Below are 279,782 nucleotides of genomic sequence, written 5' to 3' on the forward strand. Positions count from 1 at the left end.
TTGGCTGAGTGTGTTCCTAGAAAGGTCCCTAAAAGACCTCTGCGGGTGCTGGTGGCGCTCAGCATCCTACTCGGTGGTCTAAAACCAGCAAGACAACACGGCGTGTTGAAAATATGTGAATGACCTACAGTTAAAATCACAGACTGGGGATCACAGACAGGCAAGGGACCCCCCCCCAGACGCGTGTGCGAGGCAGTGGTGTAGGTGACCCCCCAGACGCGTGTGCGAGGCGAAGGAGAGCAGGGACAGCACGGGCGCCGCGGCATTCGGCAGAGGCGAGACCAGCGCTGGGAAATGGCATCCAGAGTTTTGCATTTTGAAAAGTTATTAAGACATCTGAGAGGATTGAGAAAAGAAACTTGAAAATTAGCTGAGTTTTGGAGAAAACCTCTTACTTCGATCTTTCTAAGCCTTACAATCGCGTCAGAGCAGAGGTTGAGTGGTGATTCGACTCCGGTGCCCAAACACCTCTCTAGGGGAGAAGGTGGCTGGGGTGCAGCACTGGGAAGGAGCCGCGGAGCTCCCCTGAACCGCTCCCCGCCATGCCGTGTCGGTATCTCACCAGCAAAGGGCGGTGAGGTTCCCCCTCACCTGACGTGTCGTCTCAGAAAAGCTGGGAAATGAGTTCCACCTGGTATCTTAACTGGTGAAAGTGCAGCAAGACCAAGTGGGCAAGAAACTGCCAAGAGCAAGAGAAGGACGAACCACGCGGGATTTCGGACAGCATCGCTACGGCGAAGGATCCGGCAGGCAGCAGGGGGAAACGGACGCATGTGCTAATGGAGTCACCGGCAGAAAGAACAAACCTCAATTTGAGGATATATTCACATGAGACTGAAGAATTTAAAATGTCTGCTAGAATTTAGCTGCCATTCATTCGATCACCCGAGCTCACCAGCTGATGTGCCGAGGCCCGTTTCGAAGTCGGACCCTGACGGTTCCATGCCAGGAGCCAGCGGGGTGTTGGTGCCGCGGGGGTTCGGGCAGAGCGCGAGGCAGGCTGGGTTTGGGGGGAGCGTTGCTTTCCCCGGGCCAGCCGGTACGGCCGGGAGAAGGCTGCCGAGACCTCACCCCCTGCTCCCTTTCCCGCGCTTTGCTGAAGCTGCTGCCGAGAGCACCAGGCGTAGCAGCGCAGCGCATGTCTGCGGCGGGGACGATGGTTGTTCTGCCCGTGGGTCTCACCCAGGCACCTCCAGTGAGTTCCTGCTTCAGCCAAACTTCGGCTGAGCTTAGCCAAAACACGTTGCAGGTCTCACCGCGGAGGTCCCTGGGTGAGATTTTACGGCCGGGGCAGTGCGGAACGGGACCCCGCAGAGCCCTCGCGTCGGTGTGTCCCGGACCTCCCCGGAGAAGGGGACACTGGCGCCGCGCGCGGGGCAGCTGCTGGTTGGGGAAAAGCAGGACCTGGCTGATGCCACACGCAGAAGAAAGCCTGTGGGTGTTATCTTTGCCATTTAAATTTAATTGGGGAAATGATGGAGTAAAGCTGGAAGAAAATAAATTTGATGTGACACTATGTCCACAGCGGGAGACGTTCTGCCGACCTCGGCGATCCGGCTCTTACGGAACAGCCCCCAGCTCCCCCGGGATGAGCAGAGGGAATCACTGCCCGGAACCAGCCCATCGCACGAGACATCCCGGCGTTAGACTTCTGACGCCAGTCCTTTCAAGATGGATTTTCAAATCTGTCCCTTTTTCTTGGTCATCCAAGAAATTCTGCTTGAGGTTTACATTTAAATTCATAGTTTTTAGTCTAATCTTTCTTTTTCAGTGATTTTACTTGACTTCCACTCTGTTCAAGGAAATTAAACCTTTTGAAGCACTACATAAACATGTTATTGGTTTGGATTATCACCTATTAGTCTGGATTGATTGCAATCCCATTATGATCACTAATTGCAGGATGACCGCTCACGGATTATACCAGCACCCGTCCCTTTCAGAGCGTCAGGCCATGGGGTTCACTCAGGACCCTGACCTCAAAGCCTGAATGCAAACTGAGGGGCAGCGTGAGATCCACAGATCAGGAGAAAAGCAGACAGCAATGGATTTTTTTTCTTTTTTTCCTCTTGTTCCTTCTCCAAGAAAGAAAGGGAAACTATTGCAACATATACACATGCATGCACGCGCGCGTGTACGTATTTTTATTTAAAAAAAGACTAATCCTGCTGCTGGGACTTCACAGACCTCACAGAAATAGAGGAATCTCCCCGAGGACCTCTGGAAATTCCCCAGGCTGCAACAGTGATGCTTTCCAGGTGCCCCCTTAATGAAACCGTCGCCGCTGGCCCAGGAGCCCTCATGGGGTGACGGTGCAGGACCACACAGATCCAGGACATGCAGCCTCCCCTCCGAGGAGGCAGGGGACCGCGAAAAAAGCCCCAAGACAGTCATTTCGGACAAACCATCAGAGCAGTTTTCTCGTTCGGACATGATGAAATAAATGTTCTCATCAGCAGAGGAACTGGGGGATACCCGCAAGGCAACCTTCCCACATGGCTCTTTCTTTTCAGGCGTCGGTAGGCTGGAAAGCCCTTGGCACGCGATACCAACGGAGCTTTCTGAAGAAACGAACCCAACCGCTTTGGCGGCACCGGGCGAAGAGCCGGTTTAGATGGCCAAGGCACCAAGGAAACGCCTCAGACAGAAGTGTCGGCGGGAGAGGACACAAACCAGACTCGCGGCTCCGGGACAGGCTCGCGGGGGCAGGGGTCCCTGTCCGGCACCTCCGCAGGGGTTTGGACAGGGGACCCCTGGACTGCTGGCCCTCGTCTGCAGCCAGCCGGGTCAGGCAGCGCCCATGACCAACAACAGACAGACGCATACAAAAAAAACAGTTTCCAGAGCAGGCTCGGGGCACGGCCCGGGCACTGCAGACCAGGGTGCGCAGCTCACGCGCCCACATCACCAGCAGCGAGCGCAGGGCAGAACAGACGCACCGTGGTCTCATCTGACGTCAGGGAAGAGCCAGCCCGGCTGCTGCAAAGCGAACTCGTGACTCACAGATCCATTAAGAGGTCTTGGAAAGCATCGGCGAGGGTACAGGTGAGGGTGATCCGGGCGCTATAACAGATGTGGATTTGCTAAAAGCTTTCAGCAAAACCCTCAGAAAGGTTTTTTCTAATAGAAGCCTTCTCATGGTGCAGGCTGCAGGGCCCGCACGCTCGAGGAATCCCGCAGGCCAAAAGAGCGAGACCAAGCGGGCAGGGATGCGCTTCTCCCACCCACACCCCCAGCACCCGGCTGCCCGCACCGCGGGATTCCTGAGCCCGGGAGGCGTTTCTTCCTCCTCCTCCTCCAACCCTTCCCACCGTCACCTCCCAGAAGGGTGGGGGGTGGGAACCTGCCCCCAGCCGCCCCCGAGCCGCCCTGGGCACCGGGGCATCGCCACCCCGAGGGGCTTTGGTCCTGCTGGGACCGAGGGAGAAATCTGTTGGGGTCTTGATTGCCTCAGCTGGCCATTTTTCAGCTCTCTCTTCGTCTCCCTAACTATACTTTCTCAGTTAATCTCCCAGGGCTGAGGACCCTGTTTTCTTCGTTTCTCGGCTTTTTGGAAGATGCCCTCTCGTTTGCACGGGCCGCAGCGAGCTCAGCTGGCTCTCACGCTGCCTGCAGGCCAGGGTGCACAGGCCGTGGTGCTGCCGGCGCGGTGCCCTGCCGCAGCCGCTCTCGTGCTCGCCCCTCGCGGGCTGTTTTTGGGGCTGGGCACAGCCGGGTGGGCTTCGTCGGCCCCTGCCCGGCGGAGCGACGGGGCTGGCAGCACGATGGTGGCGGCTGCGGAGAGCCCCATCGGCACGACCGCGTGCGGCTTCGTTAGAGGGACCCACCAACCGCCTCGGCGTCCTGCCCGCGGTGTCCAAGCGTCCCCCTGCCCGAAGCAGGCTGTGAGTTAGGTGAGAGCGGGGGGGTCCTGTGGGCAGGGGGTGCCCGGAGACGAGACCCCAGCGTGGCGGGGCAGCCGTGGGGGATCAGGCAGTGACCCCCTGGGGCCGGCCGTGTTTCATAGCTTCGCTAACGGCCTTGGCGTGGTAAGGGTAACGCCGACATCGCCTCCGAAATACCGTGGTGGCCACAGCGGGGTCCCGAGGCCAGGCCGGGGGGGGCATCGCCCGGGGTCCCGCGGGGCTGCCGAGGGGTCTGGGGGCGTGGGGAGCGAGAGGCGGCGGGACGGAGCGGGACGGAGCGGGGGGCCCGGCGGGGCGGCGAGGCGATGGGGTGTCCCCGCTGGCCTGACCCGGCCCGGCCCGGCCGTGGCTGCCCGCAGCGGGACAGCAGCGTGGGGGCGGGGGGCGAGCCCCGCTGCCTGCGGGCAGAGCCGGGGGGGGGCACACGCGTGGGGCCGTGCCGGAGCGGGGCGGCGTGGGGCCTGGCGTGGGGCCTGGCGTGGGGCCTGGCGTGGGCCCTGGCGTGGGGCACGGCTCGGCCCCCCCCCCCCCGCCCCGCCCCGGGGCCGGTCCCGCTGCCGCCGCCGTGACGCGGGCGCGGGCGGGGCGGGGGCGGCGCGTGACGCGGGGCGCGCTGCCGGCGGCGCGGAGCGGGGCGGGGGGGGGGCGGGGGCGGCAGAGCCCGCAGAGCGGCGGAGCCCGCAGAGCGCGGCCATGCAGCGGCTGCCGGCGGCCCCGCGCCGCTGACCGCCGGCCCCGCCGCCGCCGCCATGAACTTCCAGGGCGGGCCCGGGCAGAGCCCGCAGCAGCAGAGCCTGGCGGCGCCGGGCGGGCCGGTGCCGGTGCCGGTGCCCGGTCCCTCGGGCCCGCAGCCCGGCGGGCCGCCGCCGCCCCAGTTCGGGCTCTCCAACTCGGCGGCGATCCGGGCCGAGATCGGGCGCTTCGAGTCGGTGCACCCCAACATCTACGCCATCTACGACCTCATCGAGCGCGTGGAGGACCTGGCGCTGCAGAGCCAGATCCGCGAGCACGTCATCTCCATCGAGGGTGAGGCGGACGGGCCGGGCCGGGCCGAACCGCGCCGGGCCGAACCGCGCCGGGCCAGGCCAAGCGGGGCCGCGCCGGCCCCGACCGCGCCGAACCGAACCGAACCGGGCCGGGCCGCGCCGCTGCCCTTTGTCCCCGCCGGCCGCTGCACCTGCTCCCGGTGCCCGCCGGGGGCGGCGGCCTCGCCCGCTGCCTGCCCGCGGGGTCCGGCTGGAGCCCCGCTCCGCTCGCCGGGCCGGGACCGGCCGCGCTGCCCGGCGGGCCCCGCACTAGCGGCGAGAAGCGGCAGCGCCGGCCCGCGGGGGTGGCCGGAGGCGCGGCGGGGCCGGGCCGCGGCCTGCGCCGAGGCGGGCCGGGGCCCGCGGGGCGCGGCGTCCCCCCCCCCCCCATCGCCCCCCGCTGCCGAGAGCCGGGCCGGAGGGCCCGGACGGGCTCCGTCCCGGGGGCTGCGGGCACCGGGCGGGAGGCGGGGGAGGGCGGGGGCCGTTCCGCAGCCGCCCCCTGCCCCGGGGGTCCCGGCCCGGCGCCGCGGCCTGCAGCGCTGGTGGTCGCGGCCAGGCAGCCTGCGCAGGGCTGGAGGACGATCGCGTTCGTCCTTCCCTTCGGGGAGCTGCTGCCTGGGCGCTGAGCTCTGGGTCGGGTCTGTCCGGAACTGGTGGGCAACGGAACCGGAGGGGTGTGCGATGTGCCCGTCAAAACCGCAGAAAACTGCAGCCTCGGCCCGAGGAACTCGCAGCTGAAGGGCCGAGATGGAGCCGAGCGAAGGGACAGACCGGGGCAGGGAAGGTCGCAGCTCGGTGCTGAGGCTGGTGGGCTGGGGGGCGGCTCACGGCAGCCCAACCAAAAGGTCCCTCTGGCTGGCTTTGCTGATCCTGATCCTCGGATTTTTGCAGCGAAGCTTTGCCCTTTAGCAAAGCAAGCCTCAGGGCCGCGGGCGCCATTTGGTCCCCGTAAGATTTGGTGGCTTGTTGAGTGTTGTTGTTTCCCTGACGTGGTTTTTGTTGTCCCTGCTCAATTTTGGCAGTGTGCTCGGGTCTGCTCCCGCTAACTCGCGCCAGGAGTGTCGCTGCAGGTGACACGCGGGACCGGTTTTGGAAAGCGGTGGCCCCGCTGTCGTGGGCGCAGGCAGGGAGCGGCGCGGTGGCAGCCTCCGCGGCAGGTGACGCTGCACGGGGCTGTGGGTCTGGGCCAGGCGGCTTCCCTAGAGCTCTTCTCAAGGTGCTTGCATCCCGCTTCAGTCATCAGGGAGGTTTCTTTGGAAAGAGGAAAAGTAAGGGGGACTTTAACAAAAATCTAAAAGATTGCATGGTGAAGGGGATATAAATTCAAGAACTTGCTGCGTCTGTCTTGTGGCGCAAGGACAAAGGACGCTTAGTGGGATCAGAACGGGGCAAATGTAAAACCAATAAAAGGAGGGGGCTTTTTTCCGTGGCTGCTCTGTGAGGTCTGTCACAGAAGGCCGTTGAATCAGTGGAATGTAATGAGGTGAAGAGGGAAGGGATTTGTTCTGGAGATGAGTGGGAGTGCGCAGGCCGTGGCAGTGCCTTAGCCCTCTGCGTCGGGGCTCCAGCCGGTCTCCAGCTGGGGGGTCAGGGTGGGTCTGGCGGGGGAAGACCATCTCGCTTCTGTTCCCGTGGGGTTCCTGTGGCTCGTCCTCGTGCCTCTGATGCCAGCTGCAGTGGGAGACCTGAGGGCCCGGTAACTGGGATGACGTGGTCTGATCCTGCTTGTGATTCCCATGTTGTGGGACGGGGAAGCTGCCAACGGAGATAGTGCTGTACGAAGCCTGGGTCTTACTCCCGAGTTGCTCTGCAGGCAGAGCGTGGGCGGCCGACCCTCCCGGGCTCCTGGCGTCCCTGTCCCTCGCACCTCGTCTCCCTCCCCGCAGGGACGTAGAGCTGCTCCTGCTGCTCCCCGGGGTGCTGGGTGCACGTGTCCCTCTCCGGCTGTCTGTCCTTGCCTGCTGCCGCCCTCCTGCGCCCTGTCCTGCGCCATGTGAACATGTGTAAGCTGGTGGCGAGCACGTTGGCATTCAGGTGTGTCTCTTAGCAACTTAACTCGCGGTGTGTGTTTTCTCCTGCTGCTCAAAGGAAGGTGTGAAAACAAAATTCTTTCACAGGCAGCTGCAAAAGGTCAGGGCTTCCCAAAGCTGGACGGCAGCCGTCTGGTTTAACCCGAAGATGAGGCATGAAGGGTGACCAGTGCGCTAGCAGGTGGCCACGGCGCGGCTTGCTCGGCATAGCACAGGGCTGTGTGACGGAGCTGGAGGCCCGACGTCCTCGGGGGCTTTGCCTGTGCCCACCGCAGACCCATCCTGTCTCTTCTGGTCCTTCCCTGCCTCCTCCTTCCTTTCTTTCCGGCTGCAGATTTGGTGGAGCAGGAATCCCACAGATTTCCTTATCTTGGCTGCGTTCCCCACTTACCTGCTAGGCACTGGGTTAAATCGTGATCCTGGCGAAAAGTGTGCTGTGATTATGCAGTTACATGCAATACGTTACCAAGTACATGTGAGAGACTGAATTAACGGTGGGGGTAATTAACCACTGGAAGAGTTTTGCTGGAGATGTTATCATTTCTTTAAGTGCCTGAGTCTGGAAGGGGATATCCTTCTAAACTGTGTGTTTTGGGCTCGATACAGAAATTGCTCAAAGAGAATTTTTGTTTATGCTCTTGATCTGAAGATCAGATTCTGTGACCGTGACGTCTGCTTCTGGTCCTAAAATTTGTTCTGGAAGTTGCCAGTGAAATCCCAAATCCTACTTCCTAACACTGAGTGCTGGATATGGCAAGACTTGCTCACGTCCTCTTACCAGATCCTTTTTCTGCAGGCAATTCCTTCCTTTTTAAAAGGGCAGAAGGCAGGGGCCAGTTCCTTTCTGCAGCGGTCGCGGTGTGCTGAGCCGTCGGAGCCGGGGTTCCGTTTGCCAGTGCAGGTTTTCACCTTCAGAGCTGTGTTGGCGGGCAGGAGGGGGAGGCGTTAGCAGGAGGTGTGTTGTATAGGAACCGTGTGGTTTTGCGGCTCGTGCTGCAGGCAGCATTGCCAAGGAGGGAGACGAGGCGGGTGTTGCGTAGGCTGCTGCAGCCCGGAGCCCTGGTCGCCCTGCTGGGTCGGGGGGAAGGAGCCTTTCCCAGGAGGGATGAGAAGAGTTTGGAGTCAACGATGGGGCGAAAACTGGCTGCTGCTCGCCAGTCAGCCTCTCCTGGGCCCAAATGGAGGTGTCGTTTGGAGTGTGGCTGTGGAAGGAAAGGGAAATCTGCTTTATTTTGGCCTCCTCCGTGAGTCTGGAGCTTTGTTTGGGGGCTGTGGCAGGAGAGAGGGCTGTTGGGCACGTGGGGCTGGGAAGGCGGTGGGTTGGGCTGGTCGCCAGCGTCGGCTGAATCACAGGCGGGACCCTGGTTTTCAGTAGTTTCTAACCGCCAAATTTGGACAGATTTTCAGGGGGCTAGCAAAAAGCGTTTCCCTCATCCCGGGCTTGTTTCTTTGCCAAATTTCAGAGACTGCTGCAAGCTGCTGAGCTCTATAAAAGATTTTATATATGCATAAAGCAAAATTATACGCAACTTGAGTTCTGAGGTTGGTACAACCCCTGCTTGTAATAAATGTGACCTCTAACTACGTTACTCTGGAACAGACTATAGACAGAATTATATTAATAGAATTTGTAATTAGAACAGTAATTACACAGCACTTAGTTTCTTTCGTAGCGGTGAATTTTCAGAAGTGACCAAAACGTGGGTTCTAGGCAGGGGGAGCGCCGCCGACGGTGCAGGGAATTACCTGAGGGGGACGCGCAGGACGGGGACGGTGAGTCGCAGGACGCAGCAGCAGCCAGCGTGGATCCAGCGAGACACGGGGGGGGAGCGAGGCGGGGAGATGGGGACGCGAAGGAGGATCACGCTGCGGGGCTGAGAGGATGATTACACAGAGGTCGTCTGTGCACGTAAAGTGGTCAAGGCCGGGAGGGAGGAGGTGGAAGACAGAGGAGGAGAAGTAGGTGAGATCCCTCAGCAGAGCTTTTGTCAAATGACAGGCATTTTTTCCTGACGTTAGCTGTCATGCACGTGTCTTGCAGCCCACCTAAAGGCTCAGCTCTCAGGAGCTTGGAGGAGGTTGTCAGCCGTGGTGAGAGGACTCGGTGGCCAGGTAGCAGGAGCGAGAATCTCTGTTTGAATGATGGTAGTCAGTTTTACCCGGAGCGTGTGTTTTTTCCCTTTATTGTCCTTTCACACCCCTCCAACACACTTCTCAACTCGTTTTCGTTCCTTTCTGCGTTTTAAGAAGCAGGATCCATTTGGAAAAGCTTTCTTCTACATTTTTTCAGCTGTTGCCTCTCTGGCAGAGGCACAGGATGGAAAAAGCCCTGGAGAGCGATCTGCCGATAGCAGGCCGGCGGTGAACTGTGGCTCTGCGTCTGGCTTTGGATGGGCAGGAATCACCTTTGAACATTGGCTTTGTGTTGCTCTGGGTCCCAGCTGTTTTGCTGGGTTTAAAAGCAGAAGGGACTGTTAGGTCACTTGGTATGAACACTTTCACCCCAGGATTTCTGCCTTTTCCCAGTCAGCTAAATATAAGTCATCTGGTTAAGGCATATCTTTGAGGTACAGTTACGGTCTAAGCCTTGCTACCTTAGGAGTCTTTCCCCATTGTTAGCTGTCTCACTGTTAATAACTAGCATAATTTTTTCAATAGGCATCTCCAACATGCTGGATATTTTTTTTTTTGCATTTCTCTCTAAGAGTACGTAGTCCTTTGATACTGGGGATTTTTGTGTTTAAAGACGCTTGCACCGATTAATGAGGTCACTTTTCTGTCTGTTTCTGATGAGTTAAGCTGACTGAACCGTGTCATTTTACTGAGTTCCAGCATGAGTTTTACAGCTCTAGTCTGCATCCTTTTCCAACGTCTTTTGAAACTGGTTCCTGATGCTCTGATTCACAAAGCAAAATCTGAGGCGGGAGTTGCCGTTGATGCAGTATCTCCTTGAGGAAGATAAGAACGAAGCTCACTGGAGTCCTCCCTGCCGCGGTTCGGGGGAGCCCCGTGCTGCCAGGCCGCGCGCAGGGTTCGTCGGCATGTCCTTGCTCAGCTGAATCAGCCTCAAGTAAATTACACCCTTTGGGAAGGAGAGTGTTCTGCTTAGCTAGCTTTTTCCTGCTAATTCCATGACCTCTGCAGAATTGCCCTGTTTATGTGTGCCTGTAAGTTCCCGAAGGCTTGGAAACCACATGGAATGGTGGTGAGGTGCGGTGGGAGAGGCTGTGCTCCATCTCCTCCAAGAGCAGCAAACTTCAGAGCCGTCAGCACGTCTCTGCTCCCGGGGCTGGAGCCCAGCATGCTGGGCGGCCGCGCGTCTTCTGTCGGGCTGCCCCTTCTGCGTGCCGGATCGGGGCAGGGCTCCTCTGTCACTGTAGTCTTGAGCTTTGCTGGAAGTTAAGTGCAAAGGTGGTTAAAAGAACACAAACATGAGAGACCGGGCAAACGTTCTGATTACACGCTCTGTTTTGTTTGGATGGGGCGTGGTGGGATCTCAGGGCAAAGACTCCCAGGAGAGACTCCTTAGGGTACTTGGCAGCGCTTCTCCAGCCACCTTCCGTGCCAGCAAGGGCAAGCGCTGGGTCCTCCAGCACAGCACGTGTCCTCGCCTGGCAGAGTCGTTGGCAGGGCTGACGCTGCTCAGCAGCTCCCAGAGCCGACGCCTGGCGTGAGTGGTACAAGCAGAAAGGTCTGTGTGGGGAGAGTCTCGGAGCCGGTCCCGGTGCGAGGGGAGACCTCGACCCCGTGGGAGTGATGGGCAGAGCAGAAACGCAGCAGGAGGAGGCCTGTAACACGCTTGGGCAAATACATCCGCTGTTTTTGTGAGGTTTTATATTGTGGCCTAAATCATCCGGAGCCACCTTTGCCAGATGCAGCTCTTACCTTGTAGAGCTTACAACTCAAGAACAAGGTCTTGTGGGAGAGTCAGAAAATCAGAAGAAGCAACTGCTCGATGCTGTGATCGACGGGAGCTGGGAGAGATGATGAAGCCAGAACAGGAAGACTGGAGGATGATCTTGATAGCTGAAGACTGAGTAGGATGAAGTTGCAGGTACCATGGTGAGGAAAGAGAAGTTTTCTGGTCCTGTGGGGGCAAAACGCTGACATTGTGGCTGAAGAGGAAAAGATGGGGACATGGAGGCGCGCCGCAGGGGAAGAATGGGATTTGGATGTGGTCTCAGTGAGAGCATCGGAGATTTCTGTGACTGCGGCTTCACAATTACCTCGATACAAGTGTGGTTGCTGCTAGGAGGGACAATGTGGCTCTTCCCACCTGGCAGCTCCTTGCCTGCCCTCCCTTTTGCCAGCGCTGGAGGCCGTGTGGTGAGCTGGATCAGGGAACTGCCCTGTTAGGAACCGAGCTTTGCACTGGGCTTTGCGTCAGTTTTCAGGTGCTCACCGGGCTCATGGTGCGACCGCATGAATGTGAGTGTGGGCACAGGTGAGGAGTGGGTAATGCATAGACAGAGCTGAGGGGGAAGGCAAAATGGACCTGTCTTTGCTGATTCTGAGCTTGTGTGGGACAGCTTAGTAACCGTCCTGACCGTGACGGCAGCACAAGTCAAATGCCTGGAGTGTAGGAGCCATTGCCTGTCTGAGGGATGCTTTCTCCAAGTGTTTTGCCAGATGTGGGCAGGTCTTCCTGAGCTCGGTGTGGATTCTATGTGTTGTTTAGTCCTTGGTGGCTCTCATCCCTTGGCGTGTTCAGTCTTCCTTGACCCAAGGTAAACACGTAGCGCTCACGATTTCTCCCAGCAGGGAGTTTCACAGTTCGGTTGCAGTCTTTTGCCTGTTTGGGGACAGTTCTGCACCGTCCTGGCGCTCCACACAGCAACGTCCCACTGACCGGCAGCTGGCTGGGCCTCTCGGAATAGGGACGGCTGTGGTGACACTGTCCCCGGGAGCTGCCTCTGCGTTCGCTGCAGGATGAGACCTCGGTTTGTGGCCGGGATGTCGCTTGCCCTTTCCTTCTGTCCTTGGGCTGGAGCAGCTGGGGCTTTGCCAGGTGAGGATCCAGAAGGAGAAATTTCAGTGTGGTGAGATTTTGGCAATCGGTCTGTGAATAGTTGACCTTGCCATCTGCTTTCAGGAGGTTTCCTCGGGCTCCTGACAGAGCGTGTCTGCTTACTGTGTGGACCTTTGAGTCTTGGGCAGTGCTGGGCTCTTGCCTCCTCTGGAGTTTCACCAAGACGAGGATTAAAGGTGTTTTTGCATCCAGGCTGGCTGTTAAAGCTGGTGATAGGGCTTCTGGTTAATTTGGGTGGCCAAAGTAGGTTTAAAGTATGCCCAATCTGGCCCTTAAACCGTGTTTCCAGGTGGGCTGACTGATGTGGAATGGGTCTCACCTTCTCTCCTCATCCGAAGTAGACCCTGGGCAAGACTGGGTCTTCCCGGTGCCCCTGGGCACTGGGGCAGCCCTTGAGCTAAAATCCCAGTCACTCTCTCAGCTGGGGTGAATGTGAGGGGGCTGTGGGCAAGGGCCACGAGTTCCAAAGGAGCAGCGATGGGCTGAAAGGCTGACGCAAAACCCAACTGTTAGAAATTGAGGGATACAAGAGCTGCCCCAGCAACTTGCCTGTGGACAGACCTCTTAACCTGGATGAGCACCTCAGTAAGTACCATCGTGTTTCTATTGCATCCCTCGCTGGGCAGCAGAGTCCTTTTTCTCTTCATGATCCCACCTTCCTACTTTGGCATCTGATTTTTTTCAAATCCTCCTCCAGGACTTTCTGTGAGTCAGAGCCTCCTGCACAGCCGCTGCACGGAGTGAACCAACCATGTCCAGTGTATTTCTGCCTATGGTGCCCTGCACGAAAAAGGCAACTGTGGTCTTATTTCTCTCTGCCTCTTCCTGCAGTGCTCTGGGCATCTTTTCTGAAGTGTTGTAGTGAGAGCAAGGAGTCTTCTGAGGCAGGAAGGCAGAAGATTGAGATCATTTTAGCCTGCTTCCCTATTGAAAGGAGGTTCTGATTAAGCCCTGTTCTGCATCTGCTTGCCTCTCCTGCCCCACTAACTTTCAGACCTGCTGTCCAGTTTCAACCAAACCTGGCAAACCCCTGCTGTTTCCGAATTCGTACAGATCCCAAGAAAACAGATATCTAGACAGAGCAGAATGACCCTGCCCGCGTCACGCGGAGGGAGAGGGATGTCTGCGTCTGTCCTCGCTGCCGTGGGGCTGCATCTCGGCACCGGAACCTCCAATGTGCGTGAGTCACTCTGGAAGTTCTTGCCTGGGGTTATGTATGAGATCTTGTTCTTTCCATGTGATCTGCGTGGTGATGAAATCCACTCAGTCGTTGAGAGCACTGCGCCTCAGTTACAGCTAACTGGTTGCTGCGTCCGAAATCCTGGCCTTGTCGTGCTGATGCTGTAGTCCTGGAAGGTTGGGAGCCACCGGCTTCGGGTTCGTCATCTCATGACTCAACTGCTGCAGTGGATAACGTGGGCTGTCAGCCCCTGACACTTGCTCCCTGTAGCATGTTTGTTGCTCACTTGCCTCCTGCTGTTGTTCTGCTGTTGTTTTTTGGACAGCTTTTGATGTTTAGCCCAGCAGTGACTACTGTGCTTAATAAAAAGGGTTTTGACCTTCAGATCAGCCTCCTGCGAGTGCTTGTCCCTTCCCCAGTCTCCGGATGAACGACCGGCAGTGAACAAAGCACAAATCCATGACCGGAGCAGCGCTGCTGGCCGGCGGGTGGGCAGCCGAGGCTGGTGCTGTCCCCAGCGGATGGCGGGTGGTGCAGGGTTGAAAGCACTATGGCACTTCAGTTTGGGAATGGTTAGGTGTGAGTCTGCTGCTTCTGCTACTGGTTTTTTGATTAGTCACCCCTCGGAGCCTTATCTGATCAGGTTCCTTCTGCAGAAGATGCTGCAAAAACACAGGACACAGAGAGCCCTGCTGCAGAGCTCTTGTAGTTGATTTAAAAATGAGAGGCAGATGCCGATGAGCAAGTGGGGAGCGCGCGGAGACAGTGGGACAGCATGGGCTGCGTCGTGGACGTGGACTTAACGTGGCAGTCATCTAACCTGTGGCGGTTTTGATGTTTCTGGTGAGTACAGAGGCACAGGAGAGCATTAGGAACAATTTGAAAGAGGATAATAATGCGGATTTCAGGTTGTTTACAGAGAGCTCTTTTCAAACATGAAGTACAAATGGGAGAAAATAGAGAGGTGTTTGCTTGAAATTTAGCAGCTGGGAAGCGGAGATTGCTGTCACGGTTCGGGAGGGAGAAGAGTCAGCTCTTCAGCAGCGAAGGAAGGATAGCTGTTAACGTATGAGCAGTTTGGGAGGGTGAAGACAGGCAGCTTGTAGTTGACGTGACAGAAGAGGAGGACCCGGAGGGGGGATTCAAAGGGAGGGTTGGCCTGCTTAAGAAAGAGAGGTTAGGAAAATAATTTTAGCAGCAGCTTTCTGACTGCATATGGATGAGGCACGATTTTATGCGTTAGAGGCAACTCCGGGGGAAGGGTGCAATAGCGACTGATGCAGAGTGGATGGTGATAAAGGCTGTATTTCAGGGACTACAACTTGTGTAGCTCTGTAGGGGTTTAGGGACAACCAGGGTGTGGAGAGGAGAGTTAGGTCCATGAACTCTGTTCCCTGTCTGAATGGTGTCCTTAACTCACAGCCAGGATCTAAGTGATGTCCCCAGGCATGGAGGAGCAAGGGCTTGGGGGAAGAGGGGACAAAGCTGGGATTAGTAACAGCTCTCTTTAATCACATTGAGCTTGGGCTTCTGGGTACACACTTGAAATGCTGGAGGGGAAAATAAGCTGAGACTTCATTTTGGACAGGAGACAGTGCAGGAATAGAAAGGCAGAACTATGAATCATCAACATAGAGCTGAGAGATGGCATTCAGTTAAAACGTAAGGCTAGCTAGAAGAAGCGTGAAGGGAGAAGAAGGTGCTATGGGCAGAGCCATGTGAGACACCTGAAAAAGAGCAAAACTGAAGGTGGGGGCTGAGGATGATCTTTTTGAGGCTGGTGAAAGAAGCGGTAGAGAACTAACAGGAGGACCAAGAGAATAAAAGAATTGCAGGGACCAACGAGGACAAGATGTCGTGGCCAGTTAGGTTCCTGAAGGAGTAGCTGGCAGGGTCCAGAAGAGCCCAGAATCTGCACATGAGGCAGGATCAACCTCGTGCAATCCCCCGGTGAAATGGGAGGGGGCAATGGGAGGTCATTTACCCACCTTCCTTGTCTAGGGTCAAGGTGTCTGTCCTTCCTGAGGAATGTTTGTGGAACTGGCCTTTAAAAGATGTTGGTGACAGTTACATCTGAAGCCTTTTCAGGAGACTGCGGAGAGACTGGAGAGAGATGGATTTGATGGATGGACTATTGGGTGGGTGAGGCATTGGCTGGATGGCCGCATCCAAAGAGTTATAGTCAACGGCTCAGTGTCCACATGGAAACCAGTAATGAGTGGTGTCCCTCCAGGGCCTGAGCTGGGACAAGTACTATTTAATAGCTTTATTAATAACATAGTGGGATTGAATGCACTCTCAGCGTGTTTGCAGATGACATCAAGCCAAGTGATGCAGTTGATAGGCTAGAGGAAAGGGATACCATCCAGAGGGCCCCTGACATGCTGGAGGAGTGGGCCCACGTGAACCTCATGAAGTTCAACAAGGCCAAGTGCAAGGTCCTGCATCTGGGTCAGGGCAGTCACCAGTACCAGTACAGACTGGAGGATGAACTGATTGAGAGTATATAAACTCGGGGGGGGAGCTGGCTGGGGGCGTGATCAGTGCCAGTACTGCATCCAGCTCTGGGGTCCCCAGCACAAGAAGGACACGGAGCTGTTGGGGCGAGTCCAGAGGAAGGCCACGGAGATGCTGCGAGGGCTGGAGCACCTCTGCTCTGGAGACCTCAGGCTGAGAGAGTTGGGGTGGTTCAGCCTGGAGAAGAGAAGGCTGCAGGGAGACCTTGGAGCCCCTTCCAGTCCCTGCAGGGGCTCCAGGAAAGCTGGAGAGGGGCTGGTGCCAAGGGCAGGGAGGGACAGGCCAAGGGGAATGGCCTGAAGCTGCAGGAGGGGAGATGGAGGTGGGATGGGAGGCAGCAATCCTTCCCTGGGAGGGTGCTGAGGCCCTGGCAGAGGTTGCCCCGAGAAGCTGTGGCTGCCCCTGGCTCCCTGGCAGTGTTGAAGGCCAGGTTGGATGGGGCTTTGGGCAACCTGGGCTAGTGGAGGGTGTCCCTGCCCATGGCAGGGGTGGCACTGGGTGGGCTGTGAGGTTCCCTTCCAACCCAAACCACTCTGGGGTTCTATGAAATATTTTCCAGTCTTTAACTGTCCTTTTCCTTAGAAAGTTTAACCTGAATCTTTTTTGCTCGCAATTTCAGCCACTTACCAAGGGCAAAAGATTGTTCCCTTCCTTTTTGCAGCAGCCTCCTTCCATACTTGAAAACCGTAGCAGAATCCTCTTCTTTAGGCTTAATAACTTTAGGTCTTTGTCCATGACATTTTCTGGTCCTCTGTCCATCTTCATGCTCCTCTGGACGCTCTCCGCTTGATCACATCCCTCTTGAAAAGTGGTCCTCAGGGCTGGATGCAGCGCTCAGCCTGTGCTGGAAAAAGCACAGAGCAGGACTTGCAGGGCTGTCTCTGTTCGTGCAGTTCAACGCGGTGGATGCCTTTCCTCAGAAGCGTGGTATTGCTGACTCCTGTGGGTTTGTGATCTGCTTTGACCCCCAGATCCTTTTCTGAAGAGTTGCTAACTAATCCGCAGCTCTCTGTCCTGGTCATGGACAAATGACTAATGCTGCCTAAGTGTAGACACTCACAACTGCCTCTTTGGAATTTTATCCTTTTTAGACAATGTCTCCATTTGACAAAGCCATTTAAGATTCTAATCCTTGCAGTCACTCTGAGTTTCATGCCACCTGCAATTTTAATAAGCATACTTTCTTCCATTGTCTAGTTGGTTAATAAGAATATTGCAAAGAGCTGAACCTAGGAGAAACCTTGCCCAATACAAGCTGATACTAATTTCAATTTTATGGTTATCTTTGATAAATATTCTCAGAATAGTTACCAAATCAGTATTGTTCTGATCCTATAGTAGGTTTATTCTTCCTTAAAATAATTTTGAACATACCATGTGAAACAGAGTCAGAAACATTTCCTGATGTATGATACTTAACATCTGCTTCTCTGCTGTGCTGAAGGTCTGCTACCCCATTGCAGAAGGAACTGACTTTGGTTAGGCACCATTTGTTTCTAATAAATCCATATCTACTAATGCTTGCCTTGTCTTCCAGGAACTTACAGGTTGTGGCTATTGTTGCTTTTTTTTAATGCTTTGAATCAGAGCGGTCTGAGAGTTCTTGGCATCTCTGTTTGTTCCTTTTTAATGGTGGGCGCCACTCCTGTCTTTTCAGTGCAGGCGCCTTCCATCAGCCGAGAGCTCTCAGGGCTTGAGCTCTTCTGAGGTTGCTCCAGACAATTAAGCAATCCAGGGTCAAGTTAATCAAAATCTGACATTGCATTTTTTCACTGAAAGCTCAGGTATGATTCTTTGGCCACTGCTTCTTGTGCTAGGCACCTCTTTGCTGTTTATAGTGAAGACTTAGGCAAAAAGGCATAAACCACTTTGTCCTCAGTGTCGTTTCTGAATTGTCTTTCTGTCCGCTGAGGAACAGACCAGTCTGTTTCACGTTGTTACCTTGAGTACTAATGTACAGGAGAATTGCTTCTTGTTGTTGCTTTGCCTCTTACTCTTTGTGTAGCTGTTTTGAGTTCAGCCTGTGGTGCTGATGCCGCTCTTTTGTATTTATCCTTATTAATCTGACCTAATTTCCACTTTCCGCGTGCATGCCTTCCTGTGCCGGAGACCAATACGGAGCTGCTGTGAGTTAGCCAAGTTGGTGTCCCAGCACACTTACTATTCCTTTGCACCAGGATAATTTCTGTTTGCGCCATTAGCACCATTGCTTTGAGAACATGCCAGCTTTCTATAATATCTTTTTTTTTTCTTTTTTGTTTTTTTTTCTTTTCTTGTGATTTTGCGTCCAATAAGACCTTGCCTATGGAGTTCAGTAATGTCTGCCTTGGTGGAGTGTCTTGTTTATAGTTTGCTGTCCTTCCTCTGATATATCATAAGACCTTGCTGGGCAGTCTTTTTGCTGTTCTGCCTCCTCCCGACAGCTTTCTTTGGAAGGTGTGGTGAAAGATGCTTTGGTAGACTATAAGATGTGGAAATTAAGTTGGAGAGAGTCTAATGTAAAATTATAGGACAAAAATGGCACATGGCCTGCTGCAAGTAAGCAATGGGTGTGGGAGAATTTGTCCAGCCCCTTTTGCCCAGGAGCCTGGGCTCGGAAGTGGGTTGTTGGAGAGAGGATTGCACAACGTGGCTGCGATGAGACATTCAGTGAACTTGTGATGGAAGGACACGAGGAAACTGTGATGGTGAGAGGGGGTGAGACTAAAGTATATTCCTCTTGCAAGGATAAAATGCCTACAAGTATGTTGAGCTCAGTCAACTGGGTTTTGTGGGTTTTGTTTTTTAAACGCAGATTTTGATACTGGAGTGTCTCTTCAATTATTTTGCTGTGTATTCTGAACTAATAAAACTTGTGTTATTACCCCTCTCTTTAGCTTAATGAATTGTTTGGCTGAAGCATTTCCCTGCCAAACATGTGGGTCGGACTGAAAAACATCGAGAGGTGGAGAATGGCAGAACCGTTCCTGTTGGAAGGGACCGTGGGAGGTCTCTAGTGCAACATCCCACTCAGTGTGAGGTCAGCGTTGCCTTCCGAGCAGATTGCGAGGGGCTCCGTCTGGCTGAAAAGGTCTTGAAAACCTCCAGGGATGGGGGTTCCACAGCCTCCCTGGGCAACACGTTGCAATGGTGCCTAATCCGCTATTTCCTTCAGTCGATTGTTCCAGTTGTTAATTCCTCTAGCTACTAATAGTTAGCATTTAATTTCCTATTTGCATTCATCTGGTTTTAAGTTCCATTTTTTTATTTCTTTCTTTAGATTGGACTAAATAAAACTCTGTTACCTGAACATTATTCCCTGAAAAGTTTACTTTTACTTTATAATCAATTATCTCTTGATGTTCTTTTTGGAAAGTTAATCGCATAATGCTTGTTAAATGTCTCTTTGAGTTCATTTATTGTGCCCTTCAATGAATTTTTATGGCTCTTCATTACCCAGTGTTCTTAAAACAAAAAAAATCAGACTATAGGCAACATGCTGTTACTTGACTCAACCACAGTTACATTTACTGTAAATCTATCTCCTTTCTCTATTGACTGTTCTTTTTAAGTATCTGAGGGTCATTTAGCTCTTTTGCTTCAGGATTGCATTGAGGACTAATGATGAACTGCTCATCTGGTTGGACCTTTGAACCTTTCCCAGGATTTGAGCCCTGTCCTACAGGGATGGCTGGTAACCCTTGGTCAAATTGCCTTGCACTGGGCAGTACAACAAGGTGCTTTAGCTGAACGGACTCAGCTTGCAAAGTGATTCAGATCACTCAGTCAGGTCCCAGTCCTCTGCACTTAGGATTCTCCAAGTTACAGCATCAACCAGGTGTTTTTCAACCGTGATCTTACTTTTACTTGCATTATTGCATTGCATAGAGAAAGCGTGGAGTAGCATCAGGTCTGGCACAGATTCATTCATACCGTCAGAGACATGTTGTTTGGATCTCTGCAAGTCTCCAGTCCAGCCTACTCAAAGTCAGACTCTCACCAGCACTAGATTGGGCTGGCTGTGGCTTTCCCTGGCTGAGTCTAGAAAACTCTTCAGAATGGAAATCATACCACATCTCTGCAGGTGCTGCTCCCTTGGAGGAGTTTTTTTGTCATAATCATTCTCTGTGGTCCAAAGCCATGACATGGTTCTATTGTCCCTTGTGGCACTGTTTGCTGTTGCTGAGAAGTGTTCAACTAGATCTTTGACGTAGCTGAAGGCTACTGTTAGATTGCCCCTTTGCCGCCTCTTTGCCAGACTGAGGACGCCCATCTCCTCAGTGTCACCACGTAGATCAGGCTCCTCACCACTTGGTAGCCATCTGTTAGAGCCTCACCAGTTTCTCAACATCTCTCTTGAACTGGAGAGCCCCAAACTGGTGCAGCCTCACCAGTGTTGAGTAGAGAGACACAATAGACTCCCTCAAACTGCTGACCATGCTTCTTCTGACATAACCCAGCATGCTCTCTGCCTTCTTCACCACGAGCACATGCTGTTGGCTCCTACTCAACCTGTGCATGCCTTGACCCTGGGCTCATCTCTGGCAGACTGCTCTTAGCCAGCAGCTTCCCAGCTGGCCCTGCCACGCGGGAGTCCTTCCGCCCCGAGCACAGACATCTGCATGTCTCCATACTGAGCTTCATGAGGTTTCCCATCACCCAGTCCAAGCTTATCACGGTACTTGAGCATTAGAGCTCTGTTGTTTGGCATACCCACCTCCCCCAGTTAGCGTTGTCTGCAGATCGCTCGGGGTGCACTCTGTCATTACATGGGTGGTCGATGAAGGTATGGCATGATATCGGCCCAGTATCACCCCCTGGGCTGCTCTGCTCGTTCCTGGCCGACGGCTGGATATTGAGCCATCGATTGCTGCCCGCAGGCAGCTTCTGCCCAGCCTTGCTCTGGTTGTCCAGCCCGCCTTTCCTCCGCCCAGCCGCTTCACGAGGCAGCTGGGTTGATGGTGGGGGATCTGCCACGGTAAATCCCTACCGATTACCCGCCCGTTCCTCACGTCTTTGGAAACGGCCTCCAAAAAGATCCGCTCCGTGGTCCTTGCAGGGCTGGGGTGGAGCTGGCTGTCCCGGCGTTTCTGGCATTTGCCACCTTGCGTGTCTTGGCAACGGGCACAGCAAGAGCGTTCTCCCAGTAGGCTGGAGCTTCCCCTCATCGCAGGACGGCTCAGAGCGTCACTGGGTATCCTCTCACCCGTTAGCGTGACATCTCTCTGGCTGGTCACTTCGCCACTTCTTACCGCGTTTATCATTAATGGCTCTGCAGAGTGTTAATTTACAGTAGGAATGGTGTATGGCGATAAGTCACATCCTCATGAAAATACAGGCAGAATTGTCCTTGTCTGCACACTTCAAACACCTGGAAGAACAAAATCAGATCTATAACTTGAATTTCTGTTGTAAATAAAAAAAAAAATTGGTTCCATTTAGTCCTTCCCCTTACTTTGTAGGGGATTGATGTCAAGCCAGATAGCTGGTGGTTTCTCGGGGGAGTCTGTGTGTTCTGTTCTGGATACTGAGGTAACTTCACTCTGTTTCAGTCATTCCTGAATATCTCCTTTATTTCAGCATTTATTAAAAATTAGCATAAGCAGGAAAGTGATCCTTTCTGTGAACTCGCTCTTTCTAAGACCATTACATTCAGGTTGTTTGTGCCTTTTAATTTAAAATTATATTGTTTTAATGAGTTAGTTGGGGTTTTTTGCTGATGATTTTGAAAATATGCGTTTGTCTCGGTTTTCTCTTTATGAGTATGTCAGCCTGCTTGTTTAGCGACGTCGGTGTGAGGACTGACGGACCACTCCTGCTCTCTGCTGCGGTGACTTTTTGCCGTGCCTGTCCCGCAGGAGCTGTGCGGAGGTGCCGTATGTTGCAAAGCTGCTTCCTGTTGTCCTTAGCATTGTTGAAAAACTTTTTTTCCTCAAGTCTTCAGCTTCCTATACCAATTTTTGATGCTTCCTGTGTTCAAGATCTTATTGACATCTGTTTCCTCCTTTCTCCCATGTCTTACCCTTTTTTGGGTATTTTGGATGTTACTGGCCTCTAAGCTAGTTCAGGTCTTTTAGCTAAATTGTTGTCTGAATTTTTTTATAGAGTATTGTCTTTTTGGCTGTCAGACAAATTATCATGAAAACATTAAAAACCTAAACAACAACAAAACCCCCAAAGAAATGAAAACCCGAATAAAGCTGCGCGCCCAAACCCCCTTTTCTCAGTGTGATTTTTTCCCACGAGTGCTGTCATTACCCAGGACCACCAGAAACGAGCTGCACGTGCTGCTGCCGGTGGAGGTTGCCGTACGTGGCGAGTGGAGCCCCCTCCGCTGCGCCCTGGCCCTGTTGCCCTTTCGAGCGGTGGGTCTCGCTGGTTGTCTGGGGCTGTCTGTGCCCTGGGGCCGCCGGGCTGCTCGGCAGCGCTGACCCCGGCCCCGTGTCCCCTCCTCTCCTTGTGCTAATTCTGTCGGTCCCAAACCGCAGCGGCGGGTGCTGGATTTAGGTGGCAGGCTAAAATAAATGCAGAGTTAATGAGATTTTGGGTTACTTGGTTGCTGAAGTAGGTGGTGTGCAGTTCACGCCAGCCGAAGAGGGCGGCAGTGGTCAGAGGGACTGGGCAGGTGGGGTCCCCTCGGTCCCCCCGACCTGACTGGGCACTGCCACCCCCTGGGGCAGGGGAAGGTGCTGTGGACAGGCCCCGCTCCCGGCACAGCCTGGCCATCGGCCGCTGGGCTCCCCGTGCTCGGGGCAGGGGTGGGGGCAGCTGGGGCGCTGGGAGCCGGGGGGGCGGCTGTGGGGGTCCAGCTGAGGGCTCGTCCGACCCACGGCTTTGTTCCTGGGGATGGGGGGGGTGATGGGGATCGCGGCAGGGACGCTGGTGCATGTCTGGGCACAGGCACGGCGCCCCTGGTCAGCGGTCCTGGAGCACGGCTGGCGGCCGGCAGCCCTCCTGCCCGCAGCGCTGCGGGTCGGTGTTCTGCCCGGCACCGCGGCCCTCAGGGAACCGCTGGCAGCTGAATGGCACAGCATGGTGGGAGGGAAACCTGCACCTGGAGCTGCTGTGGCAGCATCTGCCGGCCAGCCGGCATCCATCCATCCATCCATCCCGCAGCACCGCGTCCGAGGGTGAGTCAGCCCATCTCTGCGCTGGGTGACTCAGCGGCAGACTCCCACGTGCCGCGCTGCCTGCGCCTGAGTCACTGCCGCTGCCAGGCAGAGGCACCCGCTGCCCGCTCCCCTAAATCCGAGGGGGTGTCGGCCCCGGCCAGCCAGACGAGGGGGAGAGCGGGGGCGGCAGGGGAGGGCGGGCAGGCCGGAGGCAGTAGAGGAAGGTGGCAGAGAGGAAGGGACAGAGCGAGGAGCCGCACGTGAGGCAGCCTGACGGCTTGGCTGCTGAACCCGTGGGGTGGGGAGGGGCCAATGTAGGCACCGGGGGAACCCCTGGGGTAGATTTGGTCTTGCCGAGTGTCCTGACAGCATGTCTCCTCCACATCAGCACCCCTGTCCTGCCTGGGGTGCTTTATGGAGCAGCAGGCTGGGCCTCCCGTGTGACGTGACGAGCATGGGTGACTGCAGGGTTCCGGGTGCTCAAGGGCTCCTGTGCGGAGCAGCAGGCATGGACCGCAGGTCAGAGAGGCTCTTCCCTGCCCGTACCTCTCCTTACAGGTAGTTTGGGGCTGGCAGGCGTGTGCAGCTGTATCCCGGGGAGATTTCTTCAGAGGCTGAAGGGGGGGTCTGGCCAAAAGCGCTCCCAGCTTTGGTGGTAGATCAGCTGCAGATGTAGTTTTCAGCCACACTTGTGTGTCTGGACACGGAGCTTTGCCGGCACGAGGGTGGAGATGGCTCTGCATGACCTCTCGCTGGAGCAGGGCGGGCTTGCCGTGTCCCACAGAGTCTGCTGTACAAGGTGACTTCTCTCCATCTTCTCCAACCCCAAACTGTCTGTCACGGAGCAGGGTTAGGATTTCTGTGGGAGAGAAGTTGTTCTCCTAGAGATTGGGACGTTGCTGCCCTGGCCCAGCAGGAAGGGCTTAAGGAGCATGTTTATAATCACGGCAGGAATGTGGCTCGTGGCCAGGCTTCCAGTGCCTTCCAGGCATGGGCAAGGCAGCAGATAGCATGTGCGATGGCAAATTCCTCACCATTAGCATCTGTTACCCACTGTCTGCCCGTTCATCTTTGTGGTGGCAGGTAGTAAGAGCTGAACTGAGCAATTTTGGTCCTTGGACTAGGGTGTAATGGCCAAGAGGAGAGGCTCGTTGTGCAAGACTCCGTGGACCCGTTAGCTTGTGGTCATGCTGACCACAGCGATGCCAAGGTGTCAGAGCACTAAGAGGGGGTTTTGTGTGATGACCCCTTGAAGTGGACCCCTGGCTGGGCAGGAGGCAGAGGCAGCTCTTCTCTCTCGGGGAGATGCCTCTGTTACGCGAGCTCCCCGATCTAGCTCGACAGCCTTGATATCGGTATCATAGCTTACGTTGCTGGGTTTTGCAAACCCAAGGTACTTGTTTCCAAAGGCTGGTGATGCTGCTTGGGTCCTCCTCAGCTTTGTTTTCCAGAAAGGCTTGTGGCTGCAAGATGGAGTGACGACAGCAGGGTTGGACAGGGTAGCCCTCTGCTAGCGATAGTAATTAGCACCTTGGCTCTGCACCGCTCTTTCTTCGGATTGACCATAACAATTGCAGTGCTTTGCTGTGTCAGGCGCCAGAGGAGGCATTAGCTTCTTGTTGTGCTGGCTGGTGCTCGTACGAGTGCCTGAAGCCATCCAGTAACTCGCTGAGTGACTCATGAGTGCAGAAAGCCTTTTCCTACTGCTGAAGCATCGGGGAAGCCTTGGTCAGCAGGATTGCTGTGTGTTGTCCAAAATCAGTTGCTGATGTACAAGCAAGAGCTGGACTCAACCGCTATCAGTCAGGGACTTCCATCTCCTAACATATTGATGATGCAGGGTACGCTCTCTGGAAGCCTAATTGACTGGTAAGTGAAGCAACGGTGAATACCGACAGGACGGTCCTGCCCGTGGTGGCTGGATGCGGTGGTGGGGCCGGATTGCAGCCTTCGGCAGGGCTGCCATGGGGCGGTGGTGTGGGGAAACGCCGTCTCTTCTCGTGGCGTTGGAGACGGGAGTGCTGACAGGTTTAGCAGTTAAATACCCGATGTTGGTAATTGTCTTTAAACTGAAGGCTCTAATTCTGCTGTTTCCATGGAAATAGAGCGATCTTGTGATTAAGACGTAAGACTGGGGTGGTGAGCACTCTGGTCCTTCGGAGCTGCAGGCCCTTGCTTCGTTCCCACGGTTGCTGCTCCGAGGTACGGTGTGTCTCTGCCTGGACTGCGAGGGGAGACACAAACCTGCCCTTACGCAGGAACAGGGATACCTGCTTTCAGAAAGGTGGTCCCGAAAACCCTGCCTAGTCCCCAAGGGTCCTGACAGAAACGGAATCGTCAAATGGCTTGGGTGGGAAGGCACCTTTCAAGGTCGTCTAGTCCAACCCCCTGCACTGAGCAGGGACATCTTCAACTAGATCAGGGTGCTCAGAGCCCCGTCCAACCTGACCTTGAACGTTTCCAGGGATGGGGCATCTGCCACCTCTCTGAACAACCTGTGCCAGCGTTCTTCACTTCAGGTGCCTCAAGGGATGGCGTTGCTCATGCCATGTCAGCTCAGCAGGCTGTCATCGAAGAGAGACGTGGGATCCAGAGGTTGGGGGAGTCATGTAACTCAGCGTTAGGTGGCTGTGATGGAGGTGACACCCCCTGAGTCAGCTCCTCCAGGCTCCTCTGGAGTCAGTCTCGGGCTGAAGTAGGAGCGCAAATTAGGTTGGGTGACTTGTGCACTAAAAGTGCTTATTTTTCTCCTTTGACTGTAGGAGAGCTGAGGGTGACTAGATCAGATGTAGGTATCTAAACACAGATGGCTTTGAGTTCAGCTTGAAAAGAGGAGGAGGAAAAGATGGGATGGGACCCACGTCTTTCGTGATAGCCTCCTGAGCAGGGCGTTAGTGGAGACGGGGCACTCTGGGGCTGGTGGGGTTCAACAGAGCATCTCCCTGCAGAGCTGCCCCATGGAAACCAGTGTCTCCAGAGCAGATCCGCTCTCAGGTGGCTCGGAGAGCTGGCACCTTCAGCCCACCTCTCCCTGGTCCTCCAGCTGCCTTGCCTTGCCAAGTGCTCTGGCCTTGGCGTTTCTCCGTTTCCGTGTCTAAGGTAACGCTTTGGGCTGACGCGCAGTGTGATCCTGCAGCCACCCTGGTCCCCTGTGGCTGGAGGTGGATTCGGTCCCGTGAAACACAAATCGCAGAAAGTCTACTTGTCTCTCTGCTTTCCTGAGAGAGCTTTGCTGCTGGGCTTGCAGATGAGGCCCTAGCACCTTGCTGACTTTGGAGAACCATGTCGTGGTGGAAGGTCGGACAGGAAGAGGAGTCCGCTCCTTCCCGGGACTTGCTCCTTTCTCTTCTGGGCGCTGAGACATCACACAAGTGCAAGAAGGGCAACTTCTGTGTAAGCTGTCCTGTGTAAGCTCCCAGTTCCTTAATTAGTCTGTGGGTATTTCTGCCTTTCCCGTAAGCCACAGCAGTTTAAAGCTGGCACGGTATTTTATGCATCATACAACGTAAGAAAGTTATTAAATACCTTGCTAACTTCCAACTCGTCCCAGGCATGACATAAAATGACAGATCACTTATAGTCCAGTCGAAGACGCGTTTGAGTTTGACCACATTTAGATTGTGCCACATCCCAATCGTCGTGTTAGTTTGGCAGAAACCCTCCGCGGGACCCTGCTACGTAGGCTTTTAATGTGAGTTAGAACGCAGAAGGGAGGGTTAGCGTTTTTATGGCTTTCGCGAGACCATCACCAGGTGCTGTATGTCATTTTGATGTCTTTTTTTTTTTTATTGTTTAAAAAATGTGAATAGTTACAAAAAGAGCCATAAAATCATTTAAAGCCTGGGGAAAATGGCTAATAGTATAGTGCGGGGCTGAAAAGCTCTCAGGTCAATTTAGAAGCTGAACACAGGATGTGACCCGCTGGGCAGAGCCCACAGCTGCACAGGTTCAGCTTTAAAGTGCTCAGGTTTGTCAGAGAGTATCTAACCGTTGGGATAACTCTGCTAGAGATGCAGTAAATACTTGCAAGGCCTCAAACCAAAGCCTGATGTTTCTTTGCAGAAAAAAAGTCCGTGTTAGCTCAGGGGTAAGAGATGATTTTGATGCTGAATTTATTGAGTGAGTTTTTCTAACCTGTGCTGTGCAGCAAGTGCAGCTAAGTGGCACGGGGCGATCTCTGCTGTCTTTGTATCTGCTGTCGGTGACAAAATAGAGAGGATTCAATAGGAGGAGTCCTCGAGCTCAGCTGAAAAGCCTGACTGCATATGTAATACAACTGGTGGCGTTCAAATAAACCTAAGTAACAGCAGTAAAATTACAAATCAAGCACTCAGAAATCGAGAAGTGCTAAAACCAAAGTGCCTTTGTACTTCTTTGTATTTTTCAATTATTTTTTCCAGGCTGTCAGCAAGGAAGCCGTCTAGCAGATCAAGATAGAAACTGCCCTGCTGCAGCCTGTTTCTTGGTGCAGCCCAGCCTGAGGTTTCGGCTGCGGAGCATCTTCAGCTTGAGTGGTTGCGTGTGGGAGCCAGAGGCCGAGTTGCCTCCCCGGGGTGTCTGCTCCTTCTGTGTTAGTTTGAATTAAGAGCAAGGGGTCTCCTTGGCGTCCGGCAGCATAAACTGGGAAGTGTGAACAGCAGCTCTCCAAGCGCTTGTTTCCCCCCATTTACAGACAGCAAAAGTCATCTCCTTGAACGAAGGATGACCCCGAGCCGGCCGCTCGCTTCCAGCTCTGAGCTGTGGAGGTCGATTAGCTCTTCAAGTAACTCAGTAAAAGCTGGAACAGTGTACAATTTTGGCAAAGCTACCTTATTTTTCCCTAACCTCATTTTTGGAAATGTCTGAATTGCTTTTGCTGAAACTTCTAAAAATACCAGCCTAATGCAGAGAGCAAGCACGGAAAATTTCAGCTTGAATAGTTAGTTTGGCAAAGTTTGAAGGCCCTGATTCTCAGCTGCCGCAGCGGCTGTTTGACAACCCAAACCGCAGATATCGCCAGCAGCTCTGCGTGCACACGCGGGGGGCCCGCAGGGGAGAGGAGAGGCGAGTCCACTCTCCGTGCCTCGTGACAGGGGCTCCGTGGGCTCTTCAGCCCATCACCCTGGCCTCTGCTCCCACCCAGCCTGTGCCCGGGGGCTGGGACGCACGAGCCGGGCTGCGAGACGTTCTCCACTGGAGCCGTTTGTCGGTCACGGATTTTCCGAGCCCAAAGCAGTCTCCATGTTTCTGTAACCCTGCACCGAGCTTCTGTCCTTGAACTTGCCTAATCATCTTCTGAGTGCGCCTTAGCTTGGCATCTCCGCATCCCTGACGAGGCATTTTACAGCTTAGCGATGTTTCATATGAAGAGATCTCTTTCTCTGTTGAACCTGCCTTGTGATTAATTGGATTTGATGTCCCCGAGTTTGTGTTTTGGAAGAAACAGTGAACAAATTGTTCCCTGGTGGCCTTTCTTCTCCTGACATGGAAGCCTTCATTCCCCCTCTGCCACCTTCCTTTCCAGGCTCTTTGTACAGAAGCTTTTGTCCTTTTGATCATTTCCTGCCCTTTTTGGTATCTTTTCTAGTTCCCTTCTATCTTTTTTTGAGATCTGGGTCAGGAGCGCCGGGGCGGGTGAGGAACGGCATTCGAGCCTGCAGCCTTCAACCTCCGGTGTGCCATGGATCGGTGCGAGAGCGTCGTGATGTTCCCTGGTTTGTTCCTCATCCTTTTCCTGGTAATTGCGGGTCCTCTGCTCTTTGATTGCTGCTGAGCAGCGAGCTGATGTTTTCATAGTTATTTAGAGCAACCTCAAGATTTCATTTGAGTGGTAATAAGACGTTGGAGCTCATTATTGTATATGTAAAATAAGATTTTTTTCCTGAGCACGCCACTTTACATTCATCATCTACTATTCTGTCACCCAGTTACTCAGGATTTTAAGGTCCTTTCACAATACTTTGTTTCTGCTATCCTGACTAACGCTTTGGAGCTGATCTGATTTTTTTTTTGTTCTTTTTGTGCTTGCTGCAAACGCTGTCCTTGTTCCAGCACTTTCCTGCTCCCGAAGCTCTGGGGCCGCCACAGCCTGAGCTGCAGCAGAATGAGGCCGTGCTGCCTGCCGAGAGACTCGCTCCGTCCATCCGGCCAAGCAAAGGTTTCTCTGTGAACCAGAGTCTTTTGTCTGAGCCTGATTTAATTTATTCTTTCTCCAAAGTTCCTTTCAACCAGCTGGCCGTTGCTCTGCGCATCCGAGGCCCGGGTAGGTTTCCTGTTTGCTGCCCTCCCGGCGGCGCGGCGTGCTGTGCCGTGGGACCTGCAGCTGGTTCCCGCCGCGGGCTGGCCCCCGGTCCTGGGACGTGCCGCTGCGGTTCCTTTCCAGCTGCTTTTATGTTCCCTCTCCAAGAGCTGTGCAGCCGCCTTCTTGCAGCGCATATTCCTCCAAGGAGGAGAGGTCCTGGGGAGCACGCCGTGGTGCTGGGGAGCATGCCGTTGTCTCCGGCACCGCCATTCCCTGACGCGAGGGGCACAGCGCGGTTTCGGTGGCAGAGGCCCGAGGAGAGCTGAGCAGTGCTGGCACGCAGCTCCCTGCAGAACATCTCCTGCTTCAGGGACTTCCCAGCCTGCCCCGAAGCCTGCGGTGCAGCTCACTGGCTCAGGGAGGATTTGTGGTTTGGCCAGGGAGCCCTTGGATGTCAGAGATGTTTAAAGATGAAGCAAATGTTGTTCTCTGTGTTGGCCCTGACAACTTCAGCACGGGGGAAAGGGGGACATGAGCATAGGGATGCAGACCTGCCTTCCTAAGTGCTTCAGTACCCGGAGCATCCGAATTTTGCAGTCAGCTCTGCAGGCAGCAGAGAGCTCAGACGTTACCCGCAGCGCTGGAAAGCTGCAAGGTAGCTGTGGGCAGGTGCAGACGGTGGAGAGGACTCAGCCCTTGAAGCACGGCTCGCTGTGGCCCTCGAGCAGCCCAGCAATATTTAATGCGGTGCCAGCTCTTGATGTCACAAAGCTGAAAAAAATAATTATGAGCCAAAGTATTTGGGAGAAAGAACATAAATAGAAAATGCAAGCAATAATTACGCATTTCTAAAGAATGTCTTGTTTGTGCCCAAACCGCTCAAGCCCCACAATTAATGAAGAAGGCTGCGCTACTTCAAAATTCAGCCTGCCGTACAAAAGAGGTGGCACGTCAGAACAATACGACTGTCATATAATTAATCGTTAACAGAGAAAAGGTTGATATTACAGAACATGAACCAAGACTGAAAATGAGCAAACTGAAGGAGTAAGACACAAGTAGCAGCCGACATCCAGCGTGGTTAGTGGCAATGAGGAGTTACGAGGTGTATTAGGAACAGGGACGGTTTTTAACTGTGCTGTTGGTCCGTGGCTGGATGAAATGCTGGGGTTGCCTGCAGCCGAAGCATTTCTGCCCCGTGCTTGGGGAAGAAGGGGCAGAAGGAAGAAGTACTTTCCCTCGAATGGTTGTTCGATGTTGAACAGCTGCTACCAAAACGAGGTATTGCAAGATCGCCAGCTTTGGGTAGCTTGCACCCGGGAGCCCTGGGGGAGCTGGCTGCGGAGCTCTGCCGTCACCGGCCCTTGGTGGCTCCTGAACCGGAGGATGGCTGAGACTGGAGCAGGCTAACGCTGTGCCAGCCTCCGACAGGATAAATGGGATGACTCAGGTGTTTATATACAGTTAGCCTGATACCGGTCCCTGGGAAGGCAGCAGAGTGGCTGACAATCTGAATTAATGAAGAATTAAAGGAGGGAAAATGAGTGCCAAGTAACAGTTTGATGGGATCTGTTTTCTGTAAGGCTATAACTCCTGGGGTAGAGGTACTCGTGCTAATGATTAAATAAGATGTTAAGACTTGTTTATGATAGTTGATTTAGGACAGAGTGGCCTTCTGATGAAGAAACTAGAAGAGCCTATGGTCAACGTGAAACATGTAAAATGGATTAAGGATTAGGGCCTCAATATAGAGCTGTAAATAAAAATTGTATGGGAGCAGCTAGGTCTGTGGTGGGTTTTGTGGGGTTTGTTCTTCACCTTGTAGCATTTAGCATTTAGCATTTGCATTGATTACTGGGAAAAAATAATCAAGAATTGTGATTGAATTAGTAAAGATCATGTGAAGTGACAAAAATGGGAGGAATCCAAGCAGCGAGGTGGGTGGGTCTCTGACGGAGGAGAGCGAGGGACGGGGAAGACTTGAGGAACTCTTTTGTCAGTGGGACGCAAGTTCCCGGTGCAGTGCTGAGCACAGAAGGGGTAGCGTGGGTTCGGTGTGTGCGTGCGGTTAGCTATAGGGAACGTGCTGGGAGAGAAGGAGGTTTGGCACCGGGATGATCCCTGCTGGGACGGTGCCTGGTTCTGCCAGGTCTATTCCAGAAGAAAAGCGTTGGGAAATTAGGGAGGATTCAGAAAAACTTGTGAATGAATGGCCGGACGGCGGGATGTACCCACAGAAGGGGACTCGAGTAGCCCCACTGTGTCACCCAGACTGCTGAGAGGTGATTTGGTCAGACCTACGGATATCTTCAAGGGAGCAGGATTTTGATAGCGGTCCCCTCGTTTTGCAGACAACGGGTGATTAGAGACTGAAGCTGAAAGACGCCATCTGTAAACAAGGCATGTGTTTTGAAGAGGTGAGAGCAGTAATTCTGGGGCAAGGGGGGCATACGAAGGTCATCCCTCCAGTCCCCGGAGCGGGGCAGAGGGACGCGAGGGCAGAGGATGTCCCGTGTCCCACTTGTGGCACAGGCGCCAGGGCTGTTCTGGGTGGCCGGCGTGGGACCGACCGGGCGCCGGCTGCACGGGGCGCACGGGTGGAGAGGGATCTGCAATGGGATTTTCTAAATAAGTCAGCAGGATTTGACTGGGACGGCTGGGAGGCCCCGTGGCCCAGGGGCAGGCGCCGGTCTGGAGAAGGGGATTTGGGCACAGGAGTGTCTCTGAAGTCACGTGTGTTAGTGGGAGGGCGTAAATGAATGCTCTTTCGGTGTGGTTCGCAGGATGGCAGTCTGTGGCGGAGCCGCTGTTCCCGCTCCTTCGCCAAGCCGTGGGGCGATGCCGCCCCGCACTCAGCCCGGCCCAGGGAGCAGGAGCTGTTTGCGGCTGGAAGGAGATGCCAGGGAGCATCTGGTGCCAGAGGGGCTGCGCGGGGCGGCAGAGCCGGCCGGGACAGATGCTCGTGGGCGTTCCACCTTTCCTGAACAGCCTCGTGCCGCTGTGGGGGCAGCGGCTGTCTGCTCCACGTCGCCGGGGCGCTCAGGAGGGGGTGATGCCGATCCCTCGGCTGGGCTGCAGGCAGGCTCTTCGCTGTGCCCAAGCAGTGATAGCGTTGTAGCTGCGGCACTGGGTTTGCAGAGCCCGGTGCTGCTGGGAAGGGAGGGGGGAGATGTCCTCCTCCCCTGCAGGTGGGTGCCCTCGCTGCCTGCCCTTGCTGGTGAGGCACCACGGTTCTGGGCTGATGAGGAGCAACCCTTGAACTTTGGTGTGAAGGAGGGAGGGATGGACGGACGGACGCCCTTCTGCCCTGCACTAGCACACAGCCCGTCAGTCACCAGCTGCTCTGCAGCGAATGAGGGGAATGTCCTCGTGCGCGTCTGTGTGCTGGGGGACAGGGACAGGCTGGTGACGGCTCTTCTCATAAAGGTCGTCTTGCTGGCCCTCAGTATGGTTCGGTACGGCTGGTTGTCCTGGCTTCCCCCGGCTCCCCCCGGCAGCTCAGCTCTGAAGACGTCTGCCTTGTCCTCCCAGCTGAAGAGCAGCTGGTTTCGCAGCAGCGAGAGGTGCCCGAAACTGTCACCTCCTGCCCTGACCGCACAGGAAGTTCATATCGGTGCCGGTGTGGTTGAAATCTTCCCCTGTGCGTCTCTGCGGTCAGGCAGCGGGGACTCATCAGGCTCCGCTGGGGCTTCGCGTCGGCGGGGAGACGCTGAGATCGGCCGTGACCAGCATGGCAGAGGGCTGTGGGATGGGCAGAGGGACGCGGAGGCTGCTCCCTCCCGGGGGACTGTCGGGCAGGATACGGCACACGGTGCCTTTCGGGAGGATGAGCCGTCCGCAGGCCGCGGCGTCGGTGGCTGCTGCAGGAGCCTCTGGGGGACTGTGAGAACATGAGAACGCAGGTGGGAGGCCGGCGCCTTCTGCTCTGTGTGGCTGGGGGAGTTCTTCTTTTTTTCTTTTTTTTCCCTTCCCCTTCTGCGGCTGATGGTTTGGTCTTTGTGCAGAGGCCTCGGGGAGAAACCCGAAAAGCCTGTGATTGACAGAGCTCTTCTCGCCTGGGTGCGGGTGTGCATAACGGCGTGCACTGATGGAGACAGACCGCGTGCTGAGGCTGCTCCAGGGGTCTGCCTGCCTGCAGCGTCCTGCCCGCCGAGCCCCCGGCCCGACCCCCCGCGCTGCGGAGCCTCTCCTGCCCCAGGAGCACACGCCGGCCGCCCCGCGTCGGGCAGGAGCGGTGCCACTGCAGAGCAGGGATGCAGGCAGTGGAAGAAAGGTGCTTGGGTGGAATTCATCCAGGACAGCTTTGCACGCTGGGGCCGGCGGGGCCGGTGTGCGTACGTGGGATAATGCGAGAGCATGCTCGCCCGGGGGCTCTGGCGGCACGGCCCTTTTCCCTGGGTCACAGTCCCCACCTGCAGCTCAGCTGGCAGCGGCTGTACCACGGTACCGCAGGTCTGTGGTTCAGGCTCTCTGGATTATGTGAAATGGGTCGGTGCAGTTAGATAAAACTTTGCATAAAAAGAAAAGTCATATGAAACTGCACTAAAAGCAAACAAACATTATTTTGGTTCTGAAAGCCAGCCTTGTGAAAATTTACATTTGCCTTTACATCCTAATTTGAGCTCTTTTGTGTACGAGTTTTGATGCAGCCTCTAATTATGTGCTTGTGTATTTTCCGCAAAGCATTGCCTCACTCAGGACGAAAACACGCGCACGCAGGCCTGAGGTAACGTCGCGTGGGCAGCGGCAGGGCTGGTGCTGCTGGCTCTCGGTGCTTCCCCTCCAGCCTAAGTTATCCTCTGACGCACGTGCCTAAGCTGTGCCAGACGGGAGCCGGTGTGCGGGGAGCTCACCTCTGGGAACCGGAGGGCCCTTGGTACCCCTTTTGATTTTTAAGGAAGGAGTTTCTTCAGGGTCTTCCTCTTCACCGCTTCTGACTCCTGGGATCTGGGGCTCGACCACTTGGACAAGCCCCTTGCCCCTCTCCGGAGGGCTGCCTGTGGTACCCCCTTGATCGTCCGTGTCCGGCTCCCAAACTCTCCGTCAGCGTGAGGGTACGGAGCTCCTCTCTTGCTGCTGCGTTACAGCCCGTGGGTGGTTAAGGATTGTCACGAGCTCAGAATAAAACTGTGGATGGCCCCCTCAGCCCATCTGGGACAGCGTCTGCAGGGTCCCCTCCCGCCAGCCCTGTGGCTCCGGCCAGCCCGCGGCGGTTATTGGCAGCTCGGTGCTGTGCCGTGCCGGGGTGGGCAGGGGCTCCGGGGCTGGCGGGGAGGGCTGCAGCCCTTTCCTCGCCTCCCGGCTGTCTGCTCTCGGGTGTTAGATCCTCCCGGCTAGCGCTGGACATGTTCTGTTTGGGTGACACGGCAGCCCCTTGGGACGAGGGTGGGTTTGCAGCTCGGCTGGTGAGGGTTGAACAATATTCCTTGTGTCCCAGCTCTCAGTCTCTGGCGATTTCCACCCCGGCCGGCCCCGTTGGTGGCTGGCTGGGGGTCCCAGCAGCTGGTGGCACTGCTCTGCCTGGGTAAGTCTGTTCCTCGTGGGGCTGGCCCGGCTGGGGCAGCTCTGCCCAGCCCTGCTGAGCCCACCTCTCCCCCTGCCCGTCATGGTGGGCACTGCGGGGGTCCCGGCAGGAGATCGTTCCTGCTGAGACGTGGCGCAGCTTCTCTCTCCCTCTCTCTGACAGCAGGGCCAGCTTTCCTGCGGGAGGTCGGCGGCTGGGACAGGATCAGGGGAAAGCTGCCTGGTATGGGAGGCTCTCGCCATCTTGCCCCGGCACTCGACGGTTGCTGACGGTGAGCCGGGTCTCGCACCCCTTGTTCTGCAGTGCTGCAGGGTGTCACAGGGTGAGCACATCTGCTCGAAGCTGATCTCCAAGGCATTTGTGTTTGCAGCCTCTCAGCCATTGCGGTAGCCTCTTGGCTGCCAGGACAGGGCAGGGAAAAGGCTGGGAGGCTGCTCATGCTCCTGCGCTGCTTGCTGTCTGTTACAGAGCTGCACCACGCTGCTCCTCGGCAGCCTCTGCCCCACCTGCACGTCCCCTCCGTCCCGCTGATGCCCTGGGAAACAGAGGAAGGCCCCTGGCAGTGTCCCGGCGCTCGGTGGGTCTTTGAAGCATGGCTTGTAGCTTTGGGGTGAGACTCACGCTGGATGCTTCTTGCTTTGGGCTCACTGGTGGAGTTTTCGCTGTATTTGTTTTGTTGGCTGGGAAGAGAGCTGCTTTAGGAAACTGTTGAGCGGTGGGGGAAGTGTGTGAAAGGCTGGGCTAGTTGCCCCTGCAGAAGAAGGCTTAATTAACAAGCTGGAATTTGGCCAGAAAGCAGGGTTATTCTTCCCATTCTTGGAGCAATGGCACAGGATCTGGAACAGTTTGAGTCGTTACTGGTCGTTCCTGAGACTACCAGGAGTTGATCTGCAAAATAATTGTTAGCTCTTGAGTGCTGTCAGTGTCTGCTCACAAACTGACATTATAAACATTTTAATGAAAAACACTGATCACGAGTACAGTAAAAGTGGAATGAAAAAATACAGCGCAGCTAAGTAAGTGTTCGGTCCCGTGTGTTTCTCGCCTCCTCTCGCTGCCAGCCACAAACAGCAGCAGGGTGCCCGGTGCCCTTTGAAAAGCCGCCGCGGTCTCGCTGTTACAAGGCTTGCCGGGTCTTGCCGGGCTGTGCTGGCACAGGGTGCCCGGCCCGCGCCCGTGGGAGAGCCCCGCTCGGGTGAGGAGCGATGGGCTTCCCGGGCTTCTCCTCCCCTCTGCTCTGGGCAGTCCACGGCCCTGGTTCACACGGTAGTCTCCATCTTCCTGGTCATGTTCGTGCTGTGTCCCTCCCTGGTCTGTCTCTCCTGGAAAGCTCGGGTCCAACTTGTGCTGCGAGGGCAGGATGATCCCCAGGGCCAGAGGGATCTGAGGAACTTGTTACCTGGAAGCTGCTGGGTCTGAGGCTTCCAGGCTTACGGAGAAAATGTGCGTTGAGCTCCAGGCTAATAAACTGCAATGGGAATTTTGGCTTCTTTGGCATCATTTTCCCTTGAAGTTGTGCTGCACTGTTCACTCTGAAGCCATAGCCTGGGTTGGTTTGGGCTGTGGCATTTGTCGGAGCAAGAGACTTGCAGTGGCGTGTCCCTCCAAATGGCAAGTGCAGCCCTATGCTACGTCTGTGACACGAAAACAGCAGTGTCCTTGTGTAAGGCATGGCTGAGATTTCCTCCAGGAGACTTTGCACGATGCCTCTTGCGGGGAAGAGGGCTTTGATGGAAACAGGAGCAGAAATGGGTTACAAGGGCGGTCAGAGGAACCAAGGGTCTGTTTGAGGAACGTTGTGCTGATTCAGACCAAAGTCCAGTTTAGCCCAGTATCGTCTTAGAAGATGGCTGAAAAAAAATGCCTCGGGAATCGGATGAGACCAAGAGGAGCATATAGTAATATTTCCCTGGCTGGCCCAGCATCCAGCGGTGTGTGGCTGAGGGACTCTTGTGCCAGTGGTAGTGTCTTCACATTTAATAGTGCTGGTTAGATTTTCTTCTGTGATTTCATTTAACTGCTTTTGAACTGGGTGAACTTTGGGTATCCACAACCTCCTGTGGCAAGGAGCCCGCAGCCTGACAGCACGGCATGTCAAGAAGTGCCTCCCTTTGTTTTGAAACTCTCCAGTTTAATCTGACTTTCCTCTGCTCTTCTGTTGGAAGATACAGAGAAGGCCACGGAGATGCTGCGAGGGCTGGAGCACCTCTGCTCTGGAGACCTCAGGCTGAGAGAGTTGGGCTGGTTCAGCCTGGAGAAGAGAAGGCTGCGGGGAGACCTTGGAGCCCCTTCCAGTCCCTGCAGGGGCTCCAGGAAAGCTGGAGAGGGGCTGGTGCCAAGGGCAGGGAGGGACAGGCCAAGGGGAATGGCCTGAAGCTGCAGGAGGGGAGATGGAGATGGGATGGGAGGCAGCAATCCTTCCCTGGGAGGGTGCTGAGGCCCTGGCAGAGGTTGCCCAGAGAAGCTGTGGCTGCCCCTGGCTCCCTGGCAGTGGTCAAGGCCAGGTTGGATGGGGCTTTGGGCAACCTGGGCTAGTGGAGGGTGTCCCTGCCCATGGCAGGGGGTGGGACTGGGTGGGCTGTGGGGTCCCTGCCCACCCAAACCACTCTGGGGTTCTACGACTCAGCCTGGGGGACAGGACGGCTGCATTCACCATCCCACCTGGGTCTGAAGGTGCTGTCACTCTGTGGAGGGGCCCAAGTCTGGGAGACCCACTGCAGGAAGCCACACGTCCAGCGTGGACAAGGGACCGGCACTGCGGGGCCTAAGAACGCCTCGGCAGTTGGGGATGGAGGGATGAGGTTCCCAGCACGGACGGAGCTGTGCCAGGCGTGGGTGTCTGGAGGAGCACAGCTCCAGCACCGGCTTCTCGGCACTGCCTTGGTGACCTCCTTCTCTGAGACAGTGGCCTTCTGGTGGTCCTCTCTCCCTTTTAATGCATTCTTTATCCAGCCAAGGGCTCCCCTGCTCCTTCCAGAGAAACTTGAGAGCGTTCAGTAGAGAGACCCGGCCAGGCTGTTGCTGGACGTCCACAGTGCGGCTGGACCAGCTGCATCTCCTGAGTTCAGATGGTTTTGTTCGTATTTCAAAAGGAGGTGACGCCTTTCTGCGAGGTGCTACTGCTGCTGGCAAAATCCGTGCTGATTTTTTCTCCAGGGGATTGCGTCTATCTATGTTTCTGCTTGCTCTGTTCTTCATTATTGTTTCACTGATGTTCCTGTTACGGACGTTAAATGGCTGGTCCAGGGTTCCCGGGATTCCCCCCGACCTGCTGCAGCACTGGTGCTGTGTTTGCCACCTCCTTGTCCTGGACACGGAGGCAGTTCTGGGCGGGAATTCTCTCTCCGGGCTCGCCGTGTCTGAGCCTGGGACCTTTGTACCTCGGCAGTAGCAGGAGAAGACCTCGGACCCTCGTCCAGCCTGGAGCAGGGCTCTGGCTCGGCACCTCTGCAGGATGCCGCTGTCTTGCAGGCTGGAGGCGGCTCTGGCTTGCTCCGGGGTCCTTGTTCACCACCTGAAGACCTGAGTTATGAAACGCGTATTCTCACCAATACCATTTTGTTGTAACTGTTAGTTTCATGTGCTGGATGACATCTACATTTTTTAACAGCCTAAGAGTTATATTTCCTTTTCTAAAACAATTGCTAATGAGAGTTTAAGCGAAAACCTGGGGTCTGTGGCCCGTTTTGCAGGGAGGAAGCTGGTTTGGCTTTTCTAGAGAACTTTGTTGCTGGCTGAGTGCTGTAATTACCCTGCTCCAGGTGCGGTACAGAGGAGTTCGCTGATGCTGCTCTCACCACTGACTCTCGTTTGTGACAAAATGATCTCTGCCTTTGTGTGCTGATGCTATTAGTCACCGAGCTGTTCCTCGGGAGGATGACGAGGTAGAAGCACTAGGTAAAATGGTATTTGAAGGCACTTGTTGGGGCGCTCAGTTCCATGTGAGCATCTCGTGGTGTTGTCAGTCTCTGTGGCTTTTTAGCTTGTTTTGTGAAAATACTTCCTTTACCTCCTCTCTTGTTGTTGAAGAGGTGCCTGGAGGGAACAGGGAAGGAGGACGGGACCTTTTCATGGCTTCTGACAGTGCTGCTGTTTTGCATGTTTTCCAGGGAGGACCGGTCTCAGATAGCTTTGGGAAGCTCTGGTGGGAACATTCCGTTTGGGGTTCTGGTCTTGCCTCCCTTGTGTAGAGCTGAATGCCTTTCCCGTCCTACCTTCTGTTCCCGTTATTCCTGTGCGTTTTGGTCGGTGCTGCCGGGGCGATGCCGCGTGCGACAGAACGAGAAGGGCCTGAGGATGGTGGGGTCTGTCTGGTCAGCGCAGAGCTGGCTGGGGGCATCCAGGCTCCATCCTCTGCCAGGGTGGGGGCTTTTCGTAGGGCTGTAGGAACGTCCCTTACGTGCTGGGCGTGCGAAGGAGACGGCGGCGCAGCCACGTGTAAGGGGCAGCTCAGCTAGAACAAGAAGCGGGGCAGAGGGGCCGTACTCGTGCCTTGCTGCATGGCGCTGCATCGTGGCCGTGTGGCCTTTGAGCCTCAGCCCGTGTCCGTCCTGAGTGGGACGAGCGCTGCCCAGCCTCACAGGTGCAGGGCAAGGGTGGCAGTGAAGGGTCCGCACAGACATCGCACGGACTTCCTTCAGCGTCAGCGTTCAGCAGGGGCAGGACTGCTTCGGTTTTGAGGCTCTCTGTACCAGAGAAGGGATTTGGTTCCTCCTTGCTGCACCCAGCACTTTGCCGGGTGTGCTGGTGCCCCAGCCCGGCTGGCGAGGCCAGGGAGCACTGCCCCGTGCCAGACCCTAGATGGGGAAGCAGCAAGAGGGGCTGCTCCCTGTGCAGCTCCCTCCCTGGGCTTCGATCCTCTGAGCAAACTCCCTAGCCCTTCTGTGAGGGCTGGCCTTGGGCTCGGAAGCTCCAGAGGTCTCCTCTGCCCTCCTGATCCATCGAGGAGCTGGCCCTGCGGCCGTCCTTCGTAGGGTGCTGCAGGATCTCTGCCGTTCTGTCGAGGCAGGGGGGCATTTTTCAGCCTCTTCCATCTCCTGGGCAGGAGGCTGTGTTCTCCTCCTGACCTCCAGATTTATTTACCTGTCCTCCAAGTCTTATTTCTGCACTATCTGCCTCTTAATTTCACCCCTTTGGTATTTTTCTTTTCATTTCTCCTTTCCTCTGCTGCTTTTGGAATAACCTCGAGGATTTTCACTGTTGTAAATTATGATTATGGGAGAGATTTTAAAGCCAGGGCAAGGGCTAGGCTTGAGGACCTGAAGAGGTCTCCTTTAGTGCTTTTCCTGAATTTTCGTGTGGGCTTTTGTCTTTGGATTTCAGAATACTGAGGAGATTTCACAATGTCTAGCCTAATCCCGTTGAGTCTGCTCGTACCTGCAGCCACTGCTCGAGCGTCTCTGCGAGGTGAGGAGCACGGAAGTTCTGCGTAAATACGGCCTGGGAACAGCCTGGTGCCTACGTGATGCTGGCACTATGGCCAGTCTGCCCGGTCTTGGAGCAGAGGTACCAGACTAACTGCAGCTAAGCAGAGGCTGAGATTTAGTCAGGACACTGGTATTAACATCCCTGCTTGCAGAAGTGCCCAGGGGGTGGTTTAATGAGCAGAAGTGATCGCTGCCTTGATCTTCTATTATACCGGGGAGATAACATCTCAAAGCGTTATCTTCCAGGGCTTCCCTGTGGCGTTGGGGTCTGGACCGGCTTAGGAAGCTCTGTCTCTGCATCTGTGTTGCAGCGTGTGGGCGCAGGGTCCGCGGCAGGGCTGGCATCGCGGGGTCCGCGGCAGGGCTGGCATCGCGGGGTCCGCGGCAGGGCTGGCGGATTTGGTGCTCAGCTTCTCTTCTTTGTGGATGAGAGGCTGCCCATGCCTTGCATGTGGGGCACTGCGAGGATGGTGTGGTGGGGGTGGTTTGGGTGACATGGGCATGACCTCATGGCGTGTAGGAAGGGGGTGGTTTGCTTCAGCGCTGTGAATCCTGGGGGGAGCAAGGACCCCAGCTGGGGGTGTGCAGAGCCTGTGGGAGGAAGGAGAGGGCTGATGCTGAAGTCAGGCTCTTGTGTGCCTTTTCTGTTTACTTCCTGGCTTCTGTTAACTGTTTGCTGGCTGGTCCTGTTCCTCCCTGCTCCATGGAAACTGTAGGCAGCGGCCTGCTCTGGGTGATCTCTCCCTTCAAGAGGCCGTAGAAAGTCAGGCTGGCAGGTGCCAAACCCCCAGCTCTGGGGCTGCGAGGGGCCGGGGCCGGGCAGGGCGCAGGGGGTACCGCTGGCAGGCAGGGCAGTGAGGGGCTCTGCCGGAGCTCGGGCCTGGAGCGACGCCTCGTTTCTCCAGTCTGAGACCCTGGGGATTTGCAGGGGGTGGGTGTCTCTTGTGAATGGGTTGGTTGGGGTGACCAGAAAGGGTTATCACGGCGGAGCTGGCGTGATTTGCTCTGGCTGCGCTGGATGCTGGAGCCCCACAGCTGTGCCCAGAGCCTGGCTGTGGCTGAACTCAGCTGTGAGCAGCGTCCCTCCGCTCAGGGTCGGGGAAACGCCTCCGTCTCCTTCGCCCTCCTCCTGTTTGGGCAGAGGACGGCTCTGTCCCTGCCCTGTGGGGCCAGCAGGCAGGGCCTCACCCCCCCCACCTCCCCGAGTGACGGCTGCGGCACGCTGCCTGCTGCTGACGTGCTGCCAGCCGGGCTGGGCGCTGCGTGCGGGGGCTGCGGCGCTGTGCACCCCACGGCCGGGCAGCGGAGGCTGCGCCCCCAGACGCTCCCTGTTTGGGCAGAGCCTCATCAGTATTCCTGGTGCACGGCCGAGCCGGCTGGAGCTGGTCTGCAGAGCCTGGCAGCTCCGGCGCCATCCTGGCACAGCGCTCGGGGTGCTCCTGCGGCTGCGGATGGGCTCAGCTACCGTACCAGGGCACCGCACGGAGCCCTCCTGCTTCGCTGCTCCAGCCTCGCGCCGTTCGCGTGGGTCAGGCTGGAGAGCGTGTGCCGGGGGTCCTGGGCACCCCGCAGCCTGGCCCACGTGCGGTGTTGTCACTGAGCTCTCTCCTGTCTTTGTGTCCTGGCAGTGCTGCTTGGGCAGTGGTACTAAGCCTGATCTCCTGCTCACGGTCCCACCGCCGGCGTGGTCTGCATGGGGCTGCCAGCCTCGGGCACTCTGCAGCCCCGCTAGCACATAGGTCCTGGGACTGTCTGATGTCTGTCCTGTCCTCCTGATCTGCTGCTGGCATCTGCCTGCTGCCAGGGTGCTGAAAACTTACAGCTCCGTCCGTGCTGGGAACCTCATCCCTCCATCCCCAACTGCCGAGGCGTTCTTAGGCCCCGCAGTGCCGGTCCCTTGTCCACACTGGACGTGTGGCTTCCTGCAGTGGGTCTCCCAGACTTGGGCCCCTCCGCAGAGTGACAGCACCTTCAGACCCAGGTGGGATGGTGAATGCAGCCGTCCTGTCCCCCAGGCTGAGTCGTAGAACCCCAGAGTGGTTTGGGTGGGCAGGGACCCCACAGCCCACCCAGTCCCACCCCCTGCCCTGGGCAGGGACACCCTCCGCTAGCCCAGGTTGCCCAAAGCCCCATCCAACCTGGCCTTGAACACTGCCAGGGAGCCAGGGGCAGCCACAGCTTCTCTGGGCAACCTCTGCCAGGGCCTCAGCACCCTCAGAGTGAGTGTCCCCTTGCAACAAAGCCTTTGCATGTGCAGGCAGCTGGGGCAGAAGTACCGATGCCAGTTAGGTCTAGAGGAGCGCAGCGGAGCCTCTGACCAGTCACAGTTCAGACTTCTTTTCCGTTTCAGGGCTCCTCCCTGAACTTCACCCTGGGGACCAGCCAGCAGTGGAAAGTTCCCTGACTTTCGGAGTGTCTTCCAGTGCAGCTGTTGTTTAGCCTTTCCTGGCTTTTTGTTAATTTAAGCCAGATGTTCGTTGCCATAATATTTGTAACATGAGTGTGACTCACAAAAGTACTGGTAAGAGACTAACTTGCTTCTGTCCCCAGGCACCTGCCCCAGGTCAGGATTGCAAAAGCAGGATGTCCCTGTTACATCCCAGCTCTCGGAGCTCGTCTGCTTCCGGAGACCTGCATGACACAGGAGACTCCAGCAGCAGCCGCTTCCCACCGGGCGGGTGAATTGTAATCTTTCATTTGCATTAGCTACCAGTCAAACCCAGTGTAATCATGGAGTAAACTGCCTAAGAAGAGACGCTTAAAGGTGTGTGGGGGCATATTTTAGTGGTGGCTGTCTCTAAACGCCGCTGGCTTCTGGTTTCCCGGTCTCATTCTCAGAACGGTTCCTCCCTCAGTTGCCGTTCCGGGCAGGGCCCGCGTGCTGTCGAGACCTGGTGGGGTTTGAGCCCTTCCTGGGTGTCAGCATCCTGCCTGCAGCCCTCTGCCGCCAGAACTTGTATCCGAGGCTCCGTTTTATTCTGGTTTAGATGTCTTTTGTTCTTTCTGCAGGAATAATGCCAAGGGGATCATATCAATGTATATAGCATATGGAGACCTTTGCCTCTTAACAGGCTAATTAGGTAAAAATATCGTTATGTTGTTACTGTAGAAAAGACCAATGTCTTCTTGAGTTGTAGCAGTACGGATGTTATATATGTATTTCTTCTCAGTGTTGCTGGAGGCCCCAGCTGAATATCATGCCCAGGTTCTGTCACTGCATTTAAAAAAAGGTAATAGACAAACTGGAGAAAATTGAGGGGAATGCATTAAAAACAGTAATAGCTTTAAAAACCCGATCCTCGGTGGGACAGTGAAGGAGACATCGCCAGTTGAGGGGAACTCTTGTGTTTCTCAGTACGCTTAAGGCTGTAGGGAAGAATGCAGTCTGTTATTCTTCGCAGCCGATAAAGGTATGGCAGAAGTAGGGGTATGGCTTTATATGCAGGCAAGGGGATTTGGACAAGATCGTGGGAGGAGGAAGAGCGGGAGCAGCGAGGACGGCAGTACTGCGGTGGGCTGAGGGAGGTCGTGGGGTGGGTCGACAGTCGACAGACACCCGTCGGGGTGATCCACGCGCGTCTGGTCCCGCCTCGGCAGGGGAGCGTGTGGTACATCATCTCTTCCAGCAGATATTTCTGTGCGTCAGTGATACCTTACAGCCCAGAACTTGCCAGAATATTTTAAAAAGATGAGATTCATATAGAAGGTGTACCATCTGGCATTGTTACAGTAAAAGTTAAACCCCGGATTTTGGGAAGGGATGAATATAGATGGTCCTGCTTCATTACAGGAACAACTTCCAATCCCTGGGAGCAAGGAGCTGTGCAAAGCGTGGTTGGGAAGGAGCCTGCGAGGTTACTGGTCTGGTTCCCTGCCCGAAGGCTGGTTACCTGTGTCTGAATTACTCCTGGCAGACGTCTGTGCGATCGGCTCCGACATCTCCGGTGACGGAGATGCCAGGGTCTCCACAGCCAGCCTCACCTGGTGTTCAGCGCTCTTTGGAAGACGTTCCCTCATAATTGCATTCTGCAAAATTCCTCGCTCCTTGCTGCAGTGCGGCTGCTCCTGGGAGACAGGGCACCAGATGATGTGGATGAGGGTCGGATCCAGTCTGGCAGCTCGCGTGTTCCTCTGACCTTGGCACAGATGGCAGAGCCGTAGCTTTGGCGGGTTGTCAGGCGCCTTCTGCTCGGTTTCAGACATTGGTGCCCGTTGGCTTGGGAGGGAGGGGAGCTGGATGTGTCCCGTCTTCTGCCTAAGAAGCACCGACATGGCGTGAGGAGGGGCATCTCTGAGCTGATCCTCGGTCTGGGTAGCTGCTCCATGTGTTCAGCACCGTGTAGCTGGGAGGGTGTACTGCTCAATTAGAGATTTTACTGTCTGAAAGGTGCAAAAAAATTGCAGGAAGAGAAGGACCTCCAGCGAAGGGAGGAGGCTGCAGGGCGGTAGCTCTGCTTATGCGGTGTGGTGATGGTGGTCTGTGCTATTAACGGGTGGTGGTGGAAGGGGAGAGGGAGGGTGGAACGTGTGGCGTAGGAGAGGATGGAGAAGGCAGGGGCTTGGCTGAGGCGCTGGCTGTGCCATGGGGAGGGGGGAGCCTGAACCTGGTGGTGCCTCGGGGCAAGGTGGGATTTAGCTGTGTCCTGGGGCTGTGGGCAGTCACCAGGGCTGGGTGCATCCGAAGAGAGCTGGAGAGGAGAGGAGGCGTTGCTCCAGAAAATCGTGAGGGCATACTGTGAAGGAGGATGAGGGATCCAAGTGAGGGCAGAGTCCAAAGTGGTGGTGGGGTTTTGGAAGAGCTGAGGCAGTGGAGCCACAGACTCCTGGATAAGGAGGGGGAAAAGGAGGTGCTGATATTAAGATGTTCCCTGGAGAGGCCTTGGGAGGCAGGAGAAGACCTAGGCTGGTTTAGCAGACAGAGCCTTCAGAAAGATAAAAATAATTTAAGGGGGAGTCAAGCATCTTTCCCCCCGTCTCCAGAGGGAGCACAGATCATGCTTGCACTGAGGAGGAGGAAAGCCATGGAGAGGGAAAATGCATTAGGAGAAAGAGGAGGAGGAGGAGGATCCTGGGGCAATGCTGGAGACAGGCAGCAAAGGTGGGGGGTGCGAGGGAAGAGGTACTGCAATGGGGGAGGCTGCAAGAAAGGGCCTGGAAGGGCCAGAGCTTAACGGCGGTGTGTTCGATGGAGGAAGAACACTTGGGAGCACGGCAGGCGCCAAGCTCCGCCTGAGATGGTGGCGGTCGTCCTGCCGCCCGAGCTGCTGCAGACCCGGCCGGAGGAGGAGGGGGGCAGCTGGCTCTCCGGGGCCGCGGTGGAAGGGGCGATGTGGCCGGGGCGAGGGTGCGGGGCCCGGAGCGGGGCGGTCCCGCACGGAGCGCCGCAGCCCCCGCAGCCAGCCGGCCCAGCGCCTGCCCTTCCCGCGGGGAGCGGGGGGGCCGCGGCCTGGGGAGGGCAGCTCGGCACGGAGCGGGGCTGCGGGGGTCAGCCGCGGGAGCGATGGGCCGGCGGGCGGGGGAGGGCGGCCGGCGGCGTCGGGACGGAGCTGCCCGGTGCCCGCGAGGGGCGGGACGGGGCCGCCGGAGGGGGGGGCTGAGGGTGTCTGTGTGCGTCGGTGTCCCGGTGCCGGGCCCCGCGGCGCTCCCGGTGCTGCCCCCCCCTCCCGGTGCTGCCCCCCTCTCCCGGTGCTGCCCCCCCAACCCCTCGGTGCTGCCCCCCCCTCCCGGTGCTGCCCCCTTCTCCCGGTGCTGCCCCCCCAACCCATCGGTGCTGCCCCCCCTCTCCCCGGAGCCGCCCCCCCTTCCCCCCGGTGCTGCCCCCCCTCTCCCCGGAGCCGCCCCCCCTCTCCCGGTGCTGCCCCCCCCACCCCCCCCGGAGCCGCGCGAGGGCGCCCGGCGGCAGCAGCGAGCGGGAGCGCCCCCTGGCGGACACTGCCGGCCCCGCGCAGCGACGAGGGAGCCCCGACCCCGGCCCCGGCCCTGACCCCGACCCCGGCCCCGGCCCTGACCCCGACCCCGGTGGTGTGGGCGGCCCGGGCCGGCCCTGCCCGGTGCTCGGTGCTGCCCTGGCGGGGCCCAGGCCGGGCCGGCCGGGTAGCGCCGCCGCTCCCCCGGGTGCGGGGTGCCGCAGCGGGCACCGAGGGCGGCCGGGGGGGGGGTGTGTGTGTGTGTGTGACAGGGCCCTGCCCTGCCCCGGGGCTGCAGCCCGGCACCGCGGGGGAGGCCTGAGCGCCGCCCCGGGACGGCTCCGCCGCCTCTGCCCGCGGCCGGGGCGAAGGGCAGCGCCTGCCCGCCCGGGGTCGGTGCCCGCGGCGTCGGGGGCGGGCGGCGGCCCAAGGCGGGCGCGGCCGCGCGGGGCGGCCCCGGCCCCATCCCGGGCCCCGGCCCCGGCCCCGTTCCGGGGCGGGCCCATCCCCGCGCTGGCGGCGCGCCGGAGCGCGGCCCGGGCATGCCGGCGCGGCGTGGGAGCCGGCAGGCAGCGGGCGGCGTGCGGGGTCCCGCTGCGCCGCCTCCCCGGGGCCGGCCGCCCGCGCCGGCAGCGGCCCAGAGCGGCGGGCGGCCCGGGGCCATGGGGCAGCCCCGCAGCTGACCATGGCGGAGGGCTGGCGCTGGAGCGAGGCGGGCCGGGGCCCCCCGCGGCCGAGCCCCCGCCGCGCCGTCAGCGTCTGCGAGTCCCTGGACCTGCAGGGCGTCCCCGCCGTCCAGGCCGCCCTCAAGGCCGCCCAGCAGCAGAGGCGGCGGCCCAAGAGCTTCTGCGCGGCGGGGAACGGGCTGGCGGCCGGGGCCCTGCTCCCCCCGCCGCCCCCCGCCAGGGCCCGCGGCAGCCTGCTGGACTTCTTCAGGCTGCGCTCGCCCCGCAAGCAGGGCCCGCCGGGCGAGGGCGAAGGCGCCGCGTCCCTGCTCGCCGGGGCCGACGGGGCGCAGCGCCCGCGCCCCAGCAGCATGACTTTCCTGCCGTCGGCCCGACAGCCGCACCCCGCCGAGAGCCCCGGCTTCCTCCGGGGGGGCTCCCTGTGGGGCAGCCGCCGCTGGAACCTCTTTGGGGGCAGCGGCCGGAGCAGCCCCGGCCCCAGGAAGAACTTCAGCTCCCTGCGCAAAAGCTTCAGCTTCCGCCTGCGCCGGGGCCACGAGCTGCGGCGGTCGGAGTCGGGGGGGCTCCTGCGCCCTGCGCGTCTCCGCACCAAGAGCGAGGGGGACGCCAGCTCCCTGCACACCTGCCCCAGCAAGCGGGACCTGCTCTACCCGGAGCTGGCCAGGGTCGGGGGCAGGCTGCACGCCGACCCCGGGCAGGCAGGGGGACTCTGGAGACTCCTCACGAGCCGCTTCCGAAGGCGAGAGCGTGGCAGCACCGGCAGCGTCTGCCCCAAGGACCCCCATGGCGGTGCCGAGCCCATCCTCCTGGGCGGCGGTCCGCTGCGAGCGCTGGGTAAGTGAGCGCAGGAGCGGTGCTGGCCTTGAGAGAGCCCCCCTGCGCCCGTGGGGTCTGTGGGGACGAGTGGCCGTGGCCCATCCCAGCTGAGGTCCTGGGCTGGGCACGGGCACCCGATTGCATCCCGGTGGTCTGCGGGGTTTGTGCTCGGGACAGCTTGGCTGTAGCGAGGTAGCGTGAGCATTCATGGGGCTGCTTCGCACTCCAGTGCGCGGTGGCCTTGGGCACCGTCACGGTCGTTGGTGCTGAAGGAGACGCAGCATGGCTAGCTGGGAGGAGATGCTCTGAGGGTCCGGGTTCCCTCGCTGGCCAAACACCTGTGGAGCCGAGCGCGTGTCCGCCATGTCCTTCTTGCCCCCGGTGGTGTCCCAGCAAGGGCAGGGAGAGCTGAGCCTCATGCAGCGGTGCCAGGGCAGCAGAGGGAACTGAAATTCCATGGGAGGGGGAGAGGGGTCCTGTTAGTGGGCTCCTGAGCAAGTGCTGAACTATCTGGGAGGTGGCCAGAGCGGAGGTGTGGAACAGCACGAGGGAGTCGGGGAGCACAGAATCGTGCCTGCACCTCCCTCCTGTAAGCAGCTCCCTGGTGCCGGGCTGTCTGGGCGATGCTCTGCCGGGGTCTTCCCTGGGGCCGAGCAGAGGCCGTGTTCTGGGAGCGTGGCGGTGCTCGCCGCGGCGGTGGCATCTTGAGTGATGTGGCAGAGGGACAGAGGGCAGGACTGGCTGGGCAGGGGGGACAGGACCCCCCGCGGGGACTGGGCCCGCAATGGGGACTGGCAGCTGGAGCAGCTGTTAGGTGCTCGACTAGCTGGTGTTTGGCCTCGCTGGCGTGGGCTATTTGCCCGTGCTGGGGCTGCCCAGGTGTGCGGGGGCCACGCTGCCTGGGCCTGTGTGCCCCATCCCGTTCCCTAGCCGCACAGCGTGCCTGGCCAGCCCTGCGGAAGCGAACGTGCGGGTGAGCCCTGCCGCCTGGCAGGGGCAGGGAGGCGAGAACGGCATCCGTAGGCTTTTTAAGGCATTGAACGCTGGCCTGTGCGCACAGAGCTGGGGGCTGGGCTGGGCCGGGACCTGCCACGCTCGGGGAGGCAGGGCAGCCGCTTTCTGGCGCCTGCGAGCCTCTCTGGGTTTCCATCGCTCTGCTCCAGAGTCCAGGCATTGTGGAGGCAGTTCCCTGGCGTGGCTTATGTGGCAGAGGGGTAGATTTGGGCTGGTGGGCTCCCCGAGGAATCTGCACGCTCCCAAGGCAGCAGCTGCCCGGAGGAGCTTTGTGCCCAGGACGCTTTCCAGGAGGGCTGGGCTCCAGGGACCAGCGCAGGAGCAGCGCTGCTGGTAGCCTGAGCTCTGCTGCCGTGCAGGTGCTGCGCAGGGAGCTCAAGGGGCTCGCTGCTGCTGGTCCCTCTTGTCCCTGGGGCTTTGCTGTGCCTTCCCGGGGACGGCCTTGGAGGCTCTGTAGGCTGCAGGTGGGTGGCCAAGGCCACCTTTGCCTGCTCTGGGGTGACGGGACGGGATACTGCTGGTGCGCTCCTCCTGGGGGGCCGTGCCCCTGGCAGGGGTGCCCAGGGCTGGGTGCTGGCTGAGCGATGGGAGGTTCCCAGGAGAGGGGAGGCTGCGCTCATGGCTGGGGAATGTGGGTGTATCCGGGCAGGGAGGGCCGGGCCCTGCCCGTGCAGCGGGGGGCCTGTTCCTGCTTGCCGGTGGCTTCCAGCAGGAGCTGTGCCAGCAGCTGCCGGCCCGGCAGCCGCATTCCCAGGGGAGCAGCTGAGGTTGAGTGCTTGTGTTGGTGTCCTCACCCCTCACCTGGCTGCTCCGCTGGGGCAGGTAGGGGCTCCCTTTGGGTCCGTGTGCTGGAGAGCCTTCTGAGGCTTCGCTGGGGAGCACTGGAGAGGGCTTGGAGCCTCTCTAGCAGCGACCGGCCAGCTAATGCGAGACCACTGCTTGTCAGGGTGGTTAGCGTTTGCCCCTGTGGCTCGTACTGGAGACACAAGCTCAGGGATGACCTTTCCGCACTGCCTCATGTGGCTTGTTGCAGCAGAGCGAGCCCTGCTTGCTGGAGCTGCAAAGTTCATACTTGGGTTTGTTCTTAACTTAGAACACCTTTTTTGCCATTATCTGCTTGGTTTTACCCACTCGAACTATGTCCTCTTGGGGTCAAGGAGTTGTGAAGAAGCAGTGAAGTCTGCAGACCTAAGCTGCTGTTGCTTGTCCTGTCTTCTGCTTCCTGTCCCCCCATCGCCTCTCTGCTCAGCATGTTGGTATGTGGGCTCCGGCTCGCTCCGGTGGGAGCTGTGAGCCTCTAAGCCAGGACACCGTAGATTGGATGTGCACAACCTTAGTACGCTCCAACATGGACTTGCTGGATGCAGCAGCTCAAGAGATCTCTGCCCTGTTCCTATTTCAGACTTGCAGGCCAATAGTGTTTCTAACACCCTCGTGACATGTCAAAAACTTTGATGCTTTACGCTGGTGCTGCCCACCTTAGCCCTAGGAAAGCTGCTGATACAGTCCCAACACGCCCTCCCAAGGGGGTGCAGCTGCAGTTGTGGTTATCAGCTCTTTGGAAAAGCTGGATATATGAGTCCAGGCAGAGATCCAAGCCAACGCTGCTACCCTGTATCCAGTACCTGGAGTATTTTGTTTATAGCAAACTGATGTATCCATCCAGCGCTGCACCCTGCCATGTAGACGTGCCCGAGGGCCAAAAATCCTGGCCCACCGGAGAGTCAGGAGGATGGTCTCAGTGCTGCTGCCCCAGCCCTGCTGAGACTCCTTTGGACTGTGTGGGTAACGTTCGCTCCCTGCTGATGGAGGGGCTCAGCCTGGACCAAGCACAGGGGAATGCAGAGTTTGTTAGCCAAAAATGCCTTAAGGACCTGGTCTTTGTGTGGCAGGATGAAGTCAGACGGGGAGCGTGATTTTCTGTAAATGCACCGAGAGAGAGCAAGAGCCCTTGGAGCTAGAGAACAAAGTCAACACGGAGTCCGGCCAGCTTGGACTGACCACAAATAATCATGGCCAGCAGTTCAGAGGAACGTGCAGTTCTGAAGAAGCTGTCTGATAGGCACAGGCTTGGAAAACTGGACTGGCTTGGGGTTGGAGTTTTCCCTGTGCAGGGAGGGATTATGTGATGGGTGCAGCATCTCCGACAGTGGGATCTGGACTCCACAGCTCAGGAAGTGTTTCTCACGATCATATTCCTCTCTCCCAGAAAAGTGCCCTGCTTTTTAGGGTGCTTTGAGGTTTAAGGTAGCTCCCTTTTACTCTCCTGTTTGGTGTTTGGCCACACAGAGGACTAATGTGTAGGGCATGTGTGAGAGAAGACTACTGGGAGAAGAGGGGGGTGTTTTTACATTAATAAGGTGAAGTTTGCATAGTGAATTGAGGAGAGAATGATATGTATCATCTCTTGTTGGTACCTGCCTCAGCTTTGCTGGGAGTGTTGGCAAGGAGCAGAGATGGCGTGGTGGGTTTGGAGACCATGCCTCGGACGCTGAATCCGGTCTGGTGTCCACACTTCAGAAAAGCTTAAGAAGTCTGGAAGGTATTAAGGAAGGAGTTGTTGGGACACCAATCTAAAAGGTCTAATCTCAGGGTGAGATCAGAGGAGATGTGTGTGGTAGGTGCAGAGGTGTTCTGATTACAGTCTACAGGCATCCATAGGAAGAGGGAGCTTCAAAAACCAGCACCTTTTTAATCTTAACCTGCCTTTGCTTGTGGGGTTAAGCAGCCAGAGCTGAGGTCAGACAAATTTGGAACAGGTTTTCACCGGCTAGGTGGGTCCCCACAGAGCACTTGGGGCAGCAGTGGGTTATCTGTCTCTCCCCGTCACTAGCTCTGTTGGGTTGTCCCTTTCAGCAGACCCTTTCTAGCTGTTAGAGCAGCGAGGACTTGGTACGGTTCTTTGGTCTGTGTGTATTTGGATGTCGACTGGAAAATAGTAGGTGCCGAGAGGCTTAAAACGTATGGCTCTTGTGAAGTCTGCGCACTGCGCAGCGTACGTAGTGTGATGGCACCAGGTGCTGCCGCATGCGGTCTAGCAGAGGAGCAAGGCTAGCAGCTCGTAATCACGCCCTTTTTTTTTCTAGAGATAATGCAAGATCCTCTCCTTTCACTGCTGCAAAGTCTGTAAAGCTCCGGTGAGACAATCCTTGCTAAGGTCACGTCCTACCAGGGTATCTGCGTTGGCTAAGCTCTCCGACAGGAACGCTAGCCTTGCCGTGCTGGTCCTTGACCTGGAGAAATCCTCTTCCTGCCAGCGGTGCCAGGGTTGAGTCTTTATCAAGCCTGGCCTGGAAGAGGTGGCTCTGCCCAGGCACGTCACACTCTGCTGCCCTTTTATCTGCGTGTGCGGGCAGATGGGTACTTTGGAGCGTGGTTTGTGTGGGCACTGCTCTGTTTTCTCAGCCTCTGACCTGGTTTCAAGGCTGGTTTTAGTGTCCAGGGTTTCAGCGTCCAAGTGAGTTCCGCAGTGGCTTGGATAATGAGTTGGTTAATTATTAGTTGCTGTGTGTGAAGACCAAATGCGTCTGGCACTAGCACTTCTGAAGCACAAGGTAGATGAACCTGCTACGCTTCATCCTGTGGAGGGAGAAGCCTGGGTGAGGAGTCAGTTTTGCCCGGCCAGCCCCTTCCTCCTGCCGGCTTTGCAGCAGCGAGTGGATGCGAGCAGCAGCGGGTCCGTGGGACGTTTGGCTGTGCTAAGGCTCGTGGTGCGCAAGTGCTGCCGTGAGGCCAGTGTTCTGCTTTTGAGGTCAGATGCGCCTGGGGAAGGTATTCAGCCGCAGTGCTGACGGTCTGGTCTCTTCTGTAGTATTAAATAACAAAGAGGAGAGAGAGGAGGAGTGACTGGGTGCGTTTTAATGTGAAATACCAAGTGATACAGCTAGTCCAGCAGTGAAGCTAATCAAGTAAATCGCTCCTCCCCGATGCCTACATGAACCCTGGTGCTGAGGAAGACCATTAAGGTCTTCCTTCTTACCTTCATTAAGGTATTTCCCAGCTGGAGGCAGTCTCTGCTAAACAAGGTCGTCCCAAGGCTCTGGCACTGCCTGGAAGGTGCAGGGCTGACCTGCCTGCCTGGATTCCGGGTAGCGCGTTAGATCGGGCCAGGTCACTGGTGGCTTGCCATGTGCTTCCACGTGGTTGCTGTTTCTCCCTGGGAGAAGAAGGGGATGTCCTGGCCGTTCCAGTGGGGAATGGTGCCGAGCGGCTGGCATCACCCCTGCACCTCCCGCTGCTCGGCTCAGCTGGCTGGGCACAGAAGCACTGCGGATGGGGAAGGTCTGGCAGCCCCGGAGGGGGAAATCCCACACCCAAATCAACCTCCTGCAGCCTGGACCTTCCTTACACTGATTTGGGTGTGTAACAGCTGCACGGATGCACAGCATATAATATCATACCAATAGGTATGATACCTATATATATATCATACCAATATCATATCATACTGATGAGGTGCAGGAAATCTCCATATGCCGCATTTTAGTAGTTGAACGATCAACTCTTGGGATGGACAAAGCTGACATCAGCGAGTTGTGTCAGCATTTTTTTGGCAACCAGGTACTTGGCCTGTGGCTGTTTTGAGTGGTTGAGAAACTGCTCTTGAGGTGCCTTTCTGACAGCTCCGTGGGTGTCATCCGTACCCACCTGCGCACGGCTGCTGCGCTCGCTTCTGTGAGAGGCTGCTGGTGGAGGAGGAAAGCAAGTGCAAGAAAATGGCGGGGAGGGCTCTGTGCTGGGGAATTGTCTAAAACCCAAGCGATGGAACCATCCCTGCGGGTGCAGACGGCTGCAGGACGCAGGGGCTTCACGTGACATGAGAGCTGACTGACGAGGCATCTTTGGGCCTGCGAACAGCCACGTCAGGACTAGGTGTGGGTCACCCAGATGTCAGCGTGGCGTGCACGCGTCGTGTGTGTCCCCTTGCGTGGCTAGAGAAGGGTGATCGGTGTGCCTGGGGAACAGAGCAGCAGGGGTGTGAAAGGGACTGAGGGCCAGGTACAGTGACACAGACTTGAAAGACTCAGTTGTGGCCTGACATGGGAAAGGGGGTTGTGCTCCAGATCCTCAGCCCTTCCTGGATTAGCTCGTGGTCTTGATGGTCTTGATGGCTTGTCTAGGTGGTAGGTGGGAATGGTGTAAGCCAAGGCTTCGTGTTTAATAATGGTGGTTCCTCAGGTGCTGCAGGACCTGCCCCATCTTCTGCACCCTGCTCTTTGGGGCACTGGGACAGGAGGAGGTCCGTGCTACAGGCTACTGGTTGATGCAGCTGAAGGCATTTGTTTTTCCTCCTTTTGACAACCAGAGCCAAGCTTCTCCCCATGGTCTGCAGGGAGTGCTAGAAGTGCACGTGTGGGAATGCTGCTTTATTAACCGAGAATCTTGGGGAAGCTGACACTAACATCTCCTGGTTTTGAGGAGTTTCACCGTTCAAGAAAGCTCCCAAACTCTCTGCAGGAAGCTTGTCCGAAGCCAGAACTGAAGACTGGCTGGTTGGTGCCAGCAGTTGGGTGTGCAGGGGAGCTTGGTCCAAGCATTCTTCCTGAGTAGCTGCCGTTCTTCTGCACAAGACACTTGCCTAGGAGCGAGCTGGGTGTTTTGGGAAGTGGTGTTGGAAGGCGTGCTGCAGGACACCATGATGTGACTCTCCTTCTGTGCTCTTGCAGAAGCTGGGACACTTCTCAGGCGTTCTGCAAGGTGCAGGCAGAGGACACGTGCCTACCCCGGTGTGCAGACATGCACGGCCTCGCCTCACTTCTCTGCTTTGCCCGGGCGCTGTCGTGCTTCATCCCAGGCAGCTTCACCCAGCCAGCTAACGGGGAAGGGCAGAGGGCGAGTGAGTCGGTGTGAGGAGTGGTGCTCCATACGGGCAGTTTAAAGTCAGGGTGGGATGTCCTCCTGAACGAGAGGCACTTTTGTTCACGTAGGAGTTGATTAGCGGAAGGGTTTGGGTGTATGGGTACGGCCTGGGATGGCAGGTGGACACGAGAGTCTTCTGATGCCGACACCGGGGACTCTGGTGCTGGAGGGGGCCGCAGAGGGAACTGGCTCCTCCAAGAGCTGTGTCTCCATAACTTTGCCAGGCGATTGTGAAGGAATCCTGGGGCTGTCTTCAGTTGAAGGCCACTTCCACCTCAGTCTCTGTTCCTTTGGCTACGTAGTCTGTAAGCTCTTGCTTTTACCCTCCTGGGCACTGGAGTAAGAGGGGTTCATCCGTACCTCTGTGAGCACTTACACTGGGCATATCTCGACCCCGAAACGCTGCAGGCAGAGCGCTTATCGTTACAGCTGGCTCTCCGGCAGTGAAGCCTGGGTGGTCTGGGCAGGGTCGGTTGCCACGTGGGACCTTCCGGTACAGCCATCTGCCTTCCTCCCCTTGCAGGTGAGATGCTTTACACAGCAATGTGCAGTGGACCTGTCCTCTTCCGCTGAACTGGAGGAGGTACAGCAGAGAGGGTGGGAAGTGCACAACAGCTGCTGCACGAGGAGCGGTCCAACAGCGGGGACCAGGGTGGAAAAGAGGGGTTGCAGCGAGCGATGGGGCGGCACTGGTTAGGGATGTTAGCTCCCCACCTCTGGCACCGCAGCTGGGGGCATCCAGAAGGAAGTGGGTTTTCAATCAATGGGTATTTATACTGCTGAAACTCCTTGCTTAAGAACAATATGGAAGTGAAATTTTGCATGGTTTTAAGAGGAAACAGAACAATTACTCAAATGAGAGTTTTTTGAGGTTTACTAAAGAGACAAAGCACAGGAGATCCCTGAGCTGAAGACGTCAGCAGCTGCACACACATGTGGGGTCAGCGTTACGTACTGTCACCATGTTCCTACTCTTCCTGGGTTCCCATGTACCAACCGGTGCCGGCGATGGCGTGCCGGACTGGGCAGATCCTTGGTCCGATCCAGATGGCTGTTCTCGAGTAACGATGTTGGGCAGCCTCCTGCCTCTCCCTCCTGCCCTCAGCAGAAGCTGCTGCTGCGGCGAAGCAGCCCCCCCGCCCCCAGGGAGGGGAAGCGGCCCCTCAGCAGGGCCAGGAGAACACCCTGCTCCCCGTGGAGGCAGAGCAGAGAGCTGGTGCTGAGCAGCCTCTCTCCGGCTGGAGTCGCGAGTCGATTTCCTAGCAGCGGCGGTGCGAGTTGCCGTCGGCCGCCCACCTCCCGGTGCCAGGCAGTGCCCACGGCAAGCCCTGTCCTGCGCCGGAGTGAGCCCTGCGCCGGGGTGAGCCCTGCTCCCTGCCCTGTGTCCTGCGCCGTGTGAGCTGTGACAGCGAGAGCGTCGCTGTTGGTGTTTCCATCCTGCTCCTTCGCGCCAGCGGGGCTGTTGCTTGGGCGCGGGGAATTATGGCGGCGGGAGGTCTGGCTGCACTGTGCAGAGAGGTGCCAGCGCCCTGGTGCACACCGCTGAGCAGGGACCGGTGGGCTGATGATGCCGTGCGCAGGCTGGGACACGCCGGGTAGAGCCCCGGGGCCAGCTGGTGGCCCGGGCTAAAATTCAGGCTTGGCACAGTTTATTATCAGCTTGGGAGCTGATTGACAAGCAGAGGCGCGCAGGTCGTACGTTAGCGTTCCAGGTTAAGCATGCTAATGATAGTTAATAATTTAATGTGTCGTGTGGCTGAATGCAGTTAAATTGACATTGTCGATTGTGTTAAGATTTCCTCCTTCGCAGCAAGTCAAAAATCAAACTGTTGCTAGTGAACTCCTGAGCCTTGGTTAAAATACAAAGATCTGTCAGGATAGTTAGCAAAGGAGGCAACTGGCAAAAATCTGGACAGTTTCTCTACCCTGAGCATCCGAGTACAGAAGAAGAGAAGAGAGCAGCCTGCCCTCTCCAGGCCTCTCTGCCTCCCTTTTCTTTCTGAAGGCCGAGTCGGTGACTGCATTTGCCTTGTGCTCTGCTCAGAACCCCTCAAAAAAACCTGCTCGGTTTTTGCCAGTTTTTCGTAGTTCCAGGACAAGGTGTGTGTAGTGAAACAGTGGCGAATGCTGCTCTGGCTGGTCTGGAGGGAGGGCATGCCAGTCTCGGAGAAGGTTCGATGGTGCTTTAGCTGTCGTGGTTACGGACATAGGGACTGGCTGGAGCAGGAGCTACAGGTGGAGGTCACAGCATTTTTTGGACCAAGTCATGCAGTTGGAGCTACAGGTGTGCTGTTATCTTTTCAAAAGGGCTCAAGAACGTACCATTTTCCTCATGACTTATTAGTTGTTTTAATGGAGATATTTTACCTCTTCTTAAAAAAAAGGAAGGGTAGGTGAAAGATGGGGACCATGAAGAAACGATTCTTCTTAAGAACCTTCATGATGGTTACAAAAAACCTTGTGTTACTGCATCAGACTTGCGTTTTATTTATCTGTAGCTTCTGAAAAAGAAGTGTTAATAAATTAGTATATGAATGGTGAAAGCTAGGTATGAGCACCGTTTTCTTACCTTTTTTTGGCACGATGGAAAAATGCGCTGTGGCCTGTGGGTGCCGGTGGCTGCACAAGTGCCGATCATCTCTTTTTCACCTCGTGCACCCGAGCAGCGGTGGACCATCGTGCGGACATGCAGGCACCAAGGGCAGGGCCCCCCGTAAGCCCCCGGCCGCCAGCAGCCGGAGCAGACTCTTCCCCACGCAGCTTTGGGCTGCGCATCTCCCACCAGCTGCCCGGGCGAGGCACGGGAGGTGAGACAAGGCGCTAGCCTGGAGATAGAGGGTTGCTGCCGTTGGGTGTCCAACCTTCCCGTGGGACTTAGGAGGGCAGGAACGTGAACTGGGGTGAAGGTTGTCGTTGACTGGCTTCTGGCAGGGCTGAAGAGCCTGGCGCTGCTCTCTGATCCTGCCTGGGTCTGGCAGCGTCTCCTGCGCTGCCCCGGTTTCAGCCTGCGGTGCTTGGCACAGCCCCGGTGAAACACCTACTCGGCAGAGACCTGCAGCCGCCAGCTCGGCCAGCCGGTTTGGGCAGTGCCGGTGCAGACGCCGAGAGCTGGGACTTGCACCGCGAGTGCGGTGGCAGGGTCAGGGCTGCCGGGCGCAGCGGCAGGCAGGGAGGAGCTGCCGGGGCGGGGAAGGGAAGGGCGGCTTGCAGCTCCTGCGCCGGCGGCCGCTGCGGGAACAGGGCAGCAGGGCAGCTCGAGAGCCATCCTCCCCTTGGCAGGCCTGGCATCCCGCTGTGCCTCGAGTGACGTCTGAGCAGCGGTAGCGCCCGGGCCGTCGTGTTTAATCGCTGCCCGTGGTTGGGTCTCGCAGATTCACCTCTCCCTTCTTTGAACCCATCCAAGGTTTCCATTTCTGCAGTAGTCCGTGGCAGGGAATTTGGCAAGTTTACTACCGGTTCTTTGAGAAGCAGTGCTCCCGTGGGTTTCCAGTCTCCAAAGATCCTTTATTATTTTTACTCTATGAACGTACAGCAAGTGCTGCTCTTTTGTTTCAGCCTCCCACCCATCTGGCTTTGGGTGCAGGATGTGCTTCCTCGTCCAAGGCAAATGAAGGACTAGGGTTTTGGTAGGAGTGGCTGCTGGCTACTGCTGATATTCAAGGTGTTCTCCAGGCTCTTGCTCCTCCTCCAGTGAGTCCGGTTTTATTTGGGAAGTCTGTTGTTTGACGAGCTCCTGGAGATTGTTTGGATGCAAATGAAGCCTTCGTGATTACTGTGGCAGGAGAGAGGGCGTTTCCTGCGCAGCTCAAAGCCGTGTCTGATTGTTACAACCTTCTTAAGACTGTTACAATGCTCTGCGAATTACATAACATACACATAATTAATTGCGTTCACTTTCAATCACGAACATAGATTATAGCATGCTTTCAGCTCTTTATCTGCACTGCGTGCGACACGCTGGTATTGTAGCCTGAGCGCAGTGCTCGGGGCACTGCTTTCGCCGTTACATGCCCTCGGTTCTGGGGTCCTTCACACCATGTGCCCCCCGAAAAGGTGTCTAGTCTCTGGTGCTCCCCTCATCCCACATACCTTGAGAGTGGGGATGCTGTAGGGCTTTTTGTGCTCCCGCAGCGCAGGAGGAAGGGTCCCAGCCCGCGGTGATGGGCTCTGTGCTGCCTTCCTGCCCTCTGCTTGGCCGTTCCTTCCCGTCCAGAGCTCTGGCTGCAGACCCTCCCGGGCACGGGCAGTGTCGGGACCTCGTGCAACTTCATGTCTCTGGATGAGGTGGAAGAGGGGGAAGAGCCATAAACCTCCCGCCTGGAGGGAGCAGGGAGAGCGTGGCAGGATCTGTGTTAGGATCTCAAGGAAGACCACAGTGACCTGATGATTTCTTCTCTCTGTTCTGCAGATTCGTTTGTGAACAGCCAGGAATGGACCCTGAGTCGCTCGGTGCCTGAACTGAAGGTGGTGAGTACTCATGGCTCGTGCCTTGGATACCACTGGTTCTCTGACACTTCTCCGAATCCCCAAGAAATACCTGTTTTTTTAATGTGTCTGAGTAGAAATGTGTAGAGGCTTCAGCCTCACAGAGAGGAGAGAGGAGCTGGGGCTGCTGCCATGCTGGGGAAAGGCAAGGGCTTCCCGGTGGCTCACGCTTGTAAGGGTGTTGGTCTGGGAGAGCACTGGGGTGTGAAGGTCGAAAGGCTGTGTTTGAGCACCTCAACCTTCCGGCTGGCCGTAGCAGAGTCGTCATTCCCGACCAGGTACTGCTGCACGGGCTAGGCCTTCTGGCGAGGCGGCAGCAGGGGCAGATCCTGAGCGGCAGTTCAGGCACACGTCCACCATCGTCACGGGTACAACCGTCCAAGTGTGGGAGGTGTCACCTCTCCGTTTGAGCCTTGTTCACTTCAGCTCTGTGCCGGTGCTTCCCTGGTCTCTGCTGGCCACCTCCCAGGTGCGGCTGCCCCACGGTGTCCCTGCCATGGAGGGATGCTGGTGGGGTGAAACCGTCACCTCTGGTGCTTTGTTCTGCCAAACGGGCACACCGTTACCAGGCTTCATCACCTGCTTGTGGGAGGCAGTCTCTGGTAGGGGTCTGCCTCTGCCCCCGACACAGCCGCTTTCACGAGGGACGAGGTGATGAGGGAGGGTGGCACCTCTGAGACGGGAGATGTTTCCTGTGGCCTGCCATCGCTGATGGCTCTGTGCGCCGGCTTTCCGGGGCTGGCTGTGAGCCGGCACAGGTCAGCGGTGCAGGAGGACACAGAGGGTGTTCCGCTTGAGCTGAGCTGGCTGGCGAGCACGAGGGGCAGAAGCCGTGCCCGGGGCGAGGGATGAAGCGGGACCGCCTTGCTGGTGGTGATGAGCTCGTGGGCTGGTTCGGGCGTTCATGGAAAGGCACCCTCGGCAGCCGTGCCACCAGCACTGGGGTAGCGCTGGAAGGGATGTCGGGGCGGCCAGGATGCAGCAGGCGCTTCTGAGTGTCTGTCTGTCTGTTCTCAGGGACCTCGGCAATCTGTTCCACCGCTCCGCTCTTCTCGCGCTCTCCGTGGCAGCCCTTAACTCCCTTTGAAGACTGTTGGCATGTTTCCCTTCAAGATTAGTTTTTGTCAACCTTAATCTGAGAAACAAGAAGCCTTTTTGCAAAGCATACCAGCACCATGCTGCCACATTTTTCTTTTCTGTAGTTAAGTAAAAATTAAAACAAACTTTGAATATTCATTTCTTAGTTTGGCTTGTAAAACGTGTGTCCGTTCAAAAACATTCTTGCAACTATTCTGTGTGTTGCCTTCTGACATTTTAACATTCTGCAGGCTGCAAAACAGCGCTGCAAGCTAAACAAACCTAAAGCTTTTAGTTCTTCTTCAATTAAACAATCCTTCTCCCATGTTTTCCATGACCTCCGGGGTTTCGTATGGATGACGCAGCTCTTCCCAAAAGCCTGGAGGCCTTTCGGAGTCCTGGTTCAGTCCCGGCCTTGCTGGGCTGAAGCCCTTTCCGTCATGTCTCTGGGGTTGGGCTGCAGCAGCCGACTGTGGCGGGGGACCCTGCGCTTGGGCGGGCAGACCTCTGGGCAGGCAGGTTGGTCTTTGAGCGAGCGTCTGAACGGGAATCGCTAAATCAATGGCTGAGACGTGGCAAGAAACATTCCCAGGCTTTGCTCCCTTCCAGTTTGCAAGCAGCTCTCCCCCCGGCTCCCGCCGCGGCCTCGCCGGCCCCGTCCTCAGAGGCACGCTGGAGGCAGGGCGGTGCTCCGGCTGGCGCAGGGTCCTGCCTGCACAGTGGCACCAGGCTCGGCAGCGATCTCGGCAGCGCTGCAGGAGCAGCTCCCGCGGTAGAGCCGGCCTGTCCCCCGTCCTGCCTGTGTGACGCTTCACCGAGCGCACCGCGTGCCCCTGTGAAAAATGTGTCTGAAACCAAAAGACATCCTAGCGCAAGGCAAATGCAGGGTCTTCTGATAAATGGCAGAGCGCATCGTTTATGATGGGAGAGGCTCGCACGAAGCACCCGCTCTGTCTCTGATCTGCCAGTCCTTGTCCCCAAGGGAGACCTACGCTGAGCCTGTGAACCAAGATGCATAATTCTGTGAGTATGGAAAACCACGGACTCCTTGGGGGCTTCTGTCTCGTGGCACGTAAAGCGTTGACGCAGCCCGCATCCCTCCTGGGGAAGGAACCCTTTCCTTTACCACTGCTGCAGGAGGCAGGGATCGCACCGCTTCTGCCCTGTTCCTGTTCCCATTTGCACCACAAGTGGTCAGTGTACTTTCTCTAAGGTTTTTCCTGTAGCTCGATGTATTTAAGCTATGCTCAGCAGTTTTTCCCACCTCAGTTTTATCCTGACGCTTCCTCTATCTGCTGCAGGCTGAGAGGAGGCTGTGTCAGAGGGAAGACAGCGGTTCCTGCAAGCCTTGCCTTGCCTGTGGGAAAGTCACAAATGGTGCCTGTTGGCGGGGACTCATCCCCCAGACCCAACATTGGGCAATATCAGCCCTTTGCTGGCTGGCGCAGAGGCAGGCTGCATTCCCTCCTTCTCCCGACAGGTCTCGGTACAGAGCTTTCGTGGTGCTACACCCCACGTTGTACTTCCGTTTGCTGCCTCTGAGGGGTTACGTTCCTCAAGACCATTCTGTTTGAGCTTGTTTGAGGATAAGGCAAAGCAGAAATGTGTTCAGCAAGGCGTAGGTCAGGATTTTGGTTATAAGCAAACAAAGTGTAAATGCAGCCTCCATCCAGTTTTTAGAGAGCTAAATATCATTGGAGTGTTTGATCTCTGATGTTACGTGGAGTCCTGGCTGCCAGGCGGCCTCGGGGAGCAGCTCTGCTTTGCAGAGGTTTCCCCAGGGACTGGAGCTGTGGCTAGCCCTGGCACGGAGCCGAGCCCCGAGCTGCCCGCTCTGCTGCTGGTCTGCACCGTGTCTTCTCTGTCTCCACCTCTTTACACCCCGTCTGCTCACGACGTGTGGCAGCGGCAGGCAGGGCTCGGCCGGAGGAAGATATGTTTCCTTCCTTCATGACATGGGCTACGGTGTTCATGTAGCGCTTACGTCTCTACAGATCGCTTGGCTCCAGAAGCACGTGTGCGTTACCTGTGAGGTTTGCCGTCTGGTACGTGTTCTCATCTGCCTAAACGCTCTGTGTATGATCTGTAATCACTGCTGCGGGTGACAGACCCGGCAGCGATGCGTTCAGCCTGGGCATGCCCGTGGGAACGCGTTGATCCTAGTCCCGGGCCCCTGGCACCCCGGTCCCACTGCTCACTGGCTCCAGGCAAATAAGTGCCGGGCCAGACCGCCTGTTTGCCATTCCTTTTGCTCCGCAGCACCACAGACCGTGTCAGCAGCGCAGCCAAGGGCGTCATGTGAGGCGGGCGCAGGGAGCAGGCGGGGGTGCGGCGGGACAGTGCAGCACGTGTGGAGTGAGCGCTGTGCTACTGCAGTTAGGCTGCTCCTGGCAGCGCGGTACGTCCGCCCGTGCCGCAGCCTGCCGCCTGGCTGTCACCACGGGTTGCGTCTGCAAGACCTGCCTACGGTAGCTGCTGGACCCGGCATGCAGCACTCGGGTCTCAGGGCGAGGTGTCCTGTGCCGGGCCGGGTCTGGGCTGAGCGAGCAGCAGGTTTTGTTCCTGGCGCTCGGCGGGGCCGGTCTCGGGTGGGCTGTGGACGGGGCGAGGGCACAGCATGTGGCACCGCGCAGGAAGGAGCCGGTCCTTGCTCGGCTGCGCGGGCTCTTCCCCAGGTCAGCCGGCAGTGCCGCGTTGCGTTTCCAGGAGTTGGGCTCGCTGGAGCCTGGGAGGAGCCTTCTCCCGTGACCGCTCCGACACCACCGGGCCTTGTGCCGGCTTCCGATTCCCAGGTGACACTTGGAGACACGTGATGGGACTTGGGATTTAGATTTTGTCTCTCGTACGTGTAAGGGTATATGCTGTTTTCATGAACGCTCTTACCTTTACAGCACTGTGTGCCTGCTTGAAACTTTCATCGTAAAGATACTGTATTTCTGCCTGGGACTTCCTGAGCAGAAACACAGCCACCATGTCTGTGCAGCACCTCCACGGACACTCTGGTATTCCCAGCAAACGTGGGCACTCTGCACGTGCCCAGTGAATCTCGTGGTCTGGTCCAGTGGTGGGTTTAGGAAGGGTGCAAGGTCGGCAGTGCGCTGCCGCACACGTTAGTGCCGTTGCGCATTTGCTGTGAAGCAGCTGTGGACACGCAGGGGATGTTGGATTTTCCAGAAACACAGCAGCCCCGTTGGGAGCTCTGCACGGGGGTGTCTCTGGTGGCTTCTGTCTGGGAGATGTGCCAGACATCTTAAATCCCACTGAAACAACAAGTCCCCAAGTCCATGCTAACTCATCTTGGGGACAGAGAAGGAGGATGCCTACAAAATCATTTGGGTGGAGGGTATGGTGACAACGACAAGCCGTCTGTTTCAGCCATGTACTCGCTGGGCAGGGCGAACCTTCAGTCGCGGAGAGAGCCCCAGCTCTGGGTCACGCAGGGCAGTGTGGGCAGGTGCTCTGCACGGCCGTTCGGTGTGTCAGACACCCAGCCCCAGGGAGGCTTTGGGGGAGCACTGGGAGGGTGCTTTAGGCAGGGAGGAGGTGCAGGGTGCCCTAAAGCAGGAGTCGGTTACGTGCCAGAAGCTCCGTGGTAAGGTCAGACTATCCAAAGGCAGAGGGGCGTTAGGTGCTTGTTGGGAAGGAGTGTGGAAAAGGAGCGGGAGCTCGCTTCACCCTGATGCGGTGAGCTGTGGTGCTGGCTCGGCTGGGACGGCTTCCTGGGCTCTGCGCGGTGAAGGGCTGGTGGGAGCTTGCCCGTCCTCGTCACCAGCCAGGGTTTTGAGGTGCGCAGGCCTGTGTAAGAAGTGAGTTAGGATTGTCCTTAATGGCTCCTGGCCCAGAGCGCCTCTCTACAGGCCTGGGGCATGGGGAGGAGGGAGAAGAGCATGCTGCGGGCAAAGGGTGCCTCTGCATCGCCCCGGCGTTTCTGCTCCAGCTCCATCAGAGCAACGCTGCAGCTGAGGCTAGAGGAGCATGAGGTGGGATGATCAGTGATGCAAGAGCCCACTCCACAAGCTGCGTTGTCCCTGCAGATGGGGGGAGTAGCTATGGGATATAAGCTTACCGGTCGGAACTAGATTTTTTGCAAGGATGGCAGAAGATGCCCCTTTTCCCCAGGACTGCTCTCCATCAGCAGGCGGGTGCTTGCAAGCCCTAAGGCAAACCGTTGGGAAAATGCTGACATTAGGAAGGACTGGGTTTTCTGGCTGACCCATCCTGGGACAGCAACGTTCATTTTGTAGCAAGTTTGTAGGGTCATCCAGACTGACAGACCCCTAGCCCACTGTGTTTCAACCCAATTAAAAATAGTGCTAGGTATCTTTATTTTTCAACTCAGTTAAAAATCAGTGCTAGGTGTCTTTCTATGTAGGCAGCACAGCCAGCTCCACCGGGAAACGTGCGCTCTGCTACAGCAGTGTCACTGCCGCAGCGAGGAGCAAGCGTGGTGCCTTGCTGCTGGTGTCGGAGGCAGCAGCTGTACCGAACGCGTGGCCAGGCTCTGCTCCCCTTCTCCTTCTGGCAGGTGCCAGAGCTGTAACGCCCTGAAATTTGGGATGTGTGGGCTGGGAGAAGAGGGTTTTTTCCTTCTGACTTGACTGTGGCTTGGGAGGGCGCATGTTCCCCCGAGGAGCAGGAGGGCTGTGGGCAGAGCTAACGTGGTGCTGACAGGGCTGCGCCTGTTTGGGGGAGGACAAGGGTCCTCACCACCCTCCATCTGGGCGGCTCTGCCCCAGTACCTGCTGCTCTCTGCCCGACTGAGACCAGTTCATGCCCCAGGCCTCTCACCAAGTGCTGGGCTGAGTTCCACCGTCCCCTGTGCCCTCTCGGGAGCATCTCTGCCCGTTGTCGGTGTGTGCCCAGGCACTGGTGGTCTCACCTCGCAGGGGGTGGCCTCGTGCAGAGGGAGACGCGGCGGGCATGCGGGCGGTGGGTGACACGTGCCTGTGTTTCAGGGCATCGTGGGGAACCTGTCCAGCGGCAAGTCGGCCCTCGTGCACCGCTACCTGACCGGCACCTACGTGCAGGAGGAGTCTCCAGAGGGTAAGATCTGGTTCCCAGGGCGCCTGGGGGGTGGTCTGGGTCCTCGCTCCTCTCCCCGGCTCTGAATGTGACCCCCGTCTCTGCACCTCATCTGCCGCTGCCGCAGGGCTCTGCAGCCTCCCCAGCCTTCCTTAGGGCTTTCCCCCGCTTGCCCCCCCCCCCGAGCCCCCCCACTTGACCTGCTGCTTTGCTGTCTTCCCAAGGTGGCCGATTTAAGAAGGAGATCGTAGTGGATGGTCAGAGTTACTTGCTGCTGATTCGAGATGAGGGGGGCCCCCCCGAACTCCAGGTAGGAGACCTGTACCTCCTGCGGTCCCTTCCCACGCTGTCCTGCCGGAGGGATTGGAGGGCTCCTGGGGAGGGACCTACCCGGCTGCCTCCTGGGAGCCCAGTCCTGAGAGGTCGTGAGGACTGTGAGGCTGAGGAGGGGACACCCCTCTGGTGGCTGTTGACCCCAGGGCCTCCCCGCGATGCCGGGGGGCTTGTGTCGCAGGGCCCGGGGTGTGCGCTGGGCTGAGCCCGGCCGCAGCGCCCCACGCACCGGCTGTGTGGCTGTCCTTCCCGCGGCCCAGGGCGCGGGGCTCCAGGACGTTTGTCTGGGCTGTAACCGCTGGCGTGTCTCCCTCAGTTTGCTGCCTGGGTCGATGCTGTGGTGTTTGTCTTCAGCCTGGAGGACGAGATCAGCTTCCAGACAGTCTACAACTACTACCTGCGGCTCTGCAGCTACCGGAACACAGCGGAGGTGCCGATGGTGCTGGTGGGCACACAGGGTGAGAGCGGGGCAGCCGGGCTTCCTCCCCGCATCCTCCCTGCCTCGGTCAGGAGCACTGGTGATGTGTCCACACTGGCCAGAGAGCGCGGGGTGCTAGCCCTGCGAGTGCATCAGGGCATCCCAGTCTGTAAGCAGTACGTGGGACTGAGTGACACCGAGGTCCCTGGTATCGGGCCCCGGAGGAGCTGAGTAATTCCTTCTCAGACCATGTCAGCTTTCCTGCAGAGAGCTGCCATACTTCGTGGAGCCGCTTTCCTCTTCGAACTGCCCAAGCCTGCTGGTGTTGCCTGCCTTCCTCGGTTCTGCCTGCAGCAGCTGGGTGCAGGCAGGAGGCAGGGCCTGGGTGCAGGAGGGTTTTCTGCTCGCGCATTGCCCTTCATCCTCTGGGGGCGAGCTGCAGCCGGGAACGTTTTGGGGGGACGGCAATTTGCTTTCAGCACCCCGAGAAGAGGCCTGACCTCTGTCTCCCCCGAGGTGCTGCCAGCGCACGTGGATGTGGGGAAGAGCAGCAGTAACCCAGAACTGCCCTCCCCCTCCACTCCTCTGCAGGGCTGGGGGCTGGAGCCAGCTGGGACTGGGGGGGAGGCCATAGGGAGCTGTCACCAAACTGCTGCTGAGGCTGCCAGCGGGTGCAGGCAGCAGAGACAGGAGACGCGGTGCCCGGAGCCCCAGCTGGGCACCCCGGACGTGCCTGGGCAAGGAGCTGCCGATGGAGAGGGGCTGTTGGGAGAGAGGGCAGCCCTCGAGCAGGTTTCCTGCCTTGCACAGGGTGTGTCGGGGGCAGCCTGGCCTCTGAAAGCCGTGCTGCGGAGGCGGGGGGGCAGTAACGAGGGCATTGCTGCAGGTGTCTGCTCCGCATTTCCAAACCGAGTGTCCTTCCTGCCTGTAGATGGTAAAGCAGAGCCAGAAGTTGTCTAGATGTAAGGGTGACAGCAGAGAGCAGGAGCAGGGGACAGAGGATGTGAGGAACAAAGGTCTTGGCCGGACCCCGTTCCTGAGCAGTGCGACCTGTTCCTGGTGAAGGAGAAACCCCGAGGCTGGGAAGACAGGCAGTGAGAGCGGGAGGGGAGTCGCAGGGCTTTCTGCTCTGGACCGTAGGTTAAGAGTAGAACAAAGTTGTTGAACTTTGGATATTTAAAGATTGTGGAATTAATTTTAGGACTGAATGATCTTGGTTCAGGACTGGGCTGGGCTTGCAGGCACGTGCTGTGGAGGCTCAGGAGGAGTGATCTGGCAGAGGGGTCAGGGATTGTTGCTGTCCCAGACTTAGAGCTAGGTGAGGTCAGAGCCTTGGTATGGTCACACTAAACAACCCACTGGAGAGTCGGAGGAGGACTTCTTTACGGTGCGAGTCCCAGCACTCCTTCGACGCTTCCTGAGAGGGTTCGTTTACAGCCCCTGCTTGTCCCTGACGTGTCTCCAGGAGTGGGATTCCTCTTGCGAAGGTAGTTTTTTCCAAAACGTGAGCACTTAGCAGCCATCTGGGATACAAATTAAGCCTATTTTTTAGTATTGTCTACCAAGGCCTCAACAGCGAGTGCATCCTAGCAGAGCCATCTTTCCCAATTAACTGAGGATGATTTCTCCCTTTTGATTCTTTAATCTGTAGGGTATGGCTGTGAGACCTAAAATGATTGGGACTGGCAAATCCATTTTACTCTGCAGCTGAGGTGGACTTGCAGATGAGTGCACTCGCTCGTTACAGCCGCCATGACCAGTGACGCACTGACAGATGGCAACATTAGTCGTCTCTAACGCACGTGAATGCCGTGCATCCTCGTGCCGATGGGGCCGTAGCTGTTCCCAGGGTCGGGCTCTTAACACCTTTGCCCCTGGCGCTCTGTCTGCTGTCACCGAGTGTCCTGTGGTCTTCAATAGCTGCCCTGGTCATGACATGCTTGTGCGAATTCTTGGTCATGCATCCCGTTCCTAACATCCAGGCTGCCTTGCCTTGCCTTGCCAGCCGCACCTCCCACTGGTTTCTGTCCTCTGTCTTCAGAAACGTCAGTGGCTGGATGGTTAGGAGAGTTGAATAAGGTTCATTTGAAAAACAGTTCATTTGAAAAGGTTCATTTAACAAATCAATTTTTCTACAAACGTGGGACTTTTTGTTATCTAAGGCATTTATAGGAGAGGGGGGTGTACCGTGGGTGTCTCGGTGCCTGAAGGGAGCAGTGTGCCCTGGGACCTATGGATAGATGGGACACGGGCACTTGCTTTTCAACCTCCTCTCCCTTTGGTTTCCAGATGCCATCAGCGCCACGAACCCCCGGGTCATTGACGATTCTCGGGCGCGGAAACTTTCCAATGATTTGAAGCGCTGCACGTACTACGAGACCTGTGCCACCTACGGACTGAACGTGGAGAGAGTCTTCCAGGATGGTAACTGCAGCCGGTGGAGGGTGTCTGGGCAAGGCAGGGCAGCAGCGCTGTCCCAGAGAGTCGGCTTGCGCTACCTAGACCGCCGGCTCTCGGTTAGAACGGCGTGCTGGTGTGAGGCCAGGGGAGTTCGGCACACGTTCATGTGCAGTGCCGTTGCCTGACACAGGCAGACCGGGTCCAAGGAGTAGGACGTGGCTGTGCATGTGTGGAAGGGTGTCTGCGTGTGTGGCACGTAGGTGAACTGCACGTGGATGTGCATGAGGGACTGCAGAGCAGGGCTGGGCAGCTCCTTTCTCCTGCCTGTCTTTCAGGGGCTGTCCTCTGGGTAGCCACTTGTTCCAGAGCACAGAGAGGCTGCAGGGGACAGTTGCATCCCCATGGTGAGCCTGTGCAGCACAGCAGTATGTATCAGCCTGCGGAGGACTTGTGAGGCTGCAGAGAGAGTTTTGATTGCGTTTTGTGGAGGAGAGGGGGAAGCACGGCAGAACCTTTGGATGTTAGAGATAGGGGGGCAGCAACTGAATGGCCAGAGGGGGCAGCTGTTCCTCATGGGAACAGCGTGTGGAAGAGCATTTCTGCTTAGACTTGGAGAGGTGCTTGGAGGGATGCTACAGGTGGAAGAGGTGACCTACCCCATGTCCTAGGAGTTTGCAGTCTGCTTAAATAAAGCGGGACCCTGCCCTGGGACTGCATATTCCCCTGTGCCCTTTCTCTACCATGTCGTCTGGAGTGCAGCTGGGGATCGCTCAGTGCATGAGGAAGGGTTTGCGCAGAGCTGAGTGGCCAGACTGGACAGAGTTGCTTTTGGAAAGGAGGAGAGCCGTGCTGTCAGTGTTTGCAGGAGGAACAGGCTCATGGAAGAAAGCTTGGAAATTGTAGTGCAGCAGGGCTGCCTGAAGGCAAAAACCACAGCGCAGCAAGATGGGCTGAGGGCAAGACACAGGACGGAGCCTGTCCTTGGGTTCAGTGCCTCCATCTGAGCTGGAGCTGGTGATCCTCCTTCCCCTGCCTAAGTCTGTGACCTTCCAGTAGTCTCCTGTTGCGGGGCTGAGGATCGCAGTCACAGTGCTGCTTTTCTTACGCAGAAGCATGTAGGGATGTTCCCCTCCCCTGCCGCTGGTTCACCTCTGAGGCGGTCTGAGAAGCTAGCGCAGAGAGCGACCTTCCAAACTGTCCCACCTGGCCCTGGCAGGGAACCCCTCAGCATCCAGCAGCTCTGCGTGGGTTTGGTGCTCTTGGGAAAACTGGGGCCACTGCTTGTAATTCTCCCCTCCTTCCTCCTCCTCGTGAGGAATGGTGGGAAGAAATAGCTGGGAATAGTTGAGGATGGTGAATACTGCAGTAGACCTGGAAGGAGAGAATCCGCTAAACCGACTCGGTGGTTTGCAGAGCAGGTCTGGAGAGAGCAACAGCAGGTGGGCTGCGTGCACAGCTGATCCTGGCTTCTGGAAAGCTTTGGCACCCTGTGCCACCAAATTTCTTCAGCTTGTTCCTTTGAATGGGTTCTGCTGTGTCCCTTCACTGAAGGACAGTATGGTGAGGAATAGCAGCCGGTGGGTTTGGAAGGGGCTGGGGAAGGCACTGCAGGAGTAGGTGCTGCTCTTTGTTAGGCTGCTTCTCATGCTTTTTTATTTCAAGATGCAATGAATTGTGCTCGGGAGTTATTTTTTCTCTTTGTTGACCCTGGGAGCATAGACAACACAACTTAAAGCAGTGCGATGTGTGAAATGAAAGCTCTCATGTGAGACCGGGACTCAGCTTCTAGCACCAGAGCTGCTTGGCAAGCGTGGTGGGAGACCTTGAGCTGCTGCTTGGAGACTTGGGAGCGAGCGCCTGCAAAGTGCTGTGCTTCACCTTCTGTCTGGGTCCATTCACGGCCTGTACGCATGGTCAGGAAGGAGGCAAGGGAGCGCGTTTGTCCACGTGAGGAGCACTGAGGCTGAGGAAGGGCAGAAGCCCCAAGGAGTGTGGTAATCAAACAAAACTGCTGTCAGCCTGGGCAAGTGCTGGTGCTGTATGGAACAAGGAGCGTGGGCCGCCCTGTCCCTGGGCGAGCAAGCAGGGGAGCACCAAGTGGGAGTCGGGATGGATTCGTACAGGGCAGCAGGAGGACCGTTGCAGGAGTGCTGTCAAACTCAGGTGTCAGCACTTCAAAAGAACACAGGGAAACTGAGAAGATTAAAAAAAGCCCAAACCTACAAAAAATAGTCAAAGGCTGGAAAAAATACCTGATAGTGAGACACTGGAAGAGCTTGTCCATTCAATAAATCACAACAAGATTGAGAGGTGACTTGATTACTATATAGGAGTATCTATGTACCTAGTTACATGAGGAGAAAAACACAGATACTAAGACTCTGCAAGCTAGCAGAGAGTTAATGCTAGAAGCCAAAGCCAGTCAAATTCAAATTTTAAAGAATCCTTACTTTTTTCATTAATAGCCCTCTTTTCATTAGTTGTTGGGAAAAAAGCATAGGGAAGCACTGTATTTGCATCTCCAAATCCAGACCAAGTCCCTTTGTGGAAGAAACTCGCTGCATCCCCAGATGATGGGTGCGGTGTACGCTGGGTGAAGTTTAATGGCTGGCAATAGACAAAGGTCAGCCTGGAAAACTGAGAGATCGTTCTGGCCTTTGAGGCTGTGTACGCAGGAGCCGTCTGCGTTGCTGCGGTTCCCTGCGCAGTGCCGTATTTCCTGTAGCAGGCTGCCTCTGCCTGCCATGCGGTGCCGCGCGCCTGCGGTTTTGCCAGTATCGGTGCCCTTGCCGAGCGTGCTGCTCGGAGCTCTGGAGAAAGCAGTGTGATAGTTGGGAGTTGCAAATAGAGCAGAGGGACCCACCATCTCATAGGAGATCTGGAGTAAATCCCAGGTACTGACACAGACGCTCTTGAGCACAGCTCTGGGAGGGAAAGAACAGGGCAGGAGGTGCTGGCGAGGAGATGAGGAGAGCTGAGCCCAACACGTCGGCCCCAGACGTCACTGGCATCTGAGAACTCTTCCGGGACTTCCAGGGTCTGGTTTCAGATGAAGCTGACTTGAACAGACGAGGTGTTTTCAGAGCGGGTAGGCGGCTTTTCCCAATGAGCACCGGTGGGTCCTGATACATCTGGTTTGGGATCTGGTGGAGTGCTGGCAGTTGTGGATTGTGTGAGGAGCTTGCTCCCCGTGTGGTGGTCCAGTTACCAGACAGATCTCATCTTTACATGGTTTCTCCAACACAAGTTGCTCAGCCCAGACCGTGGTAGACCTGCCCCACGCAGGCAGGGGAAGGTGTTGGTTTTCCACAGCAGAAGCGTGAAGACTTCACTGAGCTGTGGTCCTTGCTTCCATTGCCAAGGTTTGCTTGCTTGTCCATGCTGTGCAGAGCGTACGCTGGCATCTCTGTTCCCAGACAGCCCTTCTATGCCACTGTTTCGTCTATCAAGCAATCACTGACCTTTTTGGACAGCAAGATAATGTCGTGCTGGTCTGGCATCAGGGAGTGACCATCCTACCTCTTGATATTCAGTTGAGGGCTGAGGCTAGCACTCTTCCTTCCCAAGCTCCTGGCTCTGCAAATGCTCCACGTGGTGCTGCTGAGCGTGCAGGAAGCTCTGAGAAGGAGAACCTCAGATCTTCACAGTCACCGACTGTTCAGAGTTTCTCCAAGAACTGGGTGGCTCCAGCTATTGTGGTGCCCTCCTTCCAGCTCAGGCAGGTGCAGCAGAGACCCTTCCTCCGTGCCTAGAGCAGTTCCTGTGGTTTTGGTCTGAAGCTAAGTTTGTGGTTGTGTTGTGCGGGGACCTGGACCACAAACGTTACAGTGTGTGCCACTGTAATTGTGTTGGATCTTTGGGAGTGGTGGAGGTTTTGTCTGGGCAGTCAGGCTTCTGAAGGTCACTATGAAAAGGGTGCGTGGCAGCCGAGAAGGGGTAACTATCTCCTTGCTGGTGTCTCACATGTGGCCTGGCAAAAGTCACCTAGAAATACTGTTTGCTGTGTGGGAACTGCACTTCTCTCATCCTTTCCAAGTTGCTTCCAGCACCAGATGTTGTCACAGTTACTGCTTCTGTGAAAAGATGGGACAGGCTCTGCCTGTGGCTTCAAGTACTGCGAGGAGATGGCCCTGGCAGAAGCAGGAAGAGTGACAGAGGCCGGGCTGTGTGCTGCAGTGCCCAGTGCCCGGCAGACACCAGCTGCAGTTTCAGCACTTCACCAAGGGTGAGCCCACCCTGAGGCGTGGGTCGGTGTGGTCCCCTCGCTTGCAGCAGAGCTCCCGGTGAGGTGGGAGACGGGTACGGCACGTGCCTTCTGACTTCTTGGCTCTGGAGAGGTACAGCTAAAGGGCTTTCTTCCCAAAATTGCCTTCACAGAGCTCCTGTATGCAGAGGTTTCCTGGAGTTTAGAGGATGCCTGGACAATAACAAGAAGCCATTGGTGTGGGGATTCCTCAGCTCTTGGGCTTCATTTGAAGAATATTTCTATACCAGGCAACGGGTAAAGAGCAAGTCGTTGAGAGCCCCTCGGTAGTGATTATCTCGATGTTGTTCCTGAAGAGGAAGAATGACTCAGGCCCCATCCTGGAAGGGCACAGGAGGGACAGCAGCCGTGCTGCCCAGTGCTGTGGGTGGCTTCTCTAGCTTCAGCTCTGCAGCAAGCCCGGCGTGAGCGCTCCTCTCCTCCCACTGGCCCTGGGCGTCAGAGACAACTGCCAGTGGTGCGAGGCAGCCTTGTCTCACGGCCCGCCAGAGCCTGCTGCTGACGTGCTGCGGCACTGCTGCTCTCCATCGTTCCTCCCAGCCGTAGGGCTGCAGACTTGGACTTCGGCTTGAAAGTCAAGGGCGGCTCTGGCTCTCCTGCCTAGGGGGTTGGTTGGGTTTCTGTATCCTGAGTGGGACAGCTGGGCAGCGGGTGTCCCTGCTCCTGCCTGGGTGTGAGCTGCTTTGTTCCTGGCCGTCGGGGTGATGGACAGCATTGCCGTGTCTTCCAGGGCAGCGAGTGATGCTTCTGAGGAAGGGTTGGGCAGGAGCATTTCAACGGAGAGGCCAAGAGTTTGTGCGCAGGGATGTGTGCAAGGCCCCGCGACTCCGTAAGGTGCCACCCCACCGTGAGGTGTTTTCTGTAGGGCCCTTGGTGTGTCACTGGGGACCTTCACGTGCACCTCCTCTCTGTCCAGGTACTCCTCCCAGAGCTGACTGTTCCCAGCAGGGAGCTGGGATTCTCCAGAACGTCTAGGACAGGGTGCTGTGGTATGCTTTGAAGTACTGTGTGATGCTCAAGTGCTAATACAGCAGCACCACATGTGACATTTGGCAAATAAATGCTAAGTGGTGTATCTGGACAGAGGTTCTGCGGACAGGGCAGGGCTCATCGGTTGTACGTCACAGAGCTGCATGTAGCCACCAAAGAAATCGTGATAAGCAAATGATCCCAGAGACTGGCTTAAGGGATGACAGAAGTTATCCTTGAAAAAGTCTGGGTGATGTTCAAGAAGTGGAAGAACCTCTGCCTGGCAAGCAGAAGCACGGAGGCTGCCTCGAGATGCCTCAATTAAGGGTTGGTGAGATTTTATCACCACCAGTGTGGTCTTGCTGGCCTCATAATTAATTCCTTTGTTACCACTAATGGGACAGGGTGAGTGACACGGCAGAGCCTCTGCCAGGCTCTTTGCCCAGGACAGCGATTGCTGAGGAGTTTTTCCGAATCTTTGCTGGCCCCTGGGGTGTCTGAGCTTGCAATGTGCCTGGCCAGTGTTTGAAGGAGGGATGGGTTACACAGTGAACAGTGGATGAAGCTGGCCAGAGGAGAGGATGGAGGGGAGGAGAGCAGGAAAAATCAGCAGGTTAATATGGTCTGCTTGGTGGGCGTAGGAGGGTTCCTGCAGTTTATGGGGCTATTATTTAGCTTGGGAGTCGGGGCAGGCTCCCTGGGTTACCAGACGAGCAGGTAGCAGTGGTGGCCCAAAAGGCCTCCGCCTGTCTCTGTACAGGACACGGCACTGCAGCTGTGGGGTGGCAGGATTTTGCCGTTGCTGTTGGCATCTGACTTTTCCAAATGGGTTCAGTCACATCACGTGTGTGGTGCAACATCATCTGTCTTTCTGGAAAGGGAATGTGGCAGCTCCTTTATCGTACGGGTGCACGATACGAGGCATGCTGGGCTGGACGTGTGATGTTCCCAATGCCCTCGGTCGTGTTCATCTGAAAGGTTCCCCCTTCTGTGGTGGTGGGGTACCCAGCCAGTGTGCAAGAGGAAATGAGGAATGGTGATGTGTTCTCCTGAATTCCCCAGCAGCCCAGCTTGTTTGCTGTCATGTTCTTTGGTCAAGATGTTTATTTCCAGAAAAGGTAGGAGACTGGGAACGCTGAAGTGCAATTTTGGGCTGTTGGCATCGGGCAGTGAGGTCACAGGAACTGGGAGAGTTGTTCCTCATGTTGGTTTTTCAAACACCTGGAGACTGTGAGGATCGCGAGGGCCCAGGCTGATGGAGGTGGCATTGCCCAGGCTATTCAGTTCGGTAACTGGCTCCTGTAGCTGCTGTGAGGGCATGACCGAGAAGTGACTCTGGCTGCCCGTGGATTCTTCTGCAGCAGCCCAGGGCTCTGGGTGGCTCCTTGGTGTCCACATGAAGTCACTGCTCTGTGTGAGACCCAAGAGAGCGGGTGGCCGTCGGGGACTCAGCCCTGCTGCCTGCTGTGGGCAAGCGCTGTCCCTTGCTTGCCTGGCAGCGGCAGGCAATGGGGATTGCGAGGCTGGGTGTTCCGCAGAAGTCCTCCCTGTTAATACAGGGTGGTGCAGTTCGAGCTCCAGATATTGGCATCAGTCAAAGGGTTTGGTCTCACTGAAAGCCTCCAGAAACCCGCGAGTGGAGAGAGTTGCTTTCTGGACTCTGACCCTGTCCCTTTCTCCCTTCTTCCAGTGGCTCAGAAGGTGGTGGCTCTACGGAAGAAACAGCAGCTTTCCATCGGCCCCTGCAAGTCCCTGCCCAACTCACCCAGCCATTCGTCTGTCTCTGCAGCCTCCATTCCTTCTGTTCACATCAACCAGGTGGGAAACAGGAACGGGGAAAGTCAGGGACCCCTCGTGCTTCTTCACACCCCCTCAGTTCACTCAATACGCAGCATGTTTAGCCTAGCCTGACTCACACCGCAGCCCTGGAGCAGCTTTTGGAAAGAGCAGAGTGGTTGTCGCCCTGAGGCTTCTGTCCGTAGCCCAGAACAGCGTGGTGCTTGCCCTGAGGTCAAGCTTCGTGCCTAAACCACTGGGTCTGGCTCATGGCCTCCAAAGATTGCGGCGTGCTTCTCCCGCCCCTGGCTGCAGAGCCGCGAGCAGTCTGCCGGGAAGGCGGAGCGGAAGGTCTGTGAAAGGGGCAGCCTGGGTGGGCACAGCTGCCCGCGGTCCCGCTCCCCCGATGGTCTCCCATGCACGTGCAGGTGGGCTGCGTAGGGGGGTCTTTGGGGAGGGGCGAGTTAGTGGTGAACTGAAGGAGTAGCACAGAGGAGAAGGAGGTTCTGCTCCCCGCTGCCAGAGGAGGGGCTCTGTGCCGTTCTTCTGGCCCAGGGACTGCCACGGTCTCCGTGCCAGGAGGATGGTGAAGCCAGAGGTGTCTGTTCTGTCACTCTGGAGGAGCAGAAGGAGCAAGGCAGAAAACAAAGTCTGGTGAAGGAGATCCTTTTGGGCAGCCGCCTAATTGCATTAGGGCTTTGCTGCAGTTTCCAGCACCCACGTAAACGCTGAGCTGGCTCTCTGACGAGGAACGTGAGATACTGGGCTCTGCTGCTCCTCAGGGGCAGTCAAGCCAACAAACTGCAGCGCTGAAGCGACTGGCATATGACATCACAGGATCTGTAGCAAGGGCTTCAGGAAATCTGTCTGTCTGGCACGCTGCTGTCAGACTGAGGAACAGCAAGCGTAGCAGCTGGGTTTATGGAAGATGGGGTACGGCGTACTGGAGCAGCCGTGAGCCCCTCGGCTGCCTCAGCAGAGAGCAGCGCTTGAAATGGTTTGTGAGGAAAGAGTAGCTAAGGACTCAGAGGAGCATGTAAAGCTGAAGAAAATGCAAAGGAAGGTTAGCGAAACAAATTCCATCAGTGTGACACTTTTTTTCATAAGGGGACTGGCTGTGAACCTTGGGCTGTACCTGAGCCTCTCAAGCCCTGGGAGGACTTCTGGTACACCACCACACGGGAGATTGTTCCTGTACAAACCTGGGCAGTGTCTGCAGCCACTGCTTGGACCCTTATATAAAGAATTGTTAAGTACCCACGTGAAGTTTACACCTGACTTGATGGCTTCTAAAGCTGGACTGCGAGCAGGTGTGTACAGGTTTTTGCAGAGACTTGTGCCAGCTTCCTCGTGCTCCGGGTCACCAGGACACCAGCAAGCTCAGATGAAGTCTCGGTGTGCAAGCGAATAGGCTAAGCCCTGCTGACAGCCAGAGCTGCCTGGTGCAGCCACGTAGCTTTCTGCTCAGAGCATGCGTGTGTCAGCCAGCTCGGGATACCGCAGAGTGAGCACAGCTGCTTGCAGAATGTCCCCAGCCATACCATGCCTGGCAGTGTGTCTGGACATGGGTGCTTTTTGAGAAGTTTAGTAGGAGGCATCCAAGGTGGAGAGCAAAGTCCAACCAAAACGGAGATTTGAGTGTATCTGGTAACGTGAGGATTTTATTAGCAGACAAGTTGTGAACAGTCAGAGGCTGGCTGGGAAGGAGAGGTGGTCTGTGCTGAAAGGGGGAGCGGGGTGGAGGATGGCCAAGGGCAGCGTTCCTCAGGGAGGAGCTGAACACTTCTTTAATATTTTCTTCAGTGTCCAAAGTGTGAGAAGAGGGTCCTGAGAAATACGTACCAATGGCACTTGCTGTGCTGGACAATGAGTTTGTAGTGAACCTAAAAACGCATTCCCTGTGTGAGGGGTGCAGGGGTACCGGAATCCTCAGTCTGATTCCAGCCAGTCGTGTAAGTACGCATTGCAACTGGTGTAGGAACAGCAAAAAGCAATGGGAGGGAAAAGAGACCCTAACGCAGGAGGAACATAAGCTGCTAACGGGAAGTAACGCAGCATGCAGCTAGCAGAAATTGCAGCTAAACGTGAGACCTTTCTAAGCAAGAAGTATTTATTGATTGCCTGGGTCGTAGCAGTGTCAGCAATAATGATAGAGGCCGTGTCCTTCTGGAGCTTCCTCCCTCTGTCCTCCCTCCCCTGTACGTGCTCTGCGCCTGTCTAACGCTGTGTCCCTCCTGCACTCGACAAACCTGGACACCACAGTGAGGGTCAAAGTTAATTTCTATTCCCTGAGTCTTCTGTGGCTCAACCACAAACCCTTTTGGTTCCCAGAGACGTGCTGCAGGAATCTTTGCTGTGGTGTTTACACATCTCTCTTCCATTACAAAAAGCACTTCTCCTAAAAATAGAGTATGAAGTAGTGGAACTGGTGAATGACCATAAAAAGCTGTGAAGTATTTCCCCGTTCTCACTTGGGCTCAGGAATGAGGTTCAGGAACGGCTTCCCGCTGTCCTCAGAGAAAATCCAGCTGGCTTTGAGAAACACGAGTTGACTGATTGCTGCTGGTTCTTGCACGGACCAGGGCAGAGCAGCCCACACACTCTGGTGCACACGGGCTTGCTGCTCGTGCGGGGGCACACACGTCCAATAGTGAGCACAGTGCCCAGGCAGTAACTGCAGCAGGGATGCGAAAGAGCCCAGAATCGCTGTGGAGGAATGCACTGTGATGGTGGTGACGCGCCAAAGGGTGCGGTGTCCAGCTCCAGCTGTCCCTGACACAGGAGGGAGCTGGGTGCAGATGGCTCCGGAGTCCGGCTGGGCACCGCTCTCCAGGTCCGGGCTGCAGAAGTGCCGGAGCCTCTTGTGGGGCTGGGGGCTGGTGGCCTCGCTCCTGGGAGGTGTCCTCTGCTCCTGGCACTGAGCTAGGCAGTGGGCAGCTCTGGGAGGAGATGGACAGACTGTGCACTGTCAGGAAGGACGAACGAGAGAGTGACAAGATCTTTGCAGAGTAATGCTGTGTTCTGTCTTTCTCTACCTGAGGGTTTGGGCTCTCGCCAAGGTTTCTTACTTACCTTTGTAAGTAAGAGCAGGAACCGTCAAAGGGAAAAGGATCTCAAGGAAGGAAGGGTTTGGGAACGTGGGATTTAACGTGGAGATGAGATGGAAAGAAGCCAGAGAAAGAATACAGTTAGGAGCTTTTGTTTGCCTTGTACCGCAGCTAGGTATTGGTGTATGCAGGCAAGACACGCACTGGGACAGAAGGATCTCTTCTTCTTCTCGGAACGCTTGCGGGAACAGCAGGACTGGCATTTGCTCTGTTATTTCCAGGCAGTTACGGCATCTCGGGCAGCATTTCATTCCCCTTAGCAGGCTGCCTTTCTGAGGGCTGTTAGCAACAGCGTTCCCTTCCCCCGGATCGCCCCTCTTCCCTTCTGCCGGTAGCTACGGCTGAGGTCCGCTTCCCTTTGTAGCTTTGTGCCCAGAGAGATGGTGGTGCCTCTGAGATGAGAAGGATGTTCTGCTCGGTGCCTGGCCTCCTGGCCCGTGCGGGCAGGGACAGCTCTGTCTTCTGGAGCTGCCAGTGAAGGCAGCACTTGTCTTCTGGGCATGGGAACAAATGGTCCCTGCAAAGGGTTACTTACGGCAGGCAGGAGCTGGGAGCCAGCCCTGCCTCTCATCCTAGTCTTGGGAACATCTTTTCTGGAAGTAGTTTGAGGTTACTTGTTGAGCGAAAGCAACTTTTTTGGAAGTGGCCACTGCTTGTCTGGTCTTCTGACACTCTGTCCAGTCCATTGCAATTAGTGGGAGAGGAGAGACCCCAGAGGAGCCTGGTGATTGTCCCCCATCTATCCGGAGGACTTTCTTCTGCTGCTCTGAGGTAGTGGCCAGTTTCCAAACTTGCACCAGGTTCCCAAGTTGGCAGGGCTCTGGGATAGCGGTGCTGTGCGAGGTGGTTTGATGTCCTTGCACAGTAGATGATCCTCTTTGTGAAACAGTTCTTAAACGAGCCAAAGGCCCTGTTTTAATTTCTGTCTTTGGGAGTTTGGGGTTTTTTTGCTTTTACTCCGCAGCGGAGCCTGGTGCCTCAGAGGACACTGCTTCCATCGTGGTGGAGAGGAAGGGAGCTGCCGTAGCAGGTCAGCTGTGCTCAGTTTTCCACCAGCACTCATGAGTGTGCCAGACATGCCGGACGTGCACACTCAGGTCTGTGCCCCTGAGGACTGTGGTCAGCATCTCCCTGGTCCGCTGGTGTGGCAGGAGCCAGGGCCAGTCCCAGGAGTCCCGCATGCTCCCTTGGGGACGCCGGGTCTGTCCCTGGGGCCTTCCCAGCGGCTCGTGGGATGTGGACCTGCACCCGTTTGAACAGACACCTCGGATCCCCCAGGACCCTGCAGCCCCAAGGAAAGCTCTTGCTTGCCTGCTGGTTCGGGCTCTCCTCCGCTGCGTCCTGCCCGCACCCGTCACTGGGTGAGCAGGTTAGATGGGTTTGGGAGCCCCGTTCCTCCGCTTGGCCTTGACTTCCACCCTGCTCCCTTCTGGCAGCTGCCTGTCCCTTGCCTGCAGGGTGTGGGTGGGCGTTTCTCGGGCCAGTGGGTGCTTGCAGTACTTGCAGAGTTATTCCACCCGATTTCCTTACGGTTGCTACCCCCTTCTCCATCTTCCTTCAGGGACTCTGAGATGCCTTTAGGAGACCCCCAGGCTGCGGGGTGAGTCACTGTTGCCTGTTTGCTGTGGGGTGGAAGTTTGTCTTTCTGCCAGGGAACTCATTCCCAGCAGCTGGCAGGAGGTAACACAGGCACCCCATGCCGAGCCTTGCAGGCTGCTGGGGGGAACTGCGCAGTCCCGCGGGCCACGGGGGCTGCTGCCAGGGTGCCTGAGCGTGCCCGGCCCTGCTCAGCTGGCCTCCTGGCTGGGCACGGGGCCACCCGCCGTCACGGCTTCGCTCCGACGGCCTCAGTCTGCAGTCCTGCACGGGCTCTGCAGTGACACCAGGAAGTGTGTTTACTGAGGCTTTAGTAAGAGAGCAGATGAAAGAGGTGGAAAATCAAAGTTTGCAAGTGAAATGAAGCACAAACTGCAGCTCACCTGTGCTTGGTAACAAGCGCTTCCCTGCCTGTCGCAGCACGTTTCAGCAGAGTTCAGTCAGCGTGTGTTTCGGCAGCTGAGGCAACGGGCGTTTGCACTTCCTCGTGGAAGCCTGCATCCCATAGCCCGCTCAGCTCACAATGCCCTCCATTTCATGGTCTGTACGCTCCTCTCACTTCCTCGCTGGTCCTGTGCAGATGCTGAGTCAGTGGCTGCTGTTTGCACTTTCCTGTTCAGAGCCATCCCAAAATTTCACTCCGTGTTCCGCCTCATGCCTTTTTACACCAAGAGTTACTACATCTTAACTTCAGCTGAGTTCTTCCCTGCTCAGGCACCCCATGGCACTATCAATATTCTTTGAAGTTCACGATATTCACCATTTACATACTAACAGGAAGGATTTGTCCCTCGTGTTTTACTAAGTTTTCACTTCTGCTGTGTTCCTAGATTTCGATAGCGACCACAGGTGGTCATTCAGGTGGATCCACAAAGTAGCTGCCAGGAGCAAAAATAAGGTATTTTCCCAGACCTGTCATCTTGTCAGGGTTCTCCCACATCCCTGCAATTTGTTCTGGGTCCCTGGATCCCTGCTGAAGTCTCGGAGCAGTCTGCTTCAGTTGAGCGGTGCGGTGGCTCAGGATTGCCCGTGTAGCTGGAGGCTGTGCTGCTGTCTGCCTTTGGGGGAGGTCCTGCTCTGCCCCAAACTCACAGGATGGTACCAGCCCTCACACTTGCCTTTGTAGCTTGGTGCGAGACATTGCAACCCCGGTACCTTTCCTGAGGTGTGGGTGTCTGGGACGCCAGCACGCTCAAATGCTGGTGTCGCGCAAGACAGACAGTAACCTTGACTCGTCTCCAACACTAGGCAAACTTAGGTGCTAAGGAAAGTTATTCTGGCCAGGCAAAACTTACAAACAAGGTTACAGGGAGCATGTAAAATATAAACCACAGTTTAGCAAGATTTCTTCCTAGGAGCTTTAGTGTCCATCGCCTAACATCCATAGGGTTTGTCCCAGCTGCTATGGCAGGAGCTGAAACTCTACAGCCTCTTCTGAACTGAGTCCTTCCCACAGTCATAGTTTCATAAATGTGCTGACCAGGCTACTGAAATATGCAGAGCTTAGCCAGGAGAGTACCTCCGAGTGGCTTCTGGACTCCTGGCGGCCTGGCCTGGCTCACCTTCCTGGGTAGCAGGTTCTCTGTGTTGCAGCATCGGCTATCTCTTCCCTCACACTTTGAATTTTTTTCTTTTTTTGACATGGTTCACACATTATGCATCCATTAAATACTGATTGTACATGCATTGTTATACCTGATCCTAAACGAGCTGTCTCAGCAAGTTCTTTTCAAGTTGGTAGCCCTAGCTTTCTGCATCTGTTCCTTCATCACAGCGTTCGCAGAATACTTCTTCGTGCAGTGTTGAAGCCGTGGTTTGCAGGAGCTCTCTCCGTTAAAGGTTCACACGTCACTGGCAGGGTGGCACATGGCTTTGCTTCTCCATGTCCCTGGTGGTCCCCCCTCCCCTGGGACGTGGCAGCAGAACTCCGTTATGCAGCGCAGGGTTTGTCAGCTGAACAGCCTGCAGAGGAGCTCCTGGTGATGTTCACTTCTCTGGATGGAGTGCCTGGTGTCTTTTACAAGCAGACCAGGTTCCCACTCGTTCTGCGTTTCAGGGCTCCAGAAGCTTTCCTGTCTCTGGACAGGCTTGGGACAATCTGAGTCCTGTACTTGCAGGGAGGCCACCTGCTCACAGCAAGGGTTTCGCGAAAGCCACGGGGCAGCTGCATGGCCACCTCCACCTCCAGGCTGGCGGCAGGTAGGAGCTCAACCCGATGAGTCCCTTTTGGCAGGAGGCTCCCTTTCCCTGCTGAGCGGTCAGAGAGCTGGGCAGGCTGCAGAGGATCTGTTGCTTGGTGCTGCCCTGCCTCCAGCGTGGGGTTAGGGTCTTCAGACCCCCCTGGGGGCGGTGGCCTTCAAGGACATTTTGTCAGGGCAGCGTGCCTCCCCACGGGCTTCGCCTCCCTGCTGTGGAAGGGTTTTTGCTCTGACCTCAGGCAGCAGACACGGTGCTGCAGGCAGGCTGTTGTGGAGCTGCTCTGGAGCCTGGGGCAGCCCTGGCAAGTTAGGGGCACTGTAATGTCCCAGGAGCAGCTGTCAGCTCCCCGAAGGAGGCTGTGAAGTAGGTCCATCCCAGAGTCCTGGAGCAGGATTTCCCTGCGGCACACCTAGCTGCCCTCAGTCAGAAGTCCCTTGCTCTGCCTCAGAGAGGCAGAAGTTGGGTTGATTCTTGGATGGCTCTTTCCTCTCTTATAAGAAATTCTCTTTTGTGCATCTTCTTCCCTCTCTCTCATCAGAGATGAGACGGTCCATAGCTTGAGTGAAAGTTGCACCCTTTCTAGGAGACTGGGGTGTGGGTCGTGGTTACTGCTCTGCCTGCTCCACCTCTTTCATGCTTCTGACATTCTTAAGTGTTTGTCTTAGAATAAGGCTCAGATCCCGCCGGGCACGGCGTGTGCACGTGGGTGTTTTCTCACTGAGCACCTCTGGTAGATCCTCATCCCGCATGTGCTTGCATGTTCTGCTCTAAGCAGTAGGTGGGAGTGGAGGAAGTCCTGGGGCCGTCGGATGCTGCTGCTCTGTGAGCATGTGAACGGGGAGGAGGCGGGCTGCTCCCTGCAAAGGGTGCCAGAGCTCTCCTAGCCTTCTAGGGACAGCTTCCTCAACGTGTTTTTGCAATGCTGTTCAAGGATCAGCAGAACTGCCAAAGAGAGCTCAGGCTGCCATGTGCCTCGTTGTAGTAAGATGTCCTGGGCTGCAGCTCTGAAATGCTTTTGTGCAGGTGTTGCTCCTTGGGACCTCTTGTAAGCTCATTTCCAGGTCGTTGCCCTCAGAGCTTGCGTGAGCAGAATGGGAGTGAGCAGCTACTTGTCTGGAAGAGAGGCGTCGCTGAGATGGTTGCACAAGCTGCACGGTTAGATCTTCCCCTCTCCCTGAAGTCAAGCGTGAAGTTGAGTTAGTGAAGACACAAGCCTGTTGTCCCACGTGTTCCCAGACACAGGCCACTGCAGCCAAGGCCACAGTGGTCCACAGGCACAAGAGGTGTGTGCCACCCTTGGGGTCTGCATGGGTAAACCTCAAACCAGTGGCGTTGTACATAGAGCGTGTGCTTGGCTTGTGCCCCCCGTGCTCCAGGACACTGGAGAGGCAAGGGCTTGAGTCACAGGGACGCACATCCCTGTTGGTGTCCTAGCTGTCATCGTGAGACAAGGAAGAGACCGAGTGGGACCTGGAGCCAGGCAGGCTCTGGGCTGTCTCACCGCTTCATGTCCGACGAGCTCTGTGGAGAGGAGAGTTCTCACCAGCAGACTGTCCGAGGGCTTGCTGCACCAGTTCTGTGTTTTGGAGAGGGAGCACGCTGACGTGTCCCCAGCCATGCCCCTCTGAGAAGAGAGCCAGCTGCCGCTATTCAGGCTGCGTGGTTCTTTGCTGCCTCCGAGCCTTTGCTCCAGACCTTGGGAAGGGCTCCCCTGGGCCGACAGCCAGCAGTCAGGTCTCTGTCCATTCGCTGCTCTTCACTGTTGATTTTGGAATTTTAACATTTTACCAGTGGAAAAACTAAAGCAGAAAGAAGGGACGCAGCTTTCCCAGGTTTCCCCGCTGAGCGGGGGCAGTGCGTGGCGTAGGACATCTCCCCTGTCCCAGTCCCGTGCTGCACTTCTTGCCCCCGGTGCGCGAGGCTGCGTAGGCGGAAGGTGTTTCCGCAGTCGTGCCCCCGGGCAGCTGCCCGTCTCTGTCTGACTGTCCTGTCTCGTTCTGCCCTAGGCCACCAATGGTGGGGGAGCCTTCAGTGACTACTCCTCCTCTGTGCCCTCCACACCTAGCATCAGCCAGCGGGAGCTGCGGATTGAGACCATTGCTGCCTCCAACACACCCACCCCCATCCGCAAGCAGTCCAAGCGGCGCTCCAACATATTCACGGTAAGTGACACTGGGGTCGGAGTAGCTTTGGGATGAGTTTTCTGAGGGTCAGGCGATGAGAGGGGAAGGGAGCGGGTCCGCAGCAGTCTTGCCCCGCAGGCTTTTGTGCACTAGTCTCTAGGTGAACCTTGCTGTGCTGGCCAGGGAGGGTGGGGTGGCAGGGGATGCAGGGCGGGTGCATGGGGGGGGTCTCCCCGCAGGAGTGTGTGTGTGCAGCGGGGAGGGAGGGAGCCTGCTGCGTGTGTAGGGTCCGTGGTGCTGAGAGCTGCTCTAGCGGGTGTGTGTGTGTGCATGGGGGAGCGCCTGCGAGCAAGCCAGTCCTTGCACACATAGGAGTGTGCATGGGGTGCGCTCGTGTGTGTGTATAGTGTGTGTGCGTGTGCGTGAGCAGAGCTCCCTGATCTTTACTGGGGAGAGCTGCGCTTTGTGCGTGCACAGCACCAGTGACCTCTGCTGTTCCTCTCCCTGGGGCTGTGTCCCCCGAGCGTGGCACGAAGCCCCTGGCGACTGGGCCTCCTGTTTGGTGCCGGCTGTGCTGTACCCGATGGTGCTGTGCAGAGCCCAGCGCGTGGCACTGGGCTCCACTCGCTCCAGTACCCAAACCCCACGTCTGTGTGACTTGAGCAGTGCGCCTGGGAACTGCCGTGGGGTGTGGAGGGAGGGGAGGCGTTAGGGAGCCAGCAAAGCCGTGGGCCCCAGGTGGCGCAGGGTACGTTTGCAGCTGTTACCTCTGCTGGCTGAACTGCAGCCTGCCTCTGCACACGCGCTCACACCACCCACACACCCGTCCACGCAGCGTGCACACAGTCCTGCCCACACACTTACCCTCGCTGTTAGCGCAGCCCATGAGTTTCCCCTTGCTGTTAGCGCACACATACTCCTAGTCCCCGTGTCTAGCGTAGATAGCCTCTGTTCCCCATGCAAACGTGCTCCTCTGCCCCTGGTGCCCCTGTAAATGTGCTGGGCTCAGGACTCTCTCCTCCTCCCCATCTGAATGTGCTTTCCAGCCACCATTGCTCAGTACACCCGTGTCTGCTGTCTGTGGAACTGGCCACCACAAAGTCCTTGTTCGTGTTGCACCATGTTGCCCTGTGTGAACAGCCGCCATTGCTCTGGACCCAGACCACATAAATTCACAGTGTCCCACGCCCCATCCCTCTCGCTGCACTGTCGGCGTCCCAGCTTCCCCTGACTCCTCGTGCTGGGAGTGTACCCATCTCCCCCAGCTTCTCACATCCGGGAAGCGTCTGCTCTATGTCCTGAATGCTCCGTGCGCTGCCCGCCGTTTGCATCTCATCTGCCTCCCAGTTCCCGTATGCACGTGTTCCCAGCCCCTCCCCAGCGCACGTGCTCGGCCCCGCTCCCTGCGCTGCCTGGCAGGTAGGCCGTGCCCCGCCAACCTCCCCCTCCCCGCACACACCGCCCCGTGCAGCGGATCCACTGCTCCTGACGCATGGTTGTTGTTTCCCTACGAGCTCTCCCCTCCTCTGTGTGCTCGCGCCTCCCTGAAGATGCCCTGTAGGTCTTCTGTTGTCGATGGTCATGCTTACTGTTGCACTTCGGTGCCGATGGATGCTTCTCCTGCCCTCCCCGCCGTTTCACTTGCTCATGCTTGCTGCTGTGCACCAGTGCACGCGGGCGCTCATGCACTGCCACCCATCCTTCTGCTCGCCTGCGCACCAACGGGCTCCGGACTCGCCGTCAGCTCATGTTCACGCTCTCTCACTCCTCCTGGAGCCCCGTGCTCAGCTCACCTGGTGTGGGCACACGCTCTTGGGGGGAGGAGGAGGGCGGCTTGCTGTGGGGCTTACGCTTATTTGCTGTGGACGTCATCATCTGTCTAGGGCTCTCACTTGCTCGCTCATTCTGGGCTCAAGCTTGCTCACCCTCGCTGTGGGGCTCACCTGTGCTCATCCGGGCTCACGCTCATGCGCCGTGGTGCCGGGGCTCACGTTCACTTGCTTGCTCTTGTGCTGGTGCACATACATGGCTCACATTGAAGTCTTCACCCCATTTGATCGTGGCAGCAGCAGCAGCTCCTGACAACTCCTCCCACAGTGGGTCAGGGCCAGGAAGAGTAGGGAAGGGAAGGGAAGGCTGTTTTCCTGCCTCTAGCTTTTCCCAGGCAGGCAGCGTAGGTGTAGCCAGCAGCCCCCGTCCCCGTGCTCCCAGGGAAAGCCCTGCGGGGTCCCCCAGGTGGGCATGGGCCTCCCCGAGGTCCGGTGCTGGACAGGGCCCTGTTCCCTCAGCTCCGGGAGGAGCCGCAGCCCCCCCATCCCGAGCTGTGCCTAGCTCCTCCATGCCCAGTCCTCCTCCTCTCCTCCTCCTCTCCTCCTCCTCCTCCTCCTCTCCTGCTCTCGCTCCCCTCCTGCTCCCTTCCTGCTCCCCACGCCGGATCGCACCCCGCGGCCGCAGAGGCGGGGGTCTGCGTGCCGGAGACCACCAGGTGGAGACAGACTCTGCCCGAGAGGCGCCCGCCCCGGCCCCGCTAGCTGAAGCCCAAACCCCGACTGCTGCTGCCGCCGGCGCCCCACTCCGTGGCCTGTCTGTCTGCTGTCCGCTGGCGCCCATCGCTGACAGACTCGTGTCCGTGTTCTGAGTATAACTTGCCAAACTCTTTATTCTTTCGATATTTGCAGATATGTGCCACTGTTTCCAACTTTTCATCAACAAAAAGGCCTTTCCAACTCCTTCCAAATTAGAAGATCCAGGTGGTTACACACGGCACCTCTGTACAAATTCTCTCACTTTTCATTGCCTCTCCAGGGCCGGATAAGGGATGGGCACTGGGATTGATCTAAGATTAGAGGCTCGCCCGCCCTCCAGCCAGCATGGGTCCCCCCCTCGGAGACACGCAGGAGCCTTTTAAATCCCCCCAATGTAAAGTCTAGGAAGCGCTGAGACGGCCTGCGCCTGCACTTTAAGCTGGGACATTTCTGGGCCTGCTGGATGCTGTCTAGGCACTTTCCATGCTCGGGGATGCCAGGCGGACGACCCTCATGGGATGGGAAGACCTGCAGACCCACCGGGACCGGGCGACAGCAGCGAGTGGAGCTGGATGGGCCAAAAGACGCTTTGCTGCTGCCTGCGGGAGCTGCTGCTAGTGCCTGCCGCTAGCACTCAGCTCCTTCCTCCCTTCTGCACCTCCTGCAGCCTGCATGGACTCCTGCTCCTCCTCCTCTTCCTCCTCGCAGCAGAGCAGCCATCTATGTCTCTTTAGTTTTCTTCTCTTTCAATCTCTTTGTTTTGTTCTGGGCCCAAAAGCAAGTGAATCGGTGTCCCAGGCGCGTGGGGCTCGTGTCCCTTTCTGATCCAAAGCACATGGGGCGCTCCCGGACTGAGGGGGTGTGTAGGACGCTCCAGAGAGACGCTGCCGCTGCCCTTCTGCCATTGTTGTGATTCTGAATGTATTGATTGTGCTCCATGCCGTGTATGACTTGATATTTTCCTCTGTCCTAAGCACTTTGAATGAGTTCCGCTCAACAGACTGTATATTTCATATTGTATTTATTGGAGTTTGCTCTCACCGCAGCCGCCCTCGGGGCCTGGCGGGTTTTGCTCTCAACTCTCTAGACGTGTGGTAGATATTTATTGTCCATGCTCTTTTGTAAGGGGCTGGTATCTCTGCCCAGTGACCTGTGCTACTTTGTATGGTGCAAGTGTGTTAACAGAATAAATCTGTTGGATTAGTAGAGGTGTGAGTTCCTTCACTGCCTTAGCCTCTCCTGCTTCCATCCATGCTCCACCTGCATCCCATGCCATTTCTGTCTGTCGCCATGTCCTGTGTGCCCCCGTGGGAGGGGGGTCAGAGGTAGCCCCGTTCTGCTAGGAGGACAGCTCTGCTTGCAGTCGTGGGGGGAGAGGACAGCCTGCCAGGGGACAGGTGGTGGGGAGGCTGGGGCTGGAGTGTCCCTAGAGGGGACGGGCGAGACGCTGGCTGCTCCATGCGCTGGGAGACCTGGCCTGGGGAAGAGTGGTCTGGTCTGGTCGCCCGCTGGGGATGGTGGGGCCGTGCGTTTCCATCTCTTGTGCCCCCGTCTCTAACGGACCTGTGTCTCTTCTCTTCCAGTCTCGAAAGGGCGCGGACCCGGAGCGGGAGAAGAAGGTGCCGGAGTGTAAAGCGGACAGTATCGGCAGCGGGCGGGCCATTCCCATGAAGCAGGTTCGATCCTCCTCCCTTCAACCCATGCGAGAGCAGGCTCCCTGGGGAGGTGCCGCAAGGCTTTGATGTGCGGACTGGGGCGCCTTCGCTTGGCATGAGGCACGCAAGAGCATGGAGGAGCCGGGTGCCCTCGGCCCGTCCGACCAGGCGCCCAGGGGGCTGCACGCGCTGTGCCGGGGGTGCTGCGCGGCCCCGCGCTGTGTGCAGGTGCTGGGTGCGGAGCGGGGGCTGCACCGGCTGGCGAGCGGTTCCAGCAGAGGGCATCCGCGCCCCGCGCCCGCTCCCTGGCCCCCCCCTGGCTGCAGCCCCCCGCTGCGGCGCTCGTCTCCTCTTCGGAGCCAGCCGCTGCTCCTGCTCTGCGCCGGCCCAGCTGCCCTCCGGCAGGACAGGGAGGCTCTGCTCATCATGGGCAACCGCAAAAAGCAGCGAGCACGGTGCCCGTGCCACGAGCCATGATGAATCAGAGGGAGGCAGCTGCTTGCCCCGGCAGCAGTGCGTTCAGCTCCTGCTTCCTGGCTCCAGGGAAGCTCAAGCTGCCTGGAACCACCCCTGAGCGTTGCCTGCCCCCATGTCCATCCGCTGGAAAGCAGCAATGGGTAATGTCCAGGCACTCCAGCAGCACCCGAGTGAGCCAAGTGGTATGGATTGGCCGGATGGTGTTTCCACCAGGATTTCCTTGCACTACTGGCAAGGTTCATCCATACATGGCTTTGCAGCACCTGGTTGTGCCTCTGCCTTGCACTCCGTGCCCCTGTTGTGAATCCGTTTTTCTTCCCACGGCCCCAGCTGGCCTCTTTCTGCCCTGTCTGCCTACACACTGCCAGAGCTGAGCTGCTGTGCACATGGGGCCAGTTACGTCTCTGCATCGCAGGAGTGTTGGGCAGTGGGGTGGGAGGGCAGAGTCTGCGTCCTGACCAGGTACTGTCTCCCTGGTACCACTCCATGCTGAGTATTCACTGGGGAAAGAGGTCCCCAGGGGGGACTTGGTAAGGCCAGGCTCATTGAGGAATGGAGCGGTGGGTCAAAAGAGAGAGACCCTGCTGCTGCTGGAGCTCCCAAAGCTGACTGCCCTCTCGCAGTCCCTGGTGTACTGCTGGGAAAGGCTGTTGTCAGTGCCACTGGGACTGTGCTGGGGACAGCGGTACCGATGCGGGGGAGCAGCGTTGGAAGGAGGGCTGCACTAGGGAGGGCAGCGTGCACAAGGTCGGCTCTGCAGCCAGAGGGGAGCAGTGGCAGGAGAAGCAGTGGCAGGAGAAGCAATGCCGAGAGCCGGGGCAGGAGCTGTGGGCCCTCACATGGGGGGCTCTGCTTCGAGTGCCAAAGGGTTGCACAGCCCCAGCAGGAAGGGGCACATCAGCTGCATGCCAGGTCATGCCCCTTCTCTCTCTGTGGCACAGCTCCATTTTTCAATGTCCTGGGTGGAGCAGAGATCAGGGCTCCTTTAGCTGTTGCTTCTACCGCTTCTGCTGCCCGCGCGCTTTTCCCTCTGTCCCCGCTGCTCCCCTCGTTCCCAAGCAGAGCTGGCTGCCTCTGCACACACTCCGTAGGGCCCGTGTGGTGGAGACGACAGGCAGACCTGCTCCAGCACCGCCTGGCACTGACCCGGAGGGCTGTGAGGTGCACCGTCCAAGCCCTGCTTCCTCCACGTGCGCTGCCTTGGGCTGCCAGAGAGCATGGCGGGGAGCTGGTTTGCGGGGGCAGCACGTGTGGGCTCTGATTTCGAGTCAGCCCAGCATGGCAGGCAGGGGAAGCAGTGGGCAGTTGTTCTGTGGTGAGGAAGGGAAGGCTGAGTGCAGAGCGACTGGAGCCTTGACCTAGGCCTGACTTGGCTCCCCAAAACCGTGCCGCTGACTGCAGGAGGCCTGGCCGTGAGAGCATTTCCATGGCCTTTGGTTTCTGGACCTTTGGGTTGCTTTTTCCAGGATTTCCCTTCACTCAGCAGGGCAAGATGCTTCCTTTACCTGCTCCTGTGTCTGTGTTGCTAACTGGGCCTGGCCTTGTCCCGTCTGCTGCAGATTGTGGTGTTTTAGCATAACTATTAAGTTGTTCCCTGCTGTAGGCAGGGCAGTGCTGTTACTGTGTTGAACAGGCGGAGAACTGAGACAGAAAAGGCCTGGGTCTGCAAACCCAAGTGTGCACGTCATTCCGGTGCTTTGCTGGAAGTAAGTGCCAAACTACTTGCCTGGTTCAGGACCTCAGTGAAGTGACGAGTTTGCACAGCAGCAGCTCGCCAGGAAAGCCTGGAACAAAATGTTACCGTGTGAGATCTAGGTCCCTGCCTGGGCTCAGGACTGGCACCTCCCGTAGCCAGAGCTGCAGGAGGTGATTTTGCAGAGCAGGTCCTGGCCATCTTTTTACAGGAGCGTGTACTGGCACTGGGGGAAGCAGAGTCTTGTCGAAAAGGGAGGCCCTGGTTTATGCAAATGGCGCTGCCTCCCTGGACTCTGACTGTGTGACACCATGCTGGAGTTGCTGGCCCTGGGGCACTGCTCAGGCCGCAGAGCACTGCTGTGACCTGTCTCTGGAGATGCTGTGGCACTCTGAAATTGCTGCCCTCCCACTGCTTGAATTAAACAGTTGTGCTACAGCGTCTTAGGAAGGCACAGAGCTTTGCTCCTAAAGGAGGAACCAGGCCGATGTCCGCACACAGGTTATGGGGGACGGGGCTGGTGCAAATGTGCAGTGTGGTAAATACAGAATAACATCAGGGTGCTGCAGTTCTTCTGCACCACCCCTGCTGCGGCCCTTCGCTGGGCCATCCCTCCAGGAGTGATGAGCTGGTACCACCGGTGTGAAAAGCAGCCAAGTTCTCTTAGGAGCTGTAGCTCCATATCACAAAGATTGGGCTAGGTGATGATCGCTCTGCTCTCTGATATGGACCTGCCCTTTCTGGAAGATCGTGGAGATCTCGTGGCTTGCCATCTCTTTGAAGAGCAGCGAAGGAGCAGGGCCTCTAGCTAGTTTTACTCTTGCGTAGTGTGGTGGTCCTGCCCAGCCATAAAAGAGCAGAGCAGCCAGTCATTTTGAGGGCTGTAGAGTGGCAAACACACAGGATCTTCTGCCTGGGTGCTTGGCCAGTTTCAGACTGCTTCGCTTACCTCAGCGTGGGCACTGCTGAACTGGTGGCAACAAATGCCGTGTTTGGGGTGCTGTGGCCGCTCGTAGATAACCTCGGGAGCAGTTCGATTCCTCTCTTTGGCAGAACAAGACTGGTGCTTGCTTAAATTACCTGAAGGTAGTTGAAGTCAGCAGGTGATGTGGGGCAGCAGTAGGGGTTGTTGCCCTGCAGACTCCGTCCGTGATACCTGTGGCTGTGATCACTGTGACCGGTGCACAATCTCTTCCTGAACTCTGTGGGAAGAGGACTGGCGCTTGGGCCTGCCGGCAGCCTTGTTTGGCGCTCGCCGCTTTGGGTTTCTGCACAGAGCCAAGTCTGATGGCTGGGCAGGCTGACCGCGAAGTGGGAGGCTGGGCTGGTGTTGCAGAAAGGAGAAAGGTTGGGAGGAGGCTTTGCTTGACTGGGATGGGACGTACGCTGCCATGGAGGTGTGGTGGCTGGCTGTCACTTGTCACCACCTTCTGTAGCACATCTGAGAACGATGCCTCTGGGTGACCCGCTCTGTCTCCCTTATGCCTCATGCCCGCCCGGAAAAGATGGAAATGCCCAGTGGTACAGGTGGGACCATGGATGGTGGGGCCCCTCTGCGCCTAGGACAGTACCTCCTCTCCCTCCAGGCTGCTGGGGCTGCTCTGCGCCATGGACTCGGGATCCCTTTGCTGCAATGTCCTTTTGGTGACACGTAAGTTAGGATGGTCTTGACAGGTCGGAAGAGCTTCTTCATAGCTGGACGCTTGTCTCTGAGAAGTGGGTTAATTAGGCCGGGAGACTAAGCGTCCCCAGCTGTTTGTTACGAGGAATGAACTCCTGATTGCACATGTACTAGATTCTGGGAAGGCTGTACTGAATGCACAGGCAGCCCAGGGGTCCCCAGGTCCCTGGCCCGGCTCACTTTGGGCCGTGCACTCCAGCAGGGCCCAAGGCGGGTGACTCCTCCTCCTTGGGAGCTGGGATCATGCTGGGAGCTTAGATTACATTTAAATTGCCATTTGCATTTTCCAATCAATACGCGACTTTACAATTAAGTTTGGTGTTAAAATTCTTAGCAAAAAGTGAGTGGAAGGGAGATTTGTGGAGTAAACGAGTCCTTTGGGGGCCATCGCTGCTCCCTGCTTCATTACGCTGCATATTGCTGCTGCTGCTTTTACTGTGCACCACAATCCAAACACAACACAGAGACGCTCGCGCTGGCCGACAAAATGCCGGGAGAGAAAGGAAAAGTGGGGAGAGGAAGAGAGCTGGGCTCTCTTGCCTTTCGTCTCTGGCAGCTTCTTTCCTTCATTCAGGACTTCCACCCTCGGGAAGGAATTTGTGGAAGAGTCATTTCTTGTAAATCTTTCCACGAGAAGCAGAGGGAGGTTGAGGTGTGGCAGCACACGCCGGCGCAGGGGCCTCGGCAGACCTGCGGAGCCCGGCCAGGAGGCACGATGGGGTGCGTGCGCAGGAGCACGCGAGGACATGCCTGGAGGGGATGAGCCCAGCTGCGGGGGTGCACCCGCCTCTGGTCCGTTCTCCTGCGTTTCGCCTGGCTTTGTCCTCCTTGCCACTTTGCGCTTCTCTCTGAGCTGCTGGGGGGCTTTCCTCCCGGACAACCCGAGTTCTCCGGATGCTACTGGGCCAAACCTCCACATTCTGCCATCAAAAAAGAAGGTGGGCTGCAGAGTTGTGACCTTGATGCAGTCAGCACAGCAACACCATTAAAACCTGGAATCCTCTCAGCTTCTGTCCCCTGCCTCTTCATCTCCAGTGCAGCAGTGAACAAGTCTAACTGAGCTCTATCCCTCGATTCAGCTGTTTCTTGCAAATGTTTGGCCTTAAGGGCCCCTTCCCCTCCTCCCCATTTTATGAGATGTTTACTTAGACTGTGTAGTTGCTCCCAATTTTGGACTCTTCTGCCTTCTGGCTTGAAAAAAATGGGCTGCCAGTGCTCGATTCTCTGTTTCCAGGTCTGGTTTTGCTTGTGTTTCAGTTTGCAAAGTTCCAGATTTGTAGCAGAACTAACTGCAGCCGAACTCTTCTCTGCCAGACAACACATTTTGGGGGCTTGACGGAGGATGCAGCAGCCTGAAAATGTTGAAGTAGGTATTTTTGTAGCACCAAGGTGTATCAAATCGAAGAGACATCAAGGAGAGGAGAGGCAGCCGGAGCTGTGGTTTTGCAGTATGGACTGGCAGGTCAGACTGTAGAACTGAACCAGGTTTAAGGCCAGAAGGGATCATTATGCCCAGAAGCCAGAGAATTTCACCCCGTGACTGAGCTGAATTTGTAACTTCAGCCTGGTCTGGAGCAGATTTGTTTGAAAGATGTCAAACAGGTGTTCTCAGATACAGATAGTCCACCATTTATCTAGATTAGCTGGTGTAATATTAAAGTGTTTTTATATGTGAGGAGGAATAATCATTTTCCGATACCGTGTGGGAAACGCGTGGCCTGGAGGTGCTGCTGGCGAAGACAATTTTGTGCAGGTCAGACCCAGAGCTGGGCCGGCCGTGTCCTGGCCTTGAGAAAACGCAGGTACTGCTTGCTGCGTGGGAGAGGGTGGCTGACGAGGCCCGAGAAGCAGCCTTGCCTCTGGCACGGTAAGGCCTCGAGTGGGCTGCAGTGTCCAGGTGAGGACACTGCCCTTCGAGCTCTGGGGCAGCTGGAGACTCGCCGGTGCCAGTGGGTCAGTGCTCGCGGAAGCACGTTCTGCAGTGCAGGAGCGACGGATTTGGGACTGCGAGTCCAGAGGACGAAGAGCGCATGGAGGTGTAATCACAGCCTTCTGATAACGTTACAGGCTGCTGCAGAGGGCCCGGGACTGCTCTGAGCGGTCGCTGCGACAGGAGAAGTACTGTGCTGCCATTTCATCGTGGAGGTGCATCGGGATCTGATCTCTGGTGAGGAGGAGCACAGTCTCGGTCACTGGTGGTTTTGCTGAAGAGGTTGGAGTGACGTGGGTACACCTGAGCCCGTGCTGGGGAGGGATGTGGCGAGGTGACCTCCGAACGCTCTTCCAGCTCGGCTTTGCTATGATAACTTCCCACCTGGAGGTAAAACCATCTGCCTCGTCCGACCTGATGGTCCACTGCTCCTCCGCTGCCAGGTTGAGTTACCTTCCTAACCGAACACCGGGAGCTCAGGAACCGCTCGGGACGGCGCTCTCCAGCGCAGAGAGCCCACCCTGCAGCGTGGCCTGGCAGGCTGTCCCCGGGTGCAGACCCTGGATGAGCTGTGCTAAAATCCACACTGTTCTCAGGAGCCCGGTTAGCCGAGCGATACAAGGCAATCTGTGTTAACGACCAGTCACTGCAGTGATTTACGCTGTGCAGTTTCTGTGTTACCGTCAAGTTTTCTGGCTTTGTGTTTTCTGTGAGCTCGTTTGGGGAGGACATTGATTGAATCCCCAGGGCTCAGTACTGGGGCCAGATCTCTTTAATATCTTTATCAGTGATCTGGACGAGGGCATTGAATGCACCCTCAGTCAGTTCGCAGACGATGTCAGGTTGGGCGGGAGCGTTGATCTGCTGGAGGGCAGGAAGGCTCTGCAGAGGGATCTGGACAGGCCGGATCCATGGGCCGAGGCAACTCTGTGAGGTTCAACAAGGCTCAGTGCCGGGTCCTGCCCTTGGGTCACACCAAGCCCAGGCAACGCTACAGGCGTGGGGCAGAGTGGCTGGAAAGCTGCCCAGCGGAAAAGGACCTGAGGGTGTTGGTCGACAGCCGGCTGAACGTGAGCCAGCAGTGTGCCCAGGTGGCCAAGGGGGCCAACAGCATCCTGGCTTGTGTCAGCAATAGTGTGGCCAGCAGGACTAGGGAAGTGATCATCCCCCTGTACTCAGCACTGGTGAGGCCGCACCTCGAGTGCTGGGTTCAGTTTTGGGCCCCTCGCTCCAAGAAGGACATTGAGGGGCTGGAGCGTGTCCAGAGAAGGGCAACCAAGTGGTGCAGGGTCTGGAGCACAGGTCTGATGAGGAGCGGCTGAGGGACCTGGGGTGGTTTAGCCTGGAGAAGAGGAGGCTGAGGGGAGACCTGATCACTCTCTACAGCTCCCTGAAAGGAGGGTGCAGCCAGGTGGGGGTCGGTCTCTTCTCCCAAGGAAGAAGCGACAGGACAAGAGGAAACAGCCTCAAGTTGTGCCAGGGGAGGTTTAGATTGGAGATCAGGAAACCTTTCTTCCCCCCAAGGGCTGTCAAGCCCTGGGACAGGCTGCCCAGGGCAGTGGTGGAGTCCCCGTCCCCGGAGGGATTTCAGAGCCGTGTAGATGTGGTGCTTGGGGACATGGGTCAGTGGTGGGCTGGGCAGTGCTGGGGTAACGGTTGGACTCCGTGGTCTTAAGGGTCTTTTCCAGCCTAAACGATTTTGGGATTCTAAATAGTATGAATCAAAAGCAGATTGGCTGGGCCTCTATAAAAGTACTTCTGTTGGACATGGATTTGCCATTTATGATTACACTTGTTCTCATTTATGATTATGTTTTGAGACCTTTCACTTGACCAGTTTTTACTCCATACATGAATGGCTTTACGGATTTTGTACAGTTGGGTTTTAACGGTGTGTGCTGCTCAGTTAAAATCCTTACAGAAAACTAAAAATTCTGTGTCAACACAGTTACTGTTGTCGTCAGATACTGCGATCTTGCCAAAAGTAGGATCAAACTTCTCTGATGACCTGTTTCCACGTTGGCTGGCATTAGTTACACTGCTGTCCTCTCATTCTTTTCTGATCACTTCTTGTGGTGGCTTTTCCACAGTTTCGCCTGGTGTAAGCGTCCGGCTAAGGGGCCATCAGTCCAAGGGTCGTTGCTTTTCCCCTTGCAGATCTTGGCAAAGCGTGAGCTTTCAGCCTGCCACCGTGTTCCAAGGCATGTTAAAATCGGCACCTTTAACCGCTGCTGAGCGAGCTCTTCAGCTAATTCTCTCGGAGCTCTCGAAGGCAAGAGATCAGATCCTGCCACCAACATGGCTTAGCTTTTGCTGCTCTGTTTTAACTTTCTCTCCCTTGCACGAGTAGGAGGCGTTTCCCTTTTGCACTGTTTGCTTCCCAAGTACTGAACATAAGCGGTCGTGGAGCACTTCTGCCTTTTCTGCATCATTTATTGCTGATTTCATGGTCACGTCTGGCAGCCTTGTTACCCCAGCATGTGCCAAACTCTACAACTTTTTGTTGTGCTCCTCCAGCAGCCTCAGTCTCTAGGCAGTGGGACGGGGCCCCCAAATATGCCAAGGCTGGCAGGACAGAGACTTTCTGTCCAGGTTTTTGAGGAGGTGCTGGCCTAGGGCCCAGATTTTTGCCACGTTAGGAACAGCCAGTCTGGATGTCTGTCCAGACAGTGCTGTCGGAGGGCCCAGGCCCAACAGTTGCTAGATCCAGCTTTTTCCCAGACTCTGTTATTCATTCCACTTTTGTCCCCCTGTGCTGTCCTTTCCTCCCTGCCGGCAGAATACTTGATGTTCTCTCCCCAGTCCCTGCTCCAGAGCCCTTGTGCCTGGCTTCTTGCCCTCTCTTCCTCCTCCCTCTCCATCTCTGGGCTTACCTGGCGCATGATGAAGGGCTGCTAGAAGCACATTTCCTGGGGAGGCAGAACTGGATGGGGAGACGGTGAGGAGGTCCTAGGCTCTGAGTGTTGCTTCAGATCCATGGAAGTTAGTCTAGGTTAGTTCTGGGTTGGGCTGGTGGGAAGAGGGAACTTGAGGGCTTGGGAGCACAGTCGTGTTCAGGCCCTAGGAGTGTGCCGTGCCTGAAGACCACAGGATGGGTCTCATGTAAAATTCTGATGGGGAAAAGGGGTGAACCGACCCCTCAACTGCCCAGGGCCTGCTCTGCCTCCTGAAATGTGTCCCTTGCTCCACTCGTTTGACATCTCTAAGAAAGAATTGCAAGCAGGCAAGAGAATAAGCATCCCTTGTGACACCTGTATCTTGGATCGTTGTTCCATTGATTGGCACCTGCCTGTCCCAAATTGTCCTTGCCTTGCCCATCCCTCTGGCTGTGCTTTTGGTGATGGAAGAAGGTCTGAGAGCACTGTGGTAACAGACCAAGCAGTGTCGGTTGGTGGTGAGGTTGGCTTCTGCCTTGTGTTGGCACTGTCCTTCAGCACAAGAAGAGTTGCCCAGAGGGAGTGATTGGGGACAGCAGAGAGTGTGATGGGTCCCTCAGAGGATCTGGGCATCAGTACTGGCATGTGGAGACCCTCGTCTCTGAGAATGGCGGTGGGGGAAGTTGTCTGTGGAGATGTGCTGGGGCTGGTGAGGGAAGGGATGCAGCTCATTTCCTACCAGTCCCAGGGAAAATGCTGTTGGGAAGGGCAGCCTAGAAGATGTTTTCTTGAGTCCTGATCTTCATGTCTCTTCAAAGACTGGTCTTCTACAAGGGGCAGTGCTGGAGCTGAGTGGGAGCTGCCTGGGCCAAACAAGGTCTGAGACTCTTGACACTTCTCTTTTAGGGCATCCTCCTCAAACGCAGTGGCAAGTCTCTCAACAAGGAGTGGAAAAAGAAGTATGTGACACTATGTGACAACGGAGTCCTCACCTACCACCCCAGCCTGCATGTAAGTACTGCTGGGCTGGATAGAGGAGCGGGATGGGACAGCGTCCTCCATGCTATGGCTGCTGCTGCAGGTCCTCTTGCAGATGCCACAGTCACAGGGAGTTGCTTGGGAAGGGTTTGGCAGCAGATGAAAGCCCCAGTCTCTGCCTGCAGCAGGGTCCTGTGCAAGAGGTTCAGCACTAGCCCTCGACAGGGCAGGTGTATTCAGCAGAGCTGGTTTTTACCAGGGTCTGGAGGAAACCTCTTTCTCATGAAGGCTGCCTCTGCAGTGCGAAGCTGGGTGGGAAAAGCTGATAGGAACATGCTCTATGCAGAATTATGCTATGTAAATGCATCTTTCTTTTCTCTGTTTCCTTTGCTCAGTCCATTAAAGCAGGGGTTGCTGCCTCCCTGCATCTGGGGTGAGGAGCAGGCGGAGAACTCCTTGCAGCCACGGCTGATGGTGCCATTTGGGTGTGGAATAATTTTCCTGGCTGCTAGGTATTGGGTAATGGAGATGAGGTGCCTGTGCAGAGCCTGCCGAGCTGAGCTGTCACTCGATGCATCTCTGATACTCTTCACTGCTTGGCTCAGGCACACAGCTGCCTCCCCATCCATCTCTGTCGCCTCCCCACTGCGGGGCTAATGACTTCTTCCCCATTCCCTCTTGAGCACAGTTTGCTGCTGAGACAGTGAGCCACGGACAGACACACCTGTGACACCGAGGCCACAGCAGCCTCTGCAAGAGGGGACGTGCTGCAGCAGGACAGCCGGACGGCGGCTGGGGAGTGCAGGGTAGAGCTCGGGCGCAGGGTGGTCTCGGGGGTCCTGGAGCGCTCTCTGGGGCTAAAGGGAGAAGAGCAAGGTGTTGCAGCTCCTGTGCTTCCCGAACGCTCCTGGGCCCTCAGTTTATCCCCAATCTCCTCATACACATGGGTGTTGGAGTGCCCCGAACCTCAAAGTCTTTCTACTAATTTCTAACCCTGCATCTCTAACTCATGGGCTTGCAATGCTCAGTCGTCCGGCTCCTGAGCCACTGAGCCTGTTTGCCCTCCTGTCCTTACACTGGAAAGCCAGTCGTTGCATTTCCTTTCCTTAACTTGTGGGGGCTTTGAGAACAGAGTTTTTTCTTTTAGTCTTTGATCCCTGTACCATACTGTCTGGTTCTGCAGTTCCTTGACTTTGTAACCCCAGTTTTTGGTCTTTATAGAAACAAACTGGGAGGGAATCGCTGCTGCTGCTGCTACCTGCTCTGTGTGTGTGCACACATGCGTCTGTGGGTTTATCACATTTCCATCGGAGACATCATAGGCCATTATTACAATCAGCTGTAGAGGCAGAGTAATTTCTGGGATGTTGTTTAACCGCTCTCAGATGCTGCTGCTACACACTAGGTTTCTCTTCCTTTTTACACCATTTCTTCCTCAGGGGGTGATCTAGATTGATGTCACTTGCTTTCCTTACTGCACTTCTTCAGCATTTCATTTCATTACTACGCTGCCCCAAGCAAAAATCTGGTTTGCTTCCACCTGGTGCTACTGGTGATCCACAGCCCGTTGCTAAGAAAGGTACAAGATGGGTCTCTCCTACCCTCGGTTTCACTGAAAGCTTTGAACCTTGCACCCAAGATAGGTGTTGTATTGCCCTATATGTTTACCTACAGCAAGGACTAATTACATGTGGGCCACAGAACACAGAGCTGCTTGCTGCCTAGCTCTGACTTCTGCAAGGATGGGCAGGTCTGCATGCTCCCTCCATGGCATTGTCCCCCTGAGCAGTGGGAAAAAGAGCCAGGACACCCACCATCGCATTATGTGTCTTTACTGCGATGCTGGCAAAGGCTTTGGTGAGCAGTGCACTGTTCTGGTTAGCAAAGGCCCCTCTGCCTTGCCTTGCCTTCTCTCTGCATATCTGGCTTACAACCTGCTTGGAGGGGACAGATGCAGGAGAGAAGCCTGCAGGAAGAGGTGGTCCAGAAGAGGATGTCCCATGATATTCTCTCCTCCCCATTGTCTAGAGTAAATCGGGAGACGCTGCAGTGTGTTTGTAACCAGGTTTGTCTTCCATGGCATGAAGCAAGTTCCCTGTCTGCGTTCCTGAGGAAGGGCACGTGCTGCTTTGTCACTTCCATTTGTGGCAGCAGCTCTCAGGCCAGCAGGCACGTGGTGAGGTCAGCTGCTGGCAAGAACAAATACGCAGTAGCCTCAGTCATGGAGATGCTCGGCATCCTGAAGTGCCTTCCTTGAGATGTGAAGTCCCAGCCTGTCCCCTGCCTCACTCAGGGTGAGCCTGTCCTGCCAGACGTCGGGGGGATGGCAGAATTCGGGGTGCAGCAGAGGGGTCCTTGAGGGCAGGGCTGAGCACTGTGGGAAGAGGGTCTTTCCCAGCCCCGTCAGCGTGTTCAAGCCCCAGAGCACTTTGCTGCTGCTTTTGTGTTCCCAGTGGCTTTTCCTTGGCACGATTCAGGGCGATTCCTGCCCAGACTTCTCTTGCCTCTCTGTTATGTTCTCTCCCTGTCCCTCTTGGGATGGGTGTAGGTACCCTAGGGATCAGCAGCCCTGCCTTTCTTCTTTTTCCTCCAGTAGAGATACCTGCCCCAGATGTGTCTGTGCCCCACCAGATGAAAATTACTGCATGGCTCTGGCTGGGTCATACTTCTGATTTTACCAACCAAAAGCTTCCTGGTGGGGCTATGCATCTGTGTTTTATCACTCGACCTGTTTCTGGATCTGTATCTTGGCAGCTCCAGCCCCATTTTGAAGTCCCCTCAGTAGGAGTCAGGCTTGGACTGTGTGTTTGCAGTCACAGGTTGACAGCGCTCGGGTGAGCTGGGCTCAGCCCTGAAATCAAGTGTTCTGTGACTCCTCCATGGAACCATCTCTGTTTGGACCTTGGGTCCTACGGAGCTGTGCGTCCCTGCTCTCGGGTGCCACCTCTGCCTCCTCTCTGGACCAGGCAGCGGTTTCAGAGCCTTCGCAAGCAGGAGGCCTGGAGTTGGAGCAGTGGGCAGCAGCTCCTGCTGAAGGCAGGAGTGCTTGGGGGCCGGATCCCTGGATTCAGCACAGCTTTCCTTGTTGCAGCTGTGTTTTTCTTACCTTTCTGAGTGTGTTCAGTGGCAGGAAAAGAACAAGTTCTACGAAGAGACCGGTGCAGTTTGCTATCACTTTCCCAAAGCTTTGGAGAGTAAATGCTTCTGCTCGTGAGCAAGGCGTATGTGGTTCAGCCCAGCTTCGCTGGCCAGGCTGTGCTGTGCTGCGCAGAGCTAGAGAGAAAGCATCTCCCATTTTGCAGCCAGTGGAGCCATTCACACAATCACCTTCTGTTAATTCTATCTGCAACATCAATTAAATTGTTTGTAGAAACTAATTGAATGTGGCTTAATCACACATCTTAATAGCTTTCCACGCTTTGAACTCGTTGTTAATTCCAGTAATAAAATGAAATGAGAGAACTGGCTGGGTAATTAGCGAGGAGGCTTGGGAAGAAATTGCTGTTTTATAGCATGTAATAAAAGCAGTGCGCTGGTGACCGCTCTCTCCGGCAGGCAGCCGGCTACCGCAGCAATTGTGCTGAGTTAGGGAAAATCCTCCAGCCCCTCTGAGATTCCCTGCCCAGGGGTGCCACCAGGCTCCCACCCAACCAGGAGCAGCTCCGTGCGATGTTTGGTTGGGCTGGTTATCCAGGAACGGCCCAGGGCACCAAAGGGTGTGTGCGTATCATTTGAGGTCAAGTCACCCAGAAGTTGGAAGCACAGGAGGGAGTGCTGCCCCGCTGCCCCATCTCTTGGGTTTGCTGTGAGGAGTGGATGCCTGAACAGAGGGCTGTGGAAAGAGAGGAATTCAAACCAAGGTGTTGAGGTGCTGCTGAGAGGTTGTAACACTTGCAGGTAGTCACCTGAGGCCACAGAGCATTGCCCATACAGCCCCCATTCACCTGCTTCTTGGAGCCAAGGACTGGCAGAACGGTTGCTCTTGAATTGATCTCATTCATGTCTCTATCTGACTGGATTTGGAAGCAGACAGGGACCAGCTCTGAGTTAATCTTTTTGGTGACCTCCTTGTGAACTGGAGCAAGCCCAAGCCTCCCTGCAGCAGCCGCAGTCTCGCCCTGGACGGTTGCTGCCACTCCTCTCCCAGTTGCAGCGCAATCCCCAGCGCAGAGAGCCAGGGGAGGATGCACCCACGTCCTCATTCCTCCCAGTCTCTAGCTCAGCTTTCAGTCCCTGCTCCCTTGAGGTCTGCCCGAGAGCAGGGCAGGGCAGTTCCCCTCTGCATGTCTCTGGAGATCACGTTGGTCGGGTCTTCTTGGGGCGTGAGCCCAAGGAAGAGCCAGCCCGATCGGAGAGGGTTAGGGGAGAGCTTCCATGCCCTGTGGAGCAGGGAAGGGGTGGAAGACATGGGACAGGACACAGCTCTCAGGAGAGGCTAGAGGTCTGCAGCCTTATTTTGACCAAAAGATGAGATGCTGTTAGGAGGCAGTGCAGAATGATGATTGACAATCTGGACATGGAGGTTTTGGTCGTACAATAAACGGTCTACCAGAAGGAACGGTGGAAGCAGCAACTTTTGAATAGCTTGAAGTTGTGCAGATGACTGTACAAAGGAGTTATCCTGAGCTGTGTTGGTTTGGGCTTGAATTATGCTAGCTGTGACCCGAGAGGGAATTTCTAGGTATCCCATTACTTACACCATGCTATATTGTATTATTAGCTGTCATAGCTGAATGCTGTGATTAAAAAGGCAACGGATGATGGGGAAGAAGAACTGCCTGCCATCTATGTGGTCTTTTGCTCCATCTAATCTCTGATCCCCAGCCAGGCTTTCACAAACGGGCTTGTCATGGCATCTGACTGCCCATGGCAACATCCCGACATTATTCATATCAGAGCTGACTAGTTCTGGGCACTGAAAGTGAGACCTGGCACTTTTCCGGCGCCAGTTCTAATGCACCAGCTAGTCATGGGAAGAAGGCAGGTCAGAGTCAAGGCTTTGCATCCATGTGTCAGAAAACGGCTGGCTGTGGACGCTGGGGTCTTTTACCTCTAGCCCGCCTGACTTGAGACTTCAGTACAGTGCGAGAGAAACCGGCGTGTGATGAGCTCCCAAGTCGCCTCCAAGTTGCTGGCTGGCCATCTGTCTGGTAGCCAGTTGCCATGTGGATGGATGGATCGGGGCTTAGTTTTGAGTATGTGAATGAGAGGGGAGCTGAGAGAGGTGGGCCAGGGCAGGGCTGATACTGAATCATTCTGCCTCTCTGCTGTAGGATTACATGCAGAACGTCCACGGGAAGGAAATCGATCTGCTGAGAACTACAGTGAAGGTACCGGGCAAGCGGCTCCCCAGGGCAACAACAGCAGCAGCACCCAGCGCTAGCCCCAAAGCCAACGGGCTTGCGAAGGAGAGGAGCAGCACGCAGCTGACGGGAGGCACAGGTAAGAGTTGGTGTGGGTGTCACAGAGCTGTCGGCCGTCCTCCCCTCCGGTGCATCATCAGTGCCTTGGTTTCTTGCTTTCACCACTCTTCAGGAGTGCCTTCGGTGTTGGCATTTCTGTGTGGGTCTCAGGTAAGCTCCTGTTGGGATTTTATGCTGGGTAGTGTCCGGGACACTACTTCTAAAGAGTAGAAGGGCTTTAGCTGGTGGCCTGAACTCCCTGAGAGGAAACAGTTGAGTCTGATGAGTTGCTGTGCATGGGGGAAGCTGTTGCTCCCTAAAACAAAGGAAATCTCAACCAGTCCTGCTCTGCACCCCAGTTGCATCCTGCGGTCAGGGTGCTGTCGGCACTGTGCTTCACAGCTTTCTGGAGCTGAGGACTCATGAGATGGAGTGCAGCTGGAGGGAATGCCAGGAGCTGGCTGGGGTCCTCAGCATCGCACACAACATAGGGAAGGGGGCATGCTAACATCACTGTGTTCACATGGTGCCGAGTGTGAAATAATAAGCCCTTCTGAACGCAAACTGCTATTTCTGTAGAGTCAGAATTAGTCTGCAGACCAGATAAACTGCCAGCGAATGATTGCATTTACTGTCTTTTTTGACCAAGGATGGGCAACTCTGCCTGTTGTCTCCCACAGCCTTCCACCGTACTCTCCTTTCTTCCCCACCACTGCACACCCTCAGCATGCCTGAGCATGGTAACAATTCCTGCCTCTGTACGGAGGCACTTCTCAGGCGTGCGTTTCTAGGGTGCTTTGTCTGAGCTCCTACTTCGAGAAGGTTATCGGAGCTGTCGGAAGAATTCAAAGACAAACCACAGAAAAGCCTATGCTGATGTCAAAGCAAATGCCCACGTAACCCTGTATCCTGCTTTCAACAGTCATCTCAGTCCTGTTGGGCTCACAAGAGCAGATTGAGATGTGACTTGATTACTGATTACTGCTGCTTGGAAAACCAGTGCCTAGAAGTGAGTGCTGTGCGAGGCCTCTCGGTCTGGTTGACAAAGCTTGAGGAGACGCAGGGCGTGGAGGCTGAAGTTAGAGCAATTTAAACTTGAGAGGAGATGTAGTTTCCTAGCAGGGAGGGTAATTAAATGTTGGAATAGTTTATCTGGAGAGCTGGTGGACTTAGCACTGCTTGAAGCCTTTAAAATGAGATTAGTTATCTTTCTACAAGATATGCTTTAATCCAGCTCATGTGTGTGTCGCTGCGTGCACATGTGCAGGGGATCAAACTGGATGGATGGTCTTTTCTCACGTAGAAATCCGTGAATTTGAGATCCCCTGTTCACTGTCTTCTCCCTGGGCTCCTGAGCACACCACCACTACTGCGCTACCCAGACCACATGCATCAGCACGGGGCTCAGCATTAAGACAGCAACCTTAATCAGATGTCATGTGTCTTGGCTTTGGGTGGTTGTCTGCATTGGTCAGAAAGGTTTTTTCTCCTGGTACACAAATGGTAAGATGTTTTCTGAGGAATTTTTTCAACTCACTCTGATGCCTTCAAGACTGATTGCAGCTGACGATGCAGTCACCACGGTAATTGCACTGACATGATAAAAATCCTCTGAGGTGACTTGCTGATATCCCTGTCTAATGCAGAGTACTGGATTTGGGGTCGGTAAAGAATCTGCCCTGCTTCAAATTAGCAGGGACTTTGCAGTTTTGCTGCCTTTGGGGCTAGGGATGGGACTGTTACTGGGGTCCACTGGGCATCTCTCATCTAAGATGTGCTTTGGGCAGCTGGAGAGGGAGCACCTCAAAATTTGCAGTTCTCTGCCAGTGCGGAAGTTAATCTTCAGAGGACATGAGCTTTGGAGACCTGAATCATTTGCAGTCTTACACCAGGAGTGTCTGGGTAAAACCAGATGGCCTGTGTTCAGAGTTCAAAGCAGGTGGTCCATGGTTTCCTTGTGACCTGAGCTCTGACGAGGTAAATGAATGTGCTAATTAATGTCCACTAGATGCACAGTCCTTACTCGGGGGCGAGAAAAGAAGTAGTAGATAAAGAGGAGGAGGAATAAAAAAGAGACACAATATCTCACACTGCCCCATATGTTGATAAAATACACATATGCAGCACTGGTGATGATTCAAAATAACCTCCAGGGTAGGTACAGACAGTACAACTTGGAGCTAAATAAAGTAAGAATGGGGAAGGAGCTTATATTTGTGAAACCCGTGGGACTCTGAGCTCAATGGATGATTGTGCCCTGGTATTTCAACCATTAAAGAAGGCAGCTTTACTGTAGTCAGAGTTGGTTTTATTTTAGGTTGCATGTGTTCCCATTGTACACCCTGTTTTCAGAGGCCACCTTATGTCCACCTAAGGCTTACTTTTTGTGGCATTTGTATGCAGATGTGATGTGGTACATGCCTGGGGAGGTTGTGCAGTCTCCCTCCTCAGCGATAATCAAAAACCGTCCAGACACAGTCTGGGGCACATGGCTCTGGATGGCCCTCCTTGAGCAGGGGTTGGGCAGGACAACTTCCAGAGGTCCCTTCCAGCCTCAGCCATGCTTGGATTCTGTATTTGTTTTGTCAGTATTAAAAATTTGTCTCCAAGAGCTGTAAATCTTCAGAGATTTGGTACAAAGATTACCTAGAAGCAGAAGTTTTGTCCTCAATTAGAAACTTCTTTTTTTCTTTATCCCCTGGAAAATTCATTGGGATTTGATCAAAGTTTTGGAAGTTGGTTACTGAAAGCTCTGGAGCACTTAATCTTCTCCTGGGCTGTCAAGAGCTCCTGGCAGAATGGTCCCTGCTTTTCTGTGCTGTATTTTGTTCACTTTCCAACTGTAATGTCCTCCTAACTTCTTCTATGAAAAGAGACTAGCCAGAGGTGGAAGAGTAGATGAGATCAAGCACAGGGTCTGTTAACATGCTTAGAGCTAACTAAATGCAAATAACCAACATTAGTTCAACATTTACGGCTGAGCCCTAAATTAAGCCCTTCAACATCAGGAAGTCCTAAAGCGCAGGCGATGTGCCCGTGTCACCTCTGCCGGCTCGCGTTCCTGCCTGCTGTGTTAATTGCAGGCAGGGCGGTGTGAAGCCCCATGCCTGACCTCTGTGGACTGGAGCGGTGCGTTCTTCATCTGTGTCCAACGTCAGATTTGCTGTTAGTGTGCCGTGCTCGCCATCTCCCCGGCTGTGTCCTGGAGGACCAAGGGGACGCCTGGGAAGTGCCAGTCAAGGGGAGCTCATCCGAGAACATTTTGGATATGTCTTCCAGAAGCCTCTCTCGTATGCCCAGATATTTTCGGGGCACTTTCCCGCCACCTTCCTGTCCTCTAGGTTTCCTTTGGAGACTCGTTGCAGACTGCCGTTGAACCTCTCGATCCTCTGACATTGTGGTTCAGCCACGCTGGCTGCCGAGCTGTTGGGTGTCCCTGGCAGGGTTCTGGCTTACGGCAAGGAGTCTCCTGGACAACACCTAGGGAGCACACAGACCGGGCGCAGCTTTGGGGGAGAGAGTTGCTGTGTGTAGGCAAAAGCTTAGCAGTGCCGCGGGGTCTCAGGACCGAGGGGCAGTGGTGGTAGTGTGCATGTCTCCAGAGGACCTCTCTGGGGCCGGGCAGGTGGCCAGGCCGCTGCTGCAGGCTCACCGTTCCGTGGTGGAGCAGCACCCGGGCTGCTTTGGGCCAACAGCACAGCCCCACAGCTGGCACGGGTGGGCGTCCGGCACGCGCCAGGAGGGGGGTCTGCCCCAGTGCGCGCTGCTGTCCCGCTCGGTACCCCACGCTGACACAGGGTTTTTAGCGAGGGCCCTGATGGCTCTTGTGTCCCGCTATAAAGTAATCCCTTTAGTGGCACGGATGTGGTCAGGGACAGCGATGAAACCATTTCTCTGTTCGAGCCGTCCCTCCTGTGCCGAGGACGGGAGGGTGTCGCGTCTACGTGCTCCACCTTCCACCGTCGTGATCATGAGACTTCTGGGCCAAGTGTCCTAGGTCGGGAAAATGAGTGGCTTTGTCCTGGGAGACACGTGGGGAAGAAGCGGCATGTAACTTTGGATTCCTGGAAAGCTGCAAGCGTGTGGGGTGGGGGAGGAACGTGCCTTCATGAGCACACCTGAACAAAACATCTCGTCACTTAGAATATATTGTGACTGATGTGCATGAAGGCTAAGAGTATGTTAAAGGTATAAGCGATACATGGATATAGATATAAAGAGATTAAACGCTTGTTACAATTTGTAAAGTGTTACTCCTAACACAAAAACAGTCCAAGAAGCGCTTGGAGTGGCAAGGCTCAGGTCGCTCAGCCAGCCATCGGTGCTGCATCGGCATGGCGGGGGAGCACAGGCAGGCCTTGGCAGAAGGAGACACGCACCACAGACAGGCTCCGGTCAGGCGGGACGCACGCCGCCGCAGAGGTGAGACTGGTTGTCAGCTTCCGTGTTGGCTTCAGCGTTTGGGTCGGTTAGCTCTCTGACGGAGGGGGTGGTCTTGTGGGTACTGGACCCCAGCTTTTGGAGCTGGAGAGGGGTGCAGACGTGACGTGGTCTTGCTGATGGATGCTAAGAGAGTGTTACATGGTTTTACCCTTTGTTAGAATTTCTGAACCTGGAGTGAAAAGTCAGATGTTTTAACAGCACTTAGTGAATCTTCATTTTACAGTTAGATCTTCCTACTTGTCGAGGCAGGATGAGCTAGGTTGGGAAACTGAGGGTGCATTGCATGGAGGTAACTAGTCCAAACAGAGCGGGAAGCGCCAGCACTTGCCGACTGCACCCTGAGACTTGAGGAGGGAGCCCCAAAGCAGACGGCCAGTTCCTGGTGAGGTCTAAAGGCCTTGTGTAAAACGGGCACTACCTGGTGTCCGTGGGGAGAAATCCTCTCTAGCGGGCACCGGTCGGCACCTTCCAGACGCACCAGACGCCAAGGGACACCCGCGCGTTTAGGTGCTGGTGGGGTGCAGCGGTGTGAGCCCTGCCATGGCCCCGTGCTGCACAGCTCTGCCCACGCTCCCGGCACAGCCGAGCTCCTCTGTGTCCCCACTGTGTCTGTGCCGCAGCCGGGGCTGTTCCTGCGCGGTCCCGGCCCAGCCATGCTGGGGGCAGCCACGGGCTCTTCCGTCCCCGCTGCCGGCAGCACCCTGCTCGCTCCCTGCCGCCGGGTGGGGGTCCTGCCTGCCCTCGCCACGGGACGGTGCGGGATGTGGTGGTGCTGCCAGGCCTGTGGTGTCCCCTGGGAAGGATCGATGCTGTCAGCCATCACAGGGCTCAGGTGGCGGTTCCCCGGCTCCCCACCTCGGCACCAGGTACTCGTCCAAACCGCTTGTGCCTCTGCGGTGCCAGCCAGAGCTTTTAGGGACGGTTCTGGCATCGGCACGGCCCCTGTGCCGGCTGTGTCCCCATCCCGACAGCCACCTCTCCCGTCCTTACCCCCGGCCAGGCGGGCTGTCCTGCCCCCTGTGGCGCTTTGCCCGGGGGGTGCCCTGCCGGGCCGGCGCTGGGTGTCTGTGGAAGGTGCCACCCCCTGAGGCTGCATTGCCGTGTGTACCACACACGGCTGACCCTACAGTCGCCCTGACAGTCTCTGTCATGGCATTTTCCAGGTTTTGGTAGCTTAACTTTATAATAAGGATCTCTTCCCCCCCCCCCCCCCCCCCCCCCCCCCCCCTTTAAATAGGTTTTTTGTAATACAGCTAAAAGACCCATCCTTTTCTGAAGAGCAGGCCTTCTGCTCTTTGTCTCGTCGGCAGGTTTCGACCCTCGATCTGGTGAGGGACCGGGCCAGCTGAGCACCATTACATTACTCTCCGAGCGAGCCTCCTGCAGTGGAGGCCCCGTTGGCTGGGGCGATGGGATGTAGGAACGAGGCACTTGTTCCATCAGCTGGTGGATGTGGCTCCTTCACTCCTGACCTCCCCTCTTCTGCCTGTGCTCTCCTCCTCTGCTCGCTTCTTCCTCTCCCAGCCGTGCCTGCCTGCTTCTCCCGCCAGCGACTCCATCCCTCCTCCTCAGCGCTGCCGAGCTGGCGATGGGCAGCGTGAGCACAGGAGAGGTGTCCTGGTGCTCTGATTCCCCGGACCTAATACTACTGCAGCACTGGGTGCCAGGACAAGCAATTGCTCTTGCTGCAAATCAGGCTGCATAGAGCTAGGCACGTATACTTACCCTGTTTATGTCAGAGACTCCCAGAGACTTTGAAGGAGTCATCTGTGCTTGTCTGTTTGCCTGATTTTCCACAACTAGGAATGAGACTACCAAAAGCACCCAGGTTAGTCAGGGCATCCCTGTGTCTGGGTTTCAGAGTCAGATGTGTCCTAAAAGGACAGTGATACTTGCTAAAGGACTTCTTTGAAACTGCCAGTAGAAGTTCTCTGCAAGCGGCAGGAGCTGCGGAGACTCCTGAAGTCTCAAAGGAAGAGCACAAGTGGGTGCTGGCCTTTGGAGAAAGCTGAGAAAGAGTACTTGGCAATTACTGCTCATCTTGTAAACCCTCAGTCAGGTGAGATGATAGTGCTGGTAATGGTCCGATGATGGAAACGCCTGTTTTATTCTGGGTCACCGAATTGGAGCAGTTCTGGGGCAGATGCTGGGCACACCGAGCACAGGCAGCTTCTGTCAACTGCAGCTGGAGCAGACGGTGCCTAGCGGTGCCCCAGGTGAGCTCTGGGCCTGGAGCATCACGGGGGGACACGGGCGTCTCTCAAGCCAGAGTGCGAGCAGCACCTCGCAGCGTCTCCTGCGCGAGGAGACACCCAAGTGGTGTTCGGGTTGGAGAGGGCGGGAAAGGGATGTGCAGGTCTCGCTGCCACGGCTTAAGGATGCTGTTTTCTGGGTATAAACTGGCTCTGAGTACGGAGCCGGGCAGCATGTATTCACTGCACGTGTGGCAGTGCTGGTTCAGGTGTCTCCTTCGGAGCCCCACGGGTCTTCTTCCCACTGGAATATTGCTTCTCTTCCACTCGTCTTCAGGGACCCCCAGATGTATCTTTGCTGTAGTTCAGCAAGCTCACCCTTTCTGCTTCTTTGCCCCATCTGTATCTCATCAGTGTGTGTTTCTGGCTTGAAGAATGAGGGCAGCTCTTATTCAAAGTGCAGACTGGATGAAAAGGAATTTTTTAGTGGGGAAGGACAGATGGTAGCACAAGAAAAATATGGACACAGTGTCAATCAGCATGAGAGACTGGTCTCAGCACATCTGCAGCCCTGAGTTCTTGCTTTGCAGACGTTTGTAGGGACATACTCCAAACCATCAACACAGGGAAAAGAGCATGAAGGATGCTGCCTGAAAATACGGTACGCGATGCCTGTGCACGTACTTCTATGCCCACTTAACGTGGGCACGTAGAGCACACGAGCCTATTCCTTGACACTGCATTGCAGCTGGGCAATGTGAAAGGAAGCCAAGCAGCTGAACACTGGAAAACTGCCTTCAAATAATAAGTTGATGTGTAAGGCAAAATCAGCAGAGATCATTGAGATTGTTGTGGTTGCGAGCAGCTACACGGAGGTACGGTTTCTGACAGCAGAAGTCTGATCCAGCAGGCAGAAGCAGTGCAGATGCTCCACCTCAGCCAGAACTGCTGAGCTAATGCAGCAGTCCCAAGTGAGATTTTCTGGCCAGCGTCGCACAGGCAGCTGGGCTAGGTGGCTTGGAGATGGGACTAAAGCAAGCAAAACGTGGGACAGCCAGAGCATGTTATTAGGGGTGGAGGTGAAAGGAGAAAGCTCTGCCTGTCTCTGCAGTGGCTCAGCGTGGGGCTCTCCAGCTTGCTGGGGACCACGAGCCTCCCTTGGGGTTTGCTGCCAAGCGATGCAGGGGAGCAAAGATCGTGCCCGTGTCTCTCTGGTGCAGAGGAGGCCAGGCGGAATGAGCTGAATTGGTCTCAGTGCAGCGGCATGAGCTTAAGCGCTGGAGTCTTTCACGTGGGGGAAGAGCTGGAAGGGGCTGATGCTGCTTGGTCGCCTTTGCTGTGAAGAACAGTCCTCACGGTCTGACACGTGTGTCAGGGCAGGCTGCCTGTGAGCCCTCCTCCTCCTCTTCCTCCTGCTGCAGGATTGCTCCTGTAGCCAAGGGAAAGCATTTTCTTCAGTGTGTCTGTGGCAGTGGAGGCACTGCTTGGGGTGCAGTGTCTTGGCTGATGCTCGTGTTTGCTCTGAAGTGACGAGGGTCCGGCTGTCCCCTGGCCGAGTTACGAGTACTTTCGTTGACTCACAGCTCCGCTGGCTGGAGCCGGCCGGCCAGGCTCCTCAGGCACGTGCGGGAGAGCCCTCCATGTGCTGTGCCTGGGTAGCTTGCCTCTCCCCTTGGCTGCTGTGCCGTGTGGGGTGGCGGGGAGCCGGTGCTGGTCTCAGCCGCTCAGCAAAGCGCCTGGGGGCCAAGCCTGGGCTGGAGATGCTGCTGGGTGTCCAAGCAGCTGCAGGATTTTTGCCAAATTCGTGCTGACGCCTAGCAGCATGCCTCCTTGTCGCTTCCAGAGCAGGTAGCCTGGAAGCACATTTGCATGAGGCAGGCGGAGGAGAGCACCTTGCCATTGCCGGCGCCTGCCTGGCCGCTGGTCCTGGGGGAGCGTCGCGGCAGCAGGGCCCCCCCCGCCAGGCCCGGTGCGTGTGCGCTGCCCCCCGATGCTCTGCCTCTGCAGAGTGAGGGATTGGCTCCCCCAGGCCGGGGTTGCTGAGCCTGCTGTGATCATGTCACGTCGGGCTCCGTCGATGTTAACATCTCATTATCTTTGTTACTGTAATTACATTATCCGCTGCTTTATGCAGAATTATTCTCCGAGGACTAATTGATGGATCCATGTTTAATTCATTAATCATTAGCATCAAATTCGACAATTACAGTGCACACTGATTGTGGAATTTCAAATGTAATGAGGGAAGAATTAACAAAGAAAAGGGAAAACCTGTTTCCCTGGCATACCGCTGCTCGCCATGGGGGACAATGACATTGAGGGAAGAAGAGGCAGCAGAGAGCAGGGTGGCGCAGGTCATGGCAGACAGGAGGCTGGTGGGATCATCTTGTGCCTTTCTCCTGGTTGTGGCTGGACAACATATTCTTTCAGGTCAGAGCAGGGTCATTAATCTCCCACAAAAGAATGGGTGTTTGGGTACTGAGGCGGAAAAGCTCAGCTCTCACTTCTGGGACAAAGTTGCTTTCTTCACCCCACATGTAGCCCGTGGGTGCAGGAGCAGCACATCTCACCCTGCTGTGGCAGGTTTCCAGGAGCACCGAGAACATCCCCAGTGTACACGTGTGCTCACACACTTTGCAGGGAAAGCCAGCTGGTCAAAGTGTAGTGTCTTCAAAGTGAGCTTACTGCCCCCATGATTCGCCTGTAACCCTGTGGCTGGTCTGTTCCCTCCGTGGTGCGTAGGATCTGCTCTTAAAATCTGTGGCTACCTCTTGTCATGTTGGTACTTCCTACTCTGAGGCAGGAATCCTGTAACAGTACTCTCTTTATTTGAACTGTGAACTACTTAGCAGAAAGCAAGCCAGAGCAGTCTTTCCAGTCCTGCCCCATCAGCCAGTGGGTCTGCTGACCTGAAGGGCCAGGGTGGGTGCAATACCCCTACATGGCTGTTGCAGTGCCAGATGTGGGTACACTCCTTCCCTCCCACCAGACGTGCTACCGCAGGGTCTCCTTGCTTATGGAAATGGACAGCTTCTGCTTCGTATTTCGGTGGTCCTTGCCACTTTACTCAGTCTGAGCCCTGGCACACTATGTTCGGTCAGTTAAATAGCCAGGGATGCTCAGTTTTCTGTTGTCACCCTTGTCTGAGACATTGGAACTGGCTGCCAGCTTGTGCCCAGTCTGCTTCAGTGCAGAGCAGAACAGTTGGATTTAAATGGAGGTTTCCAGCTTGGTTTGCCCGAGTACCACAGCTGCAGTCATGGCGAGCAGCTCCACGGACAGTGGCAGCAGCAGCTTCTGGAGCTGCCGGGGTGCGCGCACCAGGTCGAGAGATCTGCTTCCAGTGGGGCTCCTTCCACTGCCTGCAGCACAGGCACTTCCCTGCCACAGCAGCCCCTCGGCAGCAGCCCCTCCATAGCAGCCCCTCCACAGCAGCCCCTCCACAGCAGCCCCTTGGCAGCAGCCCCTCGGCAGCAGCCCCTCGGCAGCAGCCCCTCCGCAGCAGCCCCTCCACAGCAGCCCCTTGGCAGCAGCCCCTCAGCAGCAGCCCCTCGGCAGCAGCCCCTCCGCAGCAGCCCCTCCGTAGCAGCCCCTCCGCAGCAGCACCTCGGCAGCAGCCCCTCGGCAGCAGCCCCTCCGCAGCAGCCCCTCCACAGCAGCCCCTCCACAGCAGCCCCTCCGCAGCAGCCCCTCCGCAGCAGCCCCTCCGCAGCAGCCCCTCCGCAGCAGCCCTGCCTGCCTGTGCTCCTCCCCAGGGCTCCCCCGGCCATGGGCAGCACATGAGAAGGACTGGCCGGGTCTGATGCTTCCTGCAGGAGCGGGGCGGGGGTGTGCTCCTCTGAGCGGGGCCGAGTGCTGCTGGCTGGGAGCCTGGTGTTAAACCACGGCTGGCCATGATTTCGGCTAGCTCGCTTTGCTTTCTGTTGAGTCCAACTGGAAAAGTTCAGCGTTAGTTACTGTTGTTCAGCCAAGGACCAAGAACTTGGACGTGGGGATGCCGAAGCTGAAAGGAAGAGGGTTAGGGTCTGTCTGTGGTGTTTGTCGGTGTGGGACCTTTATCCTTCCCAATAATATGTTAGAGTTGTTTGTAGTCTGAAGATGAAGCAGAGATCAGAGACTTAGTAAAATTTATCTGTAATTAATACTTGCATCATGAATCATGTATAAAATACTGCAGATCATATGTATATTATAAAAATTATAAATTCACTATAACATTCATATGGTATCATCTTGCGAATTTATCTGGCTGCCTGAAGTAGGAGGATGAATCCAAATGTGAAGTTGGAGCCATTGCATTCACTGCTTTGCACTGAGTAGAAGCTAGAAATTGTCAGGACTTCACAGGGGAGAGGAGGAGTGCATCGGGAACTTGAAGGGGCGACGCAAGGCAGGACAGTTTCAGCAAGCCATGGTGCCCAGTTCTTGTGGTGGACGGAAGCCTGAAGGACCGAGGTATGCTGGATCAGCATGAGGTTATATTTGCTAGGCATATGGTAGAGTTACAATAAATTTCATATTTCCAAGCATTGCAAGTCTGTTCTCTCAACCATTATTATTTCTTTCTATAGAAGGAAAACCGAGGCAAAGAGAAGATAGAGCCAAAATTGTCAAAAGTGTCTGCTAACTATGTGCCCCCAGTTTAGAGCCTAAAAATTGCTTTTTCTTTCCCAAGAACTTGGCCTTTTTTTAGCCCTTTAAAGTGTAGCTGTGTGCAGTGAGGTCCTGTTTATCAGTCCTCAGAGTCTCCACCTGGGCACTCAGAACAGGAGGAACACATTGTTGGTGGCTGGTTTCGATAAGTGTTGGTACAAGTGACTTGAACAGTAGTTCTGGGAAATTTGCAGTGGTGTATGGATTAGATCCCAGGTCCCCAAAGGAAATACGCAGCTCCTTCACCTTGGGCTGCCCCTGCTTTCCCTGCTGCATTCTGCATTGTTCTTCTGGGCACCTTGATCCTGCAAGAAATCTTCCAGAGGTCTTGAAGGTAACAGACCACCTCACTGATCATCATCATCCCCATCATCTTCAGGTTGGCCCCCAGTCTGCCAGTTCATCTCCAGCCCGCTGCCCTTCATGTGCGCAGGAGATGTGCGAGCGCTGGCCTGTGCAAAGACCACCTTTGAGCCTGGATGAGGTGGTGCTCATGTTGGTTGGCACCACCGCACTGTCCTGACCTTGTTCCACTGCAGACCAAGGGGATGGGATCTTTCAAGCGGTGGTGGGTGAAGACATGCTAGCTGCACTGTACCCATTGCCAGGGGTGCAGGGAGCGTACTGCAGTCCAGTTGCAGCCTGGTCTGGGGAACTGGATGCCCTGCAGTGGTTGGAGCATGTTAGGTGCAGTGCTGCATGGGTGTTCTTGTTTAGTGTCATCTGAAAGGCTTCCATTTTGTGTGCACAGAGAATGCTCAGGCACGTGAACCAAAGGCGCCAGCCTGGCCTGAGCTAAACGCCAGTGCAGAGCCGACTCGGAGGCTGCGTTGCCTGGCCATCGCTCCCTGGGCTGTGCCAAGGCAGAGCGCAAACGGCACCGTGTGCTTGATCCAAGCCCTTCCTGCCCCCCACAAATCACTCCTGTGGGAGGACTTCTCCCAGTGACTCCCAGGGCAGGGTGGTCAGTTGGCTAATGTTGGGTTAGCCCCTTGGTTTGGAGGAGGTTACCTGTGGCTGTGGGTTAGTCACCGCTGGCTGTTCCTGCACCACCTCTGAGTGGGAAATTGGTGATTTCGGGATGAGCATCCTGTCCCTGCTCGAGGGATTCAGTTAGCTGTAGCATCTTTGGTGGTTTACAATATTCTGTACTCCATAAAAGTGTTAATTTTCTCTAGGTTTTAGAGAGTCCGTGAACTTTGGCTCATCCCCAGCTTTCGACGAAGGCCATGCAGATTCTGTGGACATGCTAGTAGATACAAGACCCCGGAGTGCGGTGCTTGCCAGCCATGTCTCCGAAGGATGGCTGTCCTACCGCCACCCCGCCGGCTGCCAGGCCCCGGGGTTATGCAGGGCCATTGCAGTCGGGAGACTCGGGTTGTCTCTTGGTTTTGTTAGGGGCTCGCGAGGTGACTGGCAAACGGCTGCTCGTGGTCTCTCAGTTTCTCCATCCGTACAACAGGAATGGCTACGCAGAGCGTTCCTGCTTCCCCGAGGGGCACCGCAACGTGCCCCCATATCCTCCCCGCAGATCCCAGGGACAAAGTGCAGCACCGTGTCGTGCTTCTTACCTTGCTGCGCGAGGCCATCGTCACAGGGTGTTGTCAGGACCTGCCATGGCATGGTGGCAGTAGTATTTACGGTACTGCAGCGTTTTGCATCCCTAGGTTTTACCATGGTTTTGTCTCCCTTTGGACGGCCAGCTGACTCACTCCAGCCTGTAGGTAGGCAGCTGAATGATTTTTCCAGAATGAGCCTGCCCTTGTGGGAGGAAGGAACTGCTTTCTGCTAGGGATGAAATCAGATACGCTAAGGTGTTTGAGGTTTATCTGGAGTGGCAAAGGTGTATACCAGCACTGCGGGTCTGAATTGGGGCATGCTGTGGCACATCAGCTGAAACTGCTGATCTGTAGGTTGTAAAGTGGAAAGGCACACTGAGCTGCTCAGCTGAGATATCCTGGACTCTGCGTGAATATGCAAAGTCGTTACCGAGTTGTGCAAATTGGATTGTGTTTGCACCAGCCAGGAGAGGAGAGATGGGGGGTATCTGTGAGGCAGAGCGGCAAGGAGCAACGCGGCTGAAATCCCTCACAAAACCCCACAGTCTGTATTCAGTCTATAGCAGCTCCTTGCCTGCCAGTTACCGTTCCTCCAGAGTCTGTCCTCATTGCATCTGAAGACCATTTTATCTGCATTTGAGCTATTATGTGAAAATACTGGTAGCCTATTCAGTCATACAGAAAAACTGTTACTGTTGTACCATTTTCCAGCCTTACTGGTGACTCTGCAGATGTTTGCAAAGATGCTACCGTTCTCAGAGACTTGATGACCCAACTGTCCTGAGCGTATGAAGTATCTTCATCCATCACTTGGTTTCCAGAAGGGCCTCATGCTCCCCTTGTCCGAGCGTGGCTCCTCTGTGGAGCCGATGGGCCAGGAATCCTGCTAGGAGCAGAGCTGCCAGCTCCTGCCGTTCCTGGGGGCTGCAGAAGCTGTCGCCCAGCCATGAAAGTGAGGATTCAGCTCCTGCCCCGTGGCCAGGGTTCTGTACAAGCACGGGGAGAAGGCCAGCACCTTCTTGCTTCAGACCTGCTCTTCTTGCAGGCTTCCTTTGCCAGAAATCTGGCTGCCGTTCTCTACTTTGACCTGCCAGTTGCCAGGGGTTTCTGCCCAGAACCTGTTCTGTCCTTGCCCACCTTCTAGAGAGCTGCTCACCCATCCCTCTGCTTGCATGCCCATGCCCAGAGCCTTGCTGCTTGGGAGCTGCGAGCACTCAGCTTGTGAGACTCGTAGGTTGGGCATCACAGACATACTTTATTGTGAGTTTTCTCAAAAGGCAGCTTCTCTGGTGCGTGACAGACTGCTCAACTATTCCCCTTCGGTTTTCACCCTCATCCACAGCTGCCTTCCAGCATACCCAACCCTTCTACCTTTACCCTTTTGACCACAGCCGTGGTGTGACTCACTTGCGGTCGGCAGTCGTGTCCTCCCAGAGTACCGGGTAAGCGTGCTCGAGTACAGCTTGTATCTGTGACCTCGGGCTGCACTCAGGCTGCGGAGCTTCGCTCAGGTAGGCTGCCGTCGCCTGACGAACCCTGTGCCCAGAGGAGACAGGACTGTCTTGGGTCTCTGCTCCACGCTGCCCGTCTGGGGAGCCCAGCCTCTGCAGCTCCAGCACCCCGCGCTGCATCTTGCCTCCAGATGCAGGGCACGAGCCCCAGTGTCCCCAGGAGAAGGACCTGCAGGTGCAGCTCCATTCTGCGGAGCTGGCCACTAGTGCTGTGAGGGCGTCCGGCCGCGCTGGGCCCAGCGATGCCGTCACAGCCCTGGCTCTGCTGTGCATCCCTGGGGTGGGCTGCCCTCCCCCTTGTCCTGACAGCAAAGGAGCGAGGCTGTGCCACGGTTGCCATCGCTCAGGCCCGTCCCCCGCCACGGAGCTCCTGGTCCTCAGGGCGAGCAGCGCCATTAGCAGTGCAGGCAGGGAAAAGCTCGCGGGAGGAGTCGGAGCACGGGAGGGAGCTGCCGGTGCTTCCTCCCCTCCCCACCTCGACTCTCTCTGCCCTCCCTGATGGGAAACCAGAGATTGATTTTCTCCAACCCAACAGTATAATCACTAACCCTAATTAGAGATAATTACTGGGACTTGATACACTTATTACTTGCTAGAACGCTAAAGGAGCTGTGCATTGCAGGGCTGAACAGGGAAAAAGGCCTCAGAGAAAGTGAGGAGGAGCGGAAGAACAGAGGAGAAAAGAACAAGGCAGACAAAATGCTGTGATGATCAGAGCCCTGCCCAGGGACGATGGAAGTGCCAAGGGAAGCCAGATGGGCACGCAGCTTCATCGCACAGGGGCAGCAAGCCAGACCCATCGCCTGCAGTTGCAGTTAGAAGCATCCTGCATTCTGAACATCTGGCTCTGGGTGTCTTGCACAGGGCACCTGGAAGAATGAAGAGGGTATAATTAGTAGCCACCTGTGAAAACCTCAGTGTAAATAACTTGCCCCACGTTGCCAGGGAAGACTGAGGTGACAGGGTAGCTGGTATTCTCCTGGGGTGGACCGAGGACCTTTTCCAGAACACCGTGCTTTCTCTTCCATACAGACCATGCTTGTGCTGCAAGAGGAGAGGGGCAGGGGAGCAACTTTTTACAGGCAACAAACTCATGCCCTTTCTGCTGTCGCCTAGTCTCTCTGCCAGCTCATCCCTTCGTGAGTGCAGGCTGCCCCTCCTGTTTTGAGACCCCCCTCCTGGCCTCTCCTCTTTTGCTCTCCACTGCGGGCACGCAGGGTCGGTGGCTGGGGTCTTCACTCTGTGGCTGGGCAGTGCGGTGTCCCAAAGGAAGATGCAAAACGCCATTGCTAGCAGACAGGGGATAGAGTCATCCTTGTACAGGCTTGCTCCAAATAGCCTGTATTCTATTCAGGCTATTATAGTCAGTATATAATTATATTCAGTACATACGACTGAATCTTGCTGTTGTGCCGGCCCTGCCCAGAGCCGTGGGGTGTGTTTTGGCTGTTTGCTCCAGGCAGGAGCAGTGCTTGCCCTGTCCCCTCCTAGGGCCCTGCGCAGAACTTCCACCTGATGCACGGTCTCTCTCGGTGGTGTGCACACCAGGCGGTCGTGTTGCTGTGTGCCAGGCCGCCTCTGTGGGCAGAGCAAGCAGGGGTGTAGAAACCATGTTAGGAGTGATCAGCTTTAGAAACAGAAGTTATGTAAGAAAATATAATACAATGGCCTCAGTTGTGAGCATTCGTGAGCTGTGTGCAAATGCCGGGTTCTCATCATTCACTGCAATACTTGTCCAGGTCCACACTTCTGCAGCAAACACAGAGAGTTCTGGGTCTGCTTCCTTCCTTCCTGCAGTTTTATATCAGACTCGGCTTCCTGCTTCTGACGGTAAATGCAAATGGTGATTCGTATCGTTGCAGCCTGTCATTAGCGTCTGTCTCCCACTGCCGTCTTGGTGATCTCTTTTAGACTCTTCAGCTGCACAGTATCTTTTCTGGTCTGTATTTTAAGTGGTATGATACGTTTTCTGCAGCTTTTGATTTCAGGTTTCTACAGACACTAAGGGACCCCTCTGGTACAGTAACAGACCAGGACAGAGATCCAAAACAAGGACCGTTTCTCCTTCCTCCACTCCCCACTGCTCATTTCCAGCCCTTCGGTCTGTGTGTCTCCGAAACAGTTTCTGAAGTATTTCACTATAACACGTCAGAGAGTAAATTACATTATCATGGTGATACTCACTGGAGGACTTGGCCAAGTGACACTAAAGCTTCCTTACGCTTTCTGAGTTCTACTGGTTCAAAGCAGCAATGCAGCTCCCATGGAGAATGCCGTAGTTACCCTCATCTAAGCATCCGGGGAGAATGAATCACAAAACTAAAATTTAGTTACGGCTTAGGTAAAAGTAACCTTGACTTCGTTGTAATGGTGTTCAGGCACAGTAAAATTCACATCAGAAATAAAGAGTGTTAAACACACACATGCACAGACACATGCATATAAAAATATATATCTGAGCCAATTTCACAAAGCTGAAAGCAATTATGAGCCAGATCATTTGGGAGAAAGAACTTAAACTGAAAAAAAAAGTGAAGCATAATTAGGAGTTTTTAAAGAACATTTTACTGGATACCAAAAAGTTAAAATCAAAAGGAAGATTGCACTGCTTAAAAATGTATTAATCTGGGTTAAGACGAGATGTAAACCATTCTCTCTCTGTCCAGATAGCAAAGAATGCACAGGAACAAAGGAAAGTGGAGGGGAGCAAGCTGTATTGTGCTAACGTATCTCGTACATCTGTGTATCTGTATGTATATAAAAAGCAATAAAAATAATGGCAACATAATAAAGTAATTGATAAGTATGGAGCAGAAGTTGAAAGCTCCAGTAGGTAGGTAGTTGATAACACCAGTGTGGTCCTGCATGGCCAACTGGAACCACGGGTGGAGGCTCTCTCTGCCATTTAGCCCTTTGCCAGAGCTCCGCAGACTAACATCCGCCGTGAGTGATTAATTATGAGCAGCCCTCAAAGTGACCCTTTTGGCTTTGTGGGAAGCATTCCAGCTCCTGACGTTCCCAGACTTGCTCTGGTTACAGCCGCACAAAGGGTTTGTTTCACCGTTTTATCTGGGTTCATTGCTTGCAGAGAAGGCGTGCGCCCTGTGCCTGCCCAGCTTCTCCAGACCACGTTCAGTACCGGTCACATTGAGGGAAGAAGTTAAATACCTTTAGCAAATGATGCAGTTAAGAACAAAGTCACCAATGAGGTAAGAATACCAACACGCCACAGTTGCTGGGTACAGCTGCCCACCAGCTTTCCCCATAGGGACGTCCGTGCCCCAGCTGATGGGAAGACGGACGCTGCCGGCCACATTTGAACGCTTCTCAGTCAGCGGACTTCTGCCTGAGTGTGTCATCTCTGCTGCCTTTCTCCTAGAGGGAAACCTCTCTCCCCTCCTCTCTCATAGCTGCTCTACTTGAAAAAAAGACAAACCTTGCAGCTCGGTTCCTCCTCCAACTCAGATCCAGATGTTGAGATCAAAGCAGCTCCTGTGTCCTCCCCGGTGCTTTGTCCTGCTCTGGGCTCAGCGGTGCGGCTGGAAACGCAGTGGGATCCCTTTCACCACCGTGTTCTGACTTTACACTCGTCTTGTGCTCTGAACCTGGTGAGCGTCTGCTGGAGTGGCTGCCTTGTCCACAGCACCTGGATCGCTGTATTACAGTGGGTTTAGCCCATGAATCATGAGAATAGTCACTGTTCATATGTCTTACCAAGTTCCTAAGCTTCAACGTTTACACGTTCCGTGGAGACTCAACGTACAAATAAAAGTCATGAGTTCAGTATCTGAAGTTCATTTCCCAGCTCACCTTCCCCGCTCTTGGCTTGTTTCAGGAGACTACATCATCGTGGTTGCACAAGGGGATACAGAAGAGGTAACCAGCAGAGTTAAAGACACTGAAAAGTTTTTATTCAAGTTTATTAGGAACTAATGAATCCTAAACCCAGCATTTGTTCATTACTGTATGAAAATAGTAGAATAGTTAATAAAAAAAAAGAAGTGTTCAGTGAACACTTCTGTTTGGTGTCTGGGAAGAGGCAAGATGATGTATCTTATCACAGAATGATGAATTCTTCATATTCCAGCTGTAATTAGGAAGCATATTAAACAGCAGGTAGGAGATTTAGACATCTTTGAATCAGCAAGTCTGAATTATTTAATTCAGGAATTCTAGAAGATGTGGTCAAGGTCTTTCTGAAGTGTGGATGGTGACTGTCAGTTTTGGGATGGAGAGGACTTCTAGAGGGCTGAAGTTCATGGATTTCATGTGTCCACAGTATGAGAATGAAACTGGTAGGTTGGGAAGGGCTCAGAGAATAGCTGCAAACAGAATGACATGCTTGCAAAATGCCCGTGGTAGTGAACGATTGAAGGAGCTCAATTTGTTTAGTTTATCAAAGAAAAGGTTAAGAGATTGTTTCAACACCATCTGTAAATACCTGTATAGGAATAAAAATTTGTTAATAGAGAGCTCTTTATCAGATAAAAATACACCAAGATCCAATGACGGGTAGCTGAAGCAAGACAATTCAGACTAGAAATAAGGTGAAAATTTCAACAGTGAGGGTAATTAACCACTGGAACTACTTATCAAGAGTTGCTGTGATTTCTCTGTCACTGACAATATTCTAATCAAGATTAGAAGATTTTCTAAAAGGTACGTTGTAGTTCAGACAGGAGTAAATTAGTGGAAGACCTATGGTGTAATTTTATGCTATGCAGAACAGATCAGTCAGAGGACTCCCGGCTGCCTCTGGCTCCCTGTCCAGATGTGCTGTCTCTTGCTCTCTCAGCGGATTTGCCGCTTCCCCGCAGAGCTCTGGACACCCTTCCTTGGCGGTGGAGCTGCACGGTGGGCAGACAAGGTGCGCTGCAGCAGGCTCCACGGGCTCTGCGTGGGTGCTGGGTTTGGGCAGAGCTCAGGCTGGAAAAGGACTGAGTAGCTGCAGCTGCCTGCGGTTCCCGGGCAGTCGGCACGCTCTCGGGGCCTGAGGATTTTGGGGATCAGCCGTCACTGCAGTACTTGTTCACAGGCTTCTCCGGTTTGCTGGGGTCCCACTAACTCTGAATGTGGAGCTGGCCGCCGTCTGAACCAGAGGTGGGTCTGGTTTGTTGGCTCAAGAGGCCTTGGCTTATCTCACACATCCCTGCGTTTTGCTTGGGAGATATGTATAAAATGGTAACATGGTTGTGGTCAGCTCTTCCCGTCTCGCTGCAGGCAGCTTGGCTTTGTGGTTCTCCCAGGGAGGTCTGGACTACGCAGAGCTGTTTCTCCTGGCACTTCGTACCCACCACGGATTAGCTTCGGTGGGAGCTAGGGTGTTACGTAGTCACTTACCATGTGCATATGTCCAAAAACGTGCTCTCCAAATGCAGTGCTAGGAAAGGAGAGAGATTCCCCTGTGTCAGAGCATCTGCGAGGCCCAGTGAAAGGCAATGGTTCCCACTGTGCGCAAGCTGGCAGATCCTGATGGCCTTGCTAAGAAGCAGGGCTGGGAAACCTTGGTCGCCTGCGGTTTGGATCAGTGATTTCGCACAGACATTCGCTGTTAGCGGAGCTGGGAAGGACATCTGTCGTCCCAGAACGTGCCCCGCCGTGCTGTATAGGTGCTGCTCGGAGTTGTTGCCCTCTCTCAAGGAGAACTGGGGAGTTGATGTCTTTTAAATATGTCTCCTCCATCCTGGTGCTTCTGGTTGGTAAGAGCTAGCCTACAGGTTTTTGGCCTTGTTACCGGTAGGAATTGTTCAAGAGGATGGAACCGAGCATGTCCAGCAAAACAGCATGCAGTGCTTGGTTCAGAAAACTGACCTGACAGAGACTCTTCTGGCTCCGGACCTGCTCCGGGGGGTGGGGGTGGCTCTGGGAAAGGCAGCCGCGGGGCGCTCCCAGCACAGCTGCATTCCTGCGTACATGGCAGCTGACCGCCCATTGATGGAGAGGGTGAATTATGTCTTTACCAGCAGGGATTTCTCAGGCAGGCAGCTTAACCAGGCTCATTGGCTCTCACCTCCCCTCAAGAACCAGTTGTTTCTCGGAACGGAGGAGTTTCCCACCAGCTGGAGGTGGGTACCCGTCCAGCCCAGGAGCAGCGCATTGGGGTCCGGAGCAGCCACGGCTGCCCCACGCGCACGACTTTCAGGGAGGCTTTGAGACGTGCTCTGGCTGCGGACACTACCAGAGTACCTGAGAGTCAGTACGCCAAGGTGATTGCAGTAATTCTGATTTTTGTTTGGAATAAATGATGATCAGTTGGCAACAAGTACCTTAAAGTTTTGGTTAGTGGTTAGTGATGACTCTTTGGGACGTGGTTTGGCAGACAGTGAATAGCATTAATCTGCAGCGTGCTGTTGGCCCGCTGCAGTACAAGAGAAAATAGGGTTTGCTTCACGCCAGGGTGTCCTCACCCCATCCTGGGGTGACCTCCATCACTATCTCATGCCCCACGGCTGGCAGTCTCTGCTGCTACGTGGCGTGGCAGCGGCGTCCCTCTTCCTGTGCCGGAGCCAGGCCTGGCACTTCAGAGGAAAGACCTGTGCTGTCCTTGGCCGTAAAACAAGGGGCAATTCCCAAACTGCTGTCCAGCTTGCGCCTCTCTAAAATTCAGCATACCCCTGTTCCCCCAAACGAACCCAGCTTCTCCACAGTGTCAGGGCCTGGTAGCAGCCACCCACCTGCCCCAGGAGAGCAGTGCAAAAACATAACTGCAGGCAATTGCCCGTCTGTGCCCTTAGCTCTGTGGGGCCTTGGGGAAGTCACGGGTGTGGATGGTCGGGGATCTATCCCTTCGTGTCTCGGGGAGGCAGAAGAACATGCAAGCGGTCTTAGCTGAGATGAGGTATCCAGCCAGCCTCCTGCCTTCTCTGAAAGCACCCGCCACCACTGCCTCAGCCTCTGCTAGTGGTGGCTTCATACATGGATAAAGAGTGCGTTGGCATAGTCCAGCTGAGAAATGATGGAAGCCTGAAGAACTGAGGCCGAGTGCATCCTCAGGATGAGGCCCAGTCTTCTGCTCAAGCAAAAAAAAAAGACCCTATCTATGAGTAATTACGCTGTGCCAGAACATAGCTCCAGCAAGGAACCGAGAGCAAAGATTGCTCCAGACAGCAGCAGCCGGTCACAAGTCTGCACCTTTGGTTTTCGTGGGAGCTGCAAACTTCTCAAAGTGTTTCCTCTGCTACCAGCTCACTTTGCTGTGCATGACTTCTGATTGTCGCGTCCCACCAAGCCATCCTGACTGCAGTAGTGTGGTTGGTGTGGAGAAGCACAGGCAGAGCAGAATTTAGCTGCCATCTGACCATTCTCCTGTTGGCCACACTTCAATGTTGAATAAATCCAGCAAGAGACAGCTCTTCCTTTGAGTTATCACCAGGCGAGGGTCTGAGGGTGTGAAGACATTTTTGTGTTGCAGTCTGCTGTATGCATTGGCCACAGGAGGACGAGCCTTCGGGATCCTGTCCCCTTTCTCATGCTGAAATGGCAGTATTCCTGGATTGGCAGCATCGAACGCAGCGAAGAGATTTGCCCAGGACCATCATCAGTGGTATCTGCCCTTTGTCTGTTGGTGCACAGAGCATATCCATCTGTGCCACTGAAGCAGTCTCCCTTCCACGTCCTGGCCAGACTGCAGACACTCGGCACCCAGGGCGCGTGCGTCAAGGAGACACCTGGCTTCACCAGGAGCTGCTCAGGAGTGGGTGTCCGATGCTGGTGGTAGGAGGGAGAGCTGATGTGTCACGACTTGGCTTCTTCAGCGCAGGTCAGGTTATTGTATGTTCAACGAAGAGAAGGAAGTAGTCCCTTCCTCAGTTGTCAAGGATGTAGGTGTTTCTGTATTACACTTGTTAAAAATATGTGACTTAGCATGTCCATACACTTGGTGTTGCTGTTACTCCTGAACAATCCGCAGCAGTTCGGGACCGCAGGCTGTAGGACGTGGGCAGGTGGGCTGATAGGATTAGTAGGAATGGAACATCACCTTTGTTTTCTGTACCCGTTCCACCTTGACTTAGTTTTTTCAAGGTGGTAGGTTGTGCACGAAGACATAGATGAGGTATCCTACCAGCTTTGTGCAGGAAGTGTGCATCTTTCCCAGTTGTGCAAGACATACCTCACCTTGCACACGTGGGATCACATTCGACTTTCCAGCCTCGGTGGTGGTGTGGTTCGGGGATGCTGTGAAGAGGCAATGCTTGCAGAATTCCTCCTCCTCTGGTCTTCCCACTTAAAAGCCCCAACCTAGTGCAGACATTCTTGTCACCGGGGTGCAATCCAAATCCCATGGAAAAGAGTACGTACTTTCTCAGGATTTTCTGAATCAGGCCCATTAGTTCCAGAGTAAATGTCTTTGCATTTTGTACTAAGTAAATTTTGTTGTGGTTTTATTAGCTCACTTTTCAAAATCATCTCGTCCTGCATGACATCTTCATCGCCAAAATACTGGCAGAGCTTCCAACTTAATGTCACCAGGAAATTGCACCAGAAACCATGTGTTATTTTGCCAAATCACTGTTGAAAATATTGAATTTGTCCAAAGATTTGTCCAAAGATCCTCAAATGACTCTACAAATAATCTCTTTTCCAACCGACAGTACCCCTTTTTGCTAGCTCGCCTTTATCCAGTTCCCTGTGCATCCGCACCTTAATGAAGAATTTCCAGAAGAAATTCATGAAAGAAATTCATGAAGAATTGCTTTGATTCAAGTGCTTTACTGAAACAGCCAGGCTGCCACACTCCACGCTTAGAAAAATGACGTTCTGTTTTTAGGTCATTTTCCATTTACTGCCATGTCATCGGTTAGGCTTTACTTAAAAAGGCATCAGGCAGCCTCGCCTGCTGGTGCGGGCACACTAACATGTCTACATGAATCTCTCTTCTGGGGGTTTTGAGGAAATAGTGATTGGGAGAGCTTTGCTTGAGGGACCGTAGGCAGGGTCAGGGAGAGCGCGGTTCCTGGAGGCTTTGGCTCAGAGAGGCAGTTAGTATTTTACACGTAGCCTTTTCTTCACCTTTCGCTTTGCTTGCCTAATTTAGAGGGAACGTATCCAGCGACTGCTGCTGGTGTCACTTCCAAAGGGACGCAATCCCTGAAGGCTCCAGCCTTGTTGGAACCACCTTGCAGATCCCTGGGACAAGCTGGATTTGTGCAGCCGAGAGGTGCGTGAGCCAAGCGAGCGGCCGGCCTGCGAGGACGTTCCTCTGCAGCTGGGTGACTCCGGGCAGCTGGTGTAAAGTGCAGGGAGCTCCTGGAGAGACTGCAGAGGCTGATAGAAGCTCTTCCTGGAAGTCATAGCAGCACCATTTCATTTCAAAATTAAGTTTTCGAATTGGTGCCTCTTCTTTGTGGCACGTCCTGCGGCAAGGCAGGCGTGGGATTTGGGATGCTTGTGCTGCACGCCTGTGCAGGATCGGGTAGTCATCATGGGCACACAGTGCAGGCTCTGAGCGTGTGCCAGCAGCTTTCCTAAGCGTGTCTTCTTCTGCACACCCCTGGCGTCCTGCAGGCCCGGCACAGGTCACACCGCAGCCGTGGCTGCCTGCCCTGGCAGCGGGGTGTGCTCCTGGGGTGGCTGCCGGCAAGCTGAGCAGGGTTGCAGGGCAGGCTCTCCAGGCACATGTGGTTGCTTCTCTGCAAGTCTCACCACAGCAGCCTTCCTTCCCTGCTGCCTTTCTTGCTGCCAGCACTTGTTCCCGCTGCCCGGCCTCACTCACCGTGCGGTGGCACAAAACTGAGGAGGTCTATCGCTGTGGGCAGGTTTGGAGGGTGCCTTGGCCACGGCAGAGCGACATGTGCCGGGCTCTGGTCAGGGCTGGGGCACTTGGGCATCGTGGCAGCCCACACTGCTCCTTGGAGGAGCAATGGAGGGGCAGGTGCCTGCAGGCTGAGGCTCCCAGTGGGGCTGGGGTGGAGGTGCAAGGGGCAAACTCGGGCTCCCTGAGGCTCTGCAGGACTTTCCTCTCCGCTGGAGGAGCGTCTCCCAGGCATTCCGCATTCCTGCTGTTTGCCTCCCTCGCCTCGGCTGTGGCAGTCGATGCGCGCTGTGTGCGCGGCCTGGCTCGGGGCCCGCAGGCACTGCCTGAGCTCTGGGGACAGCCTGTCCTGTCCCATGCCGTCCCATGCCATCCCATGCCGTCCTGTCCCAGCCCAGCAGCACCGTGCCCAGGACCCAGGACCCAGCTCCTCCCGGTCCCGGGAGAGCAGCGTTGTCCCTGCTCCAGTGGCAGCAGGCTCCCTCCCACGAGGAGGCGAGAGGAGATGGATGCGGCAGTCAGGAGCGGAGCGCCAGCTAATTACCCTTCCGAGTGTGTCTTGTAAATTAAGGGCTAATTAGAGGCAAAGTCAGTGTCATGGTTTTACACGTGTTTCTGTGGCGCTGAACAAGGGGAGGGAGGGGGAGCGTGTGGCAGCCAGGCTGGAGGCAGACGAGCCGACGGCTCTGCCGCTCCGGCCCCGTGGGCTGGGGCCCTGGCAGCACGGGGCTGCCGGGCACGGTGGCCCTGCGAGCTCTGCATCGCACTGCCAGGGCAGGCAGGGGCTGCAGGCAAGGCTTACCGATAGTCCCTACGCAGTGCAGCAGAAAAGGGGATTTTATGTCCGGGGTGGGTACATGGAAGAGGAGGGTGGGAGGCACCCGCTGTGCTGGCGATGAATGAAAGGTGCTCGTGGATGGCAGGCGTGCCCAGTGCACGGCTGATGGCCCGTATCACCCCTCTGTTCAGTGCACGCCTTGGATCCACCTTTTGTAGGGGGGGATTCTTTGTAGGGGTGGCTGTCTTTCAGGCGCTCTGCCTGAGGCACTCTGCAGCCTCAGGGAGGGCTCAGGCACCGGTGACGTTCGAATCACATTTCTTAGGTTTTCATGGAAACAGCAGGGGCAGAAACATAACTTTCTGTACAAAACCTGGGGCTCCACATGGGATTTTACGAGGCTCTGCTCTTTGTGGAGGGTGGCTAAGCACTGGAATAGGTTGCCCAGCAAGGTTGTGCAGTCTCCCTCCTTCGAGATACTCAAAAACTGTCCAGGCACAGGCCAGGGCAACCGGCTCTGGGTGGCCCTGCTTGAGCAGAGGTTGGACAGGACGACTTCCAGAGGTCCCTTCCGGCCTCAGCTGTGCTGGCATCCTGTGAGTGCAAGGTGGGGCTGTCCTGGCTGTAGCAGATCCGGCTGGGGACCTGCTCTTGCAAGTGTCCATCTGCTCTCCAGCCTGCTTCTGTGAAAGGATCCCACTTACATACCAGCCGCATGAAACACGTTGCTTGGTTTCTCTTAGCCCGGCTCCTGGTGTGGCTGCAGGTCGGCCAGCTCTGGTGTGGCTGGGGCAGGCAGATGGGTCAGGCTGTGGATGCACGTCTCATCATCTGGGCACGCTGCGGCCGGGGCCGTTCGACAGGCCCTGCCCTCCTTCACGGCCAGAAGGGCTGGTGTGGGAGTCCCAGCTCAGCAGTTGTGCCTCCGGGCGTGGAAGGAGGAGAGGTAGCTTCAGAGTAGGGAAAGGGACCCTTTGCTCGCCCCTGAGCTCCCAGAGCACTTGCTCTGTGGTGGCTGGAGCTGAATGCCCTCAGGGAAGGTGTAGGAAAGTGCTCGTAGTGGGCAGGTGTGGGGTAATCGCTCTAGGGCAGCGTCGTCCTCCTGAACAGATTGCCTGCAGCCTTGAGCAGCAAGGGTTTTGCTCCCTGTCAGAGCTGCTCTGTTTACTATTCTGGAAATTTTGGATATTCTTGTAATCCAGAAACACTTGACCCATTTTGAATCTCTGAATGATCTTGTCTTTTGTGACGGCCTCTAGTCCCAAAAACGCTCCTTTCCTGGGGGGTCTAAGGTCTGGGCTCAGCTAAAGGGATTTCCAGCTGGGGGGAAGAGGCTTGTTGACCCACGACCCCCCCCTTACGGACATCTGTTCCCCCGCGTGTCCCTTTGACATCCTCCATGTGATTTTCCATTCCCTCCTAGTGCCTCCAGCATGGTTGTGTTTCTTGCTAGGGACACACACGGAGTGAAGTTAGGGAGTGAGGATGGGCACACTGGCTATGGGGTGGGTTTGCATTTGTCCAGGTGTCTGAGGTTGTAGTGAAGATTGTGAGCAGACCGTGAACTCCAGCTGCAAAATGTGGCTGGAGGGGGAAGCTGTGAGCCAGGATGCCTAGCTGTGCAGCCCAGGGTGCTGTGTTGAAATCCACCAAGCTGGGTGTCCCTCTGAGAAGTGGCGTGTGCTGGGCAGTGCTCTTTTCTCAGCACCTTTGGGGGACGATGCACTGGCACCCCTTGGGAGAGGAGAGCCAGACAAAGCCTGTCCTCATGCAGGGCCACCTGGGGGCATGTCGCATCAGGTACAGGACAGCTTTTCCTTCTTACGCCGTGCTTCAGAGCGGCAGCTGGTCCCTGCTAAATTCGTGTCTCTCTTGCAGGTGCTCCCCACTCGACCAGCAGTACCTCCCTGCACTCAGAGCGCTCCATCAGCGGCATCAACCTGGTGGGCTTCAGCTCAAAGCCAGATGGCATGCACCAGCGCTCCTACTCCGTCTCCAGCGCGGACCAGTGGAACGAGGCCGTGGCTATCCCTGGCAGCTGCCCCAACCCCTGTAAGTGGCACTTCTGGCCCCGCTCCCCTCAGCTGCAGCAGGCGGGCAGGCTTATTTTGGCGATGGGGCAGTCCTGAGCTCTGCCCGGTGGCTGCGAGTCCCAAGTTTGCTCACGGGTGTCAGAACCAGCCTTTGGGGCCTTGTTGGGACTGTCCACCTTCGCCGGGGTCAGCTGGTAGTGTCCAAACCAGCGGGGAAGCTCTCCTGCTGAGCACGGTAAAGCGGTCTCCCTCCAGCCAAGGATGCTGCTCCGTGGCAGGACTGCTCTGACCTCTCTGCTCCGCCTGCCCCACTCTGGGCTCACCGTGCAAGGAGTAAGCATTGCTTTCCCCCATCTCTGCTCCTCATCGGCACCCCCAGCTCCCGGATTTTGGGGCAGTTGAACGAATAGGAGTAATTCCTGTCTCTGGAGCACACACCGAGCACGGCCCGCCCCCTCCCCCCACGCTCACTCGCTCTCTGTGATGTTTCAGGACAGTTGAGTGAATTAAAATAATTCATACATTTCCCAACGTAGCCACTTTGCCGAATTGGAAAATAAATGCTTTTGTGCTGCATTCATCACTCCTTCGTTCCTGGCTCTGCCGCCGCACTAAAAAAGCAGTTAAATGCACATCAAGAGTGGAGGAGCCATTTCCATGCCTGCTCGCCCCTTGTAGTTCTCATTAGCGCGGCAGCCGCCCCCCCGCTCGGTCCCAGGGGCTTTCGCAGTTTAAAGAGAGCCTCTTTATGATCATTACCGGAGTCCGACTGTGCGGGCGCCATTTGCAGCTGAGGAGGCTCCTCATTTGTAACTGTGAAAAACTATCAATTTCAGCGCGCCTGATGCAGCGGCTCCATCATTGGCCCCATCAGCTCCCTGCTGGAAGCGAATTAATCAGACTGTTACTGCTGATGGGGCAGCGCAGGCGACGGGAGCGGAAGGGCGCAGCTCTGAGCATTAATGTGCGGGCAGCCCCCCCGCCCCTCGCCTCGGACACGGGGTGCAGCAGGGCAGCCGCCGCTCCTCCAGCACCGGAGGAAGTGGGGTGCGAGGGGGAACCGCGGCTCCGCACACCGCCTTGGACATGGGCACATCTGCTGGGATGCTGTGGGGCCAGTCCCCCGCACCGGGAGAGGGGTGCCCCTACTGAAGGCAGCACCTTGCCCTGCCCACGGGAGCAGTGCGCGCAGGCAGCGGGAGCCTCCCGTGCCGACTGCTGAGCCTGCCCCGGCGCGTGCAGCACCAAAGTCTGCACACCCTCGTGTGCTGTGGTTGGCACACGTGCTGCATTAGCACAGGTGAATTTTGTGTCACAGCCCTTCCGGACAGCAGCTGCCTGCCTGGATGGCTTCCCTGTCATGGCAGGTCCTGTCCTCCTCCCAGCAGCCCCGCTGCAGAGCCCAGGGGCCTGGCGTGGCCACGCGGTACGTTTTGCCTGCCCTGGCTCTGGCCTGAGTGTCACAGGAGAGCAAGCTGGCCTCTGCTCCCTGTCCCCAGGAGGAGCCTGCTGTGCCCGCAGCCACCCGAAGCAGTCTACCTCTTTCATGCAAAGTAACCCGGAGACTGACACAAACAGGAGCTGAGGTGCTGCCGCTTCTCCCGTGATGTGGAGGGGTGAGATGTTGATGCTAATTGTGTGCCTCGAGCACTGATGACTGCTTGTCTGCTCTCAGGTCCTGCTGCACTGTGCCGGACCCCGAGCCCCGCGGGTCGGTCCTGCCCTGCCCAGTGTTAGTGGTCCACAGACACACCACCAGGCTGGCTGTGCTGAAGGGTCCGCGGCGTACAAGGGGCGACCAGCCTGGCTGTCCTGGGGGCCTCCCGGAGCAGCCTCACAGTCCCTCGCCCAGCTCACGGTACCGTCCCCACTGCACTGGCGGGGAAAGCAGCAGTTTCGTACCTCCCGCTGCGGAACCGCTCAGGGCTGTCGAGGAAGGGCAGGGGCAGGCAGAGCCCCCGGAGCAGAGCCCTGGCCCCGAGTGGTGGCGAGCAGCTCCTTGGGCTCCCGTCCCCGTCAGCTGGAGCAGCCCTGGGCTGTGCACGCGCCAGGCTGGCGCCTCTCCGGGCTGCGTACCTGCAGAGCTGACGGCCAGCAGAAGTGGGTTCTCGGCGTCACGAGGGACAGGGCTTTGGGGGGAGCAGGCAGTGCTTCCTGCACGGCACAGCGTGCCAAGCTGACTGGCACGTCTGCCCCTCCGCTGCGGGGCTGAGCTAAGCCAAAGCAGCGTGCCTTGCACCCATGCCTGAACCCCAGTGATGCTGTTGTGTCCGTGCAACCCAGGTCTGAGTTCGCTGTGTTTTCAGCTCTAAACAGTGGGGCAGGGTGGGGAATATCTATCTGCTCGGAGCAGGCTTGCAAATAGGTGCAGAGGGTGCAGGCTGCCTCCTCCGGTTGTGCCCTGGAGAGCACATGGAGGGGGGGGACGGGCTGTACGGGTCCTGTAAACATGTTCCAGCACATCTTGTGTTTGTCCTTTGTGGCAAGACCTCTGCAGCCCACCCATGGGGACCCAGGGGCTGCCTATAAGGCCAGCTGGTTTGGAGGGAGGACCCAGGAGGTTCCACGTGTGCCTGCAGAAGGGTTCCCGTGGTGAGACAGGGACCTGGAAGTTCTTGGGTGGGTCCGAGGAGCTCACTTCTGTCCTGCTGGGGAAAGAGGGAGAGCAAGTGATACCTGATCTTGCAGAGGGAGCACGTTTCATGTCCTCTCCCTGCCCCGTTGCGGTCCCATCCCCATCCCATTGGGGTCCCTGCAAGCCCCCAGCTCTGTGGCTTTAGCTGCTGGGCAGTAAGAAGAGCAGGGACGCAGACGATCTCTGCTCAGCAGAGCCGGAGGTGTCAGGCTCGCCGCAGCCTGCAGGTGTGTTGGCGGGAGCTGCAGAAGTGCAGGAGCCCTCACGTTGAGCCTGGAGGGGGGCAGGATGCCAGTGGTGCGTGGTTTGGCCCGGAGGGCGTCCTGGTGAGCAGGTGGGCAGCAGAGGTAGTCTGGATGCACCATGTGTAGCCTCAGACAAGAAAGTTCAGGTCCCCTGTGACATCCAGGCTGGGAGATGAAGGTGTCTCGCACCTGCTGTAAGCATAGTCCTCTTGAATGGTATCAGTAATTTATATTTATAAAAATGAAGCCTGAATTTATTAGATTTATCTCTCTTAATTGCCAAGGGTGAACTATTTCCCTGTGGATAAATAGCAGCAGAAACACCCCACTAGTGTGTGTCAAATGTAGTAGAAGCCAGAGATGGAAGAGCTCTGGTGCCGCGTCCTCTCCCAGCCTTGCGAGGGGGACGCCGGCTGCACACCGGACCTCTGCATGGGGCAGCTGCTGGCCGCTGCCCGTAGCCCTCTCCGTCCCACTGTTGGATGTTTGTCTTGCCGCACAGAGACAGACCAAGCCCCAAAGAGCCAGTCTGACTGAACCGGGCTGAAAAGGGAGAGTAGAGGCTAGGCTGGAGCAGGAGAAGGGCTTGCCAAGTCACAGGCAGTCCCCACTGCTGGAGGGTGCTGCCCTTGTTAGACGCTGGGATTGCTTTCTTAATTTCAGGTGCCACGAAACATGGAAATTGGAGGTTAGGACCTGATGGGAAACATGGGGTTGTTGCAAAGAGGACGGTGAGCTGCCCAGGACAGAAGTGGGCTGGGAGCAGAGCTGCCATGCGTGCCCTGTGGGTGGGTGGACACTGGAGAGGCAGGAGTGTATTTCGGAGAGGGTTAACAGTGCAGCGAGGGCTCCTGCGCCTCGTTGCCTTCCCCGGAGTCTGCATTTTTATGCTGATTGGAAGCCTGCGCTGTGTGTGCTGCTGAAATTGAATGTCAGGCTTTTGATTTTGTTGCTGGTCTCTAATGAAATTTGACATTTAATGGTGAGTGCAGCGGCAGCGTGTGTGTGTGTGATCGGAGCTTGATTAGCGCGCTCTAATTGACAGTAATTAGGCAGCTCCCTGATTGTTTCTAATTCTGCTATTAATTGTAAGGAACAGTATGATTGAGGATAAATTTGGTGCGTTGCTGCTGGGGATGCAGCTTCTTCAGCTCCGTATCGGAAGCCTATTGAGACCATCATGCTTAGGTTCCTAAGTGTGGCAACCCCCGTCACCTCGTCTGGCAAAGCGGTGCCGTGGGGGATCAATGCTTCTGCAGCAGCGGCGCAGATCCCAGGACCTGGACCTGCACCTGGGAGGCCGAGAGCACCTCCTGGGACTGTCCCTTCCCGAAACGCACGCATCGCCCAGCGAGGGCACTGCCGCTGAGCACGACAGAGAGGGATGTGCGCTGGGGGGGTTGGCATGTCAGGCTGTCCCAGTGATGCCACTGCACTTGTCTTGGCCACGCAGATGCTGTCTCTGCGTGATCATCCCGGATGAGTCCCAGTGCAGAACGTGTCCAGCCTGACCCTCCCTGAGGCAGAGCGGGTGTCAGAGCTGCCCCATGCGATGGGGCCGAGAGCAGGTGCTGTCCTGTCTGTGGGGCTGTGCCTTTTGAGCCAGGCAGAGCACCGGGGCTGTCTCCAGGACGCTTAGTTGTCTCTAGAAAGAGCAGGCTGTCATTGTCTTGCTGTACATTACTTTCTTTATCTTTGTTCCCAGCTAACGGTACTGCCGATTCTCTCAGCTCCAGCCCGAACATTTCCAGTGCTGCCAGCCCAAAGCTGGAGCCGCCTCCATCACCACATGCCAACAGGAAGAAGCATCGCAGGAAAAAGAGCACAGGGACAACTCGGCCTGATGGCCCCAGTGCGGCAGCAGAAGGTAAGAAAGATGTGCTGCCTGGGGGTAGCTCTGCTGGCTCAGAGCACCCGGCACCCAGGAGTCCTGCCGGGTCTTGTCAGGGACGTGGGGCTCGGAGTGCTGCTTGTCCGAGCTGGCTTGTGCTTAGGCAGAAAGGAGCAACCAGCCCCTCGTGATCTGCCCTCGATTTCTTACCTGCAGTGGAAGCAGGACTGCCACCATGCCCACAACTGCACATACTGTTAGTGGTAATAGTAATTACTAACTGTATTAGCAGAGCTGAGAGCACACCACAGTTAAGATGTGCTTAACTATGCTTAAGGTGTGCAGACACTTTCTACCACAAGAAAGAACCTATTTCTGTTTGCTTGTAAATTTGCCAAACTGTCATAATTTAAAGGACCTATCCTGGCCATCTGCCTCAAGCTGAGGGTTTTTGGGGAAAAGTTTATCTACTTCAGGAAACCAGCTGAAGATGTATACATTGCTATGCCTATGCTAAAAGTACTGATGGTTTTTCTGTTGAGAAATTTTCGTGTCTCTGCGGTGTCTGAAGAGAGACCCAAAGCTTGGCAGAAAGCCCGCAAGGCATAGGGAGGGGCATTTTGCTGTGAAAAGCCATCCAAATTTGTCCAGGTAGGGGTTAGCTTGGCAACCACCTTCTCCGAAGCCTGCATCTATGGTTAGCCTGCGTGGAAAAAGTGATCCTCAGTCTTTAAGATTTGACTTTATCCTAGGTCATCCTGTCCCACAGCACTCAATAAGCTTGTGTAGTAAACCAAAATAAAGATTTAATTCAGATGGCTAAAGGCAGGGGGAGAGGGGCTAAGCACAAGCGTTTGAAACTAATGGCTGCTGTAAAACAAACCAGAGAATTGTAGCCTGTACATTTGTTAGCCTGTACCTAACAGAGCATGCTGCGACTTGCTCCAAATCACAGGTCAGCCTGCAGACCAGCAGCCCGGGTTTCCCATGGCAGAACAGCTCTTCTTAAGTTCCCTCTCTCTTAGAAATGTTGTGGTGATGATCTGCATAGGAGTTCGGCAGTTCTGTTCACCCTTTTCTGTTGTAGTTATCTTCACCTGAAAACTGCTGAGTTTAGGAAAGACTTCCCCTTTGCAGTGGTTTATTCAGGCATCTCTGAGCATCATTTGAGTCTATAATATACACTGGATGTCTCATGGAAAGCAAGAAGTATTATCTATATTTACATTTCATTAAACAACTGATGCGTTCTTAGCTGTGGGTCTATGTTGACTCTTCAGACACGTTACTGCCCTTCCCCACATTAGCTCTCAGGTTGCAGTTCTCAGTCCAGTGCTTTGGCAAAAAGAGAGACGTGTATTCTCTGTATGTCTGAAAACTGGGGTACCAAAGAGTAGAATGACTTAGCACCTACACGTGAGACTAAGAAAGCACATGCTAAAGTACTGCGTCCCAACCCATAAATAATACTCCCAAGAGAGCCTGGAAATACTGGAGAAAGTTGTAAAGATGGTCCCAAAACTGGCTTGGGTCTGATGAACATATTTATGATGTGGGCATTAAGGTATTCGGCTTACCAGAATGGCGACCGAGAAGCAAAGGACCAGCGTTTTCAGTGCTGAACAGAGTCTGGTCCTGCCAGGCTGTGCAGCGTAGCTGATGGGGGTGTGAGAAGGTGCAGAGTCTGGGATCTGAAGTTACACCAAACTGAATACGAATCCTTGTCCGGGAGACAACCCCCTGCCTGACGTGCATCTGGTTGGCACTGGCTCTCCCTGCCCTTGGCACCCTCCTTGGGTGACTCGGGTCGTCTCTCTCCTGCCCCAGCACCAGGACTGCTCCCGAGGGCTGATGCAGCTCAGGGTGCCGCAGTGGCTCATCGCCAGGACGGGGCAGCCCAGGGCAGATGTCGAGGAGTGACGCTGGGGCTGATGCTTGGGTTGTCTGCTTCCTGTCCGCTCAGCGAGCGCTGGACTGGAGTCACCCCCAGGTCACGGTCCTGCCTGGCAGCCTGCGCTAGAGCTGGAAACTGGCAGCAAGCAAATAAGAGATAATGAACCTCTATGCGAGGTCCCATCCTGATGTCTTAATGGTCAGCAATTGGTTCCAGCTGCGAAGTCGGGGCTGAGCATCACCCCACATCATGGGCGTGACTGATGACTTATGTCATGGACTGGTGTCCATAAGTATGTCTGATTCTTCCTTGAATCTTTTTTAGCTGTTTTTGAACAGTTACCAGCAGTTTTTTCACAGCAGGATAATCTGAGCTTTTTGCTTTCGCGTAGTCAACATGGTGGAAGCGTAAAAATAGCTGTGCAGAGAGCAGGGCTGCCGTGCTCTGTGGTAGAGCTGCCATCCCTTGTGGTGCTCATCCTGCCGTGAGGGTATGCCATCTTGGGAGGAGCTGGGACAGCCCAGCCGCACCGCCATGAGCTCAGGCCAGTGTGGCTGAGCCGGCGTGGGGAGCACCACTGCTGGGACCCCCCCCAAAGCCTCCTGCCAAGAGACCCCAGCAGCCGCACTGGGGCAGGCATGGCGTCCGGCTCAGCGCTCCGTCACAGCGTCTCTCCCAGGCACAAGCAGCAGCAGGGGAGCGCGGAGGCACAGACAGCTGGGGCTACGGCCAGGCTGCCTTAGGATGCACCCAGCCCGACGCCTGCGTGTGCAGGGCACGAGCGTTTCAGGTTAGCATCCTGGGAAAGTTGGTGAGGTCTGGGGATAAATTGCCATCAGTTTATCTCATTTAGGAGGTAATCAGAGCCAGGGACGTGCGGAGCAATTGAATCTTAGTTGTTCTGAAGTATCATAAATCAAACGAGCTGTTGCTTTTTTACATGGTCGCATGTTAAAGAGAGCGCAGTGTCAGGTTGCTAGGGAGCATCAGCAAACTATGGCAAGCGTGGTATTGGGCTGCCGGGGATGTCACCAAACCGGAGAGTGCGGCTCGGGCTGTCAGGGAACACCCACGGGCTGGCAAACGTGGTGTCAGGCTGTCAGGGGACATCGCAGCAGCCCCAGGAGGAGCTCGTCACCACGGTGGGGTTGTGGCATCAGCTTGCAGGGACCATCAGGAAAGTCTGCTCGAGATCAAAGACCAGACAAGTGAGGTGGCCAGGAGTGCCCCGTCCTGCCGCAGAGCAGCCCCGGGCCCTGACTGCAGCCGTGCCTCCTCCGTGCCCAAGACCTCTGGCTCCTGTTTCGGGCAGCCGGGAGGGCCCCAGGGAGCCACCAGGCATGTCTGACGGCAGGAGCACCTTTGCGACGCTCCCTACGCCAGCATCCCCATGGATGCCAGAGCTCCGGGGATAATGAACTTCTCATGTGCTTAAAGAGTGATGCAGGGTGCATGGCGAGAAGCTGACAGCCCCTTAATGTGCTTCTCAGTGGCGGCCAAACGACGCGGTTTTGTCTTTGTTTTTTAGTTTTAAAACCCACGGGAAATTGATGGCCAGTAAAGAGTTGTATTGGGGCGATGTGCGTGATTAATACCAACTGTCAGGGGTTGTCGGAAGCTGATCTCGGTGAGCTGGGAGTGTGGGGCTGAGCTGCGCTTACCAGATTGCTGGGGATTCCAGCTGCTATTGCTCAGCTCCCACCTGCCCCACGCAGCTTGTGTCACCCATGCGCTCCCTTCCGCCAAGCCTCTTAATTCAGTGCTAACAAGTCACTCCCGCTCATTACAGACCCTGCGAGCTCACTGCTCCGTCCTGGCGGGAGGAGAGCAGCCGGTGCCCGGGCATCGCCACGCCACGGCATATCCCCCCATCTCCATCAGCTCCACACGCTGCTCATTCTGTAGTTCCTGGGTGGGGAGCTCATACAGCTCCGTGTTGCCCCTCTGAGACACCCTCGTGTGCACACCCATCACCCTGCTGCTGCATCTTGCAGCAAGCTTCCACATGCACCATGAAGCCCGTGCGGTCCATGCCCTCCTTCCTGTGCCCACAGCGTGAACCCCTGCACCCCAGTGCGTGCACGCACCCCGCGTGGCCCTTCTGCTGCCTCCCAGCCCCACTGCGCTGTGTGCATGCTGCACCCCATATTGCGTCTGCCCCCCTCCCCCCATATACACAGAAATGACTGCCCTGGTCCCTTGCAGTGTCCCCCTGTGCACATCACAGTGTGCCCTGGGGAGTATCCTCCCTTCCTGACACGCAGGCTCAACTGCCTTTGCAATCCTTCCCCACACGGGCATGCATGCGTACATGCACACGCACAACTGGTGCCCCACAGCGTGCCCTCCGTTGTACAGTTAGTGTGCCCGTCTCTGCTGGTGCCGCTGCGCAGAGCCCTGCCCGCCCCTGCCGCCCCCGGCCCAGCGAGCCCCCGTGGGCAGGGCAGGTAGCACGGGGGCGGTGGGAGCGTGCCGGCTCAGCTTGGGGCACTCTGGGGTCTGGGGGTGCAGGGACAGAAGGCGCTGTGGGGTCTCCATAGCAATGTTCTTGCTGCGGCTCTCCTGGCGGCTTGTCGCTGTGGAGGGGGCCTGTCCCCGTTGCACTAATACAGGTTAGGAATATTGGGTTTAATGATCTGCAAAATGAGGAGGCAGCGAGCTGACATTTACGAATGGTGCTGCATCCTTCTCTTCCCAGACGCCTGCTAATTTGTTGATATCCCAAACACCTCATAATGATGTGGTACAGTGGCAGCTTGCAAACAAGCATCCCGAGGCTGGGGGGCCTGCTGGCTGCCCTGCTGCTGGACGCTCTTCATGGACCTGGCAGCAAGAGAGCGGAGCTGTGGGCCAGGGACGCCCCACGCCAAAGGCAGGACCAGCCCTTGGTTCCCCGCCATGCGCCCGCCGGGCCGGCAGTGTCCCCCCACCCCCTCTCTGTGTGACCACCCACTCGCCTGGGGTCCAGAGGCACCTCTGCTACACCAGCTCAAAGCGGGAGAAAGGATGGCAGTAGGGGAAGGGCAGTGCGAAGGGAGCGACTGGATGTGACTGGGAGGCGGGTGACAGAGGAGCCTTCTGCTTCAAGAGCAGCGCATGGCTCAGTGTGAGCTCTGCTTCTCGCTTTGCTGATGTTGAGTGGGATCCTGCTCCTCCTTCCTGGACCTGCTGGGATGCAGGGAGAGGCAGCCCACACCATCCTGCACGCAGGGCAGGGCCTGCATCCCCTCTGCTCAGGGAAGCAGCCAGCTGGGGAGCCAGCTAGCATGGAGGGCTCTCCGTGCCTGGTGTGCTGGCGTGGAAATGCTCCCGCCTGTCCCCTGTGCTGAGCTCTCTCCTGTCCAGCCCTCTGGGGTGGGAAGTGCTGCCCTGTGTCTTGTGGGTTGGTGCAGGGGAGCTCTGTCCAGTGCCTTGTAGGGGGAGAGAGCTGTAGCCCTGCGTCCTGAGTGCTGGTAGAAGCACGATCCTGCCACGCTGGGCGAGGACCATCGTGCCGTATCTCCCGCTGTGACTAGAGGGGCATTGCTCCATCTTCTGTGTCTTCCCCGCAGAGCTCCTTGATGCTGAGGGATGGAGAGCAGCACACCCCATATTGCTGCTTGTGCTCTGGGGGGGTGCCACCCCAACCCTGTGTGGGGGCACCTTGGATATGTGTGGGGGATGTAGCCTGCCTGTCCCACTGCAGCTCCCAGGGAGGCACCCTGCCCTGGGGCTTCACCCCACACCCCAGGGAGAAGCATGGTGTCCACGGAACAGGAGGTGGGAAGTGCCACTGTCTTGACTCCACGCTGAGGTCCCTGCAGTGGGGTCTCTGGGCTGGGCTCTTCTGCGTTGAAGCGGTATGTAGCCTGAGCCCTTCACAGAGCAGGACGGACCTCTGCGCCCAGCTGTGTGCCAAAGCTGAGCTGGTTTTAGCCACCCAGACATACCACTTCTGCTCAAAGCTGTGCTTCCTCCCGCTGAGAGCAGAGATAAGGGCCTTGGCACAAGCTGTTAAGGGCAACGCTGCCGGGACACCACTGCTTCCCGTTCTCCCCATGCTGCTTCTCCTCTCCAACATCCCGTGCTGCTTCTGCAGGTGACAGTGACAGATCCAGCAGTCTGCTGGGCATCTCAACTCTAGGGCACCTTTGGGCAGCAGAGATCTGCCCCCCCCCCGGCTTCTTGGTGGGGCTCTTCCCTTGGCCTCTTCTTTCACTCTGAGCTGGTTCCTGGCAGGGCATGCAGCAGATCTCAGTTTCCCCATTTCTTCCCAGTCCTGTGGTGCTCATCAGCTGGTCCTGAGGACGTGCTTCCTCCCAAGCCTGGCTTGTTGGCGCTGGGGGCTGCTGGCTTCCCCCCTCTCTAGCACAGCAGGCTGGTGAAGGGTAACTCCACAAGGGCTGGTCACCTCGCTGCGGTTGCTGCTGAAGTCCTCGAGCCCACTCAGCTTGGTGGCTCAGTTGCTGGTCAGGTCTGAGAGCTCCAAGGCCCTGGCCCGTCCTGGCCACTGTGCAGTGCCCTTGCTAATTTTGCTCTCATGTGGAGCATTCATTGCTGGGCGGCGTTGGAGCTGGGTCATGGGGTTAACGCCCATTAGCAGAGCCGGCTCGCAGCGAACTCTGCTCAGCAACTCTTCACGAAGCTCAGTCTTTAAAACATCATCAAAAAATCATCAAGAGAGAGAGAGACAAGCACGTTCATTTCCACTGCCCACTAATTCTAATGGAGCTGGCATAATGGACTCCCACCAGCACGCCTGCAGGCAGCCGCAGGGCCAGGGAGACGGGCTCTGCCTTCTGGCCCTGGGATAGCCCCTCTACCCCGAGGCGGCTGGAAGGGGCTCCCCACTCCTGTAGGAGCGGCTTCCTCCGGGACCTTAGCCCTATCGAGTCTGAGAGACCGAGTCTGGTGAGATCTGGGGCTCTTCCGGCCACCGGGAAGGAGCCCATGCCCTGTGCGTGCTGCAGGGAAGGGTGTTCTGCCAACTCTGCTTCAACAGAGGTAGCCTGAATCCTTCTGCCTGTGTCATCTGCTTTGTGCTACCCTTTCATCTGGCCAGAAGTGCCCCTGCCACATCAGAATCTGTGCCTCTCCCCAGAAAAATCTCAGAAAGCCCCATACTTTCCCTAAAGCTATGACTTGAGTCTGATTCAACTTGTACGGGCTGCCCAAGGAGCTCAGGAACTCATCCTCGACCATCCAGGAAGCTGGGTCTGCACACCGTTTGAAGCTGCTCTGAGTCCTCGATTCCCTTGCTCTGCCAAACCCTGCGTGCAAATCTGAGGGTCTGATCCCGCAGCTCCCCGCTCTCCTGCCGTAGCCACGCCGTGCTCAAGCCTCCAAAGAGGTCTGGCCCTGCAGTGCCGTCCTGTGTTTCTGCAGGGAAGGAGAGGTAGTGATTTTGCTTGCAAAAGAAGCCTTAGGGTGGAAGAAAAGCTGTCGTCCTTTGTTAGCTCTTCCTGGGCTCTGCTGAGAGCAACAGGCCCTTTGTTTGGAGTAAAGCTGGAATCTGCTGAGGCACAAAGGAGGAAGGGGAATGGAGGTCCTGCGGCTTGTGAAGCCAGTGCACGGGCTTTGGTCAGACTGGGACCGCTGCCAGGGCTGGGACCGGGCAGCCCCAGGGCTCCGGGATGCCCCTGAGCTGTGGCAGTGGGAAAGTCTGTCCGAGTGGCGTTGGAGCCCCAGAAATCTCGCTGTTTGCCCAAGATCAGGTGTGGGCAGCCCGGCAGGGAGCCTGGCAGCAGGGAGCCGCCTGCCCATCCTCTGGGAGCGTCCTGAGCAGAGGACTGGGAGACCCACGGTACCCCCGCCCCAGAGCAGCACCTGCGGCGGAGGGGCCGTGCGTCAGAGGAGCAGCAGCAAACCCGATGTGGGAGCCTCGGGACAGGCAGGCGCTGCAGGGCAGGTATTCGCCATCTCATCTCTTCTGGGAAACGTACTGGCACAGGAAGTCTTGGGCTGAGATTCCTGCCTGCGGAGGTACTGAGTAAGCAAGAGGAAGGAACAAGGATGATGGAGTTGTGTGAGCCTGCAGCAGGAATCCTCACCGTGTCCCGGGGACCGTGCTGACCTGCTTGCTGCTGTTTCAGTGCCATCAGAAGCGGCTCAACAGCAGGGAGCACTTGAAGCGCATCCAGGACTTCCCAGGTCCAAGTGCCTGGCCTGGGCTCTGCAACACACTGACAGCAGCCACGGGTGGCTCAGACCAAGGATAGGAGAGATTTAAGGAGAGCAGGACCCGTCCTGATAAATCAGGGTGCCCCAGGAGTGGCTTTGTTGGTTGCTGCTCCAGCAGTGCAGCCAGATCCAAGGTCTGGGAACTGCAAACGCTCCCTCAAGCACCTGGGCAGTCACTGTCCCCAGGAAGAAACGCCACTCCTTCCTTCCTGGCTATTAATGCTTCACCCTGGGCAGCAATTGATCCTGCAGCTGTCAGGGGCCTGATCCTTGCTCTCTTGTAGCCTCCTGCAGAGGTAGAAGGAACGGTCTCTAAGAACAGCTGCAGGTCCCAGTGCAGGGACGGTGGAAGAGGTGGGGGCAGCTGCTGGCTCAGTGGGCTGGAGCCGAGCAGGGGCTGGGGAGGTGCAGCTGAGTGCTGTGGTAGGAGGTTCCTGTTGCTGGCTGCCATCGGTGGGTGGGTGCTCCCTGCCCATGCTCGGGCTGTGGCAGTGCTCACAAAGAGGATGGCGCTAGCTAGCCATGGAGGCAGTGGCTATTAGCCTGGCTGTTGTCTAGTTGTTTCTTCTCCAGTATTCAGAACTTACCAGCTCTATATTTTCCAAGACTCTTGTTTTTGAGCTGGCATTTGGTGTCCTTGGAGCCTCCACAGCAAACGTCCTTAGGGTAGGAGGCACATTGAGTGCAGGGAGCTCCCCAGAGAAGGCACGGTGGGGTCTCTTCTGCGGCTGAGAGCTGGAGGAAAGGGCAAAGTGCTGGGCAAGGTCGATGTCCCAGTTAGGCAAGTGCATCACAGAGAGGGGAAGAGTGCAGCAGCGTGCCTGACTGCCAGCACCCTGCAGTCTCGTCCTCCTCCTGATCCCCCAGGGTTTCTTGTTCCCCAGCAGGAGAAAGGCGGTTGCAGACATCTTTCCCCAGAGGAAGAGTCACAAGCTGATTCTAGGGTGAAATTAGTGAAACAGCCTCCCCTTCCTGTCTGGGAAAGGCAAGCCAGTTGGCACTTCACCTGGAGAGCCCTTCATCCTGGAGTCATTCAATCCTCTCAAGGGTATACTGGTGTGGACATCTAGCCTTGCATTCCTGCACCAGTCCATTTCACCAAGGCTGATAATCTCCAAGCCCCCATAGCTGCTGCTGGGATCTGTGCAGGACACACCATGGAGTGCTCTCAGCCTTGGTGAAGGGCAGGCATCTTGTCACTCACACTTTCAACCCCCACGAAGTGCAAGATCCTGAGCCTGCTGTGTGAGTAGCATGACACTCTCCACCGTGTTCCCGTGCAGGAACAGCATTTTACCCTCGGGTTGTTCTGCGGTAAGCAGTTGTGCGTGGTGGAAGGAGAGAGTTCGGTGCGGTGCCCAGTATTTGTTAATGCAGGTGGTGGTGCCTCCAAAGGAAGCAAGAGCCTGGAAGGAGCACTTGCAGGAGAGGAAGGGCTGTGCTCTAGTGCCATCCCCATCAGAGCTGTCTTTCCTCAAGGAGACTTCCTGTGGCAGCACCCGTTTTCTGAGAGGTTTTGTGGACACAGCCTTGCTCAGCTGGTGCCAGGTGGCCCAGCAGCAGCTGAGGTTGGCCATGACCTTGGTGGGACCCGGCTGGTGGCCTCTGCACCCGTTCATTATCTCTGCTGGGGTGCTGCGGGCTGCAGCAGGTTCCTCAGTCATTGCCCTCCTGCTGCTTCCCTCCGCAGTAAGAGACTCCTCCGGCCGCAGTTTGGGGGGAGTCAGGCAGAGGAGAAGCTCCCCCCCCAGACCCCCTCCGCTCACCTCCCCGCGTCTGCCCCGGGCTGGAGGCCGGCACAGCTCTGCCTTGCTGTGGACCAGGCTGGGCTCCTCGGCCTCCTTGCTGTCTCTGGAGCTGTGCAGTTGACTCCCTGCTTTTAATAGAGAGCTGGGAAGGCACATTATGGAGATGAGGGTGTTATTTGCATAACGCTAATTAGGTAATTACAAATCATTTTGCTATGAGCTGAAGCGTGTGCTGTGACATAACGTTTATTAGTCATTCCATTCAGGCCCCGCTTAGTTAAGTCATTTACTGCACTAACTACTGAAGTTGGCAATAAAAGGTAAATGCTGGTGCTTGGGTGCAAAGCTGAGACAGGGCACCCCATGTCAGTCTGAGGCCCCCATGCCCGCTCGGTGCATGGGCTGGCAGGGCAGAGCCCAGCCCCAGCAGCCCGGACTGGGAGGGCGTTACAGCAGTCAGAGCAGTAGCCAGAGGGGGAGACCACATGTTAAGCCTTGTTTTTTGGCAGGCTTTTGGTTGTTTTGGGGATGTTTTCTTAGGCCCAGGGGATCTGGGGTGCTTTCACACATTTTCACTGTCCCCTGTCTCTCTGCTGCTGGCTCTGCCACCCAGCCCAGAGGTGTCTGTGCTCTGACACCCTCCCTGGAAACCCCCCAGGCAGCCTGCGTTTGTAGGGATGCTAACAGTTCCGTTTGTACCCAGCTTCTTAAGTGCCTGGCAGTCTGAGGGACCCTTGGGGCTCACCAGAACCATCTTCCCTGAAAACGGAAAGTCAGGAATTTGTCCCCACATGTTTCACAGCTAGAGAAGTGCGTTAATATTGAGGCCGTATCTTCTGGGGTTGCTTGCAGTTGCCTGGCTCTGCCCTCCGGGCACTTTGCCCTGTGCACATCCCTGCCACCCTCCCTACCGCCCTCCCTGCACGCATCCCTGCACGCATCCCTGCCGCCCTCCCAGCCGCCCTCGTGGAAGCAGCTCCGCTCGGCTGGCTTCCAGGAACCACCATGGCCACCAGTTTCCCACATTTGGGAGCCGGAGGCCACCTGCTCGGCAGGGCACTGAGAGGTGCCAGAGATGAGAATGGCATCACTCTTGCTGCTTCATAGCTACTGCCCTGGTCTCTGTGACTGAGTGCTTCTCCACGGGAAAACAGCAACTGTGCCCTGTCATGGGGGTCCGTGGAGCTCCCTGGCACTGAGGGCTTCCCAAGCGGGATCCCTGTTCTGCTGCACTCCTCAGCTGGCAATGATGCCCCCTCTCGATGCACAGGACAGTGAAGAGCTAGCTGCCTTTGAGCCATCTGCAAGGGCCTTCCTTGCATCTCCCCATTCAGTGTGCATGGCTCTGTCCCTCTAAAGCCATTTGTCGACAGACACCGAGCGCTCTGGGGGCCGTTGGGGGGTGAAGGGGCTGTTTGGGGGCACCAGCTCTGCGGAGGAGCCGATCCCAGTGCTCTAGAGGTCGGCCGCTTTCTCCAAAGGTGGGACACGCAGGGTATGGAGACCAGGGCGCAAGCAGCTTCCAGGAGTCCGGTGCCGCAGCCTCCTCGGTTTCCCATCCCAGAATGGTTGGAGAACGAGGCTGCAGACGTTCATATTCAGAAAGAAGGGCAAGCCCACGCTAGCGGAGCTGGCACGCAGGGAGCCGTGCAAGCAGCAGGAGAGACGGGCTGGCGCAGAGCTCTGGTTCCTCCCTGCAGGCACTCTCTGCCTGTGTTTCCCTGTCCCAGCTTCCTGGGGACCACTGCTGCCAGCGATCCTGCCCACGTGTGCGCACGGCGGTGGCCTGCAGGGATCTGCCTGTGTGCTCACACCCTGTGAGCCCAGCAGACCCCCTCCTTCTCTGATCCATGTCATGGCATAACTTTCTTTTCCAGAACCAGATGAGCCATTTGAGTTCATTATTGTGTCCCTGACGGGCCAGACGTGGCTTTTTGAGGCCTCAACATCAGAGGAGCGAGAGCTTTGGGTCCAGGCCATCGAGAGCCAGATCCTGGCCAGCCTGCAGGGCTGTGAGAGCAGCAAAAATAAGGTATGAGGCCTTGGCTGAGTTCTGCTTTGTTCCCTCCTCTCTGGCATCTGCTTTGCTGCATCCATCCCTGTCTCAGGCTTCCCTCTCTGTCCAGGTTGGACCCTGTACTGATCCCTCTGCTCTCAGTTAGGGCTGAATCCCATCCCTGGGACTGTGTTGCTCCCCACCGGGTTCCCTGTCACCTCTCGGAGCTCCCTGTCCTCTCCCCAGCCTGGTTCCGGCCCCACGGAGCTCTCTGCATCCTGCCAGGGCTGGATGCTGTGTTGCCCGCTCCCACCTTGAACATCTCTGCCTTTTTGCTCCCCTGGCACACAGCCGGCACACAGTCTTCCTTCCGGACCCTGATCTCTGAGTGCCCGCGCTGGACACCCCTCCTGCAGCAGAGCCTGCGGGGTGCCCACTGGAGCGAGGTGCTGGCAGCTCCCCGATCGGCTCTTGGGGTGGTGATGAGGGGACACGTGGCGGGGCAGTTGGCCTTGAGTAAACGGCGTTCCCATATGTTTTGTTTCAGGCTCGGCTGGGCAGCCAGAGTGACGCACAGGCCATGCAGGCCGTCCGCACTGCACGTGGGAACAGCTTCTGCGTGGACTGCGATGCACCGAGTAAGAAATGCTGCACTGGGCGGTTGGGCCACTCACCCAGGGAGGCTGGGGGACTTCACCCCAGCCACCTCCTGTCTTACCCCAGAGGAACCTGCTCTGTGGGGCTGTCTAGTCCTCTCCTGTAGTGGACCCAGTTTTCAGGGATGGGGGACTGGCCCACCTGCCACACTGGTCCGTGACCCCTTACTGACCAGCCTGGCGTCCTTGCCTGTCTGTGCTGCTGGGGTGCTGGGCTTGGCAGGGATCTGCTGGGCAGGTGCCTGCAAATATGGGTCTCCTGGATCACAGGAGACAGGCTGGTGAGTCCCTGCTGGTATTAACTCTCCCCCATTGATCTTGCTGCCCTCAGATCCAGACTGGGCAAGTCTGAACCTGGGCTCCCTCATGTGCATTGAGTGCTCCGGGATCCATCGCAACCTGGGCACCCACCTGTCCCGCGTCCGCTCCTTGGACCTGGATGACTGGCCTAGCGAGCTTCTCATGGTCATGACGGCCATCGGCAATGCCCTGGCCAACGCTGTCTGGGAAGGAGCGGTGGAAGGCTACCCCAAGCCCACCCCTGAGAGCAGTCGGTAAGGGAGATGGGCAACCGCAGAGATGCTTCTCAGACAACTACACCAGGAGGCTTGAGGGCACCACAGGAGGTTGGGAGCAGCCATCCAGTCAAACAGAGAGGTGGACAGGAATCCTCGAGGTACTCCAGTGCTGGGGTCCTGCCTGCTCTCTGGGCACTGGAGGCCCTCTCCCACCGTCCTGGTGGACCAGCAGGGCTTCAGGGCCGGCGGTGGCCATGCGGTGACTGCTGGAGCCGTGTCTGGCTGCAAAGCAGAAGGGGTTAACAGAGATGGCTTGGCAGCGTCATGCGGGTCTCAAGGGTGCGTCCCTTTCAGGCCCTTGTCTGTCCCTATCGGATCGACTCTCCTGTCACTCATCCCAACAAGAGCCCATTCTGCAGCTTATCAACGGATAAGAGCGGGTCAGGGGGCGGCGAGAGTGAGCATGCTCGGCGCAGGGCATTGATGGCCACCCGCCAGATGCAGATGGATAGAATGGCAGCAGATAGCGGCGGCACGGCACACATCGATCCACCCGGCCCCGCAGCCCCAGGCGGGACGGACGCTGCCGCAGCCTTTGTTTGCACCAGGCGAGACGGCAGCAGTGATAACGCGCCTCCCGTGGCACTGGGCTGCCGTGTGCAGCAGCTAACCTTTTCTTGCCGCTGGCCACGGCCCACGCGCAAGCATGGGACAGAGACGGTCCCTGCACTGCCACATCATGGGCACACAGGAGAGTGTGCAGGGGCACTAGTGTGGAGGTGCGAGTGTCCCTTTGCACAGTGACAGGTGTGGGGTCTGGGTGTGGGACGCTGCTGCATGTGCACAGGCATAAGTGCAGTCTGTGTAGGGAGTGAGGCAAGTGTCTCAGCCACGTGTCCGGAGCAGTGTGACAGAGCCCCAGTGACGGGGGGCACGGCAGGGGAAGTGTCTGCAGCAGGGGCGATGCACAGGGGTACCTGCGTGTGACAAACGTGCACTGGTAACATGGGGTGCATTGAGGGTGGCAGCACTGCTATGCACGCCCCTTCGCACACGGGGCCCAGGCAGGTTGGCCCACCTGTGACAGTGTCCTGTCTGGCAGGGAGGAGAAGGAGCGCTGGATCCGGGCCAAGTATGAGCAGAAGCTCTTCCTGGCTCCGCTGCCCCAATCAGACATCCCGCTGGGGCAGCAGCTGCTGCGGGCTGTGGTAGAGGATGACCTGCGCCTCGTGGTGACGCTCCTGGCCCATGGCACCAAGGAGGAAGTGAATGAGACCTACGGGGATGGAGACGGGCGCACAGCGCTGCATCTGTCCTGCGCCATGGCCAACGTAGTCTTCACGCAGCTGCTCATCTGGGTAAGGCAGGACCCCACAGCCTCCACCACAGCGCTTCTGGCCCTGTCCCAGTGCTTCCTCACCGCAGCACCTCCCCGCTCCCAGGTCTTGGGACACCCCTCATCCATCCCCCTCCCTCGAGTTCCCCCACGTGCCCGCTGGCGCTGCCCTGTCCACCCTCCCGTCTCCGTCTGCCTGCCTGCCCCAGTGCCACCGACCGCTCAGCCTCTGCTGGTGCTCTTGCTGTGCCAGCCCTGTGCCCATGGGCCGCGTGGCGTCCGGGTGCCACTGACCAGCTGCTTTCTCTCCCGCACAGTACGGGGTAGACGTGAAGAGCCGGGACGCTCGGGGCCTGACCCCGCTGGCCTACGCCCGGCGAGCTGGCAGCCAAGAGTGCATCGACATCCTGCTGCAGCACGGATGCCCCAGCGACAGTGCCGTCACCACGCTGACCCCCAGCCTGCCCCGCCGCAACACCAATGCCAACAATAATGCCTGCACCGTGGTGCCAGCTGAGCTCGGCTCCAGCCCCAGCGCTGTCTAGCTCCTCACAGGCCCTCCGTTGACTGCATGGCCGCCTTCCAGCCCTGCCGGGGGACCAGGGCCACAGGAGCGGGTCTGGACCACCTGCTGCGCTCACCCCCCACCGCGACCTCTGTTCTGGCCGGGAGCAGGCCGGGGAGCCAGCAGCCTGCTCCTCTGCGCTGGTTCCTGTGGACTCTCCCCATGCAGCTGGGGGGGAGCTGTGCAGACCCAGCGCTGCCAGCTTGTGGTGGGGCTCCCTCATAGTCACTGGGATGGGGGGCTCCAGTACCCCCATTCTCACGACCGGTACAGGGGGAGGCGAGGCAGTTCCTCTGTGCCTCCCACCACACACACATGTAGATAATGCAGGGACTGGAGGCAGTTCAGGTGTGTGGCCCTCCCCTGCACAGCCGGTACTGGGGAGGGCAATTGCTGCACCCGCTCTCCCAAACAGTAGGGCAGTTTGGGCACTTCCCTCCTGCCCTCCCCCCATGTCGGCCTTGCTGTGCACCCCTGGTGCAGTGGGGAAGTGGGGGGCAGCAGGAGGTGCATGTTTCTCCACTGCACCCCTGTGCTCCTCTCTGCTTCTGGCCGGTGCAGAGAGGGATCCCCTCGCTGGTACTGCTCCCCACATGCTGATGCAAAGGGAGCTTCTCTCCCACACAACCCCTGGACAAAGGCCCTTCCAGCCTCCCTGGTGACCTAGAGGGGGAGGAGGATGGTAACCCCGGGATCCCCAGCTGTGTCTGTCTGTCTGTAGAGTCACTGTCCTTCCAGGTTCAAGCCCCAAAGCCATACACAGTGTCTCCATCAGAGCATCCCCGCTGGCTCCCGCTGCTGCCCAGGCGGGGCTGGTCTCCGACTGAGCAAGAGGAGAGAGGAGATGAGCGTCTCCCTTTGGTTTTGGGCCAAGCCTGCAGCTGAGCGCTGGAACCCCAAGGCTTTGGACGCTGCTGTGGAACGTCTCTGTCACTTGTGTATAAAATGTACATTGGAAATATTTATATGGACACTCTGTATATACTGTTTCTTTGCCATGAGTCGCCCTGTGTGTGTTATCTGCAGCCAAGGAGATAAAGGCCAATAAAGCAACCCACCTCCTGCCAGCCCAGCTTTTCTGTGTGCAGCCTCCAGTCTGCTTCTTGCCCACACTGCAGGGTCTGGTGGGTTTCCATCCCAGAGAGACAAACGGTCAGCCCTTTCTCCTCCGTCTCAGGAGATGGTAACAGCAGTCCTGTGCTGACCTGGGCCCCTTGGAGGACATGGCGGAGTGCTGGGATAGGGAGAGGAGATGTGTGAACCCCGAGTGCTGTGGGACAACACAGGGACACAGCCCCAGGGCCATGCACGGCTCTGGTGGGCTCAGAGATGGGCACAGCAGAGGGGTGTGCTGGGCAGGGGACATGCTGGGTCAGAAGGGCTGGGGCCAGTGGGTCCTTGTGCACAGTGGAGTGAGTTTGAAGCTGGTGGGGAGGCAGAGATGGGCGGGGAATGGTGGGCTGTCCCAGCAAGCAAGGACCCTGGGTGGTTTGCTATGGCAAAAAGATTGCTGCAGAAGTCTGGGGGTCATCTGGTCCCAAGGTGTAGACAGCCCCCCCGGGAGCAGTGAAGGGACACGTGGGGTCTCTGCTCTGCCATCCCTGACCTGTGTGCTTCCCTCATCTTTCGGCAAAGCAAGGCCCCAGCGCTGCTGGTTCGCCACTGGCTGCACCCCAGGCCACACCACATGCAATGGTTTGGAGCTCCAGTGTCGTCCCCTTGCCGTGCCTGGCTCCAGGCTCAGAACTGGGGCTGGGCACGGGGGCTGGGTCCCTGTGCCTGAGTGGTGGTGCTGTAAGGAAGGGAGTTGCCCAGATACCCTGCTGTCCCCTGGGCACCCCACCTGCCACAGATACCCCTCAGGAGACCCCTCCAACCCCTGTTGCCTCCTCCCCTTGCCCTCCCATGGCAGAGGGCTGCTGTGCTGGTGGCTGCAGGTGGTGGCCCCAGCCCCTCCACCAGCCCCTGAACTCATCTGGCTGCATGTGCCAGTGTCGTGGAGCCTGTCCTGGTCCTGGTCCCGGTCCCAGGCCCAGCCCTCCCTGCCCGCACTCATGCTTGCCCCTCACTCCCTGTCCCCTTTCCCCATCACGGTGCACCTCAGTGCCCCCGCACCGGCCCTGCCCCGGCCCCAGCCTGGTGCTGGCTTTGCTTAATTTCCTGGCGACTGCATTAGCGGGAATGGAAGCCGAGGGACGGCAGCTCCTCTGGGGCCCATTAATCATCCCCCTCAGACAAGCTGCCTTGATTACAAGTGGCAAGAAATTCATTAGGGCTGCGGCTCTGACAACTTTTATCTGCGCGGCTGGATCTGACTCATTAGGCAGCCAAATTAAAGCCATGATGGGCCCTGATGAAATTCACTGCTTGTTTATCTTGTGCGATCTGATACATCTGCCCATACATCATCTCCCGTGTGGGATCCCGCCCGGCCCAGCCCCGGCGCCTCCCTTCCCATCCCAGCCCTGCCCTGACCCGCCGGGGCACCCTGACCTGCGGCACAGCCGGGACCCAGCTCCAGAGCCAGCCCCGGGCCAGGGTCTCCAGCCAGACTCGAAGCCACGTGAGGACAGCCCTGGGGCACGCAGCCCTGAGCAGCCCCTCCTGGGCCTCATGTTGCCCATGGGGGTGTGCAGCCCCCCCTTGGGGCACCCACTGCCCTGCCCAGGTCCTGCTGGCCGTGGCACCACTGCCAGTGCACAGCCCCATGGAGACAGGCCCCGTGCCCAGCCCTGTGGAGACAGGCCCTGTGCCCTGCTGTTGCCTGCATCTTGCAAAAGGGGTGCAGGGGAGCCAGGGGCTGCCCCTCTGCTTGCGCCCAGGGGAAAGGAGCGCCAGTGGTTTCCCTGTGGGCTCTGACACGGTCCCAAAGAGCCAAGACAAAAACCCTTTTCTCCAGCTTGCGAACAGGCAGGTAAGGCCATCCTGGGCTGCCAGCGCCACAGTGGCCCTGGTGTCCTTAAGGGAGGCCGCACTGCCACTCCATACCAGTGTGCTGCCCCAGAGCAAGGGCCTGTGCTGGCCATGGGCAGCCTTTGGGGCACAGCATGCTGTTCCTGTCCCCGGCAGGAAGGTGTTGGCACTGAACAACAGTGTCCCTGTTAAGAAAAACAGCACACCCCCATCCAGCAGTGAGGGCAGCCCTCCGGTCTGCCCTGCCTTGCCCCAGCCCAGCATTATCCCACTGTTCAAGCACCTCTCGGCACCAAGGTGTCCCATGTGGCTTCACAGGGTCCTGGGCCAGGGCAGGCTGAGGCAGGACCTGCTGTGTCCGTGTTTAGGGGCAGGAGCTGCTGTGTCTGTGTTTAGCAGTTGCTGCTGGCTGCAGCAGGGTGCGGGTGCTGCGTGGCAGGAGCAACGGATGCAGACTGAGGCCCTCAGCACATCCAGCCCCAGGCTGGAAACCACAGGTCTACACTTCCCAGAGAGCCTGGGCACAGCAGAGTACGCCAGGACGTGTCCCTTGGGGCACAACTCCCAAAGCCCCGTGGGCCCCCTCACAGCCCTCGCTGAGCTGACACAGCCAGCCTCCTGGGGGGGTGGGCTAACATAGGTGGGCAGCAGCCGTGGCATGGGCAGCACTAACCAGCCCCCAGGCAGCTGGGGCCACACACTGGGTACATGCAGCAGGGCTTTTACAAGAGATGGCCAGAGCAGACATCGTGCTATTGCTCTGCACTTTGCTATTTCCAATCAGCCCTGTCTTTTTGAAAGAGAGGGCAGAGGTCTGACACAATGTCCCAGCTCCCTTGGCCTGTGCTTACCAAGATACGTCACCAATGTGCTCCACTATAGCCCATCCATGTCTTGGTATCTGGCCTGCCTGTGGGCGCAGAAGTGCGGCACACGGCCTCGCAAAGCAGACTTCAGCCCGGCAGCTGAGGACACTGGCATGCGCTGGTAGGCTGTGCGAGGTCCAGCATAGGCAGGTGAGTGGGACTCCCTGTTTGGAAGGGATTTCAGCAGTTCTGGCTAGCTAGGGATCATCAAGCACTGCAGTCTCGTGAAGTGCTTCATCGCTTGCCTAGCACCTGAGTGAGCAGCAGCACAGCAGAGTGTGGCTACAGCCTCTCTCTCCTCCCAAGCCCCAGTTCCAGCATGCCCTTGGTAACTTTCAGCTCTTGGGACATTTTCCTTTGGCGCTAAGAATGCACCCACCAGGAGTTTGCATGCTGCTGCTGAGGCTGTCATGACCAGACTAGCTACTGAATCTCCTGTGCAGGTGCACACTGAACTCTGCGTGCTGCTGGGGAGCTGGCTGCAAAGGCGTCGGAGGTGGCTGGGGGGAGCTCATGACCTTTCCCAGGTGCCAGCTCGGTGGGAAGGGAGATTGTTCCTCTCCTGCCCATGTGGAGTCAGAGCCAATTTCTCCCCACCAGAGTAGAGGTTCTTTGCATTGCAGGATTCCTGCAGTGATGACACCCACGTGGTAGTTCTGACCAAGGCCAGGAGTACAGTGAGCTGCTCCCTAAAGGCAACCTCCAAGCAGCATGGATTCCCTCACAGGGCAGCACAGCACAGTGGATCATTCCTCTGCCCTGCCTCAGCCTGCTCATAGTGGGGTCAGAGGGCCCATCACAACTCCTACTTTGCACCAGCTTTGGAAAAACAAGTCCAGGGTGACCTCCTGGGGAACTGCTCTGTGAGCCTCTAGCAGATAGATAAGTCCTGGAGAGGCTGAGTAACGAACAACAGTAGCACCACCACCATGTTCTGGCCCATCAGATCTTCATACAAGCCCATTGTTAGAGAATGAACCAGCTTTGTTGCACTGAAAACCTTTTCCTGAGAGGAGACCACTGAGTGAGTAAATGCCCCATGGGATGCAATCAATACTCCTTTCCTAGTTCTTTAAGAACCATTTTCCAGGTAAATGAATGGGCAGGTCTGAGTAGACAATTCCCTTGTAAATGATGAAACTGTCTTCATGAGGGCAAAATGAGTCTTGTTTGTCTGTGTCTGTATATATACATGTATAAACACGTGTGTATAAATAAATGCATGTCCATGTATATATGTATCTCTATGTGTCTACATCTGTTGCTACCTTTTACTCTCTGTGCACATGTGTGCACAAATGTGTGCATTCGGGCATCCACATAAGATTGTCCCCCCACCCCAAGTTCCTACTCCAGGACACAAGACAACAGAGAGAAGGTGGAACATGGGAAATTCCAGTTAGAAACAAGGAGGAAAAAAAATACTAAGGAAGGTAGTCAGACACTGTAACAGGGGCTCAAAGAGGTGGAATCGCCATCCTTGGAGATACTTGAAGTCAGCTGGACAAGTTCCTCAGCATCCTGATCTAAGGGGACCTGCTTTGAGCAGGTGTTGGACCAGAGACCTCCTGAGGTCCCTTTCCATCTGCATGGCTCTATCATGCCAGAGTCTATCTTTATTGCAGTTTTTCATTGTTGGTCTTCTCACCCAGCCCAATCTGAATGATGCAGCACCTATAGCTCCAGGTTGTGCTGCACCTATAGCTCCAGGGCATGCTGCACCCTCTGGCCCAGCAGTCTTCTGTTAGAGGAGGTGCTGTAGCCACTTCAGTGGGGGCAGTGCCATTCACTGGTGTGTTGCAGTGCTTTGCTCTGTGCTGCGCAGGAGGCATCAGACTCATTGCAATGCACAATGTTCACAGGGGAGCTCTGTTCTGCGCAGCACAAGGAGCACTCTGCTATTCTGCAGCTCTCTCCAACACCCCTGGTGACAGTAGTGAGTCTGTCACCTCCACGAGCACCAGACTGAGCTGCACCTCTCTGCAGCACTTGCAGTTTTATTAACGTGACTGTTTGTAGGGTTGCATTGTGTACTTGGCTCTGGGACAGATCTAGCTTAACAACAAAAGCCAAAACCCACATAACATCTAAGAAGCTGAAAGCTCCAGTTCTCCAATCCAGTCTACAGGCAGTCAACGAACAAGTGTGCAGCCAGAGTGGGGGTGCTTTGCACACAGAGTTCAGGTTGGCAACAGCATGTGTGGCGGGGGGTGATGGGTTAAGAACACAATAAACTGATGCTATCACTGGGGCAGGACATATCAAACCACAGTGTCAGCTAGAAATGCCAAGTGAGAATAAGGGGGTTCTGGGACCCTAAAATGAAATTTAACTCCTTTCAATACCACTGCCCCAACCCTGGGGCACTCACACTTTTCAGAGTGCTGGGCTTAATCTTGTACTGCTGTGCTGCGCTAGGTTGCAGTGGCACAGACCCCTCATGTGGACACATTTATAGTGACAGAGCACTGCTTATCACTGCACAATTGCTTTATCCTGCCTCCCCCTGTTGTGTCCCCCTCTCTCCCCTTCTCAGGTGCAGGCAGCTCTATCACTGTATGTTGAAGGGAACTGCCAGCTCCCTGGAGGGCAGGGCAGCGGAGAGGTCAGCTGCCAGAGGACATTCACCTCCCCTGATCCAGAATGAATTCCAGCAGATGTTGCTACCTGAGCAGGCCAAGCCCACGCTGGGGATACTGTGAGCAACACAAGGCCAGGCAGCTCCTGAGGACGCTTTTTCCTTTCTAGGTTGGTGGTGCCGGGGATAGAGGCAGAAACTGTCCTGCCGTGGCTGCAGGAAGCCAGTTGCCCTCTGCTGCCCCAGCAGGTGCTCAGAAATCCAGATCAGGAAAGGATCCTGCAGAACTGTCTCGGGGCCTGCAACAAACATCTCCGTGGCAAGAAGCACCCACCCGGGACATCCAGGAGCACAGCTTTGTCCCAACGGTTGCTCCGCTCTGAGCTGTGGATGTCCCCACACAGGCCAGCTGAAGCCAGCGGCCCGCAGAACAGGAAGAGCCACCCACCAGTGCCCTGAGGCTACAGGGCTTGCAAGAGGACTCAGCTGTGCAGGCTGAGCAGAGGGTCCACACTCCAGATCAAGAGAATGCACCTGGCAAAGAAGGAAGGGACGTGGGGAGGGAGCAGTCCCCACCAGGCAGCATGGAGATGGGCCATGGGAGGGTACCCAGGAAGGTGTCATCAGCTCTGGGTGTCAGCGATGTTGCCCACTCGCATAAGCTGTGTCTCCCAGGGAAGGGCCCCAATGGATAACTGGACCCTGTGTGACCCAAACTCCCTATCAGACCTCAGAGCAATTGGCATCCCAGCAGCACCATGTCCCACACCATTAGAGACAGCCTTCTCCCTGTTCAGGAACCTCTGGTGGGATTGCAATGGGTGTTGTTACTACAGCGCAGATGCATGAGCTCCCTTGCCCCATGGGCTGGGCTAGCGATGTTCATCAGCCAGCGAGAGGCTTTCATAGCTGGACACCCAATTAGCAGTGGAACCACACGGTGCTCTGCAGTGTTGACTCAGGACTGTGTGTGCAGCTGTACCCCGTGCAAAACTGGATCTTCATCAGGTTCTGGGGTTGGGCTCAGTTATCTGAGATACCCCCTGGCTTCAGAAGCAGCATCTCATGCAATAGCTCTCAAGAGCAGACTATTCCACTCCGGCTGGCCTAGATGTGAGAGCCGCTGCTCAGGAAGTCTGAAACCCCTCTCCTGCATCAGTGCAGTGAAACCCAGCAGCTGCTCCAGGCTGGGGCAAGGAGACAGTGTCAGTAAGAGAAGCAGCAGCTGGTACTGGTGAGACAGGCTAAGGTTTCCAAGGAAGGGCAAGACCCCTACCTTCCCCTCAGCACAGCTGTGGGACAAGGAGCCCTGCCAGCCAGCACTGCCCCCGGATTCAGTGGCAATAAGGTGCCTGAGCTGCAGGACAATTTCCCCATTTATTCCCCATGCAGGAATGGGCTGGGGTGTGCTCCTCAGGCCTGAGGGAGGAGGAAAGGCTTCAAGGTGGGACACTTCTAGCAGGCAGCACAGCCCTGAAGGGCTGGAGGGCATTGCATCACTGGGCCTCACAGGTGTTGCGGCATGCGGGGCTGAGCACGTGTAAAGCTGGCACAGGGCACCAGTGCAGCCCTGGGGACAGCAGGCAGGCATCCTGCCGGCATCGGGCAGGGGCCAAGGGGGCTGCGGGCACAGACCTCTCCTCACCCCACGGCCAGCAAAGGCCAGGTCCTGGCACGAGGCCCATGGGACAGGCAGGGCTTTGCCTTCAGGGAGGGTGGCAACATGCCATCGTGTGGATCGCATCTCGGGGGAGGCTCGCTTCTGCCCGAGGGCCTGGGGCACCAGGGACGCCGGCTGTCCCGGGGCAGGCCAGGGGACGCAGCCGTGTCGGGAGCCCGGGGGCAGCGCACACGTCCCTCCCAGCTCCGGGGAGCGCTGCTGGCCTCGGGCAGACTGCGGCTGCAGGGGCTGCCGGGGGCGGTGTCGGACGTCCCCGGCCCCGGCCCGGCCCGAGCACCTTCCCGCCGGCGGGAGGGCGGACCCGGGGATGCCTCTGGGCGCTACCCGGCCCCTCCCCTTCTCTGCTCCCTCCCGTGTCTCAGCACCGGCACCGGACCGGGTCTGATGGAACCCGCAAGGCCTCCGAAGCTCCCTGCGCAGCCGCTGGTACCGGCCGAGCCCCGGAGCCTCCCACGGTCCCCGGCCGCACGCCCTCCCCGGCCTCCCCTCGGGGTCGGCGCTGCCGCCCGCTGCCCCTGTCTCTGCCCCGTCTCTGCCCGGGCGAGCAGCACCGCGGAAGAACGTCGCCTCGCTCCATAGAAAATAATTTATTGAAATCACAGCTATACATGGGCGGGCGCCCGCGGGCAGCGCGGTCCCGGCCCGACCCGGCGCGGCACGGACAGACGGACACGCTGCCGTATGTACAGAGTTTACACGGAATAAATAAGGGACATGTACAGAGGAATGCGAGCGGATGCCCGGGCCGCGCCTCCGCCGCGCCGGCCCCCTCCGCTGCCAGCGGCCCGCCCGCCCCAGGGTCCGAGAGCCCCGACGGCGCTCAGGGCCGGGCGCCCTGCTCGATCTGCTGGTGCTGGCTGCGCACGGCGAAGCGGTTGACGTGCACCGGGATGGGCACCACGATCTTGGGGTTGCGGACGGGCTCGCCCGAGCGGTTGCTCACATTGCCCGCCTTGATGCGTTTCCACTTGGCGCGGCGGTTCTGGAACCAGATCTTCACCTGCACCTCGCTCAGCTTCAGGGCGTGCGCGATCTGCGAGCGCTCCGTCAGGCTCAGGTACTTCTTGCAGTGGAACTCCTTCTCCAGCTCCAGCAGCTGCTCGCTGGTGAAGGCCGTGCGCCGCCGGCGGCTCTTGCCGGCCCCGGAGCCCGGCGGGGCCTGCTCGGCCGCGGGGCCGCCCTTGCCCTTGCCCTTGGCGCCCAGCGCGGCGGCGGCTGCCCCGTCCAGGAAGGGCTCTTCCTCGCTGTCGCCCGCCGAGCTCTCCTCCTCCCGCTCGCTGCACGGCGTCGCCGCCGACTTCACCTCCAGCTTCTCCTCGTCCGAGCTGTACGCCTTCCCGTCTGCGGGGCACACAGCGTCAGCGCCCGCCGGGGCGGCCCGCCGCATCCCCCCCCCCCCCCCCGCCCCGCCCCAGGGTCCCCCCCCGCCCGCGGAGTGCCCAGAGCCGCGGCCTCGGCGGCCCGCGGGGCTCCCCCCGTTTCCCCCGGCCGCCCCTCCGCGGGAGGCTGCAGCTCCTCCCGCAGCCCCGGGGCCGCCCGCGCTGCCTCCCGCGGGAGAAGCAGCTTCCCCGGCACCCGCTGCGCGCTCGGCCCCGCTGCAGGCAGCGCCGGCTGCTGTTGTCCCAGACCCCAGCGCGGTCTGCTCCGCGCTGCCCGCAGCCTGGCCGGATCTGTGGGCGGCACCCACAAACCTGGAGCATCTGCAGACACCAGCAGCTGCCGCCGTCCCCATCCCACAAGCCAGCAGCGGTAGCATCACTGCCTCATTCCAGCAGAGCACACCGTAACCCTTCCAGGGCTTGTCCGGACCTCCGCATCTGGAAGGAAAGTCTGTACCTTGCCCCTCAGCTCAGCCCTCCCTCTGTCGCATCCCGCTGCATCAGACCATGGATGCTGTTCATCCAGAAAGAAGCCAGCCAAGAGGAGTTCAAGGACTGTCCTGGAAACAGCAGCCTGAGCCAGTTGCAGCCCAGCAAACCTCTCTGCAGGGCTCTACAGGACATGGAGTGTCCTGCTGCCAGCTCTCCCTCCCTAAGCCCAGGATGCACTACAGCAGAGTTGTACAGCCGGGGAACAAGGTGCTTAGGCAGCTGATGCTCAAGGCTTAGCTCCGCACACCAGTCTGTGCAGAGGGGAAGGCTAGAGGCTGCCAATATTGCTCAACAGACAGGACCTCATCCCAGGCCACCCAGACAGGAGGCAGCACTTGGACCACCACAGACACCTCTGTTATGTTGCCCGCAAGGATACTGATAGAGTATAGGGGTATGAATCTTCTCCTTGCCAGCTTCTTGTGTCCCAGACTGCTGCCTGAATGATTCAACAGCCACGGAGCAAGGGAAGACATGGGTGGGAGACAGTGGGGAGGAAAGAGGCCTGGAAGCCAGTCACTTCTTTGGTAGGAGGGCTCAAACAAAGGCCTCACAGCAGATCAAGAAGATGCTCCCGCCCATAGCTGGGGGTCATGGAGGGAGAGGACCCACAGCTATGCACAAGCAGATGAAGAGGCTTTTCTGTCATGCTGAGACTAGAAGAGACCAGCAAGCTCTCCAAGTCTGACCCAACAGCAGGAATCGCTGCTGGAAGGAGCTGGTCCTGAAGCACTGCTGCTCTCAATATAATCCTACATGCAGAAGAAGAAGCATCAGCTCTCCAAGCTTCTAAGCAGTGCCCAGGTAACGGCATGTGCACCCTGTGCCACTGGATCTCCAGACAGCTCACCTCACCTCAGTGGGAAAGGCAGAACAGCCCTCAGATGCCTGACGGTGCAGGGCTGCAAATATACAGGCAGCAACTGCAAGACACTGCTTGAGCCCAGGAGACTTTCTCAGGAGCCTGCTGCTATGGAGCTCCCCACATCCCTTGCTGGTCCTGCAGCAAGTCTGTGGCTTCCTGAGAGTGGATGGGAGGCTTTGGAGAGCTGGAATCCTCTCCCTGCTCTTCCTGCTTCATACAGTGCGAAAGAAACACCTTCATCTCTATTCTGCTGCAGAAGAATAGATAGTAACCTCTTTCTTCTTGAGGGTCAGGGACGGGGGGAGAAATCTCCCATATGCACAGGGCGTATAGTAAAGACCCAGAGAATTTATGCTTGTGGGGCTGAGGGTTAGTAGCAGGTGGCATGGAGCGCTTTGGCTGCCAACGCAGTGTCTCATGCAAGCACTTTGCTGAAGGAAAGGAGAGCTTTCATTTCTGTGTACCACCTCTGTCTGTTGGAGCACAAGCCCTGTCAGGATAAGAGAGCTCTTACGAGGATGTCAGTGTTTTCACCAAGAGTGGCCATAGGTCCTGCCCTGACTCTGCCCTTCCCCAGCGATGGAGGACGCCATCCCAGCAGCCACACTATCAAACAGCGCTGATCGGGCCATTTGCTCTTGTAGGCCCAGACTGTGCCCCAAGAGACTGGAAGGAGGTTGAGCTACCAACTGCAACATGTTGCTTTGTAAAACAGGTACTATCCCTGGATGTACTCTTCTTAAGCAGACCCCAAATTTTAAATGGTCTCTACCAGACTGACATGTCTCACATTTCTGTCTTATAAAAGGGCTGTGTTTGCAGTAAGGAACTCAGAACTATATGACGATAGAGTCTAAACCAGAGGTTTTCACAAAGAAAATTGGTATATTGGTCTGTTAGCCACCTAGTATGTCCCCATCGAAGGAGTACTGGAGGCAGGGGAGCCCACCCATTTGGTGGGAAGGTATACTGAGACTTTTAGAGGCCTTTGAACAGGAAGTGAAGCTGTCATGAAACAAAGTATTGTGACTTTGAAAAATCAACAAGAAGGCAGTAGATGAAGAATAAGATCGATCCATTGTTTTGCTCTTCATAAAGTCCCACCTGTTCATTGATCTCATTATGGACATGGCAAGCATGGTGAGGAGAGTTGGGTGTCACAGGTGACAAAGTTATTCAAGCAGGATCAGGGGGATCTGGGTCAAGAAAGGATGTTGTGACAGCCAGAAGAGCCCTGTGCTGGTAAGCACACAAGAGCTCTTTGTTATGTTCATAGGGAACAAGACAAAACTTCACCCCTGTCCCTGACCGAATATGCAGTTAGTACATCAACTCAAGAGAGGGTCTTAGACCACTGCCTGGATCTTGGTGGAGACTTCTCAGCTCAGGAACAAATGTGCTCTCAGGAGAGGTGTGGAGAGCTGGGGGTGTTGAGTACCTTCATCCTGGGGGTCATACTCTTTGTTGCAGGTGTCATAACAAACCAGACTCCAAGCTTTGCTGCTGCTTGCCACCAGTTTCCCTACGTGCCTCTCCCCTCTCAAGAAGTGTGACAACAGCTGGAAACAAGTTTGAAAGATATTAGATGCCGAGAGAGGCCCTAAAATAGAGCATTGACTCCTTTGGCTGATCCAGGAAGCAACTGATCTTGTCTCCATAGACACCTGTATGATGGAGATACTACTGGAGCCCAGGGACAGAAATAGTCACTTTAGGGTATCATTCACTTGATGTGACAGACAAAAGGAGGCATTTCTTATTCACATGGTTCTTCTACAGATAAGAGATCTGTGGAACACCTTGTCCCAGGATGTGACTGATGCCAAGTTTCTCTCTCCTTTCTGGTGGACTCCACGAGAGACTAGATAAGGTCATAGAAGAGGAATTGGTCAAAGGTTACTAAATATACAGAAACAACCCCTGGCTTAGGAAGCCCCTGAAGCACAGGTGGCTGGATGCTAGGGACGTGTCATTTTTAGAAAGTATTGCACAGGTTGTGCTCTCTTACTCTTCCCTGGACCATTGCTTTTGGCCAGGGCCACAGATAAGATGCTAGTGCAAACTGCATTATACATAGTTTTTGATGCCTCCTTTTGACATGGATCATCTTTCTCTTCCTTAATTGTGGAAAAAGCCCACGACAACCACCCTGGCTTTCGTCTAAGATGATCGGTAAAACAAACCTATTGTCCATCTCCAAGGGCCTTGGCTGGTACAGTCAGGAGAAACATTAGGTGAAGGAGAAGGTGGGCACATTTGGCCTGACAAATCCTCCTGGACCTGGGAAGAGCAGTCCAGAGAGTCAGGTCCACGTGGGCAGATGCTTGTGCAGAAGGACAAGCATCCTTCATGGCTCCAGAGGAAGCACAGTGCTAAGAGACAGCTAATAGGCAGCAGCAAATGAACAGCAGTAGCAAGACATATTTCCTTCCGTCATATGATCCAGTCACAACAGGGCACGTCTTAGAGATACGATTTCTCAATATCAGAAATGGCCACTGTCTGGGACAGTTCATCTGAGTCCCTTGGGAGGAGAGAACATTTTTGTCTTAGCTATGGAGGAGCCACGGTTGGAGATCGAGCACGGTACAGCTCATTTCCCCATAGACTGGGAAGATGTGGTCATACGGACAGCTGGTTTTGGCCAGGGCAGTCCTGTCCATGAGGAGACTTTCACAACAAAAGTGAGATCACACCGGGCTTTTGACTCAGCACAGAGGCCTGGGAGCACCAGAGGAGCACAAAAGCCCCAATAACTCACAAAGGCAGCAGAGAGGCAAAATGCCCTGGTTGTCCTGCCGAGGGACAAGGTTCAAGGGGTACCTGAGTGAGGGAAACAGCCTTCTGAGGGAAGAACAAGGCAGCGCAAGGAAACGACCCAGGCTTAACCAGGAGGGGCTACAGGGAGGATGGAGAACTAACAGCCAAGCACTGCAGGAAGCAGCAGAGACTTTCTCAGCATGCATCCGTGCCAGGAAGCCTGTGAGACAAAGGTGCATCTCACGGGTGACCAGGGGAGACAGGTCTCAGGACAGGCCACGTCAGAGAAAGCCAGCAGTTGGTTTGTTTTGGTCTCGCCACAGAAGGGACGCCTTGAGTCCTGTGCTACCGGAGCCAAGGTGGAAGGGAGCAAGAGCTGGAGCTGGCTGAGAAACACAGAGCAACAAGTCACCGAGGCTGATGCCTGCACACTCGGGGGAGCGGCCGCGGATCACAAAGGCGAGGGCCCCGCGGCCCCGCCACGGCAGCGGGAGCCGCCCCCGGCCAGCACCGAGCGGGGTCTCGGGAGTGGAGCCGCTGCCTGCCCGCGCCGTCGGGCAAAACCGGGCCCGAGGCCGCGGGCACAGCAGCACAGGGCGGCGGGCTGAGACGAAGGGGAGCGGGGCTCCTGGCGGCGCGGGGTCGGGAGGGGCTCGGAGCGCCGGTAGCCGCAGCACGACGACACCGGGAGGGCGGCGGAGCCTGGGCCGGGGCGGGCTGCGGGCGAGCGAGGGAGCCCTCAGCCCCGCGGTCCGCCCGGAACGCTCATGGCGCCGGGAACAAGGCGCAGCCCCGCGCCGCACCGCAGGTGCACCGAATGGGACCGGGACCGGGACCGGGACGGGCGGGGAGGGCTGCGCGCAGTCCTGCGACCCGGGCCGGCGCGGCGCCCCGCTGCCCTCCGTCTCGCTCGCCCCGGGCCGGGTGCCAGGACCTCGGAGAGCTCCGCGCCGCCGGGCCGGCCTCGGCTCCGGGGCTCCGCGCCGCTCCGGTCCCGCCGGGCAGTCCGTGCCCCGTCGAGGCGGCTGCCCCGGCTGGCGGCTCTCCCGCCCCGCGGCCCGGGCGCGGCGAGCGGAGTTTGTCTCCCAGCCGCGAAAGTTGGCGGGCGCCGCGGACCCGGCCCGGTCCTGCCGCTCGGCCCGACGGGACAGAGCGGGAGCGCAGCCGCGGGCAGGTGCCGCCGCCACGGCCCATCGCGGCCCCGCCGTCCTGCCCGCCGCCGGGCCCTTCGGGACTGCGGGAGTCTCGGGCGAGGCAGTCCGGCGCTCGCCGCAGACGAGTCGCTTCTCCGCCGGGCGGGGCCGGCCCGCGCCGCTCTTACCTGCCAGGCCGGGGAAGGGGTCCGGGAAGTGCAGCGGCGGCTCGGGCGGCCCCTTGTCGCGCCCCGGGGGCAGCTCCTCCGCCTCCAGGCCCTCGGCGCCCCGCCGGCAGCCGGCGTCGGGGTTGGCGCGCGGCGGGGGCAGCTCCTGCGGCGGGTAGAAGCCGTCGGGGGGCTCGGAGAAGCTGGGCAGGGCCGTGGTGAGAGCCACCATGGAGGGCACGGCCTGGCCCAGGCTGGCGCAGAAGGTGTTGGTGAGGCGGCCGGCGAAGGAGGCCAGCGGCGCCAGCGGCGGCAGCCCCGACTGCAGGGGCGCGTGGGACAGCGCCTGCGGCAGCACCAGTGGCCGGTACGGCATGAACATGGGGTACCCGGTGTAGAGCAGATGCCCGGAGCGCGGCGGCGGCGTCCCGATGAGCGAGTCGATGGAGAAGGCGGTCCCCTGGCCGCTGGGTCTCTGCATGGCGAGCGGGCGCCGCCGGCTCAGCCGGCACCAACTTTCCGGCGAGCTCGGGCCGCCGCCAACTCGCCGCGCTGCCGCCGCCGCCGCCGCCGCCGGGCCCCGCCGCTGCTGCGGCCCCGGCCCCGGCCCCGGCCCGTGCCCTCCGCCTCCCGTGGGCTCCGGCGCCCGGCGAGAGCTGCCGCCCGCCCGCCCGCTCGCTGGCTCGGCGCGGCGGAGTGGAGGCGCGCTCAGAGCCGCCCGCCCGCCCGCCCCGCCGCGGGGGGGCCGGGCCGGGCCGCGGAGGGGAGGGGAGGGGAGGCGGGCGGGGGTGTCGCCCTCTGCTCTCATCCATCTTCCGCACATCACGGTCGAGTTCCTCCTTCAGCGCCCGCTCCGGCGGGGCAAGGCTCCCCGCTCCCCCCGGCGCGGCCGGCCCCTGGGAAGGCACCTCCCCCTCCCGCCTCATCAGCTGTTATTAATGGTGATTGATGATTAGCAATTACGGGGCCAGCACAAGGGCGCTTTTGTGGGGACGGGATGGGGCCGCGCCGCTCGGCGCATCCTTCCTCGGGCCGCCCCCGGGCCCGGGACAACGGACGGGGCGAGCTAGGGCCTCTCCGCCACGGCCCCATCGCCTCCCGGAGCCGGCCAGGGCCCACGCTCCTCACGGCTCCTGAAGGCTGAGCCCGGCGGGGGACTGGACCGGGGCCGCCGGCGCCGGGCGGGCTCGAGTGCCCCGACGGACCGGCCCTCGGCGGACACCGCTCCGGGACCACCGTGCTGTGCCGGAAGACCACCCGCCTCCGTCCCGGGCACGAAAGGGGAGGGGGGGGGGCGGGCACCGGGCAGGGTCCGGCCTGCCCCCTTCCAGGCCCCGGCGGCGGGCTCGGAGAGGGGTCTCCGTGGGACGGGCGGGCGAGGGTGTCGCGGGGCCGGGGGAGGCCGCGGGGCCGCCCGGAGACGCGCTCGACTAGCGTGGGAACGGGGGCTGGAGCCCGAGCGGGGAATGAGACTCCCCCGGTCCCATTGGCTGCTGCCCCGCGGTCCCGGCGCCGTGCACCGCGGAGGGGGGGGAGGGAGGGAGGGGGGAGGCTCCCGGTGCCCGGCTCCGTCGGGGCGGGACCAGGCAGGCGGTGCGGAGCCCCGGCTGAGCGGGGCCGCAGCCCGGGGCGCCGGGGGAGCGCCGGCCCAGGCGGCTGCAGCCTGCCCGGACCTGCCCGCCACCGGGGCGTCCCAAGGCCGGCCGCGTCCGCCGCTTGCGAACCTGCCCGCGCTGCGCCGCAGCCGCACAAAGCCCCGGGGCTCTGCCCCTCCCACCTGCGCACTCGTCGTGTGTCAGACATGTACCCCGGACTGGCTGCCGATGGGTCCTTCTGCACATCACTCAATCTGCGGAGCAAGTGACACCAGTGCAAGCCGAATGCCTCTGAACTGCGGCGAGCGCTCCACAGCTCTGCCTTGTCCTGCTGCGTGTCGTGGGGAGCGTGACCTGGCCCCGTGTGGGGAGTCCCCACGCTAAAATGGAGTACTTATCCCCCCCCCCAGCTCAGCACTTACGTTGTGCTCCTGTCTACCGGGAGATGCTCACCAGACCTGTAATACGCTGAACATCGAGAAAACTAACACCCTGCTTCAGAAGAGCGTCGGCATCAGGATTACCCCTCAAAAGCTGAGAAATGCCAGAGCTGAAGTCGTGTCTACGCTCACTCTGACTGTGTTTTCAGTGGCACAGCTACACGCCAGACCTCCAGCTTCCACCTAGGGGTAGTCCTCCTCTCAGGACCCCTGCGTGTTCCTGCCTGCACTCACCCTTTGACCAGGGATGCGGTACCTCTGGCTGCTTCGCTACCCAGGCTCCCCAGTGGCACCGATACCTATCTGAATACACGGATTTCTCCACCACCTCCCTCTCCTGCTCCATCCGCAAGGAGGTCTGGGGCACCACTTTGCTGCAGCCTTGAATCGTGCGTTTTGTGTGGGACGGGACAGTCCAGCCATGGAGCTGGACACTTGAATCCTGCGTGGAGCAGGTAAATGAGGCCAAGTGGGTCCACCAGGCTGACAGTGTGGTACGCAGCCTTCCTTTGCAAAACAGGCACAATCTGAATCCCCAGGGTCCACCTATGACATCAGTATCAAGGGCCTGCACAGAGTCCCCTCTTTCTTTTGTGTCTCTTATGCCTTTCTCTATGGCACATCCCCGCAGTCTCAAGGAAATATCCCTCTGTGGCGAGACCTGCCCTACTCCCAGCCAGGGAAGCAGAGGTGGGGAGAAGTCAATGTTAAAATAATCATCCATACTCAAATATTGTATCGTAAGACAAGAATCCAGGGATCTCTCACCGTTCTGATGCAGACGCCTCCCACAACCTTGGATCACTGAGGAAGAGATACACGTGTTTGTAGGGCATAGGCCATTCAGCCCCTTGTCTAGGATGAGGGCCCCGATTTCAGACTGGGAAGGCGGCTGGCAGTGACTAGCATTTGGATGAATCCCAGCTTGGGAATCAGTTCTGATATAAGGGGCACGCTCAATGTCTGCAGGTCAGCATCCGTGTGCTATCTGTCCTTGGCCCAGCTCTCCTGTCTCATCCACCAAATGTCTCTGTGGAAAGGAACCTTCAGGTTGGAGTCATCTTCATGCACACAGCTTGGGTTCATTCCACTGCTATCAAAGCACGTTAGACCATAGAGAAAATGAAAGCATAGCCTTGTGTAAGTTTCTGGATCTCAAGACCCGTACTCAAAAGGGTCCAAATCAAGGCTATGCAAGCAACTTCCTGCTCCTGAGCAACTGCAATTTGATCGCTTGCTCAATGAACCTTTTACATGTAACCTTCAACCTACACCTCACACCCTCATACAAGTTAGCAAGATATTCGAGAGCAACGTGAAACTGCAATCTTCAGTGCCCTTACTGGGGAAACTGAGAAAGCTGGGGAATGAACTGCAGTGCCCACAAGGAAGGATGACTGCCTGTGCCCAAAGCCACAGGTCCTTCCTGAAGCCAGTAACACAAGCTCCCATACTGACCTCTGCAGACCAATAGCTTGACACCCTGCAAGTCCCTACATATGTCTCCAAGATTAAGGTTCTGCTTACCTGATCTACAGTTGCATCACCTGCAGCCCCTGTCTCTCTTCAAACACTGAATCTCAGTTCAATGCCAGGAGCAGCAATGGCGGGCTGCTCCGATGGGGAAGGGAAGCCAGGAAGCAAGAGTTGCAGCAAGGCTGGCAGGGCCGTGGCTTCACTGACAAGAGCGCACTCCCACAGAATTCAAGGACGGTGAGCAGAACAGATCTGGTGACAGTAACCAGAGTCAACATAGTCCAGTGATCAGCCAGCAAGTCTCCAAGCGGTGAGGCAGGTCCAAGGCCAAGCCAGAAAGTCAAATCAGTGGGTCAGGGAGGTGTAAGATCAGGTGTACCTCCAGCTTAGGTCAGGAGGAGACTAAGGGTGAGAGCCTGAGCTTAAAAGCAGCTCCTCACCAAAGAGAGGCAGGCTCTTGCTGAGGTTCCCCAGGGAGAGACAGCTGCATCATCTAAGTTGGCCCTGAAACCAGAGACACAAATCCCCAGGAGGAGGGGAATGTACTCGGGGTCCTGACAACTTAATCCACTCTAGTTTACTTTGTCTCATGAGACTCTGCAGTAAACTAAGGTCGAAATTAATTTGCCAGATTGTAGAGCAAAGATCCAGAGAAGAAAAGTTGAAGGACTGTGGAAAAAGAAGGGTTGCAAACAAAATAAAGCAAATACTGTACTCTAGTGCATACATTGAACAAGACACAGATTGAGAGCTCCCACATCCACCATCCTTGCAGAGTGAACCAAACTGGAAGGGCGAGAGTCCAGGTTGCACATGGTAACTCTACCACCCCTTAGACCTCCAGGGGCTTTCCCAGTCTCTGTATCCTATATCTGGTCTTCCACAGTTTCTCACTGTCTAGTGGAAATGCAGTTTCCATGGCTTCCACTTGAGGCTCAGACCTCTGCTGTTCAGTAGGCTCCCCGGGCGTTTCTCCCTCCCCACACGCCTCCTCTGTGGGGAACCATTCTATTCCATTTTATCAGGCTCCATCCTCCACTCACAAGTAGCTGGTATGTTCCCTCTAATATGCCCGAAGATACACTATCCAGCACACCAGGTACATGAGAAACCTTAATTGCACGTGCAATTTGTAGAGCCCCCGGTCTCATTGCACTCTCAGCTGTTGACAGCGATTTCTCAGGACCTTGCTGGATACATTCTCAGACATTGAGCTAAAAAAGAGTCTCAGGAGGACACCTGCTCTCTCCCTTCTGTTTTGGGCTTGCTGGGTCACAACTCCGTGTTTTTAACCTTAGCACTTGGCCCTGAGTCTCACCAGGCTGGGCCCCAAGTACTGAATTCAAGTCCAGCCTCTGCAAGCGGTGTCCTTAAGCAATTACAGACCAGCCTGTCTCGAGTCCTCCAGCATGTCACTGCCTGAGTTGGCCCTCCTTCCTCAGTCTGCCTTTGCTTCCCACCCCTCTTCTTGCCTATTTTCTGCTTTAGACCTGCTGAAATTTCTTCCTCCTCTTCTTCTCTGACCCTTGCTGCAGACATGTGAGCATGGAAAAGTCAGTTTGCCTGCATTTCTGGAGTCAGTAGGCAATACCGGAAAGTGCCCTGCTCAACACTTGCAGCTGGAAACAGTGTCTATGCCGAAGATGATACGTGACCTGTCCGGTCAGCACAGAGGACCTGGCATAACTTCAAATTGCTCAGCACAGGCAGAGGCTTCCTGGGAGAAAACTACTAGCCTCTAAAAATGTCCATGCAAAATGGGATCCTCGGAGGCTGATAATTTAGGAAAAGTTGATCCTGAGCTACTGGGCAGAAGAAGAAACATCCGGGCCAGCTCGCCTTCCTCCACATAGAGCGTATGCCTGGTACACAGGCTGTTGCCTAAGTAGAGCCTAATTAATTTTTGCTGTAGCTTTAACAGGAAAAGTTCAGTCTGAGACAAGCACACAGCATGGCAAACCACAACTGCAACAGTTGAAGTTTAATAACTGACCGACAACTGAAAGCAGGTCTTTCTAATGGAAACTGCTATGCGACCTTAACTTTACGCCTCTACCTGCTCCACTTACAATCTCTACACAGAATCTAGCACAACAGGACAAAATCTAGTCACGGCCTCTAGGCATTCCTGCAATATAGCTACTAAACGTAGTGAAAGCAAGGGTAACATTGCAAAATTATTTACTCAAAATCGGGAAAGTATAGAGGATGGGATGGCTGTGATGTTGTGTTACCAGAAGCCAGGTTCATATCAGGCACATACTCTACTCTTGGATGATACCCATGAAGTGATCCAAATGAAACAAACCTGGCTTGAACCATCAGGCTCTGTAGGCACACTCCACCTGGTGGGTAACGGCTAATGTGGAAGTCCTGCCCCAGCAGGCAACCTGGATGCAAGGAGCACCGGGTGATTCCAGCTGGCCCCTGCAAATACAGTCTCACAGGCTTTCACCCCACCGTTGAGTGACACATGTGATTCTGTCTTCAGCTTCCTACAGCAAAACCTGTCTGCAGCAGCTGAGGAGACACCCTCTCATGCCTCGGGAACGTATTTTAGAACTAGCCCTGGCAGAGCTGTAGCTGGAGGAACAAGAATCCAAGATTACTGTTTATAGTAGAAAGAGCATTCCCAGGTGCCTAGTTTTGCTGCTGACAACATCTCAAAGCAGATAAAGGCTACTTCCAAGGACCTGTCCCAAACCAGGGTTTCCAAAATAGGGAAAGACTTATAACAATGAAAGGAAAACTCAGAGTGGTCCGTCTTAGGACTTAAGGGCAGAGCCTGCATTCTAGAGCAACACCACATACCTGTCTTTTTGATAACCTTGCACAAGGCCAGCAGTAACAGTGGCCTGTCTTGTGTACCAACCTCTGTGACCTCTGTGGTTCAGCAGAGTGCCTAGAAGCAGCCCCCAAGCTGGGTCTTCTTGATCCAAAAGAAGAGGTGCAGGCACCTGTGCACCATCTCCCCTTACCCTTTAGCCCAGACCACACAGGTCAGGCAGAAACCACAGGCCACGCACGTGTGAAGCGCCGTCACCAGCCAGCACGTCTATCAAGCATGAAGCACACCATCCCCCAGGCCTTGTCACAGAGTGGAGCACAGCCGTACCTGGGGGAGCTCAATCTTTCCTGGCATCTCTGTAGATTTCTGCACCCAACACTGCACCCAGACCTTGGGCAGACAGATTTCCTGCACAGAGCGCTTTAAAAATGGTCTTAGAGCTCATTAGCAACAGCACTGACATGATCAAGCTAGCTCGGCCCCCTGTGACTATTAGTTCCCTGGGATCCTTTGCATGCCACCTTGCCTCCCTGGCTGCCTTTCACCATGAGCTCAGAGTCATCCTCAATGGATCACAGCTTATCCAGCCCGGAGGAAGCCATCCACACTGGCCTTTGCCAGGCAAGTCCATGAGCAGCTCAGCCTAAGGCTGAATTTGTGCAGATTCTGTGGGCAGTATGGCTGGCTGCTACTGGGTTCCTCTGAGACAGAGGTGAAGACGCAGTGCTGGGAGCTGGGAGCTTCACCACCTAAGCCTGGTACTAGGCATGGCCCCAGCCGCAAATGCTGCTGCTCACCCAGCCCCATTGGCAGGTCCCTGAGACCCCGTGCCCTGCAGGAACAGGCTTCTCAGCAGAGTCAGGGCTGTGAGCATGGGGATGCAGGCAAATTGCCAAGGTAGTAGGATCTGCAGGCAAGCTTCTGACAGAGATTATAGTGATTACACATCCCAGGTAACAAGTTGCACTTATCCTGCTCCAGCCTGCTTGAGGAGCAGCAATGCACAAAGTACAGAGGGGCCAGCCTGACGGGACCAGTCACAGGCAGCACTGGAAGCTGGGTTGAGCCCTTCAACCCACTCACAACCAGATGAGAGTTCACCTTGGAAGACGGCACTGTTACCCGACTTGTCTGCACCTGGCAAGTGTCTCATTTTCATTTATTTACTCCTGGATAAGGTAGGAGCCTTTCACACATCTCTTTGAGGATCGTTCTGTTTAGGAGAGCTACCACCTCCTTCACTCCTGGATTTTGATCCTGCTCTGGGAGAGCGATCATCGCCAAACAGTTCAGATAACTTACTGGGCTCCTAAGGCACAGGGCTAGCTTATATCGGCACTGTTGTGGCACTGTCTCATTTCCATTCTGGCACCGTCTGCTGCTGAAAGTTCTTGGTTTCTTTTGGCTTGTGTTTGTATAGCAGACCAAGACTGGCATTTGCAAAGCCCACACTTGGGCTGCAAAGCTGTCTTCAGTTCCTAACTGGATAAGGTCTCCCGGAAGCATCGACGTGCCCACTCCAGCTAGCTCCTCAACTGCAGCACGGCTGTTCCCCATGCTGATCAGAGCCATCCTTCAGGAACCATAACTGGCATCAGACAGAAAGAGAAAGAGAGAGAAAAGGGAGAAGAGAGAAGGACAGAAAGAGAAAGAGAAAGCCAAGCAAATGTGAGATCTCCAGAGGGAAACCATCACCAGAAAGTTATCAGCTTCATGAAAGGAAAACTGCCCAGGGCAGTGCAGGGTCCTCAGCAGGCAGGATTGGACCCAGTTTGTGAGATGGCCCACCTGGCACATTGTCAGCCCCTGGCTGCAAGGAAGGGGTGAGGCGACAGGGGTATCACTGCATAATGCACCTCTGGAGGTTACCAAGGAGGCTTTGCAAGGGAGTGATGCAGAGGACAGGCGCACCCAAGCACTAGGGCTGTGGACGTTGCCTTCAGCCAACATAGGTGTATCTGGCCCATGAGCAGATGGTCCCTCCCAGGAGCCAGGCCTGATACCTCTTGCACTTTTAGCCTAGAAGAAGCTCTATCCAAGTGCACTGCTCTGCCCCAGCAGTTATGTGAGCATGCCACTCTGGATTCTTTCATTCAGATGACGTCCATCATCTGCAGGTCACTATATGAACATGTGTTTCACGGCTATCTGACAGAAGCAAAGAGCCTATAAGAAAAGGTGATGTTCTCAGAGTGCAGGATGTGGGATTCAGAACAAAATGTGTTATGCAACACAATCCACAATACAGGCTGGTACAGGAATAATGCTGATATGCCTGTCTTCAGCTGGGAATGTGGTACTGGCTTATCAGAAGATGTAGTGGCCCTAATTTCCACACCACCATCATCTAGTGTGGACTCAGTGTGTAAGAACAGTCCTGCTAGTCCTGGGTCCTGCATTATAAAGAAGAAGAAGAGGACTCTCTTCATTCAGTCACAGCATCACAGAATCACAGACTAGTGGCAGCTGGAAGGGACCTCCAGAGGTCATCTTGTCCAACCCCCCCTGCTCAAACAGGGTCACCTACAGCCAGTTGCCCAGGACCACATCCAGACAGCTTTTGAATATCTTCACGGAAGGAGATTCAACAAACTCTGTCGGCAATACGTGCCAGTGCTCAGTTTCCCTCACAGTGAAAACATGTTTCCTGATGTTCACCCAGAGCCTTCTGTGTTTCAGTTTGTGTCCATTACCTCTGGTCCAGTCACTGGGCACCACTGAAAACAGCGTGGCTCCATCTTATTTGTGCCCTCCCTTTGGGTATTTAGCTACACTGATGAGATCCTCCTGAGCCTTTACTCTCTAGGCTGAACAGTACCAGCTCTCTCAGCCTTTCCTCATAGGACAGATACTCAGGTAATTTTTCCATGTTTAGATCTTGTTATTTTGTCACCACTCAGCTTTCTCTTCTTTGGAATATACAGCTCCAGGTCCTTGAGGCTCTTTTTGTTGGTCATTTCCTTGTCTTTTTACCATTCTTGATGTCCTCTGCTCCCATTGGAGCCCACCCACTACACTGTGGTCACCACAGCTCCAGAAGACAAGACCAATGTAGCACTTCTTTACAGACCAAACACTGATCTGTGCACGCCATGACAGCTGTGCCTTTTCTGTGCAGTATGGGGCATGTTTGTTCCTGCGGATCTCGGCTTGCACTGTCTGTGGTAGGTCAGGCCTTACTAAGGCTTTTGCAGCTGGGGTCTGCTGGTTCTAGGGGAGAACTTGGTATTTGTTCTGCTGGCCTTAGTTGCAGTTGGGGCTGCAACCCCAACCAGCAATTTTTTTCTGCACATTAAATAAGCCTAATGTCTATTCCTTCATGCAAGTCTTTAACAACTCTAGCAGAGTGCTAGATGCAAGACAGACATCTAGGTAACACCCTCTATGCATCACTGTAGTTTGACTACTGATAACTAACTTTGAATAGGGTTTTCTGGCAAGGTATGCTCTCACCTAATAGTAGTTCACTCAATATTGTCTTTTCTTAATTTCATTCTGAGAACCTTATATGAAAGAGCATGAAAGTGAATTTCCCACTGAGTGGAAAAGGGGAAACATAACCCCCATTTTTAAAAAGGGGAGAAAAGGAAGACCTAGGGACCTACAGGCCGGTCAGTCTCACCTCTGTGCCTGGCAAGATCATGGAGCAGATCCTCCTGGAAACTGTGCTGAGGCACATGGACAATGAGGAGGTGATTGGTGACAGCCAACATGGCTTCACTAAGGGCAAATTGTGCCTGACAAATTTGGTGGCCTTCTGTGATGGGGTTACAGCATTGGTGGGTAAGGGAAGAGTGACAGACGTCATCTACCTGGACTTGTGCAAAGCATTGGACACTGTCTTGCATGACATCCTTGTCTCTAAATTGGAGAGACATGGATTTGACAGATGGATCACTCAGTGGATGAGGAATTGGCTGGGTGATCACACTCAAAGGGTTGTGGTCAACGGCTAAATGTCCAAGTGGAGATCAGTGATGAGTACATTCCTCAGGGGTCGGTACTGGGACTGACACTGTTTGACATCTTTGTCGGTGACATGGACAGCGGGATCGAGTGCACCCTCAGCAAATTTGCCGACAGCACCAAGCTGTGTGGTGCAGTCAACATGCTGGAGGGAAGGGATGCCGTCCAGAGAGACCTTGACAAGCTTGACAGGTGGGACCGTGCAAACCGCGTGAAGTTCAACAAGGCCAAGTGCAAGGTCCTGCACATGGGTCAGGGCAATTCCAACCACAACTACAGACTGGGGAGAGAATGGATTGAGGTCAGCCCTGAGCAGAAGGACTTGGGGGTGTTGATTGATGAAAAGCTCAACATGACCCAGCAATGTGCTCTTGCAGCTCAGAAAGCCAACTGCATCCTGGACTGCATCACCAGCAGCGTGACCAGCAGGTCGAGGGAGGGGATTCTGCCCCTTTGCTCTTGTGAGTCCCCACCTGCAGTGCTGCATCCAGCTCTGAGGTCCCCAGGACAAGAAAGACATGGAGCTGTTGGAGCGAGTCCAGAGGAGGGCCACGAAGCTGATCAGAGGGCTGGAGCACTTCTGCTATGAGGACGGACTGAGAGAGTTGGGATTGCTGAATCTGGAGAAGAGAAGGCTCCGGGGAGATCTAATTGCGGCCTTCCCGTACCTGAAGGGGCCTACAGGAAAGATGGAGAGGGACTGTTTATCAGGGAGTGCAGTGACAGGACAAGGGGTTTAAGATAAAGGAGGGTACATTTAGATTAGATGTTGGAAAGAAATTCTTTACTGTTAGAATGGTGAGGCCCTGGCAGAGGCTGCCCAGAGAAGCTGTGGCTGCCCCGGCTCCCTGGCAGTGTTCAAGGCCAGGTTGGATGGGGCTTTGGGCAACCTGAGCTAGTGGAGGGTGTCCCTGCCCATTGCGGGGGGGGGGTGGACTAGATGGGCTGTGAGGTCCCTTCCAACCCAACCCTTTCTATGATTCTATGAAATTAAGACATTTCAGACACATAACATCCCCTCCTTCTGTACCTTTCCCACAGGCCCTTTGGCCTGATACAGAAGGAGGTAGGATTGATCTGACCAACTTTGCATATGTCAAGGCGCTTACAAATTGTTTAGTTACCTGCTGTAGTATTTTCCAGGAATCAAAGTAAGGCTGGCCAGGCATAGGACCAAATTTAAGAAGTCACAGGCTACTATCAGATATGTGCTTGCATTTGTCCCAAGCCCATGTGGCCCAGAAACCCAAGGGACAGCCTTGCAGCTACCAGCATGGAGGTGGGTGGGACAGCGTGGATTTGAGCCGTGTTGCTGACATCTGGTGATGAGCTGGAGGAACGTAGCAGGGGCTGTCAGGCCCTGGAGAGTGCCTTTGTACAAAAGGGTTGTGCTCCCCCGGGTTTCACCTGCAGAGCATGGTACCTCAGGAGCATCAGCAGCTGCTGCAGAACATCTGGATGGAAACAGAAGCGCAGGAAGCATTTGGAGTCATGCCTCTAATGGTGAAGCACCAGAAGCACTCAGCACCAGGAGAGCCGCTGTAGGGGCAAACCAGCCACTGGAGTGAGTCCAGCAGAGCTCTGCATGGTGCTGCTCAAAGAGGGGCTGTGTTGCTGTGTGGGGTTGCAACTTGGAGCAAACACTGAGGCTCCTACTGTCATGAGTCAGAGATCCTCGGAGTGCTTCCTCAGGTGGGATCACTGCAAGTGTCATGAGGCAGCCCTGTGAGGTTCTCATGTGCTGGTGGACTGGTGAGAGGAGGGAGTTCACGTTTGTGTGTCACATCCAGCCCTGAGGTCCTTTGGCAATCCACAAACACTGCCCAGTCCCACAGGGTGAAACATGCTCAGTGCTTCCAAATGGCTGAAGTCTCAAAACTAGAGCTTGTGAGAGAAATTGAATAAAAGCAAATATGTAAATAAAATTCTAAAGTAGCATCACCATTTATTTCAGAATGTCTTTTTCAGAAACTAGTGCAGGCAGCAAATTTAGAGCAAGGAAGCTGACAGAGCCAGTACAAACCAGTAGTTACAAAATGAAGGAAACTAAGGGGAAGTCAGAGACATCAATGAAGTATCAGTGAAGTGAGCAGCACTGTTAAGGGAAACATGAAACTGTCTCTTTACCCTGGGCCCAAACACAGTCCCCGTGGTGACAGAGGCCAATGGTGGACCAGTGTGGAAGAGCAACAAGACTATGGATCACAGATCTGTAATTAAGCAGTTTGATCTCTTTGGGACTTGGCTAAGCACCATGCTGGATGAATTCTGGTCTGGGCTAGGGCAGATCTTCCGGTGATTTTTAAAAAAGACAGAGAGGAGACATCCACATCCACCATGAGAAGCTATTCTAAGATGAAATTAACTGGTAGATTAATTACCCTTGCTATTAAAAATGTGTCTAATTTCTAATATGTGTTTAACCAGATTCAATTTCCAGCCACTGGATCTAGTTTTACCTCTAAGCGCTACTCAGAAGAACTGGCAATGCTGAATAAACTCCGCAGCCTGCCCCTCAGAAAGTTTGATAAGGCGCAGTTGAGGACCAGCAATGGATGTCAGCTTGGTGCTGGAGGGTGTGTTTAGCCCATGTGCTCACAGCGCTTTGTAGAAGATTGCTGCCAACTCTTTCCGCCCTATAAATCTGGGACCAAAGAACAGGCACCTACAACTGCACACAGGGCTCCAAGGATCAACCATAGTGTGTCCAACCACCACCCCTCTGAAGTTCCCACTGCCAGGAATCACTGGCAATCCGTAACTCACTTATGGCTCTTCTCTGAACCCTCTCCAATTTCTCAGGTTTTTGGTTTTTTTTTTTTGAAATGTCAACCCCAGAGCAGGATGCCCCAGCAGCAGAGAATCCAAAGAACTGCAGTCGCTGGGTGCCTGCCCTAGGTTTCTGTGTGTAAACATATGTTCTGCATAATGAAAACCAAGAACTCAATCAATATTTCTGCTCTGTATTTGAAACAACAATGGATAATATTCATATTTTACAGTGGTAATGAAATACTTTTTATTCCATTAGTAATTAAAGAAGATGCTAAAGAGAAACTGTTTAAGTAACAATTTTTATAATCTGCTGGAGGATAACTTATATCCAAGAGTATTTACTTGACTAATGACTTCACTGAACCATTGATTTTTTTTTTTTTTTTCTTTATAACAAATCATGGCACATTGGGGAACTTAAGATAACTGGGGGGAAAAATAAGCCAATGTCTTGCTAGTATTTAAATGTGTTCACATGGATATCCAGTAAACTACAGAGCAGTTGGTTCAACATACATCCCAAGTAATTATAGACAAACAGCCGAAGGATGTCTTAGATTCACAGAATCATAGAATCATTTAGGTTGGAAAAGACCTTTAAGACCACCAGGTCCAACCATTTACCTAGCACTGCCTGGTCCACCACTAAACTATGTCCCTAAGTGCCACATCTACAGATCTTTTAAATACATCCAAGCATGGCGACTCAACCACTTCCCCGGGCAGCCTGTCCCAGTGCTTGACAACCCTTTTGGTGAAGAAATTTTTCCTAATAGCCAATCTAATTTTACCCTGGGACAACTTGAGGCCATTTCCTCTTGTCCTATTGCTTGTTACTTTGGAGAAGAGGCCAACCCCCACCTGGCTACAACCTCCTTTCGGATAGTGGTAGGGAGCGATAAGGTCTCCCCTCAGTTTCCTCCAGACTAAACCACTCCAATTCATAGAATCATAGAATCATAGAATGGTTTGGGTTGGAAGGGACCTCACAGCCCATCTAGTTCCACCCCCCCCCTGCCATGGGCAGGGACACCCTCCACTAGCTCAGGTTGCCCAAAGCCCCATCCAACCTGGCCTTGAACACTGCCAGGGAGCCGGGGCAGCCACAGCTTCTCTGGGCAGCCTCTGCCAGGGCCTCACCATTCTAACAGTAAAGAATTTCTTTCCAACATCTAATCTAAATGTACCCTCCTTTATCTTAAACCCCTTGTCCTGTCACTGCACTCCCTGATAAACAGTCCCTCTCCATCTTTCCTGTAGGCCCCTTCAGGTACGGGAAGGCCGCAATTAGATCTCCCCGGAGCCTTCTCTTCTCCAGATTCAGCAATCCCAACTCTCTCAGTCCGTCCTCATAGCAGAAGTGCTCCAGCCCTCTGATCAGCTTCGTGGCCCTCCTCTGGACTCGCTCCAACAGCTCCATGTCTTTCTTGTCCTGGGGACCTCAGAGCTGGATGCAGCACTGCAGGTGGGGACTCACAAGAGCAAAGGGGCAGAATCCCCTCCCTCGACCTGCTGGTCACGCTGCTGGTGATGCAGTCCAGGATGCAGTTGGCTTTCTGAGCTGCAAGAGCACATTGCTGGGTCATGTTGAGCTTTTCATCAATCAACACCCCCAAGTCCTTCTGCTCAGGGCTGACCTCAATCCATTCTCTCCCCAGTCTGTAGTTGTGGTTGGAATTGCCCTGACCCATGTGCAGGACCTTGCACTTGGCCTTGTTGAACTTTGTGAGGTTCCCTCAGCCGCTCCTCATAAGACTTGCTCTCTAGACTCTTAACTAGCTCTGTTGCCCTTCTTTGGACACGCTCCAGCACCTCAACATCCTTCTTGTAACGAGGGGCCCAAAGTGAACACACCAGTGCTGAGTACAGGGGGACGATCACTTCCCTAGTCCTGCTGGCCACACCATTTCTGATACAAGCCTGGATGCTGCTGGCCCCCTTGGCCACCTGGGCACACTGCTGGCTCATATTCAGCTGGCTGTCGACCAGCACCCCCAGGTTCTTTTCTGCTGGGCAGCTTTCCAGCCACTCTGCCCCAAGCCTGTAGCGTTGCCTGGGCTTGGTGTGACCCAAGTGCAGGACCCGGCACTGAGCCTTGTTGACCCTCACACAGTTGGCCTCAGCCCATGGATCCAGCCTGTCCAGATCCTTCTGCAGAGCCTTCCTACCCTCCAGCAGATCAACAGGCCAGCCCAACTTGGTGTCATCTGCCAACTTACTAAGGGTGCACGCAATCCCCTCGTTCGGATCACTGATAAAGATATTAAAGAGAACTGGCCCCAGTACTGAGCCCTGGGGAACACCACTTGTGACCAGCCACTAACTGCATTTAACTCCATTCACCACAATTCTGTAGGCCTGGCCATCCAGCCAGTTCTTTACCCAGTGAAGCTTACACTCATCCAAGCCGTGAGCAGCCAGTTTCTCCAGGAGAATGCTGTGGGAAACGGTGTCAAAGGCTTTACTGAAGTCCAGGTAGACAACATCCACAGCCTTTCCCTCAACCACTAAGGGGGTCACCTTGTCATAAAAAGAGATCAGGTTAGTCAAGCAGGACCTGCTTTTCATGCTGACTGGACCTGATTACTTGGTTATCCTGTACGTGCCACCTGATGGCACTCAAGAAGATCTGCTCCATAACCTTCCCTGGCACCCAGGTCAGACTGACAGGCCTGTTGTTCCCTGGATCCTCCTTCCAGCCCTTCTTGTAGATGGGTGCCACATTTGCCCACCTTCAGTCAACTGGCACCTCCCCAGTTAGCCAGGATTGCTGACAAATGATGGAAAGTGTCTCAGTGAGCACTTCCACACGCTCCCTCAGAACCCTTGGGTGGATCTATCCGGCTCCATAGACTTGTGTGTGTCTAAGTGGTGTAGCAAGTCACTAAGCATTTTCCCTTGGATTATGGGGGCTTCATTCTGCTCCTTGTCCATGTCTTCCAGCTCAGGGGGCTGGGTACCTGGAGAACAACTGGTCTTACTACTAAAGACTGACGCAAAGAAGGCATTAAGGACCTCAGCCTTTTCCTCATCCTTTGTCACTATGTTCCCCCCTGCATCCAATAAAGGATGGAGATTCTCCTTTGCTCTCCAAGTCCAAGGTAGCAGTTCTGCTGACCCCTCCCTCCCCCCTTTACTACTCTGAGAATCAAAAACTCTATCATTTCATGTCTTCTATGCCCAAGACAGTCTCCAACTGTCACATCAGCCACAAGTCCTTCTCTGTTTACAAGCAACAGGTCCAGCGGGCACCTTCCCTAGTTGGCTGACTCACCAGCTGTGTCAGGAAGTTCTCTTCCACACACTCCAGGAACTTCCTGGACTGTTTCCTCTCTGCTGCATTGTATTTCCAGCAGACATCTGGTAAGTTGAAGTCCCCCACGAGAATAAGGGCTAGCGGTTGAGAGACTTCTCCCAGCTGCTCATAGAATAATTTGTCTGCCTCTTCATCCTGGTTGGGTGGTCTATAACAGACTCCCACCATGATATCTGCCTTGTTGGACTTCCCCCTGACTCTCACCCATAAACACTCAACCCTAATGTCACCATCATCAAGCTCTAAACAATCAAAACACTTCCTAACATACAGGGCCACCCCACCACCTCTCCTTCCTTGCCTATCCCTCCTGAAGAGTCTGTAGCCATCCCTTGCAGCACTCCAGTTGTGCAAGTCACCCCACCGTGTTTCCGTGATGGCAACTGTATCACAGTTTCCCTGCTGCACAATGGCCTCCAGCTTCTCCTGTTTGTTGCTCATGCTGTGTGCATTGGTGTAGATGCACTTCAGTTGGGCGATTGATCCCACCACCTTTTTCGGGGGAGAAGCCCTAATTCCTGCGTGACTGTTCTCAGGTGCTTCTGTGGTTTCTAACCCATCAATAACCCTCGTGTCTTTGCTGTCACATGGATCTCCATCCCCTACCTCCACTGAAAGGTCACTCTCACACTCAAAGGAGGTCACTCTCACACTGTCCCACAAACATTGGTGTGCCACCCCCCTGGCTTATCACTAGTGAGCCTGGTTTTATGCCTTTCCCCTTTCAAATCTAGTTTAAAGCTCTTTCAAAGAGTCCTGCTAACTCCTGCGCAAAGATCCTTTTCCCCCTTTGGGACAGGTGTACCCCATCTGTCACCAGCAGGCCTGGTGTTGTGTAGACCAACCCATGATAAAAAAAAAACCAAAAACCCCAGAATTCTGTTGGTGACACCAGGCTCAGAGCCAGATACTGATCTGCTGTCTCTTCTTGTTTCTCCCCTCATCATTCCCTGCAAGTGTTCTCCACAGGAGAAGGCTGCCTGTGGAGATCAGTGACAAGTGGTGTTCCTCAGGGGTTGGTATTGGGACTGACGCTGTCTGACATCTTTGTCAGCGACATCATAGACAGTGGGATCGAGTGCGCTCTCAGCAAGTTTGCTGTCAACACCAAGCTGGAGGGAAGGGATGCCATCCAGAGGGACCTGGACAGGCTGGAGAGGTGGAACTGTGCAAAGTTCAACAAGGCCAAGTGCAAGGTCCTGCATGTAGGTCGGCACAATCCCAAGCACAACTACAGAGAGAATGGATTGAGGTCAGCCCTGAGGAGAAGGACTTGGGGGTGTTGTGGGACGAGAAGCTCCACGTGAGCCGGGAATGTGTGCTTGCATCTCAGAAAGCCAACTGCATCCTGGACTGCATCACCAGCAGCGTGACCAGCAGGTCGAGGGAGGGGATTCTGCCCCTTTACTCCGCTCTGGTGAGACACACACACACACACACACACACCCCCCCGCAGTGCTGTGTCCGGCTCTGAGGTCCCCAGGACAAGAAAGACATGGAGCTGTTGGAGCGAGTCCAGAGGAGGGCCACGAAGCTGATCAGAGGGCTGGAGCACTTCTGCTATGAGGACGGACTGAGAGAGTTGGGATTGCTGAATCTGGAGAAGAGAAGGCTCCAGGGAGATCTAATTGCGGCCTTCCCGTACCTGAAGGAGCCTACAGGAAAGATGGAGAGGGACTGTTTATCAGGGAGTGCAGTGACAGGACAAGGGGTTTAAGATAAAGGAGGGTACATTTAGATTAGATGTTGGAAAGAAATTCTTTACTGTTAGAATGGTGAGGCCCTGGCAGAGGCTGCCCAGAGAAGCTGTGGCTGCCCCGGCTCCCTGGCAGTGTTCAAGGCCAGGTTGGATGGGGCTTTGGGCAACCTGAGCTAGTGGAGGGTGTCCCTGCCCATTGCAGGGGCGGTTGGAACTGGATGATCTTTAAGGTTCCTTCCAACCCAAACCAGTCTGTGATTCTATGATTCCTTAACCAGTTGTCCCTAGGCCCTGAAGTCTCTCTTGACTGCCCTTGATTGTCTTCGGTCAATTAGTAAAAGCTAGAACCCAAATTAATGTCATTTGAAAGAGGTACTTTCCAATAATTTTATGTAATTTTTTGAAAGCCTACAAGTTTGATAGAGCTAACTAGATAGATATGGCATGCTTATACTTCTGCAAGTCATTTGACTTAGTTCTGCATGACATTCTAATAAGAAAAATTAGCTCTATGCAACAATCAGTGTGATCAGGATTAACAGATTTGAAAGAATTGGATAACTGAGAAGACTTATTCTATATAGCCATTTGACAGATGTAGTTGTATTCTATTCACATATCAACGCTATATGTTATTAGCAATCAGGGAGAAAATAAAAAAAATTGCTCGTAAAATTATTGGCGTGGATAAAAATGAATTGTTGGGATGGTAAAAGTAACAGGTGGCACTTGCCCTATACAACCTAATCTGGATTGCTTGAAACACCAAGTTCATGAAAAACCTGGTTTGTTACATCTAAGTATAAGGTGCAACATACAGGAAAGAAGAATGTGGGCTTCATTTTAAAACAGGGACAGCATCCTGAGTAGTAATGAGTATGAAAAACATTTAGAGGTTGTGACATATGCCATATGAACACAAAACGTGATGAATGGGAGGGCAATGCTGCCATTGCTCGTCCTGGGCTGTGTAAATAATCACGTAATGTCAAATATGAAGCTAAGGTTTCTGAGGCATTTGTGTAGATCTCACATCCACATGGCCAAGAATAGCTATTACACAATCATAGCACATCCATCTTTTGAATGTTGTGCACAGTTGCACTCCCTTCATCTCAAAGTGATGCACTAGGATCAGTAAAGGGATAGGGAAAGCCTCTGCTTGTGGTTAAGGGCTGGGTGACAGCTGCCACACAGGGAGTGGCACAGGCAAATAGAATTCCTGAGTAAGGACAGCGATGACAGGGATCAGTGTAGCTTTGAATAATACGATGAAGAGGAACAGACTATAGTTGCCCGCATATTCTGAGAATACAAGAGTTAAAGGGCATCAAATGAAGCAAAAAGGTGGCAGCATAAAGACAAATAAGAGGAGGTGATCGACATAACGTGCAATTAAGTTATCCTTGTCACAAGGATATCAGAATGCTCAAACATACATGGGTCCAAAAAGTGCCTGGTGAAATTTATGGAAGAAAAAAAAAAATTCTCTTTATAACTGCTAAATACAAAGATGCCCTTTTGACTCAAAAGTACCTGAAATGCAATTTACAGAGCTCAGGCATGAGGATGGACATCCTAGGGAAGGGCTTTTCTATACTTGCTTTGTCATTGTACCCTTCTATAAGTACCATTATGGTTTACTAGTCCACCTATTATGGCATGTTATGCTCTTTACTGAGGAACAGGAAAGATCAAGTAAGAGCCCAGCAGATACTCGAGGCTGGGAAGTCTGCAGGGAGATACTGATGCAGTTGATCTTTCAGTTAAAGGAAGGGGATGCTAGGAACAGGCAATGCTTTGACTGCACAGAGAGGGTCAGAGTAAGACCCAGTAGCTGCAGCTAGGATGAAAACTTCTGTCTAGAAATGGGATGATTTTTTTTTTTCCCTGAGCACATCACTTGGACAGCTGCATGGAGAATGTGGCAGTGGACTCGCATTACTTCAGCCAGTCATACGGGTGTCTCTTGCTGACTGATCTGCCAAAAAACTGAGATGGATGCTGAAGCAGGACCAACAGCATGTGCCCAGGAGACATTCCCAGTGAACCTGGGACACAGTAGCAATCAGCAGCTGCCTGTGCCTGTAGCAGTTGGTAAAAACACGTCAGAACCACATTCCCCTGTGCTAATAATGTCACATGCTTGCTGTCCTCAGTTGAGACCATAGCCCTCACACTCAGGACAGATAAACTTCCCTGGCAAAACTCCTGTCCCAGCAAGTACATTCAATGCTGCATTAGAAATTTCCCCTTTAGAAACCTGAGAAAAAGTAGCACAGCTTGTTATATTGCCAAAATGTGCTCTGGAACATCAAACCTTTTAAATTCTCTTCTTGTAAATGTTTTTTTAAAAAAATTGCTAATTGATTAGCATAATTGAGTTAAACTCAGAGCATTTGTTCTCAGCCTACACTTAGCTTGAACTTTTCTGATTGCTACAGTTCCGAAAAAGGGCTTGAGAGCCCAAAATTTTTCTGGTTTTGGTTGGTTTTTTGTTTGTTTGTTTGTTTGGGTTGGGTTGGGTTTTTTCCCCCCAGTTAAATCAGTCAAACTGTAAAAGATACTCCCCTTTTCCTACTAGCCTCACATTCCTTGAAAATGGTTACTCAGTGGTATCCTTACACACAATGAAATCATGCCCTTTTAATTTCAGTGGGAAGACAGAAGAAACCCAGTCTATGAAGATTTGTGCCCAGGGATGGCTTGCCCCTCTCAGCCCTCTGCTTGACCTCAGCCCTCCCACTTATGCTGGGATCCCCTGCCTACAAACCTGGTAGCTCTGAAAGGAACCCTGGAAATTCATCTGCAGTCCCAGCACAGGTCCTTCATTACAAGAGGTGCCTGTCTATGCCAAGACACCTTTGTCCAAAGAGGAACTGGCAGTGCCAGGAGTTGGCCTGCCCACGCGCGCAGTGGCAATGCGTGCTCCTGTGTTTGCAGAAACAAAACGCTGTAGGGTCACCTCTTTCAACCTGAGCTGCCCTCATCACCCAAATGCAGAGCAGACTTCAGAACTAGCAAAAGTAATCAGCAAGACCTGAGGCGTGGCTTTAAATCCAACAGCTCCAAGAAACAATTACAAAATAAAGCAAACCATTAAATTCAATCCTTCCCTGTCCTTAAGGTGATATTCTCTTAGTGGCTGAGTACACATTACTGACCACACATTAATGTGGTTATATGGACAGTGCTGGAAAGAAGAAGGACTGGCAGACACGTGCTGTTCTACAGACTGCCTTCATACCAGAGATACCCATTCAGGCTAAGGTGATCCCAGACTGTGCTGCCACCGAAAGGGACAGACCCTCCTTCTTCTGCTCTTCCTCCAGTCAGAGATGTGATCTGGCTAAAAATGAACACTCTGGAGTGGTGATTAGAATTTGGGAATAAGACTATGGGTCCTGCTCCCACGAACAGATCACCCTGAACAGACATGTGAGCTCAGCCGGTGGGAAGGTGGTGACTTCAGGCTGGGTTCCTGCACCGGTTCAAGGGAAATGCACCACTGATCCATGGTAATGGTGTGGGCCGTTATCTGGGTATTTTAAAAGCTTTGACTCCCCTGCTCCCTTCATCCCTGTTTTGTAGATAGTCTTGGTACGTCACCTTGAGCCGACACCTCACCCCTCTGCCCATGGATGCCATAAAACACATTGTTAAACCTTTTTAAGATATACCATCTCTGTACTGCAATAGTAGTACCTGCACACACAGGCTGCCATGACTGGTTTCCTGACACCTTTTGTAAGCCTGTAACGTGTAAACACATTCCTATTGTATCCTATTAGCATTCATGCAGTGGTGCATCACTGGTGTGAGTGCATTAGGAATGGCACCTGAACCTCGCATAGTTATTTCAAGCTTGCTACCTCAGAGCAGCATGGTCTAGTTGTGTAAGGTGGTGATAATTGGTGGAGCAGAGCTACACCCTGTGTCCCAGCAGAGGCAGAAAAAGACAGGAGCATTGGGTCTGTCAGACTGCTTAACCTTCAGATCCGTGTGTTCCAGTGTCCTGGTGCCAGTGTGGACGTTAACAGAGACGTTGAAAGACCTATGCAAAAAGGAGCAACCTGCAGTGCTGCACTAGCGTACCTTCTGCCAGCCAGCAGCAGTTCAGGCACTCCTTGAGTCAGGAGCAGGAATGGAGTTAGCTTACTGCAGATCTTTAAAGGATGGTTAGTGCTTTGATTTCTTTACAACTGTGCCTTTAAATCACAGGAACAAACGTTACCCTTTACCTTGTCTAGAGCGCAGCGCAGCCCTGGCAGCAGTGTGCGGACCTGTACTGTGCTCTGGTAGATGCTGGCTGGGCTGTCCTAGGGGCTGGCTGCTCTGTGCCCAGAGGACCGGCATTCCCAGGGCGTGCTTCCTCCTTGCCCCACATCAACATCCTCAGTGCTGGCACAAGCACTGCTGTCCTGCCCCAAGCTGCAAAGCCAGGCAATCCCAGACATTGTACCTGCATGAGAAGTGCGTGGTTGGGAGGCCTCAGCCCCACATCCACCACGCATTTCCCTATGATGTCCTCTGAGAAGCAGATGGATGCATAGGTCTGAGAGTGCACATGTCACTACACATGGCATGTCACATGGATCAGCTCTGTCAGGACAGCCGTCAAGGCAAGGCAGAAGTTGTACTCTGGTACGTATAAAGAAAGACTAGGGTTTATTCCATACATCTTTGGGTACAAACTGTAAACAACTTGATTAAAGACAGGATCCCAGCAAATACCCAGGGCACCAGAGCTGCCTGGTTCAGGTTAGAGTTTGTAGATTTGGGATAGGGAGGCTGATATCATACAACTAAAACTGTGATCAATGCAGTGTATTTGCCCCTTGTCCCACAAAACACCCTAATCCCCATATCTTGCTTTTCTTAGTGAGTCTGGAGTTTGTCTTGGTTAGTATGGGTAAAGAGAACACTCCAAAATAGGTGTGGGAGGCAGAGCACAAGGCTGGCTGGGGCAGGGACACAGCGACAGGTTTGGCACAGGGGGCTGACGTGGCCTGGCAGGAGGCGCGCGAGGGGAAGGAGTTAGTGGGAAGGCACAGACTGCACCAGCAGGGATGGAACATCTGCACAGAAAGGCACAGTAGGGCTGGAACCGCAGCCCTTAGTAAAGAACATCCTCGAAGCTGAGCAGCAGGTAACGGTGCAAGGCACTTGGCAGGTGCAGCTGAGACAGGACCGGAAGCAAACGGCCCTCCAGGAAGGTCCTGAGTGTGCAGCGAGCCAGGTGCTGCAAAGAGCGAGGTCTTTGCTCCAGGGAGAAAAGTGACTGGTAGAAACGTGGGTATTTCTACAGAGAGAGAAGAGAGGACCAGAAGCAGATAAAGCTGAAGATACCACCCTGGGAGCAGAGGTGGAACCAGACATCCCTTTACCTTAGTTACCGTGGTCAACCCTCCCTATCCCCCAACAACCCTACCCCTGTGCCCTGCAAATCTCCACCCAGCCCCAGCTCTGCCCTGCCCCAAACTCCCCTCGGCCCCAAGCCTCTTCTGGCACCCTGCCGCAGTAGCCCGGCTGCACGTTCTCCAGCCGGCAGCGTGCATCCCCTCACCTGTACAACCTCTGCTGGAACCACTTCCACCCAGTCCTCGGAGATGCGCACATGATCATAGCTGTTCATCAGGGCCTCGATGACACGCGGGCAGGTATGGCAGTACTGCAGCACCTGCACCAGGGAGAGAGCAGATCAACACTGCCTTTGGGCAAGGTCCTGCAAGCCCCACCTTCACCTCCTAAAAAGCTGCACACGCTCAAAGCCAGCCTTGGTAAATCTAGCACAGCACTCTCCTTCGTCCATGCTGTCCCAGGAGATCAAACGTACAGATGGTGGGAAATGCCAGAGCACCGCTCCTGCAGAGAGGGTGACTGAGCCCACACCCGACACACACAGCACGGTTACGTTCAGCACAACTGGGTCCCCACAGCCTCTCCTCACATGCAAGGACTAATGTACATGGCTAGGATGCAGATCTCCTTCGTCTGCCTCACTGCCACAAATAGCTTGTAAGCAACCAACCCTCTGCTTTATGCCAGGCTCCTTTCCTCACATTTTTCTAGTTAGAGCATGAGCCATGCTGGGGCAAGGACTGACACTCATTTTGTGTGCAGCAAGACTAAAGCATACCATGCCTCTGTGGAGGGCTACACAGGGGTCTCAGGGATGCACTGTGCCTGTTCAGCATGGGGCTGCAGAGACATCCTCTATCCGTACCGCACGCAACGGGTATCCTTAGAAGTACTACACCCATGTTAGCTGCCACACAGCGCCCCAGGAAGACATCACACATATTTTGTGCAACACATCTCTGCTGTGTACTATGTCCATGTAGGTGCAAGCAACACACTAGTGCTGTGTATCTTACACCACCAGTGTGGCCTTTGGAGCACACCCCACCCATGCATAGCTGCACAGAGGCAGATCCGCCCCCCCCCAGCTCTTGGCTCCCGCTCCCTATGGCCCAGGCCAGCAGTAGCTGTCAGAGTCTATTCCGGCTGTACCAGTGATCCTCATTATCTGGCGTTAATAGGAGATTAATTAGTGTTAATTGTTGATTTTCCTGTATTTTCCCAAAGGGGAGAGCAATCTGCTGATCTCCGGGCTGGGTAATTATTGCACTGCTCAGGAATTAAGACAGGAAATTAACCCTTTGTTTGCTGGTATCTTGCAGAGACAGCGTGAGCTCAAGGGTATGCCCCAAAGAGGAAACACATGCCCAGAGAGGAAAAGGGCCAACACTTTCCAGGGCAAGTGATTGTGGAAACTGGGTAAGTACTGTCCACACAGCTTAGCAGACAGAAGCAGGAGAGTCCTACAGGAGACCAGACCCCAGGAGAAAACTTCAGGGGATCCCTTACCAGTAATGCCAGTTCCCCCTCCCCCAGCCCCTGGGAAGAGATAGGCAGGACAGCAAGCAGGCTAGCACAGAACAAGCCCTGCTGTGACAGAAACATCCTTGCTCTCACTAGGGCCCTGATGTTCACAGCCTTCCTTCCCTTCCCTTCCCTTCCCTTCCCACCATGCTCCCGGCACAGCCGCGAGCCCTGCACCTTGAGGAGGGAGCCAGGCCAGATGCGGATGGCACCGTAGTTGAGCAGGGCTTGCACCACAAGCTCTGGGTGGTGCTCTAGCTTGTAGGCAGTTGCTTGCAGGATATTGTGCAGTGCCGTGTTGCCGCTGTAGTTCATGATGTTGACATTTGCACCCCGGGCCAGCAGTAACTCTGCTACTTGAGCATTGGCATTCTTGCAGGCCAGGTGAAGTGGGTGCTGGCGGTCCCTATCTGCAGCATTGATGCTAGCACCACTCTCCACCAGCAGCTGGCAGACCCGGTAGTAGCGGTCCATGTCCTGGGGTTGATGGGGCTGAGCACAGGCAGCATTCAGTGGCGTCTGCCCCTCCTCATTCTTTGCCTCCAGCTCTGCCCCATAGCGCAGAAGCAGCTGGACGTGGTCTGTGAGGCCATGCCGTGCTGCTACATGCAGTGCTGTGTCATCTTCTTCCTCTGTCCGACTGTTCACACTGGCGCCATGCTGCAGCAGCTGCTGGACACACCTATGTGGGCCAAGAAGACTCAGTGACAGGCTCTCCTCTCCATCTCTTATCCTACCCCCCACCTCACCATATCTGTACCGGCTTTCATTTTTCCCCGAGAGTCCAAAAATTCCTGCTCCTCACATCCCGGAGCGGAGATACTGTCATCCCAATTCTAGCTAACTCTCCACAAATCTTCAATAAAGTGTCATCACACCCCGAGTGTGCTCCCACACCCCATGGAGGCCCGTCTGCACAGCGCATGCCCTGAGCTTCGCGGTGTGACCATCGGCCCTGTATTGCTGGCGGGTAGCGAGGCAGCAGCACCAAGGTGAGCTGCACCAGCTGAGGACTAGAGCTTGCAGTCATCTGTTAGACTTTGGCGGCTGTCCCGGTGCAGGAACAGGCAGTACGGCCACCCCATGCAGCAGTCATTGCTGCAACCACCAGCCCACCTGCAGGGATGAGCAGGGACCCCTTCTACAGAGGATGAGGCTTGAAGGGGAGGGAGGCCCACCGTGCCCCCTGAGTAGAACTCACTCAATGGAGTGTGGGCTCTTGCAGAGATGCAGGGGCTTGTAGCCATCCTCAGAGACAGCCTCAGGGTCAGCACCAAAGTTGAGCAGCAGGTGCACGCAGTCTGTACTGGCTGCTGCACAAGCCTCGTGCAGTGCAGTCTTACCGCCTGGTGCAAAGTTGACGGCAGCACCCCTGAGCAGCAGGAGGTGCAGGCAGTCTGTGTAGCCCCGGCTGGCTGTGATGTGCAGCGGCGTGGTGAGCTCCTGCTCATAGCTCAGAGACCACAGTCCTGCAGGGAAAGAGAGGTCAAGGAGCAATGTCCAGCCACAGCGCACAAAAGCACTGGGCCCAGACCTACCTTTCCCCCAGGGTACCCGACGTACATCCCCACTTGAGAGACTCGGGTTTCCCCTCAAGGGACTGCCTCTTCCTGCTAGTCCCTTCTCTGCCTTTGGACTGGCCTGCCAAAGGCAAAGATCTGGGGACGTCTTAGCCTGCACAGCCATGCTGACAGGGAACTCAAAGGAGCAGGAGCCTTGGGGCAAAGCCCGTTCCCAGAAAGTGTGCTTTTCACCTGCAGCTCAGCCATGTGGCACAGGGTTTCTGTTGACGGGAGTACAGCGGATGAAGGGCCTGGGGCACAGGCACAGCTGAAAGCAGCAAGGTGTTTGGGAAGAGCACCATGCACAAAGCACTGCAAATACAAGTAAAATAAAGAGGTGCTGGAACAGGCTGCCACACACACCCGAGATTCAGACAAGTCCTGAGCATGGTGCAGGCAAGCAAGCTTCAGCAGAGATGGACATCTAGGATGTAGGAGAGAGCAAGGGGCTGAAACCTGCCAGCTCTCAAAGATGCTGACCCAGCTGGAACCATTGCTGAGCTCGTGTGGTCTCCTGGCAAACAGCTGGCAGCTGTTACAGGAAAAGGGCTCCTTAAATCATGCTGCTTGCTGCCCATCCAGGCTGGGCTGGAGGACCATGTCCCAAACTGCGTCACACGTTCAACACTACATCTCTCTCACCTCTTTCTCACAGAAGCAGCATGCAGCCAGCTGTGTTTCCCAGGGCCAGGTTCAAAATGAACCATCTTGAGGACATAATGCAGGGCTGCGACCATTTCTTGCCCAGCACAACCCACAGAGAGAACCAGCAGCCCAGCACAGGCTGCACACAGAACAGGCACACAGAGCCAGGCTACAGGGCCGGTCACAGGAGCACAACCTGGAGTTTGAATCTCCTTTGCCCAGTGGAAGAACCCAAGCAGTTTCCAAGCACTTGCACAACCCCTGCTAGAAGGGCCAGGTATCCCAGACACACCTCACGCTCCCAGACACATGCACAATCTCCCACAAGCAGCACAGGGGGACCCAACCGCATCCCAGTGCTCTTGCTCCCACCCCCACACCTCCATAACCCAAACTGCACCCATAACACACAGTCCCAGCAATAGTAATGTCCTGCAACATAAGCAAAAGGCTCCGAGCCCCTGCTCAGCTGGGCCACGCTGCCTGCCCGCTGCCCCCCTGCATACTCAGCCGGCGGAAGTTGAAGCGGTAGTTTTTCCACTCTTCCAGGTCACTGGTGTCAAACACAGCATTAGGACTCAGGTCGTTCCGAGGGTCGCTGAGGATCTCAGCCACAATCCCCTGATCCCCAGACAGCAGGGCCTGCCAGTAGACCTGGGCAGGGCCATCCACCTTCCGCGTGCAAATGGGCTCCTGAATCTTGTCTCCTCTGCCCGTGATGCTACCCATGATGCAGGACCCAGCCCCTCTGCAGAAACCAGGGCAGGACCTGCTGGCCAGGCTCTGAGCCGGTGGGTACAGCCCTACCTGAGCCCTGTGCTCTGGCTGACCGGCTGCCTGTCTGCCCCAGGGCGCTCCACAGGGAGGGAGGACATGTTACATCACTGCTTGGCCCAGGTTGGGTACAGCTCAGGTCTCAGCTGTTCTATTCTGGGAAACCTTGTGACCAAACGTTTGGGCCAAGAGGCCGACAAGGACACTCCTCTCAGGCAGCAGTATCTCTGCAGTAGAGATACTGGGCAGGGCAGGGTCGAAAGGGTAGAAATAGAGACAGGACATCACTAAGAAAACATAGAGGGAAGTAGTCTCATGGCCAGCTAGCCTGCTGTCGCCCAGTTGCTGCTCAGACCGCAACAGCACAACCCAGCTGCCTCCATACACCAGCAGCACACCTTTGTCCAGCCCTTGGCTCCTTGTGCACCTCCAGCACTGCACCTCTGTTTGCTAGTTCCACCCAAGCCCTTGGCACTAGACAGGTTTTTAAACAAGCCACAGGAAAGTTCTTTTTAATCAAAACTTAAAGCCGAAGGGCAGCTAGAAATAGGTACAAGAATGGGAAACAGTGCATTACACGTGAAGTAAAAACATAGAAGGTAATTATTCTTTAGACTCCTTCCTACTGTTCCTTGAAATTCAGCCTTGCGCAGAACTCCTGCTCGGTTTTAGTACTCCCTTTCCATCCTCTGACAGTCCCCTCACCCAGGGTTCCTCACTGCTGTCCTTTCACCTGAGATGGCATTTTCCCCCCCTCCCCACTTAGCTGTATAAACCCCCTCTGCCCCTACTTCGGTTACAGAACAGCACACTTCGCTCACAATTTGTCAGCATTGTGTGCATTTTGTTCAGACCGTATATTCTAAAGAACACATTGAACCGCATGGAGGACTAGTAGTGTTTAGTTTAATTTTGTGTCGTGGAACTATTCAGATCATGCAGCTAAAACCAAGTTAATTGACCCCAATAGACCACCAAGCAACAATTACCTAGGGGACCAGAGAAGAGTGTGAGATAGGGAACTGTACCCTTCTCAGTAATGAAAATAAATGACCAAGTTCTATACTGACAGTCTCCAGCATCCTCTGTCTGTGCAGACTTCACCACCTTGTCTAACTAGAAGTATAGTGCATGAAAGGACAGAAGCACCTGCAGACTTTCTCACCTGATAGGATCCTCTGCTTCCCCAAAGATATAAGCAGGTATCCCATGAGAGCCTGAGGTTCCCAATCGCAAAAGCATCGCCAGGTAGGCAAAAGGCTGTGAGAGTTAGTGTCGGTAACACCATACAATTTACACTTCCACCGGGGTTCTTAAAGTATCAATAGGGATGACTTGGGAAAGACCAGGTCACTAGAATCTACTTTTAAGATTGCTGGCTGGGTAAGTTTTAAGAAACTGTCTCTGTAGGCCAGTGAGATACATAACCAAAGTCTTAGGTAGCACAAAGGTTTGCTTTTCATTTTTTGCAGCACATTTTTGGTCTGTGCTTGATTAATTATCTTATTCGATTGGGTTTTTCACATCTTGAAACTTTGGTGGTAAGAGCAATTTCGGTGTGAAGTTGTTTTACATCAGCTGTTCTGTTTTCTTTGGGCCATGAATCTTTACAAGCAGACCAACTTGCTGTTCAAGTGTGTCAGCCCAGTATAAGACAGGAGTTAAAATGTGCAATTAATATTTTTCTGACAAGTGGTATCAGTTACACAAAGGGTAATATCTTTTGTATTTTTATTCCTAAGTAGACTGTAACAATTCAAAACCTGGGTTCTACAAATCTTAGAGCTCAGTAAACAATCTTCATCACCCACAAGCAGCAGCACTTGCATCTGCAAGCCCACCCTCTCTGTTTGTCTCTTGCTAGCATGGATCCCCACAAAACACTCAGTTATAGTCAAGCTTCATCAGCGTGCTGCATAGCTGCGTGCCAGGACACTTGAAAAGAACCCACACCTCTGGGAAAGTGGCCTTCATCAACAGCTCTTCCATTCTGGCACAGGGGGGCTTTTGCCACTAACCTTCTGTGGAAAAGAGTGGCGCAATTATGGCCCCTCCACACCTGACACTCCCCATCTTAAGTTCTGGGAGTCTGCTTGCACCACACTAACAGACAGCAGCAAGGATATGTGCACTTCCAGATTACTAAGCACATCTCTCCCTTTAACCCATCAGCTATGCTGCTTACTGAAAAGTTCATAGATGACATTGATGAGAAGGTAAAGCAAAATGGACCAGAGAGTGTGGAAGCATGCATGGTAGCCACAAAATATACCTGGGCAAGGTACAGTGAGGTGTACAGATGGGAGGAAACACCAAGGATGACTAGCTTCTACCTCCTGTCACTCAGGACAAGCTTGTTTCCACCATCTCTCTCGTAGACTGGATTTCTGTTCCCCTTGCCCAATCTATCTCACAGAATAGAACAGCTTGCAGAGTGCAAACCCCATACGTGAAAGCAAGCAAAACAACAAACGCTTTCCTTCTGGAGCAAGCTCCCCTCCAGCTGATCACTGTTAACTCTCCCACATCAACCCCCCTGCAGCTTGTCAAAGTCAGTGTTTGGAGCAGGGATCGCAATGGCTCTGCTTCACGCTTGGATTTCACCATAGCAGCAGGAACAGGTAGATACAGAGCAAACATGGCTTGGTCCCCAAGCAACTGCCTACACGGCTGAAGCACAGCCATACCTCTTCCTCAGGATATGGGCTAAGTTCTGCCTGAAGGGCACCACTGAGACATCTCTGCTGTTCTCAAAGCATGTCACAGCTTCCAGTTTCTAATGAACTGAAGTAACAGACCCAACTTAAGACATAAGGCAGGAAAAGCATCCTTATGCCTCCTGATGCCTTCTCACCCAAGCGTTGTCTCCACCTCAGGCATATTTCACTTCTATCCCAGCAATCTCTAACAGGACAGTCCTGATGACATTCCTTTCCAGAAGCCCTTCCAAAGACCCTATTCTCGCCATTTCCTAGTAGATCTGCCTCTGCCCACCTTCAACAAGCCTGTTGCCATTTGTTCTACAGGCCTGGAATCCTCCTTCCTCATCCAAAAGACTTTCTTCCCAAGTCCCTCTTCCACCACCCTGTTTCCACCACTGGGGATTCCTCTCAACACTTTTCTCAGGTGTCTGTGCTCTTTCTCTGGTCCCCATCCTGGGCACTTCCCATCCCCCCACGTCCCAGCCCTGCACACCCACCAAATTTCCTGCTAGTCCAGCGCAGCTCATCACCCTTGGTCTCAATGATGAGATTGATGGCTGCACTCTTGGTGAAGTACTTCTGCACCATCTCCAGGTCCCCAGTGAAGAGCGCATTCTGGACCAGTAGATCCCGGCACTCCAGTGGCTCCAGGCGGCTGCTCTGGCATCCCCGGCCAACCGGGCTCAGGCTGCGCTCGCTGTGGTGGTGCTGGGGCCTGATACGCCGAGAGTGCTTCCACTGATCCAACTGCTCCTCATCCAGCTGCAGCAAGCGTTGTGTGGCAGAGCTGAAGGGAAAGGTGCAGTCCATCACGCAGAACAAACCGGACAAGTCTGAACCTTACAGTAAACAAGCTGCTGCAGGCAAGAGCCTCTTCTCCTTCGCAGGCTGCTCCTGGGTTCCAGCTCCCCAGTGTCTGGCTGGATTCAGGCGCAGGCCTGACTCACCGAGTATAAATAGTCCTGCTTGGCAGTTCCCCTTCACCACCTCCCTTCCTTCCAAGAGCTTATTTTCAGCTGCTGGATGCGATCACCAGCACAGATTAGGCACAGGAGAGGGGTAGCAGGCAGCCTTGAAACACTCGCTATGTGCTCGGTAGTTTGCTCTGCAAAATCTCTGCTCTGCACTGGGCTCGCGCTTGGAAAGAAGCGGAGCAAGGTGAGGGCAATCATGGTGGGGGTAGCTAGGGAAAGGCCTGCAGCAGAGCAGGCGTCAGGACTCATAATAGACTGAGCACCAAGACCTTCCCCACAGGGACCAAAGAAACCCTCACAAGCCCCACACACTGCCCTTGGGAACTGCATCTTCAGGAGGGCGGCGAGGCTGGCTGCCTAGGCACAGCGGAGCAGAGCAAAGGAGGGCACGTAGGCAAGCCCTGGGAAAGCAGCTTGTGTGACATGACCAAGGTTCCTGGCAATAAGGAAGACAGTATTCCATGCAAACCTTAAGAGGTTGGCAAGCGTCTTCAGGGTTCTGAAGGGAGTATGGCCAGCTACGCCATCCACCCCTTAGCAGGTCACATATGGAGGGGTGAAAGATGCTGAATCCCCCTGCCCCAGTTACCACAGCTCACTCTGCAGGACATAGAGTAGGTCCCATTAGCTAGGATGTTGTGCTAGCTTGATGTAGGTTTGGGACCTGTTGAACTTTGTTTACCCTCAAATTACTCTCCTGTAACTAACCTGTTAATTGCTCTGTCCCTGCCAACATGAGAACCTTCCAGCTGGACAGGCTGTGAGCACCAGCAATGGCAACAGAGACTCATTAGCTGCTGTGGGAATTTCAACCAGTATTCTCTACCCAGTCCTATAACTGAGAGTGTCTGGTTGCTGGAGTGACCCAGCAGAGACCTGCTAGAGTGCCTGAGGGCTAACAGGGGTGGCCATGCCCCCAAACCACATACCTCTACCTGGAACTGCTACACCAACCCCCTTTCTCCTGGACCGTACTGTTCCACTGGACAATGAGGTTTTGTTAGAAGTCATCATGTTAGCTCACCTGACTTATCTCCTGGACTGCACCATCTATCCTGCAAAACAGGCAAGTTATGCCACTTGCTAATATTAAATATAGAGGGGACTAGAAGGTGGTTTGGGGTGATTTTTTTCTTTGTTATTGGGGAGGGATTGTTATAGCGTTGGGTTTTTTTCTTTGTTTGGAAGAGTTGTTTGGATTTTGGTTTGTTTGTTATCTGAGCCCATTTAGTCTTTACCTTGTCAACTGGGTTCCAAACTGTGATAGAGTTCTTTCTGGTGTGGCTGCAGGTGCTGATCAGACCAGGAGCTAGGCTTTGCTTGTGTTCCTTTTTGGTGGCTATTTCCAGTGCAGAGAAGAGGACTATTTAAGAACTGGGAAGCCCAGAAGGGTCCATGAACCAGGCCCAGGTCTGCTGGCTGCCTTCAAGAACTGCCAGACATGTTCTCCATTGCTCTATGCCCACGTGCAGTTTGCAGCATCTCACTGGGGCCATAGGCACACTTGTTCTCTAGAAGAATGCAGTGGCCCTATCTCCAGCCCCACTTTGGAATCCACATTCAAACTTAACGAACTGAAGGCCCAGAAAGGGGTGTGAGAGTGAGAGAAGGGCACATCTAGAGCACACCGGCCAGAAGGAGCTGCTGATCCTCAGAAGGAGCTTAGGGCCTGCCTCACCCCCTCATTTGCTGCAGGACCTGCAGAAGAGGCACTCAGTTGCTCCTCTTCCCTATCCCATTTGTACAGCAAGACCAGCAAAAAGCTGGCAGATCCAGAAGTACCCAGACTTATGTAGGCACTAAGAATGGCAGTAGATGTCATTACTGTAAGGCTTGAGACCTCTCCACCCTCATTCACACATGGTAAGCTTCATGTGCTCACCACAGAAGCTCATCGCAAGTTTATCTGTATACACGACTAGGAGGCATGTGTTTCTTCTATACACACCCCCCTCCCAAACCCACTCAGCAATTTGTCCCCCTTCTTCACACAGACAGTGGCCAAAACTAACAAACAACTGCCCTGTTCCAAGACAGCATGTACAGAGCTCATCAGAACTATTTATTAACTTTATTTTTTCTCTTCCCACCCCCTCCACCCCAGCCATTTCTTGTCTTTCTCTTGTGCCTCCTTCACTTCTGCTGTCTCTTACGGTGCCTGGAGCCACATTTTGCCCACAGCCATCTTCATTTACCAGTCCTGCAGACAGAGCAAGAATGCAAGGGGTAAAAAAAGACTGCAAAGGACGGTCACAGCCCAGAAGATAGAAACAGGCTTGGGGCAGGAGGAAGGGCTAGCCATTTGTCCAAAGCACAAAGGAAATGGGACAATCATGCTGAAACCAACCAGAGAACAACAGTCAAGCAGAAGGCAGAGGGGATAGGTTGAATTACCTGCAGACTCCACCAGGCTCCGCTCCCTGTAGATGGGACCCACCTTGCTCAGCAGCTGCAGGAGCTCATACTTTGACTACATGCTTCTTGGCTATCAGCACCAATGCACATAGCTTGCACTACATGGACTTGGCTGTAACCCTCCAACACCTTGACCAGGGCACTGATGCCCAACCTGCTGCTGCTCGGAAGAACCCTCGACTTGCTTTTGGATCAGTCACTGCCAGGTGTCTGAACAAAGCACAGCATCCGTGAGAGGACACCACGGCAGGAAGGGTAGAGAGAGCATGACAAATAGCCAGTCTCCTCTGGCCAGATGAGTGGCTCAGTGCAACAGCCCCAACTTGGGGAACCTGGAATACAGAGAAGGCTGGATTCTCTTAAAGATGAGGAAAAGGAGAAACTAAAGGAACACTCTTAGTTTCTCTCCAACCTGCCTTTCCACCCCCTGCTGCTCCTGCCACTGGAACCAATTGCATCATGCTTCCCCCAGCCATGGGCTTGGGTACAGAATCCAGACCTGGTCCTTCATGCACAGCACTATTCACACACCTTACAACCATCCAGGAAGGGCATTTAGGAGGAACACCCTGACTGCTGGGCTGAGGCCAGGTCCCTAGCCATCACACCCAAAATGCTGGCAGAGGGCAGGCAGGGCTTTTGCACTGTTTCACAGACCTTGGGCTGAGTGGGTGTGTATTTCTGCCTTTGTACCAGCTATCCTGGAGATTTCCTCCTGTTCCCAAGGATAACAAAAAACCCAGCCCAAACACCCCACCACAATAAAACCCCAAACCAAAACAACAAAACAAAAAACCCCAAATGCAACCAACTGCATACATACACACCCTGCTCCTCCCAGCAGGGCCTTTCCTTCGTGTGACAGGGCTCTGGCATATGCCCTGGCCCCACAGCACAACAGGTCCTTTGCTTACTCTGCCTGACAGGTCACAGGCGGGAAGTCAGGACCATCTGTCCCGTCAGCACTGTCATCTGGCAGGAGTTGTCCAGCTACTGGCACAAGGCTTTACCTTCAAATCCAGTTTACTGGCCCCACTCACTGCACACTCCATAGCGGATTGCATAGTCTGGGTGCAGAAAAAAACAGGCTCCTCCTCACTGGTTTTGCATAATACCTTTGCATCAGGGGCACAGGGTTTGTCTGATGCACAGATCAGCAGCACCCAGTCCTCTGGCCCCAGTGATTTCAGGGCCTTTAGCAAGTCCTTCCTCAGATGCCTTGTCTGTGAGGAAGAAGAGGGTCCTCAGAGTGAAAGGGATCACATGCAGTCCCATGACCCAAGGCTGACAAGAGGGAAGAGGATGCACACCCTTAAAAAAAAAAAAGCATTGCAATTTTTTTTCCCCAGTGATCTCTCTGCTTCTAAACATCATTGCTCTTATTGCAAGATATTTGTTTTATCTCTTACTAAATCATCTATTTGTTTTATGATTACACCTGTCAGGGGCCAAGGTGAACAAAGTGAAATCAAAAAGGCTGCAACATATTTCTTGCTTAACAGAGCACAAGAGACATGTTGGAATGTCTCATACTCAGAGACAGTAGAGGAGTTCAGAGGATCAAGTCCTGCCTACAGGTTTGCATGGGGTCAGAGGCTGACAGTCACTGGCTTTTGGGAAGCCACTCCCTAGAGCGTGCATAAACAACCATCCCCAACCCACCCACCCTTGCTAGAAGTGGGGACCACTCACTGTTGGTACATCTCCAGACATCACACCTTCCCCACAAGAAGCAGCAATTAAGGACAAGGCAAGGAGAATAAGGTTGAGTGGATAACTCCATCTATCTCCCCAAGAGAGACAGTTGTTAAAACAAAACTGAGGTACTCATCCATGCAGCAGCTACCCAAATTGGTACAACAAGACAAGGTGGAAATCTGTCCATGATGTGGGACAGAGCAAGGGTGCTGGAACCCCTAGCCCAACAGTAATGCAAGTGTGTCCATTTGCACGTGCTCATGTGCATGACAAAGCATGTCTGCACCCAAAAAGACAGATTTAGGGAGAGTACTTTGTTACTGGCAGAGTCATCTGTGGAACCTACAAGCCTAAAGATGTAGTATACAGTGCTATGAGGTCACAGACCACCCAGGAAACCACAATTTCATGCAGATGTTAGCTGGTTATATACACTAACATGATTTACTAAATGCTGCCACCTCCAAAAGGTTCTGATGACACATAGTAAGCTACTGGAGCCCATACTGTGCACTTTGTTTTCAAGCCTTGAACTATTGGCTCTTAATTTTCTACCTTAAACACTAATAAGCCATGGTTGTTTTGCTGTTAAAGCTGCTGGGTACAAAGAAGCTGCCATGTTGGATTGAAGCCAAAAGCAAAAGTACACACCTCTACAATACAGTAGATGAAAGGAAAGAGGGATCCAAAAGAACTTGTACCCTGAGCATAAGAAAGGGGACCAGCAGCTAGATCCTGCTAGTCTGTAAAAGGTTAATGCAATAACCAGTAGTCAGCTACTGCTGTTTTGGGAAAGCCTTGATTCAAGCAAGCACAGAGTCTCTCCTGTGAGCAGAGGTAGCAGAGAGAGACCTCACAGAGCTTCAGACCAGGCTCCAAGGAAAAGTAGAACATGCCTGATCCTCAGGACAACATTAGTGAGCTGAAGCCCTCATTCACAAGTAGGGCTGTGATGTGGGGACCAGGTTAGAGACCCTCTTGTGCGTAGAGGAGGTTGTCCTTCAAATGTTTCTCAGGACCTCTCTTGTGCGGCAACACATGGGTTGGAGCAGTAGCCACCCTCCATACTACCTTCTCTGCTGCTCAGGAGCAGCTTGGCAAAAAGTCATTCAGAAGAGCTTTCCAGGCTCACTTCTGACACAAGCAAGCCAGCTTCTCATGAAGAGGCCCTGACAAGGATAGCACGTGGCAGGAATTGTGAATTGCGTTATTAGAAATTGATAGGTTTCTAACTCAGCTGGAAGGGAAGTTTGAATATACAAGCTGACAACCCACTTATATCTCTCTCTAGGTCTCACCTCCTTCTCCCCAGAAGGTTTCTTATAAGATTAATTTACTTCATTCCCAGCCTAGATTTCTGACAGCTGCAGCAACTTCACTAGCTGCAGTGCCAGAAGCCAGTGAGACAGGCCTTAACCAGAGCTAGAGTACAGCAGTCTAAGTGGGGAACACCAGCAGACACTTAGCCCAAACAGTCAAATCCAGGTGACCCAGCCCCAACTCGACCCGCAGCCTTGCTGAATTATTAATTCACTAGCTATGCATTCCTACCTATGGTGCCTGAAACACTGGGCTCTCTTCCTGACCTTACTGCCTTCTTTGCCTTGTGTGGCTTCTCATCCTCTTGGTCCGCTGCCACGTTCAGTATCGGAGGCTCACTCTCTCAACAGCTCATCATCAACCCAGAGAAAAGACCTCAACATAGCACCTGGCAGACTCCTGGTTCACCTCTAACACCCCACTGTTTTTTGGCTGTAACACAGAATGCTGTCCCTGGAGGAACACATTAGCCATTCCCAGCCTAACTCCCTCCTGCACAGGGACACAGGTTGCACAGAGCAGTGGCAAGTTGAGCTTTCTCCAGGAAGAAACAGCCACAAACACCTTCCTAAGCCTGAAGGGCTCTGCTCTCAAACTCCATGAATCACAAAAGCCTTTTCATTCCCCTTCAGCATCTCCAAGCAAAACACCTACAGTTGCCAGGTGGGAAGATCCACAAGGGCACATTCAAGACAGTCAGGGCCCACACCCGTCACCTGCAGGCAGATCTCTTTTCCCACCTCTTTTCTGTCTTGATCAGCTTCAGGTCATAGCGCTAGTCTCAGTCTGCAAAGATGGGGCAGCTGAACTTCACCAGACTCACACTTCCAGCTCCATTTTGCCCTACCTCTCTATCCAGGAACACTGGGGCTCTTGCCTTAAGCCTATCTCCACACCACATCTGTCAGGAGAACATCTCATCACATCTCTCATGCCCTCATTCATTGTCATCTCACACCCTCCCCACTTGTGTTTCAGCCCATTGCCACCATCAGGGAAGAACTGCTGCCTCCTTCCCCCCAGCAGAGCCCACCCTGTTCCCTACAGCACCCCTGAGCCATCCCCCTCAGGGGGCAGCTGCACAGGCAGCTGACAGACATGCAACACAGCCTGGCATGGATGAGCTGAACCACAATGCACATGAAAAGTTAGGCTTGACAGAGCAGCCAGGTTCTCCCAACCTCCACCACACCAGACACCAGTTGGTCTCAGCAAGGAAAGCCAAGCAACCCATGCACGTGCAAATTCAAATGCCTGCATTTGGCATTGCCCACCATCCACACCAAGATAATGCTAATAAGCAAGAAACTGGAAACCCAGGATGGGCTCATGCCTCTTGCACCACAGCTGTAGCCAAAAATAAGTGGCAAATGGAGAGCAGATACCCAAAGCCCTATGTGTAGAAGATGAAATGTAGTGTCCTGAAGAATAACCCCACCACAGATAGTCCTGTTCTTTGAAAGCAGGGTTAAGGTTTCAGCTGGAGCCTTCCTACTCACAGGCACATGCAGAGGGAGGGAACAATCAGGGCAATACACCACATAAAGCCATCTATAAACACATGCACATAAAGTCTAAAGTTCCAGCCACTAAATATCAGCTTCTGGTTTCTTGATTTGTGTTGCATTTACAGCAGCTCCAGTCCCCTCCCAACCACAGCATGCAGCCCCCTTCCTTGGACAGTACCTTGAGAATTCTCCATTAGTTGCTGGCAGGAACAAGGATGAAGGCAGTACATCCAAGCTCAGTGCAAAGCACCTCCTTGCCCAAGTTTACAACAGTTAGCAGCCCTTCAGCATAAGCTGGTGAGACCTAAACCCCCCCATCCTGAGACCATCCCACCACATACATTTCCCAAACACATTGGAAATCCAGACTCATCCTGGGGCAGGATGGGGGAAAATTCCCCCTACCGAGAACATTTGCTGCCTCAACCACAGACAGATCCCATTTTATACCCTGCCCTTCCTCCTCTGATTTGACAACTTTGGCCCCTACACCAGCTTTTCTTCTGCCCTCATATCACTCAGCAGTCTTTTCTGAGAAAAGGATGCTAGAGTCATCCATTTCCTATTCAGAAAAGCAGCCAGCAAGGTCATTGTGCAAGAGGCGTAGATGCCAGAACCCAAGATGCCTTTAAGTTTACCTGGAGGCTTGATCCTCACCCCAGTGTTTGCTCACAAGGTGGCACCAAGCAAAACCATACCTGGGACCCTGTCTAGAAGGGGCTGAACGTTATTAGGAGGGAGAGGACAAGGGGAGAAGCCTGAATACTGCTCATGTCACCAAGGTCAACAGGAGAAGGACAAAGTGGTACTTGTGCTACCACATAGGAATTCTATTTTGCACAGGTTGGGAGGATAGTTGAGGGTGCCCATGCAGCAGTTGGAGAGGAATGGGGATAAGGGGTAGCAGCAAAGCCACCCTCCCATTCAGCCACTAACCAGCACTCAGGGAGCCACGGCTGAAGCTGCTGCTCCATCTGCTCCCTCATGCTTAGTCCATCCAGCTCATGCAGCTTTCTGTGGACATTTAAGAACACGTGCTGGTGCTCAGCTTCATAGGCAGCCTGGCACAGGTGCTGCAACACTTCTCCCAGCTGTGCCCAGAGCACAGCAGCTGAAAGCCTTGGGGCTGTGAGGTCTGAAGCCTGCAATAACACAAGTGCAAGGGCTTGTCAGAAAGTAAGCACAGTTCTGTACTGAGTATGGAGCACAGGTGAAGGACAGGACACCTGAGACACAGTCCCATCACCAAGCATGCCCCACACATTCCCATTCCAAAAGCCAGCACCCAACTACCATGGCCATGCCCCTCACTCCTCGTGCTGCAGATGACACCAAGCCTGCCTTACCAAGTAAATTTCTCCCTAGTACCAAGCAGCAGCAGCCATGGTGGGGAAGAAACATTAGGAGCATTGGAAAGACGTTGTGTGGGGAGTGAGTGGTGTGCGTGTAAACGAGCCTGTAACGAGTTTGTAATATGCATGTGTGGCACGGCCTGCGCAGCGTCATCACAATGGCACAGGCACTTTCCCGCCTCATTGCCTCCCAAATGGATTTTAAATATCATTCCGAGGACACAATTATTTAAAACGCTGAACTAAACACTCGCTAATGGGAAAACGGCGTGTGGCCTGCAGCAGCCATTCCTCATGGGGCCACTCTGCCCATGTCATCCTCTTCTCCAGCCCCACACCCTGCGTGGGGCCACATGGAAGCATCTTCCTCCCATGTGGAGGCCATGCAAGGTACCACTAGGTAACTGTCCTGAGCCCAGCCCAACAGACATTGCTTATGTGAAAACACACTTTTTGTCCCCATCCCGTTTCTGCCCTCAGGCCCCAGAGAAGCATTCTGCCCTGTCCCAAGCTTCTCAGCACTGGGAACACTGCGGGTCAGTTACTGGGGCTCAAACAGTACTTGGCTGCAGCTCCATACACAGGTATTAGGAAGCACCTTACCAGACAGCAGGTCTTTCAGTCTCCCCCCACGTATGGCAGCAGGTAATACAAGGAGAGAGCATTAGAGCAAAGATGTCTTCTTCTGACTCCCATTGTTATTTGATATCTGTAATCTCCAGGGCGATATAAGACTTACTTTTTCACATAATTAACTTGTTAATACCTCCCCCACTGCACAATCCCAAGCAGGGGAGATGAAGGAAGCAGCATTATTGTTGGCTACATGCAGGACTCCAGAGTGAACAGACTTTAAATGGAGAGAACAAACAAGGAAACAAAACTATTTGCAACAGTCCTTGCTGGGGAGAACATAGATGGAGAACAGCTCTAAGGACACCGCGGCCCCTCAGTCCCATTACAGTGCTGGCAGCATCAGGGATAACAGAGCCTCAGACAGCAGGGTGTGTGCTCATGGGGGACCGCCTGTCTGACCTTTGATCATCGCTCACCTCCCAATCTCCAGGCAGGGAGTCTGGGCTGCCGTGAGTTACAGACTCAAAGTTACCATTACTCAGAGACAACAACCCACCTCAAACCAAGCCAGAAAAGGGAAAGGACCAGCACTGTCCCCACACACCAGCACCTGAGCACAGAGAGGATGAGAGTCCCTTGCTGGAACCCTGGCTGCACTTCACAGGTTCATATTTTAACAGCTTTGGCATCACCAGAGCTATCCATCACCAGCTCATTTTCCTCTGAGTGCCGAACCATTCCTGCCTATGCTATTTGGAACAGTGTCTAATGATGCACCAGAGCAACCACCTGGCAGCACTGCTGCCAAGGGACACAACAACACAGGAAGAGAAATGCACACAGGTCTGCACACTGGTGCCAGCCTCCATTGCCCAAAAAACCTCCCCCATCAAACCTGCACTACTCATCATAGACCAGACATATTCTCTTCCTCGTGGTCCCCCACCCTATGAGAGAAAAGAGCACATATTCTTAAGTCATTGTTCTCTTACAAAAAGAGAAAACAGCAAACACAGGCATTACTGATATTTTTTATGAACGCTTTGATTCAGTTTGTCACACTATATGCCCTTTTTAAGGGTTTTGAAGAGTGGACCAAGGCAAAAAAAAAAGGTTGCTTCTAGCCCATGGGCATGTATAGCTTGGTAAGAACAAATCAGATGGACATAGACATGGGGCCAGGGACATGCAACAGGACAGCACTGCAGTGTTGAGCACTAAGAACTCACTGGAGACTTGCAAGGACACAGGCGGACCTGGAAAAAGACAGACTCACACAGACCAGGGCAGTCTCAAGACACTTTGGAAAAGTGCCTGCATGAGCTCTGAGTTAAGGTTTGCTATTTACTATAACCCGAGTGCTTCTGGGTCATTCTCGCAGTGACCAATTTCTCGTGAATCTCTGCTGGTTGGCACAGTCTACCCCCTCCTCCCAAAGCAACTTCATTCTGATCTCACCTAATCCCCTAGAGCATCAGGGCACAACCAGGGTACCGAGCCATAAGTCCAGTCTAGAAGAAGCTGAGCTGTGGAGCAGTCCTCACAAAGGCTAATCTGTGCTAAGCATGCAGAGTGATCTCTCAGGAAAGAAAGACTGTTTGACATCCTGCACAGGTGTATCAGGGCAGCTCCATGGGAATGTACTATGGGGAAACAAGCATCACAACTCCTGCACAGTGAGAGATGAACCCACCCCCATATGGGAAATGCAAAAAAGACAATCTGGGCAGATTCAGTGCAGAACTCACCATTCCAAGAGAAACCATCTCCTTCTGCCTCTCAAGCTTGATGCATCTGTGCTGCAGGCTGTCCTTCCAGATCTGTGAGGAAGCACAGGAATATATTAAGAGGGATATGAGGCCAGTCACCAACTCCACCCTTCCAGCCTTTAGGGTGGGGAAAAAAAAAGGCAGAGAAGGAGAAGACATGAAATGCAGTATTGGAGAATCAAGCACCTACACCACTAAAGCCTTACTCCTTTTGGGCTCACCGAGTGCTAGATGCTCTACCAGACACTTCGAGGAGACAGCCACTCATCTCCCCATAAATCAACACCTATCCCACACAGATGGCCAGTTATCTGCCTGCTGGGCAGTACTGGGCTCCTGCCCATGCAACAGAAATGTATTTGACATCAGATAGTCAGAGAGAACCACCTCCAGGGCAGAAGCAGAACTGCAGTTCCAAGCTGTTCATGAGCACTCTCCATCCCACAAAAAAGCATAACTGCACATCCTAGGGCTAGGAAAGTGGGACTGCTGCTAGAAAGGGGGAGCAAACACAGACACTGTGGCCTAGGGAGCAATAAAACAGACTTGGCAAGGAGATGGACTGCTCACCTGCTAGATGCGAACAGCAGCCTGCTCACAATCCTGCTCTTTGCCTAGACTCTCCCAGGCCTGCCTCCGATGCTCTGCATCTGGCTGAGTCTCCCCCATGGATGTGGCTCACAGGCAGCCCCGACACAGCCGGTCTGCCACCTGCACAGCCTCTCCCCACAGCACAAGTGGCTTCAGCAGCTAGAGGAAATAAAACAAGTACAGCCCTGTTGGGTGAGATGCTGCTCTAACACCTGTGCTCAGGACCAGTTCCAGCTTGCAGGCAGGGTACTATGAAAAAAGCACTCTTCAATGCTGTCCTACAGTCAAAGGGAAACAGTGCACCCAGAACAACCTGTTCCCTCACCCCCCCAGCCAGCCCCACAGCATAGCAACAGAACCGGGACCGAAGGTGATATACTCAGTTCCAGTTCTGTTGCCTCCTGTACTATCTCTAGGAGCATCATGTACATCTTGTCTTGCCCAAACTACTGGGCCAGACTGACCACGATCAGAGACAGGAACCTGTCACAGCTCCATAGCTAGTGAGACTCAGCATCTCCTTATAAGCTTTGCAAAGTCCAGGATTGCCCCACGTACTGTCAACCTGGGACCTACCACAGCTCTGGTTCTTCCTGATGCTCCTACAGCAATTTTTGCTCCCACCAGAAGAACTAAGAACCAGGCATCTAGTCCCAACATGAAGCTAGCAAAGAATCTCCACCCAGAACATAGCCCACATCTTTCCTTCACTCCACCACAGACCCTGAGGTGGAACCCCATGCAGGAATGCAGGGACAGCCCTGCACACCCTGAGAAGGTGCTGCACTCATGGGGCAGTCAGGCTGTCCCACCATGGCCCAGGAGGTCACACCCTCCACCATCGCTCTGGACACAGCACTCAGCCCTGTGGGCTGCACAGGCTCCACCATCTCAGACAGAATCTGCTAAGGCTTCCTTCAGGGCCCCGGCTTGCTTGTGTAGGAGGCACTTGGGATTATGAACTTCCCAGTCAGCGTGAGGCAAAAACAGACAGGGCTAGTCATTAACATGATGGTCCAAGGAAGAACACAGGACGCCCAGTCCTAGCCCAGTTTATAGCCCTGCAGGACAAAGTTGTCTCTTCAAAGCCTCTGGAAGCAAGAAGACATGAGGTCCACAAGTCCTAGAAAGAAAATACTCTTTGTTTCTCCTGTCAGTCTGGCTCCTTTTGCACTGTTTCTTCTTCCCCTACCTGAAAAGGGGAAGTTTTTCACCAGAAGGGAAAAAACCCAACCCCCACCACCCACTCCCGCTCAAAAAAAAAAAAATCAAAGCACCTTTGAAAACAGTTTATAACTTAAGAAAAACCCTCTACCCACTGCTAACTGTGCCCCACTGACACAGAGGGATTTTTAGCAATCAGGAAGCTGAAGACTGAAATAAGGAGTTTTGAGAACTGTGGAAGAACCCATCCTGCTTCCCAGCACGACCCTAGCTTTCCACAAGTATGCCCTGTAGTCTCTGCTCCTAGTTGCATTTGGTTCTTTTCAAATAGCAGTTGTTCATCCAGTCCTACAAAACAATCCCAATGGCCACAGTTCAAACAGCTTCACAGTTTATGATGCTAAGATTAAAGACATTATCTGTGTTTTTATACATTTATTTGCAGGCAGCCAATAGGAAGCTTTACTTTTTTAGTTGCATAATGCTGAATACAAACTCCTGCAGGACTCCACAAGAAAGAAACTCTCCATTTATGATCTCTGTTAACAACTTGCTGAGAATTAGATAGCTCACAAAAATCAACCTGCTATTGGGTGCTCTATAGTTGACATAGAGAGCTAATTAAAGCCAAAGTGAATCTTACCATTTTTAGAAAGTGACAAGTCTGTGACGTTCAAATCAAGTCTATGATTTGGTAAAATAAGATATACTCTACATAAACCACTTCAATTACTTATGTTCCAACCCCTTAATTTATTATCAAGCAAGTCTTAGAGTAGGTTTCCTTTACTTTGCCTGGAATTAATTCCAGGCTAACTGACCCACATCTAACCATGCTATCCTCCTTTCCCAGAGTGAAACTTTGTTTCCTCCCTGATCCTTTCCTGCTACCCCAGTTGTTTTTTTTTTTTTCTGTAATAAATGCCAGCAGACCGGAGAACTCCAGATCATTTTTTCAAAACCCAGGTAAAAGTTATGGACATACTGACCTTGAAGCAGTCATCCCATCTAGCTGCTATTTAAGAGCTGCTTTTAACCTACAAATGAACAAGGAAGTAGCTTTTTTGTTTTAATAACTTTTTTTAATCAACCAGAAAGAAGTTTATTAGAAACAGATGGTATTTCTGTACTTACTGTATACTTTGTCATTCCAAGATTTTTGTTGTTGTTCTTTATACGTAGAATCTTCTATTCATTTCTCTGCCATCTAGAGATGCTTTTAACCTCCTTTATACCTACAGTCAGCAAGTATTTTCCACTTACCATCTGTGCTACGTTTTTGTTACACCACCCTCCCAACACCTCAGTTGCAGCTTTATGCTAACCAGATTTGATTTTTAGTCCAACTTTGAGTTCCCTTCATCAACAGGTCCCAATTCTAATAAACATCTGAAAAGGCTTTAGAAGACTTAACACTTTATCTTGTCCCCTACCTTCTTGAAACTAAATTTGACAGACAATTTTACCATTTTCCTCCTTTGAAGTGTGACATCATTAACACAAAAGTTTTCCATCTGTTTATGATGAGGACAAGACCTTAATAGCAACCAGCTTCAAAGTCCAGTGACTAGTTGATCCTTATTCATCGTAAAGGGGCAAGACTACCGATAACTCATTTGAGCTGCAAAAGGTTGTACTGGAAAACTGCAGAATATTTAGGCGCCGCAGCAACTTCACCAGTTTGTATCAAGCTTCCAGCTTGCACTCCCCACGCTGAGGTTCCCCATAACTTCCTTGAAGAGGAGCACGTGAAAGGTAATTCAACCAGCACCCTGTGACAAACTATGACAGGTTTGTGCTCGATCCTCTTTCTGCATCTACTAGTTAAAACCGATCCAACGCATCCATGGGCGGGCTAGGTCCCAAGCTAAAAGTTCTGGAAGCGGCCAGCAGTATGCCAAGAGCAGGCGTCACCTTTTTGAACACTTGCATCCTTCCCGCTCAAGTTTCGACCAGCGGTTTGCTCACTTTCCCCTTAGGAAACACCCAACCGGTTCCTGAGGAACTAGCACGCTGTTTGCTCCCATCTCCTCGCCCCGCCTGGGCCGCTGGAGCCACGCCACCCGGGAGCAGAGCTGCCCTTCCCGTCCTCCTCCAGCGCGCCCCCTCCCACCACCGCCACGCTGGCGAAAGCGGCGGCCGCCCAGTACCGAGTCAGCAGCAGGAGAGGGCGACGGGCAGGGCCGGAGCAAGAGCCTCTCCGCACCTCCCGCCCCGCCTGAAGGCTCCGGCCCAGCTCCGCGGGCCCCGCCAGCACCCGCTCCCCACGGGGCACCGCCGGCCCGCGCTGGCCGACCAACCCCCAGCCCGCCGCGGAGGGGCGGCGCTTGCTCCCGCGGAGACCCGATGCGGCGTCCCCTCCCACTGGCCAAGCGCCCGGCCGCGGCGGAGGCGACCCGTCACCTCGCCCCAGGTGCCCGCACCCGTGCTGCGGGCGGCTACCCCGGGCCGAGAGGCCGCACTGCGCCGGGCCGGGCCCCGCTGGAGCGGGGGCTGGCGGCAGTCCGCGCCGACGGGTCGGCGCTCGGCGGAGGAGCGCTGCTCGGCGCCCGCCGGGACGGAGCGTAGCCCCGCAGGGCCGCCTCCCCGGCTGCAGCGGCCGCAGGGCGCCGGCGGCCCCGAACCCCGCCGCTAGGCCCGGCCCGCGCCCCGCATCCCGAGGCCGCCCGGCCAGCACCCGGCGCCCCGCACCCACAAGGCCTGAGGGGCCGCCGGCCGGATGCGGCTTCTGCGCACGCCAGGGCGTGCCCGTCGCCAAGGCAACCGCGCCGTCCCCACGGCGACGACGAACGCCCTCCCTCCCTCCCTCCCCCCTCGGCGGCGCCATGACAGACGGGCGCGGCCGGTGCGCAGGGTTTTATTGGGGCCCGCGCGGTCACTTGCTGCTGGTGTACTTGGTGACGGCCTTGGTGCCCTCGGAGACGGCGTGCTTGGCCAGCTCGCCGGGCAGCAGGAGCCTCGCGGCCGTCTGCACCTCGCGGCTAGTGATGGTGGAGCGGTGGTTGTACTGGGCCAGGCGCGAGGCCTCCGAGGCCAGCCGCTCGAAGATATCGTTGACAAAGGAGTTCATGATGCTCATGGCCTTAGAAGAGATGCCGGTGTCAGGGTGCACCTGCCAGATGGTGATTAAGCACAGTCTCACACACACATCACCCTGGAGGGAGTGGGGTCCCCAGAAAAGTGGCCCACCTTCCCATCCCAGACAGGCTACCCCAACCCCAAAGGGACCCACAGCCGCCACCCTGAGGGTCTCTAGTCACGTGCCGCTTGCACCAGGCTGAAGAGAGGCCCCCACGGTACTACAGCGGGGCTGCGGTGGCAGGAGCCTCTGTAGGATCCCCCACAGGGGACGAGCCTGTGAGGGGTGGAAACACCCACACGTTCCAAGTCCTGCGGACAGGCTAACACAGACACCCAAGGCATAAACAACTTATGGCCACCTCTCAAAGTTATTTTTCTCATCTCCCCAACAGATATTACCAGAAAGACTTTAACACTTACTCATATGGCCACCAGCAGCTGTTCTTGCCCTCAATTATTTCTTTAGGCAGAGCCACACACTAGAGCTTATTCACTCTAGAAAACCCTTTCTGATCTAGATCCATCTCTTGCCTCCTACCCCAAGAATCCACACACACAGCTTTGAGACTCAGCTGGGGCTCTCCTGTACCCACTCACTTTTTTTTGCATCTCAAAAAAGCAGATTTCTCCCCTTTTTTTTATAAGGTTAACATGTAACAGGCAGAAGTAACTTTACATACAAAGCATTTACTCACCTGCTTCAGTACTTTGTAGATATAGACTGAATAGGTTTCCTTTCTCTTAGGCTTCCTCTTAGACTTCTTGTCCCCAGAGGTGGGAGCATGACCATGCTTTTTCCCAGCTTCTGTACTCATCTTAGCCCCTAACAGAGCAACTAGTAGGTGCCATAGGGCTGGTTATATAGCAAAGGCAGCAGTACCTCACCTACCTCAGGTGCAGCTCCCAAGGAGCAGGATGAGTACACATCTGTGACTGGTGATTCCACTTTGCACTAGGTGAAGGGCAGCTGGCCTGAGAGGGGCTTGGAAGTAACTGATTCAATTAAACTTGCAGACCTGAGAAAAGGTTTGAGGGTAACATGGGCAGAGGCGGGCAAGAACAGCAGCACGTGCCAGAGAAGAGCTATTCCCACATCCGTACTGGGTTTTGGTGAATGGAGGGTTCCTGTTTTGGTGGAAGTGTGTAAATTGGAGTACTCAAGGTATTGCTTCCAGAATCAAATGGGTGGAAGCACTTCCGTGCTATGGAACAGATAATGCAGACAGTGGAGACTCGGTAACTGGAGGGAACATTGGTCTAGTGGCTGAATGATAGCATTATAAACATCCTAACAGCCACTATTCCTCCTACTATCTCAGCTAGCCTGCTCTTGGGAGTCCTGCCTGCTACCCTCAACAGAGCCTCACAGGACAGATGGGAGGCAGTGGGAGGGGAGGGCTAGCATCCTAAGTATGTGTTTGATCTATCTTGGAAACCAGTGATCACACTAGTGATGGTAATTATGATGCAGGACTTAAGCTAAACCAGGAAAAAAAAAAAGTGCAGCAGCACAGTAGAGAACAAAATAGGAAAAGTTTTCTGTCCTTCATAGAAAAGGAAGCCTTTCTCTCAGCAGACACCAAAACAGATATTTCATGAAAGGATAATAATACTATGTACCTGTCGGGGAGGGGACACTCGTATCTCTGTGCGGCCATGCACACTGTCTCCTGCTCAGGGCCACACATTATACTGGCAAATCACATCTTCCAAGGACTGAGTTTGGGAGACCTACTCATCAGTCACTCCGCCAGTGCTTGCACAGTCAGTAGCATTTCACCGAATTTAGTTTTATTCTAGGTCTGTCCTCATGGGAAGGCACCTGATCACCCACCCCTAGTGCAAATAAACCTCATAGTGACAAACAGGGTCTAAGTATCGCAGAAGGGCTTCTTGCGTCCAAGAACTGAAACATTAGTGAGCAGGTGGGACAGGCTGGAACGGTCACATCACCACATTTATGAAGGGGAACGGGCTTGGGCATTGAAGATACGGGCTAGCGGGATCCTTCTGGGAATGGGAGCAGTATATTCTGTGGTATCTAACGTCAAGAGATGTCAGCAGATGACTCATACTGGGAGTAAGGAGCAGGCAACATCACCACTTGTGTTTTGTAAGAGGCCATGCATTGACAAGGAACAGTAGAGGGCTTCCCCCTCTGATGTGCATTCCACCCACCCACTGATTTACAGAGCTGTAGTCAAGATCTCTGTGTTGGGGGAGACTGTTCACAGCAACTGGAACTGTTTTCCACCAGTCATAGCACACAAAGGCGCTCTCGTCATAAAGGAGCTGTTATCTGTTGCACCTCTCCACAACTGCAGCTGTGTCCAGCACCAACAGTTATAAACACACAGCTTGTTTTTTCTGACAAAGTGTTTAGTTAGAAGGAAGCCCTTTGGGGACAAGGAGCAGTGACTGGTCACTCAACATTAAGTACAGGGAGCCATTACATAGCAAGAGTGGAAGCTCATCCACTGGTCAGTATAGTCAAATTTGAACTCCTAGAATTGGGGAATTACCATCTGCTTCCCTAGACTGCATGTGCTAGTGGCTGTCCGTTCTGGAAGCTGGGTGCTGGGCTTGACTCACCCTTCTGCTATTTTTGTAGTATATGGACTGAATCACAACACAAAGACAAGGGAATCCCATAATCCTGCACTTGGGTGTAATATCTGCCACTTCTGGCTATGTTAAAGCCAACCTCACTTTTAAGACTACAAGCAAGAGTAATGGTGTAGAGGCTCTAGGCCACTTCTTTCACAGAAACGACCATCCTAGCAACAGAGGTGCAATTCTCATAATTTATCTAGATATAGTTTTGCTTTTGTGCATGACCAGGAAAGCCCTAGCTGAAACAGTTCAGAATGCCACTAAAAAACTATTTGGTTTGATTGTCTACCTTTTTCTTTAGTACCTTTTAATTGTTTTAAAAATACATGAAAAAATTATTTTATTCTGTGGGACAGGGTGAGGTTTAAACATCAAATTTTCTAAAAATTTTTTATTAACAACAAAGTAAGTGTTAAACTAACTTTAGCTGGTGAGCCTTTTTTAGTTAAACCTGCAAGGAACAAGTAACTAATTCATAGTTCAAAAAAATCCAAAAAAAACCATGCATGCCTTGGCTTGCTCCCCCTTCTGTCACTAACTGGAAAACCCAGCATTCACTCTGTGGGTTAGCAGAGGTTTTCCAGGTGTGAGGATCCTACTCACAGCTCAGTATTCACCACTTCATGTATCCCACAAGTTCTGGTCATAACATTGGTAGTACTGAAGAACTGAACCTTCACCCCAGAAGAAAGGGCTCTGCATCCTTACTCAAAGTTCAATCCTAGCCGATTTGCCCCAGCATGCCCTAGTCATTACGATGGCTCAGAAGACAAGACAAGACAAGACTGTTCTTCCCTCTTTATTGACTGATGGATTCTCAGGCAGATCTGTTAATTACACTGTTAAATAATAGTTAAAAACAAACCAAGGCCAGAGGAGTTTGAAGTGAAGTATCTAAACTGAAGCAGAAATTGGGAAGGAAGAGGCGAGAGAAGCTGGGCTGGGGTCTCCACTTCTGCATCACTGCAGCTCAGACACCCTAACTGCCACTGCCATGACCCCAGACCATTAGATTCCAAGGCCTGGCTCAGATGGGACATCATCTAAATACAGAAATGGTTGCCCAAACGTAGCCAGATCAGGAGAGAAGAGATCCGTCCAGATACAGAGGTGCAAGGCAAGTCAAGGGGAAGCAGTATTGCAGCAATCCTAGAACACAGCCACAGAGATAGCAGCAGAGTCCCATTCCAGTCGGCAGATGGGCGAGTCACATTGGCCACTGTCAGTCTCCACAGAGAGCACCTGACCGACTGCTCTGGAGCTCACACATTGTGGGTCTTTTTGGTGAGCTGCAGATCCTCATCCACCAGCTTGGACTTGAGATGTTCCTTATAGGCGAGTATGTCACCTTGCCACTTTGTGATTGTCTGCTTCTCACAGACCCAGATCTCCTGTGCAACCTGGAAGCAAGCACACATGGAAGAGGAGGAGAGGTTTACAGTACAGCATTTTATAATTATAAAATTAACCAAAATCTACTCTCTGAAGTCTGGTAAGAAAAGAGTTTAATAACTTTCACACTTCAACTACCGAAGAAAAATACCTGCAGGGAAATATCTTACCTAGTGTTTTCTGCATAATTTATACAAGATTTTAGAACTAAAACTCCTTGACCCCTTAACATTTCTTTTTTTGTTCATGGACACACACACACACAAAAAAGCCCTTCCTGCTAAATTGGGGGGGGGGAAAGTAGTTCTTGACCTGAACTACTTGGATATAATGCACTGAAAAGTAAAATTATACCTGAACTTGCAGATAAAGCTATAGCTGATAAATCAGCACTTGACATCTGTGTGTACGTGGTGCAATTTCCTTCGCCTGTGCAGTGTGAGTGATAAAACCCCATGCTATAATTACTCCAGTATGATTTAAAAAAATCTAGTTAAGGCCTCCACAGTGTGTCATGATTTCCATTTAACTTATTCTTCTCTTCTAGTTGTTGTGGTGGTTTTCTTTTTTTTTTGTTTTTTTTTTTTCCAAGTACCTAATGTTTTCCTAGACTAGCTTAGTAATTGTTTCATATGACCATGGCAAAGGAATCATGTCCAGTGATTTTTTTCACTCACACATCTTTTTGGGATGAGTAAGAGCCAGTCAGTTGAAAACACCTTAACTACTTAAAGTGTTAGAAAGGTACTCTGACAAAATTCACTACTCTTTTTACCTGTTGGATGAGTCTGAAGTCATGGCTGACGAGCATCATTCCTCCTTCAAATTCATTGATAGCATCTGCCAGAGCATCTATTGTTTCTATGTCCAAGTGGTTGGTGGGCTCATCCAGGAAAAGCATGTGAGGATTTTGCCAGGCCAGCCAGGCAAAGCACACACGGCACTTCTGCCCATCAGAGAGGTTCCTAATGGGGCTCACCTGACAAACACAGACACTGTAAGTTTCCCTGCAGAGCTGTGAACAGACTGCCACCCTGACAACAAAACATTCAGATCTCACACTGTGTTTCCAGCAGCTCCATGACACAAGAGGACAAAGTTTAGTCAGCCTTATACCTAAACAAAGCTTCTCTCACCAGCAGAACAAGGCAATTCCAGGGGCTTCTGAAGAAGGAGTGTCCATAGCAAGACCCAGCTTGTGTTAAAGGTTTCAAATGATAGTTAATTGAGGTCTGATTAGTGTTCATTGCATCCTGACACAACCATAAAACTACTCTCAACTTCTGGAGTGACAAATGGGGAAGAACAATGTAAAGTGCAGTGAAGAGGACAACTCCTGTCATACATGTGACATGTGATGTACAGAAGCATGTCATGTTTACTTAGAGCACCATGGGTGATCCTACCCTCTAGGTTGAGCCAAGTGGTCCCCACTCCTAGTTGAGAATGTGTTCTAGCATTTCTGCCTGGTATTCATCTCAGAAATAAGAGACAAGCAAACTAGTTCAAGTAACAATTAAAATATACTCAAGTCTAGCACTATGCTACAACTTGTCTTCTCTTCACCCGGATTCTGAGGAAGTCACCCATTCCAACCCACACATCGCTGCAATACAAAAAAAGCTCCTATGAACCATGAGGGTTTTTTTTTTCCTCCAATTTCAAAGGCGGAGATGGAAAAAGCATTTTGATGCTGCATTACACTGTCAGACATCAGTAGAGCAACAGAAAATGCAGCGGCTCTACTTCCCTAATGAGCAAAAAGCAAACCTCAACAGCTCCATACCCACCTGCTGCTTCCCAGTCAGACCATATCTGCCAATGATTTTTCTCATCTCCTCCTTCTCCTTGATCTCTGGGTAGCATTTCAGCATGTACTCCAGGGGTGAGAGGTCTAAGTCCAACTGCTCTTGCAAGTGCTGACAGAGAAGAAAAGTCAGCTTCAGGCTCTGCAGGCCACTCACTTCATGGCCAAAAGTACTTCCCCCCTTATACCCCTCTGGTACCAGCTGAGCAGCAGAACACAAGAGCCAATAACCCCACTCACAGCATAGCCACTGTGCTGAACTATTATGGAAGGAGTCTCCATATCAGGAGTAGGAGTGCTGTTTCAGAATAGCAGGCTTGTCCACCACCAAGCACAAGGCAACCATCTCTCCCATAAAAGGCAAGAGCCAAACAGAAAGGACCACAGCAAGCCTCTTTTCAGGGTAAGAACATTTGCTAGAGCCCATTCAGCCAATGGAACAGTTCCTTCCCCCATCTCCAGGCACAGAAGGGCAGCAGTGGGAGGGGCCTTAGAAGCAGAAATAGAGGGGCAAGATTCCTCATTCCTGACAGCTTTTTCCTCAGCATTTCATGTCCCTGGTGGCTGCTGTATGGAGTACCTGGTGGTATCTACCGATCTTCACATGTGAGTGCTTGCGAATCATCCCATCTGTGGGCAGAAGCTAGAAAAGATAAAAGCATTTCACCAGGAAATCCCTCCTTTTGCTGTATGCCAGAAATACAGAATCCAGGCATCTCTGCTCTGGCACAGAGGAGGCAGCCTGAACAGATAATATGAGAGAAAAAGCCTTATATTGCAGCAAGACCTTAGGATTTCCAAGGCCTGATTGGGGTGCTCTGGCAAATAAGTGCAGCTTTGTTGAAGACTACCCCAAGAATAAAGGTCCAGAACAGGGCAGACAATGTAGGGAGCGTACCTCTCCTGTGAGCAGTTTCAGCAGTGTTGACTTTCCGGCTCCATTGGGTCCAACAAGAGCTACACGGGTATCCAGGTCAATCCCAAACTCCAGGTTATTATAGATCCATGGCTGCAAATCACAAAAATCATGACACATATTATGCCTTTCCACTACTACCCAGAACCTCCACGCTGCACCTGTAAAGCTCTGTCCTCAGCAGACTCAGCATTAACACTGCCAAGACTAGTTTGATCCACCAGTCATATGCTGCAGCCTGATCAGAAAGCGCCAAAAGCCTCACACTCCCAAACACGGCAGGGATACAAGCAATCTCCATACAGCCCATGCACACTCTCCATACTCACCCCATCCTTGGTGTATTTGAAGCTGACATTCTGGACCATGATGACAGGAGGGGGGATTTTCCCACAGGGCGGAAAATAGAACGACAAAGTCTGTTAACACAGAATATTCACTTGTTAGACACTCTGGAGCACAAGACAAACCAGTTATTCTGGTATAACCATGCCTTACCACAAACACCATCTGTAGACCAAGGCACCAGACTGTGACTTTTTATGAGCCCCTCTAGCAACTCACTCACAGATTTATTCTGATTAGTTGCTTGCAAACTCATCTGCTGGCTAATGAGTCCCTATTTCTTTCCCCTTGAAACAAATCGTGGCTTATACTCTTCAAACACGTAGGAATTGCTCTGACCATCCTCCCCCATCTTCTCCAACCCTTAGACATACATTTCTGATTTCTGTGTCTGCAAAATAGCCTTACTGATATGACAAATCCCCTTCTCTCCACTAGAAAACTACTCCTCCTCTTTCCATTCTTCAGCATCACACTATCTTCAGTACAGTCATCCTTGGCATAAGGAAGGGTATACCATTCTTGCTCCCAGCTGTGTCAGCCATTCCTGCTGTCAGCTAAAGATCATTCTACTTACCTAGCCCATGTTTCCAATACTTATCTCTAGATTTAATCCCATGTCTGATCCTACCTTATCATTCACGACTCTCTCTGTCAAGCCAGAAGCCATCATTTTTTGAAGGGTCTTCTCCTTGCTCTGAGCTTGCCTGGCCAGCTTCGCACTACCATGACCAAATCGTGCAATGTAATTCTGCAACAAAACACAGAGTTAGCCAAAAGCCACTCTTTTGAGTATTGAGGAGGTGCAGGGATGCCCACCAGCATGGGTAGAAAGATGTTCGTGCAGTTAGGCAGATACCTTCATATGGGCAATCTGATCTTGCTCCCAGTGGAATCGCTTCATTTGATTTTCTTCTAGTTCCAAGCGAGTCTTTACATACTGATCATAATTTCCCTAGAAAAAGACCACAGAACATCAGGCATGCCCCAGAGAAAAGCTCCTCTGTTTTTGACGGTTAAGCAGGGCACCATTTACTCACCGTGTAGTACTTCAGTTTGCGGTTGTGCATGTGGATTATGTTGGTGCAGACACCATTCAAGAAGTCTTGGGAGTGGGATATCAGCACAAGGATCCGCTTGAACCTGTGGCACCACATAAGTTATAAGAGACTAAGCGAGGAAAGAATTCTTGCTCATTGGCCCTGATGGTCACAAAGGATTTACATGCACCAGATCTCTCTTGCCTGCAATCGGATTAAGAACAAAAAAGATAACAACTTTGCAGATGCTTTGGGAAATCTGGAGTAAAGCAGCTACAACCAGCTGCAGTAAGCAAATACTGCAAACACCTTTCGTTGTGTTAAAACACTCTTCACCACAAGACAGTCTTCACAAAGAGTCAAGAGCTGGCTACCCACGTGGTAGAAGACTAGCGCTACTGATGCAACTGATTCCACTGGCATCACGCTTCTAAGAAGTTTCAACCTTTGCTACCGACTTTCACATTGGTACAGACTACCATCTGTTAGGTACACTACCCTGTCTCCGCTCCGAATCTGAAAAATGATTGGTTAAAGCCTTCCAAAAAGAGAGGTTCAAATTACTTTCCTAAAACATCTGACTTCTAAAGCAAGCATGCAAAAGGCTCAACTGACAAAGCTGATGGAAAAACCTCTGCAAATGAAAAGCCCTTCTCCCAATACAGTCCTTTTAATGCACAAGCCAAATAGCCTAAGCTTCATAACTATTCCTAAGCTTTTTGCTTTAAGCCTTAACATTTTACCTTTGTTTACAAAAAAAGTCACCTGACATACCAGAACACGAGGAAACCGACACACTCAGATACTACAGTTCTGTGAAAACAGAGGAATGATATGAAGAAAGATGAGCTGGAAGCCATGTCTGGAAAGCTCACACTACTGGTACAGACGATGGTGCTGGTACACAGGCTGCCAGGGCTGCCCCTGGCTTTCAAGGAAGTAGCTTTAACTGGAGAGTACAGACCAGCATTCCTCATTTCTTCAGTGAGGGAAATACGGGGGCTTGTCTTGAATTCATTACCCTTGCGTCAAGAACCCTTCTGTAGACACATGCAGCAGCAAGCGCAAGAAGGTATCACTGGTACTGCAATATAGTTATGTAGCCACAAGAACTAGAGACAGTTATTCCTGTAGCACTTGCTCACAAGCTGACAAGATGTTCCAGCAGAAAAGCACAACCCATAGAAGCAGTAAACTCCTCCATGCTTACGTTTTCAGCTCTTCCTCCAGCCACACACAGGCATCCAGGTCAAGGTGATTTGTGGGTTCATCTAGCAGCAGCATGAAAGGCCGAATGAAGAGGGCTCTGAAAGGAGAGGGGAGATGACAGCGTAGGGTAAAAGCAGGTGACCCAAAGCCTCTCAGCTCTGCTCTGAGTTCTTAGAACAGTGTATGTGGCTCTGCAGAGTCAGGAGCAGGCAGGCATTCTCCCAGGAGGCAGCAGACAGTATATCACTCACCTAGCAAGAGCCACCCTCATTCGCCAGCCACCACTAAAGTCCTTCAGCTTCTTCCTCTGCATGGCTGGCGTGAACCCCAAGCCGTGAAGGATACGCGAGGCCCGTGCTTCTGCCTTGTCAGCATCCAGCTCCTCCAGACGTTCATATAACTCCAAGAGTTTCTCACACTCCGCTGAAAGAGAGCCTGCCTGTCAGCACTTCTACCAATAAAGGGCTCTCAGCTGCACCTCTATACTGCTGGGAAAGCTCATAGTCCATCTGCTTTATCACTATTCAGCCCCCTCCATTCCCAAGCCTGAGACACTTCTTAAGAAGCTGCACGGAATAATTTCATCCAAAGAAGTGATATCCCACAGGACTTCTCAACTAGTACAGGGCAGCTGGGGGAAATAAGTACCATAACATGTAAAAGCTCTGCCAAGGAACCCATATAAGACTTTTTCTTCGGTGGGGAGGGAAATGGAGGAAATGCCCCTTGTCCACAGGGACTCCGAGAAGCTTTACCATCTTCATGAGCCAGACGTTCCGCCTCTCGTTCTAACATGGCCCTCTCTGTATCCACCTCCATCACACACTGTAGAGGGGTCTTGTCACTGGGAGGCATCTCTCGGGTCAGGTGATAGATGTCAATATGCTCTGGGATGGGCACTTCTCGTTTCCCAATAGCTGACAAAAGCATGGATTTCCCTGTGTGCAGACAGACACTCCACAATTACTTGTTGGATTCAGCGAGATACAACGTTACAGAGAAATGGACGAGATGCAGTCAGATCCCATTGATTCCCTCCCTTTCCAACCCCAAAAAATCCTTGGGAATGTCTTGCCCAAGAGGCCAAAAGAATTAGAGACACAGCAGAGACTACTGCCTCACTGTGACAGGCTGCCCTCCCAGCTAAGGCTCACTACCCCAAGGACAGGATTGAGACATGAGAGCTCTTCGGAAACCACTGCAGTTCAGCCCTAGCCCAGATTTAGAGAACTTCATCCGTGCTGTATGCTTTCTGCTGTTATTAGGACCCCAGACTCTAAAGACTTCTAACATAGAGGAAAGTAATGCACTCATCACTAAAGAACCTAAATGTTTTCCTGAAAGTTAAACCAGCTGGTCACTTTTACTAGCTCTTCTTTGAGTAAACCCATATTCTGCACCTCTCCATGTAGAGCGTCACCTTCTCCAGGGACTGTACAGTTGTTTTCCCATTCAGGGCAAACCACACACTCCCTACTCCTCCATAGTGTGCAAGTTCTTTGACCAATAGCATCAGCATTGGGTTTATGGACACTGCTAAACAAGTCCTGCAAACAGGAATCAGATAGATTCACAGATCCCAGACATCTCACCCAACTCTCCACAGAAACAAGTTCAAATGCACAGTCCAAAGCCAGAATGCAACCTCATACTTCTACCAGCCGTTCTAGCAATTCCTCTTCCTGGGTGGGGAGATGGGAGAATGGAAACTGCCGTGTCCCGGCCATGTCTGTCTAACAGCCTTCTTTCTGGTTTCCAGCATTTACCACCTGCATCTGTCCAGCTTCTCAGCAGCACGGACTCTTCACTGAGCTCCAAGAAGCCCACATCACTGTGCCCCACAGCTTACCAATCCCATTGAGTCCAATCAGGCCGTAGCGCCTCCCGGAGTTCAGCTCGAGTTTTGTATCACTCAGCAGCTCCTGGCCGTGGAAGGTCAGCGAGAGGTTAATGATGTGCACATCAGTGCTGTTGGGATGGGAGGCCAGCACTCCTGTCACAGCCCGGGCGGCAGCTTTCTTTAATTCAAAGTCCTCCAGCTCCTTTGTAAGAGCATCCACCTCTATATGCAGAGACAGACGAGAAGTGTTACTGATTTACAAATACAAGGGAAGCCCCTGTACCAACAGGCCCAAGACCACAAAACCAACTCCCATGTCCCCATTTCTACAGAAATGTTGAGGAGGCCCAGATGCAATGACACTCAGCTTAGCAGATGGGTATATATGGTCTAACAGGAACTTCCACCTGCTCTCTGTTATCCAAGTATGATGGGACTAACCCTCACTGCAGGAAGGACTGGGGATGGGAAGAGAACTTACATAGTATTGCTTGCAAGCTTAAGGAAAGGGCTGACCAAAAGAAAACTTGGCTAGAAAATAAACAAAGGGAAAGCTGAGAGGAGGAAAGAAGCAGTCAGCATTGCAATAGGCCCTACCATTTTTTGAGAAGCTAATATGTCCATATGCATGCTTCCCTCTTCCTTTCCTCCTACAGTATAAGCAAATCTTTCTGTCATGCTCATCTTCTGTTGCAGCCTTGAGTTACAGTCATATTTTCAGTCCTTGGTGAGACACTGCCATTTGAAGAAGAAAATGGCACTGAGGATGTCAGCAATACTCCAGCTGCTCAGAGCAGAGACCTGGTGTGCAGGCTGTTCATGTTCAGGCCAATGAGGGAAAGCACTCTGGCTGTCAACATCTAGCACTCCTGGCAAAATCACTATTATCACCAAGGCAAATGCACCTTAGCCAAAAAGGAGCAATAAATGTAAACTTCACTGACACAGGACCCCCTCTGAAAGCACAGGCAGTGCAAGTAGACCAGTTACATAAACAAGCAAACCAGATGAATGAAAAGAGGGGCAAGGCAGTTTTATCCTTGAAGCGCAATTATCTCACAGGGAACTGCCAACGAGAAATACGGATGCACCTACCCACATAACCCGTCCTCTGATGTCTGCACTGGCTTACCAGCCTCCCCTTGACTCCCAACGCCTGCTCATCACCTCGGCTCTTCCACAACCCGAGCCACCGGCGCCTGCCCCGCCTGCACGCCCTTCAGCTTCAGCGGCCGCGGCCCCGGCCCCGAGCAGGCGGCAGCGCTGGGAGCCCGGAGCCCGGAGCCCAAGGCCCCGGCCCCGGCCCCGGCCCCGAGCAGGCGGCAGCGCTGGGAGCCCAAGGCCCCGGCCCCGGCCCCGGCCCCGGCCCCGGCCCCGAGCAGGCGGCAGCGCTGGGAGCCCAAGGCCCCGGCCCCGGCCCCGGCCCCGGCCCCGGCCCCGAGCAGGCGGCAGCGCTGGGAGCCCAAGGCCCGGCCCCGCCGCCGCGGCTCCCCAGGCTTCACCAATAGGAAGGCGGTATGCAAATGAGCCGTGGGAGCGGATGGCGATTGGCCGGCTCTGTCCGGGCGGGCGCCGAGTCCCCGCCCGGAGCCGGCGGTGCCGGTGCCCGGGGTCGCCCCGCCGCGGCGGACACCCGAGCCGGCGGTGACAGGGGCAAAGTCGCGTTCAGGCATTGGCAGGGCCTTGCCTGTGGTCCGAGCCCGCCAGCCCGGCGCTCAGGAGTGTGCCTGGGGACCACGGGGGCGCTGGTAAAGAGCGGGGTCCTCGGGAGACCGGCCCCTTCGCCGTGCCCTCCTGACCCCCGTGCCTTTGGCTGCCCTAGGTCCCTGTGTGACACGCCGAGTGTCTCTTAAAACAATGCACTGTAGGCTGAGCCTGAAAAAAACTGCGTGCCCAAAAGTCTGTGGGTTACCAGGTGGGCTAAAGTCAGGACCAAAAAAAAAACCCCCAAAACTCTCTGTGAGCTTTACTTTGCTTGTTTCCTTTAGGAAGGTCAACAGCTCTTTGTTGACAAAGTCTCTTTCATTAAGATAGCCAGGCTCTTAGTTTCTGCAAGCCAGGTATGTCCAGAGAAACAGGTGACCAGAGGGTCGTATCAGTAAGAATTCAAACACTACAGTGGTGCCTGCAGCAGGGAAAAAAAAACAACCCTCAAACCAACAACAAAAAAGAAACAGGTCTCAGCATCAAGTACTGGAAGATTGGGATGGTATCTGCTTGAGAGGGAACAGACACCATCAGCACGCTCTATCTTTACCCTGCAAGCCTCAAGCGACGGCCTAGGGAATCCTTCACCTGCACAGTCTCCGTAGAGCCACCACAAACCGCTGTAGTGTCCTACTGGCTCAGAAGAGAGAGAGTGGCCCTCACGGCAGACCCTGCCGCTGGCCTCGTGCCCACGAGGTATTTCATCCGAAGAGGAACAAACATCCCGGTTCACTATGCCGCGGGCACAACCAAATGCGCAGAGTCCCGTCCACACACCGGCCCTGGCTGGACACTCCCAGCGCTGGAACACGTGTGGCTGCCGGGCTGACCCCCACCGAGGGCGTCCTGCCGGCTGCACCGGGGCGCACGGACACAAGCCAGGCACCCGACGGCGCAGCGGGATTGACTCACCTGGCAGCGGCGTTCCGTTGGCCTCCGGGGGCCGGACCTCCTGCGGCTCCGTCCCGGCATCGCCGTTCTCCTCCGGGGCCCGGCGCGGCCGCTGCCGGGCCTTGGCTGCCTCCTTCTTCTTGGCCGCCTTCTTCTTGGCCAGGTCCGAGGGCATGGCGCGGCGGAGGGGCTGCGGCGGAGGCGCGACAGGCGCCGTTAGGCCGCGCCGATCCGGCCCGCACCGGGTCGCCCCGCCCCGCCCCGCGCGCCGCCCGCCGCCCGCCCCAGCCCCGAAGCACGCGGCGCCGCCGCGCCCGGCCGAGGGCTGCCCGCCTGGCCTCCCGCTAGGCTGCCCGCGCCTCGCTGCCTAACCCGGTGCGGTCCGGCCCACTCCTCCTCCCCCGCCGCGCCGCCAGGCCCAGCCCGCACCGCCCGCCCGGCCCGCACCGGCTGGTCCGCGCTTTCCTTCTGTCGCAACAGGACAGCTGCTACCGCGTGCGCACGCCCCACCCCCTCGGAACAGTGGCCAATCGGAGCGCGAAACGTCACCCGCGCCGGGCGGCCGCGCGGCTCTGGGAAGTGGAGTTCGCGCTCCCTCCGTCGGCCGGGCCGGAGCGCGCCGCCGGCTCCCGGGCACTGCGCGCCCCGGCGTGCACCGCGCCGCTAGCGCGAGGACCGGCCCCAGGCCCCGCCCCCGGCGCACCGCGCGCCCGCCGCGGGCAGGGGCCGGCGGGCGACGTTGAGCGCGCGGGGGGGCGGTGGCTCGCGGTACCATAGAGGCGACGGCGCCGCCAAGGCAGAGCGGCCGCCGGGGCACCATAGAGAGAAAAGGGGAAGCGGAAGCGCGCGAGGCTCGCGATGAGGCGGCTGAGGTGGCAGCGGCGGGAGCGCGGCCGGGCGGGAGTCGCTGTCTGCCCCGGCACGGAGCTCCGGGCCGCCCCCGGCCTGCGCGCAGACGGGCCGCGCTGCCTGCAGGTGAGAGAGCCCTGGGGCCGCTGACCCGCGCGGGCTGGCGGGGGGGGGGGGGGGGGGGCGGTGCGCGGTCCCGCGGGGCTGCCGCGCTCTCGCCCGCCCGCTGTCCCGCAGGGCCCGCCGCCGCCGCCCGCCCCGCCCCGTCCCGCCCGAGCGCCCCGCGCCGGCCATGTCCTGCGGCCGCCGGCTCCCTGAGCGCCGGAGCGGCCCTGTGAGCCCGTCCCGGACGTAGCGGGCCTACGGCCGCCCCCCGCCCGCCCGCCCGCGCCGGACGGCCCCCGCGGCTGGACGTCGCCCCGCCGGGGCCCCGCTGGACCCAGCGCCGCCATGCGCCTGGCTGCGCTGCTGGCCGCGCTGCGGCCCGTGCTGCCGCTCGTCCTCGGCCTCTCCCTGGGCTGCAGCTTGAGCCTGCTGCGCGCCTCCTGGAGCCAGAGCGGAGGCGAGGACCAGTGCCTGGGGGCGGCCGGCCGGCCCGGGCCCCTCGCTGGCAGAGCGCGTCCGGAGGCAGCAGATGGAAGGCCGGGCCTGGGCCACGAGGACTTCAGGCCTAGGATTGTTCCGTACTACAGAGACCCCAGCAAGCCTTACAAAAAAGTGCTCAGGTAAAATCTGCTCTCTTGGCCGCGCTCTCCTACAAGGAGAATCGTCATGTGTGGATGATGTCTGGGGTTCTAAATCTTCCAGTGGGTTAGCTCCACTGAGCTGACAGGTTCCAGGTGGAACGTGCCGTTTGAAATACCTCGTGTAGTAACAGCATGAGGCAACAGGGCAACGGCTAAGATTGTTACCTTAAAGGGGTGCAAGAGAAGTGTCTAAGAAGTTAATTAAACAAGGCAACAAAAACACCTCAGAAGACTGAGAATATTGCTTCTCGTATTACTCGTGTCTAATAGAACATGTTAAATTATTCTTCAAAATTTTTTTAACCAGCATATCATTAGGAAAATTTTGAGCAATTGATACTAGTGTGTGTAACTTGCAAGTGGCTAGGTCTGGGTTTGTTTTTTTTTTTTTCCACTTACACTTGCACAGTTTCCTAGCTCAGATAGATGATGTGAGACTATAGTTTCCTTGAAGGAAGCAAGTGTTTTTACAAAACGGGATTTTTACTAGTGAGTCTTCTCTTAAGAGCTCTACTTTTAGACTTAACTCTTTCACCATTGGTAGACTTCATCAAATAAAGACTTACCCCAAGTTACCATAATCCTTTGATTTCTGTCATCCAGCTGTTTGTCATGTAGGTGTGTCCTTCCTTTACAGAACTCGTTACATCCAGACAGAATTGGGATTCCATGAGAGACTGTTTGTGGCTGTGCTGACCTCCAAGGCTACCCTGAATACATTGGCAGTGGCAGTGAACAAGACAGTAGCCCACCACTTCCCACGCCTGCTGTACTTTACAGGGTTGCGCAGTGCCAAGGTGCCTCATGGCATGATGCTGGTGGCCCATGGGGATGAGCGTCCCATTTGGCTCATGTATGAGACCATGCACTATATCCATCAGCATTTTGGTTCTGACTACGACTGGTTCTACATCATGCAGGATGACACCTATGCCCAGGCTGAACAGGTCAAGGCTCTGGTGATGCACCTAAGTATTAACCAAGATGTGTACCTGGGACGAGCAGAGGAGTTCATCGGGGGAGATGAACAGGCCCGCTATTGTCACGGTGGCTTTGGCTACCTGATCTCCCGCAGCCTGCTGCTTAAGCTCCATCCGCACCTGGACAGCTGTCGCAATGAGATCCTTAGTGTGCGGCCAGATGAGTGGCTGGGACGTTGCATCATTGATTTCCTTGGCATCGCTTGTGTTTCCCAGCTCCAGGTACTACCTCCCTTCTCAGGGTTTTGTGTTAGCTAAGCGTGGCAGAACCCATGCTCTTACCAGTTCCCTGCTGCACAGCAAAGGGGCGTTTCTGTGAGCCTCTGCTGTGAGTTACGGAGGAGGAGAGGGCTGTGTGTGGCAGGCAGCATTGGGGAGAGGCCCATAATCAAAGCTGAGACGTTGGGGGAGAGAGCACATACAGTGTTTAATTTTCAGCCTACTAGTAGATGCTGATCCACAGGTTTTTGGAGGTTGGATAAAGGGCACGTTGGTACCAAGAAGCAAGCGTGAATGTAGTATGGGGGGGTAGGGTCGGGGTGGGGGACGACAACTCTTATACTTCCATTTCTGGGTACTGCAGTCAGCATGGAAAGAGAGGGGCAAATGCATGTCGGGTGAGGTAAGGCTTCTCTGTGAACTCGAGTGCCATGCCGGTCTTTTTTGGCTCTTGCCCACTTCAGGGCCAGCATTATCACACCTATGAATTGGCCAAAAATACTGAGCCAGAGAAGGAGGAAGAGGAGGAGTTCCAAGCAGCTCTTGCTGTGCACCCTGTTTCTGACATGACCCTGATGTACCGGCTACACAAGCGCTTCAGCAGGATCCAGCTGGACAGAGCCTACCAGGAGATCCAGGACCTCCAGGTACGTGGTGAGGGTTCAGCTGTGGGGCCCCCAACATCAGAAGGACATGGAGCTGTTCCAGCGAGTCCAGAGGAAGGCCACAAAGATGACCACAGGGCTGGAGCTCCTCTGCTCTGGAGACCTCAGGCTGAGAGAGTTGGGCTGGTTCAGCCTGGAGAAGAGAAGGCTGCGGGGAGACCTTGGAGCCCCTTCCAGTCCCTGCAGGGGCTCCAGGAAAGCTGGAGAGGGGCTGGTGCCAAGGGCAGGGAGGGACAGGCCAAGGGGAATGGCCTGAAGCTGCAGGAGGGGAGATGGAGATGGGATGGGAGGCAGCAATCCTTCCCTGGGAGGGTGCTGAGGCCCTGGCACAGGGTGCCCCGAGAAGCTGTGGCTGCCCCTGGCTCCCTGGCAGTGTTCAAGGCCAGGTTGGATGGGGCTTTGGGCAACCTGGGCTAGTGGAGGGTGTCCCTGCCCAGGGCAGGGGTGGCACTGGGTGGGCTGGGAGGTTCCTTCCAACCCAAACCATTCCAGGATTCTATGATCTGCAAAAACTCCTCAACCAAACAGGTTTCCTTTTCTTTCAACACAGATTATTGCTTCCGTTTGTAGGTGGCTGTCAGCCAAACATAGGATATAGTCCTGCGTTTCAGAAATAACATGGTGTCAGAAGTGCTATCCGAAACTGCTGGTGTAATAACTACCAAAATACAGTTCTAGGTGGTGAGGCAGGCTTGGGTGGGAGCTGGACTGGACCTCTTTGAGAAAATGGTAGGGATCAGTATGCGTTCTCTCTTTGCACAGATGCAGATCAGGAACCTGACGTCATTGACCCCTGCGGGCGAGGCAGGCCTGACATGGCCTGTGGGCATTAATGCCCCATTTCTTCCAAAGTCACGTTTTGAGGTAATCAGCTGGGACTACTTCACCGAGCAGCACCTCTTTTCCTGTCCCGATGGCTCCCCCAAGTGTGAACTCTCTGGAGCCAGCAAAGCAGATGTCAGTGAAATCATTGAGTCAGCACTTGAGCAACTTAACAGTCGCTACCAGCCCCTGCTCCGCTTCAGCAAGCGGCAGTTGCTGAACGGCTATCGGCGTTTTGACTCCACACGGGGTATGGAATATACACTGGACCTACTGCTGGAGGCAGTGACCCAAAAGGGCCACGCTCATGTTCTGGCCAAACGAGTGAGCTTGGTACGGCCCTTAAGCAAGGTAGAAATTATTCCCATGCCATACGTCACAGAGGCCACACGGGTGCAACTGGTGCTTCCCTTGACAGTGCAGGACGTGGATTTTGTGGCAAACTTCCTGGATATGTTTGCTATGAACACACTGGACACACATGATAATGCCTTGCTGACTTTGCTTTTCATCTACCATCCTTACGATGCCCAGCGAGTCAGCCAGGTGGATGTTTTTGCTGGAGTCAAAGCCATGGTAGGAGAGCTGGAGAAACGCTATGCAGAAGTTAAAATCCCCTGGATTAGTGTTAAAACTGAGGTGCCATCACAAGTGAAACTCATGGATATAGTCTCAAAGAAGCACCCTGTGGATACACTATTCTTCTTGGCCAGTGTCTGGACAGAAATCAACATGGAGTTCCTGAACCGCTGCCGCATGAATACTATTAGCAATTGGCAGGTCTTCTTCCCAGTGCATTTCCAAGAGTTCAACCCTGCACTGGTGTACCGTGGTGAGCAGACTGCTTCGTCCAGCACTGACTTCCTGAGAGACGGGCATTTTGACAGATACTCCTTTGCTGAGGCCTGCTTTTATAACTCTGACTATATGACAGCACGTACCAAGCTAGCAGCTGATATCCTAGACCGAGATGAGGTGCTGGAGAGCATGGAGGTATTTGATGTCTTTCTCCACTATTCTGGTCTGCACCTGTTTAGGGCTGTGGAGCCCGGGTTAGTGCAGAAATATGCACTGAGGAGCTGCAATCCCCGGCTTAGTGAGGAGTTATACCATCGCTGCGTGCTTAGTAACTTGGAAGGACTTGCATCCCGCTCACATTTAGCCATGGCCCTCTTTGAGCAAGAACAGGCCAACAGCACTTGAGAGACTAGAAACATCAAGAGCTTCTCAGCACCTTAACACTTGGCACTTTCCATCCCCTTCCCAGCCTTGCCATGGGCGAAGGGCATGTGAGGTCAAGGGAGGAGGAAGACTTTCTCAGCCATGCTCTGAGGTACAGGCATGGGCTACGGAGAGAGGCTGTTTTGGGGGTTTTTTTTGTGGGGTTTTTTTTGTTTGTTTTTTTTAAATAAATAAAAGCTGCTTTGCAGGCAGACTCATGTGGTTACTGGGATGAGGGGTGTAAAACAAGCTTATTTTAAATCACACAACTTTGCTGAGCAGTGCAGCAGAAAGAGAGTGAATGTGAGTTATGTACTAGAACAAAATTACCTTGGCTATGCTACTCTCAGTGCTGTTGTTGCACCCTCCTGTGTGTTTGTGTCTTCGTGCATTCATTTTTCAAGGACACATGAACACGGCTTGTCTAGTTTGCTGAAGTAAGCCTAACTGGGAATGAGGGGCAAAAGCACCCTGTTGTGACTAGCCCAGAGGCTTTCAGCTTTCCAGCCAGTATCCTAGAAATCAAAGGCCAAAGCCCTGATGTGAACTTGTGAATTTCAGTGTGATGTGACTAACCCCATTCATGGCTGCATAAGCACTCTTTAAGGAAAGAGATTGTATTTGCTATACTCATGAGGAGTATGAGGTGGAGGTCTGGTGTCAGCATCAAAAGATATGCTGAACGATTAGAAAAGCTTCAAAAGAAGTATTCAAAATCTGGAACATTTCTATCCAATTTGAAGCAATGTCAGATTTGTTTATTTAAAATGTAAGACATGTCTTGGTTATATTTACGTGGGAAGAAGTCAGATCCCTGCTAAATGCCTTCCCAGGATGCATGTTTGTTGTAAGCTAACCTTCAAAGAGTGGGAACAAGAGAAGCTCATAACTTTTTTCTTGTTATGAGTGGTTGATTTTATGTGAGGAGGTGCTGATCCATTACGATCCCAGTAGGAAGCTCAGACTTTGTAAGGTATGTGATGCATTAGAGCTAACACCGTAAAGAGAGAATAGTATAGATAATCTTACATCCTTTAGATGCCGGGAACCCCAAGTGGTGTAGCATTGAATGGGCCTCTGATCTACACACAGCATGCCATGCAGACCCCATGTGTAGAGTAGATTCTCCCATTTTGGCCATTAGCGCTATTATAGGATTACAAGAAAACAACTCTATTCATCATTTCTATTGTCAGACAGAAAGGATGTTTGCATGAGAATCTCTTGCCTCACTTTTAGATGAAGGCAGGGCCACACAGGTGACATAACGGCCGGTCGGTGTGGACTGAGAGCTCCCTGCAGGCTCTTCCGTTCCAATGGGCTGGCTGAGGTTGTCCTGCGGGCAAGGGATTTGTGCAGCAAACACGGGCCTGGATGTCATGCTGTGCAAAGCGCAGTACAAGCCTGTGCGCACCCAGGTTAGCTGTTTTGTGGGTCATCGACTCCTTGATGTACAGTGACTCTTCCAGTCAGGACCACTACAATTGCAAAGATGGACGGCGTAAGAACCCCTGCTGCTGCTTGCCTGGGTGGCGGTGTGTTTGTGTTCTTGGAGGCAAAAGAGATTCTGATGCATGAAGTACAACCTCACGTTGCTGGAGAGGACGCATAGCTTGTAAACGCAAGCTTCGATATAGTGTAATATCCAAGGAGAACTCCTTGAGTCATTGTTCTAGATCACACGTTTGGAAGGACTGGCAATGAGCATTGGATGCTGTAGAACACTACGTAAGCAAAGCAAGCAGACTGATTTGGTGCATGGGGGTAAAACCAGTGTCATGCAAACAAGTTGAAAGAATAAACATTGGAAAAGATGCAGTGAATTAACTGTTAGGAAATCTCTCTCTGTGGTAATGAAATGGAAAGCTATAGGGGATGTAGCAGTTGGAGATATCTGTGATGTAAAACAAGCTTCTACAGAGAAGGTTTTAAAATGACATAGGGTGAGTCCTCATTAGAGAAGAAAGAGAATCATGGGAAATGGGATAGTGAGAATTGGTGAACTGTCATTTAAACAAAACAAAGACATAAACCAAAATATTGCAGTGGATCATTGGTAAGTCACTGTCCATGTCAGTGCATATAAGGCAATGATGCAATACTACACAGAACTAGAAACTCTTAGAGCATCTAGTATCTTGGAAGAAAACTGAGTGAAGCTGGAAGATGATTTTTTTTTTTTTAAATCCAGTTCTGTGGAAAGGGAAAGCCAGTAAATACTGCCAGCAAACTGCTGAGTCCATAAGCTGAAGATTTACTGATTTAGTGGTTTACTGATCAAAACTCTGCATTCCAAGCTAGATTAGGCTATATGAAAGGAACAACTTGTGTCTTATGGGTAGACAGCTTGACTTTCACAGTTATGTTCTAGCTGGAATAGCCTGGGGATAGTAAACTAAAAATGCAATAAGGCAAATGCTGTAAAGAGGAAAGAAAAAAATCAAATGTTGAACAAATCGATCCAGTGTTAAACCAAACAAGAAAAATGTTAATTGCTCTTTACAGATACCTAACATTAGACTATAAAAATTGAAACCTGAAATGCTAACTGATAAGAAATTCGGTGTAGTTGGCATGCCTGTATAACTAATACTAGTCAAGGTTGTTGTACAGCAAGTAAGGCTTGGCAAATGACTTAAGCTTTTGAAGTTACATGTTGAGTTAAAGATGATCAGACAGCCATTACAGACCTGAAAATCCATTTATTTAATGCAATGCTTTAGCTATCAAACAGAAAGTTATACAGCAGCAAACAAATCATGTGAGTTAAGAACTGGTTGGCATATCAAATAAGAGACAATTTTGGATTTGGGCACTTCTATTTAGGTCCTAGGGGGATGGTTCTCCAGACACTTAATTGATGATTTGGAAGTAAATGTAAGAAGATCTCTACTGATAAAATCTGCCGATGATGTAGAAAATGACTACTGCAAAAAACAGTTATAAAGATAGGATAACAATGGAGAAGAGAGTGTAGCAAAGGCTATTCAAATAGATTTTGTCTTAAAGCAGTCAAATGCAAACTTACGTTCTTGGGGAAAATGAAAGCGTGTCAGTCCTCCAAAGAGGACTGTATTAAAAAAAAAAAAAAAAGAAAAAAGAGAAAAAAAAAAGTAAGCCTGGAAAGAAATTGACTGTATTAATGAGATTAATGAGAAAGCAGCTAAGCAGCTTAATTTGATGAGGACCCACTATTTTAGACACTAAAACACAGAGCTATCCCAGCCCTGTAAAATTTACAGCTTAAGATTAAGACATGATCTAACAGATCTATGTAGATAGACAATCTGGGGCAAACAGATGCTGTTGATGTGAGAGACAGCAATAAGGTCCCTTGTGGCATAGCCCTTTTTTTAAAGGCTTGAAGGGAACAGAGAGAGAAAAAAAAAGAATGTATGAGAGGTTAACAAAATTCATCTGAAAATTGGAAGAAATATTTTACAATGAGAGATGCAGAACTCCTATAGCGATAGGACAAGGGGTAATGGCTTTAAACTGGTTTTAATGGTTTTAAACTAAAAGAGGGCAGATTCAGACTAGATATAAGACATTTTTTGCGATGAGGGTGGTGAAACACTGGTGCAGGTTGCCCAGAGAGATGGCAGATGCCCCATCCCTGGATACATTCCAGGTCGGGTTGGACGGGGCTCTGAGCACCCTGATCTGGTTAATGTTCTTGCTCATTACAGGGTGGTTGGACTCAATGACCTTTAAAGGTCCCTTCCCACCCAAACCATTCTATGATCCTATGAACTCTAGTTACTTAAAAGGTTGTGAGGTGATCTGATTAGAGTGTATAAGTACATTTACTGTGTAAAAATCCTGGATACTAAAGAGACTTTTAATTGTTAGGTGTAAGGCACGACAGCAACACCAAAACTAACAGCTTTAAACTGCAACAGATAATTCCAACTGAAAATAGGCATATGCTTTTAGTGATGAAAGTGATTAGCTAGTGAAATTACAGAGTGGTAGCTACTCCAGTATGTTACAATTTACTTGGTTTGTGTAACAGAGCTCATTGGAGGCCCATGTGAAATTACTTGTCATATGTAAGTGGGCAGAATTAATGGTCCTTCACGGCTTTAAATTTCATGACTGTGAATATATAGTGGATGAAAATTGCAAAAGAGAAATCCATCAAAGGGTTTGAAACACAAAGCCAACACCTCTGTCACAGTAGGTCTCTGAATCACAAATCACTATGAGCTAGGAGAGCATTCAGGGAGGTATCACTGTGTGTCTACACTATTTTTATGATCTTTTCTAGGCATTCAATGTTGACCACTGTCAGGAGCAGGGTAAATGAGTCAGGTGTACTTATGATTTCATAGAATCATAGAATGGTTTGGGTGGGAAGGGACCTCCCAGCCCACCCAGTGCCACCCCTGCCCTGGGCAGGGACACCCTCCACTAGCCCAGGTTGCCCAAAGCCCCATCCAACCTGGCCTTGAACACTGCCAGGGAGCCAGGGGCAGCCACAGCTTCTCTGGGCACCCTGTGCCAGGGCCTCAGCACCCTCACAGGGAAGGATTGCTGCCTCCCATCCCACCTCCATCTCCCCTCCTGCAGCTTCAGGCCATTCCCCTTGGCCTGTCCCTCCCTGCCCTTGGCACCAGCCCCTCTCCAGCTTTCCTGGAGCCCCTGCAGGGACTGGAAGGGGCTCCAAGGTCTCCCCGCAGCCTTCTCTTCTCCAGGCTGAACCACCCCAACTCTTCTCAGCCTGAGGTCTCCAGAGCAGAGGTGCTCCAGCCCTTGCAGAATCTCCGTGGCCTCCTCTGGGCTCGCCCCAACAGCTCCATGTCCTTCTTGTCCTGGGGCCCCCCGAGCTGGACGCAGCACTGCAGGGGGGTCTCCCCAGAGCGGAGCAGAGGGGCAGAATCCCCTCCCTCGACCTGCTGCTCACGCTGCTGGACACGCAGCCCAGGACACGGCTGGCTTTCTGGGCTGCCAGCGCACGTTGCTGGCTCATGTGGAGCTTCTCGTCCCCCAGCACCCCCAAGTCCTTCTCCTCAGGGCTGCTCTCCATCCATTCTCTGCCCAGCCTGTATTTGCGCTTGGGATAATTTGTGCTTGATTTGACTCTGTACCACCATTTTTGTGTCATTAGCTGCAAAAAAAGGACTAGATCTTTTTCAAGGACATACTTCAAGTTCAGCCAGAAATGATAAACTGTTTGAGGATCATGATACAGAATTCATGGACTACAGTGGGGTCATGGATTGGCCAGGAAGACAAATTACCATGATTGTCATCTTTGACCTTACAAAACTGAGAAAATGCATTCCCTCATTAGGTGTCTGTTGTGCCTCCAACTGTGCTTACCCTTTGTTGTGGTTTAACCCCAGACAGTAAATAAGCACCCGGTCATGCTCCAGGTGTATGTACTTTTCTTTGGGCTCCATGTCCTTGGATATTTTTCTTCCTTGTCTTCAACTGTGGCATGGGTTACTTGCTCCGGTGGATGTCCTACCCAGGCTTATTTATCCTGTTGGAATAGTCTTTGCTGATCCCAGAGAAAGATGTTCAGTATATGTTACAAACACAGGAAGCTTTTGTCCCAGCTGCATTTTTAACTCCAAGAAACTGGTGAAAACAGACTCAACATCTTCTCACTTATGAAAAGGAGCTGCCACTCTATCCCTACCTAAAAAGAATACCTTTTTAAAAAAAAACAAAAACAAAACAACAAAACCAAAAAACCAGATATTGGGAACTCAGACATTGTATCTGATCATGGTGTCCATCAATCTTCTCCAAGAGTGGAATATAAATGATGTGACTCTCCCATGCGAGGGGGATGTGCAGCCTATCTCATCCGGGCAGCCTGCATGGAGTGGTTTCTCCTTCTGCTCCCCCGGCAGTGCTAACCAGTTCAGTCGTGTCTGTGCAGTCCCTAGGACAGCTGCACTTACCTCAGTCACAGCTGACAGGATGCTGAATTTTCTCACTCCAACTGCTAGCACTCCACAAAGTGCGAGCCAATCACTTGCAGATGGTCTAGGCTGTTCCACAGAGAAGTTTTGGAGTTGCTGCTGGTCAGATCAGATGACCAGAGACAGAGGACTGTATAATCTCAACAAGTGCACATTTCCCCTGCAAAAGCAAGGTATTCTTTCTCAGCAGTCCTCCATTCTTAACTCTAGCATGAAGGCTTATTTTCTGAGACACTTGACCTTAAGCATTACCTTGTCACACATCCATCGTGAAACATACTATACAGTATTGCAAAAAGCACGCAGGTTGCTAGCTCAGTCTCCTGCCAGGAGTCCTAGCCTGAACCACTCACTATACAAGGTCCTTTCTTGCAACACTATCTCAGGGCTTGCCCCTCATGAGTCAAGCACTTCAGCCAAGACAGTCACCCTCTCTTGCATTCCTCTTTCAGATTGTCTTTCCTGGATGTACCCAGCACTTACCATTTCTTCCAGGATGCTCAAAGGTGACAGTTTCCAGATTACAGGTAACACAAAAACTATTTTTCCGTTTACAACAGTGTTTTTCTGCTGCAAATAGCTGTAGCAAAAAGCTTGAAAACGTGACACACATGAAAAATGCAGACTGAAAAAGCTGAAGGCACATAAATATACAGCCCCCATTTAAAAATACCCAGTGAGACATAAATCCACAAGATTTTATTTCAGTTTTTAGACTTACACCCTTTTTGAACACTTGGAGTTGGCAGAATTGCTTGGCTTCTGCTCCTTTCAAACTGAGTTTCCTTTCACCCCTTTCTCACCACTCCTTGGAGCATCACTCAAAATTACTCACTTCTAGTGCTCAGCCTATACAAACTCCCCTCCTCATCCCTTACTGTTTGCAGCGCTTCTTCAACTTAAGTCAGACTCTCTCCAGTGCTTCTTCAAATTATTATTTGAAAGTGTACTTCACAAATACCTTCCCCTGGATATTCACAAAGTATTTTTCCTTTTCTTTTCCCATTACAGCTGGCACAGTGCAAGAGACCCAAGCTCCACCAAACCCAGTATCCTCAGCCCCCCAGGAGTTACTAGGTCCTTAAGAGAAGGGTGTGCAAATAAGTATGCAAATATAGGACAGTAACTCTTGGTACAGGCCAGTTTTGAATTTGAAATATCACACCCGCTTCAAAGCTCCCCCCCCCCCCCCCCGTTCACGCCCGATACACGCGTTATTGTGGTTCACATCATCACCGAAATTCCCGCTGAATCTCGGTAAATCCTTGCCCCCGCAGTGCCCCGCAGCACCGTGTGCCACCCTCGCTCGGCACCGGGCGACGACGCTCTCCGAATCCGCCCTCGAGTTCTGCTGCGAGCCGGGCGGCTCCCCGGCACTGCCCCGGGGCGGCACGCGCCCTCCCGGCGCCACCGCCACAGTGCCGGCACCGGCCCCGCCGCCAGGTGGGTCCGCGGGGCGGGTGGGCGGGGCGGGCCGCTACCGGCACCCCCGCCAGATGGGCCGGGGCCGCGGGCGGTCCCTACGGCCCACCGGCGGCCTGGGCGTAGGCTCTGTGGCGGAGCCCGACCCGCCTGACGGCCGCGGCTGGGCAGAGCGGGGCCGGGGCCGGTCCTGCCGCTGCCGGGCGGGATGGCGGCGGCGCTGTGGTGCGCGCGGGGGCTGTGGCGGCGGGTTCGGGGAGCTGTGGCAGTGAAGGGGGCTCTGGCGGCGGGTTCGGGGCGCTGTGGCGGCAGGGGGCGGCGGTGAGCGAGGGGCGCTCTGGCGGCGGGAGGGCGCTGCGGTGGGTGAGGGCGGCTGTGGCGGCGGGGACGGCTTGGGCGGGTGAGGGGCGCTCTGGAGGCGGGGGGCTGTGACAGTGAGGGGTGCTCTGGCGACGGGTGAGGGGCGCTGGAGCGGCGCGGGGGGCTCTGAGGGTGAGTCGGAGCGCTGTGGCGGCGGGGGGCGGGGGAGAGTGAGGGGCGCGCTGGTGGGTGGGTGAGGGGAGCTGTGTTAGTGAGGGCTGCTGCGGCGGTGAGGGGCGCTCCGGCGAGGGAGGAGGCTGTGGCGGCGAGCGAGGCGCTGTGGCAGGTGAGGGGGCTGTGGCGGTGAGGGGCGCTCGGGCGGGTGAAGGGCGCTGTGGCGCCGGGGCTCCGCGGTGGCAGGGGCTCGGGGGCCGCGGCGGCGGGAATGGGCTGCGGCGGCGACCCCGCAGCCTGTCCGACCCTCTCCCGAGGCTGCTGCGGACGCCGCCGGTGGGCGAGAGAGAGCTGTCCGGAGGCGGCAGAGCCGGGGCGGCCCGAGGGGCTGGAAAGGTACGGGCGCTGCCCCCGCCCGTCCACGGGAGGAGCTCCGCGCCGCGCCGCCCCCGCAGGGCTGGGAAGCGGGCGCAGGGACCGCGGCTACAGCGTCCTCCCGTCGCCGAAGCGGCGCTAAACCGCAGGGGGTCGGAGCGCGGCCGGGCTGGAAAGAGCGGTCGCTCTCGCACCGGGACCCTCTTCCCTGTCGGCGAGGGCCGTGCGCGCAGCCCGTTCCGGCTCCGGCGCGGGCGGCGGGCGACGCGCACTTTGCAGACGGTCCCTGCACCGCTCTCCGCAGCGCCGCGCAGGCGCTTCGCGCCCGGCGCTGGGACGGCGGCCCCGGTGCGAGCGGGAGAGCGGCGCGGCGGGGAGGAGCATGGACGGGACGGTGAGCCTTGCCCTGGGTCCCGCCGTCCCTCGCCCCGGGCTTCTGTCCGGCTCGACCCCGCAGCGGCACTTGCTGTGGCGGTGTCCCGGGCACCCGCGGGAGCCCTGGCTGCGGGACACCTCAGCCCGGTTACTGCCCCCCGCCAGCGGCACCCCCGGGCCGGGCACGGACCCCGGGCGCTGGCGCCGCTCCCGCCCCGGCGCTGCCTGCAGGGCACTCCCGACCGGGAGACTGGTGGAGTCTTGGCAGCGGACCCCACGCCGCCGGTGTGCCGCCCGGCGGTGCTGCCTCCCGCGCTGCTCCGCTGCCGTCGCACGGCTCCCCGCGGAGCCGGGGGCTGGAATACCCCGACGACTGGCGCGCCGCTCGCTCCGTTCTTCCCTTCGGGCTCGGCGTTGCGCCCGTGCAGCCGCCCACCTGGCCCCGCCGGTTGTCCCAGCGCGGGCCCCCGCGTCCTCGGCCCAGCTGAGGTGGCTTTGCAGCCTTGCAGGGACCCAACTAGCTTGGAGAGGCAAGCAGGGAAGGGAAACCCGGTACTCGTTTACCACTCCCAGATGTGGACTGCAAGCCTCCTTGGGAGGCTTTCCCTCTGCAGGGACTGACTTTCCCAGGAGAGACACCTGGAATCGCCCAGCCTGCCCTGGCTTGGTCCTCTTAACACCCTGTCCCCGGAGACACTCCACACCCCAGTGCTGTCCTGTGACTGACAGCTGTCTCCAGTGCTCCAGGAATAACCAGCCTTCATGCAGGAGATTCTCACTCTCAAAAGGTGCTATTTGTCTTGCAGCCTCTAAGCTGCCCTTCAGCTCTTGTTTTCAAAGGGAGATACATATAGTCCTAGATACTCTCTCAGGACAAACTAGGAGGCTAATGTAGGAGACCAATGCTCTGTATGGCCTTCCAGAAGATCTTGACTTCCCACACTGGCAAACCATCTCACTTTGGCACCACGAGCTTGCTGGAGATGGCTACTCCTTCCTGTTCCTGAGGCCTGAACTCTGTTTCCTCTATCAGTATGGCTTGTGGAGGGACCCTGTGTGCAACGTGCTGCTGGGAAAGACTGAGGTAGAAATTAAATGGACTGAGGAGAAAGCAAGGTCACTCACCAGTTAGCATGATCTGAACGTGTGTTTGTGCAGTATCCTTGTCTAATGCTGTCAGCACTGCCCTTCTCGAAGTGATTGGCTTCATGCTACTGCCCATCCAGGGGAGACCTCCAGCTTCTGGAAATAACCAGTTCCTTGGTGCTGCCTCAACCTTCTGTTTACCATGGGGAGACCACCATGAGAAACCAGCCCTTCTTCCCTGGCAGAATCCCCCACCCTCTCTCCGTGAGGAAGACACTCCCAGCCTAGCCTTTGCCCTAAGGCAGGGTGAGGGTGAGACTCCCAGCATTGTCAGCCTTTGGTTGCCTCCTTTTCGCAGTGCTGCAGTGATGTTCCTTTCTGTACCTCATGCACTCTCCTGGTCCAGCCCTTCCCACTTGCGCTGCCTCCATCGCTGTGTTCTGCCTCAGCCACTGCTTTCCCAGACTCTATCTCTCCCTGACTCCAGCTCTGTTTTAGCACAGTTCACCATTATCTTCTTTCTGCCCTTTGCTCCTCCCTTGTTTTGACCCTGCTGGACTGAGAACCTTGTTACTGTCCATGATGGAGTTGTCTGCTCTTGTGACCAGCACTGCCTAGGCTGGCACTGTGATGCTCATATTTCCCTCTCTTGCTTATCCATTCTTTGAGCTTCTAACTGCATGACTGAGTATGAGCTTACACCTGTGAATGCTGGTGTGTGCGTCTCTTCTGCCGTAATGCTGCTTTTCTTCATCAGCTACAGCAGAGAGCTGTCAGAAGCAGCAGTGCTCTGTGTACACAGGTGCAGCTGGCTTGGCTCTTCCCAAGGAGCAGCTCCCTTTTGCTTCTTACTCTGGCTCATCTTCTCTGGGACCTATCATGAATACGCAGACACTGACGCTGCCTGACTATACCCTAAATCTGTGGGATCATTAGTTCTCCCAGTCTGCAACACTCTCACCATCCTACCAGGACAGCTAACAATGCCTGCTGAAATGCTAGAGTATTCTAATAGCCTTTAAGGATTTGATTTTTTAAGAATGAAAGCAAGCTGACTTGGTTAAAGTTCCTGAACTGGCCTGCTTTCCCAAGGGTTACTAGAGATGTCTGATGGCAGAAATATAACTGAGAACATTTATGTAAGAAGATAGCCTTGCTTCTTGGTTAGGCCAGACAAATTCCAGGGATCCCTTCCAATCTTAACTGCCCTCTGATTCTCATTAGAGCTTACCTCAACATGTTGACAGGTTATAGGCAAGTGCTGTACTTTATTCATGTTTTCTCCAATCTCCCTGAATACAAGCTGCTTCCCATCTGTAAGTTGAGTAGCCTGTAAGGATGGCCTAGTGCCTGGGCAAAACTACTGTCTTGGCAATGTGGACGTGCATCTGTGTGCAGCTGTCTGCAGAGACGTCCCCAGTCACTGTGTCAGTTGCATCTTCTCTTTCTTGCATTTTCCCTCTTTTTTTTTTCCAGTTGTGCTGCTTATGATGTGTCACATGGGTTGGTGCTGTTCTAGGAAATTATATTGTATATTGCTTCCACGTCACTAAGTATGTACTTCTCTTTTCAGAGCTGGATCCAAATGCATCCTCGGCCTGCTGTTCTAGAGCGGTTCCTGCTTCAGGTCAATGAGAATATCTGCTGCTAATTCATCATGACATAATATCTGGTCTCCTGCCCCATCCTGTTGGATAAGTTTCCTGCTTCCTCTTGGTCTATACACATGTGACTCCAGGTGTTCATCAGCTACCTAGTCTGGTACAGGTAGGTTTTAGCCCTTTGAAAAATGACCTGTTCTAGGTGGGAAGAATGTATCTGTGATTTGTATTAGGATTGGAAAATGTTTGCCTTTGGACATATGGGAAATGTTATTTTGTGAAATAAGTCCTGAACTGCCTGCTTGCTGCTATTGACCTGAGCTGGTCCTTTTACTAGCTGGCTACTTCCGTGATAGTTTCTGCTAGTGCTGGCAGAGAGGGTGCTAATTAGGCAGAGTAGACTGGCTCAGAGTGAATAATGTTTGAGAATGCAGTTGCTAAGAGCAGGTGTATTAGAGGAAAGAATGAAGAGGAGGAGGAGTAGGAGTAGTAGCAGCAGCAGGTATTCTTTGTGGTAATTCATTACTCCATTAGCTACAAGTAAATGTGATTAGTTCTTGTCAGATGGTTATTGATTTGTAGGGTTACTGTGCTTCTCACAGCAGGTTTAAAGTAGCGTGGTTAGCTCTTCCCAGCTGGTAGACTTCTCCAGTACCTGCTATTGTTGGATATGCATTGGTCATCTCCATGATAAGGTACTCAAATCTGCCAGTCAGGTCTTTATTTTTTACCATTAGTTCCAGTCTTGTTGCTTCCACTGGTGAATAGCCACCTGTATCCATCTGTCTTTTCTCCCAGTTGGTACACAATATGACTTTGGTTTTCCTGCAACTGGATCAGTGCCTTTTCACCTTTTACAGCCTGCACTGGTCAGTTCACTGGTAGTATAAATTGTCTGGTAGAAAAATGCAGATTATTTTGCATTGGAAATAAATAGGCTAGGTTATAACTTTGTTTTTTTTTTTTTTTTAAGACACATTAGGCTTGTTACTGTCATATGATTTGGCCCTTTAGCAACTGTATTGCTTAGCCTGCTGCAGCACAGTTACGAACTTTGCCCAGTGCTTGCTGTCTCTGGCTTTTTGCTTCTTGGCTGAGCTAGGGAAAGTCTGTTACAGAGAGATACCAGTACTAGTCTACCAGTCATAACTGACATGAATTTAAGAACTGTGTTGTGCTGAGTCAGACCAAAATATCCTGTCTCTGACTAGTAATGGATATGTGGAAAAAGAACAGGAAAGTGAGGCAAATGCTGAATCTTTTTTTTTTTCTTCAACATACCTTTTAAGTTTTTGCTGTCATCTAATTATGGAGTCAGCAGTTTGGAATAAACAATGTTAGAAAAACACCCAAATTCTTAGGTGTGCTGTTTCAATGTCATCTTCATTGAAAGGAGTTGTTTCAGTTTTCTGTGGTTGACTTTTCTGTGATTATGTTTTCTGTCACTATTCTGTCCTTTTTCTGTTCAGCTGAGTGTTCTCTTGAATTCTGAGTCCAGGGAGGACTATAGGACCATTCACTTTGGCATGTTCCTACAGGTAGTGGGTACCTGTGTCCAGCTCGTAGCTGTTGCTGAGTAAAGGTATGTCTTTTAGAAAGGCAGTTTGATAGTGTTCCTCATTCGGGTTCCAAATGATAGAAGACTGAGGTATGGATGAGAGCTATTTGGCAGAGGGAGAGACCAGACAAAAAGGGGCTGACTGCAGATGCTTGACAAAAGCATCTTTCCAAAAAGTTGGAAGTAAAGATAATGAGAATAATAACCTCCTAAGCAGGAAATGCTTTTGTGATTTTTTTTTTTTTTAACTTGTGTTTGCACTTTTGTATGGTGTTGGGTTCAAGATGACCTCTGAATGCCAGGCAGCAAACATAGCAAAAGGCTTTTTCTAGTTGACATCTAGGAAAGTTCTTTCAGTTCTGACACCCCACTCCATTTCTTTCTGTTCCTGTAACTATCACATACCATGTTCTTTGTGATAACTAACTTGTTAAGAACCCATTGATGTTAAAGTTAATGTAGAATATACCTGCTAGTGTATATTCCTGCAGACAGTCCACAACCCTCACTGGAATCAGAAGAGCTTGTGTATTAAAACTCTTTTAGCTTCTTGATGAAAGGTAAGGTGTTAACTTTAACCTTCAGTACTCCTAATCCCTTGGAGCTCACTCCTCTTCCAGTGCAGTATTGCCACAGTGGTTTCAAACACAGTGCTGGGGCTAACACCTGGAATTTGCTGGTCTCCCCTTAAATTTAGTAGCATTCCAGGAACTTAGCTTTTCTGGAAAAGTGCAGGTAGAGGAAATTAATAGTTCTTAGTTTAAAATGTAAAGGATTAAGAGTTCTAGTATTATACCACAGGAGTCATCCAGGTTTTTAATTTATACAGAAGTGCCCTAACTGCATAGAAACAAGCATATAACTACAACTTGCCTACTTTTTATTCTAGCTCACATAGTTATTGCTGTGTTGTCCATAATGCTTTCATAATGTAGACAGTGGCTAGCAGGTCTTATTTAGGAAATGTTACTCAGAGGTCATCAAGTGAGGTATGTCTGTTTTTCATGAATTAACAGCCTGAGATGCTGTTGTCAAATGTTTCTGATACTCACTGAGTAAACGTGGAAGTAACTGTGATATGGTCATTCTTGTTCCTGGGTATATTGATAGCACTGGCACCTCAGTGCTGGACAAGGGTCCCATGAATTTTATGGAAAGCTGTTTTGATCTTCCTTCCGTTTTTTAAAACACCCTCAATTAATTGGTTCCAGTCTTTGAGAGACAAACTTCCTGTCCTTTCTTTTATGGCCTTTGGTAGTCCAATAGCCTTTACTGTTTTGTGCTCTTATCATAATGATGATGTCTGTGTTTGACTATGGTAGTTGTCCGAAGCCAGGGATAGAAGCGTTTCTCTTTGAATAGAACTATCACTGTGGCTTAAATGAAGCCCCTAGCTAGACTGAGGAATTTGCCTGCTCCCAGAATGTCAGAGTCTACTCAACATTGTATCTTTTAATTTTTACCCTCAAATTTGGCACACTTCTCTGCCTGTCAATGAATTTTAAAAATAATTTGTTTAAAGGCAGTTCAGCTTCTTTCAAGATCCTAAACTGCAGAGAAGAAAATACAATTTACTGATCACATATTTTTAAATTTATATGCACAGCTATTGCACTGAACTGGGAAAAATCATATAAACTTAACTTTTAATAAGCATGTGGCCTTTGATTTGCAAATGTGCTTTTGATGATATGAAATAAAGTGGACTTCATTTGGTGAAATTGCAAGGGATAACAAGGCATAACATTCAAAATTTATAAATTCATGACTTTTAAAGATTTAAAACAGTCATTTTCCCCTGGCAAAATATGTATGATTCATGGCAACTGCAGAATTTACAGTTAAAAGGTGATGTCTAGATGGAGAGCAAGAGCTGTGTTTGCAGCTGTTAGAGGTCAGTGAGGAATGATTTTTAAATGTTACTTGTAAATAATTTTTTAAAGCTTTCCATTCCCATGGTATAGAGAGGACATACTGCAAGGTTACTTAAGGTTTTTTTATTCTTGTGTTTTCTTCTTTGAGATCATAGGGATAACCACATAGTAACTGAGCTGGCTGGTATGCTGATCAGACTCTATGTGGACAGGGGCCAATATGAATAGTTGCAGGAGAAAGTACAAAGTTCATTCAGTGTGTGGTTCATAGAATGATAGAATGGTTTGGGTTGGAAGGGACCTTCAAAGATCATCTAGTCCTGTTCCAGCATCTCACCACCCTCATCATAAAAAATGTCTTCCTTATATCCAATCTAAACCTATCCTCTTTCAGTTTTAAACCATTACACCTTGACCTGTCACTATAGAGCTTTGTAAAAAGTCTCTCTCCATCTTTCTTATGAGCCTCCTTAAAGTACTGAGAGGCCGCAGTAAGGTCTCCCTGGAGCCTTCTCTTCTCCAGGCTGAACAACCCCAACTCTCTCATCTTCACAGAATCATAGAATACCAGGTTGGAAGGGACCTCAAGTATCATCTGGTCCAACCTTTCTTGGCAAAAGTTAAATAGGAGAGGTGTTACAGCCCATTTTCATGGCTGTCCTCTGGACCTGCTCTAACAGGTCCATGTCTGTCTTGTACCGTGGACCACAGAGCTGGATCCAGGTGGGGTCTCAGGAGAGCAGAATAGAGAGGAAGAACCCCCTCCCTCGACCTGCTGGCCACGCTTCTTTTGATGCAGCCCAGGATACAATTGGCTTTCTGGGCTGCAGGCGCAGATTGTCGGCTCACATCCAGTTTTTCATCTGCCAGTGTCCCTGAGTCCTCCTCTGCAGAGCTGCTCTCAATCAGTTCATCCTCCAGTCTGTACTGGTACTGGTGACTGCCCTGACCCAGATGCAGGACCTTGCACTTGGCCTTGTTGAACTTCATGAGGTTCACGTGGGCCCACTCCTCCAGCATGTCAGGGGCCCTCTGGATGGTATCCCTTTCCTCTAGCCTATCAACTGCATCACTTGGCTTGATGTCATCTGCAAACATGCTGAGAGTGCATTCAATCCCACTATCTATGTATGTCATTAATTGTTGTGGTTTAACCCCAGTTGGCAGCTCAGCACCATGCAGCTGCTTGCTTACTCCCCCCCCAGCCCTGCAGTGGATGAGGAGGAGAATTGAAAAAAAGTAAAACTTGTGGGTTGAGATACAGACAGTTTAATAGGACAGTAAAGGAAGATAAAATAATAATAATAATATTTCTGATAAAAGAATATACAAAGCGAGTGATGCACAATGCAATTGCTCACCACCCATTGACTGATGCTGAGCCCATCCCTGAGCAGTGATCACACTCCCAGCCAGTTTCCCCCAAGTTTATACACTGAGCATGATGTCATATGGCATGGAATATCCCTTTGACCAGTCTGGGTCAGCTGTCCTGGCTGCGTCCCCTCCCAACTTCCTGTGCACTCCCAGTCTCCTCCTGGCAGGGCAGTATGAGAAGCCGAAAAGTCCTTGACTTGGTAAACATTGTTTAGCAACAACCAAAACAGCAGCATGTTATCAACACCGTTCTCATCCCAAATCCAAACCACAGCATTATACCTGCTGCTAGGAAGAAAATTAACTCTATCCTAGCCAAATCCAGGACATTAATAAAGATATAGAACAGTACTGGTTCCAATATGGACCCCTGAAGGACACCAGTTGATACTGATCTCCATTTGGACATTGAGCTGGCAGCTATTTAAAGACATTTTTCTTAGAGTACAAGACCTATCAATTCCCATTGTTTTGGGTTTGCGTGGCAAGGTTTTGGTAGCGGGGGGGGGCTATAGCGGTGGCTTCTGTGAGAAGATGCTAGAAGCTTCCCCTATATCCGATAGAGCCAATGCCACCTGGCTCCAAGATGGACCCACTGCTGGCCAAGGCCAAGCCAGTCAGCTACAGTGGTAGCACCTCTGTGATAACATATTTAAGAAGGGAAGAAAAAAACCCCACCCTAGGAGCAGCTTTTGCAGCCAGAGAGAGGAGTGAGAAGATGTGAGAGGAACAACTCTGCAGACACCAAGGTCAGGGAAGAAGGAGGAGAAGGAGGTGCTCCAGGTGCCGGAGCAAAGGTTTCCCTGCAGCCCATGGAGGACCCCACGCCGGAGCAGGTGGATGCCTGAAGGAGGCTGTGACCCCATGGGAAGCCCACGCTGGAGCAAGCTCCTGGCAGGACCTGCAGACCCATGGAGAGAGGGGTTTTCTGGCAGGACTTGTGACCCCACAGGGGACCCACACTAGAGCAGTCTGTTCCTAGATTGTACCCCGTGGAAGACACCCAAACTGGAGCAGTTTGTGAAGAACTGCAGCCCGTGGGAAGGACTCACATCATTGACGAAGTTTGTGGACGACTGTCTCCCGTGAGAGAGACCCCATGCTGGAGCAGGGGAAGTATGTGAGGGCATCTGGCCTCCAGCCAGGGTCAACCCACCACACCTATGTTCAAGAAATCAGGTGAGTACGGTGGGAAACCAGCACGGCTGAGTAAGGACCTCCTGGTCAAACCGAAACACAAGAGGGAAATGCATAGGCAGTGGAAGCAGGAACACAAATCCTGGGAAGAATATAGGGATACTGCCCAGGAGTGTAGGGGTAGGATCAGGAAAACTAAGGGACAACTGGAGCTAAATTTGGCAAGGGATGTGAAGAGTAATAATACGGGCTTCTACAGGTACACTGGTCAGACAAGGAAGACAAAAGAAATTGTACCCCCCAAAAAATGAGACAGGGAATCTGGTATCAACCAATGTGGAAAAGTCTGAAGTACTCAACTTTCTCCCCCCCTCAGTCTTCACTGGCAATTGCTCTTCCCAAATCTCTCGAGTCCCTGAATCTCAAGGCAGGGACTGGGGGAATGAAGTCTTGCCCATTGTAGGAGAAGATCAGGTTCTAGACCATCGAGGAACCTGAATATACACAAGTCCATGGGACCTGATGAAATGCATACCAAGGTCCTGAAGGATCTGGCTGATGGTGAATCCTGTCTCTCCCCAGTAATCTGTATTCATCACAGAATATCTCATGATTGTAGAAGCCAAAGCCCTGGCGTCAACACCGGGCATGAAGCCAGGTGTTGGTCTGCATGATCACAGTTATGTACAGATTAATGGATTTTATGGCTAAAAGAGACTTTTGGATCACCTGATTTTTTTTTTTTTACTGAGCACTAATGGACTTCCATTGGTCCTTTCTGTGAGCCTTATACCTTCCAGAAAGACAAGCTGCTGATTGGTTAGCTATTGTAGATTAAAAATGGAATATACTGCCTGTAGAGCCTCTATCAGTGGGAGGTTTAAGAACTTAGACAAATATCTGTTAACTGTTTTGGTAGGCCAATACTGACTTGGTGCAAGGAAGGATTTGAAGATCTAATGTCCATGCTAGCCCCTCTTCTTTGATTCTGCAAATATCTTGTTTGTGATGGCTAGACTATCTTGAAGGCGAGGGACGAAGGTTCGTAACAGTGTCAGCTGTGCCTACGTAGGAGAGAGTGTCACTGTAACTGTCTGTTAGGAGCGTAATTTCTCCCCGTCCCCTCTTTACTGACACGCTCTGTGTGGTAATGATTTATGGCATAGTTTGTCTCATGTCAGCTTTTGTCCACTGGCTCTTGTTCTGTCTTTTTCTATTTAATTTAAAAGCTTTTTATCACTTGGGATTTTGTGAATGTTTGTATGTACTTACATTGAATGTACTTAAACATCATCGTGATGTTCATCTCTCAACTTTATGTTTAGTTCATTAAACATGTTGCATTATTTAAACCTTTCATGGACAACATTTTTCAGACTTCTGGATTGTACTTGGCACTACTTTGTTCAGTGTTCCAACATGGACTTCTCCAGTGATTGAAGTATATAGAGAAAATCATCCTACTATCATTGCTTCTTCCTCTTCATAAATCCAAGGGTTCCTTTGGTTCTCTTTGCCGCAGTGTGGCACAGGTAATTCGGTTTGAGTTTTTTCCAACTGTGGTCCCTACTTCATTTTCAGATCTTCCACTTTCCAAGACATGATCTCCTGCTTTAGAGGGATGTTTTTCATTCTTGGCTCTTAGCTCATTCCTTGCCTTTAAACACACACTTTGAATGGATCCATCTGAATAAGATAGCTTGATCCAATGGTGCTGTCCTGCACTCCACTTCATTAGAGGTGACTTTGTATTAATTTCCATATGCTGAATGATACTGTTGAATGTTGTCTGACTAGTTACTAACCCTCCCTGTAAAGGCACTTTTAACTTCATTTACTGTTTAATTTGTGCCAGCAAATTGGGGACATTATTGATATGTCATAGTGCTTATTTGTAATCAGAAAAAAAAAGGTCTAAAAATACCCAGTCATCTCTCTAGAGTGGTCTTTCAAATCCCTCATGATTAATGCTAGGCAGTAAGTTGCCCCTCACAAAAGGATCCTGTTAGTTCCCAGTAGAGCCTGGCTTTTGTTCTGTGGGCTTTGTTCTTTACAACCTTTTTCATTGTTCTCTTAATATTTTACATTACAGCTCTGGATATTCTTGTATGAATGAAAGCGTCTAGTCTAAGGGTATCTGTATATGGTTTGTAAGTAATTCTCGTGCCATTTTTGTGCTTGGTAGTCCAGATCTGTCTTTGGAAGGAAACAAAGTAGCGGGGACTGCCAAGAATGCCATCTCTAGGTCTCCCTGGGATCCCACGGTACGCACAGACCAGCTAGGGCCCAAGGCAGTGTGATGGAACATGTGAGACATCTGCTGTCATAACTGTTCTGTGGACTATCTGGTACTTCTCCTCTCTCCTATCCTCTGAAGCATATGGTGGTATGTGTCTTGCGGCTGTTTGACATCTAAAGATTTTTCTGTGTGACTTGTAGGCTTTGACCCCTTTCTGCATCTTCAATGTCTCTTGGCAAGTCCTACGCCAGTTAGTGCCCCAGGCTAACTATTCTGCATGAAAAAGCCTTTGTTGATGTTGAGTTTGTTGCCCTCTGTTTTTGTTGGTGGTCGTCTAGTTCTTCTGTTACAAGATAATGTGCTCCTAGTTTTATCTCAGTGCTAGTCTTAATTCCGTACGTTTTCCCCTTCCCCTGCAATATAAACATGCACTCTTCTTCAGTTCCTCTTCATAAGAGAATTATTTTGTATCTAGTCTTTCCGTATCTGTATCTTCATTAATTCTGCTGTATACTTTTTAGAGATGTAATCAGCACTGGCTGCAGTATGATAAAAACAAGAGAGAACTACTGATTGATACCATGTTCTGTAATGTCTTCTGTTAGGCACTTCATAACTCCTTCTGATTTTATTTTCTGAGTGAATGCTTCTGTAAAGTGCTGTAGCCATTCTCATCAGTTAGTTTATTTAACAATGTAAATTGCACATGAAGCTGTAATTAGTGGAGTCCTGTCTTTCATTCAAAGGACTGGTGTCCAAGCATGCCACTGCAGGTAAGGAGTCAGCACGTCTTCTGTAGAGGCAAGTGGTGCCTTGCAGGTCTGTTATGCTCCTATTCTATTCTCTGTTGTGCCCCCATTTTATTAGGATTAGAATTCTTTGACAGGTCATGTGAATAAGAGTGAGCCTGTCAGCATATTGAACTTAAGTGTTTTGAAAATGCTCTCAGCAAGGTTTCTAAAGAATGTAAAAGCTAGTAAGGGAAGTATATAGTCAATAAGGAAAATTCCTCATAAGCAGTAAGGAAAAGTAGGAAATTATAGAGTCACAGAATGGTTGCGGTTGGACAGGACCTCTGGAGGTCACCTTGTCCAACTCCTCTGCTCAGGCAGAGCTGGTTGTGTAGGACTATGTCCAGACAGCCTTTGAGTATCTCCAAGGTGGGAGACTCCACGGCCTGTCTGGGCAACCTATTCCAGCGCTCAGTCACCCACACGGTAAAATAGTGTTTGCTGATGTTCCAAGGGAGCCTTCTGTGTTTCAGTTTGTGCCTGTTGCCTCTGGTCCTGTCACTGGGCACCACTGAAAGGAGCCTGGCTCCATCCTCTTTGCACTCTCCCTTCAGGTATGTATATAAATTAGTAATATCCTCTCTGAGCCTTTCCTTCTCCAGGCTAAACAGGCGCAGCCCTCTTGGCCTTTCCTCATAGGAGAGATGCTTCATTTCCTTTGTCATCTTTGTGGCCCTTCATCAGACTTTCCACCGTGTCCACGTTTGTCTTGTACTGGACAAGTGCAGCACTAGACACGGCACTCCAGGTGTGGCTTCACCAGTGCTGAGCATAGAGGGGAAGGATCACCTCCCTCGACTTGCTGGCAATACTCTGCCTCATGCAGCCCAGGATACCACGCACCTTCTTTGCAGCAAGGGCACATTGCTGGCTCATGTTCAACTTGGTGTCCACCAGGACCCTCATGTCCTTTTCTGCCCAGGTGCAGGACTTTGCATTTCTCTCTGTTTAACTTCATGAGGAAATGTAAGGGTATGTGGAAGGTGAGAGTGCACCTCTTCCTTAAGTTTATGCAGTAAAGGACGTTTTCAGTGCAAAGAGGATAATAAATAATGGAGGACGTGCTAAAGAAAACCACACAGAGACACAAACTTGCTAGTCAAGGGATAATGGAGGCAAACACCAAAAGTATACTTTCAGTAATTGACAAGCCATTAAGAAACTACAAGCATAGCTTTGGAAAGTGAAATTCCTGGAGCTGCTGGAGGTAGTGGCTGCAGAAGGACAAATAAATGTTCAGTTTCTGTAATAGAAGGAGTGCCTTTTTGCTTCCCCATTGGTCTTCAGTGTATGATGAATGATTTCTAAAGAGGTAAATCACGAAGCAACAAAATTAGTTGATAATGTGATGTTACTCAGTGCAGTAGAACCTAAACCTGTCTCCTAAGATTGGGGAAGAGTGTTTCAAAACTGGATGATAATATGGCCGAATAAATTTAAGGTTGATGAATTCATATGTAAAGTGCGTAGAGAAAATAAACCTACCAATATAGCTGCATTGTTGCTATTATCTCTTAAAATTATCTCTTTTGGCTCAGGAAAGAAATCTTAGCATCTTCATAGATAGTTCTCTGCAAACATGAGCTTAACAGTAGTGATTACAATGGAAAATTTGATGTTAGATATTACAGGAAAAGAATTAACAAAAATGAAGTTATGGTTATAATATTGTATAAATCCATGGTTCACCTACGTCCTGAAGAGTGAATGCCGTTCTGTATCCCTTAAGATGCAGTGACTAGTAGAACTAGAAGAATTCTAGAAAAGTGATAAGGATAGTGAGAAGTGGAGAGATTTCCAAAAGAGGAGATATGTGAGAATTCTTTAGAAACATGATAGATGAAGATAACTGTGCTAAAGATCATCAGTCATCACGGGGGAAGGGCAAGTTACTATTTATAGAACATACGGACATACGATGAAATTGTCAGGCAACAGGCTTAAAAACCCCACAAAGGGTTCTTTTGTTGTTTTGGTTTGGTTTGCTTTTTTTTTTAGCTCATGCCAAATTAGATTGTAGGATTTATTACAAAAAGATGTTTCATCTGTCTACAGTATAGAAGGGTTCAAACACAGGTATTAGGCAAGTCCATTGCTGGCTATTAAACATGGCAGTCCAGGCTCAGGATGTTAGTAAACCATGGCTGTTAGAAACGGGAAGGTCATACAAGGGGAATGTATGTCTCGGTTTTTGCAAAACCCAAACCGAACCCACAAGATTTTCTTTTTTTAAATTTTATATCTTATAGTCTTTCTTTGAGCATCTGGTACTAACTGTTGGCTAAGCAGACCTTTGATCTGAGATCTGATGGCATCAGAAATGTGAATTTTTCCACAGTCTTTGTTAAAAGTCTGAGGATGGTAAATGATAAGGGTTTCTCTTATTCCAGATGTCAGTCGTTGTTAAGCAACTGTAAAGGGAAAGAAAAAAAAAAAAAAAAAGAGGTTAAATCAGTTAAATTGTTTAGCCAAAACTTACTTCCTCATTTCTGACTTTGTTGTTTCTTTCGTGTATTAGCCTGCTGAACTATATAGGCTTCCCATACCTATACAAATCTTCTGTATTGATTTAAAATTGAATATAAAAATACTTTGTTACTATTTATAATGTACTTTGAATGGGAAGAAAAGTGACGATAGGAGAACTTTTATTGAAAAAGGAAAGTAAAGGAAGTACTTCCTTACAAAAGGAAGTAAAACTTCATAAGGCCAATTATGTTTATCTTAGTAAGTCATGTAGTGGGTGTTCTGCATGGTGTGGATAGATGAGGTCCCTGGAAGCAGGTGGTAAGTTTGGGGTTTTCTTTGAGTTTCATGCAAGGATGAAGGTGCCTTGGAGAGAAGCAGAACACGGATGTCTCAGATTATACCATCCAGTAAGCCTGGGTGATACGGGATGGGAGAGTTCCCATTCTGGAAAAGCTTAGTAGGAGAGTTACACTGCTGTGTGGTGAGTGTTGTGCATAGCAGAGTCCTTTCACTGTTAATTGGAAGAACAAACCTAGCAAGTACCAAACAAAAACACTACTTAGAAAATTAAAATGAAACCCTCTGAAATCTATTGCTCAGTTCAGATGAAAAGAGTGGGAAAATCTCAAATATTTTAGGAAGGATCTATCTACACTTAATGCTACTCTGACGGCTTACTTGCTGTTTAGATTGCACTGTCACACAGGACTCTTGTCTTTTTTCCCCTCTGCTTTCCCTCCTTGAACTGCTCTGTGGAGGCCTGTTCCGCACATCACATCTGGATTCTCCTGTGCTCTGTACTGCACAGAATGTTGTTTTCGTGCACCACTGCTTCTTGCCACAGCTGAGAACTAAATACTACTTTGCATCAGTATAGTAAAGACATCCGAGTGCATGTTGAAGCATTCAACTTAAGGAAGAATCAGAAGGCAGATGAGCAGTGGTGGGCCAGGAAGCAATGCCTTGAAAATGGTAGGAAAATGAGGAAAAGAATTAATGACAGAGGAAGGGGTAGGGACTCTGGCGAATGACCAGAGTTCTGGAGGTGGGCTTGGGGTTTGTTTTGAGATGAAATGCAGATTAGGAAATGAAAAACAGCCAGTTTCTAGAGGTTTAACCCCAGCCAGCAACTAAGCACCACACAGCTGCTAGCTCACTCCTCCCCTGGTGGGATGGGGGAGAGAAGCAGGAGGGTAAAAGTGAGAAAACTCGTGGGTTGAGATAAAGGCAGTTTAATAGCTAAAGCAAAAGCAAAGCAAAACAAGGAATTAATTCCCCACTTCCCATGTCAGGCAGGTGTTCAGCCGTCTCCAGGAAAGCAGGGCTCCATCATGTTGTAACGGTGACTTGGGAAGACAAATGCCATCACCCCAAACGTCCCCTCCTTCCTCCTTCTTCCCCCAGCTTTATATGCTGAGCATGACGTCGTATGGTATGGAATATCCCTATGGTCACTGGGGTCAGCTGTCCTGGCTGTGTCCCCTCCCAGCTTCTCGTGCACCCCCAGCCTTCTCGCTGGTGGGGTGGGGTGAGAAGCAGAAAAGGCCTTGGCTCTGTGTAAGTACTGCTCAACAATAACAAAAACATCTCTGTATAATGGAAACATCTCTGTATTATCAACACTGTTTCCAGCACAGATCCAAAACACAGCCCCATACTAGCTACTGTGAACGCCATGAACTCCATCCCAGCCAAAACCAGCACACAGGGAATCACCTTTCTCCCTCTGCAGCAGCTTGAGGAATGTTTCGCTGAGCTTGCAGGGCTACTTCTGCGCGGTGTCGGCGTGGGACCCCTCATCAGTGAGCTGGTACAGGCTGCCGCAGAGCGGCAGCACGAACCCGCACGGGGCACGGTGTCAGCACTGACCGTGGCTTCACGCGCTGCTCGGTCGCTTGACAGCAAAGCTCAGAAACGCTGTAGGAATCCATCTCCTCCTGCTTTGTGCGTGTGCTGCCGTCCAGCGCTACTGCCACCCTAAGGCCTTCAGTGTACAGAACCCTTTGATTTTACAAACACGTTTTCTATTTAAAAATAGTGGAAGTGGGAGAAGATGGAGGAGAGATGGACACTGGCTTTGCCAAACGGCTTTTCTCCAAGTACAAATCAATACCACAGGAAAACCATGGAGAGGAAGAAATTGGTTTTCCTGCAAGTTAGGTCAGAGTGAATTGGAAGAGTTACAGAACAGTAGTAGAAAGGAAATAGTAGAAAGGCTGGAGCACCTCTCCTATGAGGACAGGCTGAGTTGGGATTGCTGAGTCTGGAGACGAGAAGGCTCCAGGGAGATCTAATTGCAGCCTTCCAGTACCTGAAGGGGCCTACAGGAAAGATGGAGAGGGACTGTTTATCAGGGAGTGCAGTGACAGGACAAGGGGTTTAAGATAAAGGAGGGTACATTTAGATTAGATGTTGGAAAGAAATTCTTTACTGTTAGAATGGTGAGGCCCTGGCACAGGTTGCCCCGAGAAGCTGTGGCTGCCCCTGGCTCCCTGGCAGTGTTGAAGGCCAGGTTGGATGGGGCTTTGGGCAACCTGAGCTAGTGGAGGGTGTCCCTGCCCATGGCAGGGGGTGGGACTGGGTGGGCTGGGAGGTCCCTTCCAACCCAAACCATTCCATGATTCTATGACTTCCAGGCATACAGAGGTGTTTAGGTTAATAATGTCATTTTAAATGTTGATACCAAAACCAGATACTAGGAATAATCTGACATATTGTATCAAAATGCTTAAAACCAGTTCTAAAAAATAGGAATGGGGAGAATGATTGACATGTTTAACTGGGGAGGGGAGGTGGTTATGCCTGTGTAAAGCTCCTTATGATCTTAAAGATGCTGAAATGCTTTGGGCACAATGTTCAGCAGTCTCAAAAAGCAGTGCCTGTCTCCTCGGCAACAAGAAAGGCATGTGTCTGTTCCCATGGAAATGTACTGTGAAGGCTTCACCGGGAAGATTCTGTTCAGAGCTCAACAGCGCAGGCTCCAAGCTCTTTGTTGCTTGTACCTGAAGCAGAGGCTGTCACACATTCAGGTGCTCTGATCCTGCAGCTGACAAGGAGTAAGCTGCAAATAGTGTGGTGCTGTTCCTCGCTCCCTGTGTAACACAGATTAATTGTGCGCTATTGTTCCCATCCGAGGAGTTCCTTCCTCAGTCACTAATTGCCAACATTGAAGGCTTCTTTGCAGCTCTTCATAAGGAAAGCAGTATTCTTGCTAGCCAGAGAGGCATCAGAGAGTTTCTGATACTAATTCTTTCAAAGGACTGGACAGACAAATCTGAAAAACAGGAAGCAAAGTGTCTGCATCTCAGCAGTTCTTTCTGTCTGAAAGGAGAAAAGGAGAACTATATAGAAGCACTGACAGATCTACCTGCACTAGATCACCAAATAAGAAACTGCTAATACAGTAAGCAAATTATATATAATAGGCACCACGTCTTCTAAACCCATTGAGGTGCTCTTTTAAGGAAGCAAACATATTTAGCAGGGACCAGAAATAGGATCCAAGCATGGTTTGATCTTTTTGTTTTTTTAAATATGAGATTTGGGATACAGAAGCACTAGTGGAACAGTGATAATTTCAAAGTGATGGACTAGGAAATTTATTTTAGAAGCAGCATTTTGTATGCATTTGCATGTATTATGTATAGGTATTACTAAGCAGTGTTCTTTTGTTTTAAAGTTTTTTTCATCAAGAGCTTGCTTTTCATTCCAGTAGCTTCTTCCTAGTCCTGCATTAAGGGATAGTAAATAGAAGTGCATTATACCTTCATTATCCTACTGTTTTGTACCCTAATACCTACCTTCTAACGTAAAAAAATGCTAGCATTTTCAATCACTACTCCTGAACTGGCCTCTCTAACACCCGATTCTTCTCCCCATCTCTGCACCCTGTAATTTTGCTGTGCTTGCAAAGAGACAGCAGCTAGCTCTGTACATATGTTTCCAGGTAAGGGCATTCCAGGTGTTTTGTCATTGCCTTGTTTCTGCTGTCAGTCTCCATTCCATGGTTCCATATGTGAATTTACTGCATGTTGATTGGGCCTGTATTTGAGTTACTTGTAATGCTTAAGTCTTTTCTGAGTAGAATCATAAAATCATAGAATGGTTGAGGTTGAAAGGGACCTTTGGAGATCATGTGGTCCAACCTCCCTCCTCAAAGTTGGGTCAGCTAGAGCAACTTGCTGAGTACCAAGTTTGGTGAAGTTTCTAGTATCTTCAGGGGCGGAGTTAAGTTGCTCTTTGGGCAACCTGTTCCAAGTAAAAAACCTGTTCACAGTACAAAAGTTTTTTTCTTGTGTGTAAATGAAGTTTCCTGTATTTCATTTTGTGCCAGTTGCCTCTAGTACTATCACTGGGTACCACTGAGAATAGTTTGGCTCTGTCTTCTTTACACCCTGCCATCAAGTATTCACACACATTGATAAGATACTCCCTAAGCCTTCTCATCTCCATGCTAAAAAAATCCACGCTCTCTCAGCCTTGCCTCATTACGATAGATCCCTTAACCATCCAATCCCTTAACCATCTTTGTGAGCACTCGCTCCAGTATGTCCATGTATTTCTTGTACTGGGGAGCCCAGAACTGGTCACAGCACTCCAGATGTGGTCTCACCAGTGGCAAATACAGGAGAAGGATCACCTCCCTTCACTTGCTGGTTATGTTCTTCCTAATGCAGCTCAAGATGTTGTTGGCCTTCTCTGCTGCGAGGGAACATTGCTGGCTGATCTTCAATTTGCTGCTCACCAGGATCCACTGCTGCTCACCAGGATCCACTGGTCTTTTTCTGCAAAGCTGATTTCCACCCAGTCATCCCCTGGCCTCTCATGGTGCATGAGTACAATTTCTCCTTCACAAATTCATGCTGACTACTCTCAGTCACCTTCTTGTGCTTCCAGGAGGATACGCTTCATGACCTTCCCTAGGACTGAAGTGAGGCTGAACGACCTGTTTTTTCCCAGTTCCTTCTTCTTCCTCTTCTTGAAGATCAAAGTGACATTTGCTTTCTTCCAGTCCTCAAGAACTCTTCCAATCTCCATGAGTTTTCAAAGGTAATTGAGAGGTGTCTCACAATGACATTGGCTAGCTCCCATAGCACTCGTGGGTACATCCTGTCAGGTCCCATGGACCTGTATGTCCAGTTTGTTTAAATGATCCCTAACCTTGTCTTCCTCCACTGAGGGCAAGTCTTGCTTGCTCCAGACTTTCCTACTGGACTCAGGAGCCTGGGATTCCTGATGGCTGATCTTGCCAGTAAAGAAAGAAGCAAAGGCGGCATTCAGTACTACAACCTTTTCTGTGTTCTTTCTCAGCAAGTCCCCTTTCCCATTCAGCAGTAAGTCCACATTTTCCCATGTCTGTCTTTTGCTGCTGACGTACTTTATAAAGGCCTTTCTGTCTGCCCCTCGTGTTCCTTACCAGATTCAACTCCAGGTGGGCTTTTGTTATCCTAATCATATCCCTGCACGCTTGGACAGTGTCTCTGTATTTCCTCTTGAGTCACCTGTCCCCGATTCTGCCTTTTGTATGCTTCCTTGTAATGTTTGAGCTCAGTCAGGTGTTCCTTCTTCATGCATGCAGGCTTCCTTCTGCTTTTGCTTGATTTCCTGCCTGTTGGGATGAACCAGTCTTGAATTTAGAGGAGGTGATCTTTGAAAATCAACCAGCTCTCCTCGACCCCTCTTCTTTCCAAGGCCGTAACTCCTAGGATTCTTCCAAGCAGATCCCTGAATGGGCCAAAGTCTGCTCTTCTGAAGTCTAGGTCTGTGATGCTGTTTTCTGCCCTGCTCCATCCTCTCATGTTCCTGAACTCCTCCTTCTCATGGTCCAGCCAAGGCTGCCCCAACCTTCACATTCCTGACCAGTTCTTTGTTGTTTATAAGAATTAGGTCCAGCAGAGCACCTCTCCTTGTCTGCTCCTCAGTCGCCTGGGTTAGGAATTCACCTTCAATGTGCCCCAGAAGCCTCCTGGATTGCTTGTGTCCTGCTCTATTATCCCTTCAGCAGATATTGGGGTGGTTAAAGTCTTCCATGAGGACCAGAGCCTGTGAATGTGGGGCTTTTTCCTGCTGTCTGAGGTCGCACCTACTTCTTCCTCAGCAGGTGGTCTGTAGCAGACACCCACCACAATGCTGCATGTGTTGGTCTGCCTGCTAGTTCGGACCCGTAAGCTCTCAGCTGATTCACTGTTCATCCCAAGGTGGAGCTCCATGCACTCCAGCTGCACTCTCGGCTAAAAGGCAACTCCCCCTCCTTGCCTCCCTAGCTTGCCTCCCGAAGAGCCTGAATCCATTCATCGCAGCAGTCTAGTCGTGCGAGTTGTCAGCTACCTTAGAATTCAGTACATGTTTAGGATGGGAAAGGAAGCAGAGAGAGCGGCACTGCGTGCAGATGATTGTGCAGCTTTCTGTGAGAAGAGAGAGGTGGTCTATTAGTCTAGGAGCATATACTGCACTGTTGCTATAGGAATCAAGAGAATACGTCACATCTTTGTAAGTTTTAAGAGAGTGTCTTCTGTCCTGTAGCCAAAAGCAAATGACTGAAAGAGCATTTGATTGATTCCTGCTCCCTCGCATGCTTTGCTGCAAGAAGGATCCTAACCATTTTTATTTTGGGAAACTGCCACAGGATCAGAAGCTGAAAAACTATTAACTATTTTAGTTGTATGTGGTCCATTCTTCACCAGTTGCCAGACAAAAGAATTATTTGCTGAACATATTCTTCAGGGCTTTGTCTTGTTTGAAATGTCAGAGAACTGTGTCCCATAAGCATGCAAGAGGGTTCACATAATTGGTCCTTTGATAGATAAATGGTGTTAACATATAAAGAGGGAAATAGGAAAGAACAATGCTAAGCCTTAAAATAAGGCCATAATAAGGAGAGGGGCGTAGGCCTGCAACTGATTCTTGATTAAATTATTTCTCATGAAGAATTGTGATTGTTGACTTCTTGCAGCACTGTGGAAGAGGCAAGGCATCCTGGAGTTAATTGGCATGATAAATGCATGTCAAAAGTTGTTGTAGGGTGGGGTAAAATCAGCAAAGGGATAAGGCAGAGGGATGCAGAGGAAGTGGGCACTTTCTTACTCCTTTATTTGGCATTTTAGACAGTTTCAGAGCAAATTTTTGCCAGCAGCATTCCAAGTGGATTTAATCAGACTTAAAAAAGTATTTGCCAAGTTCAGAAAAGACAGAATTGCAGTGGTGAGATATGCAATGGCAGGAGTTTGACTGAGGAAAGGAAGGATTGACTCGAATAGCTGAAGGAGGTGGAGAAACTGAAAAAATAAGAAAGGGTAACCATTAAGACAACACCAGTGGAAGAGCTGTCACAGATCAGATGCAGTAGGAAAGGAATCAGTTATGTTACAGACAAAAGCAGCTTTTTCTCAAGAGCAGAAATACGACAAGCGGTTTTTTTTGTGTTGGATTCCCCCCCCCCCCCCCCCCCCAATTTTCCAGTCCCTGTATCCCTTATGGTTGGAATATTAGTGACTGGCCTTCCATTACATAAACTTTTCACTATTTTTTGTTTTATGCTTGTTTAGACTAGGTGAATATCCTACTCCAGATTAATATCCAAGATCTTAACTAAAGGTATTTAAAGAAATAATTTTCTAATTTTCTTAGTGTCTTGGGCTTATAGCTAACAATTTAGAAAGCCTTTCTCTGTATAACCTTAGCAGAGATTTATGTCTTATTATTTGGCATCATATTTATAACTAATATTCAGTGTTGCTGTATCGTATGTACATGTACTAGCTTGCTTGTAGCATCTGAGTGCTAGGGAATCTCTTTGAAGAATGAAGCATACTTATTTCCCAAGAGAGAACAGGGCAGTCAAAATCCCCCACAAGTATGTTGTTTCTATGGTTTCAAGTTGCAGGCTGGGTATAAATTGATCAGAAAACAGGTGCCAAGGATGGGCTGCACAGAGTAGGAATTTGGTGGCTATTCAAAATAAGCGGAGCTAGACAGCTGGTGTGCCAAGTCCACTGCCTGTCAGGATGACTAGTGCTCTCTCTGTTCCATTGCGCTCTTTCTATTTCCATCTGTTAACTTAATTTGTAAACTGTAAAGGCCAGAGACTACATTGTTTGTATCTGTACCTCCTAGTACTCTCAGGCCCTAGAAACAACCGACTACCAAGAATGGGAAGAATTGTGAAATGTGACAGATAATATGACATAAGGTACAACACATAACTCTTCTCACCCTCACAGTTCACATCCATGCACAAACACACCCCTCTGCTGTTTGAGTTTTACCACTATAAGTTCTGTTTATTTTGCAAAGCACTGAATGCCATAATGATTTAACTTATGTTTCTTCTGCCTATGTTTCTTCTACATATGTTTTGAAGCCCATTTAACAAGTGACTTGTGCCACCATTCACGTGCCTTGTCATTTAGACATGCTTTTTTTCTGGGAGCACATGCAGTGCGTTACATGCACACTTTATGACTTCATGACCCCATTGCCAAGTGCAGTTTGATGGTCTAAGCTGTAAGCTGCCAGCCTGCTGTGCCTATGCTCTGGTGAGAGAGACAAGGAGACAAACCACTGTCTCGTGCTAGAACCAGATGTTTTCCACTTTTGCAATACTCAGTTGCTCAAAAAGAGCCTCAGTTGAAAGCCTATTGTCCAGCTGAAGCCCGAGTACTGTAACTGTGTCTCTGTCACACGTTGCTGTGCCTGGCATTTCGTTATTCCTGTGATTTCATGTATGTATTTATGTACTAGGTGAACATTTAAAAGATTAGAAAACCATCTTACCTACTGCTACAGACATAGCACAGTTCTTTCACCTCAGGATTTATCTTCCACCACCTGCTTGAGTTTTTCCAGCCTAAATCGTCTGTCTAACATTTTAGGGCCATTTGATTTTTTTGAATCCTCTGTCCTGACTGGCTGTGAAACTTCCCCCACATCTTCCCATTTGAGGATTTAATCTACATGCCTCTTACTTTCCTCTTTTAGATCTCTGAAGATGGTAAAACAATCTGGATATAACAACCGTCCTTGGTGTCCCTAGTAGACACTTCTCTTCCACTTTTTTTTATAATTTGTTTATAACCTTTTGTTAATACCCTTCAGCAATTTTTATTTTTCCTGGCAATTACGTATTACATTCATGTTAAGAATTTCCGGCATATAATGATGTTTTACTACATTGCATTTAAGTTACATTTGCCATTTCCCACTGGCTGCCATTTTCCAAAGTCATTGATGTTTGCTGTAATTATGTACCATTTGAGAGTGGTGTTCCTCAGGGGTCGGTACTGGGATCAGCACTATTTAACATCTTAAGGACAGTGGGATTGAGTGCACCCTCAGCAAGCTTGCTGATGACACCAAGCTGTGTGGTGCACTCAACGCGCTGGAGGGAAGGGATGCCATCCAGAGCAACCTGGACAGGCTGGAGAGGTCGGCCCGTGTGAAGTTCAACAAGGCCAAGTGCAAGGTCCTGCACATGGGTCGTGGCAATCCCAAGCACAAGTACAGGCTGGGTGGAGAATGGATTGACAGCAGCCCTGAGGAGAAAGGACTTAGGGGTGTTGGTGGATGAGAAGCTCAGCGTGACCCGGCAATGTGTGCCTGCAGCCCAGAAAGCCAACCACATCCTGGGCTGCATCAAAAGAAGCGTGGCCAGCAGGTCGAGGGAGGGGATTCTGACCCTCTGTTCCACTCTGGTGAGAACCCATCTGGAGTACTGCGTCCAGCTCAGGGGTCCCCAGGACAAGGACATGGAGCTGTTGGAGAGAGTCCAGAGGCCACGAAGATGATCCAAGGGCTGGAGCACCTCTGCTATGGAGACAGGCTGAGAGAGCTGGGTTGTTCAGCCTGGAGAAAAGGCGGCTCCGGGGGGACCTTAGTGCCCCTTCCAGTCCCTAAAGGGGCCTACAAGAAAGCTGGCAAGGGACTGTTTACAAAGGCATGCAGCAATAGGAGAAGGTGTAATGGTTTTAAGCTGAAAGAGGGTAGAGTTAGATTGGATGTAAGGAAAAAATTCTTCCCTGTGAGGGCGGCTGCCCCTGGCTCCCTGGCAGTGTTCAAGGCCAGGCTGGATGGGGCTTTGGGCAACCTGGGCTAGTGGAGGGTGTCCCTGCCCATGCAGGGGTTGGAACTGGATGATCTTTGAGGTCACTTCCAATGCAAACCATTCTATGATTCTATGAGATTAACTTTGACTTTTCTTGGGGGTGATCTGTTTGTAATTGTTGTAATTATTCTGCCAAATAAAATAATTAAAAAGAGACTTGGGCTTGTCTGGCAATGCAGGTTTTTTATGATCACCAATATTACTTGTTGCTCTCAGTTCCATTGTGCTCTAAGTCTGATGTAGTTTTATTCACCTATTAATGGTTCTACTAGTTTAGTTGAAATGGGAGGTGAATTTATTAGACAGTCTATGCCAAGATTGTTCTGTTTTCCTTCTTTGGTTACGTGCCTTCTCCAGTCCCCTAGTGCTTTCTAAGACTGTTTCTCAGATCTGATGTAGCTTTGCATATTAATACATCCTTCAGTCAGTATTTACTTATTATTGATTTGCTTAAACTATTGATACTTTTCAATTGATTTTCAGTGAGAATAGGATATAATTCCTAGCATTATTAATATTAATCAAAATCGGCTTTAAAAATATTTTTTTCCTGATAAAGAAACAGGAAATCCTGCTAGTTTTCCTGTAATATAGAAGGGCAGGAATACTTAGGCAGTTGCATTAGTTTGATTCTAAGTCCATGCAAGGCTCAAGAATAATTTTTAAGAGAAAATAACTTAGCATGTGGAGGATGTAGATGGTAGATGGGATAAAAAAGCAGTGCAAGTTTACTAACCTACTGTCTTTCTCATACCTAATTTTCTGCACAAAGGAAACAGTTTTGTCTTATTTATCTAGACTTCAGTGAAGCCTTTGATGCCGTGCTATCTGAAAATTTAGTTGGGACTCGGAAGACAGATAGTAGAAGAATTGCAAGATAGGTAAGGAACTCAGTAAAGAAGACACAACAGACATTGCAGTTTCTTCAGGATTTGCCTTGGGATTGATGTAATTGAGTATTTTCTTCAGGATTTGCCTTGGGATTGATGTAATTGAATATTTTCAGTAATGCCCATGGCACAAAAATAGGAACTGTAGTAATTAAATTTGTTGATGATACAAAATAGACAGGTATCATTGAAGCACAAGAGAATAAGTTATATGGAAAGAACTGGATGATTCTGAAGACCACACAAATAGAAATCGGATGATATCTGATGACAATATAGTGCGTAGTCATGCACTTAGGGACTTGCAACAGGAATCAGCACTGTAAGATGGAGACTTATCTAACGGCAGTGATTAACAGCCCAGTACATTAGTCTGCTTGCAGGAGAACGTGGGGTTATCACTGTCACAATACTGTGGAAGGCAATTGTGAACCTAGCAAAGTTTGGTAGAGATTTCTGCTGGTGAGAGAAGTATTAATGCCACACGAGTACATGGCCTTCTGGAGACTATAGGTACAGTTCTGTCTGCCCTTGTTCTGGACAGGTTAACTGGGACTGACATGGAAAAGGCTGATGGAATGATGAGAAATGGGCACTCAGTTTTAAGAGACCAACAGTTTCACTTGTTTAGTCTGACAAAAGGACAAGTGAATGTGGGTATGACTGCTGTGTATAAATGCTTCAAAGCATAAACGTTAGACACGACCATTAAGGGCAATATTAGTAAAAGAATAAATTGGAATAGGCAGATATACTAAAAGAAGATACTCTGTCATTCAAAGAACTCAGTTTTTTAGCAGCTCTCCCAGAGGAATACCAAGGTTTAAAGTGTGATGTAATAAATTTATGCCTGAAAGGGTTACATATGACATGATTGCTATTGATTAAACAACAGTGAATTTGCTGACCCAGTGGTTCCCCCATCTGTGTTCTGTCAAGTCATGATAGCAAGTGAATCCTTTATGATGCTCCTACCAAACACCCCCTAAAGTCATTGTTCTAAGCACCAAGTATCATGAAGATACTTCCACCTTTTGGACTAGGGGACAGTATATTTGGGGGTAGTTGTTGATAGGTCTTTTTCTCTCTTCCTCCAGGATTCCCCACCAAGAATTCCTCTATTTCCTTCACTTTTGAAAAACAGAAATCCGTACTCCCAACACAATCTCCTATCTTCTCAATTCTTCTTCCAGGACCAAAGTCTTCCTTCTGACTTCTCATATTTTGCAGCTCTGCTTTGGCCTTTGGCTAGAAAATAGAGTATTGTGGACTGCTGCTTGTAGCACTCTGCTAAGAAGGTGTGACAAGCCATGCACAGATGTCGCTGCACAAGCTGTGAAGAAGTGGGTTTGGTGAGGATGGAAAAGTGGAGCCAGAGATATAGTAGATAATAGTATATAGCTTAATATAGTATATTAAGCTAGACAGCTTAATATGGGGTCGCGCAGAATTGCGCAGAGTTGGGTAAAATACAAGTACGGTTGATATCATGATAATACTGATGACTTATTATTTTGCATGCTATAGTATTACGTATCTTTTTTCCATCTTTTGGCATCCCTGCTGTTGCCTTTGATTGCTTTTAAAATAATCAGGAGATAAGTTTGTAATTCTCTCTTTACCTCTGCAGAATAATGTTTGGAACCTCTGGAGGAGACAGACACAAATGCTTTTCTTTGCCTTCATTTATTCTTTTTTGCCTTTATTTCAAGTCTTCTTTCTTTATGCATGCTACAAATTGCTTATGGTATTTCCTCATTGCAGATAGATTTTAAAAACAGTTAATGGAAAGGCCTAACATATAAAAAGGTAGATCTATGAGACAGTCATGCAAGATGGTGGTTGAAGATATGCGAGTCAAGGAGAGAGCAGAAAGCCGCAGTGTAAAAGTTATACAATACTTGGGAATTCTTAAAAGATAACTGGCAGCAATCTTTTTATGCAGATTCCTTATTCTTACATTGTTGTAGCAATCAGATGTGTATTTTTTCCAAAATAAAAATTTAAGGGACCCTTTTTGATTGGCTTAAGCTTATTTTCATCTGATCTGTGAAATCTGTCAGGGGAAACCACTCTGGATAGAAAAAAAGTATTATCTTTGTCTTATGAAATTCTGTACAGTTTCTGTAGGAAAATAAGGCAAAAGGAACCTCTGGGAACAAGCTAGTCCCCTGTCCTGCCCCAAGTCAGAATCTACACTGCCTACATCACTCTGGGCAGATACTTGTCTAACCTGTTCTTGAAAGACCTTCAGTGATGGAGATGCCCATCCTTGCTGGACGAACTATCCCAGAACATCTCTACTTGTACTGCTGTACTCTGTACTAACTTAAATCTTCATGGGAGAAATTTCAATCCATTATTTCTTGTACTGTGTATATGGGGAGCAGCTCTTCCCTGTATTTGCAGCACCCTTTTGGGTATCTGAGGACTGTTATTTTTCTCTCTATCTTTTGGGGCTTTACAGTTCTTGTCACACTTACTGTTCTCTGAACCATCCTGATTTCTCCTACACATATTTTCTCTGATGCACAGAGCCCCAAACTGCAAAGGACAGTCTGCTTGAAACATTAGCAATTCATACCACAACAGAAGGATTACTCTGGAAGGGTTCCTCAGCAATACTGGCAAAATTTAATTTTGCAGCCTCAGGGAAATGTTGAGCTGAGGCTGCTTGTGCCCTGGAGAGGACAAGGGATGGGGAAGAAGAAGAGACAAAATGTGGGCGAAAAAAAAAAAGAATAATCCAGAGTGTCATTGTCACTGCTTATACTGCCACCAAGGAGATGAGAGAAGTGGGGCAGCATTCAGTTACTGCTTTTCTGGTTTGGGGTTTGGTTTTTTCTTTTGGGGGGGGGTGTGTGTTTGGGGTTTTTTGTGGGTTTTTTTTTTCTGCTTAATTTGTTTCAGTGTAGTACTGTTAACTCACATTCGGTTTATGATCCATTATATCTCCAATTTTTTTTTTTTGGGGAAAAAAAATATTCTTCAGCCAATTGCCCTCCATCTTCTATTTATATAGTTGTTGATTTCTATCTTGATGTAGAACTTTGCACAATTTTTAATTGAATTATGTCCTGTTTTTTCAAACCACATCTCCAGCTTCTCAGCATTTTAATCATCTCTCCTAGCATCCCTGTAACCCCTCCAAACCATATATTGCTAGGAAGTTTAATAAGCATGTTCTCTAATTCATTATCCATATTGTTAATGAGAACATTGAATAATTCTGAACTCAGGAACAAGTGGTCAGTTCTTTAGAATAAACAGAGCTTCAATCTCAGGGTATTTTCCGTCTGTTTTTCAGTACGTTTTCTATGCCATGTTGCATCAATTCCAAAACTGTTGAGAATATGTTAAGTTTCAGCACACAGAGTGTTGCTGATTTAAGTGAAAATTGGATGAGAGAAACCATGCCTCTTTAAGGCAACCAGCACCTTCATGTGCTTAATTACGTGCAGATAAAAAAACTGAAAGCAGCTGCAAACATATCTCCCAAACGCAAGAACTTGACTCGTATCTTTTTTAACCTGACCATCTTAGTTTAAAAATCTTAAAGTTTGAATAATAGCACAGAAGTAAAACCAAAACACGCAAACTTGTGGGAGAAAAGGTGGCCTCTCAGAGCCCCTAGAGGTAAGGAGGAAGAACATCAGCTTTTCTTTGAAATAAAATGGCCTAGGAATATAGCATAAAGGGAGCTTGAAGTGAGCAGTGGAGGTGTGAAAGGAGGCCCCAGAGTGTGCTCAGCCTCCAAGAACTAGTAAAGGAACACAAGCATTATAGAGTGAGTCCCGTGCCACTGACATCATCTAGACCAGAAATGGCTGGGAGCTGCCAGGATACCTGTAGCAGTTGGGAAAGACTTGGGTTGAACCAGGCATTTTTTTTTAAAGAACACAGACACCATGTGTCTATACTTTTATGAAAACAACATGTAGGGAAAATAGAAAAAAGAAACAATTTAAAATAAAATTAAATTTTTCTCTTAGTTTGGCAGACATTTTTGCACTGCAACCTTCACCGTTTTGTGCAAACGCACGGCGCAGTAGTTTTCCTTGATGGCACTGTGGTGAGCAGAAGTATCACAGGACATGGGTTTCGTTCTCAGCCAGGTGATGTCGGGCAAGTCACTTCCATCCACTTGTACCTTCTTTTCCATTTGCAAAAGAAAAGAGCTACTTCTACTGATTTCTTAAGTACTTAGAAAACTACAATCACACTAGTAAGAGCTGTTTTACTATTACTTTTTTTTTTCCTCATTCAGTCTATGGCTACAGTGAATCTGCCATTCCTTAATGCTCAAGGACCTCGTAATTTCATGTTCTTTGGAGAAAATCTCTTTATATAATGCCTGTTAAGAACATCCAGATAGAATACAACACATATTGTATAGTATTAAATTGAAAGTCAATTAACACTTCCTAATATATCCTCCTGCTCCAGAAAGTAATAGAGAAGCCAGCTACTGAGGGAGATGAGAGCAACTGTAGCTTGTTACTTTATAACTGGCCAGAAAAATAAAAAAGCATCAAACCCGCAACCCTAACGCACGCCTCCCGACTGCGCAGTACCGACAGTGACAGAAGGGCCCGAGGGCGGCAGCGGCGCGGGGGCCGCATGGCTGGCGCGGCGGTGGGGGCGAGCGCGGGGCTCGGCGCCGCTCGCCGCGTTCTCCGGCTGCCACCGACAAGTGAATTCGCTATCACGGGAGTCGCAAAACGCCTGCTAAGAGCCCGATTCCGCTTTGTCTTCCACCTCCAGCCCGGGAAGCCCTGCGTCAGCGGCGCCTCGCCGGGGACGTCCCTTGGCGGGGGGGGCGGCGAGCGGCGCCGAGCCCCGCGGCCTGGCCCGGCGCTGCCGGCCGCACCGAGCTCCGTCCCCGGCGGGGGCGCGGACGAGCGGCGGCGCCGCCTGTCCCCACCGCCACGCGGGCTCGCTCCCTGAGCCACGCAGGCCCGCACCTCTCCCTGCACACCGGCCTCCGCCGGGCGGGATCAGTCGTCCGGTCCGGGCGGGGCTCGGCGGCGGCGCCCCTCGGGCGCGGCGCGGAAGGGGTTAAGGCCGCTCCCTCCCGGCGTCCGGCCGTCCCCGCCCGCGCGTCCCCCGCTAGGCCACGGCTGACCTTCACGGGAGCCGCGCCGGGCATGCGCGCCGCCGCGCTCGGGGCCCGCGGGGACTTGCGGGCGGCCCGCTTCGCTTCGCTTCGCTTCGGCTCGGTTCGGCGCGGCCCGGCCCGGGACGTGCGGCACGGCCCTCCGCCCGCCCGCCAGCGGCGCGCCCGGGACGTCGGCTGGCGCACGCCCTGCCCGTGCCGGGCGCGCCGTTGCCATTCGGTGCCGATGGTGCTGGCGGAGGAGCGCGGGGGGACGCGAGGGGGGACTGCGCGCCGCGCCGCAGCCTGGAGCCGCGCCCCGCCGCCGCCGGCCCCTTCCCGCTCCGCGACGCCGTGCGCGCTGGCAGCGCGGGCGGGCGGGCGGCCCTGCCGTGCGCGGGTGCGCAGGGGCGAGCCGCGGGGTGCTCCGCGGGCCTGGCGGTGCCGGGGTCGGAGGCCGTTACGGCTGCGAGCGGCCGTTTGCCGGGAGCCTTCTCCAGCCAGCCGCTGTGGGCTTGAGCGTGCTGCCAGCTTCTCGTTTGTGCCTTGTCCGTGCAGTGAGTGCGGTTGCTCGGTTCCCCTTAAGGAATGGGAATGACAACACCTGCACAGACCTGTGTCAGTAACGCCGCTGCGGGGAAAGCTGGTGCTTCTCTGGCGAGTGCAGGAGCCAGCAGTCAGCGCCGTCTCTAAAGAAAAGGCATGTCATCTTGCTGGGAGCATGGGAAAGGGCTCACAAGATGGGAGCCAACATTTCTGTGTGCTTCTGGGATCTAAAAAAAAATTGCAGATGCGGGCCTAATGCACCTTGCCAGGCATGCTGACACATAGAATCACAGAATCATTGAGGTTGGAAAAGACCCTTGAGTCCAGCCATTAACCTAACAGTACCAAGTCCACCAGACACGTAGCAGTTTGATTCCAGATTACGTGTGCCTTCAGTTTAAGTCAGCTAGAACCTCGGGGATAGTTGAGGCACTGGATAAGCCTGCGCTGCTTTGCTTGGCATATTCCTTCTGAGGGACTGAGAGGGGGACGGGGAGCTGATAACAGTGCCCATCCTCCCAAACTTTCTGTGATTCCTATGGCTATTGCCACACAGTAGTGCTTGGATTCAGGTCACCCTAAAAATCAGTGGAGGTTGTTGCCTTCTTGCCCATGTGCAAAGGGTTGCGTGATCTCCATGGTTTGCTCTTCGCGGCTGGCTAATGCAGCATCTCTTCTGTGCTTGCTTTTATTACTGGTTGAGGGCAGAAATTCGTTTGTTTCAGATCTGATTCTCTTCTGTTTGCAGTCTTGCCAGAAAATTCACAGCCCCTAGACAAGAATTTCAAGCAGAGGAATAGAAAAACCCCCTCTTGTAACCTGGCAACATCTTGTCTATTGCTGTATTAGGCAGACTGGGAAACATCAGCCCCTTGCAAGCCGCAGACACACAAGGAGCTGTCGGTGAGCAGATCGGTGCCCCAGGCCACCGCTGCCTGCACTGCCATTATGGAGGAGCCAGCGCTGCTGCTCACAGAATGGCCGCCGTGCTGCCAGCATCTGGCGCTGTGCTAGCCGATGTCCATCCAGGGCTGCTGCAGCGGCAAGCGGTTGCAGAGGGGGCGGTCTGCCGCCTTGAGTCCCCTTTCCCTGGGCGGCAGGTGGGCTCCATGTTCCCGACAGTGTCCTGGGATGACACGTGTTGTCACGCAGGGCTTTGTGTGATAAGCAGCGAGCTGCTGATGTCTCACGGCAGCTGTGGTGTTAATAATTTGTCTGCGTCCGTCAATCACCTGGGGTCTCTAATGGATCCGTCACAGTGATACCAAAGCATCCTGAGAGCGGTCACCCCGCGAGAGAGGCTGCGGGTGGCTGGGAGCATGGAAGCAAGTCAGGCGTTGTGCTGTCGCCATGCTGCCCCCCGCCCCCTTCCTCCCGCTGTTCTCACACTCTTTCTTTCCCCTCGCTCTTACACACTGCCCCTCCCTGTTCCCAGCTTTCTGCCTCCTGCTGTTTCTCTCTCTTGTCCAAAGGGGTTAGTTCTCAGTCTCACATGCTGGAAATGCTGCCAGTGAATGTTTCTGTGTGCTGCCTGCCAGGTCCCTGGGGAAGAGGCCTGGAAATGCAGTGCAGGAGGAGCAGTGGGAGCAAGGGAAAACCATTGTTTCTCACTGCTCGCCTGCTGCATTTTCTAATGGGAAAAGACTCTCCGTGAGGTACCGAGTTTTATGTCACAGCTGAAGTTGCCCCCTCCCCCTCCCCCCTTGCCCCAGAATTTACCATCCCCTGGTGCAGAGGAGGAGCGGTTGCAGCACTGCTACGAAAAAGCTGAGACGTGTTTTCAATTTGCCTCCTGCTTATCTCTGCTGTTTGGACAGAGAGGTTTAAAAAGCTGGATTTTCTGTCCCTGCAGAGTAAACACACAGAACCCGGCAGCACAAACTATTTCTGGCTTATCAGTGGAGGAATGCAGCAGCTGAGGCTTAGCGCGAGTGGGCCGTCAGGAAGGCCCTGAAGGGGCCCCCTCCCCACTCCGCGCTATTAGAAGTGTGAGAGCCCAGCAGGACTCAGAGGGGAGAGTTGGAGAAAAAGGCAGAAAAGGGAAAGAAAGAGGAAGAGAGAGAGTGAGAGAGGCTGAGCAGACCCTGATGGCTACAGACGAAGTTACAGGAGGGGCTCGCAAAGCTACGAAAAGCAAACTTTTTGAGTTTCTGGTCCATGGGGTGGTGAGTCGGGAAAGTTAGTGAGCTGGCTGGCTCTGAATAGAGGGATGAGTGGAAACTGGAGGCTCTGTGCTGGGCTGGATCGGCTCCTGCAGTGTGCTCCTGGGGCGCTGGTAACTGCCTTGCCAGGAGAGCACCGGGGTCTGTAAAGCCCCCAGAATATGCACTGATTCATTGATGATATAGGCTTGTGTCTGGGGGGATGTGTGCTGTGATTTTTGCTTTGATTCTCCATGAATGGTGAATAGCGTGCTTTTGAGCCTGATCGTGGTGCAGAATCTGCACTGGATCTGACCCAAATGGGCTTGTAGGACACTTTGTTCTGTAATCAAACTTGTGTTTTGAAAAACAATTCTGATGAAAGCCTGATGAAGCCTTGTGGTACTGCCTCTGGTTCTTGTCTCCAGTCTTGGCTCGTGTGTATCCTCTGGCTACTTAACAGGTGACTTTCAGGGGCTTGAAGAGATTAGCTCTGCAGATCTGCAACAGTCTATGGGAACTCACCCAGGAGAGAATTTCAGGGTGCCATGCTTAATTAAAGCAACCCTTCAGGTATTTAAAATTTTTCCAGCTTTTGTTTAAGAATCAGGTCTTTGATCTCCATTTAAGGTGAAATGCTAACCCTGTTTTGCTGCCATTGGAAATGATCTTTAAATGACTCTCTAGTGATTGAGAGCAGTCACCGTTTATAACATTTGGATTTCTTGTGTTGATACACATTTAACAAAAATAAGACTGTGAAAGAGCCCCAGGGAATGCAGATATTGTTTGGCTACTGATAGTCCCAAGTGTTTTCTCTCTCTCTCTCGAGGATTCTGGCATCTCCTGTGACACCTTTTTGAAGACATCAGGTGGGGGCTTTTGTGCGAAGATCATAGAAATTTGTGGAGCTCACGGCAGGCTCCCAGGTTGTCTCCGTAATTCAGGCTTACTCCAGATGTGTAGGCTCTAGAGCGTGTCCTGCAGATCCTGGATGTGATGGGACTGGCAAGGCTAAGGACTTTTAGGTGGTGTTCTGCGCTTGTGAGAACAGTGAACAGGTGATATAGTGCCAGTGTGCAGGAGCAGTCTGTCGCAAGATTGACGGATGTACAGGGATGACTGAAGAACAGATGAGCAGGTATCTAGCAGTGGTTTTGTTGTGGACATGCGAGTTCATTAAGATAGTCTGGCTCAGGATGGCTATTGCTAGGCAGAACCATAGGCAAGTTGGGAGGGATGGGCATATGGGATGCTTTTGCCTTTTCCAAGGTTTCTGTTGGCATTTGCACACCAGTGGTCTTCCTTTAGTATCAAGAAGAGTGGCAAAAATAGGTGAATTTGCTTCTTCTACATCTAGATGGACTTCATGTGAAAGCAGCATGCTAGCCTCTTAAGCATGGGAATTTCTAATTTATACCAGAATTAATATAGCAGAACTCATTTCCATTACTTATTTGGATGCTAGAAAAGTCTGCCTTTTCTGCCCTGGGAGTTTTACCACTAGCGGCATCTTACTTGAATTTGCCTGGAATATCTGCATTTATTTGTCATCTTTCTGCTACTTCTTAGTGAAGCTGGGGCTTCTTGTCTGTTATTCTGTTGCCTCAACACCTCATGTATGACCCGCTCCTTTCCTCCATGATTATCATCTCCTACAGTTCTGCTGTTTGTTCCTTCTTTGTTCTTTCCTTTAGTTTCTTCCTCATCTCGGGTTCATTTTGAGCAAAACACAGATTGGGGTAGTCAGTCTTCCACTACTTAGATAAAAAAAGGTGTAACTTCATTTCATCTCTTCAGGTCCTGTATCCTACCAAATAAGAGAATGCGGTATTACATTGAGTTTTCATATTGCTGGCTATTGAGGTTTTATTACCATCCACAGTGTGTCAGCATCTGAATTAATTTCGTGAAAAATCAAGTTATATAGCAAACTTTACTGGAATTCCTTGGAGTCAGACTCTGCTCTAATTTCAGGGAAAAATGTCCTCTTCAAATTACTTATGTTTTATTTTATCTATGCTAACATTATTTGATTTGGTTATTGCAGCTTTTTTTTTTTTTCCCCATCCAAATATGGGGAAAGGTAAATAGAGGTTGAATGTTGTGAGAAAATTTTTTGCTATGTGACCACTTAAATGAACAGGATAATTTTGCAGTATTTCCTAAGGGCAGTTAGCTTTTGGATTCACTTGGTCTTTCTGGAAACATATGTTCCTTTGCTAAGGTCACTTCGCCCTTTGCTCTTGTGCACTTGATCTTGCCTTTGTTCTTTTCCATATTGCCAGCTTAGAAGATGTCGTCTTCCTTGTTTGTCCCAGTCAAACAGGATACCCCTGAAAAGCGAAATCTCTTAATGATTAAAAATCTCAAGTGTGATACTTCATTCTAGTCCTGCTTGAGTTCTTAATAGTTTGTTACACCTCTGGTTAGCAATTCTTCTTTTAAAAAGGTTAGCTTTATTTCATTTATTTATTTTACAATTCTTTCACTCCTTTTCTGTTTCATCAGGGTCTTGTACGTTGTTTTTGTGGGAAGAGAGATCCCCCCCCCCCGCCAAAGGCTTCATACTTTCCTTTGTCTTTTTCTTTTTTGTTCCTCTCTGCTCTATTTCTAGCACTTTTATGGATAAATATGCCTTTAATCACACATTTATGTTGATTTATCTCTTTATTGATGCATTTTCTACTGTCCAGTAATACAGTTCAGGCTATCTTTATGACATCTCCCTCTGGGTGTCCAGCTGTTGCTTTAAATTTTGTTGACCCAAACCAAGTTATTAATCTTACTGCAGGCCATTCTGTTCCTCAGTTTCTTCTATCCTCTAGACCTTATCAAAGGCCTTTCTGCTGGCTGGATCCCTTCAATGGATGTTATCTTTGTCTCCCCCCCCCCCCCCCCCCCCCCCTTTTTTTTTCCTCCTCTTTTTCTTACTCAAACAGGTATCTTTCCATATAGCCTTGAGAAGGTCCATGGTGCAGATCTTGTCTGGACAGGAGCTTTGACATCTGTCCTCTTGTGACTCAGTTGCAGCAATCTTCTTCTTGGTGCCTTGTACTGTTGACCTTGCCTGTGTCATCTTCACACAAGAAGCTGCTGAGAGGTTCGTTTTCTCGTCCTGTTGTTCTGACCTTTTTGATCTGCTTCTGTGTCCTTTTTCTGTTTCCACTTTATCTTCCTTCCAAAACCAATCTTCTTGCCTTTTATATACAAGATACACCTATAAAGGTCTATGTCCCTTTCTTAACTATCAAGTCATATCTGTATTTACAATATACTTGCTGTCAGTTCAAATCATCTTCTTTATTCCCATAGTGATCTTGTTCTTTGTCCTCTGTGCTGTGCTTAGGAAGCTCTTCCAGTTAATTTAAGTCCTTATCCATATTTATTTTCTGCTAATATGTGTTTTTCCATAGCTCCTGCTAATCTCTACAGTTTAATATTAGTTACACATCAAGACTGCTAATTTATACAAGCCTATGTATTACTTATGTGACTCCTTTGCTTATCCTCAGTCTTCTTTATGTCTGGTTATCTACTTTTCAAATCCGGTCATAGAATTTTATGGTAAGTACAGAAACCATGTGGTATGAAATGACATTTAGTACAGTGAAAGAAGGGTCTCAAAGCATGCCATCATGTAAACAAATATTTAATATAGTGACAAATAACTTGTTGCCAATGTTCAAACAGACAAAAAGACAGGTCTGTTGCCCCAAAGATGTGTATGGAGTATGGAGTGTCTAATAGATTGATCAGTGATTTGGAAAAGGAGGTGAGCAATGAATTTCATAAACAAATTTTGCATGTCCTCATGCATTGCTGGGTTTTAAATGAACTGTAACCATTCAGGAGGAAGGCTCAGATGTCACTGTGAGCTGCCTGGTGTGTAGCAGCAGCCACTGCTACTAAGAAAGCAAGTAAACTGTTAGTCTGATTAAGAAATGGGGCAGAGAATAATACACAAGCAATTGTAAATCCATGGCATATACTTACAAGAATATTTTTCTGATTTTGGTCATCTGCATGACTAACAAGCAAAAAGAAGGGTAGGTCAGAGGGCAGTAGGAGGAGGAGGCCTGTGAAGACTTCATCAATAAGAGAATGTGGGTTTTTAAGTATTTTATTTATAATATCTAAGGATGGAGACCGATTAGGAAAGTTGTAAAATCTCTGTCACTGGAGGCTCTTAGGCAATGGTTAAAGAAGTAAACATCTATCAAAGATGATGGAGATACTGGTGATACTTCTTTGAGACAGGGAAGGACTGGATGACCTCAAGGATGCATATTTCAGTATATTATAAAAAATTATACTTGTTTTATTAGAATAGGAAGAACTACAGATATTGTCCCCAAACTGAATGGTGATCTGGTTTAAGTGGATAAAAGTGATTGTTTCTTCCAGCCAGTCATCAGTTTGTAGAGATCACTACTAGAAGTAGTGAAGTGAGGAGAATATCAGGTTTGCAAAAAGTAGAACTTTGCAAATGAAAAAATATCTCACTAATTTTTATACTATCATGGATGTAAATACTATCTTGTCAGAGCATAAATCAGCTAACACCGGAAAAGCTAGAAAAGAGCCTCATGAACTGTCATTTTTGGACAGTTTATGCCACTTCCTTAACAAAGGGCTATCTGTGCGGTTCTCTGCACTAGGACATTGTCAGGGAACAGGTCCTGGAATGGAGTCACTGGTTCGCTGCATATGTATTCCCTGTGTTGTTAAACAAGGAGGTGTTTGAAGTGAGTGTAGGGCAGCCTGGAGAGATCAAGGGACCTTACTGCAGTGAAGAAATATGACTGGAAGGTACTTGCAGAACACTGGTAGAGTGAAAACATTGTACAGCATTCAACCATGTAAGTAAGCTGCCAGTAGAAACTGAAGGCTTGTCCTTTCCTAGCCCTGCACTAATTGCAGGCTAACAAGTACAGAAAAGTTCACACATAATTAAGAAAAAAAACCCACGACATATTAATTCTAGCTAGGTCTTTAATAGAGATCAATGTGATTTTATGTAATATGGGCTTGTTAAACAAATTTGAGTTGTTCATTGAGAAAACTTGAATTTGCTGATGAATACAGGTGCACAGATGTAATTGATCTGTGAGATGTTTGAATTGCTCTTCTGGTTTTTGAAAAGGAAATACTGTGGGAATATGAAAACAGTCACACTGGATCATTTAGCCCAGTGTCTCCAGTTGCAGGGAACAGCAGAAGACTACATGGTGGTGTAGGAACAAGGCAAAGACTAGTGATTCTTCATCCAAATACTCTGTGCTTAGTAGCCCTGGACCTTTCTGACCCAAAGCTGCCCTCTCTGTGTAGTACCTCTGCATGGATTTTATTTATGTAGGTTAGTCTGCTGATGTCTTCCTGAACCCGTATAAACTTTTAGCATTCACAGTGTTTTGTATTAGGAATTTTTGTAGCTTATCTTACATAAATAAGTACCTGATCCTGCCAACTGCTAGCTGTTGTATAATTCTTGTAAGGTAAGAGACAGTGAACTCGTTATCAGTCTCTTCTCTCGCCGTGCTAATCATGATGTTGCAGAGCTCCGTTGTTGCCTCTCCTCTCCCAAAGCTGTGCTTTTTACAGAGTCAGGAGGCACATTCTGGTAGTTCTTCACACAAAATCCGTTCTATACATTATATCACAGCAGTGGGTGTGATCAGATCTATTAGAACGAGCAAGCTGATGGAACTCAAAGTTGGTATACGTAGTTTATTAGTTTCAATTCCAAAGAATTTTCTTTTTTTTTTTTTCTTGGTTGCATCCGAGTGCTTCCTTTGACGTTTGGTGTCAGATTATTCTGAGCTGTGAATGGACATACATGAAATAGAAAGGTTGTCACTGAACTTTGTCTCAAGGTATAATTCATTATTCTGTAAATGTGATGTTTTCTAAGTTAAAGATTTTTGTCATGAATATTATGTAAAAATGGGTGGGCATTGGAACACTTGGACCTTGATTCCAGGATGTGAGAGCATTTGGGAAATGGAGGAAAGTGAATATGGCAGCCAAGCAAGAAGAATTGCAATACTGATGTTTCTGCTTACTAAATCTCTGAAAGATTCATAGACGTGAAAAAAAAAAAAGAACTCATGAAGTAACAACTGCAGTTATAGGAGAGGAGGGAAGCTGTCTTTGCTACAACTTTTCTTCTTGCACTTCTAAGAGTCCATTTTGAAATGGCACATTCAGTTGGCAAACCATTTGTGCAGTCAGAAATCTGGTGCCATCAGACAATATCAGTCTAATCTAAATTTCTTAATTGTTCCAGATACTTCTAGTGACCCATTCTTACCTCCAGACAGCATCTGGCATCTCCTCTTGGTTATGTTTATTATGCCTTATAGAAATACAGAGTGGTTTGGGTGGGCAGGGACCCCACAGCGCATCCAGTGCCACCCCTGCCCTGGGCAGGGACACCCTCCACTAGCCCAGGTTGCCCAAAGCCCCATCCAGCCTGGCCTTGAACACTGCCAGGGAGCCAGGGGCAGCCACAGCTTCTCTGGGCACCCTGTGCCAGGGCCTCAGCACCCTCCCAGGGAAGGATTGCTGCCTCCCATCCCATCTCCATCTCCCCTCCTGCAGCTTCAGGCCATTCCCCTTGGCCTGTCCCTCCCTGCCCTTGGCACCAGCCCCTCTCCAGCTTTCCTGGAGCCCCTGCAGGGACTGGAAGGGGCTCCAAGGTCTCCCCGCAGCCTTCTCTTCTCCAGGCTGAACCAGCCCAACTCTCTCAGCCTGTCTTCTCTCAGCCTGTGCTCCAGCCCTCTGATCATCTTTGTGGCCCTCCTCTGGACTCGCTCCAACAGGATGTCTTTCTTATATTGTTTGCTCAGAGAGGTTATGGAGTCTCCTTCTCTGGAGATATTCAGAACCCACCTGGACGTGATCCTGTGCAACCTGCTCTGGGTGATCCTGCTCTAGCAGGGGGTTGGACTAGATGATCTCCAGACGTCCCTTCCAATCCCTGCCAATCTGTGATTCTGTGGGAACCCCCAAGCTGGACGCAGTACTCCAGATGGGTTCTCACCAGAGTGGAACAGAGGGTCAGAATCCCCTCCCTCGACCTGCTGGCCACGCTTCTTTTGATGCAGCCCAGGATGTGGTTGGCTTTCTGGGCTGCAGGCACACATTGCCGGGTCATGCTGAGCTTCTCATCCACCAACACCCCTAAGTCCTTTCTCCTCAGGGCTGCTGTCAATCCATTCTCCACCCAGCCTGTACTTGTGCTTGGGATTGCCACGACCCATGTGCAGGACCTTGCACTTGGCCTTGTTGAACTTCACACGGGCCGACCTCTCCAGCCTGTCCAGGTTGCTCTGGATGGCATCCCTTCCCTCCAGCGCGTTGAGTGCACCACACAGCTTGGTGTCATCAGCAAGCTTGCTGAGGGTG

At 53.5% G+C, this 279,782-nt stretch overlaps 7 protein-coding genes across 21 annotated transcripts in view; 3 read left to right on the top strand and 4 right to left on the bottom strand.

Annotated features, from left to right (window-relative positions):
* The first annotated feature begins 4,520 nt into the window (after positions 1-4,520).
* On the top strand, positions 4,521-150,792 carry AGAP3 (ArfGAP with GTPase domain, ankyrin repeat and PH domain 3). 5 transcript variants are annotated; one of them, XM_075747006.1, is made up of 18 exons: positions 4,521-4,931; positions 58,640-58,698; positions 64,749-64,836; positions 65,040-65,125; positions 65,465-65,606; positions 67,856-67,990; positions 74,890-75,017; positions 83,884-84,039; positions 88,109-88,201; positions 97,744-97,848; positions 103,089-103,257; positions 129,983-130,156; positions 134,723-134,884; positions 146,527-146,681; positions 147,193-147,283; positions 147,633-147,855; positions 148,922-149,177; positions 149,473-150,792. In XM_075747006.1, the coding sequence occupies exons 1-18, from the start codon at positions 4,655-4,657 to the stop codon at positions 149,698-149,700; spliced, it is 2,727 nt and encodes a 908-aa protein (XP_075603121.1). In that variant the 5' UTR covers positions 4,521-4,654; the 3' UTR covers positions 149,701-150,792. The 5 variants fall into 5 exon arrangements, with proteins under 5 accessions (XP_075603121.1, XP_075603124.1, XP_075603122.1 ...); XM_075747007.1 differs by lacking the exon at positions 4,521-4,931 and adding an exon at positions 39,860-39,930; XM_075747008.1 differs by lacking the exon at positions 4,521-4,931 and adding an exon at positions 45,012-45,048.
* A 7,613-nt stretch (positions 150,793-158,405) lies between these two features.
* GBX1 (gastrulation brain homeobox 1) lies at positions 158,406-165,366 on the bottom strand. Its single transcript, XM_075747024.1, is given in 3 exon segments — positions 158,406-159,099; positions 164,576-165,281; positions 165,283-165,366. Coding segments are annotated over 3 exon segments (1,311 nt in total). The 3' UTR covers positions 158,406-158,578.
* A 10,548-nt stretch (positions 165,367-175,914) lies between these two features.
* On the bottom strand, positions 175,915-210,563 carry ASB10 (ankyrin repeat and SOCS box containing 10). Of its 4 annotated transcripts, none has more exons than XM_075746996.1 (9): positions 209,534-210,563; positions 207,360-208,503; positions 206,769-206,840; positions 204,029-204,106; positions 195,675-195,964; positions 190,696-190,963; positions 189,672-190,176; positions 188,176-188,289; positions 175,915-176,273 (listed from the first exon to the last, which is right to left on the bottom strand). In XM_075746996.1, exons 4-9 carry the CDS (start codon positions 204,076-204,078, stop codon positions 176,253-176,255), a joined length of 1,248 nt encoding a protein of 415 aa, XP_075603111.1. In that variant the 5' UTR covers positions 204,079-204,106; positions 206,769-206,840; positions 207,360-208,503; positions 209,534-210,563; the 3' UTR covers positions 175,915-176,252. The 4 variants fall into 4 exon arrangements, with proteins under 4 accessions (XP_075603111.1, XP_075603109.1, XP_010302601.2 ...); XM_075746994.1 differs by lacking the exon at positions 175,915-176,273 and adding an exon at positions 185,125-187,911; XM_010304299.2 differs by lacking the exons at positions 175,915-176,273; positions 204,029-204,106; positions 209,534-210,563 and adding an exon at positions 185,125-187,911 and having other exon boundaries at positions 207,360-208,613.
* Positions 210,564-211,419: 856 nt separating this feature from the next.
* H2BK1 (H2B.K variant histone 1) lies at positions 211,420-212,440 on the bottom strand. The gene is made up of 2 exons (XM_075747027.1): positions 212,321-212,440; positions 211,420-211,656 (listed from the first exon to the last, which is right to left on the bottom strand). The coding sequence occupies exons 1-2, from the start codon at positions 212,438-212,440 to the stop codon at positions 211,420-211,422; spliced, it is 357 nt and encodes a 118-aa protein (XP_075603142.1).
* Positions 212,441-215,022: 2,582 nt separating this feature from the next.
* On the bottom strand, positions 215,023-226,068 carry ABCF2 (ATP binding cassette subfamily F member 2). 2 transcript variants are annotated; one of them, XM_075747019.1, is made up of 15 exons: positions 225,833-226,068; positions 225,407-225,575; positions 222,797-223,009; positions 221,703-221,885; positions 221,199-221,370; positions 220,949-221,044; positions 219,739-219,841; positions 219,558-219,653; positions 219,330-219,449; positions 218,683-218,772; positions 218,336-218,446; positions 218,018-218,080; positions 217,421-217,549; positions 216,406-216,609; positions 215,023-215,638 (listed from the first exon to the last, which is right to left on the bottom strand). In XM_075747019.1, the coding sequence occupies exons 2-15, from the start codon at positions 225,558-225,560 to the stop codon at positions 215,501-215,503; spliced, it is 1,872 nt and encodes a 623-aa protein (XP_075603134.1). In that variant the 5' UTR covers positions 225,561-225,575; positions 225,833-226,068; the 3' UTR covers positions 215,023-215,500. The 2 variants fall into 2 exon arrangements, with proteins under 2 accessions (XP_075603134.1, XP_075603135.1); XM_075747020.1 differs by having other exon boundaries at positions 225,758-225,880.
* A 129-nt stretch (positions 226,069-226,197) lies between these two features.
* Positions 226,198-231,099, top strand: CHPF2 (chondroitin polymerizing factor 2). The gene is made up of 4 exons (XM_010307633.2): positions 226,198-226,959; positions 227,618-228,182; positions 228,644-228,826; positions 229,607-231,099. Exons 1-4 carry the CDS (start codon positions 226,685-226,687, stop codon positions 230,867-230,869), a joined length of 2,286 nt encoding a protein of 761 aa, XP_010305935.2. The 5' UTR covers positions 226,198-226,684; the 3' UTR covers positions 230,870-231,099.
* Positions 231,100-239,176: 8,077 nt separating this feature from the next.
* The window catches only part of SMARCD3 (SWI/SNF related BAF chromatin remodeling complex subunit D3), a 76,699-nt gene continuing 36,093 nt past the window's right edge, over positions 239,177-279,782 (top strand). Inside the window, exons 1-2 of one of the 7 annotated variants that reach the window (XM_075747032.1) lie at positions 239,177-239,488; positions 242,129-242,322. Coding sequence is in view for 5 of the 7 variants with exons in the window: in XM_075747034.1 (XP_075603149.1) it covers positions 272,319-272,396 (78 nt within the window). In the remaining 2 variants the exon portion in view is untranslated. The other 6 variants (XM_075747030.1, XM_075747034.1, XM_075747028.1 and 3 more) reach the window with 6 other exon arrangements.

Source organism: Balearica regulorum, chromosome 2 (assembly GCF_011004875.1).
Source record: "Balearica regulorum gibbericeps isolate bBalReg1 chromosome 2, bBalReg1.pri, whole genome shotgun sequence".
NCBI lineage: Eukaryota > Metazoa > Chordata > Aves > Gruiformes > Gruidae > Balearica > Balearica regulorum.

Coding starts and splice junctions, on each gene's coding strand:
- AGAP3 (XM_075747005.1), top strand. CDS start 46,542: ATGGCGGAGGGCTGGCGCTGGAGCGAGGCGGGCCGGGGCCCCCCGCGG. Junction 103,258..129,982: donor GCAGCTGACGGGAGGCACAG/GTAAGAGTTGGT, acceptor TCTCTCTTGCAG/GTGCTCCCCACTCGACCAGC. Junction 134,885..146,526: donor CCCCAGTGCGGCAGCAGAAG/GTAAGAAAGATG, acceptor TTTCTTTTCCAG/AACCAGATGAGCCATTTGAG.
- ASB10 (XM_075746994.1), bottom strand. CDS start 204,078: ATGAGGGAGCAGATGGAGCAGCAGCTTCAGCCGTGGCTCCCTGAGTGC. Junction 195,965..204,028: donor CCGTGGCTCCCTGAGTGCTG/GTTAGTGGCTGA, acceptor CTTTCCCTTCAG/CTCTGCCACACAACGCTTGC. Junction 190,177..190,695: donor AAGAGCCCACACTCCATTGA/GTGAGTTCTACT, acceptor TGGCCCACATAG/GTGTGTCCAGCAGCTGCTGC.
- H2BK1 (XM_075747027.1), bottom strand. CDS start 212,440: ATGAGTACAGAAGCTGGGAAAAAGCATGGTCATGCTCCCACCTCTGGG. Junction 211,657..212,320: donor TCTACAAAGTACTGAAGCAG/GTGAGTAAATGC, acceptor ACCATCTGGCAG/GTGCACCCTGACACCGGCAT.
- ABCF2 (XM_075747019.1), bottom strand. CDS start 225,560: ATGCCCTCGGACCTGGCCAAGAAGAAGGCGGCCAAGAAGAAGGAGGCA. Junction 223,010..225,406: donor CAACGGAACGCCGCTGCCAG/GTGAGTCAATCC, acceptor CTCTGCATATAG/AGGTGGATGCTCTTACAAAG. Junction 218,773..219,329: donor AGAGAGTCGTGAATGATAAG/GTAGGATCAGAC, acceptor CTGTGTTAACAG/ACTTTGTCGTTCTATTTTCC.
- CHPF2 (XM_010307633.2), top strand. CDS start 226,685: ATGCGCCTGGCTGCGCTGCTGGCCGCGCTGCGGCCCGTGCTGCCGCTC. Junction 228,183..228,643: donor CTTGTGTTTCCCAGCTCCAG/GTACTACCTCCC, acceptor TGCCCACTTCAG/GGCCAGCATTATCACACCTA. Junction 228,827..229,606: donor AGGAGATCCAGGACCTCCAG/GTACGTGGTGAG, acceptor CTCTTTGCACAG/ATGCAGATCAGGAACCTGAC.